The 280461-nt window shown below is 43.1% G+C and overlaps 5 protein-coding genes across 10 annotated transcripts; 3 read left to right on the top strand and 2 right to left on the bottom strand.

Annotated features, from left to right (window-relative positions):
* Window positions 1-2617: 2617 nt before the first annotated feature.
* GTPBP6 (GTP binding protein 6 (putative)) lies at window positions 2618-37616 on the bottom strand. Its single transcript, XM_073664436.1, has 10 exons — window positions 37181-37616; window positions 35831-35968; window positions 27207-27277; window positions 24441-24571; window positions 21976-22046; window positions 18084-18242; window positions 17766-17974; window positions 16791-16939; window positions 7915-8064; window positions 2618-4337 (listed from the first exon to the last, which is right to left on the bottom strand). The coding sequence occupies exons 1-10, from the start codon at window positions 37560-37562 to the stop codon at window positions 4214-4216; spliced, it is 1584 nt and encodes a 527-aa protein (XP_073520537.1). The 5' UTR covers window positions 37563-37616; the 3' UTR covers window positions 2618-4213.
* On the top strand, window positions 37576-41708 carry MRPL43 (mitochondrial ribosomal protein L43). Of its 2 annotated transcripts, none has more exons than XM_073664438.1 (3): window positions 37576-37814; window positions 40473-40570; window positions 41391-41708. In XM_073664438.1, the coding sequence occupies exons 1-3, from the start codon at window positions 37684-37686 to the stop codon at window positions 41618-41620; spliced, it is 459 nt and encodes a 152-aa protein (XP_073520539.1). In that variant the 5' UTR covers window positions 37576-37683; the 3' UTR covers window positions 41621-41708. The 2 variants fall into 2 exon arrangements, with proteins under 2 accessions (XP_073520539.1, XP_073520538.1); XM_073664437.1 differs by having other exon boundaries at window positions 37580-37814; window positions 40473-40579; window positions 41391-41701.
* Window positions 41709-46310: 4602 nt separating this feature from the next.
* LOC141251883 (uncharacterized) lies at window positions 46311-62480 on the top strand. The gene is made up of 8 exons (XM_073670427.1): window positions 46311-46578; window positions 48581-48699; window positions 49883-49943; window positions 50153-50220; window positions 50915-51017; window positions 52770-52888; window positions 61506-61651; window positions 62199-62480. The coding sequence occupies exons 1-8, from the start codon at window positions 46515-46517 to the stop codon at window positions 62299-62301; spliced, it is 783 nt and encodes a 260-aa protein (XP_073526528.1). The 5' UTR covers window positions 46311-46514; the 3' UTR covers window positions 62302-62480.
* Window positions 62481-80530: 18050 nt separating this feature from the next.
* Window positions 80531-206727, top strand: LOC141207720 (cohesin subunit SA-2-like). 3 transcript variants are annotated; one of them, XM_073664433.1, is made up of 34 exons: window positions 80531-80693; window positions 87392-87510; window positions 98340-98406; window positions 98933-99076; window positions 113481-113577; window positions 119575-119651; window positions 120873-120944; window positions 121365-121569; window positions 121876-122027; window positions 122938-123011; window positions 125260-125383; window positions 126849-126947; window positions 128717-128796; window positions 143229-143336; window positions 147671-147776; window positions 154205-154322; window positions 161319-161422; window positions 162287-162379; window positions 165447-165536; window positions 170847-171053; window positions 172460-172531; window positions 174834-174907; window positions 176189-176276; window positions 176889-176969; window positions 178615-178707; window positions 179027-179165; window positions 181317-181456; window positions 192223-192324; window positions 194509-194654; window positions 196545-196670; window positions 202722-202912; window positions 204335-204461; window positions 205251-205341; window positions 205430-206727. In XM_073664433.1, exons 2-34 carry the CDS (start codon window positions 87470-87472, stop codon window positions 205481-205483), a joined length of 3582 nt encoding a protein of 1193 aa, XP_073520534.1. In that variant the 5' UTR covers window positions 80531-80693; window positions 87392-87469; the 3' UTR covers window positions 205484-206727. The 3 variants fall into 3 exon arrangements, with proteins under 3 accessions (XP_073520534.1, XP_073520533.1, XP_073520535.1); XM_073664432.1 differs by having other exon boundaries at window positions 80532-80693; window positions 181311-181456; window positions 205430-206724; XM_073664434.1 differs by lacking the exon at window positions 172460-172531 and having other exon boundaries at window positions 80533-80693; window positions 181311-181456; window positions 205430-206722.
* Window positions 206728-208299: 1572 nt separating this feature from the next.
* On the bottom strand, window positions 208300-265116 carry PPP2R3B (protein phosphatase 2 regulatory subunit B''beta). 3 transcript variants are annotated; one of them, XM_073664430.1, is made up of 14 exons: window positions 264865-265116; window positions 261148-261535; window positions 221261-221446; window positions 218973-219076; window positions 218536-218638; window positions 217756-217830; window positions 215429-215515; window positions 214456-214609; window positions 213893-213941; window positions 211338-211427; window positions 211067-211242; window positions 209576-209694; window positions 209377-209483; window positions 208300-209037 (listed from the first exon to the last, which is right to left on the bottom strand). In XM_073664430.1, the coding sequence occupies exons 2-14, from the start codon at window positions 261475-261477 to the stop codon at window positions 208896-208898; spliced, it is 1722 nt and encodes a 573-aa protein (XP_073520531.1). In that variant the 5' UTR covers window positions 261478-261535; window positions 264865-265116; the 3' UTR covers window positions 208300-208895. The 3 variants fall into 3 exon arrangements, with proteins under 3 accessions (XP_073520531.1, XP_073520530.1, XP_073520532.1); XM_073664429.1 differs by having other exon boundaries at window positions 264920-265116; XM_073664431.1 differs by lacking the exons at window positions 261148-261535; window positions 264865-265116 and adding an exon at window positions 240420-240819.
* Window positions 265117-280461: the final 15345 nt, after the last annotated feature.

Below are 280461 nucleotides of genomic sequence, written 5' to 3'. Positions count from 1 at the left end.
TACAATTGATCACTATATTAAACTTGGTGCTATATACACGTACTGATTGCGGATCTGGCGATCTGTTTGTGTAATGACAGTGGTTCTGGCGCTGCATTCTTGTACTGATGTAGTTTCTGGCGCTACATGCTTGTACTGACGGTGGTTCTGATCTTGTGCACATGTAGCAATCCATAATGTGCTTCATGGCTATATTAAAACCTAAAAACTTAGATTTGAGATTATGAGCATTTGGCGAGTTTCTGCTCCAAACACTCAGTTTAAGTTAGCGTGTGTTCACACTGATTTTTTTGGAACAGAAACTCTCCAAATCCTCCTCAAATACTCAAAACTTGGTTCAGATGTATTAACCCCTTCACCCCAGGACCATTTTCTGCTTTCGTTTTTTGCTCCCCTTCTTCCCAGAGCCATAACTTTTTTGCAATTACGATTCTCCACGTCATTACGAGTTCGTAGATACCAAACGTATAGATTTTTTTCTGTTTTCCGGTGCTCATAGCAGTTTGGCAATGACAACGGCAGGGGTCTCCTGCAGATCCTGGGTTTTCATGCCAACCCATCGGCGCCCCGTGATCATGTGATGGGGCACCAACGGGCAGAAGTAGTGACGCGCATCTGGTTTGCGCAAATTAAATGCCACTGTCAGAGATAAACAGTGGCATTTAACATGTTAATAGCCGCGGGTGGGTCGCAATTCCACCCACGGCTGTTAGGGGCACATGACAGCTGCTGGAAAAGATGCGGGCTCACCGCCGAAGCCCACATCAAAGGGGGAAACACGACATATGACGTATTTACACATCGTATGTTGTTAAGTGGTTAATGTACTGATGGTGGTTCTGGTGATGTATTTATAGAAGTACCCCTTTAAAAAAAACTTTGTTGCCCTTGGAATTGGTTTAGTATGGAAATGTGGCCCTTGGATCAAAAAAATGTTGTGCACCCGTTTTACACCAAACTCACTGAAGCATCCCTTTATGGCCTTGCTTTGTACACAGTCAGGCAGGAACAGAAAAGGGACTTCCTCCAAAGTGTTCCGATAAATTTGAAAACAAGCAATTGTTCAAAATGTTTGGCATGCTGAAGCATTAAAGGGGTTGTCCCACAAACAAAGTTAATGTTAATCGCTAGATCTTGGAATAAAAATTTGTTCCACAAGTGGATGTTTTTGTTTTGTTTTTTAAATGTTCCTGTGCTGAGAATCTTGTAATATAACGAAATGTAATGGCTGTGTCTGACTGCAGGAAAATGGTCTGATCATACCACAGCTTTTGGCCACGTGAGCATGTAAAAGAGTATACAAACAGGACAGTATGGGATCACAGTTGGTTCTTTCTGTGAGCTAAAACTTTTCACCGACTGTTTTTAGGCAAGGTTTTACCTAAAAGAAAGAATCATTTTGCTTCATTCCCTGCCCAGGAGCTGTGGTATGATCAGACCATGTACAGTTAGACACAGCCATTACACAGTACATAGCAGGGGCACATTTGTAAGATTATCAGCACATGAACATTTTTTATTTAAACACATCCAATTGTGGAACTTATTATTCCAAAACCTACAGTGGGTACGAAAAGTATTCAAACTGATAGGACTTGATTTGGAAAGGCACACACCTGTCTATATAAGACCTCACAGCTCACAGTGCATGTCAGACCAAATGAGAATCATGAGCTCAAAAGGAACTGCCCAAGGAGCTCAGAGACAGAATTGTGGCAAGGCACAGATCTGGCCAAGGTTACAAAAGAATTTCTGCATTACTCAAGGTTCCTAAGAGCACAGTGGCCTCCATAATCCTTAAAAGGAAGAAGTTTGGGACCACCAGAAGTCTTCCTAGACCTGGCCGTCCAGCCAAACTGAGCGATCGTGGGAGAAGAGCCTTGGTGAGAGAGGTAAAGAAGAACCCCAAGATCACTGTGGCTGAGCTTCAGAGATGCAGTAGGGAGATGGGAGAAAGTTCCACAAAGTCAACTATCACTGCAGTCCTCCACCAGTCGGGCCTTTATGGCAGAGTGGCCCGACGGAAGCCTCTCCTCAGTGCAAGACATATGAAAGCCCGCATAGAGTTTACTCAAAAACACACGAAGGACTCCCAGACTATGAGAAATAAGATTCTCTGGTCGGATGAGACGAAGATAGAACTGTTTGGTGACACACACACACACACACACACATATATATTTGGCATCTGCATTCTCATATTGACCTGGAGAATCATATTATCAGGTCAGTTTTACCATATAGTGAACATGGTAAATAAAATAAAGAACAAAACAAAATTGTGGAATTGCACTTTTTTTTGTAATTTCACCACCCGATTTCCAGTACACTGTGTGGTAGAATGAATAGTGTAATTCAAAAGCACAACTGGTTACGCAAAAAAACAAGCTCTCACACGGCTATATTGATGGAAAAATGAAGAAGAAAAAAAAAAAAAAAAAAATCGTCCGGGGGTTGGAGGGCTAAAAGACGGACACATCTATATAGATGGTTTTGTTGATTACTAGTTGTGTCCTACTACATTGTCCAGGGTCAGTTTTGTATTTTATCTGCCTGTAAACTCACATTCACTCAATATATGCCAAATGAATGTTACATTGAGGCCATTTGGCCAAAATATAAAAAAATGTAGTTTATTATGGGTTTTAGTACTGAGGCATCAAACAAAGAAATCCATGTCTCACTTAGAATATCTCTTTAAAGGAACACTCCAGCAATTTTTGTATTGTTTCCTCTGTTAGCAATCAATCACTAATGTGTTTGTAGAGAGTGTGTAAAGGCCCTGTCACACACAACGAGATCGCTAGCGAGATCGTTATTGCGTCACGGTTTTGGGATCGCTGGGGAGATTTCAAACATGCAGAACTTTCCAACGATCTCGGCCACCCCAGCGATCTAACCAACGATCTCGGTGGTCGTTGGGACGCTTTCACACAGCAGCTATTTCAACGATCCACACCTGGATAGGGACTGTACTGTGTCAGAAAGGCGTGCATAAAATTGCTTTTCCGCGCCCCCCTCATCTCCAGTTGGTGGACGCTACTGCATTCAGATTGGGTGGCCTTGGTTTAACACTGCGTCTCTGGTCAGATGGGATCTCTACTGCGTCTCCATTAAAAATGAAAACTCATTTGAGACCCCAAACAATACCTACCTCGCTAAAGATGCCTGATTTCTTCAAAGTGGAGTCACAGCCGGAGAACGCTGGTGGGATCTGAATAAACAAGGACGCAGTAGTGACCACCAATCGGGGACGAGGAGCGCAGAAAAGTCCAATTTATGCATGCCTACATGTCTCAGTTCTGAATCGCTAACGAGGTCGTTGATAAGGTGTCAAATACAGCGATGCACACTGCCCAGCGGGAGCGCAACGACCCAGGAATGGTCCAGGAAGCTTTGTAACGATCAGCGATCTCACAGCAGGGGCCTGATCGTTGCTACCTGTCAGACATAACAAGATCGCTAGCGAGATCGCTATTGCATCACCAAAATCGTGACTCATTAGCGATCTCGCTAGCGATCTCGTTATGTGTGACGGGGGCCTTTACAAAACTTACCGGTCGCTGTCTTATGCTGTTTTCAATGCAGTTACGGCATCAGATAAAAGCATTTGCGGACTGCCAGTTCCCACTGTGTCTGTTGTGTGGACCGGAAGTCACTTTCTCAGGATAAGTCTATTAGACTCAGAATGAGCCTAGGAGAGCCTCACTGAGCTCAGGGCATCTTCAGCCCTCCGCAACAGCACCAGTTCCTTATTTGGCCCATTGTATAAATGATTTGCCCACCCATGCTTTACAGACATTGTGACCCCCCTTTGGGGACAGTGAGTGATGACTATCTACATTGCTTATCAGTAAGTCTTTGTATGTTCTCCCCATGTTTTGCATGGGTTTCCAAACTCCATGCAGATGCTGTCATTGTTGGTTTTCGAACACAAGACTTCAGCGCTGCAAGGCTACAGCGCTAACCACACTGCAAAAAACAAACATTCAGATACTTACATACAAAAATAGATAACATTCATTAGTATGAAAATATTTTATTTATGGCAGTGATAATCATCTCATTAGATATTGTGCGGCATCCCATATTCCTGAATCTTCAGAGATCCATACGGTATACGGGCTGCAGCCCATCAATAAATAGCAGGATGCTCCCTCTTGAGTTGTAGCCACGCTGTACTTGATTTGTGTAAAATACTATTACTCTGAGCTCATTTACAAAACAGTTTTTTGTATTTTCCATACACAGCACTGGTTATAATGACTAGCACATCCGCTGATCCTTCTTCTGGTAACACCTTCACTTCTTGGACTGAGGCTTCCTTGTACAGCCAGCTGTCAGACATATGCAAGACAGGTTAAGGGAGTATTATTCTAGGAAGGTCGCCAAGAGAATTTGATATTCAATAAATAGTGGTGTACAATAAAACCACTGCATTACTTACCCCTTCTCATTATCACTGTGCAACTAAACTTCCAATAATTCCCTTTTATGACCTTGAAGAACTTCTGACAGCTCCACATAGAAGTATAAAGAAGAGCGAGCAGCACACCAGGAGCAAGAGTCAAAACGGGCACTCGCATTCAGGTAGATCAGTTTGGAAAGGTCTCCCAATGCATAATTCATATGTACTGATATATTATAATCCACAGGTTGTGGTGACATGTTGGCCTGTCTTGAACATTCTCAAGCATACCTATGGGCACAGCAACCTGTGGATTATAATATATCATCACATTGAAAAAAGAAGGGCTCACTCAAAGTAGTTACACTTCTATGAGACCAGACCGGCCATTCTAACATAAGTGTTTAATTTAATCTTAGTAATAGCAAAATCTAGGAGAAGTAGTAAACCCCCTTTTTCAAGACTGCATACGCCCTGAAGGCAATCCCTTCACACAGTGGCCCAGCTCGCTACATGAAACGCACAACATTCCCTCACTATAGCGATCTCCTTGATGGAGGTACTCACCAAGTAAATCACACTAAGTGATATTGCAGAGTGCCTACAGTTCCAAAATAAGGAGCATTTTGTGTGTGATGTAAGGGGTCTTTGGTTGGGGGGTTGGGGGGGGGGGGGGTTATATTCTGCCCTAGTTGCAAATGATTGTAAAGAGAGAAAAAAAGTCTTTACAGCAGATAAGACATTATATTGCAAAAATCTTAGACCTTATGAGGCTGGTGTATTTAATTATTATTATAATAATAATAATAATAATCTTATTTATATAGCGCCAACATATTAAGCAGCGTTTTACAATTCAGACAATTTACAGACATTATGGGCACTGTCCCCATTGGGGCTCACAATTTACATTCCCCATCAGTATGTCTTTGGAGTGTGGGATGAGACCGGAGAACCCGGGGGAAACCCAAGCAAACACGAGAACATACAAACTCCTTGCAGATTTTGACCTTGGTGGGATTTGAACCCAGGACCCCAGCGCTGCCCTTTATTTACTTGTAAAATTTATGTCAGAATGGCTGTATAATCCTTTATGAAAGTTGTCCAGCCCAACAATAACATTATCATGGTCACTTTATAAGTCTAGTTGTAGTTGTACTCATAAAATGATCATTTTAACTTAAGGATTATACAACCTGAGATGAATTAATAAAGCTCAGGAGAAGATTAGTATATTAAAAGGGGTTGTTCATGACAGACAACCCCTTCCTAAATACTTTAGTGCACATTGTGCGGAAGGTGAGTATCTGTTTTCAGTTTACAAACACCATTCCAGCAATGTCGGTACTGGGTTTGCCAGTGCTCGTGTGACGTTGTTATGCCATGTGAGCACTGCAGCCAATCAATGGCCACTAATGAGTTATTTCACTCATATTTCCTTTACATGAATCTAGGATTTCTGAAAAAAATATGAGCATTGCAGCCCATTAGTGACCGCTGTTTGGCTACAGAGCTCACGTGTTATAACAATATCACGAAGCCCAACATCACTGGAACAGCATCATTGCGGGAGGAGGGTATAGGATGTTTTATATTTTACGCTGGGGACTACCCCTTAAATGTATGCAGTCTGCATTGCAAGATACAACATGTGATAATACATACCATAAAATAAAGTAAAAAGAAAAAAAAAAGAAGCTATTTAGATAATGCAGTTCACATGGACATTACAAATCTGCACCCAAAAAATAGACAACACAATTTTCTAGCAGAAAACTGGGCAAAATTTTCTAATACGTTAGTTACATTCTGCTCCAAAGTTGAAGCTCCACTTTAAAAGGGAATCTGTCAGTAGGAATAACACTCCTAAGAAGTCTATAAGGGCATGCACGTCATAGAAAGTTGAATAAAATTATACCTTGATATCGGAGATCTGATGTCTTATAAACAGATATGTAAATTAGCTAACAACATCTATGGTCCGGACACAGAGCTTATTTTAGATCAGAAGAGCAGACTGTCAGTCATTAGATGTCTCACACTAGTAACATCCCTTTCATTTAATATAAGCTCTGCAGACAAATTCTCAGTGAGATCTGTGTCCAGCCCACAGATCTTAACAGCTCATTTACATATTAAAGAAAAATGTGGATTACTCTGGAATAAGACTTTGGATCCCAGATATCAAGGTTTCATTTTATTCAACTTTCTATTACCTGTATGCCCATATAGACTGCATAAAAGGGTTGATCATAAAGACAAATGCCCTTTAAAGCATCACAGCAGATTAGCTGTAGAGGAATAGGGAGCTTGTAAAATCAGACAAGCTTTAAAAAGTTGTTTTGTTTTTTTTTACTTGATTTCCGAAGACTTTTTACCATTTTGAGCATATTAAACTGACCACACCATGGAATGGTGGCAGCAAAGCTGAGTAAAACGTACTTTTTAATTTCTCTTCTCTGTGATATTAGCTTGTAAAGTTTATGTGATATTTTATGTTATAGTTCTACTGGGTGTCACCAGAGATTTATGTTTGGGGGCGAGTACTTCTTCCCCTGCATGAGGTTGACCTATCATAAGCAGGTAGCGTTATGCAGAGGGAAAAAAGAAGATGCCCTCCTCTCCTTACTGATCCCTGCTGCTGTTGTGTAGAGATACATAACTCAGCTCTGCTGTACCATTACAAACACTTCCAGATTTCATCTTAAGGCAGTCGGTGTGGGGGAGGATGAGAGCTGACAGCACTGTGAAAAGAGATCTTAAAGTATTTGTAACAAAACTATGTTTTAAATAAATCTGCAGCCACCATTCCATAATGTGGCCAGTTTAATATGCTCAAACTTGTGAAAGGTCCTTTTTAGTAGCTATACTCTTCTACCAGCATTTATTGGGATCCAGCGAAGGTCACCTCGCGGTCAGCATTTACACTGGAAGGAAATAGACACCATTTAAATCAGCAGCAAGACTCCTGGGACCTGTGATTGGCGGGAGTGTTTAGGTGTCCTTAGAAGCATGTCATCAACATGCGAAGTCACCTGACCATAGCAGCCAATCACCGGTTCCAGTGGTCCTGCTGTCACAGTGAATGGTGACTACTTCCTTCCGGTGTAAATGCAAACCACGGATCGACATTCGCTGGATCCTAATAAGTGCCGGTAGAAGAGTAAAGGTTCATTTGTCAATTTTTATTACATCAAGCCACAGGTAAAATTTTTATTTTGTTTGGACAACTACTTTAACTCATTCTGCAGCCAGCAGTAGAGTGCAACACAATGGCTATAAAAGGCAAAACAGTGCAAAATCGTAATGAAACTCAATTGCGAAAAATGCATTTAAGCACTTAAAAAAATGTCCCCAAAGATGGACAGCAATATTAACACTAGATTTAAGTTCCTCATAAATAACATGCAATAATGTGATACAGAAATATAAAATTAACGAGGTGCTAAATTTTGTGACAAGGTTTAGCCATGCTGTATCTACTCCTTTAGGATAGTAAAGCATACCTTAATTGAGGACTTTCCAGGTTTACTCTAATTGTCTTTATCAACCTCTCCGTATTTGTCAGCACTATACTTTCTACACGTTGTTTAAGTTCATCTACGCCAACACCGAAAAGAGCAGACACAGGTATGGCGGTATCACCGGGGTCATGGCTAATAGACACAAAAGAAAAGGTTTTGATTTTATAATAATTAAATTATACTTATGGCAGCAATAAGGGTATGTTCACATGTTGCATATTTACAGTGTTTCTTTTTGCATTGAAAGACCAGAGTGGTGGCAGGAAAAATGCACGTTGTTGATGCGGTTTTACGATGCATTTTTGCAGCGTCTTCTGCCATTCATCTTCTGCAAAATCAGAAAGAATGGGACATATTCCGACTTGGCATAAATGCAGATAGGCTCAAAATACGCATCGAAAAAATATTCAGTGTGTGCATGAGATTTCAGAAATCTCATTGATTAAACTGGTAATGTAAAATGCTGCGTATTTTATGAACCAAATACACTGCATAAAATACACAGCAAAAACGCAACGTGTGAATGTACCATCATAACGTACTTACATTGCGTTTGTTAGAACTGCAACACAATTTTTGACAAAACTGTCACAAATGACTTAGGATAGATTTACACAGTGCAGCACAAAGAACAGAAAAAAAAAGTTAAAGTCAACATTTGTATTACCATAATGAGGAATTCCAGACATGCTAGTAGGGATAAGCCGAGAGCAGCAACAGGGACAAAACCCCCATGTGGGACAAGACACTTAAGACAGTCTGAGAATCTGAATTATTGTGCATCCATTATCTTAAACCATTAAATAGGTACATATACTTTTTGTTGCTGTAAATACTTCAATACTTGTTTGCTAAGCATTAACAATGCATAATAGACTAGAAAAAGAAAAAAAACATAATAGGCATAAGAACATGCTCTCAGATACAAATTATCAGATCGTATAATTAGATGAAAGTAGTCCAATCCAACTTCTAGCAGGATCGGAGAACCATCTGGTATGTACGGAGGCCTCCTAAATCTCACCTGACTTCTAAAATTTATGTACAGTCATGGCCAAAGGTATTGAGAATGAGACAAATAGTAATTTTTCCAAAGTTTACTGCTTCATTTTTTGTAATGGCAATTTGCATATACTCCTGAATGTCAAAGAGTGATCAGCTTAACAGCAATTACTGTACTTGCAAAGTCAATATTTGCCCAGAAAATGAACTTTAACCCCCAAAACACATTTCAACATCATTGCAGTCCTGCCTTAAAAGGAGCAGCTAACATCGTTTTAGTGATTGATCCATTAACACAGGTGTGGGTGTTGATGAGGACAGGGCTGGCAATCAATCAGTCATGATTAAGTAAGAATGACATCACTGGACACTTTAAAAGGAGGCTGGTTCTTGGTATCATTGTTTCTCTTCAGTTAACCATGGTTATCTCTAAAGAAACACGTGCAACCATCATTGCACTGCACAAAAATGGCGTAACAGGGAAGAGTATCGCAGCTACAAAGATTGCACCTCAGTCAACAATCTATCGCATCATCAAGAACTTCAAGGAGAGAGCTTCCATTGTTGTCAAAAAGGCTCCAGGGCGCCCAAGAAAGACCAGCAAGCGCCAGGACCGTTTCTTAAAAAGGTTTCAGCTGCGGGATCGGACTACCAGCAGTGCCGAGCTTGCTCAGGAATGGCAGCAGGCTGGTGTGAGTGCTTCTGCACGCACTGTGAGGCGGAGACTCTTTGAGCAAGGGCTGGTTTCAAGGAGGGCAGCAAAGAAGCCACTTCTCTCCAGAAAAAACATCAGGGACCGAATGATATTCTGCAAAAGGCACAGGGAGTGGAGTGCTGAGGACTGGGGCAAAGTCATTTTCTCTGATGAATCCCCTTTTCGATTGTTTGGGACATCTGGAAAACAGCTTATTCGGAGAAGAAGAGGTGAGCGCTACCACCAGTCTTGTCTCATGCCAACTGTAAAGCATCCTGAAACCATTCATGTGTGGGGTTGCTTCTCAGCCAAGGGAATCGGCTCACTCACAGTCTTGCCTAAAAACACAGCCATGAATAAAGAATGGTACCGGAATGTCCTCCAAAAGCAACTTCTCCCAACCGTCCAAGAGCAGTTTGGCGCCCAACAATGCCTTTTCCAGCATGATGGAGCACCTTGCCATAAAGCAAAGGTGATAACTAAATGGCTCATGGAACAAAACAGAGATTTTGGGTCCATGGCCTGGAAACTCCCCAGATCTTAATCCCATTGAGAACTTGTGGTCAATCATCAAGAGACGGGTGGACAAACAAAAACCAACAAATTCTGGCAAAATGCAAGCATTGATTATGCAAGAATGGACTGCTATCAGTCAGGATTTGGTCCAAAAGTTGATTGAGAGCATGCCAGGGAGAATTACAGAGGTCTTGAAGAAGAAGGGGCAACACTGCAAATATTGACTTGCTGCATTAACTCATTCTAACTGTCAATATAACCTATTGGTACTCATAATATGATTGCAATTATATTTCTGTATGTGATATAAACATCAGACAAACACTAATAAAAACCAGAGGCCAGCAGATCATGTGAAAATATCATTTTGGTGTCATTCTCAAAACTTTTGGCCATGACTGTATGTGATTATATAGATTTTGTAGCACATAGTTAGTGTTTCAATCATAGTCATCAGTATTTCTGCATTAGCTCCATTCTATCCTGTTCACACCTAATAGCGATTTCACATCTATGGATGTAGGGGCAATCTTTATATGGAGGCGTTGCAATATATATGTGATATTTATGCATGTGACTATATAGATTCGCATCAGTTTTTTTTGTTATGTTTTATTTATGGTCAAATTTTTATAAGAATTTCTGCTGCAAATGGAGATTTTGGTTTGGATTGGTTGTTTAGTATTGTTACATCCAATAGATGGCACAAGAGATCAAGTCCTCTTCCACTTTAAAGAGGCTAGTCACATATTTAAATTCCCATAGGAGCATTGCAATGACTTGGTGCTGAACAAGCATAAACGTTCCTCCTTACACCACCTGTCAGTGGCCCCTCACCCAGCCAAATCACACCTCTGGCTTTGCACTGATGAGGGGCATGCAACTCAAAACACCCTATTACATTAATGACCTTTTCACCCCGACAGTGGCATGAGGCAGGAGCACTCTATTATCCCCGCATGTTTTGTGACTGTCTAACAGCCGCGAAACACGTGGGCATGGGGACTCGAACATGTCACTTGAGCACCCGCGATACTCCGTGCATACCTGAGCACCTCAATGCAAACTCGAGTTATGAGCACTTGAGTTAATCACTAGTTATAACTTAATAAACATTTGTTACTCCGGTGTGCAATTTGGTGGATTTTCACTCTGCTTTTTTAATCAACTAGATGTTCGATGCTCACTTATTTCAAGAGGAATTCAGGATCCAAAGTTATTTGCACAAACAACTGAGGATTTCTTCAAGGACATCACCAGTAGGGACACAGAACAACCTGCTGGTATTTCTACATCAAGTCGGAACTATAAGATGGTGATTAGTGAGACACACTCCACCCTCTTCTTCTCCGAATATAAGGCGTTAAAAGCACAGTGGTTTTCTTTTGCTGTTGCTCCTCTGAACTGTGAGGTGGATTGATGCAGCAACACAGAATCCATATAATGTTGGAATTTCAAACGTTCTATGTAGTGGTTTTCATGGGAGACAAACCGCTGCCAGAAGAGTCAGACAAACTGAGCACCCGTGTTTATGGGGAAGTTGGGAGAGAGTTGTCTGCTGAAAAAAAACTTTGGTCGATAGTTATCACATGTGTATGGCCAGCTTGAGGCTATGCTCACATCATGTTCATGGCATTCTTAATGGAGCCATGAACTCTATGACAGATCCTTTTAAAAAGGATCCCAATAGATTCATGATGAGGTACAGGCTTGGACTGGCCCACTAGAAAGCCAATGAATCCCCTGAAGGAACAAGCTTCCACCATGATCTGCCAGTAAACCCCATCCCCTGAACGACACAGAAGCACTTGCTGTGATTACTTTGTCCTAGAGTCAGCACAAAGGGGCCTCTCTCACTCCTTCCATGGACCCCAAACCTTTAATTATAGGGAGAATGTTTGCCCAAGGGCTGCAAGATGCAGCAATCCTGGTGAAGTAAGGCTGTGTTCACATGTTCCGATTTTCACAAAATCGCTGCAAACAGATGCAATATTTTACTGCTATTTTCGGGGAAAATCAGAACATGCAAAAGTCACATTATATCTTCCAGATGAAGACCATCTTCAGCAGGTAAGGAATATACACACACACGTGCGTAATATGTGCAGTAGCGTGAATGTATGCTTACATGTGTAGAAGAAGATGTATAAAAATGTGCATTTGTATATAGAGGGGTGTGTAAATGCATGTCTAGGTTTCTACAAAAAGTCTAAAAGCATTCCTGTGGGTGTGGAAGCATGTAAGATCATGCAAGCTTTCAAAGTGTATGTGCGTGTGTGATAACTTTGTGCAGACAGGCACACTTTTGCATAAGAGAGAGCATGCCTTCATGGCTAGATGTAGGTATTGTAAAACCATGCTGTCATACAGTGCTGGCCAAAAGTATTGGCACCCCTGCAATTCTGTCAGATAATACTCAGTTTCTTCCTGAAAATGATTGCAATCACAAATTCTTTGGTATTATTGTCTTCATTTAATTTGCTTGCAAGGAAAAAACACAAGAGAATGAAGCAAAAATCAAATCATTGATCATTTCACACAAAACTCCAAAAATGGGCCAGACAAAAGTATTGGCACCCTCAGCCTAATACTTGGTTGCACAACCTTTAGCCAAAATAACTGCGAACAACCGCTTCCGGTAACCATCAATGAGTTTCTTACAATGCTCTGCTGGAATTGTAGACCATTCTTCTTTGGCAAACTGCTCCAGGTCCCTGATATTTGAAGGGTGCCTTCTCCAAACTGCCATTTTGAGATCTCTCCACAGGTGTTCTATGGGATTCAGGTCTGGACTCATTGCTGGCCACCTTAGAAGTCTCCAGTGCTTTCTCTCAAACCATTTTATAGTGCTTTTGGAAGTGTGTTTTGGGTCATTGTCCTGCTGGAAGACCCATGACCTCTGAGGGAGACCCAGCTTTCTCACACTGGGCCCTACATTATGCTGCAAAATTTGTTGGTAGTCTTCAGACTTCATAATGCCATGCACACGGTCAAGCAGTCCAGTGCCAGAGGCAGAAAAGCAACCCCAAAACATCAGGGAACCTCCGCCATGTTTGACTGTAGGGACCGTGTTCTTTTCTTTGAATGCCTTTTTTTTTTCCTGTACACTCTATGTTGATGCTTTTTCCCAAAAAGCTCTACTTTTGTCTCATCTGACCAGAGAACATTCTTCCAAAACGTTTTAGACTTTCTCAGGTAAGTTTTGGCAAACTCCAGCCTGGCTTTTTTATGTCTCGGGGTAAGAAGTGAGGTCTTCCTGTGTATCCTACCATACAGTCCCTTTTCATTCAGACGCTGAAAGATAGTACGGGTTGACACTGTTGTACCCTCGGACTGCAGGGCAGCTTGAACTTGTTTGGATGTTAGTCGAGGTTCTTTATCCACCATCCGCACAATCTTGTATTGAAATCTCTCGTCAATTTTTCTTTTCCGTCCACATCTAGGGAGGTTAGCCACAGTGCCATGGGCTTTAAACTTCTTGATGACACTGCGCACGGAAGACACAGGAACATTCAGGTCTTTGGAGATGGACTTGTAGCCTTGAGATTGCTCATGCTTCCTCACAATTTGGTTTCTCAAGTCCTCAGACAGTTCTTTGGTCTTCTTTCTTTTCTCCATGCTCAATGTGGTACACACAAGGACACATGACAGAGGTTGAGTCAACTTTAATCCATGTTAACTGGCTGCAAGTGTGATTTAGTTATTGCCAACACCTGTTAGGTGCCACAGGTAAGTTACAGGTGCTGTTAATTACACAAATTAGAGAAGCATCACATGATTTTTCAAAGGGTGCAATACTTTTGTCCACCCCCTTTTTTAGGTTTGGTGTGGAATTATATCCAATTTGGCTTTAGGACAATTCTTTTTTTCATTGAAGACAAATTAAATGAAGAGAATAATACCAAAGAATTTGTGATTGCAATCATTTTCAGGAAGAAACTGAGTATTATCTGACAGAATTGCAGGGGTGCCAATACTTTTGGCCAGCACTGCATGTAGAAAAAAATTGCCCATGAAATGTTAGAGACTGGGGTCCTATATAGTATTTGGAGCAAGTGTGGGTGCTAAAAATAATTACATTGAAGATGTATTTGTTAAAGTGCGTCCATTAGCAATAAACAACTTGCTAGCTTATTGATTAAGGTCTTTCAATTTTTTCTAAAGAGTTCGCCCCATGCACCACTTCCCAGGAGACTTCCTGCTTGCTGGGGAACATTGCACTCCTATTTTTTCAATCAGATCATTTTTATTGAACAAAACAAAGAATTACTGACATTTTGGTTTTTGTTGTTCTTCTACAAACATTGTGACGAAAAAAACAAAAAAAAAACCACAAACAGTAAACAATACAAGCTGCAGTCCTACTTGATTGACAGTTTGAGGAAGCCATAATCATATGGCGTAACGCGTAGGTTTTGTATTATTGACATCTCCTTTTTATCTGTGCATATACATTGTTGGTACTTTTATATTTATTCCCTATTCTGGTACCACTCTTCTCTCTAGGATATACTCTATATATAGGATATTCTCCTTGTGAGAACTGTGTATGAACTATTAGATATAGAGTGGGTCTGGAGGTTATTTGCAAATCATGCTTTTTTATTGATTGTTCTATTTAAATCATGTTATTATACTTATACTAGGTGGATTTAAAATTATGTACCACAATTATTGACTACTCTGCACATATCAATTATTCACTATTTCAGATTATATTGATATGTTATTTTCTGCAAGGGGATTTCTTCTCTTTTTTTGTTTATTTGTTTTTTTTCTGTCCTATATGTTTTTTAATGTTCGTGTCTAATGTCCTGAGAACAATAATAAATTTTGTATGAATTTTTCACGATATTGCGTACCTATTGAATTATTCGGTGTTTGGTGCCTTTTATGTCCCATGTCCTCTTTTCTCGCTCTCACATGCTTTTCTCACTATGCCATACCCTCCAAAAAGAAGCTTTTTAACTCTGACATTTCAGAGAAAAACATAGCAGGCTGCAGCCCGATTCCTGCTGCCATGGTTTGGGCAGCATGAATAGAGTTACAGGTTCCCTTTACATGCACTGGAGCCATGTTCTGTTAGCTTATCTTAGTTGTATGCTCAATGCAGGATATAAAAATAAATGTATGTATACACATATACACACACATTTTTTTTTATCTCATGCCTTTCCCCAAAAATAATTACATTTACAAATTAAAAAAAAAAAAAAAAAAAAAAAAAAAAAAAAAAAAAAAAAAATCGGGAAGTATTCCAAAATGGAGTCTATAGAAGCTATAAGCCCTAATAGGTCAAGGGGAAAAGTTACAGCTCTGAGAATGCTGCGCCCTGAAGATTAACTGGACTTATTTGCTTACAATGATAGGGTGGGCCCTTATAGTTACTTCTTCTGGTGGGCCCTGGACACCCCAGTCCGACTGATGGGGTCATTCATGTTTCAAATGTTTTTGATGACAAGAGTAAAGATTCAGAATACTATCTGGCAAGAATGGTGATTGCATCAACAATATGGCAAGAGTAGCAATTCAATCTACAATATTCTTGGTGTCAAAATAACAGAATCCCTGATGTAATGGAAGGAAAATAAGCAAGTCATTAAAAGGCCTTTCCATTGAAACCAAGTTAGTACCTATCCACAGGATAGGTGATAACTTACTAATCAGTGGCGGTCTGACCGCTAGGACCCGCATCAAATCGGCAGAATGGAGAATTTTTAACCCCCGACTGGGCTTTTTGATCTGCATTACAAAATAGGACTGGCAGGTCGGATACCCATCCACGACTCCATTCTTCTTCTTCTATGGGGCTGCCGGAAAAAGCAGAGTGCAGATTTAGGCAGCCCTATAGAGAATCAATGGACCAGCGGCTGAGCATGAACATGGTTGCTCCAGTCTAACAGAGGTAAATGTACTCCATTCATCTGTGCAGGTCCCAGTGGTCAGACCCCCACCAATCAACAAGTTATCATCTATTGGATATGGAAGAACTTGTTTTCACATGTGACAAAGTCACTGGTATGATATACGAGGGGAGGTATGTGTCACTCAGGTTGCTCCCCTGTGTGAACTGAAACCTACTACATTTCTGCCAGCATGTTATATGCTGGGGGTTAACTCTCTTAAAGGGTGTGCGGTTTTATGGGAATGGTAAAAAGGGTGGGAGGCCATTCCCCTACCTCACCTCAGGGTGTGGCTGAGAAGGGTAAATAGTCAGTAGTTTGCTCTGGGTGGTGTGTGGCTTGGAGAAGGAAGTCTCCAGGCTGTGTTGGGCTGAAGCCAGAGAGCAACACCGGAGGAATGGTGTTGCTGAAGACTTCGCTGTGCTACCTGGAGCAGGCAGAGCCTTGCTTGCTAATAGACTCTGTTGTACTTTCTCTTTTGTTTTCCCGTTAACCCCAAGAGGGCCTGTTTATTTTTTATGGGACCCTGCTGGAGTTTATGCCGCATAATAAACCCGCAGGAAGTTTTACCTGAACCGTTTGTCCTGTATCTACCTCCGGAGGGCTGAGCAAGTCGCTTTACCACACACAAGACAACCCCTTTAAATATTGTGCACAGATGCAAAAAGAATTGTTCTGATATTTTACAAAAAGAAATAATAAACTTTTTAATTTCATATGCAAGCTGAAAACAGTGAACTTACATTTCAATTAAATCAATTTTGTTATGCACCTCTATCATGGTTTCAAGGAGTTGCTGTGGAACCTTCAAGTTCTGGAGAACAGAAAGCACACTTTTCTTCTGATTGTCAGCTTCCGGGTGGCTAATATCTCTTACATGAATTAATAAATCCTGATATGTTAAAAGAAAAAAAAAAAAAAAAAAAAAGATCAAGACATGCTGAAAACAGAACAAGTATGGACTATCTAGATGAGGTAGTGAAAATGGTCAATTATTACATTTGATAGTCGTTTATAACCCTTGGGATTTAAAAATTTATATAAAAGATGGAATTCCAAATGATAGCATAATGTAAAATTGTGATACATCAGATGTTTAGATTAATGGAAATTTATGAGGAGGAATTCCTGTTGATTTATACATTACAAATTTATGGCAGTTCTAGAGATGATCAAAAAGTTTTGGAGGACCTGCCGGGGGGAGGTTCACAGCAGCTCTGGTCCAGCAGCCATGGACTACCAACGTGGCTGCTAGACCAGAGCCACTGCGAACCTCCTATCTGCAGGAATCTCGGGCGCCTCTTCTAATTCGTAGGCCCGATGCAAAGAATGTATGGCGTCACACTGGACCCACTATTCAGAATAGGCTCTGGGGATTCCTGCAGGTAGCAGGATGTACGCTGGCCACTGGACCAGGTTACTGCTAATCTTTTTGATTATCTCTAAGCACAACCATCAAAATTTTTGAAGATCTGCTTAAATTTGGAGATAGTTAGTCCAATGGCTGAAATGACTACGCAAAGCCATTTTAATAAAATGCATAGTATTGCTCTTTGCTGAACATAAAAAATAAAAAAGCCATTAAAATATGACTAAGACATGGCTTTTACCCTATTGTTACAAGGGTTGTCCACTTTCTAAATCCCTTTTCATTAAAAGGCTTTTCGAAGATCTGGAGGTGCCAGTGCTGGACTAAGGTCTACGAATACGAGACTTACTGAATGGATAACATCCTCCAATGTGGCAGAAAAGGACTCTATCAAATTGTGGGGGAGTTGAGACAGAAATCCAATAGTGTCCACATAAATCACTGGCATACGACAAGGAAGTAATCCACCGTGTGCGGTGACATCAAGGGTGGCAAAGAGCTGGTTTCGTGGATGTAAGGTTGCATCTCCTGTAAGTGCTTGTATTAATGTTGTTTTTCCTGTAATTACATACACTCAGGTTTTAAAAGACATTTTTTTAATACATACATCATCAGTACTGTACACCTGGCTCATGCTGGCATCAGACAGAACAATTACTACACTGACCGGAGTTGGTGTAGCCCATTACAGAGATAACTGGAAACTCTCGTCGTCTGCGCTGGGTTCTTAGTAGTTTTCTCTTATTCCTCAACTTATCCAAAGCTTTTTTAATCCTCATTTCTCTTTCTTTTAAAAGCCTCTGCTGGATCTCAATGAAGGTTTCACCTTAACAGAAAAAATATCAATATTGAAATAATCCATTTAAATTAATAAGCAATTACTGATCAATATAAATTGCAGAATAAGGTCCATTAACCCCTTAATATCCTTCTTGCAAGAATCAAAACTTATCTTTGCACCTAAAAGGCTACAGTCATGTCCGAAAGTGTTGGCACTCTTGAAGTTGTTCCAGAAAATGAAGCATTTCTTCCAGAAAATTATTGCAGTTACACGTTTTGTTATACACGTTTATTTCCTTTGTGTGTATAGGAACAAAAAAAAAAAAAAAAAAATTGGACATAATTTCACACAAAACCCTGAAAATGTGCCGGACAAAATTGTTGGCACGTGATGCTCGTTCAAACTTACCTGTGGCAAGTAAAAGGTGAGGGCAATATGAAAATCACACCTGAAACCAGATAAAAAGGGGAGAAGTTGACTCAATCATTGCATTGAGTGTCAGTGTGTGCCACATTAAGAGCGGCGAACAGAAAGAGGAAGAGAAAATAAATTGCTGAACAATAATAACAATCTCAAGTTTACAAGTCCATCTCCAGAGATATTGATGCTCCTTTGTCCATGGTGCGCAACAGAATCAAGAACTTTAAAACCGATGGCACTGTTGCTTATCTCCCTGGACGGCAGAGAAAAATTTAAGAAAGGTTGCAATGCAGGATAGTCCGGATGGTGAATAAGCAGCCCCAATCAAGTTCCAAAGAAATTCAAGCTGTTCTGCTGGCTCAGGGTGCATCAGTGTCAGCGCAAGCTATCCGTTGACATTTGATAGAAATGAAATACTATGGCAGAAGACCTAGGAGGACCCCACTGCTGACACAGACATAAAAAAGCTAGCCTGCAGTTTGCCAAAATGTACATGAGTAAGCCAAAATCCTTCTGGGAAAACATATAATTCAACAGTTTACCGAAAAAGAAATGAGGCCTACAAAAAAAAAAAAAAAAAAAACACACTGTACCTACAGTCAAATATGGTGGAGGTTCAAAGATGTTTTAGGGTTGTTTTGCTGCCTCTGGCACTGGGTGCCTTGACTGTGTGCAAGGCATCATAAAATCTGAAGATTACCAAAGGATTTTGGGTGGTAATGTAGTGCCCAGTGTCAGAAAGCTGGGTTTGCATCCCAAGTCATGGGTTTTCCAGGAGGACAATGATCCTACACATACTTCAAGAAGCACCCAGAAATGGATTGAAACAAAGCGATGGAGAGTTCCGAAGAGGCCAGCAATGAGTCCGGATCTAAATCCCATTGAACACCTGTGGAGAGATATTAAAATTGCTGTTGCGAGAAGGCACCCTTCAAATATGAGAGACCAGGAGCAGTTTTCAAAAGAAAAGTGGTCCAAAATTCCAGTTGAGAGGTGTAGGAAGCGATTTATTACAGTTGTTTATTCCAAAGGGTGTGCAACCACATATTAAGTTGAAATTCTGAAATTGGTCAGAATTTTGTGAAATTCTGACCAATTTGCCTTTTTTTGTGTTGTTCCAATACAACAAAAGGAAATAAAACGTGTGTATAACAAAACTTGTGTAATTGCAACCATTTTCTGGGAGAAATGGGTAATTTTCTGGAACACTTACAGTCATGACTGTATATAAAGGCTTGTTTTTTTGTCGGGTGAATGGTTTTGAATGATTCCTTTCTTTTTTCCATATAATGTACTGAAAAAAGGAAAACAAGATCCAAAGTGCGAGGAAATGGTGAAAAAAAATCCAATTCCATTGTTTTTTGGTCTTTGTTTTAACAACATCAGTGCCCGTGACCTGTATGTGCTTCTATATCGTTGTGTAAAATTTAAGGCTAGAATAGTTTCATTTTGTTTATTCTATCTGACAAAACAAAAGTAAAAACAAAAAAATTGCATAGACTCAAAATGGTACAGATAAAAACTACAGTAATCATAGTAAAAAAAAAAGAATATTTTTGGTACTCATTGTAAAATCTCTTTGTCGTAGCCTTCATTTGGGGACACAGAAACCATGAGTTAATTCTGCTGCCACTAAATACTCCTTAACAAAAAAGGTCAACTCCTCCCCAGCAGGCTTTACCCAGCCTACCAGCACCAATCAGTTTAGTTTAGTGTCATGTCGGAGGCAGACATGGGTCTGAGTTTCAAAATTGTCTTGGCCGTGGTTAGGGAACTATCCTTTTATCACTTCTGTTTTCCCTGCTCCCTGACTTTCATTAGGATAGGTAACAGAGCGGATTGATGTTACTCTATAGTTAGTGTCAGCAGATTTAACCCATGGTTTCTGTGTCCCCCAATAAAGAAAAGTAAGTATTTTTTTTTTTTTTTTAACTGCTCCTGGACTGCCCATAAACTTTATATGTCCGGGCAGTCCTCTTATTCCTGCACTGACATTCTAAAACAAATGCAGTGTAAGCAGCCAGCACCAGATTGTGTAGCTGTGGAAGAGGGAAGCAGGCTGTCAGACACAGCCAGACTCCCCAGACAGAAGATAAACAAGGTTTATTACCTTGTCTACCTTCCCAGTCTCTGTATACACAGAACTGAAGCTGTGTATACAGATTAGGAAGCACTCACCATGCTTTCATCTCCTAGCTTTGTTAAGCAGCCAGGAGGCTGAAATGTTTTTTTTTTTTTTAGCTAGAGCTAATACACTGTCCACAGCTACAGGGAGAAATCAACATAAAAAAGAATGTATTGTTATGTTAAAATGACCCCAAAATCTTATGCGGGGCATGGAGTATAAAATAAAATAAATAAAAATAGCAAACATAGTAGAAAAAGAAAAAAAAAAAAGTAGAAATTAAAAACAAAAGCCAATACTAGTCTAAATGGAATATTATATATATATATATATATATATATATATATATATATATATATATATATATATATATATATATATATATATATATATATATATATATATATATATATATATATATATTAAGCCCTATGTGTCACGCAAAAAAAAAAAAAAGGCAAAAAGTATGTCAGTATTGGAATAAGAAAAAAAATTAAAGAGCAGTTAAAGGTATGTTACAACTCGAAAATGTGACTGGTCTGGAAGGAAAGGTGTGTGTTACCAGGGGGAATTATCTTGTCATGAACTGATTGATCAAAAAACCTGGCATCACTAACTATACTGACCCAAAATAATAACATCAACATGTAACATATTTACATTATTTCAAGTTATATAGGGCATTTTGGACCCGATTCACTATTGCATTTGCGCCTGTTTTGTTTGCGCTGTATTCATTTTTCCATTTGCGCCTTTTTTATGTCTATTTCATATGTATTCTCCAGTTTTTTGCCACTGTCGGCTGAGTTTAGAGAGTCTCCAGATGTTCCTGCCCGATTCATGATTTGCAACAAGTTGCAAATGTACTCCAGTCCCCTTGGAATGATTTTTAGGTATGCCAATTACTTTGGTGCAATTTTTGCACAAAATTTTGCAAAATGTGCGACTTTAACGCGAAGGAAAAAATAAAAACACCATTTTTAGTTTAAGCAAAAGTCATGAACTGCATGTACCATTATTGAAGAATCTGCTGCAAAAAAACAATGAATACCACAAGGTAAAAAAAGAAAAAAAAAGGAACAAATGTTGAATCAAGGCCTATATGTTCTCCAAAACGGTGGCTACTTATCTAGCTCTAAGTAGCTATGTTAAGAGGAAAAGCTGGAAAAAAACAACAAAAACACTAAATCCTTCAGCAGGATAATATATATATATGATTTAGGGTGTGCATACCTGATCCCATGATATATCGAGATCCACCACCCTGCTGGTCTAAGTGAGCCATTTCATTTTTAAGTCTTGTCCTGTGGTAGACATTCCACAATTAATAAAATGTTTTCAAGAAACAAAAAAACAAACAGAAAAAAAAACAAAGAGAAGGACATAATTATTACAATTATTACCATTAGGGATTCTAAATGTAAATTTTTTTAAAAGTCCTAATCCTAATATCAAACTGATTATCCATCAAAGAATAGAAAAGGAAACTGAGTTTTTGCAATTAAAGCGAACCTGTCAGAACCATTTTGCTAAGTAAACTACAGGCATTGTCATGTTGGGGCTGCTGCACTGATTAATATGATACCTGAGGTGAAGAAATCAGTCTTGTGGTTCTTGTGTAATCACTGTGTTTGCAGTTTTCAATTAATGAGATGCTCGTGCTCCGATGCAGGACTGTAGGCAGGGTCTTATCCTGGTGCTCTAGGCTGCTCTAGGCCAGATCAGCAAGATAAGACCTGCCCACAGACCGCCCCCATCTGTCTCTATGGGTCTGTCTCTATGATGAGGAACATACTTGTGCTTCGGGGCGGCCTGTGGACAGGTCTTTTCTTCTTCATCTCGCCTAGAGCACCAGGATAAGATCCTGCCTACAGTCCCTCCCCGGAGCACAAGCATCACATTAGCTCAAAAGTGCAAACAATGATTACACAAGACGGATTTCTTCATCTCAGGTTATCATATTAATCAGTGCAGAAACCTCAACATGACAATGCCTGTAGTTTACTTAGCAATATCCTGCTGACAGGTTCGCTTTAAATATAACAGCTAAGATGAAGCTAAAAATGGCTAAATAGAATGTCACCTTCAAAATAAATATTAAAAAAAAGTTGATATGGGGACTTAACCCATATAATAATCCATACCAGTCCTGTACATTTATATTGTACAGTGTAATTCAAATGCATATGAGTGGGCTTCAGTTCATCCATGGCATGGCCAAGGGTTCAGTGCACAGATACATCCACCTCAATTAGCATTTCCTTCACTTCTGATTGACAGTGCACGTTTGCCTAGAGTGAGAGCTGCCTGAATTTCGCCTGGGTGTCTGAGCATGCACAATGACACAGCCTGAGCCTGGCAGCATGCACATAGTGTTATACTGTGTAGGCACCAGCACTAAGTAACAAATTAAAGCTGCACTCTGCAACACTAGAGCATGAAAACGCGAAATATATGAAACTGGAATTGCATTATTGCTCTAGAAAATAGGTTAAAATGAAGATACTTCGTGCATAAATTGGCCAATTCATTCAGCAACCAACAACAAGGTGATCCTCTTTGCTGGGAACCTAACATGATACCGCTCCTGGGCTGATATCCTACATTTATGTGGGTAGGTAGGATCGTTGGTTGCTTGGCATACATGAATTGGCCAATTTATGGGCTAAGCATCTTTATTTTAACCCATTTTCTAGAGCAGCAATGCAATTCCAATTTCACAGATTTCATATTTGCATACTATAGCATTACAGACTGCAACTTTAATTTGTTAGTTATATATGGAGGTGACTACTCTTAGCTTGCACCTGTTCACACCTGTTTTCTGTTTGGAAGTGATGGTCAGTCTTCTGATATTTAGGCAGTGTAAGTACGCATGTTATCCTTCCCTGGCTCCTCTCTGAAACTGCTGGCCAACTATACTTTCAGGTGTATCAATGTAGAGTCAGGAAGGAGAATGTATCCACCCACAGACACGCAGGCGGCATTCAGGCAGCTCTTTTGCAGGACAAGCAAATGCTGTCAATCACGAATGAAGCGGAGGAAGTCCAGAAAATGCTAATTAAGGGGATGTAACAGTATACTGAGCCCTTGATGACACCAAGGGAACCTTAAAAGGTCTCATTAAAAGTAATATTCACAAGCACTGCACCAATAAAATGCACAGTGCTGGTATGATTTTTATAGGGCTAAGTTCCCTATTTCACTGTACAGCTAGTTTAAAATGCATTTTGGGGCTAACACATTTCCATTTAAGAGGTTCCATTTAAGAGGTGAATCTCCGCGTGGGTAGTCATGGGGTTAAAACAATAAAAGATGGCATACACACCCCTAGACGCAGATCCCTGCTTTGCAATTAGCACTGCAGCTTTGAGGGTCTCCGCCAGCCCAGAAGCACTGATGTCACTGGTCATCAGAGGCCACGCCAATCAGGTCAATGCCGGATGGTGACATCACCCAGCCCAGAGAGACCTTCGGAGCAGAGTGCAGGAGTGAGTATGCCGTCATCGCTGCCCACAGAGAAATTTACCTATTCAGCGGAAAGTCCATTTAACACCTTAAGATAGGAGAAAACTGTATATTTACTGGTGAATATTTGTATCTTATTGTAAAATATCACTTTAAGAAATTATATAACATATTCTGAATGTGAAACAACAAAACCAAGAGAAAAGGGAATATATCTAGTGTCTCCATGCCTCAGCAGTGGAAGCTCAGCTAGGGCAATCTGTAACTTGGCTTCTTTTGTGCGTGCATTGTAACGAAAAATACTTAAGACCACACTGTATCTGTCATATACCCTCACTCCCCAGCCGGCTTCCATCTCTTTCTGTTTATAGAAAATACAAGAACAGTAACATTGTCAGAATAAACATTGGCATTAAAATAAGAATATACAAAGTTTCAAAAGGGTTTGTGCAAAATTCTTACAAAAAGCCTAATGACTGAAAAACAGTGTGAATGATAGACTTGATGTTATAGATGCAGAATCAGTGTGAGCCAATACAGCAGGGGATTAAATAGCTCTGAAAACCTTATTCTATTATTTAACATATTTCGTCCTCTTAGAGCTTTTTTCAAAAATCTCAGTTGATCCATTTAAGTAAGGGGACAAGCACATAAATGACATAACTGGGCGGTCATAGATGGAGTATTTTAATATGCCTCCAATATGAAGGCATAATGAGTGATTTTTCTGTTGGATTCCTTAAATGGGTTGTCCCAACAACAGAGTACATCTTAATTAATAGATCTTAGAATTAAGAGTTCCACAATTGGATGTGTTACAAAAAAAAAAGTGTTCCTGTGCTGAGATAATCTTATAAACGTACCACTGCTGTGTACTGAGTGATGGCTGTGCCTGATAATGCAGAGCTGCTCCAGTTCATGGTCGGCACATACCACATCTACTGGCCATGGGAAAAAATAAGACAATATACAGACAACACAGCATGGGCTTGCAGTTACCTCTTTCTGTGAGGTAACACATTTCAATGCCCATTTTATCAGTGCAGTGAGTGTTTCTGCTGCATCTCCAGCTCATCATAATTGAAGTCAGTGGCTTAGGAGCTCCAGCAGCCGCTGAGCTCCAACGTCACAGTCTTGAGGTCAGAGAGCAGGACACAGCAAATAAAAGTACACAGCAGGGGCATATTTATAAGATTAAGATATCTTAATAAATGTTAAGATCTCCACACAGGAACATTTTTTTAACATATCCAATTGTGGAACCTATTAGTCCAAGATTTCTTGATTACAGTTTAATGCGTCTGTGCAACAGCTCCTTTAAGTACCTAGAAAAAAAAAAAAAAATAAATAATAATAATAATAATAATATATATATATATATTCCATAAGGCTCCTTATGAACAGGTGCCTTCACCCCTAAAAGTGTTGATTACTGGGGAAAAAAAAATCTCTATCTGCACAAAGTCTATTTATATGACTCCATATGAAGGAGTACCACAGGATCTGTGCACAGCTGATGAAAGACTATGAGCAGAACATGAGCTCTCAAAGCAAGTCCCCCCCCCCCCCCAAAAAAAATAAATTAACCATAAAATAAGCAGCAATATACATTACACTATACATTTACAAATGAAGGGGTTGTCTCATCTTATCAACGGGTAAAATTGCAAAGTGCTTGTACAAAAAACAAACAACTTTGCAATTTCCCTTTTATTAAAAATCCTCTCAGTTCTCAAGATCGGAGCGACTTTTGAGTCTATTGTGTACTGCTCATTGCTTAGGTTACGGGCCAACACAGCAGTCTCAAAAGGTGGCCACCTCCCAGACCAGGAGCACGTGTTCTGAAGGTGGCCATATCACTGGATCTGGCCACCTTCAGTGTCCATGCTCTTCTCCATGCTATAGAGACAAAAAAGCTGCCCCTGCTAGCAGCATGGGAGCGCAATGAGTTCCAGGACCAGTGCCACAACCAAGGTGCTGGTCTGAACTGTCAATCTTCAGGAGCACCCTCCCACCCTCCACCAGAAAGCAGCGAGTTTGGAAGCGGTGCAGTCCTGGAGAGATAAGATGATACAACCCTTGTAAGGGCTCATACTTACATGCGAGGAAAGCGGACGAGTGCAATCCGATAAAACATTGCATTGCACTCGGACCAATGTTAATCAATGAGTGCGATTTTTTTCTCAGCTCAAATCGGACAAAAAAAAAAAAAAGAGAGTTAGATAGAAAAGATGTCAGTCATATATATAATTATTACAGGGACTGATTGTTACTGTACTTGTCATTTATTGTAAAATTAAAGAATTAAAAAAATAAAACAAAAAAGAGAAAAACAATGGCGTGGGGTCCACCGTAATTTTATACTCTAGCAGAGGTTAAGCAGACAGCTGGGGCAGATGTTTGTAGCTTCCCAGGCTATTAATATCAGCCCTCAGCTGAATACTTAGCCTTTACTGGCCATTAAAATGGAGGACCGCTTAAAAAAATATATATAGATACGTGGGATCCCCCTATTTTAACAACTAACAAAGGATAGCCAGACAGCTGGGGACTGATATTAATAGCCTTGAAACACCATACCTCAGCCGCCCCAGAAATGGCGCATCCATAGGATGCTCCAAATCTGCCACTTAGCCTCAATCTGCCCACTGCGTGAAAATCACATGACACTCGTCCGTTTTTTCGGTCCAGATATAGGAACGTTTTTTATTCTCACATATGGGTATGAGCCCCAAGAGTCCTTATTCTCGTGGTGAGAATAGAAACGAGGCATTCCCCGCAGATTATGAGAGGTCTCAGAAGTGTCTTGGGCTTGTCCAGACTGGGCATCCTTATTTAAACAATCCTTTTGCTATATACTCAGAGAATGTAGTAGAATATATTCATCACTGTGGCACGGAGGATGGGGTTGAGAATCTATAAGCCGCCATGATTATAGGTTTCATTAAATCATCTTGTACAACCATCACAGTAGTGATCATACAATTCAAAAGTACCTCACTCAATGAAGAAAGTCTGTCAACATTCAGGAAAACTGCTGTGAGCTGCGGAAGGCCTTTAATTGTTTCTGTAAGACAGTAAATGTAATAAATATATAATAGACTGAACATTTAGCGATGACATCCTGTAGATAAATCATGAGACTGTAATATGGAAACCCCCTTCTTGCCTTTGATGACAACGTCTAGCTTTCAGTCCTGCTATCCTGCTTGCACTTTTTACCCCAAGAAGTAGAATAGAAGGGATTAGGAAACCTTGGCTAGGTATGTGGTTTCTATTAAGTTCTCCTGGAGTGTAATTTGACAAATTTTGGCACTGCATACAAAAAAAACGTGCATTAAAGGGATTATATCAGGGGCAAGGGACCTCCGGCACACTGACCGTTAGGCTGTGTGCCCACGATGCGTTTTTTAAGCGTTTCCGCAGCGGTAATTCTGCTGCAGAAACGCTTAAAAAACGTTTGGCAGAAGGTCTGAAATGTTCCCCAATGATAATCCGCATGTGCTGTTCACATGCTGCGGAAATTTCCGTTGCGGATTATCATTGAGGAAAAATCCGCAGCACTACCATTAATTTTGCGTAATCATGGCATTTTCGCCGCCATTGACTTGCATTGAATCGCATAATATCCACATGACTACATGTGCACATGCGGATATTAAGAGATTCAGTGTGCGGATGGTACCCGGGTCTGGAGAAGAGGAGCCTCTCCTCCTGACCCGGGTACCATAGTACCTGTAAAAAAATAAATAAATTTAAAATAAAAAATAAACATTATACTCGCCTTCTGATGGCCCCCGGTCTCCACAGCGATGCGTGCTCTCTCCCCGGCAGCTCGTGATGGTCTAAAAGGACCTTCCATGACGTTATTTAGTCATGTGACAGTCACATGACGGAAGGTCCTTTTAGACCACCGCGAGCGGCCCAACACACCGGACAAGGAGACCGGGGGCCATCGGAAGGTGAGTATAGTGTTTATTTTTTACCATTCTTTTACTATTAACTTGGTCACACTATATAAATCCATGCCAGTTGCATGGATTTATATAGTGTGACAAAGTTGTCAAGAACTTTTCCAAGTGATGCTAAAAATCGCTTGGAAAAGGGCTTGACAACCCGCATGCGAAATCACATGTGAAAAACGCGGGACATACGCTTGTCCCTGGCAGAAAACACATGTACAATCCGCATGCGTTTTTTTCTGCCAGGGAGATGCAGAAACGCTCAGGAAAAAATCCAGAGTGTTTCCGCACCGTGGGCACATAACCTTAATGGCTGACTATGTCCTTTCTTCTGCCCCCAGGTAGATTCTAAGGGACTGCAGTGCTTTTGCCAGCCGTCGTCCTGTTAACCACTTCGCGCCAGAGCCTGTTTTTGCCTTCGTGACCGGGCCAATTTTTTCAATTCTGACCACTGTCACTTTATGAAGTAATTACTCTGGAACGCTTCAACGTATTCCCCTGATTCTGAGACTGTTTTTTCGGGACATATTGTACTTCATGATAGTGGTAAAATTTCTTCGATATAACTTGTGTTTATTTGTGAAAAAATCGGAAATTTGGCAAAAATTTTGAAAATTTTCCAATTTTCAAACTTTGAATTTTCATGCCCTTAAATCAGAGAGATATGTCACACAAAATAGTTAATAAATAACATTTCCCACATGTCTACTTTACATCAGCACAATTTTGGAACCAAAATTTTTTTTTGTTGTTAGGGAGCTATAAGGGTTAAAAGTTGACCAGCGATTTCTCATTTTTCCAACAAAATTTACAAAAACATTTTTTTTAGGGACCACATCATATTTGAAGTCACTTTGAGGGGTCTTTATGACAGAAAATACCCAAAAGTGACACCATTCTAAAAACTGCACCCCTCAAGGTGCTCAAAACCACATTCAAGAACTTTATTAACCCTTCAGGTGCTTCACAGGAATTTTTGGAATGTGGAAGAAAAAAATTAACATTTAACTTTTTTCACAAAAATGTTACTTTAGACCCAATTTTTTTTATTTTCACAGGGGTAACATGAAAAAATGGACCCCAAATTTTTTTGTGCAATTTCTCTTGAGCGTGCTGATACCCCATATGTAAGGGAAAACCACTGTTTGGGCGCACGGCAGGGTTCGGAAGGGAAGGAGCGCCATTAGACTTTTTGAATGTAAAATTTGTCTGAATAATTAGCAGACGCTATGTTGCGTTTGGAGAGCTCCTGATGTGCCTAAACAGTGGAAACCCCCCACAAGTGACACCATTTTGGAAACTAGACCCCTTAGGGAACTTATCTAGATGTGTGGTGAGCACCTTGAACCCCAAGGTGCTTCACAGAAGTTTATAATATTGAGCTGTAAAAATAAAATTTTCACATTTTTCCCACAAAACCGTTTTTCATCCCTTAATTTTGCATTATCATAAGGGTAATAGGATAAATTGCACCATGAAATTTGTTATGCAATTTCTCCTGAACACGCTGATACCCCATATGTGGAGGCAAATTACTGTTTGGGCACATGGCAGGGTTTGAAAGGGAAGGAGCGCCATTTGACTTTTTGAATGTAAAATTTGTTTGAATAATTAGCGGACGCCATGTCACATTTGGGGAGCCCCTAATGTGCCTAAACAGTGGAAACCCCCCACAAGTGCCACCATTTTGGAAACTAGACCCCTTAGGGAACTTATCTAGATGTGTGGTGAGCACCTTGCACCCCCAGCTGCTTCACAGAAGTTTATAATATTGAGCCGTAAAAATAAAATTTTCACATTTTTCCCATAAAAAATGTTTTTCATTCCCTAATTTTGCATTATCATAAGGGTAACAGGATAAATTGCACCATGAAATTTGTTGTACAGTTTCTCCTGAGTACGCCGATACCCCATATGTGGGGGAAAACCACTGCTTTGGTGTACGGCAGGGTTCGGAAGAGAAAGAAGCGCTATGTTGGCTGGGATAGGCAGCAGACACCATGTCACATTTGAAGAGTCGCTGACATGCCAAAACAGCAGAAGCCCCCACAAGTGACCCCATTTTGTAAACTACACCTCTCAAGGAATTCATCTAGGGAAGTAGTGAGCATTTTTTAATTTTTAAATTTATACCACTGGGCAATGAAAAAAGCATAATTATATTTTTACCACAAAAAAATGTTTTACCCTCAGATTTTACATTTTCACACAGGGCAATGGGTAAAAATGGTGCCGAAATGTGTCACACAATTTCTTCTAAAAGTGTCAATACCCCATATGTGGCTGTATCGTACCACTTAGCCATACGGTGAGATTTGAGGGGGAAGGAGTGCTATTTGACAATTGGAGAACAAATTATTGTAGAATAGGCATTTGGATTTGGGAGCACAAAATTTTCTGAATTTCTTTTGGGGGGCAAGGACCATTTTGCTTTTCCAGAGCCTTTCTGCTACCAGTAACTTGGAAGTCCCTTATATTTTTAACAGATGATGGACCTGAGTGGGGACTAGCTTTTTTTGAGGACTGAGTTGAAGCTTTTATTGGGAACATTTTACGTAACATTTATCCGGCGCTCTAGGCTGAGCACTTACATCGGGGTTTCCATCTAAATTTCCAAGTGATGTAATTCAGATGAAACCCCTGCAGGATCCATTCACTATAATGAGGCAGCAGAGTTACTCTGGACTCCGTCTGGCCTCTGTTTAGTGGTGTCCTTTTTTTCAGAAGTGCACAAAACTGTGGCCAACCGCACTTTTATGCACGCCTAAAACAAATGACACCGTGGGATCCCAGGCTAGACGGCGTCCACAGTGGCCTATATCTGCCTCATTACAGGGAATCTTCCATCATGGGTTCTGGCTGAATCACGTATTTCAGAGATTTACACAGAAACTCTGGTGTAAGTGCTCAGCGTAGAGCACAGGATAAATGTGAGCAGAGCCTTACTGGGATCTTTGGGAGACATAATAAACAAATCAGTAGCAGGTGAATAATATTTGTTTTATTTATTTTTTATGCCGTTCCTAGTGTGATATAACTGATTAGATTACTTTATTCTTCGGGTCGGTGCGATTACAGAGATACCAGATTTATATCGGGTTTTTATGACTGACAGCTGTCACACACTAAAATACGCTTTTTTTGCAAAATCTAGTTTTTGCATCACCATATTTTGAGAGCTATAATTTTTCCATATTTCGGCCGATAGAGTCATGTGATGGCTTGTTTTTTGCGGGACGAGTTGACATTTTTATTGGAACCATTTTTGGGTACGTGACATTTTTTGATCGCTTTCTATTCCGTTTTTTGGGAGGTAAAGTTAACAAAAACAAACACTTCAGGAATTGTTTTTTTGAGTTTTTTTTTATGCCGTTCTGCGTGTGGTAAAAGTGATCAGGCAGCGTTATTCTTCGGGTCAGTACGTTTACAGCGATACTACACTTACTGTATTTTTTTTATGTTTTGGCGCTTTTACACAATAAAACTATTTTATAGAAAAAAATATTTTTTTTTTGCATTGCTTTATTCTGAGCGCTATAACTTTTTTATTTTTCAGCTGATGGAGCTGTATGGCGGCTTTTTTTTGCGGAACAAGATGAAGTTTTCAGTGGTACCATTTTTATTTCTATTCTGCTTTTTGATCGCATTTTTTTCCACTTTTTGTTTGGCGATATGATGAAAAAGCATATTTTTTTGCTCCGTTTTTTATTTATTTTTATTACGGTGTGCACAGAAGGAGTTAATTAGTGTGACAGTTTTATAGCTCAGGTTGTTTCGGACGCGGCGATACCAAATATGTGTACTTTTTTTGGTTTTGTAATAATATACGGATTTATTGGTTTAATATTTTATTTATTTATTTTTATTTATTTTGTGATTTTTTTTTAATAGTTTAAAAACTTTTTTTTTACATTTTTACTTAGTCCCTGTATGGGACATTAATTTTTATTTTTCTGATCACTGATCTCATGTAATGTAATAGACATATATTACATTACATGAGATCTTCACTGACTCTTTCAGTCAGTTTCCTGTCTGGCATCAGCTACATACAGGCTGAAGCCAGACAGGAAGAACACCATATATGGCAGAGCTGGAGGCGGTCATGTGACCTCCAGCTGCCATAGCAACCCCAGGTCCTCAAACGAAACGGAGGTCTTCGGAGGTAAGTAAGACGACCCCCTCTCTTCCTGCTGTCTCCTATATGCCGCGATCACTATAGATCACAGCATATAGAAGACAGCAAAGGGTTAACATCACTGGGACCTGATCTAATCAGGTCCCGATGATGTACCCTGTCAGAGCTAACGCTCTGCACCGGAATCGCAGTGCTTGCAGGACCCTGGGGGTCCTGAGCACTGCGAGACCACCCACCGTTTTTAAACGTCGGCGCTGCACAGAGCCCAGGCAGCGCGGACGTTTATCTACAGTGGGCGGTCGGGAACCGGTTAATTTGTCCTTACACTGTGAGTATGCACATGTAGCGTTCACTACTGAACACTGTGACACCTGCAATGAAAGACTACGTTCTTTTTAGGTGTAGCTAGCGCGCGTTGCGCTCCTGTCCCTCTGCTGAAGATAGCAGCCCCAGCGCCTCCTATGCCCTGCACATGCTCCTACCCAAGAGTCTACTATATGATGTATATGCTCCAGTCCCAGCATCTCCTATGTGAGATATACTGCGGACCTCCCATTGCTTGAGCTCTATAAATGTTACATAAGCAGTGATTAATTTCCCCCTTTGAGGAGACCAGCAGTGTAATATGCATCTATGTTGAGAGTAACATACTGCTGCAAGTTCTTTGCAAAACTTATGGACTGAGTCAATTGCTCTCCAGACCGACGCAAATATCAGTTACAAGTAGCAACATCATCACTATCACCTAACATCACAGCCGCACCAAAGAGAAGCCGTTCCAGCCATCACATTAGGGGGCGAGTTAATTATTGGTTTGACCAAATATAGCCGGATCGTTTTATGTTGATGATTTTTTACAGCCAGTGAATTATGTTATATATATATATTCAAATGGCCATTGACAGAAAGAAAAAAAAAAAAAAAAAGGCTCTCCACTCCTGGATTACATCATCTAAACAAGCTCTACCCATATGCCCCACTTGGTGATATGAAACTCACATAGGGGGGGGGAATTTGGAATCTTCTTTAGCAAAAAGTTGTTACATTATTACTTATTCTTCTGAAAGGATTGAAGATAAATTGCAGATCGATGGGGATCCGACAACTGGGAATGATCTGTGAAGGGTCCTGTCATTAGAGATAGTTTTCAAACTGGACATTTAAGAGCACCATACTTAATGGGATTCCCAGCAATTAGACCCCCACCAATTAGCAAAATATTTCCTATTCAAAAGGACAATAACTTTTAATGTTGTGAATAACCCTATAAAATAGTTCATAGATATAATCTAGGTATCCCTGCCAATCAGCTGTTTAAAAGGCCTGCATTACCCAGCATACCTGTGAGCCGTCTGGTTAGTCACAGCCGTGCTGGGTTTTGTTGTCCTTTTCACTTCAATACAATATTCTTGTAGTTGAGAAAAAAAAGATTTGCAGAACACTGGTACAGCAGCAATGTTGGTAATTCTTGGCCGCTGGACCACAGCACTGTGAACCTCCTACCTGCAGCATCCCCGGGTCCTCTTCTGATTAGAAGGCCCCTGCGATGTTGTGTTACGATATGATGCATACATGATGTAGCTATAGGAGGCTTGCAGTGCTTTGGTCCGGTGGCCAAAGTCTGCCAACAAGGATGCTGGACCAGGATTCTGCAAATATTTTTGTTCAACTCTACCTTGCATTGCCGCTACTAGAAAGAGTGCAGTAAAGAGGAGCAGTGTAAGCATCGAAGGGGCTGGTGGGCTCCAATATGCACAGTTGTGCTTTAAAAGAGCTGAATAGTAGGATTGCTGAGATTCGTGCCCCCCCGCAGTCTGATATGGATGGCTTAACCCAAGGAAGGGCAATCAATATGGTGATCCATAAAAGCCATGGATACCTGAGCTACTGCAATGCCCTGCACATGGGAATCAGAGGAACTATGCTAGTTGGAGGTGTTTGCTAGTATGGTTATCGTTGCACCCATTATATATTGGGATAGGATCTTGGAGATGAGAATACTCCTTTAAGGCCTCATTCACTTGTCCAGTTTTGCTTTTTATTACGTACGAGGAAAACAGACTGAGTTTCAACAGTGATTTTAATCATTTTTTGTTTTTTCGCCGATTAGGAAAAACAAATTTCTCAAGCTTCTATCAGTCAGTGAAAAACAGATGACTTCCAAGTGCAGTCCAATTTTTTTTTTTTTTTTTCTTTTTTTAACGGACCCCTAGACTTGTATTACTGATTTTGATCTGACATTCGGCAATATGTCTCCATGATTTTGCTCGATCCAAGGGTAAAAAAAAAAAAAAAGAAAAAAAAAAGCCCCTTATACAATCCTAGGTACAAGTGCCATTCATGAAAGAAAAAAAAAGGATCATGTTTGTGCATGAAAAACTAATGTCTGAATGAGGCCTAATTCTTAAGGTAAAATAGTAACTTCTCAGATTGTTTCCGTGTGATCCCTGTAGTTCTAAGCTCGGCCATCTTCACATCCCAGGTATCAGGGTGGCACAGTGGCGCAGTTGTTAGCACTGCAGCCTTGCAGCGCTGGGGTCCTGGGTTCAAATCCCACCAAGGACAACATCTGAAAGGAGTTTGTATGTTCTCCCCGTGTTTGCGTGGGTTTCCTCCGGGTTCTCAGATTTCCTCCCACACTCCAAAGACATACTGATAGGGAATCTAGATTGTGAGCCCCAATGGGGACAGCGACGATAATGTATGTAAAGCGCTGCGGAATATGTTAGCGCTATATAAAAATAAAGATGATAATAATAATTAATTATTATTATTAAAGCCTCAGAATTTAAAGGGAACCTGTCAGCCGATTCATGCAGCTGTGGGAAGCATGAATCAGAGCCTGGTTGTACAAACGCAGCCAGGCTCTATCTTTATCTGAAACTTTCAGGCGTTTCAGAGAGAATATATGCTTAAGATCCCGGCAGGAACCATAGCAGGAGAAGAGACTAGTCCAACCCCACCCAGGGCTGTTAGAGGCGATTTAGGACTCATTCACACATCCGATTTTCGCATACGAGAGCTATCTGTCATTTTCATGGATAGCACTCATACCCATGATGTTCAATGGGACCATTCACATGTCTAATATTTTCCTTGGACGAAGTAGTCCATGGCAAATATCAGAGACACGTTTGAGAAAAGCGGATGATACGCTAATCAAACTCTAACAGAATAATCGGTCCCATTGTACGCAAAAAAAAAAAAATATTGGATGTGTGAATGAGGCCTAGCAGTTCTCTTGCTATGGAAGAGACCTGTCAATCACCTGCATGGGTGCTGGGAGAAGCACTATGGTCTTTGGTTGGATCTTTACAGTATAGCTTCTCTGAAGTGCTGGAGCGTGTCAGAGAAAAGCTTACAAGGATGTAATCGTGCAGCCAGGCTGTGATTCATGCTGCCCGCGGTTTGGACAGCATGAATCAGGTGATAGCTTTCCTTTAATGTCCTGCTGACTGCAAATGTAATTATGATACAATATAATCAAGGAGGCAAAGTAACAATACAGTATATACCGTACCTGTAAGAGCCTGAAAATTCCCTTTGCCGAAAATGTGTTTACTATCAGGTGTTTTTGTAGACATGATTATCTGATCCACAACCGTCCAGTTAGGAATACTCTGCACAAGAGCGACAGCCTCAGCGACCTGCAGATCAGCTAGGAGAAAGCAAAACCATTATAAACACTACAACACAAACAGGTCCCATCCATGTCAGGAACCATCTGCATATGAGACAGGAAAAATTCCACATTGTTTCACCCAAACACTGAGTGGGATACTGCAGCTGCATCCCCCTCTTCCCCACCTAGTACTGATGCACAGCTGTCAGTAGGTGATAAATGTATTCAGTAGGAAAACCCCTTTGATCCTCTGAAAGTGGAATACCTAGATATTGCTGGCCTATCCTTAGGCCAAGTCATCAATATAAGATTGGTGGGGTTCTGACACTTGGCACCCCCACAATCAGTATTTGCAGTGCCTCGATGAATATCATTTTTAGTGTCCGAGCACTTCAATAGGAGCTGAGCTGCAGCACCGGAGAATGACCGCTGCCGGTCCAGATCTGTGCACCGGGTACATGCGGCTGTTGCTGCAAACAACTGATCGATGGGGGGGTGCAAAAGACCCCCAATTATTTGATATTGATGACCTATCCTAAGGATAAGCAACCAATATTTAAGTAGTAGACAAACTTCTTTAAGTAAGAATGCTGGCGTTCACAAAAATAAAAATAGTATAGTCTTAAAGGGGATTTCCAGGATTTTTTTATGCATCCTCTGCTTAAAAACAAAAACCTTTCACCCCCTGCCTCAGTCATTGTATACATCGCTGCAACAGTGCCGCCATGACAACAACATGAGTTGAATAGGGGGTGGATGTGCAGTACCCCGACGAGGCCACAATCACAAGAAGGCCAGCTCCGCAACTGAGCAGTTCGGCCTGGCAACCGCAGCCGTCACCGAGAATAGCTGATTGGCGGGGGTGCCGGGTGTCGGACCCCGGCTGATCAGACATTGATGACCTATCTTAAGGACATAGCGGGCGAGCGCTACAGCGCGCCACAGGGGGGAGGGCGAGCGCTACAGTGCGCCTGAAGGGGAGGGCGAGCGCGCCACAAGGGGAGGGCGAGCGCTACAGCGCGCCACAAGGGGAGGGCGAGCGCTACAGCGCACCACAAGGGGAGGGAGAGCGCTACAGCGCGCCAAAGGGGGAGGGAGAACGTTACAGCGCGCCAAACGGGGAGGGAGAACGTTACAGCGCGCCAAAGGGGGAGGGAGAACGTTACAGAGCGCCAAAGGGGGAGGGAGAACGTTACAGAGCGCCAAAGGGGGAGGGAGAACGTTACGGTCCACCAGGGGCTGCACTACCTGTGGTGCTGCGCGGCTTCTTTGCTCCCCACTTGACATCAGGGTGCACTATTAGGATCCTTTGGGCCTCTTGAAGGGGCGTGGCATAAGAGACTAAGAGATCCTCATCCTCCTCGTCGTCGTCGTCCGTGTCCTCCTCTGTGGAGCTCCAGCCTCCGCTCCCTCCTCCCTTCCAGCCCCCGGGTCTCCTGGCACTGCAGTGGTGTGCGCCGCTCCACAGGCACCGCAGCCTCAGCGCAGGGAGCACGTCTCCGCTGCCGGGGCGCCCGCCATACACTCCCTTCTTGGCAGTGACGCTCCGACAATGACATCTGACAAGACTCCAGACCGTCCGCGGGAGCAGCATGCTGCCTAGTGCCGGGTCACATGACTCAAAGAGCATCAACTTGGAAATATGGGCGTGTGAGAGTAATCTCCTCCCCTTCTCGGCTGGTCATGTGACAGTGACGTCACGTCCTGCGGCCGGGTCACCCTGGGAGGCTGGAGGGTAGAGGCTGCTGAAGATGACAGCACGGGGCTCCCCCAGCCGCTTCCTGCAGAGTGTGCTGCACAATGGAGTCGGGCGGTACGTGTGCCAGCTCAAGAGGCTCACCCTGATCTTCAGCAAGGACGCCCAGCCCTCCCGGGGAGCCAGGTATATGTGACTGCCGCCATGTGCTTCTGTGTAGAAGGATGGCTGTTATTCATTGATTATTGCTTATATTTCCAATTCATGACAGGCGTCTATACTACTGATTATAGTCCCCTGGCTGTTATAACCTGCTGTAGACATGCTGCATAGTCATACACTAGCTTCTGGCAATATTGAGAAAGCTGCCCATCTTAGCCTCCACTACACTAATATTCTGGGGTTTGCATGCTGCATGCCTTCTTCAAATCCTACCAAAGATTTTCTATGCGGTTAATGTAAGGAGACTGTGATGACCACTCCAGAATCTTCCAGGGCTTCTGTAAGCAAGCCTTGGTGGACCTTTAGAAATGCTTGATGGATAATTTCCTGGTTGCCAGAGGAAGCCAAACCAACACTGAGCCACCATCATGCTTCGCTGTAGGTGTGATGTTCTATTCTGCATATACTTCACCCCCTCTTCCCGACTGATCCATAGGTGCGAAAAAATTCCAGTTGTGTTTTATTGCTCCCCATACTGGAATTCCAAACCTTCTGTGGATTACTTCTCCTCCTTTCAGCATATTGACACAACTTTGCTTGTGCTTTTGATTCATTAGAAGCGGACATCTTTGAGCTCAGGCACAGAGACCTTCAGTGTTTAGTACCTGACTTTTCAAACTGAAACCTCCTCGTCTGCTGCCTCCAAATCTTGCTGCAGTCACTTTTGCAGTGTTTTTGACCACCTGCCTCCTCTGAAATCTGGTGGCAGCCGGCGATAGCTTCCTCTAGAATCCAACTATCAACTTGTGCATTCTGCTTTCACCTTTATCTCTAGGAACATTCAATGCCTTTGTATCCTTTTCCTAGGCCAACCAAGAATATCAGTGAACTGGAGGCCATTGCCCATAAGGGATAGGCCAAGATTCTTCAGGAACGCTACAAGAAGCTGGTGTCTGGCTGTGCCTCATGTTTGCAGCATGTCATAACAGCCAGAGGTGCTCTACTAAGTAATAATATCGCTTGTAATAAGGGGGTTGAATAATTCTGAGACTGCAGTAGTCAGTAAAAGTGGCATTTTGTGGTGAGTTTGGAGAAACCACTTGGTTGTGTTGAGCGATTTAAATTGTTCTTGTTGATTAGTTTATTACAAGCATCAGAAAGATTATAAATGTTACCAATAAACCTAATTTTCAATAGCAATTGTATTGCAGTGGTATGATCATGGTATGGTCTGGTCATGTAAGGCTAAGTGCCCACGATGCAGAAATGCTCCGGATTTTCCCTGAGCGTTTCTGCATCTCCCTGGCAGAAAAAACGCATGCGGATTGTACATGCGTTTTCCTGCCAGGGACATGCGGTGGTGAAGCGTTCTTCACATGCATTTCCGCATGCGGGTTGACAAGCGCTTTCCAAGCGATTTTAGCATCACTTGGAAAGTGCTTGACAACTTGGTCACACTATATAAATCCATGAAACCGGCATGGATTTATATAGTGTGACCAAGTTAGTTAAAAAAAAAAGAAAAAAAACATATACTCACCTTCCAATGCGCCCGGTCTCCCCGGTATCTCGCGGTTGTGTTAAAGGACCTTCCATGACTAAATGACGTCATGGCAGGTCCTTTTAGATCATCGCGAGCTGCCGGGGAGCTAGGACGCATCACTAAGAAGACCGGGGGCCATCAGAAGGTGATTATAATGTATTTTTTTATTTTAAATTCTTTTTTTTTTTTACAGGTGCTATGGTACCTGGGTCTGGAGGAGAGTCTCCTCTTCTCCAAACCCGGGTACCATTCGCACATTGAATTGCTTAATATCCGCATGTGCACATGTAGTCATGCGGATATTAAGCTATTCAATGCAAGTCAATGGCGGCGGCAAAAACGCCGCGATTCCACAAAATAATTGGTAGTGCTGCGGATTTATCCGCAATGATAATCCGCAGCGGAAATTTCCGCAGCATGTGCATAGCACATGCGGATTATCATTGGGGAACATGGCAGACCTTTTACTAAGCGTTTTTTAAGCGTTTCTGCTGCGGAAATGCTTAAACGCATAGTGGGCACACAGCCTAAGGGTAACGAGACATTCATGAGACTTTAGCGCATCTTTCAGTTATGTGTCGTCATTGACCACACTTTTGTATCAAAACTGCAAAGTGTAGATTGAGCCAATGTGTCCCTGAGTTATCTGTACTTGGACCTGCCGGCATCAGGTTGTCAGCCACTGAATGTAAGCCATTATTTATTTCATACATTGTTAAAATGGTGCGGAATAAAAATGTAAAGTATACTAGTATGTTTCATTACTATAGGGCTTCGCTAGAATCTAAAGCTGGTCGTATAGATTAAAGTCAAAAATCCAAGTTATTATAATTGTGTACAGCAGCAAAAATAATCATTCCCCATTACATAAATCTAGCACATCTGAAGGATAAAATATCTTAAAATGTGTGTAAAAGTGAAATGTATGCAATTTCCATATCTTGTAATTGTCCACTACAATTCCCCTTCCGGCTGTGCTCCGATACAGTAGAGAAGTGAAGGGGCTGGCTTACTGGCTCATTATAATAAGCCAGCCTCCTTCTGTAGATTAATCAGCAGTGAGGGGCTGGCCTAGATATTTTTCTGAAAATAAATTTGGAAATGACAATGACATATTTGTCCATTTTATTTCTTTTCAGGGAATATATTGAAGAAAAAGTCGTTGACTTTGCCAATCAGAATCCTGGTATTGTTGTGTATATCAGTCCCAAACAATGCAGAGTACCCAAACTGGTGGGTGAGTACTGTAAGTACCTGTACATTACACTCTTAGATTCTATTTCCTAGAAGACCACAGTTCAGTAAATGAAGCAATGTTTTCATGACGAATTTTCCATTATGAAGTTGTTTGTTGGTTGTATTTGCCTCATATGTCTGACATGGAGTGTGTATCCGTAGTCCTGAAGTTTCTCGCTTTGCTGGTCTCTTTAACTTTACTCTCTCTCAAAATCCATGTCTGTTCAGCTCCACCAAATAGGCCTATCCGTGGCCCTATGTTGTAGGCCAGCAGCATTAGGGCTTGCCCGTTTTACTTGGGTTCTGTTGGTGATTTCTTGATAATTGTCTGCACTTAAAGCAAGATCAGGTTTGGACTGGCCCACAGGAGAACAGGACAATCCTCTGGTGGGCCACCACCCTCTTACATGAGCAGTATTTGGCACAATATACTTGAATCACTATGTACAGACAAAGGCAGCATCTTATTCATTTAATAATCTACCCAGTTCATTGTTATATAAATTTGTGATTGAGGATAATGTCACATTTGCATGTAGCTGAAAAGAGGGGCCCTGGAGTTGGCTACTAGTGGGCCCTTGGCTCCCCAGTCTGACACTGTATACCCCATTTATCCATTACTCGAGGCTGTTTTAGTGCACTGTACTTGATGCTTGTGAAATTTAGCCAACAACAGCCAAAAAAGTGGTTGCCAATCCTGTATATACCATCAGGTAGAATAAATTGGCACGTGCCGCCATAGTCTTTTTAGCTTGTACCATTAGAAAAAAGATTGTCTTTACTAATTTGTAATTTCCCACTTACTATATATCTGTCTCCAGTGAATGGAAGCATCAGAGAAGAGGCCATCAACAGCAAGACCGCCGAGGAAATAGCACAGCTCATACAGAAAATGGCCAGCCAGTCTGGTTTGGATATCATCCGTATCCGCAAGCCGTACCACACAGACAGCCCAAGCATTCAGGGACAGTGGCACCCTTTTACCAACAAGCCAACCTCTATGAACCTGCAGTCTTTTGGTGCCATCAGCCAACAGACAGACTCTCCATGAAGGGCTGAATGCCAGGGTTTGGCCTGCACCAGACGGGAGTTTTTTGGATGAAACTTCTTAGTGGATGGAAAATATCTGAATTAAATTGCTTTTGATAAATGTTTCTTTGGTTTTAATGAATAATTTGCTAATCCTAAATGTATATATATAAAAAAAAAAAAAAATTGTTTAATTTTTCATGAATCTGTTTTCTGTATGGGAGGCCATATGGATGTGACAAGCTGTCAGCCAAGCGCTTATTCGGCTGAGGTGGTCCCGTGGCTGCCTGGGTATGCCCAGAGTATCGCGTCTTCGCGGTCGCATGTTTAACAGCAACAAAACATGCAGATATTTCCTGTGTATATTAGGCAATCCCTGCATGTTTTGTGGTTGTCTAATAGACGCAAAACATGCGGCCGTGGGGACTCGAACATGTTACTTGAGCACCCTCGATACTCCGTGCATACCCAAGAACCCTAGGGAAACCCGAGTAACGATTACTTGCGTTCATCACTACGTCATATATCATCCGCAGAGCATGCATGTGTTTGTCAGCTGCTTATTACCCTTGTTTTATTACAAACTCCTCTTGCGGCGACTAATTTCACTTATCTCCTTCGGGTGGTACCTCTGGGCCACCTTTAGTATGTACCAAGCTGGGTATCTCTTAGGCTACGTTCACACAGTTTTTGCAGGGTTTTTTCTGCAGCCAAAACCTGCTCTCTTGACAGCAAAAATTTTGCATTCAAAATGCCTGGTTGTGCAGCGTTTTTTAGCTACTTTTTTTTTTTGTGCTGATTATATGTGTGATTTGTCTACAGTACATGTTTCATAAAGTGGTTTTTATTTACCAAAAATGCGGCAAAAACACTGCAAAGTTGCAGCAAAATCTTTTTCTCTCTGTTTCTATTGCATTTTCTCATGGCTTTCTATGGGTAAAAAAATGCTGCAAAACACTGAAAGAAGTGACAAGCTGCAGATTTTAAAAATGCTGCAAGTGCTCAAATGCAGTCAGTAAAAAAAAATAACCATGTGCATGAGGTTTCTGAAATCTCAGCTTTTGCTGTTACTGTAAAATGTAGCTTCTTATTTGCATAGAAAAAGCAGCCTGAGCATAACCTTACTGTATAGGAAAGTGCAGCTACTGTATATATTGTGTATTTATGGTATAAATTTTAATTTACTAATTTAGACACACAGAATAACAGTGGGACAGATTTGCTCTTGTGTGTGCCCACATAGTATCTAAAACGATTATGAGTTTAAAACCCAGGATTAGTAAGTCTGTCGTAATGTTGTGTGCCTACAGTTTGCGGGTGTAATTCTGAGACAAACTAAATCATGTGACCAGGTGCATAACACTATAATAAGTGCATGGGGGGCAATAACACACTGGCCCTGGAGAGGGGACTGTGGGAGGGGAGACAAAGTTCCTTTTGTCCAATTTGAGAATACCAATCAATACTATTAACGATTTTTGATAGTTGGGTGTCCTGTTGGAGATTTTGCATTGGAGCCCACAAGGTTCAAGTGACTATTCCAGCACAGCATCTCCCTGTGTGAGTTCACATGGCAGTAACGCCATGCTCGGCTCACACAGTGAGATCCGTGTCGGCGGCAGAGTGGAGGTGAGAAAGAGTGTTTGTTTATTTTTTTGTGTGCAGCGTGATGGGGATCAGGGAGTGCCATGCATACCAGGAAGAGAGATGAAGGGTGCTATGCATACCAGGATGAGGGATAAGGGGTGCCATACATACCAGGAAGAGGGATGAATGGTGCCATACATACTAGCAGGGCTGTGGAGTCTGCAAGCCAAACCTCCAACTCCTCAATTTCCATGACACTGACTCCCTCCTACATAGCTCATATTTTAAGTGATAAATTTACTGTAGCACAGATTCATCTCAGCTAAAAGTCTAGACCCTTAGATCAGGAATAGGACAGACATTTATAGGACGTTTCATAGCTTTCCCAAATTCTTATGAAAAAAAATATTCCCCACAAACTGCATTGAACTACTGTACCCAATTTATTATATATTTTAGTTGGAATCGGTCCATTTTATTCCGACTCCACCAAAATGGACACCGACTCCACAGCCCTGCATACCAGGATGAGGGATGAAGGGTGCCATACATACCAGGAAGAGGGATGAGGGAGGTCATGTATACTAAGAAGAGGGATGAGGGGGGGGGGGCATGCATACCAGGATGAGTGCCATGCATACCAAGATGAGGGGGGCCATGCATACCAGGATGAAGGATTAGGGGTGCCATGCATACCAGGATGGGGATCAAGGGGTGCCATGCATACCAGGATGGGGATCAAGGGGTGCCATGCATACCAGGATGGGTGATATGCATACCAGGATGGGGATGAGGGGTGCCACGCATATCAGGATGGGGATGAGGGCCACGTATAACAGGAGGAAGGGGACCATATATACCAGGATGGGGGATAGTAACAGAATTGGGGGACATTACCCCTATAGCAGTGTCAGCAGCAGACCCCCTCCCCCTTAACAGTGCATCATGACCATTGCTTACATTTTTTTTTCTATTTTCCTCCTCTAAAACCTAGGTGTGTCTTATGGTCCAAAAAATACGGTAGATAGTGTAATTTATGCAGGATAGGGAATTTTTAATTAAAGTATACTAGAAAATAGATTGTCATTTTGAATGAAAATTAAATTGTTTCGATCCACCCCTTTAATCACATCTGCAGGTTCCTCTTAGTGCCTCCATGCCACAGGCAACCTGTGCTGCAATATTGGTGCAATACAGCAAAGCTGTGAGAGAAGCGGCTACTAACGTGTTTGTTATGAGACAAAGTTCAGTTCCCCTGTTCTGTGTTTGTTACAGGTCTCACACTGGTAATGCCCACTTTTATTTAAAATAATATGGGTATATATTTAAATGAACATTGCTGATACACCTAGACCAAAATACAGAGCAAAAATAATAGTCCATGCCCCTACTGTGCTTTTAATACTTTACACTTCATATACAGTTGTGCTCAAAAGTTTACATACCCCGGCAGAATTTTTCCTTTCTTGGCCTTGTTTCAGAGAATATGAATGATAACAAAAAAACTTTTTCTCCACTCATGGTTATTGGATGGGTGAAGCCATTTATTATCAAACTACTGTGTTTTTTCTTTTTAAATTTTAATGACAACCAAAAACATCCAAATGACCCTGATCAAAAGTTCATATACCCTGGTGATTTTGGCCTGATAACATGCACATAATTTGACACAAATGGGTTTGAATGGCTACTAAAGGAACATCCTCACCTGTGACCTGTTTGCTTGTAATCAGTGTGTGTGCATAAAAGCTGAGTAAGTTTCTGGGATCCAGGAAATTTTTTCTTTTTACAAAGGCCAAGATATCCGCTTCAAAGGGGATTTATTGTTATAAATAATAGGTAAAACTGCAAAGTGTTGGAAAAAAAATTGTGCAATTTATTTCTTATTAAAAATCCTCTTCGCTCTCCAGAACAAAGGGATTTTAAAATTCTATAGTGTATTGCTTGTTGTCCAGGCTGCCAGACACCTCTGCAGTCTATTATAAGTGGCTGGTTTCCTAGGCAAGGAAGGCACACTTGCTAGTCTAAAGCTGGCTGGATTCAGCTTCAGTCCACTTGCGCTCCACAGATACGGCAGAGGCAAATCTGCGCCGAACTGTCAATTATCAGGGGCGCAATGATTCCCATCTAGCTGGAGATAGGAGTGATGTGCTCCTGAAGTATGATTATGAGCATGACCATTTAAGCATCTGTCACCAAATTTGCAATACAAACTGCATACTTTATAAAGTTGATCTCTTCGACATGATGAGGATGGTGTACTTACTTTTATATGTAATCTTTTCTGATCCCAGCTGTAAAAAGAAATTCATAAAATGCAAATATAACATTAGGGGTGAAAACTTTCAAAAAAGGATTGTTCAGTTATTATGACAAGTAATTTCAAAGTAAGAACACCAGCCTCATCCAGTGTAAGAGACTACAGTATATAATAATGTGCACAGTTTGTATTGTGAAATCTGGTAACAGCCGCTTTAGCTTGTGTCATGACGGCATGGGGCCTAGTAAAATGGCAGGATGCTACGGTATAGGAATCCGGTGGTGTGTTATGTTGTACTATTGTGTGGCAATTAAATCTGCCCTTGTGTTAGCAAGTATGGCCTGTTTCAGTGATATCTTGCCAATCTGAAATCGTTTTCAGAGAACTGATATTGTGTAACATTAAAAAAAAAATGCAGCAGGGCTTTAACAACCTCCAACCTCAATTTTTTAAAAAAAATATCTATCTATCTATCTAGCTATCTACCAATCATCTATATATCCATCTATCTGTCCATCTTTATATCCATCTATCTATCCATATAACTATTATGCATCTATCCATCTTTATATCTATCTATCTATATATTATCTGTATATCTATCTATCTCTATTTATCATCTATCCATTTATCTAACCATCTTTATATCCATCTATCCATCCATCTATCTAGATGTCTATTTATCAATCATCTACTGTATATATCATCTATCATTTATCTATCTATCATCTATCTATTTATCCATCTAGCATCTTTCTAGCATCTATCTATCATCTATCCATCTCAAGGTTGAAGGAGACCTTCAGAGCGCTATAAGCTGAAGTGCTTCTCTCTCTACTTCATCCTTTGTTCTGAGGCCAATGTATATGAGCACAGAGCATGCCTCTGTAGATGAGCAGCCATTGGTCGACCGGCGTTCATCTCAGCAGCAGCATCATCCGGCTGGTAATACACCCCCCAGCCGCAAGATACTCTCAGCATTCCTGGTGATGAGCTGCACAAACCCCATCGCTTCCATGCCCTTCTTGGAAGAATTGTCCTCTCTCTGTAATTAGTGCCTGGCATAAGGATGGCTGCGGTGAGCCAGTCTCAGCCCCTGCGCCAGCCCTGCCTCTACCACTCGAGTAGCAAAGGTAGATAATCTGTATTCAGTATTTTGCATTTTTCTGCATTTGATGTGTCATTATTGTATCTTTGCTTTGATGAAACCCACGGTGTATAATGTGTACAGCCATGATATACCCAGACACGGTAAAGATTGTCATAGAGGTATACAACAGAGTTAGTAACACAGATGCTTCCTAGCCCAAAATTCTTTCAATGTGCCAAACATATTCTGTGAACAAATATCTAATATTGGCCATTTTGCACTTCGAGGGTTCCTTCTGGTACCTGCTATGCAGTTAGTGCTTTAAATCAATTACGATCCCAAAAATGTTCTTGACGTGATTTAGTAACTTCTGTACAGTATCTCGTTTTTTTTGCAGTTACCTAAGCTTGTGTAACGTGTTTTAGACATTATATACCCACAAAGAACTTGCCTAGATGTGAATATATCCTAATTCTGAAAATTGGAGATATTCTGAAGTAGGTCTTCATGGCCCCGATTCATTTATGGGTTGTTTTTTTCAGTTACTTTTTTCTTCTGGTATTCGTTGCTCTTTTTATGAGTTTATAAATTTCGTGCAAAGATTCTCTTCCTTTTCTTTTACCTTTTTGCGACTTTTAGAGTAAAAAGTGGCATGATGCTTTAAAACGTTGTATATTAGTCTTCAACTATAAAAAAAAAAAATTGCAACATTTCCAAAAGTTAAAAATAATGAATTAGGCTAAAACATCTGGATAAGGAAAAACCATGCCCACAAACACAATAAAATAAAGTTATCACCTATTCACAGGACATATGATGACTTATTGATCAATGGGGGTCTAATCGCTAGGACCTGCACCGATTGGCAGAACGGGGAACTTCTATCCCTGTAAGAATGCAGTGGCAGTGCGCACGTGCGAGCTGCACTCTATTCATTCCCTATGGGCTGCCGAGCACTGTGCTCAGCTTTTTCCAGCAGCCCCATTATAAAGATCAGTCTGGGTCTCAGTGGTTGGACTCTCACGATCTGTAAGTTACAGTGATATCTCGTCTTCACTGGACAATTCCTTTAGCTTAAAAAAATATTCAAATAATGAATAAGTTGCAAATAAAAAAAGTCACTATAAGGCTATGCTCACACTAGCGTAAAAAAATCGGTCCCATTCTCATCCAGATAAGTGGTACAATTTTTTTCTCACTTGCCATCCATGTGCTGTCTGTTTTTTTTACTCAGCAGCTATTAATCTTTTACAGGACCATTTACAGTTTCCTATGCAACAGAATTGCAATGTATCAGTAAAATTCGGATGCCACTCTGATGGTCCATATGGCAGGCGATTTTCTTTTTTTTTATCACACGTATCAGATTTTGTAGTGAAATCGCAGCACGTTACAATTTTTTCAGTAAAAATACTCAGATCTGCACTGCCTCATTGAATGACCTTGATCCAAGTACAATCCCTTTTTATTCTCGCATTGCACCCGTCCAATTTATACGCCAGTGTGAGCGAGCCCTTCCAATCAAAAGGCACAAAGCCAATGATGAATCGGGGTCTATGTATTAGTCTTGTGCTGCACATACTACTGTTTTCATTAGACTGGATCATGTTCCTGAGAGCTAGCCTTAGATGTTCCGTAAAGGAGTTTTGCTACCGTTACAGATCATGGCATATGAGGCCTTGTCTAAACTTCCTGATTGAGTTTGGACCTGCTAGAACTTTTACTAAACCTCATAATAAATGATTTTTTTGCACAGTGTAGTGTCTGTCCATCCTCTATGAAGCGGAAGCTGCCACATGGCCCTTGGAGCTTGAATGGAGCTAAATTGCAATTTTCTACAAGGTGAAGGAGATTGGTGAGGTCCATACGATTAAGAGATACAGATGCCTAACGTAGTACCAATCAAAGATTTTACAGATTCCCTATTCCTAGCGTCAGTTGTCACCCATAAGGATCAAGCATGTGTTTATCTCCGAGTCATATGTGTGTAATAAGTGGAAATGAAATGGCTTTGTCTTAACAGTCAATTTCTGTTTGTCTTTAAGTCATCGTCAATGTGAAGAAACCTCTGCAGCCAGTTCAGATGAGCTGTAAGCAAGTGGCGCTGGAAATGTTTTCTCTATGTTCACAGCTTGATATTCTGATCAGAGGAGAAGTCCAGCAGGTGAGTACAGGCCAAACACGTTGCAATGCTACAAATGTAAGGTTCCCTATCAGTATGTCTTTGGAGTGGGGGAATAAAGCATACAAACTCCATGCAGATGTTGTCCTTGGTGGGATTTGAAACCAGGACCCCAGCGCGGCAAAGCAACAGTGCTAGCCACTGAGCCACTGTGCTGCCTATATTCATCCTAGTGTCTCATTCAGGCATTTACTACTGTTCGGGGGCTTAGTAATGAAGTGGGTCGTCCTGAGATAAACGAGCCACTTTGCCTCAGGCCTCTTACAACTATCAGTATTATTTTTGCGTATGAGAATAGAAGACCGTTTTTCATCATTGTGCTGGATCTGATTTTCATATATTTTTGGTACTTGAATTTGTTTTTAACATCAGAGTGGCATTTTTTCTCTGTTCTATTATGCAAAAAAAAACAAACTCCAAGCTTTTCCTACTCAGCACGTTGATGGTATCTGAGTTCTATTTGTTTTTTTTTTTATGGAATAATTCATTTGATTGGGCGAGTTTGTTCCGCTAATCGGATTGAAATCAGTCATGTTTCAGTTTTGTTTGTTTTTTTCTTGTGGAGAAGCTGTCCACTAAAAAAAACACCGAAAAAAAGATAAGTGAGAACACAAAACATTCGTAGCCTAAAATGGGTGCTTGTTCAATCAGAGAAAAACACAAATAAAACACTTGAAAAATGGACGTCTGAATTTATTTATTTCTTTTACTCACTTACATGGCGCCGGACATACCATTGGTGTAACCTGTGCAGCCGCACGCGGGCCCAAGGCGTAAAGGGGCCACTTTAAGCTCCAAAGCAATTGTAATTGTGCATTATGATGAGGAATTGGACTGCAAAGAGCCCATTTACTGGTCTTGCATAGGGGCCCTTTTCTGTCAATGTCCGCCAGTGGCCCTCAAATACCACATTTCATTTGTAGGACTGTTTTCACAATGTTGGACCTTCTGAGGCCAGCGTTCGGGTGCACATCCTATAGTAATTCTGCGCTCTCAGCCTATATGCAGTATGTACACTTCATGTTATAAAATGACGGATGGCCCAGGGCTGAGTGGAGCTGGAATATACAGAATCACCCCTCTATTGTATATAATGTTTGGTATTTTCAAAATGTTTAATTGCTGCTCAAAATTGTACTTTAATTTAAACTAACTTTTTCAATAGTTACAGGAGCAAGTTGCGGACGGTATGATCCTTGGGGAATCTGACATATTTCACATATTAGGTGAGTGTAATTAAAAAATAATATTTATTTGGGTAAATAGCGTTCTCTTGTCTACAAATAACATCTGTGTGATGACATTTGATGACATTTGATGAGTAAAATGTGATATTTACTGTTGATATTTTTGTGATCTATATATAAGACATAAAAACATAACCAGAACAAAAAGAATGTAAAAATTAGACTAAATAATTTTCCCTTCAATCTAGGTTCTGAACTTGTTGAGAGAATGAAGGAGTGTTTAAGCCTCTTACCTGAGCCAGCACCAGGCCTAGAGGTGGGTATCACTACAATATCATGTACTTTTGTCCTCAAGATGAAGCCAGAATGAACTTACAATGTCAGAGATAGAGACATGATTAGGTGGCACATGCGATTTAGAGGAATATCCAATCTGCATGCACATTTCACTGGTGAAATAACTTGAATGAGGTGCATCAAATTGGGGAAATCTGTTAAAGGTGGAAGTGCTTTAGGTATTTCTTGTAGGACATTTATTTCTAAACATTGTAAGGGGGTTGGTACTCACTCAGCCGCTTTCAAAGTAATCACAGGAGTCAGTTTCTTTAAAAATGTCTAAGGTGGGTTTATTCGGACTTCATAAACTGCACTCTCCAGGTAAATGAAAGATAGCCTTGTCCAGCACAAAGTAACAAAACAAGCAAAACAGTCCATACAGTGCTGGGGTTTCGCCAGTCAGTGTCTTGTAGCACAGACACGCTGGAGGTCTCCACACCTCCAGCCACAGACACTGAATGAGACACTCGGTCTCCATTTTATACACACGCCCTGGGGGTAGGGATATGTGAGCAGCCAATCCAACCCGGTTTTACATCACTGAAGCTGCCAACATCAGCGATACATATCTCCCGTCAAGGACATGTCTGGCAGCCATCTTACAACATATACTGTATAGTGAATATACACATCAATGATATTGTATATTGAGTATACAATTCTTTTTCCTGCAGGACTATCTTGACACTTCAGGTTTATCTGTACTGTTCCCAAGGGTTGAGATATATATTATACACGAGAGACCCGTTGATATTCTAGAGAGACCTCCAATGGATGGTAAGTTTTTAGGAGCCAGAATGTCTTAATTATCCTCATTTACTATGTGCCACTTAATATACAGTGGGGTGAAAAAGTGTTTGCCCCCTTCTTGATTTCTTATTCTTTTGCATGTTTGTCACTTAAATGTTTCAGATCACAAAACATATTATATAAATATTAGACTAAGATAACACAAGTAAACACAAAATGCAGTTTTTAAATGAAGGTCTTTATTATTAAGGGAAAAAGAAATCCAAACCTACAGGGTCCTGTGTGACAGAGTGTTCACCCCCCCTTAAAACATAAATTAACTGTGGTTTATCACATCTTTGGGAAGGTGAGTTCAATTTCCCTAGCCACATGCAAGCCTGATTACTGCCACACCTGATCTCAATCAAGAAATCACTTAAATGGGACCTGCCTGACAAAGTGAAGAAGACCAAAAGATCCTCAAAAGCTAGACATCATGCTACAATCCAAAGAAATTCAGGAACAAAAGAGAAACAAAGTAATTGAGATCTATCAGTCTGGAAAAGGTTATAAAGCCATTTCTAAAGCTTTGGGACTCCAGTGAACAACAGTGAGAGCCATTATACTCAAATGGTGAAAACATGGAACAGTGGTGAACCTTCCCAGGAGTGGGCAGCTGACCAAAATTAACTGAAGAGCGCAGCGATGACTCATCCAAGAGGTCATAAAAGACCCCACAACAACATCCAAACAACTGCAAGCCTCACTTGCCTCAGTTAAGGACAGTGTTCATTACTCCACCATAAGAAAGAGACTGGGAAAAATGGCATACATGGCAGAGTTCCAAGACGAAAACCACTGCTGAGCAAAAAGAACAGTTTTGCCAGAAAACATCTTGATGATCGCCAAGACTTTTGGGAGTATACTCTGTGGACTGACGAGACAAAAGTTTAACTTTTTGGAGCATATGCACACACAAAAAAAAAACTCTCACAAAAGATACTTGACTACTTTTTTATGGTTCTGAGCTTTAATAAGCATTGCTCAAAATTGTTTTAACATATGCCTGCCATTTAGGAAGGTCATGCTCCCAAACACCTCTAACTATATGTTAATCACACACCCAAATTAATAAAAACCATAGATCATATCCCATAGTAAAAGCAGACGTGACTAAATTCTAAAATAATATAGGCTCATATAGCCTCAAATACAGACACCAAACTTAAAAAAATGACACTCCAAGAAAAAAACATGTTCCCCATGTACAGACTCAGACCAATGGCCAAAGAAAATGTAAGCACTCTACCAGACCCTTAAATAAATACCGGCCCCAGAGATCTACATTGTGGAACCTTGCTGTTTGGCCATGGCTTCAGGATCCCCTGCGTACATTTGGGCTATAGTGTCATTGCACAGTAAAATTTGATTACTTTTTTCCCCACAGTTTGTAGGAAAAATATGGCAAAAACTAAATGACCATCACATTCCTATAATTTTTTTTTTTTCTAAAATTACCCCCTGCAATTCCTTTTGCAACATGGCACCCCGAGTCAGCTGCCCACCAGCATGGCTCACTTCTATGGCACTTTTGGGTACTATAAACAATGTAGCACTGATATCGACTGGAATTATAGTAACAAATCTGCCACTTGTCAGTTCACCTTTATATCTCAGGTAGTAGGAGATAAATCCAATACTATGGGAAAACCAGTGAGTGTGTTGTAATCTAGAAACATTGCAGCAATCTCTTTTTTATGACTTACTTATGCTACTTTTGTGCTTTTTTTTTTTTTACAGACTACTATGCTCACATAGGCAAACTTAATCAGCTGTTGGTTTTGAGCCAACAACTTGAAGACGACGTAAAGCACTTAGGAAGCCATAAATACGTAGCTCATCAGCTGTCGGTGCTGTATGTGAGTTATTTTCTATATTCTTTATTACCATACTTCATATTTATTAGAGAGTATGCTATTTATTTGATTTGCTTTGTATTCAGGGCATTGTGCTAAGCGAATTGCTGTCTTCTTTGTTGTGGCACCCAAGGAAATCAGTAGAATGGGATTGACTATAAGGCTGTGTGCCACTATGCATTTTTTAAGCGTTTCCACAGCGGCAATTCTGCCGCAGAAACGCTTAAAAAACGCTTGGTAGAAGGTCTGCAATGTTCCCCAATGATAATCCGCATGTGCTGTGCACATGCTGCGGAAATTTCCGCTGCGGATTATCATTGCGGAAAAATCCGCAGCACTACCAATTATTTTGTGGAATCGCAGCGTTTTCGCCACCATTGACTTGCATTGGAACGCATGACATCCGCATCACTACATATGCACATGCGGATATCATGCGGATATCATGCGGTTCAATGTGCGGATGGTACCCGGGTTTGGAGAAGAGGAGACTCTCATCCAGACCCGGGTACTATAGTACCAGTAAAAAAAAGAATAAAATAAAAAATATACATTATACTCACCTTCTGATGGTCCCCGGTGTCCTTTTCCGATCCGTACTGGCTTGCCGGCAGCTCGCGATGGTCTAAAAGGACCTGCCATGACATCACATGACTAAATGACGTTATGGCAGGTCCTCTTAGACCATCACGAGTTGCCAGCAAGCCAGGACGGATCGGATAAGGACACAAGGGGCCATCAGAAGGTAAGTATAATATTTATTTTTTATTTTTTACCATTCTTTTACGGTCACACTATATAAATCCATGCTGGCTGCATGGATTTATATAGTGTGACCAAGTTGTCAAGCACTTTCCAAGTGATGCTAAAATCGCTTGGAAAGCGCTTGACAACCCGCATGCGGAAATGCATGTGGAAAATGCTACACTTCCGCTTGTTCCTGGCAGGAAAAACGCATGTACAATCCGCATGTACAATCCGCATGCGTTTTTTCTGCCAGGGAGATGCAGAAACGCTCAGGAAAAGTCCGGAGCATTTCTGCATCATGGGCACATAGCCTAATAGTCCCCTGGAAAAAAAAAAGGAAATAGAAAAGATGGTCCTATAGCAAGTGATCTTTAAAAATATAAATCCAATGAAGTACTGTGTAGCTATCCCATCACTGTGGGGGAGATTTAATAAATAAAATGTTCCATTGTGTTTTAAACATTTTTTTTACACCTTCCTCAACAGGTTTGAAAAATGTATAGAAAATGTTCTCAGTGATTTATTAGTACAGGCATAAACCACTGTAAAGTCCATCAAATTAAACAGGCCTTTCTTGACCAAAAAGGGTAAATAAAAGAAAACAGATAGCATAGTCCATAGGCCTGTTTGTTTTCAACTTGTCCAGGGATTAAATATTCACAGTATTGTGCAAAAGTTTTAGGCAGGTGTGGAAAAACCCTACAAAGTAAGAATACTTTTTAATATAGAAGTATCAATAGTTTGTTTTTATCAATTAAAAAATGCAACAAAAGGTGAATGAATAAAATAATTCTAAATCAAATCAATATTTTGTGTGACCGTCCTTTGCCTTCACAACAGCATCAAAGTATGAATTTTTCCAGATACAGTTGCACACAGTTTTTAAGGGAACTCAGCAGGGAGGTTCTCCAAATGTCTTGGAGATCTAACCACAAATCTTTTGTGGATGTAGGCCTGCACAAATCCTTATATCTCTTCATGTGATCCCATATAGACTCAATAATGTTGAGATCAGTACTCTGTGGGGGGCCATTTCATCACTTCCAGGATTCCTTGTTCTTTTAAACACTGAAGATACTTCTTAATGACATTGGCTGTATAGGCCCCGTCACACTTAGCGATGCTACAGCGATCCCGACAGCGATACGACCTGTCAGGGATCGTTGCTGCGTCGCTATGTGGTCGCTCGTGAGCTGTCAAACAGGCAGACTCACCAGCGATCAGGGGAGCTGCGACATCGTGGAAAGAATCTTTCCACGATGTCCTGCTCCTGGTTACCAGCCTGCTGAAGCAGGAGCAGGCTGGTAACCATGATAAACAACGGGTTACTAGGGGCACACGCGCACCTAGTAACCCGCTGTTTATCATGGTTACCACTCTGCTACGGTGAGCGGGAGGTTACCACTCACTTTAGCAGGCTCGTAACCATGATAAACAGCGGGTTACTAAGTGCGCGTGCGCCCCTAGTAACCCGCTGTTTGGGCCTCCATATAGCTCCCTATATACACTATGAGGCCACATGCAGCTCCCTATATACACTGTGAGGCCGCACGCAGCTCTCTATACACAGTGTGAGGCCGCATGCAGCTCCCTATATACAGTGTGAGGCCACACGCAGCTCCCTATATACACTGTGAGGCCACACGTAGCTCCCTATATGCACTGTGAGGCCGCACGCAGCTCCCTATATACACTGTGAGGTTGCACGCAGCTCCCTATATACACTGTGAGGTTGCACGCAGCTCCCTATATACACTGAGGCCGCACGCAGCTCCCTATATACACTGTGAGGCCGCACGCAGTTCCCTATATACACTGTGAGGCAACACGCAGCTCCCTATATACACTGTGAGGCCACACGCCGCTCCCTATATACACTGTGAGGTCGCACGCAGCTCCCTATATACACTGTGAGGTTGCACACAGCTCCCTATATACACTGTGAGGCCGCACGCAGCTCCCTATATATACACACACATATATACACACATACATACATGCACATACGCACGTGTAGCACCCTGAGGATTCGGCTGCTACAGGGGTATTGCACCTCAACCCAGAGGTGTGGTATTCCACTCCCGGGTAAGGATGGAGTGTGGAACTGAGCTCAGTTAGCTGCATGCACTACACACATCCCATTTCCGAGGAACAGACCAACGGTACTCCCACTTAGAAATGTGCAGGTACGACCGAGTCTGTTCCTGGCTGGAGTGGGAGGGGGGTGGAAAATCCCAGTAGTGTAGGGGCAGATAGGGGGAGCAGCCTGGGTAAAGCTAGGAGCTCATTGGGTGCTGGTCACCTGAGCTCACACATAGAGGGAGTATTTAAGGTGGGCACCATCTAAGATCAGGGTCAGTCGGTCAGTCTGTGAGAAGACAGTTAGTAAGCCTTTGCAGAGGAGTGGAAGAGAGCAGAGGAGCAGAGCAGCCCCAGGCCAGAGAGAGAGAGGAGAGAGAAAGACCCAGAGGGGGAGAAAGAAGGAACTCTGAGAGCCCAAATACAACCACAGGGTGAAGAGTTGGCAACAGGGTACCGGATCCCAAACTGGTGGGGGCTACAGCATACCTCAGCCAGAGACCGGAGGCCGTGGGCAGCATCTGCCACGGCCACCCACCATATCCACCCAGAAGGCAGACCACGCATAGGGTCAGGGAACCCAGAGGCAAGGGTTCGCCAACAAGAGGCCCAAGGGAGCCGGACATAGGTGGATCCCTGGTGGGGAAGGCCAGAGACGAGGACAGGACAGAAAGGGAGCTCAGAACCACGCTCCAGAACTACTTGGGGGTTGGCCGAGTCCAGGACCTGGTGGACGCAGCGCGGCTCGGGTGGTCACTCAAGGCCGGAGTGACCGGTACAAGAACAGCAGTAAGTAAAGAACCCTGAACTGCACAACCCGACTCTGACTCTCATTACCATCTTCCCTGCACTTCCACAACCACCATCCTCTGCACCTGACCCCCTGAGGCTATACCCCTCCCGTTGGGGGTTATACTACCTAAGCTGCACAAACACCATCAGCCTCAGCGGACCCTGCTGCAGCGGCGGCCGTAGTGACCGCAATTCAACGGGTGGCGTAGTCGACATAAAGAACTTTAGTAACATCAGTAAGGACTGCCACACAGAGTTTGACACCCTGGGCACGGACCGGGTCACAGCCACTCGGAGACTACAATCTGATCCGGCTCCGGGTATCCCCTAACAGCACTGGCCCAGGGGGCGCGTCACACGCACACATCTATAAATACAGACAATTCAACATACATAGATATATTCACATATATACACACAAGCATACATTAACACATGTATACAACCTCAGCTACATACAAATACATTTTAGATGCTTTTACAGCCCTTGATTGGAGCATCCAGACACATAGCACTCACCTGCTGGGAGGCTTGCCTCCGGTCCGGTCCGGCCCACACTCCTCGATCTTGTTCTTCAAGTCTCCCGCGCTCCGTGACATGGAGGCTGGCAGACACAACCGCGCACAGTGGGGTGCGTCATGCTGCTGCATCTGCTATACCATGATGCCACCGGCCGGGCACAGCAGCACGCAGAAGTACAGTGCCGGTCGGCGGCTGCTAAGACTGCAGGCCCCTCAGTTGATTGGGGCCCGGCGCAGTTCTCCTCTGCTCTGCACAGTTAAGTGCGGTAGTCACAGGAGGTCCGGGACTCAGGCAAAGAAGTCCCCGGATTTACAGCGACACCACTTGCACCACCAATGGCGGCGCACAAAACATTATAGGGAGGGCAATCTGGCCTGTCATCTCGATGTAGCAGAGCTGAAGCTGTCGTGGGAACCATGGAAAGGTAAGGATGAGGTTGGTTTATTATTTTACTTTTATTGCAGGAGATCGTTGGCTTCAGCTGGAATGGGCGTGATGGTAAGTATGGTTTAATTTAGAACAATAAAGAATTGTGTGTTTATTTCAATTAAAGGACTTTTTTCTGGGTGTTGTGTTTTTTTTAAATACTTTACTAGAAATTCATGGTGGTCATGTCTAATATTGGCGTGACCCCATGAATTTCGGGCTTAGGGCCAGCTGATAATGCCAAGCTGGCCTTAACCCCTTTATTACCCAGTGAGCCACCGCACCAGGGCCCTGGATGAGTTGGGTACAGCACCAGAAGATGGCGCTTCTATGAACGCGCCATTTTCCGGGGTGGCTGCGGACTGCAATTTGCAGCGGGTGGGGCCCAGAAAGCTTGGGCCTCCCTGCGCTGCGGATTCCAGCCCCCATCTGCCTAGTTGTACCTGGCTGGACACAAAAATAGGGCGAAGCCCCACGTATTTTTTTTTTTAACTATTTCATGAAATTCATGAAATAATTAAGAAAAAAAGGGCTTCCCTATATTGTTGTGTCCAACCAGGTACAAATAGGCAGCTGGTGGTTGGGGGCAGCCCGTTCCTGCCTGCTGTACCTGGCTGGACACAAATATAGTGCGAAGCCCCACGTCAATTTTTTTTTAATTATTTCACGAATTTCCTGAAATAATTAAAAAAAAATTGACATGGGGCTTCGCACTATATTTGTGTCCAGCCAGGTACAGCAGGCAGGAACGGGCTGCTCCCAACCACCAGCTGCCTATTTGTACCTGGCCGGACACAACAATATAGGGAAGCCCTTTTTTTCTTTATTGTTTCATGAATTTCATGAAATAATTAAAAAAAAAAAATACGTGGGGCTTCTCCCTATTTGTGTGTCCAGCCAGGTACAACTAGGCAGCTGGGGGCTGGAATCTGCAGCGCAGGGAGGCCCAAGCTTTCTGCCCCCCCCTCCGGTGCAAATTGCAGTCCGCAGCCACCCCGGAAAATGGCGCGGTCATAGAAGCTGGATGCTGTACCTGGCAGGCATACAAAAATATGGCAAAGCCCACGTCAACATTTTTGGGAAAAATTTATTAAAAAATAAATAATAATTTAGGGACTGCATCTTTATTAACTCCTCAAATGTCATTTAGTGTTAAAATAAAGGATTTATTTAAAAAAAAAATTGGCGTGGGATCCCCCATAATTTTAGGCTCTAGCGGAGGTTAAGCAGACGGCTGAGGCAGATGTTTGAAGCCTGGGAAGTGGGTAATACCCACAGAGCTTCCCAGGCTACTAATATCAGCCCCCAGCTGAATACCTAGCCTTTAATAGCTATTAAAATGGGGGACCCCCCCAAAAAATGACGTGGGGTACCCCCTATTTAATTGCTAGCAAAGGCTAGGCGGACAGCTGGGGGCTGATATTAATAGCCCAGGAAGGGTGCCATGAATATTGGCCCCCTCCCAGGCTAGAAACACCAGCCGTCAGCCGCCCCAGAAATGGCGCATCCATAGGATGCGCCAACTCTGGCACTTAGCCTCGCTCTTCCACGCTGCCCTGGTGCGGTGGCAGGGGGTAATAGTGGTGGGGTTCATGTCAGCGCCAGCTGCCATGAAGCCCTGGTTAGTAATGATGGGCGTCTATAAGACACCCCCATTACTAACCTACAAAGTGTTAAAAAGAAAAAAAACACTACACCCAGAAAAAAATAATTTATTTGAAATAAAACACACAATTTTATTTAATTCTTAGTTTACTAAAAAAAAATAGTTACCTGTCCACGTTCCTGCGCTGATCTCCCATGCACAGCTGTCACATCTGGAGATGGTGGCAGCTGTGCATGGCTGCTGTAAGCTCACGCTGCCGGGAACACGTCCGCTCCCGGCAGCGGGAGCCACTGACTGAGGTCACCGGAGTGCATTCAGGCAGCGCAGCTCCGGAGACCTCCTTTACGGCACTGCTGTACCGTGGGAATTTCTCACGATAAAGCAGGGCCGTAAAGGAGCTAACCGGAGCAGACCTGCCTGAACTCCGGCGAACCCGCTTATGCAGTGACGGGGCTGCTTTACGGCCCCGTCATTCTAGCGGCGGCAGCGGTTCAGAGCGGTCACATTCTATGTGGCTGCTCTAAACTGGAGATCATCGTGGGACACTCGTGGACTACTACGGAGGGGTAAGGATAAGGTTGTGGTTTATTATTTTATATTTTATTACAGGAGATCGATGGCTTCGGGGAATTAGGTGTCTAGGTGAGTATAGGTGTAGTTTTTTATTTTTTACTTTATTTTAGGTGGCGATCGGCGGGGACAGGTAATGTATAAACTAATTTATTTTAGGTAACCACTGGCCACCAATGACATGTATTTAAAATTTATTGGGGACACAGTAGGGCAATTTAAATAGCAGGATCAGGCTGATGGGAACTACTGCTCCCATCGAGCTGATCCTGCTGGCACGAGTGGACGGGGGACAGACATAGGCCGATGGGAGTAGTAGTGTCACATCGGCCTATGTCTGCCTGCACGCACACACCCGCAGACATCGCACAGACACCGCACACACTCGCAGACACCGCGCACAGACACCCACACACGCCAATCATGACGGGCTGATCGTCTGGGAGGTGAGGCTGACCTGTGCGGCCGTGGGAAAGTTCATGTGAGTTCATGCAATGCAGTCAAGCATGAACTCACGTGAACCCTCTGAGGGCACCGCGGCGACTTCAAATGAACAGCTGATCGGCATCACCTGATACCTCAGCTGTTCATTTGAAATAACCAGCGGGAAAGCGCAGTACAGAACGGGAAAGCCGGCGGTGAAGTCTTTTCACTGCCGGCTTCCCCGCCCGGGTCCTTCGCTCCCCGCTCCTTGGTGCTGCGCTCCCCGCCCGGTCCTAACTTACGATCGGGATGTGAGGTGGCGAGGGGAGCGGAGGATCGGGGTGGTAGGCTGCGGGGAAGCAGTATGGAGCTGTGTGATTGTTTAAAAGCCGGCGGCTTTTTACCGCCCGCCGGCTTTTAAACGATCAGGAGAATTCTCCCACGCTGGGATGGCATTCTGATGACAGGCTGGATCTCAGCTGAGCGCTGCCATCCAGCTTGTCATCCTTCAGAGACACTGCAGAGCGCAGGCATTATGGGAACTTCCGATTCCGGTATTCGATATTGTAAAAGTATCGGAATTAAGTATCGGAATTCCGATACCGCGAATATCGGCCGATACCCGATATTTCAGTATCGGAATGCTCAACACTAGTGGTCACACCAAATATTGATTAGATTTAGATTTCTCTTTTGTTCATTCCTTTTTGCATTTTGTTAATTGATAAAAATGAACCATTAACACGTAAATTTTTTAAAGCATTCTTACTTTTCACTTTTTTTTTCCATACGTTCCTAAAACAATTGCTGAGGACTGTTTATATAGAATATTTCCTAGGGTCCAGATTGCAGGTAAAGTATGTAGAAATATTAGGCATAGCTAAGCAAAGGTCTGAAAAAGCTGGGTGACAATTAAGTTGACAGTATAATCAGGTACCATACATGATTTCCAGAAAAAAAATATTTAAGAAACAGCTGAAATGAAACTTTACTTAGGTTATAGACACGCATCATCTTTTAGATGCTGGCGTGCCTGCTGAATGTTTGATGCAGCAGATGCTTCAAGTAAAAGCCAGCGGTATTTTTCCTGAAGCACCTTCTTTGGTGTCTTTTGATAGTTTTTGTGTCATCTTTTTTTAAAACTTCATATACTGTATAAATTAGTGAGTAGCTTCCAAACTGAAGCCACCTGAAGACTGGACCGTTCACTTCCTTTAGCTCCTTCACTGTTTTTGAAGACTGAATCGGTTAAAAGATCAAAAAGACTGAACATATGCACAGCAAGTTGTTTTGACATTGCAGTGCATATACTAATTCTTTGTAGTATTTTTTAAGTGATTTTTCAGGCGAAATCTGCTATGTGCACATACCATTGCTCGACTGAAGGAGATGGCAAAATATTTCTTCTCCAAGGAGGAAATGTTCATTAATCATTTTATTTGTTCTTTTTCCCAGAAAGTACTCAGTTATTTTAATGGATGCCTATACTTAGATGTTCTAAAGAGAGATATTGAAACCAACTTTAAGTCTGTGAAATCCGCATTGACTACTTGTGAGGGGACAAGACAGGAACCTCTCTTACCAGGACATCTTCTTACATGGTAATATAACCTGAGTATGTCATTTCTAGAACTGTAAAGAGGTCACAGAGTGTAGAATGTTGACCATCACTAGGCTGTGAAGACTATGCCATTTATAGTTCCATTACTCATTGTCCCAGCCACTGTGCTGTCTTCATTGCAGGATGTTTCATGGCCAGTGTATAACCCATATAAGTGATAATCCATAATATAGAAGAATAGAGGATTGCTGCAAATGGAACTCCCTAAGGTTTAAGCAAAGCTTCACCATCTGTCCTAACATTTTACCATTGATAACTGAATATCAGGATCAGACTGAGAGTGATCTGCGCACTTGGGCACTGAAGGTCTTGGGCCACTAAACCGACCACTACAGTCATAATAAACCTAAACTTTAAAGAGAGTTGTAAATGACTAAGAGGTCTTGAAGCCTTACAGTCCTTGGCCCACGGGCACTGCCCTAATGCCCAAACTTTGTCCAGTAAACATTCAAAACCTTTTTAATGTACATTTTGAATACAGTAAGTATGAAGTATGAATTGACTGACTTCGTATTCTTTCTTTCCAGGTTGCTAGGTCTAACTCAAACCATTATTACAACAGTCTCCTTACTTCCTGAAGAACTTACTGGCGAAATAATGTCTGTTCTAGCGTTCTCTTTGACATACTGATTTTCAGTCATTGTTGAAGCCAGTTTCATATATACTGAACTATCACTATCACAGAATTCTCCAGATGTGAAGTCTTGTTCAAAATTATCAACTCTGCAAAATCTAATCTGACAGCGCAAACCGACAGTATAAAGTAAGCACACTGCCTTGTAGGGGATGCAGCCCCTATAAAAAATTACACCTTCAGTGTTCTAATCGCTGCCTCAGTTCTGCAGAAACTGGAGATTAATGCAGATTATGGTGCTCAGTGCACCCTTGGTGTGCCCAAGAGGCTCAGTGCAGCTTTCTACCCACTAGTTTAGCATGCCCCCTTCTCACTCAATGGTGATTGACAGGGCTGGCTTGCCTGAACTTTCTTTGCAGACAGTTCTCACTCCAGGCAATCCAGTGCTGTCAATCACCAGTAAGGGAGTGGGGACATGCAAAATCAGTGTGCGGAAAGAAGCACTCAGCCTCTTGGCCACAGCAAGGGTGCACTGAGCGACATTATTAGCATATTCAATTACACTTTGGTTTCTGCAGAATGGAGGCAGCAGTTAGAACACTAGAGGTGCGATTTTTGTAGGGACTGTATCCCCATCAAGGCTATGTGCTTAGTTTATACTGTCAGTTTGGATTGACTGACTCCATTTAAAAGCTGTTCAATTCTGTGCTCAAATGTAAGACGAAAAAATAATAAAATGTATTTATTGTGACTTAATGTATAGTAACAGCTCAGGCATGCTGGATGTCTGAAGAAGTACATAGTGCACCTTATAGTGTAACCTGTTTAGATAAAACATCTGAGAAAAAAACAGGAACCATTTAGCACGACCTGCATAAACTAGAAGAAGATATCAGCAAGGTGAGGGGAGAGAGGGCATCTATCGAGCCTTCCCTTTGACTTCTATTCTAAAGTATAGCACGTCTTTAGAGTAGACAACACCTGAAGAATGGTCTGCCCACTTCTCTAAACCACTTGGTGTCTTTGGAAACCCAAAGCGGTTAAGAAATGCATATGTTCAGTCTCTTGAGAGCTTACATAGGGCTTTATCTAGGAAGTTTTTGGAGTAGAATCTGCCTGATAAAGACGTTGTATGCACATTCTCTTACTCTGAAAACCTGTAGAATTTCAGGACAGCTGTTTGAAAAAGAACCAGAAAGGGAGGGAAGTGTCAGGTGGACGGTCTCCCCACTCTGGCTTCTCTATATTGGGCTTAGCTTGATTGACAGGTTTTTCCGTATTTGTATATAAAGATAGTTTATGATCGATTTACTTAAATTCACATAAAAACAAACACAAATAAATGAATAGAAGTTGAAGAAAATACACCTTGGCTACTATGAATGCACTTGCTGTGGCAGGCTGCTTTATAGACCTTGATCTGTTGTAATATCTGTGAGGAGGGAAGAAAATAAAGGGACACATTATTCCTCTAAATGGTAGGTAGGTTTGTTGGTAATGCACATTAAATGAACGTTACCTGAAACTGATCATTTTGGGATTATTTGTTGATCTACTTGGTATGAGAGCAGCCCAACCTACAACACGATCGACCATTGAGGTTAAGAAGCGGATATTAGTAATGGTCTCGTAAGGTTGCCATTCTGGAAAACAATGCCACAAGTTAAAAAAATTAATTATTAATCAACTTCTGATGGTGGGATTTAGATGTGGTATGGAACAACTTCCCAACAACTGCACATCGAAAAATGCTGAAAAAAATCCAAAACTGCAATCCCCATTTCATATAGATATCAGCCTCCAATTGGCACTTGTCACACTCATTAATGTTGTAAAAAGGCACTGACGATGGCAGAGGGTAGTCTAATTTGACCTTTTTGGATGTCCAAAATCTATAGATCTATAGTATACATAATAGATAGGCTGAGACATGTTGGATTTCAACATGTTTGATCTTTTGCCAAATCATTTACACTAATCGGAACAATACAAAAAGAAGCCTATGAAGCTGTACAGCAAAAATGCACACCAGTGACCCTTGTGCATCATGAAAATGATTGCATCTTGCCAGTATGTCAAGGGGTATGTCACCTAAAGGCCCCCTCACATATTAGACTAAAATTTTCCCAATTAGCTGATATAGGGTGGCTCAGCCAACAGTCTAATGTGTGTGGGGCCCTCCCATCAAAGGATATCGGGGGAGATAAGGATCCGTCATGTCCTATTTTGGACTGGTGATCCTTTTGTTCTCGGTGAGATGGCTGCCACCAGAACAGTCTAGCAGCGCTCTCTCAAAGAACCAGGATCTATCTGCAGAGTGTTCTTGTGTACGGAAGAGTCCGGAGAGATGGCTGCTGGACAAACCATCATTCGTCCAACAGCTATTATGTACGGGGTCCTTTAGGTTCTTGGATGTGTTCGATACCTGATGAAGACCCATCCAGAGAAGAAAATCTGCTTGTGCTGTAAACCTTCATATATCTACCAATAAAGAAATGTTTTTTTAGGCCAAGTTCACAGGTTCAGTATTTGGTCAGTATCTGTAAGCCAAAACTACAAGTGGAACAATCAGAGGAAAAGTATAATAGAAACACGTCACCACTTCTGTATTTATCACCCACTCCTGGTTTTGGCTTACAGATACTGAGGTAAAATACTGACCAAATACTAAATGTGTGAACTTGGCCTTACTCCACAATCTGGAAGGATCATCTGTTTGATCTCCTCTGAATTGCCTTAGTCTCTGGCTGTCCTTTACCGATTACTACTGTGTGGGTTTAGTAGTTGGTTGTTAGATGTTTTACTTTGGGACGGCAATCATCATTTGTGTGGGAACACCAGTCCCAGATGCCATCAGTGATATCTAGAGTAGGTAATTTTATCGATGTCTGTGTAAAGAACTCACATGGAATGCACAGCGCCCTCTGCAGCCATGACTGAATATTACACTGGGAGCCCGACAAGAAACCAACACGAGAAACCGTTCAACAGGGTTTTATTTAAGGGTGTCCAACATGGAGCTTAAAACCACCATGCAGGCCCCTCAGACCCCCCCACTGCATACACTTGACTTTTCACTGTTCTCCTCTGCCATTCTCAGGCCTCTTCCTATGTATGTTCATGAGGCTTATTGTTACACAGGTCGTCACTGTGGTACTCCACTTCAAAATTCTCTGTATTGGGGTCTTGCCCTCGTAGTGCCCACTTACACAAGTGGACGGTCCCCTCCTGACATGCAGTCAAGGATCTTGCTCTTATAGTGTCCATTTGCACAGTGCCCTTCTGGACTCCAACCTTCACCAAAGACCCTCGTGCCGACACTTGTCACTCTCTCCTGGCCTTTGGTTTGGACACTCACCACTCTGGTGAATCCCCCATACTGTTTCCTAGAGGTCAGCTTATCCTCCTCTCCTTAATGGCCCGAACAGCTTCTTAAACAAGGGACAATTACAGACGTAATCTGGTGCTGTCATGGGGCAGTGTGGTGCGCAATGTTGTGGCGACAATGTGATAACGTTTGGACAAAGAGTCAATGTACAGTGTGGCTGGCAGTTAAGGGGCACAACTAGTAGAAAGTCAAATTAGGTCACGGCCCCACTATCACTATTTGGTCAGTAATTTTTCTCAGGAGTGGCAGCCAAAACCAGGAGAGGAACAATCAGAGAAAAGGTATAATAGAAACCAGTCACCAATTCTGCATTTATCACCCACTCCTGGTTTTGGCTCCTACTCCTGAGAAAAAATACCGACTAAATACTGATAGTGGGGCCGTTGCCTGACACTCTAATTGTATAGCCTCTCTGTCACTTCTGGGGCAATGACATTATAATAATTCCTTAGCACTGTGTGTTTGGAATTTGAGGGTAAAAGGAGTGTTATTGGCACTGCTATAGGATAGTGTGGTTGGCACTGCTATAGGACAGTGTGACTGGCACTGCTATAGGAGAGTGTGACTGACACTACTACAGGAGAGGGTGGCTGGCACTGCTATAGGAGAGTGTGGTTGGCACTGCTATAGGGTGGTGTGACTGGTACTGCTATAGGAGAGTGTGGTTGGCATTGCTATAGGATGGTGTGACTGGCACTACTATAGGAGAGTGTGGTTGGCCCTCCTATAGGACAGTGTGACTGCCACTTCTATAGGACAGTGTGGTTGGCACTGCTATAGGACAGTGTGACTGGTACTTCTATAAGAGAGTGTGCTTGGCACTGCTATAGGAGAGAGTGACAGACACTGCTATAGGACGGTGTGACTGGCACTGCTGGGCACAGTGTGACTGGCACTATTATAGGAGAGTGTGGTTGGCGCTGCTATAGGACAGTGTGACTGGCACTACTACAGGACAGTGTGGTTGGCACTGCTATAGGAGAGGGTGACTGGCACTGCTTATAGGACAGTGTGCCTGGCACTGCTATAGGAGAGTGTGGTTGGCACTGCTATAGGACAGTGTGACTGGCACTGCTTATAGGACATTGTGACTGGCACTTCTATAGGAGAAGGTGACTGGCACTGCTATAGAACAGTGTGGTTGGCACTGCTATAGGACGGTGTGACTGGCACTACTATAGGAGAGTGTCGTTGGCACTTCTATAGGACGGTGTGACTGGCACTACTATAGAAGAGGGTGACTGGCACTGCTATAGGAGAAGGTGACTGGCACTGCTATAGAACAGTGTGGTTGGCATTGCTATAGGACAGTGTGACTGGCACTACTATAGGAGAGTGTGGTTGGCACTGCTATAGGACAGTGTGACTGGCACTACTATAGGAGAGTGTGATTGGCACTGCTATAGGACAGTGTGACTGGCACTACTATAGGAGAGTGTGGTTGGCACTGCTATAGGACGGTGTGGTTGGCACTGCTGGGCACAGTGTGACTGGCACTGCTATAGGACAGTGTGGTTGGCACTGTTATAGAGCGGTGTGGTTGGCACTGCTGGGCACAGTGTGACTGGCACTGCTATAGGACAGTGTGGTTGGCACTGCTTTAGGACAGTGTGACTGACACTACTATAGGAGAGTGTGGTTGGCACTGCTATAGGACGGTGTGGTTGGCACTGCTGGGCACAGTGTGACTGGCACTGCTATAGGACAGTGTGGTTGGCACTGCTATAGGACGGTGTGGTTGGCACTGCTGAGCACAATGTAACTGTCACTGCTATAGGACAGTGTGACTGGCACTGCTATAGGACGGTGTGGTTGGCACTGCTATGGGACGGTGTGGTTGGCACTGCTATAGGACGGTGTGGTTGGCACTGTTATAGGACGGTGTGGTTGGCACTGCTATAGGACAGTGTGGTTGACACTGTTATTGGACAGTGTGGTTGGCACTGCTATAGGACGGTGTGGTTGGCACTGCTATAGGACAGTGTGGTTGGCACTGCTGGGCACAGTGTGACTGGCACTGCTATAGGACAGTGTGGTTGGCACTGCTATAGGACGGTGTGGTTGGCACTGCTGGGCACAGTGTAACTGTCACTGCTATAGGACAGTGTGACTGGCACTGCTATAGGACGATGTGGTTGGCACTGCTATGGGACGGTGTGGTTGGCACTGCTATAGGACGGTGTGGTTGGCACTGTTATGGGACGGTGTGGTTGGCACTGCTATAGGACGGTGTGGTTGGCACTGCTATAGGACGGTGTGGTTGGCACTGCTATAGGACAGTGTGGTTGACACTGCTATTGGACAGTGTTGTTGGCACTGCTATAGGACAGTGTGACTGGCACTGCTATAGGACAGTGTGGTTGGCACTGCTATAGGACAGTGTGACTGACACTACTATAGGAGAGTGTGGTTGGCACTGCTATAGGACGGTGTGGTTGGCACTGCTGGGCACAGTGTGACATCGCACTGCTATAGGACAGTGTGGTTGGCACTGCTATAGGACGGTGTGGTTGGCACTGCTGGGCACAGTGTAACTGTCACTGCTATAGGACAGTGTGACTGGCACTGCTATAGGACGGTGTGGTTGGCACTGCTATGGGACGGTGTGGTTGGCACTGCTATTGGACAGTGTGGTTGGCACTGCTATAGGACGGTGTGGTTGACACTGTTATTGGACAGTGTGGTTGGCACTGCTATAGGACGGTGTGGTTGGCACTGCTATAGGACAGTGTGGTTGACACTGCTATTGGACATTGTGGTTGGCACTGCTATAGGACAGTGTGACTGGCACTGCTATAGGACAGTGTGGTTGGCACTGCTATAGGACAGTGTGACTGGCACTGCTATAGGACAGTGTGACTGGTACTACTACAAGAGAGGGTGGCTGGCACTGCTATAGGATGGTGTGTCTGGCACTACTATAGGAGAGGGTGACTGGCTCTGCTATAGAAGAGTGTGGTTGGCACTGCTATAGGACAGTGTGACTGGCACTGCTATAGGAGAGTGTGACTGGCACTACTACAGGAGAGGGTGGTTGGCACTGCTATAGGAGAGTGGTTGGCACTGCTATAGGATGGTGTGACTGGCACTGCTATAGAAGAGTTTGACTGGCACTGCTATAGGAGAGTGTGGTTGGCACTGCTATAGGACAGTGTGACTGGCACTACTATAGGAGAGTGTGGTTGGCCCTCCTATAGGACAGTGTGACTGCCACTTCTATAGGACAGTGTGCTTGGCACTGCTATAGGAGAGAGTGACAGGCACTGCTATAGGACGGTGTGACTGGCACTGCTGGGCACAGTGTGACTGGCACTATTATAGGAGAGTGTGGTTGGCGCTGCTATAGGACAGTGTGACTGGCACTACTATAGGACAGTGTGGTTGGCACTGCTATAGGAGAGGGTGACTGGCACTGCTTATAGGACAGTGTGCCTGGCACTGCTATAGGAGAGTGTGGTTGGCACTGCTATAGGACAGTGTGACTGGCACTGCTTATAGGACATTGTGACTGGCACTTCTATAGGAGAAGGTGACTGGCACTGCTATAGAACAGTGTGGTTGGCACTGCTATAGGACGGTGTGACTGGCACTACTATAGGAGAGTGTCGTTGGCACTTCTATAGGACGGTGTGACTGGCACTACTATAGAAGAGGGTGACTGGCACTGCTATAGGAGAAGGTGACTGGCACTGCTATAGAACAGTGTGGTTGGCATTGCTATAGGACAGTGTGACTGGCACTACTATAGGAGAGTGTGGTTGGCACTGCTATAGGACAGTGTGACTGGCACTACTATAGGAGAGTGTGATTGGCACTGCTATAGGACAGTGTGACTGGCACTACTATAGGAGAGTGTGGTTGGCACTGCTATAGGACGGTGTGGTTGGCACTGCTGGGCACAGTGTGACTGTCACTGCTATAGGACAGTGTGGTTGGCACTGTTATAGAGCGGTGTGGTTGGCACTGCTGGGCACAGTGTGACTGGCACTGCTATAGGACAGTGTGGTTGGCACTGCGATAGGACAGTGTGACTGACACTACTATAGGAGAGTGTGGTTGGCACTGCTATAGGACGGTGTGGTTGGCACTGCTGGGCACAGTGTGACTGGCACTGCTATAGGACAGTGTGGTTGGCACTGCTATAGGACGGTGTGGTTGGCACTGCTGGGCACAATGTAACTGTCACTGCTATAGGACGGTGTGGTTGGCACTGCTATGGGACTGTGTGGTTGGCACTGCTATAGGACGGTGTGGTTGGCACTGTTATAGGACGGTGTGGTTGGCACTGCTATAGGACAGTGTGGTTGACACTGTTATTGGACAGTGTGGTTGGCACTGCTATAGGACGGTGTGGTTGGCACTGCTATAGGACAGTGTGGTTGGCACTGCTGGGCACAGTGTGACTGGCACTGCTATAGGACAGTGTGGTTGGCACTGCTATAGGACGGTGTGGTTGGCACTGCTGGGCACAGTGTAACTGTCACTGCTATAGGACAGTGTGACTGGCACTGCTATAGGACGGTGTGGTTGGCACTGCTATGGGACGGTGTGGTTGGCACTGCTATAGGACGGTGTGGTTGGCACTGTTATGGGACGGTGTGGTTGGCACTGCTATAGGACGGTGTGGTTGGCACTGCTATAGGACAGTGTGGTTGACACTGCTATTGGACAGTGTTGTTGGCACTGCTATAGGACAGTGTGACTGGCACTGCTATAGGACAGTGTGGTTGGCACTGCTATAGGACAGTGTGACTGACACTACTATAGGAGAGTGTGGTTGGCACTGCTATAGGACGGTGTGGTTGGCACTGCTGGGCACAGTGTGACATCGCACTGCTATAGGACAGTGTGGTTGGCACTGCTATAGGACGGTGTGGTTGGCACTGCTGGGCACAGTGTAACTGTCACTGCTATAGGACAGTGTGACTGGCACTGCTATGGGACGGTGTGGTTGGCACTGCTATGGGACGGTGTGGTTGGCACTGCTATTGGACAGTGTGGTTGGCACTGCTATAGGACGGTGTGGTTGACACTGTTATTGGACAGTGTGGTTGGCACTGCTATAGGACGGTGTGGTTGGCACTGCTATAGGACAGTGTGGTTGACACTGCTATTGGACATTGTGGTTGGCACTGCTATAGGACAGTGTGACTGGCACTGCTATAGGACAGTGTGGTTGGCACTGCTATAGGACAGTGTGACTGGCACTGCTATAGGACAGTGTGACTGGTACTACTACAAGAGAGGGTGGCTGGCACTGCTATAGGATGGTGTGTCTGGCACTACTATAGGAGAGGGTGACTGGCTCTGCTATAGGACAGTGTGACTGGCACTGCTATAGGACAGTGTGACTGGCACTGCTATAGGAGAGTGTGACTGGCACTACTACAGGAGAGGGTGGTTGGCACTGCTATAGGAGAGTGGTTGGCACTGCTATAGGATGGTGTGACTGGCACTGCTATAGAAGAGTTTGACTGGCACTGCTATAGGAGAGTGTGGTTGGCACTGCTATAGGACAGTGTGACTGGCACTACTATAGGAGAGTGTGGTTGGCACTGCTATAGGACAGTGTGACTGGCACTTCTATAGGAGAGTGTGGTTGGCACTGCTATAGGAGAGGGTGACTGGCACTGCTATAGGAGCGTGTGGTTGGCACTGTTATAGGACAGTGTGGTTGGCACTGCTATAGGATGGTGTGGTTGGCACTGCTATAGGAGAGTGACTGGCACTGCTATAAGACGGTGTGGTTGGCACTGCTGTAGGACAGTGTGGTTGCCACTGCTATAAGATGGTGTGGTTGGCACTGCTGGGCACAGTGTGACTGGCCCTGCTATAGGACAGTGTGGTTGGCACTGCTATAGAACGATGTGGTTGGCACTGCTGGGCACAGTGTGATTGGCACTGCTGGGCACAGTGTGACTGGCACTGCTATAGGACAGTTTGATTGGCACTGCTATAGAACGGTGTGGTTGGCAGTGCTGGGCACAATGTGACTGGCACTGCTATAGGACAGTGTGACTGGCACTGCTATAGGACAGTGTGGTTGTCACTGCTATAGGACAGTGTGGTTGGGACTGCTATAGAACGGTGTGGTTGGCACTGTTATTGGACAGTGTGGTTGGCACTGCTATAGGACGGTGTGGTTGGCACTGCTATAGGACGATGTGGTTGGCACTGCTATAGAACAGTGTGGTTGGCACTGCTATAGGACGGTGTGGTTGGCACTGCTATAGAACAGTGTGGTTGGCACTGCTATAGGACAGTGTGGTTGGTACTGCTATAGGACAGTGTGGTTGGCACTGCTATAGGACAGTGTGGTTGGCACTGCTATAGGACAGTGTCGTTGGCACTGCTATAGGACATTGTGACTGGCACTGCTATAGGACGGTGTGGTTGGCACTGCTATTAGACGGTATGACTGGCACTGCTATAGGACGGTGTGGTTGACCCTGCTATAGAACAGTGTGGTTGACACTGCTATAGAACAGTGTGGTTGGCACGGCTATAGGACAGTGTGGTTGGCACTCTGGGCACAGTGTGACATCGCACTGCTGTAGGACAGTGTGGTTGGCACTGCTATAGGACGGTGTGGTTGGCACTGCTGGGCACAGTGTAACTGTCACTGCTATAGGACAGTGTGACTGGCACTGCTATAGGACGGTGTGGTTGGCACTGCTATTGGACAGTGTGGTTGGCACTGCTATAGGACGGTGTGGTTGACACTGTTATTGGACAGTGTGGTTGGCACTGCTATAAGACGGTGTGGTTGGCACTGCTATAGGACGGTGTGGTTGGCACTGCTATAGGAAAGTGTGGTTGACCCTGCTATAGAACAGTGTGGTTGGCACGGCTATAGGACAGTGTGGTTGGCACTGCTATAGGACGGTGTGGTTGGCACTGCTATGGGACAGTGTGGTTGGCACTGTTATGGGACAGTGTGGTTGGCACTGTTATGGGACGTGTGGTTGGCACTGCTATAGGATGGTGTGGTTGGCACTTCTGGGCACAGTGTGACTGGCACTACTATAGGACAGTTTGGTTGGCACTGCTATAGAACGGTGTGGTTGGCACTGCTGGGCACAGTGTGACTGGCACTGCTGTAGGACAGTGTGGTTGTCACTGCTATAGGACGGTGTGGTTGGCACTGCTGGGCACAATGTGACTGGCACTGCTGTAGGACAGTGTGGTTGGCACTGCTATAGGACAGTGTGGTTGGCACTGCTATTGGACGGTGTGGTTGGCACTGCTATAGGACAGTGTGGTTGGCACTACTATAGGACGGTGTGGTTGGTACTGCTATTGGAGAGTGTGGTTGGCACTGCTATAGGACGGTGTGGTTGGCACTGCTATTGGACGGTGTGGTTGGCACTGCTATAGGACAGTGTGGTTGGCACTGCTATTGGACGGTGTGGTTGGCACTGCTATTGGACGGTGTGGTTGGCACTATTATAGGACGGTGTGGTTGGCACTGCTATTGGAGAGTGTGGTTGGCACTGCTATAGGACGGTGTGGTTGCACTGCTATTGGACAGTGTGGTTGGCACTGCTATAGGACAGTGTGGTTGACACTGCTATAGGATAGTGTGACTGGCACTGCTATAGGACAGTGTGGTTGGCACTGCTATTGGACAGTGTGGTTGGCACTGCTATTGGATGGTTTGGTTGGCACTGCTATTGGACGGTGTGGTTGGCACTGCTATTGGACGGTGTGGTTGGCACTGCTATAGGACAGTGTTGTTGGCACTGCTATAGGACGATGTGGTTGGTACTGCTATAGGACAGTGTGGTTGGCACTGCTACAGGATGGTGTGACTGGCACTGCTATAGAACAGTGTGGTTGGCACTGCTATAGGACAGTGTGGTTGGTACTGCTATAGGACAGTGTGGTTGGCACTGCTATAGGACACTGTGACTGGCACTGCTATTGGACGGTGTGGTTGGCACTGCTATAGGACAGTGTGGTGGGCACTGATATAGGAGTGTGGTTGGCACTGCTATTGGACAGTGTGGTTGGCACTGCTATTGGACAGTGTGACTGGCACTGCTTATAGGATAGTGTGACTGGCACTGCTATAGGATAGTGTGACTGGCACTGCGATAGGACAGTGTGACTGGCACTGCTATTGGACATTGTGGTTGGCACTGCTATAGGACAGTGTGGTTGGCACTGCTATAGGACAATGTGGTTGGCACTGTTATTGGACAGTGTGATTGGCACTGCTATAGGACGGTGTGGTTGACACTGCTATTGGGCTGTGTGGTTGACACTGCTATTGGGCTGTGTGGTTGGCACTGTTATAGGACGGTGTGGTTGGCACTGCTATAGGATAGTGTGACTGGCACTGCTATAGGACAGTGTGGTTGGCACTGCTATAGGACAGTGTGGTTGGCACTGCTATAGGACAGTGTGATTGGAACTGCTATTGGACAGTGTGGTTGACACTGCTATTGGACTGTGTGGTTGGCACTGTTATAGGACGGTGTGGTTGGCACTGCTATTGGAGAGTGTGGTTGGCACTGCTATAGGACAGTGTGGTTGGCACTGCTATTGGACGGTGTGGTTGGCACTGCTATTGGACGGTGTGGTTGGCACTGCTATAGGACGGTGTGATTGGCACTGCTATTGGACGGTGTGGTTGGCACTGCTATTGGACGGTGTGGTTGGCACTGCTATAGGACTGTGTGGTTGGCACTGTTATAAGACGGTGTGGTTGGCACTGCTATTGGAGAGTGTAGTTGGCACTGCTATAGGACGGTGTGGTTGGCACTGCTATTGGACGGTGTGGTTGGCACTGCTATAGGACGGTGTGACTGGCACTACTATAGGACAGTGTGGTTGGCACTGCTATTGGACAGTGTGGTTGGCACTGCTATAGGACGGTGTGGTTGGCACTGCTATTGGACGGTGTGGTTGGCACTGCTATAGGACGGTGTGGTTGGCACTGCTATAGGACGGTGTGGTTGGCACTGCTATTGGACGGTGTGGTTGGCACTGCTATAGGACGGTGTGGTTGGCACTGCTATAGGACGGTGTGGTTGCACTGCTATTGGACAGTATGGTTGGCACTGCTATTGGACAGTGTGGTTGGCACTGCTATAGGACAGTGTGGTTGGCACTGCTATAGGATAGTGTGACTGGCACTGCTATAGGACAGTGTGGTTGGCACTGCTATTGGACAGTGTGGTTGGCACTGCTATTGGATGGTTTGGTTGGCACTGCTATTGGACGGTGTGGTTGGCACTGCTATTGGACGGTGTGGTTGGCACTGCTATAGGACAGTGTTGTTGGCACTGCTATAGGACGATGTGGTTGGTACTGCTATAGGACAGTGTGGTTGGCACTGCTACAGGATGGTGTGACTGGCACTGCTATAGAACAGTGTGGTTGGCACTGCTATAGGACAGTGTGGTTGGTACTGCTATAGGACAGTGTGGTTGGCACTGCTATAGGACACTGTGACTGGCACTGCTATTGGATGGTGTGGTTGGCACTGCTATAGGACAGTGTGGTGGGCACTGATATAGGAGTGTGGTTGGCACTGCTATTGGACAGTGTGGTTGGCACTGCTATTGGACAGTGTGAATGGCACTGCTTATAGGATAGTGTGACTGGCACTGCTATAGGATAGTGTGACTGGCACTGCGATAGGACAGTGTGACTACCACTGCTATTGGACATTGTGGTTGGCACTGCTATAGGACAGTGTGGTTGGCACTGCTATAGGACAATGTGGTTGGCACTGTTATTGGACAGTGTGATTGGCACTGCTATAGGACGGTGTGGTTGGCACTGCTATAGGACGGTGTGGTTGGCACTGCTGGGCACAGTGTGACATCGCACTGCTATAGGACAGTGTGGTTGGCACTGCTATAGGACGGTGTGGTTGGCACTGCTGGGCACAGTGTAACTGTCACTGCTATAGGCCAGTGTGACTGGCACTGCTATAGGACGGTGTGGTTGGCACTTCTATGGGACGGTGTGGTTGGCACTGCTATTGGACAGTGTGGTTGGCACTGCTATAGGACGGTGTGGTTGACACTGTTATTGGACAGTGTGGTTGGCACTGCTATAGGACGGTGTGGTTGGCACTGCTATAGGACAGTGTGGTTGGCACTACTATAGGACAGTGTGACTGGTACTACTACAAGAGAGGGTGGCTGGCACTGCTATAGGATGGTGTGTCTGGCACTACTATAGGAGAGGGTGACTGGCTCTGCTATAGAAGAGTGTGGTTGGCACTGCTATAGGACAGTGTGACTGGCACTGCTATAGGAGAGTGTGACTGGCACTACTACAGAAGAGGGTGGTTGGCACTGCTATAGGAGAGTGGTTGGCACTGCTATAGGATGGTGTGACTGGCACTGCTATAGAAGAGTTTGACTGGCACTGCTATAGGAGAGTGTGGTTGGCACTGCTATAGGACAGTGTGACTGGCACTACTATAGGAGAGTGTGGTTGGCACTGCTATAGGACAGTGTGACTGGCACTTCTATAGGAGAGTGTGGTTGGCACTGCTATAGGAGAGGGTGACTGGCACTGCTATAGGAGAGTGTGGTTGACACTGTTATAGGACAGTGTGGTTGGCACTGCTATAGGATGGTGTGGTTGGCACTGCTATAGGAGAGTGACTGGCACTGCTATAAGACGGTGTGGTTGGCACTGCTGTAGGACAGTGTGGTTGCCACTGCTATAAGACGGTGTGGTTGGCACTGCTGGGCACAGTGTGACTGGCCCTGCTATAGGACAGTGTGGTTGGCACTGCTATAGAACGATGTGGTTGGCACTGCTGGGCACAGTGTGATTGGCACTGCTGGGCACAGTGTGACTGGCACTGCTATAGGACAGTTTGATTGGCACTGCTATAGAACGGTGTGGTTGGCAGTGCTGGGCACAATGTGACTGGCACTGCTATAGGACAGTGTGACTGGCACTGCTATAGGACAGTGTGGTTGTCACTGCTATAGGACAGTGTGGTTGGGACTGCTATAGAACAGTGTGGTTGGCACTGATATTGGACAGTGTGGTTGGCACTGCTATAGGACGGTGTAGTTGGCACTGCTATAGGACGATGTGGTTGGCACTGCTATAGAACAGTGTGGTTGGCACTGCTATAGGACGGTGTGGTTGGCACTGCTATAGAACAGTGTGGTTGGCACTGCTATAGGACAGTGTGGTTGGTACTGCTATAGGACAGTGTGGTTGGCACTGCTATAGGACAGTGTCGTTGGCACTGCTATAGGACATTGTGACTGGCACTGCTATAGGATGGTGTGGTTGGCACTGCTATTAGACGGTATGACTGGCACTGCTATAGGACGGTGTGGTTGACCCTGCTATAGAACAGTGTGGTTGACCCTGCTATAGAACAGTGTGGTTGACACTGCTATAGAACAGTGTGGTTGGCACGGCTATAGGACAGTGTGGTTGGCACTCTGGGCACAGTGTGACATCGCACTGCTGTAGGACAGTGTGGTTGGCACTGCTATAGGACGGTGTGGTTGGCACTGCTGGGCACAGTGTAACTGTCACTGCTATAGGACAGTGTGACTGGCACTGCTATAGGACGGTGTGGTTGGCACTGCTATGGGACGGTGTGGTTGGCACTGCTATTGGACAGTGTGGTTGGCACTGCTATTGGACAGTGTGGTTGGCACTGCTATAGGACGGTGTGGTTGACACTGTTATTGGACAGTATGGTTGGCACTGCTATAAGACGGTGTGGTTGGCACTGCTATAGGACGGTGTGGTTGGCACTGCTATAGGAAAGTGTGGTTGACCCTGCTATAGAACAGTGTGGTTGACACTGCTATAGAACAGTGTGGTTGGCACGGCTATAGGACAGTGTGGTTGGCACTGCTATAGGACGGTGTGGTTGGCACTGCTATGGGACAGTGTGGTTGGCACTGCTATAGGATAGTGTGACTGGCACTACTATAGGACAGTTTGGTTGGCACTGCTATAGAACGGTGTGGTTGGCACTGCTGGGCACAGTGTGACTGGCACTGCTGTAGGACAGTGTGGTTGTCACTGCTATAGGACGGTGTGGTTGGCACTGCTGGGCACAATGTGACTGGCACTGCTGTAGGACAGTGTGGTTGGCACTGCTGTAGGACAGTGTGGTTGGCACTGCTATAGGACGGTGTGGTTGGCACTGCTATTGGACGGTGTGGTTGGCACTGCTATAGGACAGTGTGGTTGGCACTGCTATTGGACAGTGTGGTTGGCACTGCTATAGAACGGTGTGGTTGGCACTGCTATTGGACGATGTGGTTGGCACTGCTATTGGACGGTGTGGTTGGCACTGCTATTGGACGGTGTGGTTGGCACTACTATAGGACGGTGTGGTTGGCACTGCTATTGGAGAGTGTGGTTGGCACTGCTATAGGACGGTGTGGTTGCACTGCTATTGGACAGTATGGTTGGCACTGCTATTGGACAGTGTGGTTGGCACTGCTATAGGATAGTGTGACTGGCACTGCTATAGGACAGTGTGGTTGGCACTGCTATTGGACAGTGTGGTTGGCACTGCTATTGGATGGTTTGGTTGGCACTGCTATTGGACGGTGTGGTTGGCACTGCTATTGGACGGTGTGGTTGGCACTGCTATAGGACAGTGTTGTTGGCACTGCTATAGGACGATGTGGTTGGTACTGCTATAGGACAGTGTGGTTGGCACTGCTACAAGATGGTGTGACTGGCACTGCTATAGAACAGTGTGGTTGGCACTGCTATAGGACAGTGTGGTTGGTACTGCTATAGGACAGTGTGGTTGGCACTGCTATAGGACACTGTGACTGGCACTGCTATTGGACGGTGTGGTTGGCACTGCTATAGGACAGTGTGGTGGGCACTGATATAGGAGTGTGGTTGGCACTGCTATTGGACAGTGTGGTTGGCACTGCTATTGGACAGTGTGACTGGCACTGCTTATAGGATAGTGTGACTGGCACTGCTATAGGATAGTGTGACTGGCACTGCGATAGGACAGTGTGACTGGCACTGCTATTGGACATTGTGGTTGGCACTGCTATAGGACAATGTGGTTGGCACTGTTATTGGACAGTGTGGTTGGCACTGTTATTGGACAGTGTGATTGGCACTGCTATAGGACGTTGTGGTTGGCACTGCTATAGGAGTGTGGTTGACACTGCTATTGGGCTGTGTGGTTGGCACTGTTATAGGACGGTGTGGTTGGCACTGCTATAGGATAGTGTGACTGGCACTGCTATAGGACAGTGTGGTTGGCACTGCTATAGGACAGTGTGGTTGGAACTGCTATTGGACAGTGTGGTTGACACTGCTATTGGACTGTGTGGTTGGCACTGTTATAGGACGGTGTGGTTGGCACTGCTATTGGATAGTGTAGTTGACACTGCTATAGGACAGTGTGGTTGGCACTGCTATAGGACAGTGTGGTTGGCACTGCTATTGGACGGTGTGGTTGGCACTGCTATTGGACGGTGTGGTTGGCACTGCTATAGGACGGTGTGATTGGCACTGCTATTGGACGGTGTGGTTGGCACTGCTATTGGACGGTGTGGTTGGCACTGCTATAGGACTGTGTGGTTGGCACTGTTATAGGACGGTGTGGTTGGCACTGCTATTGGAGAGTGTAGTTGGCACTGCTATAGGACGGTGTGGTTGGCACTGCTATTGGACGGTGTGGTTGGCACTGCTATTGGACGGTGTGGTTGGCACTGCTATAGGACGGTGTGGTTGGCACTGCTATAGGACGGTGTGACTGGCACTACTATAGGACAGTGTGGTTGGCACTGCTATTGGACAGTGTGGTTGGCACTGCTATAGGACGGTGTGGTTGGCACTGCTATAGGACGGTGTGGTTGGCACTGCTATTGGACGGTGTGGTTGGCACTGCTATTGGACAGTATGGTTGGCACTGCTATTGGACAGTGTGGTTGGCACTGCTATAGGACAGTGTGGTTGGCACTGCTATAGGATAGTGTGACTGGCACTGCTATAGGACAGTGTGGTTGGCACTGCTATTGGACAGTGTGGTTGGCACTGCTATTGGATGGTTTGGTTGGCACTGCTATTGGACGGTGTGGTTGGCACTGCTATTGGACGGTGTGGTTGGCACTGCTATAGGACAGTGTTGTTGGCACTGCTATAGGACGATGTGGTTGGTACTGCTATAGGACAGTGTGGTTGGCACTGCTACAGGATGGTGTGACTGGCACTGCTATAGAACAGTGTGGTTGGCACTGCTATAGGACAGTGTGGTTGGTACTGCTATAGGACAGTGTGGTTGGCACTGCTATAGGACACTGTGACTGGCACTGCTATTGGATGGTGTGGTTGGCACTGCTATTGGACGGTGTGGTTGGCACTGCTATAGGACGGTGTGGTTGGCACTGCTATAGGACGGTGTGGTTGGCACTGCTATTGGACGGTGTGGTTGGCACTGCTATTGGACAGTGTGGTTGGCACTGCTATAGGACGGTGTGGTTGGCACTGCTATTGGACGGTGTGGTTGGCACTGCTATTGGACAGTGTGGTTGGCACTGCTATAGGACGGTGTGGTTGGCACTGCTATTGGACGGTGTGGTTGGCACTGCTATAGGACGGTGTGGTTGGCACTGCTATAGGACGGTGCGGTTGGCACTGCTATAGGACGGTGCGGTTGGCACTGCTATAGGACGGTGCGGTTGGCACTGCTATAGGACGGTGCGGTTGGCACTGCTGTACACAGTGTGAAAGGTGCAGTAATGATAGTGGGAGACATGAGTCTGGAGACATGGCTTCCTCCTGTCTCGCTCCTGGGCACAGCCTGTACTGCCCCCATGTCGCACACACTTGCAGCTGTCTCAGCCTCCTCGGTGCAGACATTACAGCTGTGATCTGGTCCAGGGTGAAGGAGGAAGCAGGAAGAATGAGGGGCGGGCAGAGCACCAATCACAGCGCGTCACACGGGAGGCTCCGGGGGAGGAGGAGGAGGAGGACAGGTACCGGGGCCGGGGGAGGAGCCGGAGACCTGCTTGTAAACACCGCACTGTGGAGAAGAGGCAGCTCGGCCCCGGTTGGCATGGTAGCACTTCCCCGGTATGTAAAGCCGCTGTGACCTCCCACATGCCGCCATGTTGCCTTGTCTTGTCTGCAGTGTTTGCCTGATAGATCTGGTGCCTAAGTGCAGCATGTCCAGGGTCTACAGGGCAGTGTTCCCTGCTGCCTGCAGGGGCATGGGGAGGGGGCACCTTTTCCCTGTACCCATGTGTGGGGGGCACAATACACCCATCACCATAGCTGTGCTCTGAGTACGTTATAGAGAATGGGCAGTCAGCAGACTCTCCAGATGGCGCTATTTAACCCTTACTGACCAGACCAATTTCCATTTTTAGGCTTCTGTGTTTTTCCTCCCTTCTGCCCAGAGCCAGTCCCTCTTCTTCATGGGCACAGCCTTATGAGGACTTGCCTTTCTTTTGTGGGTTGAGTTTTCGTTTTGGGGCGAGCTGTGGACTTGTATGAGCTGATACCATTACTCTCCCGGCCCGTTCGATTACAACGATGTCAGAGTTACATAACATAGTAACATAGTTTGTAAAGCCGAATAAAGACTTGCGTCCATCAAGTTCGACCTGTTAGTTCTGTAATTGCTAAAGTTGATCCAGAGGAGGGCAAAAACCCCAAATGATTTGGCCAATCTACACCTGAGGAAAAATTCCCTCCCGACTCTGAAACCAGCAGTCAGAATAAATCCCTGTATCAACCTACTATTTTATTCTATTTTTAAGTATAAGCTGAAATCTGCCTGGTATCTAGAAATGCATCCAGTCCCCGCTTGAACTGGTGTAGTGAATCTGACATTACCGTCTCCTCACTCAGTGAATTCCATATTCTCACTGCTCTTACCGTAAAGAACCCCTTCCTATGCTGGTGCTGAAACCTTTTCTCTTCCAGTCTTAGTGAGTGCCCTCTTGTTACCGTAATATCCCTCCTTTTGAACAAATCCCGGGCTAGATCTCTATACTGTCCCCTAACATATTTGTACACATTTATTATGTCCCCACTCAACCTTCTCTTTTCCAGGCTGAATAGTCCTAGTTTTGCCAACCTCTCTGGGTATTGCAGTCCCTCCATTCCCCTTATTAATTTTGTTGCCCTCCTTTGTACCTTTTCAAGCTCATTTATATCCTTTCTATATATTGGGGCCCATAACTGAGCACAGTATTCCAAGTGTGGTCTGACCAGTGCTTTGTACAGTGGAAGAACAATGTTCTCATCCTTTGCAGCTATACCTCTTCTGATACATCCCATTACCCTGTTTGCCCTTACAGCAGCGGCCTGACTTTGGGCACTCCAATTTAGTTTGCTATCAATCAAGATGCCCAAGTCCTTCTCCATCTCTGAATTCCCCAATGATTTCCCATTCAGTGAGTACTGGTGACTTCCATTTTTCCTTCCCATATGTATGACCTTACATTTCTCCTCGTTAAACCTCATTTGCCATTTAATGCTCCACCTACCCAGCTTATCCAAATCCCTCTGTAGGTCTGCACTGTCCTCTTTTGTATTAATTGTTTTACATAACTTTGTGTCATCTGCAAATATTGATATTTTACTATTTATCCCGTTGACTATGTCGTTAATAAAGATATTAAATAACATTGGGCCTAGTACAGACTCCTGTGGTACCCCACTAGTGACTCTTACCCAATCTGAATATATTCCATTTATAACCACCCTCTGCCTTCTATCCTTTAGCCAGTTAGCTACCCACTTGCAGACATTTTCCCCCAGCCCCATCATTCTCATTTTGTATACCAACCTATTATGTGGCACGCTATCGAACGCTTTTGAGAAGTCGAGATACACGACATCCACTGGTTCCCCCTGATCTACTCGAGAGCTAACCTCCTCGTAGAAGTCAATCAGGTTTGTTTGGCAGGAGCGATTCCTCATGAATCCATGTTGGTTCGGGATTAAAAGATTATTAGCATCAAGATGCTCCGTAATTGCCTCTTTAATGAAGCTTTCAAAAATTTTGCCCACAACGGACGTCAGACTCACCGGTCGATAGTTTCCGGCGTCACTTTTCGCTCCCTTTTTGAATATTGGCACTACATTCGCCTGTCGCCAATCAAGTGGCACAGACCCAGTCTCAACAGAGTCCTTAAATATAAGATATAACGGTCTGTCTATCACATTACTTAGTTCCCTTAGTACCCGTGGGTGTATGCCATCAGGTCCTGGTGATTTGTTTATTTTAATGTTACTGAGGCGTTTCTGTACCCCAGCTTGGGTTAGATTAGTCATACTTAATGGAGGATTAAGTTTGTCATTTCTCATTTCTCCTGTTAGTTCGATTTCCTTTGTGAAAGTTGTCGAAAAAAAATTATTTAATAGATTAGCTTTATCCTCATCTTTCTCTATGATTTTGCCTTCATCACTTTTTATCTGTCCAATATTATCCGATTTAATCCTTTTACTATTTATATACGTAAAGAACAGTTTGGGATTTGATCTACTTTCCCTAGCAATACGTCTCTCTGTTTCCTCCTTCGCTATTTTTATTTGTTTTTTTACAGGTTCTCGTTTTTTCCTTGTAACACATTAGTGCCTCCTTACTGTTTTCCTGTTTTAATCTCTTGAATGCCTCTTTTTTGCCATTTAACGCCCCTTTTACGTTCTTGTTCAACCATATTGGTTTCCTCTTATTTCTGGCCCTTTTATTCCCATACGGTATATATCTCTCGCACTGAGTATTCAGAATTCTTTTGAAGGTTTCCCATTTACTATTCGTATTCCTTTGATTAAGAACTTTGTCCCAGTCAATAAGTTGAAGGCTTTCTTTCCGCTGATCAAACTTCGCCCTCCTAAAGTTTAATGTTTTTGTTGTTCCCTTATTGATAACCCTACTGAAGGGCATTTTGAAGTCGATAATATTATGGTCGCTATTACCTAGGTGCCCCCCTATCTGTACCTCAGTTATTCTATCAGGCCTATTAGTCAATATTAAGTCCAACACGGCCTTCCCTCTCGTTGGTTCCTGCACTAGTTGGGAGAGATAATTATCCTTAATATTTGTCAAGAACCTTTTTCCTTTCTGAGATCTACAGGTTTCTGTTTCCCAGTCAATATCCGGGTAGTTGAAATCCCCCATTACAATCACTTCATTATGTTTTGCTACTTTGTCTATTTGTCCTAATAGCAGATTCTCATTCTCCTCTGTTATATTTGGTGGCTTATAGCAGACCCCCAGTAATATTTTATTATTATTTTTAGTTCCCTCTATCTCTACCCACATGGACTCGACCCCCTCTTCTCCCTCTCCTATATCTTCCCTTAGTCTGGGTTTTAGACATGACTTTACATATAAGCAGACTCCTCCGCCTTTCCCCTGTTTCCGGTCCCTTCTAAATAAACTATAATCTAATAAATTTACCGCCCAGTCGTAGCTATCGTCTAGCCAAGTCTCTGTTATACCTACGATGTCATACCTCTCCTCCGATATAAGCGCCTGCAGCTCATCCGCCTTATTGGTCAGGCTTCTTGCGTTGGTCAGCATGCAAGATAAAACTTTGGGGTTATTTAGCATCCGATTCTTCTCTAACGATCTAACTGTACTATCCCCACCCCCCTCTCCACCCTCATTATATTCACTTCTCCCCTTCCCCCTTGCTTGCCTCACATCCCACCTATTTCCTTGGTTCCCCCCCCCCCCGTCTCTAGTTTAAAAACTCCTCCAACCTATTAGCTATCTTCTTCCCCAGCACCGCTGCACCCTCCCCATTGAGGTGCAGCCCGTCCCTACGGTAGAGCCTGTAGCCGACCGCGAAGTCGGCCCAGTTCTCCATGAACCCAAACCCTTCTGCCTTGCACCAACTCTTTAGCCACTTATTCACCTCCCTAACTTCCCGTTGGCGCTCCTGTGTGGCTCGCGGGATTGGTAGTATTTCTGAGAAAACTACCTTGGAGGTCCTTGCCCTAAGCTTCCTACCTAGGTCTCTGAAATCATTTTTAAGGACCCTCCATCTACCACTCACTTTGTCATTGGTGCCGATGTGGACCATGACCGCTGGGTCTTCGCCAGCCCCACCCAGTAACCTGTCAACCCGATCCGCGATGTGCCGGACTCGAGCGCCAGGGAGGCAGCACACCGTTCGGCGATCCCGGTCTTTGTGACAGATTGCCCTGTCTGTCCCCCTAATAATAGAGTCACCCACTACCAGAACCTGTCTTGCCTGCCCTACACTTCCCCCCTCCCCCTCATTACTGGAGCATACACTCCCCCGGCGGTCAGAGGATCTGTCGTGCTCCAATAATGCCGGTTCTGAACCAGCCTTCCTATACTTCTTCCCTCTATCCCTCCTAACTGTTATCCAGCTCCCTGGATAATAATAATAAATAATAAATTAATAAAATGTTGGTTGGTGTCGCCAGGTCCTGGGAGCCATAACCTTATTAGAATTGTTCTTGTGAACTATTTGAGCTCTTGTTTTTTTCCATGTCGAACTGTAGTTTTTATTGGGGTCATACTGTGTCCTGATTTTGCAATTCTGTTGACCGTAAACCGGTATTTGATTATCTCTTTTTCTTAATAGCATTTCCAGTATGGGTTAAATAACTTTTCATATATTGGACTTTTATAGATACTATAACATTTTTTTTTTGTTTTCATAACGGGTGTGACTAAAATATTTATGGCCTCTTTTTATTATATTAAACTTTTTTTAAAATGTATTATTATTTATTATTATTATACTTTATTATTATAGTGCTATTTATTCTATGGTGCTTTACATGTGAGGTTTAATTTTAGACCATCTAGGGGACTTGGATGTGCAGTTGTTTGATCCTTTGTACTATATACCCTCAGTATGTAGTGAAATTAAAATTTTACTCGTTTATACCGCCATTAAAGGGGTTGGCCGGTACTTTAAAAAAAATGCCAGTGTGTTTTGATGATAAATACAAGCTTCTTTCTAATTACCTTGCGCTACTGATACTGCCTGTGAGTGGCGCTATCGGTGGCCGCTCACAGGCATCATGTGACCCCCGGCTGCAGCCGGCTCTGACATCCGCTGACGTCACAAGTTGCTGCTGCAGCCGGGGGTCCCTCTTCCGCGTTCCACCGGAGGCTGCTGGGTTGTGGGTGGGGTTACCCCCCCCCTCGCATCACACTCCAGCATCCACCATGCGCTCTCCTTCTCATTCACTGGAAAAGCGCACGGTGGATGCTGGGTGTGACATGGGGAATAACCCCGCCCACAATCCAGCAGCCACCGCGGGGACCCCAGCGCTGAGTCACGCCTCACTTGTCATGACATCAGCGTGGGGTCTGGTGCTGCCTGTGTTTTATCATTAAAACACACTGGCATTTTTTTAAAAGTACCGGACAACCCCTATAATTCCACACATCAGTATCATTGTCCCCATTGGGGCTCACAATCCAGATTCCCTATCAGTATGTCTTTGTAGTGTTGGAGGAAACCAGAGGACGCCCTTACATAGTCTGGGTTTCATTACAGTACAAATGTGGTGGTGATGGTGGCCTTAAGTAGGCTCCAGGCTGCCAGGGCAACCCGCATTGCGTCACCAAGTACACGATGCACGTGTTTCTTGTCTGGCGTGTATTGCTTAGTTTGGGGGTGAGTGATATAAACGACTCAAGAAATGTACCTTGGTTTTGTGGGGTGATTTTTCAGTATTCCTTTACTTTGGTAAGATTTTTTCATCCTTTGTTAGTAGATTACATAGCAGAAACCTGGTCACGAATACATCAACTCAGTTACCGTTGATGGCAGTCCACAATGATCAGGTGTGAATAAACTGAATATAAATACAATATTAAATACATCCTTAAAGGGTTTATTCAGTATCGCTCATTTCCACATTGGACAGGTATATCGGACAGGTGCATGATACGTTCTGATCTGAAGAACGCAAATATTTCTGTAAGTAAAACCACTATACTGAACAAAGTATAGGAAGCTTCAGTTATCCCAACAATCGCATAAAGAATGAGTCGAGCAGCATTTCACATAATTATCCACTGCTCTATTCAAATGAATGATAGAAGTCCCCCAGTCTAACAATCTCAAAAGTCAGACCCCCACAGATCTAGTAGTTATCACCTATGCTTTCCTATAATATATGACACAAGTCTTCTAAAGTATCATTTCTTTATGTGCAGTTTAGGAAATGCTTGTGGAGGCCCAATGTATAAGTGGCACTGAGAATGTACAAATGCCCTGGCATGTACCCATACGTACCCATTAATTTATTTTATTTTTTACACTTTTGTTATGTAGCGCCATCATATTCCATAGCGCTGTACAGACATTATCATCTTTGTTCCCATTGGTGCTCACAATCTAGATTCCCTATCAGTCTGTCTTGTCTTTGGAGTGTGGGGGAAACCCACGCAAACACGGGGAGAACATACAAACTCCTTGCAGATGTTGTCCTTGGTGGGAGATGAACCCAGGACCCCAGCGCTGCAAGGCTGCAGTGCTAACCACTGCTCATATTGATCATAGTGTGTTTTTTGTGTAAGGCCAGGGCCCCACTATCAGTACTTGGTCAGTATTTTTTCTCCGGAGTGGGAGTCAAAACCAGGAGTGGGTGATAAATGGAGAAGTGGTGACTTGTTTCTATTATACATTTTCTCTGATTGTTCCTCTCCTGGTTTTGGCTTACAAATACTGATGAAAAATACTGACCAAATACTGACCAAATACTGATAGTGGGGCCGTGGCCTAAGGGAAATACTTTCCTAACCATCATGTACAATTCCACAGGTTATTTTTTACAAGACTGAAATTGGTGAGCAAGACTAAGACGTGTTGGCTGTATCCTGAAGGCAAAATGCAGAAGATATGATAGCTGTGTCTAATTCATCAGCAGATCTCTGCCAAAAGTAAGATGTCATACTGGTGGTACTGATTTTTAGGATGCCCAAAATATCTGTAGAAAATATGTTTCTCATCATTTATCGGTATTGAGACACAGGAATATTTTTTAAATGATTTCAATTGATAATTTGTCGTTCAATGAGCTTAGTGTCTCATGCCGCCCACTCGGACAGGGCCACGTAGCTCACTTATTGGCTGCAGCACTGTCACAGTGATGTTGGCGCTGCAGACAGTAACAGACACCAGGAGCAGCAGTGGCGATTCATTGCTGGACCTGGAAAGGGCGAGTAATGGACAGGGCTCAGCATTCAGAGGTCTGCTAGATCTGCAACAGAGAAAACAATCCGCTGCACCCAATAAACTAAGGCATACATCGCTGGCGTAAGGGTCTCTGCCCCTATTTCATGATGCTCTCAGATGAGGTAGCAAAAATCTGGTGACAGATTCCATTTAAAGGGAACTTTTTACATTGTTTTTCGCTATTAAACTTCCCCAGTGTGTTGTTAATGATGTGATGTGCATCACTAACATGGTTTTCGCAAAGAAAAGCTCCAAGTATTATGTTTAAAAAAACACGTTATATCATTAGGGGATTCTTTTCTTTCAGTCATAGGGGTGGCGCTTTTTATATTTTCAGTCACGGATCAGTCAGTGTCCTGTTCAAATTATGCACGCCCACAGCATTGAGAGTGATGGCCGTGACTGGCCCGACATCACAGCAACCACCTAGCACATCTCCAAAAGGGTTGGAGATCAAATGTTCAAACTTTATTAAATACATAATACAAATATTAAATTAATTAAAAATGTACTGCAAAGAGAAAACACTCCGATATCACAGAGATATACTGTACTTCCAAACGGTTAACAGCTTAATCAAAGTCCCTGAAATGTACAAAAGGGATCCTAGAAATATTTCTATGTGGTGTTTGTTGGTAAGTTGATATTACAGTTCACATGAAGAAATATATGGAAGCAATCTATCACCAGATAAAAATTCAGCAGAAATAGTAAGTATCATACTAGAAAGAGTATTAGGCCAAGTAAAGACAAAAAGATGTCTCCCCCTAGTGGGGTGAATAGATATGACAGAGACTCTTGATATTTCATACATACAAATATATGAATTAAGGCATTATTCAGATATACAACCCCTGGCAAAAATTATGGAATCACCAGGCTCGGAGGATGTTCATTCAGTTGTTTAATGTTTTTGAAAAAAAGCAGATCACAGACATGGCACAAAACTAAAGTCCTTTCAAATGGCAACTTTAGGGTTTTAAGAAACACTAAAAAATCAAGATTAAAAATGTGGTACTCAGTAAGGGTATTTTTTTTCAGAACAAGCAGAGGGAAAAAAATATGGAATCACTCAATTCTGAGGAAAAAATTATGGAATCATGAAAAACAAACACACAAAAGAACACTCCAATACATCACTAGTATTTTGTTGCACCACCTCTGGCTTTAATGACAGCTTGCAGTCTCTGAGGCATGGACTTAATGAGTAACAAACAGTACTCTTCATCAATCTGGCTCCAACTTTCTCTGATTGCTGTTGCCAGATCAGCTTTGCAGGTTGGAGCCTAGTCATGGACCATTTTCTTCAACTTCCACCAAAGATTTTCAATTGGATTTAGATCCGGACTATTTGCAGGCCATGACACTGACCTTATGTGTCTTCTTTCAAGGAATGTTGTCACAGTTTTTTCTCTATGGCAGGATGAATTATCATCTTGAAAAATGATGTCATCATCCCCAAACATCCTTTCAATTGATGGGATAAGAAAACTGTCCAAAATATCAATGTAAACTTGGGCATTTATTGAAGATGTAATGACAGCCATCTCCCCAGTGCCTTTACCTGACATGCAGCCCCATATCATCAATGACTGTGGAAATTTGCATGTTCTCTTCATGCAGTCATCTTTATAAATCTCATTGGAACGGCACCAAACAAAAGTTCCAGCATCATCACCTTGCCCAATGCAGATTCGCAATTCATCACTGAATATGGCTTTCTTCCAGTCATCCACATTCCACGATTGCTTTTCCTTAGCCCATTGTAACCTTGTTTTTTTTTGTTTAGGTGTTAATGATGGCTTATGTTTAGCTTTTCGGTATGTAAATCCCACTTCCTTTAGGCGGTTTCTTACAGTTTGGTCATAGACATTGACTCCAGTTTCCTCCCATTCGTTCCTCATTTGTTTTGTTGTGCATTTCTTGTTTTGGAGACAAGTTTCCAGTCTTTACGCTTTGATGTCTTCCTTGGGCTACCAGCATGTTTGCCTTTAACAACCTTCCCATGTTGTTTGTATTTGGTCCAGATTTTAGACACAGCTGACTGTGAACAACCAACATCTTTTGCAACATTGCGTGATGATTTACCTTCTTTTAAGAGTTTGATAATCCTCTCCTTTGTTTCAATTGACATCTCTCGTGTTGGAGCCATGATTCATGTCAGTCCACTTGGTGCAACAGCTCTCCAAGGTGTGATCACTCCTTTTTAGATGCAAACTAACCAGCAGATCTAATTTGATGCAGGTGTTAGTTTTGGAAATGAAAATTTACAGGGTGATTCCATAATTTTTTCCTCAGAATTGAGTGATTCCATATTTTTTTCCCTCTGCTTGGTCTGAAAAAAATTACCCTTACTGAGTACCACATTTTTAATCTTGATTTCTTTTAGTGTTTCTTAAAGCCCTAAAGTTGCAATTTGAAATGACTTTAGTTTTGTGCCATGTCTGTGATCTGCTTTCTTTTCAACAACATTAAACAACTGAATGAACATCCTCCGAGCCCGGTGATTCCATAATTTTTGCCAGGGGTTGTATTAGCCCGACCCAAAGCTCATCAGGAAGGCACCAGGAGGGGAGTTGAAGTAACACCACCCACTGGACGCACATGGAAAAGACCTGCTTACTTCGGAAATAGGAGTCTGTTTATCTGTACGGGGACTTGAGATATACAAGGAGCATATGGAATAGGAGCTGTTTATATAGGTAGCATAACTCAATATTTCAGAGAGGTAGCCCATGTTATTAGGGTGTATGTGTGTGTATGTACATATATATATATACAGTACAGACCAAAAGTTTGGACACACCTTCTCATTTAAAGATTTTTCTGTATTTTCATGACTATGAAAATTGTACATTCACACTGAAGGCATCAAAACAATGAATTAACACATGTGGAATTATATACTTAACAAAAAAGTGTGAAACAACTGAAAATATGTCTTATATTCTAGGTTCTTCAAAGTAGCCACCTTTTGCTTTGATGACTGCTTTGCACACTCTTGGCATTCTCTTGATGAGCTTCAAGAGTTAGTCACCAGTAATGGTTTTCACTTCACAGGTGTGCCCTGTCAGGTTTAATAAGTGGGATTTCTTGCCTTATAAATGGGGTTGGGACCATCAGTTGTGTTGTGCAGAAGTCTAGTGGATACACAGCTGATAGTCCTACTGAATAGACTGTTAGAATTTGTATTATGGCAAGAAAAAATCAGCTAAGTAAAGAAAAATGAGTGTCCATCATTACTTTAAGAAATGAAGGTCAGTCAGTCAGAAAAATTGGGAAAACTTTGAAAGCGTCCCCAAGTGCAGTTGCAAAAACTATCAAGCGCTACAAAGAAACTGTCTCACATGAGGACCGCCCCAGGAAAGGAAGACCAAGAGTCACCTCTGCTTCTGAGGATAAGTTTATCCGAGTCACCAGCCTCAGAAATCGCAGCTCAGATTAGAGACCAGGTCAATGCCACACAGAGTTCTAGCAGCAGACACATCTCTACAAAAACTGTTAAGAGGAGACTTTGTGCAGCATGCCTTCAAGGTAAAATAGCTGCTAGGAAACCACTGCTAAGGACAGGCTACAAGCAGAAGAGACTTGTTTGGGCTAAAGAACTCAAGGAATGGACATTAGACCTGTGGAAATATGTGCTTTGGTCTGATGAGACCAAATTTGAGATCTTTGGTTCCAACCACCGTGTCTTTGTGTGACGCAGAAAAAGTGAACGGATGGACTCTACATGCCTGGTTCCCACTGTGAAGCATGGAGGAGGAGGTGTGATGGTGTGGGGGTGCTTTGCTGGTGACACTGTTGGGGATTTATTCAAAATTGAAGGCATATTGAACCAGCATGGCTACCACAGCGTCTTGCAGCGGCATGCTATTCCATCCAGTTTGCGTTTAGTTGGACCATCATTTATTTTTCAACAGTACAATGACCCCAAACACACCTCCAGGCTGTGTAAGGGCTATTTGACCAAGAAGGAGAGTGATGGGGTGCTACGCCAGATGACCTGGCCTCCACAGCCACCAGACCTGAACCCAATCGAGATGGTTTGGGGTGAGCTGGACCGCAGAGTGAAGGCAAAAGGGCCAACAAATGCTAAGAATCTCTGGGAACTCCTTCAAGATTGTTGGAAGACCATTTCCGGTGACTACCTCTTGAAGCTCATCAAGAGAATGCCAATAGTGTGCAAAGCAGTCATCAAAGCTAAAGGTGGCTACTTTGAAGAACCTAGAATATAAGACATATTTTCAGCTGTTTCACAATTTTTTGTTAAGTATATAATTCCACATGTGTTAATTCATAGTTTTGATGCCTTCAGTGTGAATGTACAATTTTCATAGGAAAAAAAAATACAGGAAAATCTTTAAATGAGAAGGTGTGTCCAAACTTTTGGTCTGTACTGTATATATTTATATATTGTGTGTTTGAGAATAAAATTAATGTAATATGTAAAATAAAACTAAGAATAATAAAGAGTGAGCAAATAAGAATAATAATACATAATGAATAAATAAAATATTTGTGTGTACAGAGATGTGTGTAGACTGGTGTTACTCAGGTGTCAAAAGAGTGAATATTTTAATAAAGTTAACAATGTTCAAAAATCAATAAATAGTGTGTATAAATATCAGTGCTAAAAATGCATGTTAAATAAACCAAAAGTATAAACAAACTGAAGTGTATGGTCAATAAAAGTATATCAATGTGATACCATTTTCTCTTTGCAGTACCTTTTAATTGATTTTATATTTGTATTATGTATCTAATAAAGTTTGAACTTTTGATATCTAACCCTTAGAGAATTTATTTCCATGTATTGTTTTTTCCTGTAAAGATAAGTTAGTCCATCCGGACCAGGGAATTTACCATTGGGAAGTGATACGAGCACATCTGTTATTCCTCCTGAGAGATCTCTATATTGAGAGAAGCAATTGCTTCCGCAGACAGGGTGTAGGGAGTTTCCGTTGTTGGAGGAAGGTTTGGATGATTTTTACTTTACTTGTTTGGATCAGTAGGCAGAGGGTCAGGGAGAGAGTATAATTTAGATAAGTACTCTTGAAAGATTTTAGCTATTTTAGTGGACTCATACAATACTGTCCCTTTATTACCTACCCCTAAGGGTGTATATTGACCGCTGACCTCTATCCTCTCTGAGTTGTCTCTCCAAAAGCGAGTGCCATTTATTTCCCTTTTCATAATATTTTTGTCTACTATATAGTAGCATTTTTTGCAGTTTTATAAATAGTGATGTCTTTTAGCAGTGGTGATTAGTGTTGAGCATTCCGATACTGAAATATCGGGTATCGGCCGATATTCGCGGTATCGGAATTCCGATACTTAATTCCGATACTTTTACAATATCGAATACCGGAATCGGAAGTTCCCATAATGCCTGCGCTCTGCAGGGTCTCTGAAGGATGACAAGCTGGATGGCAGCGCTCAGCTGAGATCCAGCCTGTCATCAGAATGCCATCCCAGCGGGGGAGAATTCTCCTGATTGTTTAAAAGCCGGCGCGCGGTAAAAAGCAGCCGGCTTTTAAACAATCACACAGCCCCATACTGCTTCCCTGCAGCCTCCCATCCCGATCCTCCGCTCCCCTCGCCACCTCCAATCCCAATCGTAAGTTAGGACCGGGCGGGGAGCGCAGCACCAAGGAGCGAAGAACCCGGGCGGGGAAGCCGGCAGTGAAAAGACTTTACCGCCGGCTTTCCCGTTCTGTGCTGCGCTTTCCCGCCGGTTATTTCAAATGAACAGCTGAGGTATCAGGTGATGCTGATCAGCTGTTCATTTGAAGTAGCCGCGGTGCCCTCAGAGGGTTCATGTGAGTTCATGCTTGACTGCATGAACTCACATGAACTATCCCACGGCCGCACAGGTCAGCCTCACCTCCCAGACCATCAGCCCGTCATGATTAGTGTGTGTGCGGGTGTCTGTGCGTGTGTGTGCGGGGTGTGTGTGCGATGTCTGCGTGTGTGTGCGGGGTGTCTGTGCGATGTTTGTGCGAGTGTGTGCGGTGTCTGTGCGATGTCTGCGGGTGTGTGCGTGCAGGCAGACATAGGCCGATGTGACACTACTACTCCCATCGGCCTATGTCTGTCCCCCGTCCACTCGTGCCAGCAGGATCAGCTCGATGGGAGCAGTAGTTCCCATCAGCCTGATCCTGCTATTTAAATTGCCCTACTGTGCCCCAATAAATTTTAAATACATGTCATTGGTGGCCAGTGGTTGCCTACAATAAATTAGTTCATACATTACCTGTCCCCGCCGATCGCCACCTAAAATAAAGTAAAAAATAAAAAACTACACCTATACTCACCTAGACACCTAATTCCCCGGAGCCATCGATCTCCTGTAATAAAATATAAAATAATAAACCACAACCTTATCCTTACCCCTCCGTAGTAGTCCACGAGTGTCCCACGAAGATCTCCAGTTCAGAGCAGCCACATAGAATGTGACCGCTCTGAACCGCTGCCGCCGCTGGAATGACGGGGCCGTAAGGGTTCGCCGGAGTTCAGGCAGCGCTGCTCCGGTTAGCTCCTTTACGGCCCTGCTGTATCGTGAGAAATTCCCACGGTACAGCAGTGCCATAAAGGAGGTCTCCGGAGCAGCGTTGACTGAATGCACTCCGGTGACCTCAGTCAGGGGCTCCCGCTGCCGGGAGCGGACGTGTTCCCGGCAGCGTGAGCTTACAGCAGCCATGCACAGCTGTCACCATCTCCAGATGTGACAGCTGTGCATGGGAGATCAGCGCAGGAACGTGGACAGGTAACTATTATTTTTAGTAATCTAAGAATTAAATAAAATGGTCTGTTTTATTTCAAATAAATTATTTTTTTCTGGGTGTAGTGTGTTTTTTCTTTTTAACACTTTGTAGGTTAGTCTTATAGACGCCCATCATTACTAACCTGGGCTTCATGGCAGCTGGCGCTGACATGAACCCCACCACTATTACCCCCTGCCACCGCACCAGGGCAGCGTGGAAGAGCGAGGCTAAGTGCCAGAATTGGCGCATCATATGGATGCGCCATTTCTGGGGCGGCTGACGGCTGGTGTTTCTAGCCTGGGAGGGGGCCATTATTCATGGCACCCTTCCTGGGCTATTAATATCAGCCCTCAGCTGTCTGCCTAACCTTTGCTAGCTATTAAAATAGGGGGGACCCCACGTCATTTTTTTGGGGGGGGGTCCCCCATTTTAATAGCTAGTAAAGGCTAGGTATTCAGCTGGGGGCTGATATTAGTAGCCTGGGAAGCTCCGTGGGTTTTACCCCCTTCCCAGGCTTCAAACATCTGCCCCAGCCGTCTGCTTAACCTCCTCTAGAGACTAAAATTATGGGGGATCCCACGCCATTTTTTTTTAAATAAATCCTTTATTTTAACACTAAATGACATTTGAGGAGTTAATAAAGATGCAGTCCCTAAATTATTATTTATTTTTTAATTAATTTTTCCCAAAACTTTTGACGTGGGCTTCGCCATATTTTTGTATGCCAGCCAGGTACAGCATCCAGCTTCTATGAACGCGTCATTTTCCGGGATGGCTGTGGACTGCAATTTTCAGCGGGGGGGGGGGGGGGCAGAAAGCTTGGGCCTCCCTGCGCTGCAGATTCCATCCCCCAGCTGCCTAGTTGTACCTGGCTGGACGCAAAAATAGGGAGAAGCTCCACGTTTTTTTTTTTTTAATTATTTCATGAAATTCATGGAATAATTAAGAAAAAAAGGGCTTCCCTATATTGTTGTGTCCAACCAGGTACAAATAGGCAGCTGGTGGTTGGGGGCAGCCCGTTCCTGCCTGCTGTACCTGGCTGGACACAAATATAGTGCGAAGCCCCACGTCAATTTTTTTTTAATTATTTCAGGAAATTCATGAAATAATTAAAAAAAAATTATGTGGGGCTTCGCCCTATATTTGCAGGCAGGAACGGGCTGCCCCCAACCACCAGCTGCCTATCTGTACCTAGCCGGACACAATAATATAGGGAAGCCCTTTTTTTCTTAATTATTCCATGAATTTCATGAAATAATTAAAAAAAAAAATACGTGGGGCTTCGCCCTATTTTTGTGTCCAGCCAGGTACAACTAGGCAGCTGGGGGCTGGAATCTGCAGCGCAGGGAGACCCAAGCTTTCTGGGCCCCACCCGCTGCAAATTGCAGTCCGCAGCCGCCCCGGAAAATGGCGCGTTCATAGAAGCGCCATCTTCTGGCGCTGTACCCAACTCATCCAGGGCCCTGGTGCGGTGGCTCACTGGGTAATAAAGGGGTTAAGGCCAGCTTGGCATTATCAGCTGGCCCTAATCCCGAAATTCATGGGGTCACGCCAATATTAGACATGACCGCCATGAATTTCTAGTAAAGTATTTAAAAAAACACAACACCCAGAATAAAGTCCTTTAATTGAAATAAACACACAATTCTTTATTGTTCTAAATTAAACCATACTTACCGTCACGCCCATTCCAGCTGAAGCCAACGATCTCCTGCAATAAAAGTAAAATAATAAAGCAACCTCATCCTTACCTTTCCATGGATCCCACGACAGCTTCAGCTCTGCTACATCGAGATGACAGGCTGGACCGCAGCAGAACGCTGCCATTCAGCCTGTCATCCCGCAGACACTGAGAAGCGCAGGCATACTTGCACTCCTCAGTGTCTGGCTGTGACGGCATAAAGATGAGCCGAGGTCATGTCCAATGAACTCAGCTCACCTCATGCACGTCACTGACAGCGTGGGAAAATTCTCCTGCACTCAGCGCTTCAGCATGAGAATTTTCCCACGCTGTCAGTGACGTGCATGAGGTGAGCTGAGTTCATTGGACATGACCTCGGCTCATCTTTATGCCGTCACAGCCAGACACTGAGGAGCGCAAGCAAGCCTGCGCTTCTCAGTGTCTGCGGGATGACAGGCTGGATGGCAGCGTTCTGCTGCGGTCCAGCCTGTCATCTCGATGTAGCAGAGCTGGAGCCGTCGTGGGAACCATGGAAAGGTAAGGATGAGGTTGCTTTATTATTTTTCTTTTATTGCAGGAGATCGTTGGCTTCAGCTGGAATGGGCGTGACTGTAAGTATGGTTTAATTTAGAACAATAAAGAATTGTGTGTTTATTTCAATTAAAGGACTTTATTCTGGGTGTTTGTGTTTTTCTTTAACTTTGACTATGGGGTTAGTAATGGGGGTGTCTTATAGACGCCTCTCCATTACTAACCTGGGCTTGATGTCAGCTGGCATTATAAGCTGACATCAACCCCAGCCCTATTACCCCACTGCCACCGCTACAGGGCAGTGGGAAGAGCGAGGCTAAGTGCCAGAATTGGCGCATCCTATGGATGCGCCATTTCTGGGGCGGCTGACGGCTGGTGTTTCTAGCCTGGGAGGGGGCCAATATTCATGGCACCCTTCCTGGGCTATTAAAATCAGCCCCCAGCTGTCTGCCTAGCCTTTGCTAGCTATTAAATTAGGGGGGACCCCACGTTATTTTTTTGGGGGGGTTCCCCCATTTTACTAGCTACTAAAGGCTAGGTATTCAGCTGGGGGCTGATATTAGTAGCCTGGGAAGCTCCGTGGGTATTACCCCCTTCCCAGGCTTCAAACATTTGCCCCAGCCGTCTGCTTAACCTCCGCTAGAGCCTAAAATTAAGGGGAACCCCACGCCAATTTTTTTTAAAATAAATCCTTTATTTTAACACTAAATGACAAGTACAGTAATCAACACTGTCACTGTACTTCATATATATGTGACTGACATGTTTCTATCTATCTAATCTATGTGTGATTCTCTATTCTTTCTATTCTAAATTGTCGGGTACCGCTGCTGAATTGCCGGCCGGCTTTTTTAAAGAGACAGTGCATGAAAACGCTATTATTTTTTTAAATAAATCCTTTACACTAAATGACAAGTACAGTAAGCAACACTGTCACTGTACTTCATATATATGTGACTGACATGTTTCTATCTATCTAATCTATGTGTGAAGCTCTATTCTTTCTGTTGTAAATTGTCGGGTACCGGTGAATGCCGCTGATGAATTGCCGGCTTTTCATGTCATTCTACATTATTCTTAGTTGTTTTACTTCATGTAGAATTAACCTACAAGGAAAGAAAGGGTTTATTTTCATTCCGATATTTGTGTCCCATTGACTTGCATTGGTTTCCGGTATCTGAATCGGCGATATCCGATACTTTTTGGGTATCGGCCCGATCCAATCCGATACGATATTTCCTGATATCGGAAGGTATCGCTCAACACTAGTGGTGATATAAAACAAATTTCTGTATGATTTTCCGGAAGTTAACTGATAATTTACGTTGTGATCTGTTTGGCATGCCTCCATGTACCGACAACGTGTCCACTGTGTCTGAAAAAATAACATTGAAGTCCCCTCTAATGACCCAGGCAGATGGGGGTAGATGAATCAGTTTCGGGATCCCATTATTTTGATATACTAAATATGAACATTTGCCAGTGTTTTATGTAAAGTAATTGATCTTAGGTTTCTTGGTTTAATAATGAAGATATTTGTATTTTAATATCCCTATAGGGAGAATGCCAACATCAGTTCCCTTGCTAGCATAAGCAATGGCAGTGTGGACTACCTGATGACCCCGGTAGGTTGTTATTGTACTTCTCACATATTTAGTGTGGTATGGGCCAGTGTACATAGTAAGAAAGCATCACTTCTGTAAATTATCTACTGTACAAAATGTCTTTATAATAGAAATCATGTTATGTGGTATTGAGTGTGTCTATTTTATTGCATAGTTACGTTTTTCCTTTCTCAGTATCAGTATGTGCGAATATTTTTTTTTTCAGCTGCATGTAACATATATTGTATCTGCTATAATAGTAAATTCACATTGTGTGGAAAGTGATAATTACAACTTATATCCACAATTGATAGAGAAGTAATAGAAACCGACGTGTCACTAGGTCACAAAACGTCAGGCTGTATTTTTAGTCACTGGCTTCTCTTTATCTCTCAGACTATGATAACTATGATAATACTACATTATTATGTAATCTGTCTTTTGCTTTCTCCTCGTGCGACAAACAGCAATAAAAAGTATCTGTATGCTTCACTGGCTGCCGGATTTTACTTGCTTCATTTTCATTACTTTGATTATGACGTGATAGGTAAAGAGAGGCCGAAGACAGTCCGAAAACCTCTCTCGTAGAAACTCCTCAAGGCGCAGCAGGGACAGCCGCATATCAACTGGGGAAGTGACTGAAGCTGTCACTCTGTTTGAGGTTATCAGCATTGGAAAGAGAGCTATACAGGTAAGTTCAGGGGGTCTTTTGCCAATCCCCATATATTGTAATATCTGATATTGTACTGTATATTGTGGCGCTGAGATCATCTCCTAAGTGATGCACGGTTGTGTTTTTGAGCAAGCATTTTGCCTGTAGTAGAATTCTTACCAGCTGCTGTCTTCTACTATTGTCAGCACCGCTCTGGTCCTGTTCTGCTCATTGAGACTAGTTGGATCACTCCAATGTTTGCTAGCTGATCCAGTGTTTTCTCACTTCTTAATCTAATGTTAATAGGGTAGGTGGCACATCCTTAAAGATGGTCTGAATTGTACAGGGTGCCAGTTCCTCTGGAGCTAAGCACTGAGCTCCTGTAGAACCATAGGAGATAGGAGTAAGAAGCTGGACCCGGAAGGCACACAGAGATGCTTCTTTAAAATGTATTCAGCATATATCAAATCCATTAATCAGACCGTAGTCGGTATAGAAATAAGTAGGGGGGGGCATGTCTGAAGGCCGAAGGAGACGGACGTGTGAAGCAACGCTCCTGCTGGCACCCGCGTCCTATCTCGGCCATACCCGGCTGTTTACTGCTTCACCTACCGGGAACAACACCGAGTCGACGTCGGGAGTCAGCGGAGACGTCGGGTGTGAGTCCGGAGCTCTTGAGAGGCTGTTGTGGAACACCGCGGAGTCGGCGGCCTGGTCGGGCGGCCTCCTGGATCACTGCTTCCGCCCGCTCTTCCCCCGGAGCGGTCCGACACTCAGTGAGCTCTGCAGTCTCTGGGAGATCAGCAGCAATGGGGAGGTCCACGGAGACACGCATCGGAGTCCTGTGATCGGAGTCGGTGGTGAGTGGGAGAGACAGCCGGGAGGGAAGAATGGACGGCGGCCATCTTACTGATTCCCTCCCCTCTGGAAACGGAGAGCAAAGTTTGCCGCACTTCGCTCCTCATTCCACAGTAAAGGTTAGACGGGCCAGGACTGTAATGGTGATTTAACCCCACATGGGTTGGACCCCACTTTATTTTCTTATACCGTGATTCCATTCCTGTGGAGATAGCTGCGTGGAGTTACCTATGATACAAGCTATAGTCTCCACGCTGCTGCTGTGAGATTCTTCTCCTGTGTTTTCTAACGCAAGTCTGCCATCTGCTGGAGCTTCTGGGTAAAGTAGATAACACCATGCTATTCCCAATATACAGTAACATGACTTGGTCCGGTGCTTAACCCACTATGTTAACCCCAAGATGAGGTGACTCCTATTGCATAGACTTCTATAAAAGCGGCATGACGCATTTCTACTCACAGAGAACAGTGAAGCTAAGCTAATACTCCAAGACAGAGAACACGCTTAATACTGTTATATTTTGATCCCATTAATAAAACCAAAATGACCAGGGGCAGACCTCGTAAAACAGCGCCCCCTAATAAACTAACTGAATTTTTCTCATGGGGAGCGGCACAATCCACATCCAATCTGAGCGAATCCCAACGAGTCTCCTTGCCACCCTCTGGTCGCTCCTCCCGTGAAAGTTCAACTATGGGAGAAGACCCAGGGTCTGCAGATGCTCCGTTAACCAAAAACACGATGCAAGAACTACTGAGCACTCTGCGTAAGTCTCTAAAAGATGACATGAAACAAATGGTGAGTGCCTTGAAAAAAGATGTGAGAAACCTGGAGGAGCGTACCTCACGGTTAGAGGACAAAATGGTGGATTTTGCGGATTCTCACAACTCTCTGGTTGATGCATACTACAAACTAAAAGATACATCAGAATATCTCAGAAATAAAATGGGAGACCAGGAGGACAGGTCTCGTGGGATTCCTGAAATCGTTAAGAACTCTATCCCAATTCTTTCACAATCTGCTGCAGTTCGTACTCCCAGACGCATCTAACTCTGAGTTGGTAGTGGATAGAATTCACAGGGTTCCTAAACCTAAACATGTAAATCCCTCACTGCCTAGAGACACTCTGGCAAGGATTAACTTTTTCACCATCAAAGAAAAATTTCTACGCTGTATCAGAGCTAAACCAGATCTACCTGCTCCGTTTCAAGGGATCACTATTTTTCAAGATCTGTCAGCCGCCACTTTAACAAAACGCAACGAGTTTGCTCCTTACACAGCAATTTTGAGAAACGTCGGCATTCCCTACCGCTGGGGATACCCAGTCAAACTGTTAATCAGTAAAGATGATGACGTGGTGGTCTGCCTATCACTGCGACATGCAGAAAAACAACTCGGCAAATGGAAGCTGCTTCCGGAGGGGTTTGTTTCACCTCTCCCCACAGAGCAACAGTATAAAAAAATTCCAACTGATTGGATCACTGTAAATCGTTGAGGTCTGCAATCTTTCCTTTTTAGGAGTTCACCTCTAATCTCTGAATCTGTACTTGCTGTTTCCTTCTGTTGCCTTCCGGCACGGGAGTACGGTCCTGACGACCTCGGTCGTCCTCTTCTGTTATGTCCGTACTCTTTGAATACCCCCACTCGATAGCGTATATCCAGATGGTTCGCTATCTTTTGGACATTTGTTCCATATATGTGTTTTTAGTTGTTTTATTTTATCTTTTCCCTAAATGTGTTTATGTTTGGTTAATTAACCTTCAACCATTGGATCCCTATTCTCCAAATGCACGATATTGTATTGTTCTACCTCTCTCCATGCCAGAAATATGTATTGATGTACAAATGTTCTATTCTTTGATCGTACTCGAGAACTTTGAACCCCACCATGGGTATTAAGATCTTATCTCTTAATGTAAGGGGTTTAAACTCCCCCTTTAAAAGGTCTCTCCTTTGGAAAGAGATAGGATCATCCAAATGCGAAGTTATCTGTTTACAGGAGACTCATTTGCTTTCCCAAGATGCACCTAGATTATCCAATATTCACTTCCCCACAATAATTCAGGCTAATGCCCCACATAAAAAAGCGGGTGTTGCGATACTCATAAAACCTACCATATCATACTCCATGTTGTCCCTTTATACTGATCCCAGAGGGAGATATATAGTCCTATCTTGTTTACTAAATAATTCCCAATACACGATTGTGACCTCATATAGCCCTAATAATAAGCCCAAAATTTTCTTCTCTAAAGTTCTTAAAAAAATTCGCTCCGTCTCTCAGGGACCATTGATAATTTGCGGAGATTTCAATGCCCCTGTATCTAGAGATTTAGACATGGACTCAGATCGAAATACAGGTCGGGAGGATTTAAAAGGTATTATATCAGATGAAGCTCTCCACGATGTTTGGAGATACCATCATGCCAACGAAAGAGACTATACGTACTTTTCCCCTAGATTTTCATCACTTTCTCGAATAGACTATTTTTTAGTAAATAGAACAGCCTTACCATTATGTAAATCCTCACATATAGGTTCGATAACCTGGTCTGATCATGCCCCAATTATGTTAGAACTCGCTGATGGCGGCGCTCCACCCTCTGCGTTTACCTGGCGTTTGAATACTTTTCTTTTAAAATCTGCTTATAATAGGGAATATCTTTCTAATGAGCTGAAACATTTTCTTGAAATTAATGACAATGGAGAAGTTTCTGATGAGATTTTATGGTTATCGCAAAAAGCATTTATGAGAGGTTTATGTATAAAATTGGCTTCACGAGAAAAGAGACGCATAGAGTGCTAAGTGTAATCGGTCATAAATAAAATTAAAGTTTTGGAAAACGACCAAAAACAAAACAAATCCCTGGCAGTTAATAATGCTTTACTGGAGAGTAGAAATGACCTTCGGAAACTCTTATTATTCAACTATGAACATAATTTAAAGTGGGTTAAAGCAAAATACTATGCTTTGGGTGATAGAGCAAGCGCTGTACTGGCCCGTAGAGTGAAAAAACTGACTGCTAAGGGGAGGATTGCCTATTTGCTCCAGCCGAACGGGGATAAAATTTATGACCCAATAGAGATAGCCAATGCATTTGCGGACTATTATTCCCATCTGTACAATCTGAACATGGACCAGACCATCCGTCATCCCTCGTCCCCACATATAGAACAATTTCTAAAATCTATAAACTTACCGAAAATCTCACAATCCCAACTTGAATCATTGAACTCGCCTATACAGGTTGGTGAAATAAAAAGTGCAATTAAAGCGTCTAAACTACACTCCACTCCAGTGCCAGATGGCTTTGCTAACGAATTTTATAAACTGCTCTCGGAGCAGCTATCCCCATACTTGCAGCGACTATTTTTACATTGGAGAGGCAAGGGTAAAATCAACCCATTATTTTTGGAAGCGACTATCGTTACCTTCCCAAAACCAGGCAAACCCCCAAATAAACCTGAGAATTTTCGACCTATTTCACTACTGAACTGTGATCTTAAATTGTACTCTAAGATCCTAGCTCAAAGAATTAATACGGTCCTCCCTCAGCTGGTAGCACCAGATCAAATGGGTTTTGTGCCGGGGAGGCAAACCAGAGACGCCACCCGACGTGTTCTAAACCTGATCCACAGAGCAGAAAAATCTGGGGTCCCCAGTGTGCTCGTTTCGTTGGACGCAGAAAAAGCGTTTGATCTAGTACACTGGGGATACCTCCAAGCAGTCTTGACTAAATTCGGGTTAATTGGACACATACAGAAGGATATAATGGCATTATACTCCTCCCTGAGTGCGAAGGTATTAACAGCAGACTTTAGTTCAGACCAGTTTCATATCTCGAATGGAACCCGCCAGGGGTGCCCGTTATCGCCTGCAATTTTTGCATTGGTAATAGAACCCTTGGCGCAGGAGATTCGCACCTGTAAAGATATCTTTGGAATAAAAATAGAGTCCGTGGCTCACCCAGTTGGTCTGTATGCGGATGACGTAATTATCTCTGTAACACACCCCGAGACTTCCCTTCGAGCACTGCTGTCCATTCTCTCTCGGTTCTCAGAGGCATCCCTTTACAAATTGAACTCAGCAAAATCAATGGCCCTTCCAATTGATTGCCCCCCAGGACTAATTTCCAATTTAAAAAAATCTCTGCCATTTACATGGGCTAAAAACTCCATTATCTGCCTAGGGATTCACCTAGTCTCTCCCTCAAAAAACTTAGTCACTAAAAATATTTCAGAGCTACTAAATTCAATCAAGCCAGAGCTCAAAAGACTGAGCACTTTAGAACTTTCTTGGATGGCCCGTATACAAACGTGTAAAATGACCTTTTTACCTAAAATTCTATACCTTTTAAGATGTATACCACTTCCCATACAAAAAACCTACTAGACGAAATCCAAACTTTACCACTTCGTTTTATATGGGGTGGCAAAAAATCCAGATTCCAGAGCTCCTTGCTGTTTTATAAATTGGGAGAGGGAGGTTTGGGACTACCAAATATCCACCTCTACTATAGAGCATGCACGATTGACGCTCTTAGAGAGTGGTGGGACACTAAGTCCAATCTCTCCTGAGTTCAAATGGAAAAATCGGATACCAAATTTCATTCCACTAGACTCATGTTGGAAGCGGAATTTCTGCTCCCGAAGTCTCAATCTTGCTCCCTCCCGACAATGACACATGCTCTTAAAATGTGGAGAGAGCTGATTTTTAAAAAGATTATACACATTCCGTTGAAATATATCTCGCTTAGGAGCGTTGATTTGGTGGTCCCATTCTCCTACTTCCGCCGTTGGGAAGATTACGGCATTTCTAATTTGCAATCTATGTTTTCAGCTAGTTCTATCAAGACGTTTGACGAACTATCCTCTATATATCAACTCCCCGGTAATCTTCACTTTTCCTATGTTCAACTGAAGAGTTTTCTTTCTTCTTCTCCAGCAATTGTGTCACGGCTAGCTCCATCCACAATACAACACTTTGTGTTGGGGAAGAAGGGATTCTCTAGGGGTGTTTCTGTTTCGGTAGCATATAATTTTCTCAATTCTCCCTCTAATAATACTAAGCTTCCGTGCATGGTTAAATGGGAATCGGATTTGGGCACTTCTTTTACTCTTGATCAATGGCAATTAGCTTTATCATGGCCCCTTAAAAGTTCATCATGCATAAACCACCTAGAAATTGCAAAAAAAATCCAACTCCGTTGGTATTTACCACAAAACCGTATAGCTCACCTATCTCAAGGTACATCTCCCTTATGTTGGTAAACATGTGGAGGAGTAGGCACACTTCTGCACTCTTGGTGGTCATGTTTTAAACTAAATAGCTTTTGGAAAGATGTATTTAAGATATTATCATTCTGTGCGGGAAATGGCGTCCCAATGAATCCAGCTTTGGCCCTATTGAACATAGGCATTACCGACCTCCCATACAAGAACAGATGGCTCTGTTCTTTTATATTAACGGCGGCCAGACAAGCCCTTGCCTCTAAGTGTAAAGCCCAATCTGCTCCATCAATGGACGACATCTGGTGCAGAATGGACTCATATAACTCTTATGAAATGATTCTGTCATGGGACGGTTCGAAAAAAGATAAGACCCAACAATGCTGGTGTGCATGGCTGGAAGTTAAAGCACTTTTTCATAGCCAAAAATCTTAGGGGTAATTTGTTCACAGTAGTTATTTTGTAGAATACACTCCTTTTCCTGGTCCCCCCCCCCCTCCTCCTTTACTGAGAGGTTGGCGTATATTTTGCTGCCCTTCCTCTCTTTTTCCCCAGGTTCATGACACTAGAAGTTTCTTGTTATTTTCTCTTAGATACTTTATTGTATTCTATGTTGCATGTGATGTACCTGATACCCCTCTCCTATGTTATGTTGAAAAACTTCAATAAAAATCTTATTGTTTAAAAACAGGTATAGAAATAAGTAACGTTTACCCTTTATCAGGCATGTAAGCAGTGAGCACTGTTCACTGTGTGCACACTAGATGAAATACTAAATCCTGATTTGCCTTATTTTGGGGGGAGCCCACCCCATACCCTTGATTTTTCTAATTTGTGAAAAGTGACCACTGCTTACTCTTCGGATGAAGGGTATTTATCCGAAACGTTACGTATTCCTATACAGACTACAGCGTGATTTATGGATTTGAGATATTCTGAATACACTTTAATTAAGCATCTCTACGTGCCTTACGTTGTGCTGCTGCTTACTCCTATCTACAATACTTCTAATTGTACTTTTATGAGACCCAGAAAGTGGGCCTCCTAGATTTACATTGAGAGCTTGTGACTGCTACCTGTGATTTCCGGTCAGTCAAGAGCTGCGGTCACAAGATGATGGTATATTACTATAGGCAGGATATAGGCCTTAGTGACACCACTGCAGGGGTGAAGAAAAAAAAGCACTGGAGTGGGGCTTTAACCAATTAACAACTAATGATATGTATAGTATGTCATGAGCAGGTGTCAGTTCCCGCATCATGACGTGCAATATGCATCATGTAATTGAACTGTCACTGTGTGAAAACACACAGTGACAGCTCAGTGCCGACAGTGGTCACTGGCTGCTGATCAGCATGGCTAGAGATGCGGGGACCCATTTCAACGGTCTCCGCTCTCTGATTGCTGTGATCAGTCAGTCACTCTGATTAACTGACCACAGCATGATCGTGCGGGAGGTGCTGAAATATCTGCACTTCCCTTCATGGGAGCTGTACACAGCTGACTGCCAAGCTCTTACGGTAACAGCCACAGACGGTGCACGCACCGCCCCTGGCTGATTGACCCTCTTGATTGATATCTATTGCGACATTTAGAAGGTTGTGAGAGTGAGAGAGCTCCCTCTCTCACCCCCCATTGGCGCCCCCTGCGACAAAATTATGGTGAGCCGATGGTTGTAATGGTACCCGAAGGTCAAACAATGACCTCCTGGTGTGCCAGGTAGGGTGGCCTGTTAGACCTAGCCATAGGCAGGGTGTGACTGGCGATATGCCTGTGTAATATCACAGGTCTCATGCATTGCAGTGCTGGTGCATTACAATGCATGAGACAAGTGATCAGCGTAATAAAAGTTAAAGTACCATAGAGAGACTAAGTAAAAAAGATAAGAAGAAGATTGTTTCTTAATAATTTTTCAATCAACCCTCCTCCCCCTCCCTAAAATAAAGAACAAAAAATATTATACCAATAAATACACATGTATGTAAAAACAAAAATTAACAAAAAAGTACAGATATTTGGTATCGGCCGTGTCCGGAGCGACCCGATCTATCAAGCTGTCAAACCAGTTAACCCCTACAATGAACACCGCAAAAAAAATTATAAAAAATGTGGCAAAAAAGCTATGCTTTTTCATCATACCACTGGGAAAAAAGTAGAATAAAACGTGATCAAAAAGAAAATAAAATGGTATCTCTGAAAACGTTATCTTGTCCTGCAAAGAACAATTCCCAATGCAGCTCCATCAGTGGAAAATAGAAAAGCTCTCAGAATACAGTGATGCAAAAACAATATTTTTTCTATAAAATTTTTTATTGTGTGCAAACGACAAAAAAAACCCCACATAAATGTAGCTTCGTTGTAATCGTACTGACCCGAAGTATAAAGTTGGCTTATCAATTTAACCACACTCTGAATGGCATAAACCCCCCAAAAAACAATCTCTGAGTTGCTGTTTTTGCTCATTCTGCCTCCCAAAAATTGTAATAGAAAGAAATCAAGAAATATTATGTACCCAATTCCAATAAAAACTCCAACTCATCCAGCAAAAAACAAGCCCTCCATGACTGTCAGCAGAAGTTTACAAAAACGATGGCTCTTAAAATATGAGGATGCAAAAACTTTTTTTATTTTTTACAAAAACAAGTTTATTTAGCGTGTGACAGCAGCAAAAAACTAAAAAAACTATATAAATCTGGAATCTCTGTAAGGCTATGTGCCCACGACGCAGAAATGCTCTGGATTTTTCCTGAGCGTTTATGCATCTCCCTGGCAGAAAAAACGCATGCGGATTTTACATGCGTTTTTTCAGCCAGGGACAAGCGTTTGTCACGCGTTTTGCGCATGCGGGTTGTCAATCGCTTTCCAAGTGACTTTAGCATGACTTGGAAAAGTGCTTGACAACTTGGTCACACTATATAAATCCATGCAACCGGCATGGATTTTATATAGTGTGACCAAGTTAGTTAAAAAAAAAGAATAAAAATGGTAAAAAATAAAGAAAAACCATTATACTCACCTTTCGATGGCTCCCGGTCTCCTTCTCCGATGCGTCCGGTCTCCTCGGTGTCTCGTGGTGGTGAAAAAAGGACCTTCCATGACGTCATTTAGTCATGTGACAGGTCACGCGACCGCCGACGTCAGCGGTCATGTGACCTGTCACATGACTGAATGACGTCATGGAAGGTCCTTTTACTCCATCGCGAGCCATCGGGGAGCCAAGACGTACCGGATAGAAGACCACGGCCATCAGAAGGTGAGTATAATGTGTTTTTTTTATTTTTTTTTATTTTAAATTCTTTCTTTTTTAACAGATACTATGGTACCCGGGTCTGGAGGAGAGTCTCCTCTTCTCCAGACCCAGATACCATCCGCACATTGAATCTCTTAATATCCGCATGTGCACATGTAGTCATGCGGATATTAAGCGATTCAATGCAAGTCAATGGCGGCGGCAAAAACGCCGCGATTCCGCAAAATAATTCGTAGTGCTGCGGATTTTTTCCGCAATGATAATCCGCAGCGGAAATTTCCGCAGCATGTGCACAGCACATGCGGATTATCATTGGGGAACATAGCAAACCTACTAACAAGCGTTTCTGCAGCGGAATTGCCGCTGCCGAAACGCTTAAAAAAAACCGCATAGTGGGCACACAGCCTAATTCGCACCGACCCGAAGAATAAAGTCAGCTTAAAAAAAGAGTAAAGGAACGGCTTAAAAAATAAATAAAACCAATTCTTCACCTGCTGTTGATTGGTTCATTCTGCCTCCCAAAGATCGGCTCACATTTGTCCTGGTCATTTTTACCTATTTCCCTCTGTGAACATGTAAAGTCTGGGGCTAAAACAACGTTATAGTGGTAAAAATGTATTTTTTTTCTCTTCATCGCGCAATGGTATAACATTTTGTGAAATGCATGTGGTGTCAATATGATAACTGCACCCCTAGATAATTTTATTAAGAGGTGTAGTATGAAAAATGGGGTTACCTATGGGATGTCCTGCTGTCCTGACACCTCAGGGGCTCTGCCAATGTGACATGGTACCCACAAACCATTCCAGGCAAATCTGCACTCCGATATGGCCCTTCTTCCCTTCCGAGCTTTACACTGTGTCTCAAAAGTAGTTTTCAACCACATATGGGGTATTGCCGTACTCAGGAGATATTGCTTAACAAATTTTGTGGTCCATTTTTTCTTATTAGCCCTTTTGGAAATTTAAAAACTTGGGGCTAAAACAACATAGTTAAAAAGATTGAAAAAAAGACCTAGGTTCATCAAGTTCAACCTTCCTCTACCAATTGTACATTTTGTCACTAAATTAACTGTAACCCAAAATGTTAAGCGTTTTGAGGAAATCATCCAGCCCTTTTTTGAAAGCTGTTATAGTGTCACCCATTACTACCTCTTGTGGTAGGGAATTCCACAGTCTGACTGCTTTGACTGTAAAGAACCCTTTCCTGTTTAGCTGCTGGAATCGCCTTTCTTCCACTCGTAATGAGTGCCCCCTGGTCCTTAGTGTTGTCTTTGGAAGTAATAAGTCATGTGTCAGTCCTTTGTACTGACCACACATATATTTATGCATGGAAATGAGATAACCTCTGAGGCTTCTTTTTTCTAAGTTTAACAAACCCAACTCTACTAACCTCTCATCATATGAGAGGTCTTCCATCCCTCATAATAATCTAGTTGCCGCCTTTGAACTGACTCTAACTTCTGAATATTCTTTTTAAAATGTGTAGCCCAAAACTGGATCCCATATTCTAGATAACATTACATTTAATGGAAAAAATGTAACTTTTCAATTTCACAGCCCAATGTTATACAATTCTGTGAAATACCTGTGGGTTTAGAATGATCACTACACCCCTGGAGGAATTCTTCGAATGGTTTAGATTCCCAAATGGGGTCACTTGTGAGGGTTTCTTCTGTTTTGGAACCTTGATGGCTCTGCAAATATGTAAGATATAAACCTTCGGCACAATAATTTGTAGGACAAAAGTTGTAGATGCCAATAAATGTTATTTAGAGCAACCCAAAAGAATAGACCAACATTTTGGCTAACGCTTCTATCAAGGTTTTATCTAAATATAGAAAAAATAAAATAAGTATGTACTTATACAAAGTAAAATATAATAGAGTTGCTATGTATTACTCATGAAAAAGACGTTCATAAAAAGAAAACCAATTATAAACACAAAATTGCTCATAAGAAATAATAACAACAATGATAACTCAGGGAAACTAAGGAATGTTGTAACATTATCAATGTATATCAAAGGTGTAATTAAAGTTTGGTCATCCAGAGACTGCCAGGTAACCAGGGACCATGGGTAGGAGTCTCAACCTCCATATGGGAAAACCGCAGAAGAAATGTAACAATATATAGACCAAAGGCCTAATGAAAGTATACCTTATCCGGTGATCGGTGCTCCTTGGGTCAGGCATGTGAAGAGATGGGAATCCACATGAAGTGTGCGCCAATGTGCGGAAGAAAATGAAGTGTCCCACTAAATACCGGTGCCAGAGAGAGAAAGCGGAAATGACGTCAGTGGAATGCGTTCCAAAGAGCGGAACTACGTCACAGCGAGGCTTGGAAGGCAGAAAACAGGATGCAGGCGTAATAGAGATTACTGTCTCATTTAAATATATAGGCGCATTCGTGGAATCAGAGCCAAACTCAGAATAGGAATTGTATTAATTAAAAAAGGGGATAACGGACTCTAATGGTATAAGAGGAGAGAAAGATTTGTATAGTAAATATAGGGAAAATAAGAGACATAAAAGGAGAAAAAAGGGGAGAAAAAAAAAAAAAAGGGGGGAGAGGAAAAAGGAGGAAAAGGGGTGAAAAACGGGGGGGAAGAGCAATAAGGAACTAATTCTAAATAAAACTAGATAGGACCAAAATGAAGGATAAGGAACAGATACTTCATGGAAACCTTATGGCACCTGTAATCAAAAGAGACAAAATTAATAATTATAACATCATGTCATATCAAGAAGGAAGACGAGAACCATGTGTCTTAATAATATTATACGCAACTCAATAAAGAATCTCATACTCCCGATTAAGACCATTAGGTTCAACGGTATTAAGACGAAATATCCAGAATGCGTCCCTTTCCGTCAACTTCAGTGTCCTATTTCCACCTCGTCTGGGACTTGGTATTGTTTCCAATATTTGGAAACGTAATTGTGAGACATTATGTCCTGCTGATAAAAAATGAGCAGGAATCGGGAGCATTGTTCTCTTACATCTTATAGTAGACTTGTGTTGGGATATACAGTCTCGGATATGTTGGGTAGTCTCACCAACATATCCGAGACCACATGGACACTTAATCAAGTATACAGCAAAAGAAGAATTACATGTATAAAAACCACGTATTGGAAATTTCTCTCCTGTTCTAGGATGACAGAAGTAGTTCACTTTGATAACATTAGAGCACTGAGGACAGTGTAGACACAGAAAAGTGCCTTTCCTAGGTGTAGCTCTGCAAATATGACATGGCATCTACCATCTATTCCAGACAATTTTTCACTCCAAAAATCAAATGTCGCTTTTTCCCTTCCAAGCCCTGCCATGTGCCCAAACAAGAGTTTCTGACCACATATGGGGTATCCCTGTGGGTTCAAGATGCTCACCACATTTCTAGATAAGTTCCTTTAGGGGTGTATTTTCCAAAATGGGGTCACTTGTGGGGAGTTTTTACTGTTTAGGCACACCAGGGGCTCTCCAAATGCGATGTGGTGTCTGCTATCTATTACAGCCAATTTTGTGTTCCAAAAGTCCTTCCCTTTCAAGCCCTGCCATGCAGCCAAACATCATTCCAGTGGTATCGGCATACTTAGGAGAAATTGCATAACAAATTGTATGGTTCATCCTTGTGAAAATGTAAAATTTGGGGCTAAAGCAACATTTTTGTGGGAAAAATTAACATTTTTATTTTTACCTTCCACATTGCATTAATTCCTTTGTCACTTTTGGGTATTTTCTGTCATATAGGCCCCTCAAAGTCACTTCAATTGTCCCTAAAAACAGTGGCTTTGTAAATTTTGTTAGAAAAATGAAAAATTTCTGATCAGCTTTTAACCCTTCTAACTTCCTAACAAAATTTAAAAAAAAAAAAATGATGCAGATGTAAAGTAGACATGTGGTAAATGTTATTTATTAACTATTTTGTGTGGTATAACTATCTGACTTTAAGAGCATAAAAATTCAATATTTGAAAATTGCAAAAATTTCTAATTTTTTGTCAAATTTTCGATATTTTCATAAATAAACACAAATCATAGCGACCAACATTTACCATTATCATGAAGTACAATATGTCTCGATAAAACATTCTCAGGATCACGGGTATGTGTTGAAGCGTTCCAGAGGTATTACCTCATAAAGTGACACTGGTTGGATTTTAAAAATGAGGCTATATTTCCTCTGATTGCCCACGAGAATGGATGGGTTTGTGAATTGAGGAACAGTAGATCAGGCAAGGCATGTTAAAGAGGTTGTCCACTACTTTATCATTGATCATCAATGTCTGATTGGTCGGTGTCAACCCCTGCTGATCAGCTGCACTCGGTGTTGACGGCGGTGGCCGCCAGCCGGAAATGCTCAATTGCGGAGCTGTTCCACCTTCTTATGGTGGCCGCAGCCAGGTACTGCACATCCACCTCATAATTAAATCAATAGGAGGCGAATGTGCAGTACCCTGCTGCGGCCACCATCAGAAGATATAGCAGCTTCGCAGTTGAGCATTTCCGCCCAACATCCACTACTATCACCGTCAGCAGCTGATTGGTCAGGGTTAGTGTTGAGTTAGTATGTTAGGTTAACCCTTTCACCGAGTATGCTCGGGCCGAGCTCCGAGTATTTATAGCTGCTTGGTGATAAGGTTAAATCGCTCCTGTGTGCATGATTTGCAACTGTTTGACAGCTTTATTACATGTGAGGAATGTCTATTTCTTACACATTCCTCACATGTAATAAAGCTGTCAAACAGTTGCAAATCATGCACACGGGAGCGATTCAACCATATCACCGAGCAGCTGTAAATACTCGGAGCTCGGCCCGAGCATACTCGGACAGAACATACTTGCTCAACCCTAGTCAGGGTCCAACCGCCGGCACCTCCGCCGATCAGTCATTGATGACGTATATTAAGGATAAGTCATCAATGATAAAGTAGTGGACAACCTCTTTAAGAATATAAAATGCCTGATCCCTTTCTCCACTATCAGCAATGTCAGGTGACTGCAGAATTGTCAGAGAACCACTGATGAATAGAACTATTCTTCTGTACCAGTGTGATGGGTGTACATACATAGATGTAATGTATTTCATGGAGCTCCTTTGTAGTCTGTTGTAGATGACTGGATTAAAGCCTATCAGGAGGACAGGGATGCAGCTCTGCTCGATCTCATTACTTTCTATATTCAGTGCTCAGGATGTCAAGGTAAGTGCATTCATCCAATACTTTTAGAAATTATATATAATTGATCAGCGGGAAAACTAAAGTGATTGTTATGTAAATAAAGATTAATCAGTTATACAACATTAAAAACCACTTCAGGGGATCATTTTCTAGTGTGTAGTGTAGATAGAATAAATATTATGCAAAAAAATGTATAAGGCTGTGTGTCCACGATGCGTTTTTAAGCGTTTCTGCAGCGGCAATTCCGCTGCAGAAACGCTTAAAAAACGCTTGGTAGAAGGTCTGCCATGTTCCCCAATGATAATCCGCATGTGCTGTGCACATGCTGCGGAAATTTAAGCTGCGGATTATCATTGCGGAAAAAAACGCAGCACTACTAATTATTTTGCGGAAGCACTGCGTTTTCGCCGCCATTGACTTGTATTGGAACGCATGAAATCCGCATCACTGCATCTGTACATGCGAAATCCATGCGTTTCAATGTGCGGATGGTACCCGGGTGTGGAGGACAGGAGACTCTCCTCCGGACCCGGGTACCATAGAACCTATAAAAAAAAGAATAAAATAAATATTATACTTCCCTTCTGATGGCCCCCCGTGTGCTTGTCTCTTCTTGCCGGCACCATTCTTTACGGTCACACTATATAAATCCATGCTGGTTGCATGGATTTATATAGTGTGACCAAGTTGTCAAGCACTTTCCAAGTGATGCTAAAATCTCTTGGAAAGCGCTGACAACCCGCATGTGGAAATGCATGCAAAAACGCTTCACATCCGCTTGTCCAGGGCAGGAAAAACGCATGTAAAATTCGCATGTACAATCCGCATGCGTTTTTTCTGCCAGGCAGATGCAGAAACGCTCAGGAAAAATCCGGAGCATTTCTGCATCGTGGGCACATAGCCTTACTATGTTATTATGGTTTATTTACACAAAGACCCCTTAAATATTAAGAACAGTATGCATTAAAACGGTTGTATGGGACTACAACATTGATGACCTTTCCCATTGAGACAAAAAAGAGCAGAGCTGTAGTAAAGGAGAACAGCGACTTTACAGTGTAGTGAGCTGTTCTGGCTTTGTACATTGTGCACTTCCACAGAGTCTGCTTACACTTGAATGGTGGGATCAACACTGATCTGATATTGATGACTTATTTTAACCCCTTCACAACATATAACGTACATTTACATCATATGTCGTGTCCCTCACTTTGATCTGGCTCACACGCTGAGCTTGCATCTTTGCATCTTTCCCGGGGCGACATTTAATATACACCGGCAAGGGGGTGCGTGACATTATCGCAGGGCGCCAATGAGTTGACATGACAGCCAGGGGTCTGCTGTCATGACGATTCTCCTGTGAAAGAAAGCGTTTATCTGGCGCTCATAGGAGACCTTTATTTTCTCTACACATAACAGTGCTGATGCACTGTTATACGGTCATGGCCAAAAGTGTTGGCACCCTTGAAATTGTTTCAGAAAGTGAATTATTTCTCCCAGAAAATTATTATAATTACACATTTTATAATTCCAGTTGATAGTTATAGGAAGCAATTGATTTACAGTTATTTATTCCAAAGGGTGTGCAACCAAATATTAAGTTGAGGGTGCCAATAATTTTGTCCAGCCCATTTTTGGGGGTTTGTGTGAAATTATGTCCAATTTGCCTTTTATTCCTCAGTTTTTTGTGTTGCTCCAACACTCACAAAGGAAATAAACATGTGTTTGTATATAGCAAATTGTCTTTTCAGAGAGGAAGAGGACCAGAACTCTAGTGCTACCTACAGAAAGTAGCAATCCTAAAAGTCAATAGTGACCCTTTAACGAGCCTTATCACATGACTTAGAATATAAGCCAGAACCAGAAACTCAATTTGCAGACACTGTGTTTTGGGGTACTGCCCCTCGTCAGTCTAAAGTGTGAGTTCTGATTTGGGTGGATGAGAGGCGTCAGACTGGTATCTAAGGGGTAACATTTGTCCTTGCGGAGAGCGACATGTTAAGCATGTCACGTTGAGGAGACTTTTAAAGCCACAATGCTCCTCTGGGAAATATGCAAATTGTCTCTTCAGAGAGGAAGAGGACCAGAACTCTAGTGCCACCAGAGGAAGTAGCAATCCTACTTTAAAAGTCTCCTCACCGTGACATGCCTAACATGTCGCTCTCAGCAAGGAGAAATGTTACCCCTTAGATACCGGTCTGACGGGTGATGCAAAAAATCCCTGCCTATTAACTTCATTTCCATATCCCCCTCCCCTCCCCTGCATGTCACAGGGCCCTGTGACGTGCCTTTCCCGGTCGGATCCCGCGCCTGCGCAATTTACCCTGTACGGACGGCGCTCTTCTTCCTGCAGTCTGTGTAGCCTTGTGGAGCAGGAAACTTGTGTGCAGGCGCCGCGAAGGCAGAGTGACTCACCGGCGACTGCGTCCGCTCTCCAAGCTTTAAGCCAAAGGACTCTACAGAGGGCAATGATGTTGCTTGAAGCATGAGCCAAGCAACTGGCAGGGTAAAGTGAGGCAGAATAGAGATACTTACCCACCTGTGCAATCTGGTGTACGAGATTGGGCAGTTCTGAGACTGAGGTGCCTGAAAGGATGCCTCGGCTAAGTAGTTTGGATCAGGCAGAAACTGCCTCAAGACCTAGCTGGCTTTGAAGACCGGTCATAAGACCAAGTAGGCACGTCTCTCTCTCAGCTACAGCTCACATTTTGGCTAGTTACTCACCAGCAGCACACTCGATTCTGTTCAACATCCAGCAGACTGACAACTCTCGTGAACACAGGCCCAGGGTTTTAGTTAAAGCTAGCCAAGTGCATCCAATCAAGACCTGAAGTGCGAGGATTTAACTCAGTCCTACCCAGCTCTGTGGTTCTTGTTATAAATAACAAGGACAAGTCTAAGAAAAATGCTATTACGTAATTATATACACTGCTCAAAAAAATAAACGGAACACTCAAATAACACATCCTAGATCTGAATGAATGAAATATTCTCATTGAATACTTTGTTCTGTACAAAGTTCAATGTGCTGACAACAAAATCACACAAAAATCATCAATGGAAATCAAATTTATTAACCAATGGAGGCCTGGATTTGGAGTCACCCCCAAAATTAAAGTGGATAAACACACTGCAGGCTGATTCAACTTTGATGTAATGTCCTTAAAACAAGTCAAAATAAGGCTCAGTATTGTGTGTGGCCTCCACGTGCCTGTATGACTTCCCTACAACGCCTGGGCATGCTCCTGACGAGGTTGCGGATAGTCTCCTGTGGAATCTCCTCCCAGACCTTGACTAAAGCATCCACCAACTCCTGGACAGTCCGTGGCGCAACGTGACGTTGGTGGATGGAGCGAGACATGATGTCCCAGATGTGCTCAATCTTATTCAGGTCCGGGGAACGGGCGGGCCAGTCCATAGCTTCAATGCCTTCATCTTGCAGGAACTGCTGGCACACTCCAGCCACTTGAGGTCTGGCATTGTCCTGCATTAGGAGGAACCAAGGGCCAACCGCACCAGCATATGGTCTCACAAGGGGTCTGAGAATCTCATCTCGGTACCTAATGGCAGTCAGGCTACCTCTGGCGAGCACATGGAGGGCTGTGCGGCCCTCCAAAGAAATGCCACCCCACACCATTATTGACCCACTGCCAAACCGGTCATGCTGAAGGATGCTGCAGGCAGCAGATAGCTCTCCACGGCGTCTCCAGACTCTGTCATGTCTGTCATGTGCTCAGTGTGAACCTGCTTTCATCTGTGAAGAGCACAGGGCGCCAGTGGCGACTTTGCCAATCCTGGTGTTCTGTGGCAAATGCCAAGCGTCCTGCGTGGTGTTGGGCTGTGAGCACAACCCCCATCTGTGGACGTCGGGCCCTCATACCACCCTCATGGAGTCGGTTTCTAACCGTTTGTGCAGACACATGCACATTTGTGGCCTGCTGGAGGTCATTTTGCAGGGCTCTGGCAGTGCTCCTCCTGTTCCTCCTTGCACAAAGGTGGAGGTAGCGGTCCTGCTGCTGGGTTGTTGCCCTCCTACGGCCCCCTCCACGTCTCCTGGTGTACTGGCCTGTCTCCTGGTAGCGCCTCCAGCCTTTGGACACTACGCTGACAGAAACAGCAAACCTTCTTGCCACAGCTCGCATTGATGTGCCATCCTGGATGAGCTGCACTACCTGTGCAACATCTGTGGGTTGTAGAGTCCGTCTCATGCTACCACGAGTGTGAAAGCACAGCCAACATTCAAAAGTGACCAAAACATCAGCCAGAAAGCATTGATATTGAGATGTGGTCTGTGGTCCCACCTTTATTGAGGGTGTCTTGATAATTGCCAATAATTTCCATCTATTATCTTTTCCATTTGCACAGCAGCATGTGAAATTGATTGTCAATCAGTGTTGCTTCCTAAGTGGACAGTTTGATTTCACAGAAGTTTGATTTACTTGGAGTTATATTCTGTTGTTTTAAGTGTTCCCTTTATTTTTTGAGCAGTGTATATATAATATACAGTACAGACCAAAAGTTTGGACACACCTTCTCATTAAAGATTTTTCTGTCTTTTCATGACTATGAAAATTGTACATTGACACTGAAGGCATCAAACTATGAATTAACACATGTGGAATTATATACTTAACGAAAAAGTGTGAAACAACTGAAAATATGTCTAATATTCTAGGTTCTTCAAAGTAGCCACCTTTTGCTTTGATGACTGCTTTGCACACTCTTGGCATTCTCTTGACGAGCTTCAAGAGGTAGTCACCGGAAATGGTTTTCACTTCACTGGTGTGCCCTTTCAGGTTTAATAAGTGGGATCTCTTACCTTATAAATGGGGTTGGGACCATCAGCAACAAGCAGAAGAGACTTGTTTGGACTAAAGAACACAAGTAATGGACATTAGACCAATGGAAATCTGTGCTTTGGTCTGATGAGTCCAAATTTGAGATCTTTGGTTCCAACCACCGTGTCTGTGCGACGCAGAAAAGCTGGACTCTACATGCCTGGTTCCCACCATGAAGCATGGAGGAGGAGGTGTGATGGTGTGGGGGTGCTTTGCTGGTGACACTGTTGGGGATTTATTCAAAATTGAAGGCATACTGAACCAGCATGGCTACCACAGCATCTTGCAGCGGCATGCTATTCCATCCGGTTTGCGTTTAGTTGGACCATCATTTATTTTTCAACAGGACAATGATCCAAAACACTCCTCCAGGCTGTGTAAGGGCTATTTGACCAAAAAAGAGAGTGATGGGGTGCAACGCCAGATGACCTGGCCTCCACAGTCACCAGACCTGAACCCAGTCGAGATGGTTTGGGGTGAGCTGGACCGCAGAGTGAAGGCAAAAGGGCCAACAAGTGCTAAGCATCTCTGGAAACTCCTTCAAGATTGTTGGAAGACCATTTCTGGTGACTACCTCTTGAAGCTCATCAAGAGAATGCCAAGAGTGTGCAAAGCAGTCATCAAAGCAAAAGGTGGCTACTTTGAAGAACCTAGAATATAAGACATAATTTCAGCTGTTTCACACTTTTTTGTTAAGTATATAATTCCACATATGTTAATTCATAGTTTTGATGCCTTCAGTGTGAATGTACAATTTTCATAGTCATGAAAATACAGAAAAATCTTTATATGAGGTGTGTCCAAAGTTTTGGTCTGTACTGTATGTAATAGCGTTTTGCTTAGACTAGACTTGTCCTTGTTATTTATACTTGGTATTTAATATGACGTACTCATCCAATAACCACTTGGGTGGGCAGACATGGCATTTCTGTAAGTGAGATTGTAGTGTGTGTTATGTATGAGTTTCCCCCACACAGATATCCAATACACTAAAAGAATGCAAATTGGATGATCATTTGTGAGTTTGTTGGGCTCGTGTTGCAGGAATTAGATTTGTTTTCCTGAACACATTGTAAGTTACTATGTCCTAGAAGGTCTCCATCTCAGATTTCAGGCATGTGCTCAGCATCTATCGTTACTTGTCTATACATGACAGCCCGTTCTCTTTGTATCTGCACAGGGGTGGTCACAGCAGAGCTCTTCCAGAATCCAAACAACAGAAACATAATGCAGAAGCTGACGGAAGAGTTTGATGAGGTACTTAGATAAATATGACATGAGTTTTTCTCTACAACCTGGTAACATCTCTATATTTAGCTTTTGCATGGATGTATCCATTTCTAGGAAATCTGGCACAGTGGGAACAATCATGACTGCTTCATTAGCTGGTACTCCTCTTCTTTATATACACTAATATAACGAAAGCCAGCCATGCATTACTGATTTTATATGGCCGATATCTGTCATATGATGTGAACAGCTGCACCCTAAAACAACAGAAAAAAATCCAATACAGCACATCAACGTTTCCACAGATATCTGCCTTTGGTCGGCATTTGTCATGGTCATACCTGTCACGAGAAGGTGCTGACTGCAGAATATGGTATAACTCTGCCAATGCCAGCCATCGATATTCTATAGTGTTTTATATGTGTCATTTAGGGGAAAATGCTTTTGTTGCTTCAGTTTACCCATGGCGAATCCTCTGTGATTGCTGTGAGGCAATCTGATTCTTTTTTTAAAATTGATACAATCCAGCTATATAAGATATCACATAAAAATTAGTACAAAGTATAGTGCAAAACATGAATAAGTCTATAAAGTTACAATAAGATGAGGGTACACTGGAGAATTTATGGATATTTTTGAGCATTTTTTTCTTTCTGAACTAAATTTAAATTTTGGTTTTTGCTTAATAGTAATTTGTTTGCCTTGTTTTAGGAGAAGCCCACCCCATACCCCAATTTTTATGAATTGTGCGCTGGAATAAAGCGTGCACCTCTTCATATATTTGGTGCCCCTTTCAGCTACTGTGCGTCACCAGGGACAGGAGTACATTTCTGCCTTGATTTGAAGCCATAAAATGTAATAAATTTGATGGGCACACTCAGACAAGCCCCCGTCAAACCACACATCCTGCTTTTCACCACTGGGGTAAAATGTCAAAAAGGTCACAAAATTTTGTACAACTACAAGTTATGGAAAACAATGCCTCATTTCAAACTATTTACTCCAGAATTCTGTAGAAAACTGGTAAATCGACATCTCTGTGTATATGGAAAGCTTCACAAGAAAAGTGTGACCCTGCCATTGGAGAGCTTAAAAAGTGCCTCTCCCAAAACGTACAAGTGCACGTGTGTGTGCACAATTGTTTTAGGATCTATACTTGCCCTACATTTCAAAGCCTATTCTCTGCGGGTGTTCTCCTTCATAGACTGACTGTTTTATCCTGATGCTGACATTGCTTGTTCTTCTTAGGAAACTGGCTTGCAGTTTAAGAAATTCATGGCTTATCCTTGGATTTTAACCATCACCTGGCCAGTCAATTTGGTAAGGTACATTATATGCTGCAAAAATTTGCTGTTACTTTTAATATGTCTTATTTCATGGGGTGTAAAGAAAAAAAAGTTTTACTTAGATTTGGGTGTATCAGGGATTTAGCAGACAGGTGACGGATGGACTGGACCACCTTACTTTCTGTACCAGAATAAACCACCAGAGTGTCTGGCAATTTGTATTAAGTAATACTTCATTATATTATAACAATCCCTTCCCTCTGGCAAGTATTGAAAAATCCAGGAAATTGCCTTTAATATGCCTAGGGGAACCATTTGGCCAGCACATAAACATGCCTATTTTTTATTGGGGGCAATTTTAGTAAGTAAGTCTGTCCTTTTGAAACATACATATATGATGCAGAATATGTAGAAACATTATAGACCCTGATTAACACAATTCTGTGTCTCGCAGGACTCTGAAGATTACCCTCTAATCAGGCCAGGAATTTACTGGAAAAAATTTCGGTCAAACTTCTGTGAATTCACATCTGTGCTGATTCAGCAGTGTCAGTACAGTGTCATATATGATGGCTATCTGCTGAATACCCTTATTTCCCTGCTTTTGGGACTGTCAGACTCCTGTGTTAGAGCTTTCCGGCACACCAGTACATTGTCTGGTAGGTTTTCAGTATACAGGCAAGACCTTATTATACAGTTTACTCTTTTATCACGTATCTAATGTCTATTAGCTGAGCAACTGTTTGTCCTGATTCTTGAACTCCATAACCAATGTCATGGGACTTCTCTGCATTATGCAGTACATGGCTGCTCCTATGAGTCCTGTGTAGTGTATTCTTCAAGGAAACCTAGCAGTCGCTCCTTCATCTGCAAAGTTTAGAGTATGAAAAAAGAACCTCATTAATAAAACTGTCGCTGGTCAGTTAATATTCTGTATTTATCACTATTTTTCTCCTTTGCACTAGCTGTAAAATTGCTGACTGCTCTTATAAGAGTTATCCTAAACCTGGATATCAATATAGACAACTCAGACAGACTGTATGAAGTAGAGAAAAAACGAAGCCATCTTCAAAAGATAAATCCAAGGCTTGAGCAGCTGGACAAAAAGCGGAAAAAGGTATAAAATAATATCTTACATGGTGCAGGTTTTAAGCAGTTTGTTCAGGAGCGCTCTGCTCCACAGGGAACTGTGACTTCCTGATTGCTGGGGGCCACGTACTCCTACTTGATTGACAGTTCGGACCAGTAGCATCGTTATGCTGCTGATCCATACTGTGCTCTCTCCAATGCTGTTAAATGTGCCAGCTTTGCCTCTACAGCATTGAAGGAATACAGCAGACGTGACCTGGTGATAACTGCACTCCAGCAATCCCGTTTTGTTTCAGTGCAGTGTTTACAAGCTTAAAGGGAATTTGTCACCCCCTGGGACGCTTTTAGCCTATTACTATGGGCATACAGGTGGTACAGTAGAATTGTTAAAATAGTCCTACCTGTATGTCTCATAGCTGCTGTCTTGTTGTTGAGAAATCGTCTTTTAATTCTATATGTTAATGTAGGACTATTTTAACAATTCTATCACCTGTATGCCCATTGTAATAGGTATATATTAAAGGGGGTGACAGATTCCCTTTAATATAAAAGAGCTTGTAAATACTGCTCATTTTCGTCCACCACTGATAGGCAGCAAGCTGTAATCCACAAAAGCGGAAATTTTGGCATTAAAGGAACTGGGGGAAAATTTTAATATATAGTATATTTCAAACAATGCACATCAATAAAGATGGGGATAACCATTTTAACGCACTTAGAATGTAACCAACAAGGTGTCATTAGTGACGATTGGTGACAATCACTTTGTTTCCATGAAACAAGTGTGTGTTTGGACGGAACTAGTATGATGGAAAGGGAAAATCATATGAATGCCTAAATGGAATGATATTAACGGCATAGATAAAACAATAAAACCAACAAAGTAGGATGGAAGTTTTGTTTTGGTGTTGTTATCAGTGATTTCTCATTTTGCTTAGTTGCAACAAAGACATCGTGAAATAGAAGATATGATGGATGCGCTATTAAAAGGAACCTTTCTGCAACGGTATCGGTAAGTAACAGTAATAACCCTGGTCCCTTTACCCTTAGATTAGACTGTGCAGATTATCTCTGCTGACCTGTTATCTTTAAAAAGGTTGTCCACTACACTGCATAATGCCCCCATCTATTTAAACAGTGGAAAGAAGATTTTTTTGGAATTACCGTCCATTGTTTTTTGTTGCCTGTGAGCGGCGCTATCATTTCACCGCACGTCACAGCCCAGCATCCAGCGCACGATTTTCCTACAAATGCAGAGAAGAGGGAAAGCGCACGGTGGATACTGGGCTGTGACGTGCAGTGACACTCTGCCCACAGCCCATCAATCGGGGGTGTACATCACTGGGTCATGCCCGGCTGCAGCCGGAACTTGACGTGACATCAGCGGATGTCAGCCAGAGCTGCAGCCGGGGGTCACGTGATGCCTAATGAGCGGTCAGCGATAGCGCCGCTCACAGGAAACAAAAACAATGAAAGGTAATTACAAAAAACTTCTTTACACTGTTTAAATAGATGGAGGCGTTATGTAGTGTAGTGGACAACCTCTTCAATGTTTTGACATATTTTATAATGCACAACTGGGTAATTATTTATTGAGAATTTTTTTTAGTTATACAGATGGGAAACTTTGTGTTATATGCTCGACCTGCTTTAGACATTTCAATATGCTCCTTATCTAATTAGCATTCTAATATTTTTTTCATTGATGGCTATTTAATAGGCAAACATTGCAAGATGTCTGTAAATTTCTACATACATAAATGTGGATCATTGTACATATTTTTGCTGTAAGTGTTGTGCACAACAATATTAAACTAAAAGTAATGAATGTAGCCTATAATACCAGCCAGCATCTTGTCTTCTCTAATATTAGAGCCACTCATGCTTGGAAAAGGAGTAATTTGGGTGATAGATAGAGTCATCGCCGAAAGTGCTGGTACCCTTAAAATTATTCCAGAAAAGGAATACACATGTTTATTTCCTTTGTGTCTATTGGAACAACAGAAAAAAAGACTGCGGAAAAAAAGGCAATTGGACATATTTTCACAAAAAAAAAAATAGGCTGGACAAAATTGTTGGCACCATTCCGAAATTGTGGGTAAACAACTTTGTTTCAGGCATGTGATGCTCAGTCAAACTCACCTGTGGCAAGTAATAGGCATGGTTAATATAAAAATCACACTTGAAACCGGATAAAAAGGGGAGAAGTTGACTCAATCATTCCATTGTGTATCTGTGTGTGCCACACTAAGGATGGAGAACAGAAAGTGGAGAAGAGAACTGTTTGAGGACTTGAGAACCAAAATTGTTGAAAAATATCAACAATCTGAAGGTTACAAGTCCATCTCCAGAGATCTTGATGTTCTTTTGTCCACGCAACATAATGGAAGTTTACAAGCTATGGCACTGTAGTTAATCTCCCTGGAGGTGGATGGCAGAGAAAAATTGATGAAAGGTTACAATGCCGTATGGTCCGGATGGTGGATAGGCAGCCCCAATCAAATTCCAAAGAAAGCTGTCCTGCAGGCTGAGGGTGCATCAGTGTCAGCGCGAACTATCTGTCGACATTTGAATAAAATTATACATCATGACTGTATCTATCACCCAAATTACTCCTTTTCCAAGCAGTGTCAGGAAGACCTCACTGCTGACAGAGACATAAAAAAGTTTGACTTCAGTTTGCCAAAATGTACATGAGTAAGCCAAAACCCTTCTGGGGAAGTGTCTTGTGGACAGATGAGACCAAGATCGAGCTGTTTGGTAAAGCACATCATACCCTTTGTTGTTGCATTTTTACCATAGACTTCTTTATGGGCCTTGAAAATGAAGAAAAAAAACAGTTACAAAATATAAAATGCCATCAAAAATACTATAAAACACATACAGGTGCATCTCACTAAATTAGAATATCATCAACAAGTTAATTTATTTCAGTTCTTCAATACAAAAAGTGAAACATATATTATATAGAGTCATTACAAACAGAGTGATCTATTTCAAGTGTTTATTTCTGTTAATGTTGATGATTATGGCTTACAGACAATGAAAACAAAAAAATCATTATCTCAGTAAATTAGAATGTTTGTAATGACTCTATATAATATATGAGTTTCACCTTGTATTGAAGAACTGAAATAAATCAACTATTTGATGATATTCTAATTTAGTGAAATGCACCTGTACATACTTGAATATATTAGATACATTTTACAGTTTTTCAACTAATGATTAATGTTTGTTGTTTTTAATTCTTTTTACAGGGATGTTGTTTCTGAGATAAGAGCGTTATGTATAGAAGAAATTGGCGTGTGGATGAAAATGTACCCAGATTTGTACTTGAATGACAGTTGCTTAAAGTATGTTGGCTGGATGCTGCACGATAAGGTGGGTTTGTAATGACATTTTCTGCTTGATATGCCAACGTGTCGTCCTTGTCTTGTCTGATCATTGTGTAACTAAAGCAGCTTCTATATATCAGGTATGTTGGTAAAATCTTCAACCTGCAGCATGATCTGCCAGCTGTCTAATATGTGCAGCAAAAGGCTCAGCTGTGTTGGATTTTTCTCACTTTTTTGCTCTTCCCAGTGATGAAAAGATGTCCCGTGGCCTCTCCCATCTCTTCCTATCACATTTCATCATATATGTTTCACCAGGCCTTTTTTTTCTATTCTACAGATGTCATACAGTGAAAAAAATACAGAATGGTATATACATATTTACTAAAACTGGAGATTATTGGGCATGTACACAACTACCTGCACTATAATTGTTTTCTAAATCCTCATAAAGGGATTGTCCACTTTATCTGTATATTATTGTTGGAGACATGATTTTTTGGCACTTACTATTATATATTATGACAGGTTCTGCTCCTTACAGACAGCACAGCTCTCCTGTTCACAAATTGGCTGCTGACGGGGGAGCATGTGACCAGATCTGTCCATCAGCTTCCTCCAATTGTAAAACACTGCATATGCATTAGCTAAACCTGTAATATTAGTAAGTGCCACAAAATCATGTCCCCAACCTCATCTATTAAACTAAACATAAAGAGGACAAATCCTTGAAATAGCAACGCAGAGAGGGACTGGCTGCAGTGAGGATTCTCTCCTAGGTTTGTGTCTTTAGTACTGTGATCTCACATTAAATTGTACAGCGCTGGAGAACGAAACATTGGAAACAGCGGGGACGATAGATGGTTCAAGATGCCAATTCAGGTGATTTAAACAGGAAAATAAAAACCAATAAGCGTGCAGACTCTTCTGGGTTGCTCATAGACTTTAAACATCCAGGCGGTCTGCGTTCTCTGCAGTGATGTTCTAAAACATCACTGCATAGTAGAGCAGCTGCATTCAGGAGCAGGGAGCCGCCGGCTGTCAGACACAGTCATAGAGAAGGCAAAGACGGTTTATTTCCATCTCTGCCTTTTCACAATGAACAAGTGCTGTGTATAAAGTAATAGGAAACACGAACGATGCTTCCTCTTTTTCGTTACAGAAAGGGGAACAAAATTAAAAATGTATTTTTGTTGTCATAAAAAAACAGTGAAAAACAGAAATGTATTTCCTTTTCCACCAAAATCGCATGACATCAGCAAAACATTTAAAAGAGAGAGTATGAAAATTACATAAAAATAAAGCCCCATGTGCCACGAAATAAAAATGAAAAAATTATTTAAATAAACCTCATTCACAAAAAAACCCCTGAAAATATGCCTGCTTAGGAATAGGGGTAAATAGCCCAGTCCTGAACAGCTTAATAAATAACTAGTCCTTCATTATTACTCCGGCCTAACTGCATCTATTTTACACTGCTCTTTTTGTTCTTCATTATTTGTGGCTGCTTTCAGGTCCCAGACGTACGTTTGAGAAGTCTGATTGCACTGCAAGGCATTTATGAGAAAAAGAATCTTGTTTCCAAAATGGACCTTTTTACAATAAGATTCAAGGTAAATACGATAGAAAATGACACTAACGTTATATTTGGTAACAAATTGTTCTGTGTCAATATGCAAATGTGAGAAATGTTATGTTCACGAGGTATAATTCACACAATTTAAAAACTGTTGAAAAATCTCACCCTCAATTTTTCTATGCGTATTTCTTTATTACATCTATTATTTATTGCACCCTTGAAATTGTTCCAGAAAATGAAGTATTTCTCCCAGAAAATTATTGCAATTACACATGTTTTGTTATACACATATTTATTTCCTTTGTGTGTATTGGAACAACACAAAAAAACAGAGAAAAAAAAGGCAGATTGGTTATAATTTCACACAAAACTCCAAAAATGGGCCGGACAAAATTGTTGGCACTTTTTCAAAATTGTGGGTAATCAACTTTGTTTCAAGCATGTGATGCTCGTTCAAACTCACCTGTGGCAAGTAACAGGTGTAGGCAATAAGAAATTCACACCTGAAACCAGATAAAAAGGGGAGAAGTTGACTCAATTTTTGCATTGTGTGTCTGTGTATGCCACACTAAGCATAAAAGAATAAAAGAGAACTGTCTGAGGACTTGAGAACGAAAAGTGTTGAAAAATATCACCAATTTCAAGATTACAAGTCCATCTCCAGAGATCTAGATGTTCCTTTTTCCACAGTTCGCAACATAATCAAGAAGTTTACAACCCATGACACTGTAGCTAATCTCCCTGGACGTGGAAGGCAGAGAAAATGTTATGAAAGGTTGCAACACAGGATAGTCCAGATGGTGAATAAGCAGCACTGATCAAGTTCTAAAGAAATTCAAGCTGTCCTGCAGGCTTAGGGTTGACATCTGAATGACATTTGAATGAAATTAAACTCTATGGCAGTAGACCCAGAGGACCCTGCTGCTGACATAGAGACATAAAAAAGCTAGACTGTAGTTTGACAAAATGTATGTGAGTAACCCAAAGCGTCTTGTGGACAAATGAGACTAAGATAAAGCTTTTTGGTAAAGCACATCATTCTGCTGTCTACAAAAAATGGAATGATGCCTACAAAGAAAAGAACACAGTACCGACAGTCAAATATGGTGGAGGTTCAAAGATGTTTTGGGGGTATTTTGCTGCCTCAGGCACTGGGTGCCATGACTGTGTGAAAAGCATCATGAAATCTGAAGATTACCAAAATATTTTGGGTCGTAATGTAGTGCCCAGTGTCAGAAGACCCATGATTTAGGACGCAAACCCAGCTTTCTAACAGGACAATGACCCCAAACATACTTCAAGAGAAATGGATGGAAACAAAGCGTTGGAGAGTTCTGAAGTGGCCAGCAATGAGTCCGGATCTAAATCCAATTGAAGATCTTAAAATTGCTGTTGGGAGAAGGCGCCCTTCAAATATGAGAGATCTGGATCAGTTTGCAATAAAACAGTGGTCCAGAATTCCAGTTGAGAGGTGTAAAGAAGCTTGTTGATGGTTGTAGGAAGCGAGTGATTGCAGTTAATTATTCCAAAGGATGTGTGACCAAATATTAAGTTGAGGGTGCCAACAATTTTGTCCAGCCCATTTTTCCACTTTGGGGGGTTTTGTGTGAAATTATGTGCTGTTCCAAAACACACAAAGGAAATAAACATGTGTATAACAAAACATGTTGCAATAATTTTGTGGCAGAAATATTCCATTTTCTGGAACAATTTCAAGAGTGCCAACACTTTCGGCCATGACTGTGTTAGTTACTTTTAACTTCTCGTAACGTCTATGCCTTTCCTTTCTTATTTAAAATCTAGGATCGCATTATATCAATGACTCTGGATAAGGATCATGAGGTCTCGGTTCAATCAATGAAGCTCCTTGTCCATATGTTAAGGTACATGTTTTATCAGTTCATGATATTTTACGTGTATGATCTGTAACCATGGAAATATATAGGTGGACACTCTTTACACAACAAAATGTGAATGCATACAAACCATTGGGATACCTAGGTGCAATAGGTGCAATGTTTATAAACGTACACAGAATTTTTTAAAGGGGTTGTCCACTACTCACATATTAATGGCCTATCCTTAGCATAAGTCAGTAATATGAAATCTGTGGGAGGGTCCAGAGCCGGCAGAACCACTGATCAGCTGTAATCACCTCTGGCAACTGTTGGATGTAAACGGTGTATGGAGTGAGAACATCACTGTTCTGTCACACTGATTAGTGACTACTCCTGGGTACTGCTCAACTGCAAAGGAGCAGATCTTCAGTACCCAGCAGCGGGCACAAAACAGTGTGCGGACAGTGATGCTCCCACTCTGTACACTGGTTACACTCGACTGCTCAGCTAACATCAAGGCCAGATTGGTCATCAATATGATAGAAGTAGTCAACTTTTATTAGATTTTGTAAATTGCCCCTAAAATGCCTATTCGGTAGACTTACAGATAAAAACAGCATTCATAAAACTGGAGCTTAATAACTAAGAGTGTAAGATATGTGTTATCATGAACGTTTATCACAATAGTGGTAGGGAGACCAGTAGAAAAAGTGTATGCCAAATATTTGGCCAAGACTTCATAGTATGGTTCCTTTTATATTTGTAGCTTCATTATAAAAGAACAGTATTGTTCACATTTTTACCAATAATGCCAAAAATCTGCTCCAGACAGACTCATTTTATACTGGGGGCTTACCTTTTCAAGCTGTGCATTGTCTAAATTACTTTGTATGACGGTGAAAACATTTGTCACACAGCCATAAATGTATAGTCTTTCTTTACTACTCAAATTGTCTAATGGACTTCAAGTACATCTCAATTTTATACATTGAAATCCCTGGCCTTTGTATGCGTATGAGTCCAGTGGGCGGTCCTACTCAGTGACTGACAGTCTTCCCTATATGACTATATGACGATATAGCTGTCAATCACTGAGTAGGACCGCCCACTGGGATTTCAATAAATAAAATGCAAGTTACACTGAATCCTTTCCCACAAACCTATATATCTTCTGCTCAGCGATACAGGCTCCCTTTAATTGCTTTAAAAAGAAACCTTATACCAAACGTAACTGATGGTGGATCTTTGCTTGCCACTTAAGTTGCTGCTCTGGTTTTGCCTTGATACGCTGTGTTATCACGGTGTGCTGCTTATAGCTATTTAGTATACACTAAAATTATATACCTCCTTATTAATTTGTAATATCTCCCTATGTTTGTGTGGACTTCCTCTGGGTACTCTGGTTCCTCCCACACTGCATACTGATAGGGAATCTAGATTTTGAGCCCAAATGGGGACAGTGATGATAATGTCTGCAAAACGCAGTGGACTATCATGGCACTATGTAAGTAACACTTTAATTTGTCACAGTTGTAATGACATGATCTGTCACTAGGGGGCAGTAGAAGATCTTTATTTACTAAAGAGTGAATGCCAGTATCAGTTTGTACTAGTGACTAGTGTTGAGCGATACCTTCCGATATCAGGAAATATCGTATCGGATTGGATCGGGCCGATACCCAAAAAGTATCGGATATCGCCGATTCCGATACCGGAAACCAATGCAAGTCAATGGGACACAAATATCGGAATGAAAATAAACCCTTTCTTTCCTTGTAGGTTAATTCTACATGAAGTAAAACAACTAAGAATAATGTAGAATGACATGAAAAGCCGGCAATTCATCAGCGGCATTCACCGGTACCCGACAATTTACAACAGAAAGAATAGAGCTTCACACATAGATTAGATAGATAGAAACATGTCAGTCACATATATATGAAGTACAGTGACAGTGTTGGTTACTGTACTTGTCATTTAGTGTAAAGGATTTATTAAAAAAAATATTAGTGTTTTCGTGCACCGTCTCTTTAAAAAAGCCGGCCGGCAATTCAGCATCTGTACCCGACAATTTAGAATAGAAGGAATAGAGCTTCACACATAGATTAGATAGATAGAAACATGTCAGTCACATATATATGAAGTACAGTGACAGTGTTGATTACTGTACTTGTCATTTAGTGTTAAAATAAAGGATTTATTTAAAAAAAAATTGGCGTGGGGTTCCCCTTAATTTTAGGCTCTAGCGGAGGTTAAGCAGACAGCTGGGGCAAATGTTTGAAGCCTGGGAAGGGGGTAATACCCACGGAGCTTCCCAGGCTACTAATATCAGCCCCCAGCTGAATACCTAGCCTTTACTAGCTATTAAAATGGGGGACCCCCCCAAAAAAATGACGTGGGGTCCCCCCTAATTTAATAGCTAGCACAGGCTAGGCAGACAGCTGGGGGCTGATATTAATAGCCCAGGAAGGGTGCCATGAATATTGGCCCCCTCCCAGGCTAGAAACACCAGCCGTCAGCCGCCCCAGAAATGGCGCATCCATAGGATGCGCCAATTCTGGCACTTAGCCTCGCTCTTCCACGCTGCCCTGGTGCGGTGGCAGGGGGTAATAGGGTTGGGGTTGATGTCAGCTTATAATGCCAGCTGACATCAAGCCCAGGTTAGTAATGGAGAGGCGTCTATAAGACACCCCCATTACTAACCCCATAGTCAAAGTTAAAAGAAAACACAAACACCCAGAGTAAAGTCCTTTAATTGAAATAAAGACACAATTCTTTATTGTTCTAAATTAAACCATACTTACCATCACGCCCATTCCAGCTGAAGCCAACGATCTCCTGCAATAAAAGAAAAATAATAAAGCAACCTCATCCTTACCTTTCGATGGTTCCCAGGACAGCTCCAGCTCTGCTACATCGAGATGACAGGCTGGACCGCAGCAGAACGCCGCCATCCAGCCTGTCATCCCGCAGACACTGAGAAGCGCAGGCTTGCTTGCGCTCCTCAGTGTCTCTCTGTGACGTCATCCAGATGAGCCGAGTTCATGTCCAATGAACTCAGCTCACCTCATGCACGTCACTGACAGCGTGGGAAAATTCTCCTGCACTCAGCGCTTCAGCGTGAGAATTCTCCCACGCTGTCAGTGACATACATGAGGTGAGGTCATGTCCAATGAACTCAGCTCACCTCATGCACGTCACTGACAGCGTGGGAAAATTCTCACGCTGAAGTGCTGAGTGCAGGAGAATTTTCCCACGCTGTCAGTGACGTACATGAAGTGAGCGGAGTTCATTGGACATGACCTCGGCTCATCTGGATGCCGTCACAGCCAGACACTGAGGAGTGGAAGTATGCCTGCGCTTCTCAGTGTCTGCGGGATGACAGGATGGATGGCAGCGTTCTGCTGCGGTCCAGCCTGTCATCTCGATGTAGCAGAGCTGAAGCTGTCATGGGAACCATGGAAAGGTAAGGATGAGGTTGCTTTATTATTTTACTTTTATTGCAGGAGATCGTTGGCTTCAGCTGGAATGGGCGTGATGGTAAGTATGGTTTAATTTAGAACAATAAAGAATTGTGTGTTTATTTCAATTAAAGGACTTTTTTCTGGGTGTTGTGTTTTTTTAAATACTTTACTAGAAATTCATGGTGGTCATGTCTAATATTGGCGTGACCCCATGAATTTTGGGCTTAGGGCCAGCTGATAATGCCAAGCTGGCCTTAACCCCTTTATTACCCAGTGAGCCACCGCACCAGGGCCCTGGATGAGTTGGGTACAGCGCCAGAAGATGGCGCTTCTATGAACGCGCCATTTTCTGGGGCGGCTGCGGACTGCAATTTGCAGCGGGGGTGGCCCAGAAAGCTTGGGTCTCCCTGCGCTGCGGATTCCAGCCCCCAGCTGCCTAGTTGTATCTGGCTGGGCACAAAAATAGGGCGAAGCCCCACGCATTTTTTTTTTAAATTATTTCATGAAATTCATGGAATAATTAAGAAAAAAAAGGGCTTCCCTATATTGTTGTGTCCGGCCAGGTACAAATAGGCAGCTGGTGGTTGGGGGCAGCCTGTTCCTGCCTGCTGTACCTGGCTGGACACAAATATAGGGCGAAGCCCCACGTCAATTTTTTTTAAAATAAGTCCTTTATTTTAACACTAAATGACATTTGAGGAGTTAATAAAGATGCAGTCCCTAAATTATTATTTATTTTTTAATTAATTTTTCCCAAAACTTTTGACGTGGGCTTCGCCATATTTTTGTATGCCAGCCAGGTACAGCATCCAGCTTCTATGAACGCGCCATTTTCCGGGGTGGCTGCGCACTGCAATTTTCAGCGGGGGGAGGGGGGGGGGCAGAAAGCTTGGGCCTCCCTGCGCTGCAGATTCCATCCCCCAGCTGCCTAGTTGTACCTGGCTGGACACAAAAATAGGGAGAAGCTTCACGTATTTTTTTTTTTTAATTATTTCATGAAATTCATGAAATAATTAAGAAAAAAAGGGCTTCCCTATATTGTTGTGTCCAACCAGGTACAAATAGGCAGCTGGTGGTTGGGGGCAGCCCGTTCCTGCCTGCTGTACCTGGCTGGACACAAATATAGTGCGAAGCCCCACGTCAATTTTTTTTAAATCATTTCAGGAAATTCATGAAATAATTTAAAAAAATTGATGTGGGGCTTCGCCCTATATTTGTGTCCAGTCAGGTACAGCAGGCAGGAACGGGCTGCCCCCAACCACCAGCAGCCTATTTGTACCTAGCCGGACACAACAATATAGGGAAGCCCTTTTTTTCTGAATTATTCCATGAATTTCATGAATTTAAAAAAAAAAAAACGTGGAGCTTCGCCCTATTTTTGTGTCCAGCCAGGTACAACTAGGCAGCTGGGGGCTGGAATCTGCAGCGCAGGGAGGCCCAAGCTTTCTGGGCCCCACCCGCTGCAAATTGCAGTCCGCAGCCGCCCCGGAAAATGGCGCGTTCATAGAAGCGCCATCTTCTGGCGCTGTACCCAACTCATCCAGGGCCCTGATGCGGTGGCTCACTGGGTAATAAAGGGGTTAAGGCCAGCTTGGCATTATCAGCTGGCCCTAAGCCCGAAATTCATGGGGTCACGCCAATATTAGACATGACCACCATGAATTTCTAGTAAAGTATTTAAAAAAAACACAAACACCCAGAAAAAAGTCCTTTAATTGAAATAAACACACAATTCTTTATTGTTCTAAATTAAACCATACTTACCATCACGCCCATTCCAGCTGAAGCCAACGATCTCCTGCAATAAAAGAAAAATAATAAAGCAACCTCATCCTTACCTTTCCATGGCTCCCACGACGGCTCCAGCTCTGCTACATCGAGATGACAGGCTGGACCGCAGCAGAACGCTGCCATCCAGCCTGTCATCCCGCAGACACTGAGAAGCGCAGGCATACTTCCACTCCTCAGTGTCTGGCTGTGACGGCATCCAGATGAGCCGACAATGAACTCGGCTCACCTCATGTACGTCACTGACAGCGTGGGAGAATTCTCCTGCACTCAGCGCTTCAGCGTGAGAATTTTCCCACGCTGTCAGTGACGTGCATGAGGTGAGGTCATGTCCCATGAACTCGGCGCACCTCATGCACGTCACTGACAGCGTGGGAGAATTCTCACGCTGAAGCGCTGAGTGCAGGAGAATTTTCCCACGCTGTCAGTGACGTGCATGAGGTGAGCTGAGTTCATTGGACATGACCTCGGCTCATCTGGATGACGTCACAGAAAGACACTGAGGAGCGCAAGCATGCCTGCGCTTCTCAGTGTCCGCGGGATGACAGGCTGGATGGCAGCGTTCTGCTGCGGTCCAGCCTGTCATCTCGATGTAGCAGAGCTGAAGCTGTCCTGGGAACCATGGAAAGGTAAGGATGAGGTTGCTTTATTATTTTACTTTTATTGCAGGAGATCGTTGGCTTCAGCTGGAATGGGTGTGGCGGTAAGTATGGTTTAATTTAGAACAATAAAGAATTGTGTCTTTATTTCAATTAAAGGACTTTTTTCTGGGTGTTTGTGTTTTTTTTAAATACTTTACTAGAAATTCATGGCGGTCATGTCTAATATTGGCGTGACCCCATGAATTTCGGGCTTAGGGCCAGCTGATAATGCCAAGCTGGCCTTAACCCCTTTATTACCCAGTGAGCCACCGCACCAGGGCCCTGGATGAGTTGGGTACAGCGCCAGAAGATGGCGCTTCTATGAACGCGCCATTTTCCGGGGCGGCTGCGGACTGCAATTTGCAGCGGGTGGGACCCAGAAAGCTTGGGTCTCCCTGCGCTGCAGATTCCAGCCCCCAGCTGCCTAGTTGTACCTGGCTGGACACAAAAATAGGGCGAAGCGCCACACATTTTTTTTTTTAATTATTTCATGAAATTCATGGAATAATTAAGAAAAAAAGGGCTTCCCTATATTGTTGTGTCCGGCTAGGTACAAATAGGCAGCTGGTGGTTGGGGGCAGCCCGTTCCTGCCTGCTGTACCTGGCTGGACACAATTATAGGGCGAAGCCCCACATAATTTTTTTTTAATTATTTCATGAATTTCCTGAAATAATTAAAAAAAAATTGACGTGGGGCTTCACACTATATTTGTGTCCAGCCAGGTACAGCAGGCAGGAACGGGCTGCCCCCAACCACCAGCTGCCTATTTGTACCTAGCCGGACACAACAATATAGGGAAGCCCTTTTTTTCTTAATTATTCCATGAATTTCATGAAATAATTAAAAAAAAAAAAACGTGGAGCTTCTCCCTATTTTTGTGTCCAGCCAGGTACAACTAGGCAGCTGGGGGATGGAATCTGCAGCGCAGGGAGGCCCAAGCTTTTTGCCCTCCCCCCCCCGCTGAAAATTGCAGTCCGCGGCCGCCCCGGAAAATGGCGCGTTCATAGAAGCTGGATGCTGTACCTGGCTGGCATACAAAAATATGGCGAAGCCCACGTCAAAAGTTTTGGGAAAAATTTATTAAAAAATAAATAATAATTTAGGGACTGCATCTTTATTAAGTCCTCAAATGTCATTTAGTGTTAAAATAAAGGATTTATTTAAAAAAAAAATGGCGTGGGATCCCCCATAATTTTAGTCTCTAGCGGAGGTTAAGCAGACGGCTGGGGCAGATGTTTGAAGCCTGGGAAGGGGGTAAAACCCACGGAGCTTCCCAGGCTACTAATATCAGCCCCCAGCTGAATACCTAGCCTTTACTAGCTATTAAAATGGGGGACCCCCCAAAAAAAAATGACGTGGGGTCCCCTCTATTTTAATAGCTAGCAAAGGCTAGGCAGACAGCTGGGGGCTGATATTAATAGCTCAGGAAGGGTGCCATGAATATTGGCCCCCTCCCAGGCTAGAAACACCAGCCGTCAGCCGCCCCAGAAATGGCGCATCCATAGGATGCGCCAATTCTGGCACTTAGCCTCGCTCTTCCACGCTGCCCTGGTGCGGTGGCAGGGGGTAATAGTGGTGGGGTTCATGTCAGCGCCAGCTGCCATGAAGCCCAGGTTAGTAATGATGGCCGTCTATATGACACCCCCATTACTAACCTACAAAGTGTTAAAAAGAAAAAACACACTACACCCAGAAAAAAATAATTTATTTGAAATAAAACACCATTTTATTTAATTCTTAGTTTACTAAAAAAAAAATAGTTACCTGTCCACGTTCCTGCGCTGATCTCCCATGCACAGCTGTCACATCTGGAGATGGTGACAGCTGTGCATGGCTGCTGTAAGCTCAGGCTGCCGGGAACACGTCCGCTCCCGGCAGCGGGAGCCACTGACTGAGGTCACCGGAGTGCATTCAGGCAGCGCAGCTCCGGAGACCTCCTTTACGGCAGTGCTGTACCGTGGGAATTTCTCACGATACAGCAGTGCCGTAAAGGAGCTAACCGGAGCAGCGCTGCCTGAACTCCGGTGAACCCTTACGGCCCCGTCATTCTAGCGGCGGCAGCGGTTCAGAGCGGTCACATTCTATGTGGCTGCTCTGAACTGGAGATCTTCGTGGGACACTCGTGGACTACTACGGAGGGGTAAGGATAAGGTTGTGGTTTATTATTTTATATTTTATTACAGGAGATCGATGGCTTCGGGGAATTAGGTGTCTTGGTGAGTATAGGTGTAGTTTTTTATTTTTTACTTTATTTTAGGTGGCGATCGGCGGGGACAGGTAATGTATGAACTAATTTCTTTTAGGTAACCACTGGCCACCAATGACATGTATTTAACATTTATTGGGGACACAGTAGGGCAATTTAAATAGCAGGATCAGGCTGATGGGAACTACTGCTCCCATTGAGCTGATCCTGCTGGCACGAGTGGACGGGGGACAGACATAGGCCGATGGGAGTAGTAGTGTCACATCGGCCTATGTCTGCCCGCACACACACCCGCACACACACACCCCGCACACACACACCCCGCACACACACACCCGCACACACACACACCCCGCACACACACACACCCCGCACACACACACACCCCGCACACACACACACCCCGCACACACACACACCCCGCACACACACACACCCCGCACACACACACACACACACCCCGCACACACACACCCCGCACACACACACACCCCGCACACACACACACCCCGCGCACACACACACACACACCCCGCACACACTAATCATGACGGGTCTGGGAGGTGAGGCTGACCTGTGCGGCCGTGGGAAAGTTCATGTGAGTTCATGCAATGCAGTGAAGCATGAACTCACATGAACCCTCTGAGGGCACCGCGGCTACTTCAAATGAACAGCTGATCGGCATCACCTGATACCTCAGCTGTTCATTTGAAATAACCGGCGGGAAAGCGCAGCACAGAACGGGAAAGCCGGCGGTGAAGTCTTTTCACTGCCGGCTTCCCCGCCCGGGTCCTTCGCTCCTTGGTGCTGCGCTCCCCGCCCGGTCCTAATTTACGATCGGGATGGGAGGTGGCGAGGGGAGCGGAGGATCGGGGTGGGAGGCTGCGGGGAAGCAGTATGGGGCTGCGTGATTGTTTAAAAGCCGGCGGCTTTTTACCGCGCGCCGGCTTTTAAACAATCAGGAGAATTCTCCCACGCTGGGATGGCATTCTGATGACAAGCTGGATCGCAGCTGAGCGCTGCCACCCAGCTTGTCATCCTTCACAGACACTGCAGAGCGCAGGCATTATGGGAACTTCCGATTCCGGTATTCGATATTATAAAAGTATCGGAATTAAGTATCGGAATTCCGATACAGTGAATATCGGCCGATACCCGATATTTCAGTATCGGAATGCTCAACACTACTAGTGACATCTCTGAGCCACAGTTACTGATCACACTAACCACAGTTTTTCCCAAAAACTACCCAAAAAATTAGCAAATGTGATCTTCAAGGAAATGGAGTTTGTCACAGTTATTTAATTAATTCAAAATTATGGCAATGTATTCTTGCTCAAAGCCTATGCCTTTTTGAATACATTTTGTAAAAAAAAAGTGCAATCTGCCTGCTCATCTGATTGGCATAAGATACAGTGAATGGCGGCAGTGTCAGTAACAACCTTTTGAAAATCAGTCTAAATCAGAAATAAGGCATTTGACACAGCGAATTTCTGTGAAATAGGAGAATTGTGGAGTAACCAAGAAGTCTGGGTATTTGCTGTATGAAACTTTGAAATGGAAGGAAGTTCTGCTATTATACCCGTTATATGACACGTTTTCTGGTGGTCTGACAGTTCTGCTCAGGGAAACATTCACGGGTTAGCGTGTCACCCCCACACTGCCATGATATTCTAGGACTTAAAGAGAATAGGATGTGGGGCCAAATAGGTGGTAAGGAAAGGCGGCTCATTATGATTACAGATACATCGAAACAAATGTCAATTACACTTCATTTTTGCAAAAAATTCAATACTCGTTTCTCATTTGAATTTTTTTTTTACACTATGTCTCCCTGTAATGTTACTTGGAAATTCTGAAGATCTAGAAACCGCCAGAAGCAAAATGTGTATGATAGATCGGAGAGATCCACGATTGTCAGGCGAAAGGAGACAGTGATTTCCCGTCATTACATAGTGGTGTATATAGAGGTCTTGTATGAGCCGAACACCTCGGTATTAATGGCTGCCCATCATCTGGAGGATGTCACTGTCTTTCAGTAATGACTTTTTTCCTAGTAAGCAGTTCTGTCAGATGGCTAACTGAGCCAGAGTTCATAGACGCTTATGTAATAAGCTGACGAGCTATTGCAGTAGTACTCTACAGTGATATTTGGTCACACAGTAGCTCCTGTAAAATCAATGGTTACATTAATCATTGTCTGCGGCTGTCATTTTATTTTATTTTTAAAGCAGTGGGCAGCCTGAGACAGGTGATTTTAGAGAATAACATTAACCCCTTCACCCCCGAGCCTGTTTTCACCTTCATGACTGGGCCCAATGTTACAATTCTGACCACTGTCACTTTATGAGGTTATAACTCTGGAACGCTTCAACAGATGTCACTGATTTAGAGATTGTTTTCTTGCGACATATTGTACTTCATGAAAGGGTAACATTTATTCGATATGATTTGCGTTTATTTGTGAAAAAAAAATACATTTGGAAAATGTTGCAATTTTCAAACTTTCAATTTTTATGCCCTTAAGTCAGAGAGTTCTGTCACACAAAATAGTTAATAAAATAACATTTCCCACATATCTACTTTACATCAGCACAATTTTGGAAACAATTTTTTTTTTGCTAGGAAGTTAGGAGGGTTAAAAGTTGAACAGCGATTTCTAATTTTTACAACAAAATTTAAAAAATAATTTTTTTTTAGGGACCACATCACATTTTGAAGTGACCTTGAGGGGTCTATATGACAGAAAATACCCAAAAGTGACACCATTCTAAAAACTTCACCCCTCAAGGTGCTCAAAACCACACTCAAGAAGTTTATTAACCCTTCAGGTGCTTCACAGGAATTAATGGAACGTGGAAATAAAAAATGAACATTTGACTTTTTTTCACAAAAATTTAACTTTAGAACCAAATTTTTCAATTTTCACAGAAGAAAATAGACCCCAAAATTTGTAGTGCAATTTCTCCTGAACATGCCGATACCCCATATGTGGGGGAAAACTACTGTTTGGGTGCACGGCAAGGGCTCGGAAGGGAAGGAGCGCCATTTGACTGTTTGAATGCAAAATTTAATTAGCGGACAACATGTCACGTTTGGAGAGCCCCTGATGTGCCTAAACAGTGTAAACCCCCCACAAGTGACACAATTTTGGAAACTAGACCCCTCAGGGAATTTATTTAGATGTGTGGTGAGCACCTTGAACCCACAGGTGCTTCACAGAATTTTACAACGTGGATCTGTAAAAATGAAAAAAATATATATTTTTCCCACATAAATGTTTTAGCCCAAACTTTTTTCATTTTCACAATGATAGCAGGAGAAAATGGACCTCAAAATTTTTTGTGCCATTTTTCCTGTGTACGCTGATACACCATATGTGGTCAAAAACTACTTTTGAAGCACAGTGCAAAGCTCAGATGAGAAGGAGCACCATATTGGAGTTCAGATTTTGCTGGACTGGTTTGAGGGTGCCATGTCACACTGGCAGAGCCCCTGAGGTGCCAGAACAGCGGACCCCCCACAAGAGACCCCATTTTACAAACTACACCTTTCAATGAATCCATCTATGGGTGCAGTGATCATATTGACACCTGACACCACAGGTGGGTCACAGAATTTTATACCATTTGGGCAGAGAAGAAAAAAAACAATTACATTTTTACCACCAATATTTAGTTTTAGCCCCAGATTTTACATTTTCACACTGGGAAATGGGTACAAATTGCACCAAAATTTGTCCCACAATTTCTGCTGAATGTTGAAATACCCCATATGTGGCTGTACAGTACGGTGAGACTCGGAAGGGACGGATAACTATTTGCCTCCTGAAGCGCAGATTTTTCTTGAATAGTTTGCGGACTCCATATACAGAGCCCCTAAGTGCTAGAATAGCAGAATCCCCCCTTAAGTGTCACCATTTTGGAAATTAAACCCTTTTGGGAATTTATCTACAGGTGTACTGACGATTTTGACTCCATGGGTCTTTTCCAGAAACAAGCAGCAGTGGATGTTGCTGAGTGAAAATTGCAAACTTCTGTTGCAGTGACCAGTATAGACACGCACCTGTAAATTAGGTGTGCTCTCATCGCTACAGAAATGCCAAACATATGGATGCTAAATGTAGTTTAGACACACTATGGGGCTCAGAAGGGAGGGGGGGCATTTGGATTTGCGATCGCAAAATTTTCTGAATTTCTTTTGAGGGGCGAGGAGCTATAGCGCTTTTCCAGAGCTTTTGTGCTTCCAGTAACGTGAAAGCCCCTATATTTTCTTTGAGAAATGATGGACCTGAGTGGGGGCTTGCTTTTTTTTGTGAATTGATTTGAAGTTTTTGTTAGGAACATTTTACATAACATTTTGGATCACATTTTTCCGGTGCTCTACGCTGAGCGCTTATATAGGGGTTATTCGCTACTGGCACTGAGTCCCGGGTGTCAGCTGTCAGGCTCATGTGACACCCGCGGCAATCGCTCGCGCACAGCCCTCTGTATTGGTCGGGAAGTCCTTCCTGACAATGACATATACATACTTCATATGTCGGGAACGGATTAATTAGAAAAAATGTACAGATGTGCCCCTAATGCCATCCTAATGGACTCGACTTTCTATCAAAAATTGCGCCCGAACGTCCAGGTTGGGAGCGCTTGGCATGCATAGCAGGATCCCAAACCCTCTAGGTCCCCCCTCGTTGGCAAAGACCAAGGACTTGCGTGTTATCAGGGCTGTGGAGTGGGTAAGCCAAACCTCCGACTCTGACTCCTCAATTTCCCTGATACCCGACTCCAACTCCGACTCCACTACTCCGACTCCACAGCACGACCTCACTACTGAGCGTGTACATAAAGTGCAGCATAGATTCATCTCCACTAAAAGCCTAGATCCTTAGATCAGGAACAGTATAGACATTTATAGGACACTTCATAACTTTCCCAAATTCTTATGAAAACATTTACAACACATCCTGCATTGTACTACTGTACCCCATGTATTATATGTTTTAGAAGTCAGAGTCGGTCCATTTTATTCCGACTCCACCAAAATGGACAAAGACTCTGACTCCACAGTCCTGGTTATCATGAGATGTCATGCTTTTAACTAAAACATAGCTTCTGTATTATGTACACAACAGTTACCAATCGATAATGACTATAATGATGTCTCTTCACTTCACTCCCAAACATGCAATAAAAAGCAACTAAAACATTGTATTTACCTCAAAATGGTATCAATAATAAAAATGATAGTTGGCCACACAAAAAGCAAGCCCTCACACAGGTCTCAGAAAGCAACAACTCAAATAATTTTTTTTTACAAAGTTCTGAATTTTATCCTAACCACTATAATATATGTAAAAACAAAACGCGCCTTATTTTTGCTGCCAGGTAATTTTTACTGCTCAATGAATGCCATAAAAGCAGAAACCCAAAAAATAATAGCGGAATTGTGTTTGCTTTCACTATTTCACCAGACTTATATTTTTTTCTGCTTTCCAGTACATTGTATGGTAAAATTGATGGGGTTATTTAAATCTACAACTTGTCCCACAAAATAAAAACCCTCATGGGACTATGTTGATTCAACAATAAAAAATATGTGAGGCTGTTGGAAGTAGAGGACAAAGCAAAAATGCAAAAACAAAATCACTCCCTTTTTCCCGAAACATAAATGGCAAAATCTAAAAGAATTTAAAATGATAACCTATTTAGTATCATTGCTTGTGTAATTGTCCAAACTACAAAAATATCAAGATTTACATCCCATATTGCAAAAAAGTGCAAGTAAAACAAATCGTAATTACAGTTGATTTTTTTTTTACTTTACTTTCCCAAAAATAGGAATTATAAGAAATCCGTATAATCATGTGGTCTCAAATTATGGTGACTAAAGCCAATTTTATTAAATATACAGCAGCGATCAGAGCTAACTCCAGTTGCTGCTGTTCTGAAAAAAAGTATAGAAAAATAAAAAAATATATATAAATTTAGTAACTGTATTACCCCGTAAAAAAGTCACCTGGTCATTCTTACCACAAAGTAAAAGTTCTAAAAAAAGCAAAATTTTATTTTTATATTTTATAAAAAATGTCTGCATTTCTATCTCAATAACTTTTAAGTCATACAATATGCTGCTTACTCAATTGATATATTATTGCGGTACAGAAATGTATAAAATTCTGGTATAGTGAGAATAAAACAAAAAAGCCTCCATACCAGAGAGGGGCTCATCTGAGTGGCACTGCCAGCGTGCAGCAGAGGGGACATGAAGTCTTTGGACACAGTGAAGAATCACTTGGATTGTATAGCTGAACAATGAATTTATTGGTCTTTGTTGTGACATTGAAATGAGATAATGGATGCTGTCCATTCTTCTCACAGGAATTGTGAAGATCTATTCACCACTGAGGAGTGTGAAACCTTGTACCAGTTTGTGTTTGCCTCTCACAGGCCACTGGCGGCAGCAGCTGGAGAATTTTTTTATATAAGGTAATTGAAATGATCTTGCTTTCTAAAATGCTGTATGCTGTTGAAATTTAAAGGGTATGAGCCAAAATTAAAATCTGATTGATGGGAAATACTGGGTGTATTGTTTCCAGTTTTTTTTTTCAGAAAGTATACAGTGGCATGTAAAAGTTCGCCCCCCCTCCCCTGGTCAAAATTACTGTTATTGTGAACAGTTCAGCCAGTTGAAGATGAAATGATTTCTAAAAGGCCTAAAGTTAAAGATGACACATTTCTTTTGTATTTTAGGCAAAAAAAAAAATATTGTCATCTTTTACAGTTTAAAATTACAAAAAGGAAAAATGGGCTGATGCAAAAGTTTGGGCTCCCTGCATGGTTAGCAACCAGTAGCACCCCGTTTTGAAAGTATCACAGCTTGTAAACACTTTTTGTAGCCTGCCAAGAGTCTTTTTATTCTTGTTTGAGGCATTTTCATCCATTCTTCCTTGGAAAATTCTTCCAGTTCTGTGAGATTCCTGGGTCGTCATGCATGCACTGCTATTTTGAGGTCTAGCCACAGATTTTCAATGATGTTCAGATCATCGGACTGTGAGGGCCACTGTAAAACCTTCAGCTTGTGCCTTTTGAGGTAGTCTATTATGGATTTTGATGTGTGTTTAGGATCATTATCCATCTGTAGAAGCCATCCTCTTTTTAGCTTCAGGTTTTTTACAGATGGTGTTATGTTTGCATCAAGAATTTATTGAAATTTCATTAATCCATTCTTCCCTCTTCCCTTGAAATGTTCCCTGTGCCATTGGCTGCAACACAACCCAAAGTATGATTGATCTACCACCATGCTTAATGGTTGGCGAGATATTCTTTTCATGAAATTCTGAGCCCTTTTTTCTTCACACATACCTTTGATCATTGTGGCCAAAGAGTCCTATTTTAACCTCATCGGTTTCCAAAATGCATCAGGCTTGTTATTCTTTTGCATACTTCTAACGCTGAATTTTATGGTGAGGATGCAGGAGAGGTTTTCTTCTGATGACTCTTCCATGAAGGCCATATTTTTGTCTCTGAACAGTAGAATAATTTACCACAACTCCCAAGACTGCTAAATCTTTCTAAAGGTGTTTTGCAGTCAAGTGGGGGTTCTTATTTGCCTCTCTAGCAATCCTATGAGCAGCTCGCACTGAAATTTTGCTTGATCTTCCAGACCTTATCTGAACCTCCACTGTTCCTGTTAACTGCCATTTCTTAATTACATTTCGAACTGAGGAAAAGGCAACTTGAAAACATTTTGCTGTCTTCTTATAGCCTTCTCCTGCTTTGTGTGACTCCACCATTTTCATTTTCAGAGTGCTAGACTGCTGCTTACAAGAACCAATGGCTGCAGTTTTTTGACACAAGGTTAGAGGAGGCTGGGTTTTTATAAAGCTGGGAAATCACCTGGCCTTTCCTAACGATAATAGTGAACAAGCCATAACCCTAGCAGACTAATTAAGGTCTGAAACATTGGTCAAAGTTATATGAGCACACAAATCTCCAAGGGAGCCCAAACTTTTGCATTGACCCACTTTCCTTTTTGTAATTTTTAAAATGAAAAAATGTCAAAATATGTATGTATATATCTATCTAAAATATATATATATTTTTTTGTCTAAAATAGAAAGTAAATGTGTCATATTTAACTTTAGGCCTTTTAGAGATCATTTAATGTTCAACTTGCTTAATTGCTCACAAAAGCAGTAATTTTGACCATGGGTGTCCGAACTTTTACATGTATGTGGACATCAGCAGTAAAAAATACACAGCACTCCATAGCACTTTTCTTCTAGCCAATTTTATTAAAGGTGTTGTGTTTCATTGTATTAAATGATGGCGCAATACTAGGACTGGTCATCACCTACTGAACATTGCAGATCCACCTGCTGAGACCTACAATACGTAAAATAAAGGGGATTCACAGTGATTCCCTTCACCACATTGTCCAAGTCCCCCTGTGTGCATGGAATTACATGGAAATCCCATTTACTTGCATTCATCTTCTTTTTTTTTTTTTTAATTACCGTAAATAGGGCTGTGTTGTTTCTTTCTGTGCAGTAATTGGCTTTTCTCCTATAAAATGATGGATCTAGTCAAAGTGACAACAGTTTTCAGTGTCACCGAGGGTCTCAGAGTTCGCTCCTCTAACTTATTGATATCCCATAATGTTACCAAATGGTAATATCCATTTTACATTTAGAATAACTAAAGTGACATTTATTCTGGTGACCAGAGGTATTAAGGTTATCTTAAAAAATAGCCTTTATCACTAGGACAATTAGTATGGTCTTTATGATAGTTGGCTATCGTGTGAAAGAAAGTGAGATATTCTAAGGTTAGGTTCACATTTGTACTTCTCCAGAAGTATGCGTCGGACATATACGTCAAAAACATATGCAAGCATGTGCCATACGTTGAAGATCTGTCTGAATTTCGAGTCATTATCTCAGTAAATTAGAATAATTAACAAAAAACATCTGCAGAGGCTTCCTACGCATTTAAAAAGGTCCCTTAGTCTGTTTCAGTAGGCTCCACAATCATGGGGAAGACTGCTTACTTGACAGATGTCCAGAAGGCGGTCATTGACACACACCACAAGGAGGGTAAGCCACAAAAGGTCATTGCTAAAGAAGCTGGCTGTTCACAGAGTGCTGTATCCAAGCATATTAATGGAAAGTTGAGTGGAAGGAAAAAGTGTGGTAGAAAAAGGTGCACAAGCAACCAGAATAACCACATCCTTGAAAGGATTGTTAAGAAAAGGCCATTCAAAAATTTGGGGGAGATTCACAAGGAGTAGACTGCTGCTGGAGTCATTGCTTCAAGAGCCACCACACACAGACGTATCCAGGACATGGGCTACAAGTGTCGCATTCCTTGTGTCAAGCCACTCATGACCAATAGACAACTCCAGAAGCGTCTTACATGGGCCAAGGAGAAAAAGACCTGGACTGTTGCTCAGTGGTCCAAGGTGTTGTTTTCAGATGAAAGTAAATTTTGAATTTCATTTGGAAATCAAGGTCCCAGAGTCTGGAGGAAGAGTGGAGAGGCCACAATCCAAGCTGCTTGAGGTCTAGTGTGAAGTTTCCACAATCCGATGGTTTAGGGAGCCATGTCATCTGCTGGTGTAGGTCCACTGGGTTTTATCAAGACCAAAGTCAGCGCAGCCATCTACCAGGAAATTTTAGAGCACTTCATGCTTCCCTCTGCCGACAAGCTTTTTGGAGATGGAAATTTCATTCTCCAGCAGGACTTGGCACCTGTCCACACTGCCAAAAGTACCAATACCAGGTTTATAAACAATAGTATCACTGTGCTTGATTGGCCAGCAAACTCGCCTGACCTTAAACCCATAGAGAATCTATGGGGTATTGTCAAGAAGAAAATGAGAGACACCAGACCCAGCAATGCAGACGAGCTGAAGGCTGCTATCAAAGCAACCTGGGCTTCCATAACACGTCAGCAATGATACAGGCTGATCACCTCCATGCCACGCCGCATTGATGCAGTAATTGATGCAAAAGGAGCCCCGACCAAGTATTGAGTGCATTTACTGAACATACATTTCAATAGGCCAACATTTTGGATTTTAAAAACATTTTTCAAGCTGTTGTTCTAAAGTATTCTAATTTACTGAGATAATGACTTTTGTGTTTTCATTGGCTGTAAGCCATAATCATCAACATTAACAGAAATAAACACATGAAATAGATCACTCTGTAATGACTGTATAATATATGAGATTCATTTTTGTATTGACGAACGGAAATAAATTAACTTTTTGATGAATTCTAATTTACTGAGAAGCACTTGTATATGTTATCTATGTCCATCTACGTCTATGTATGTATTTTTTTTAAGAATACATTTTTTTGTTCTTTCAACTTGCGTTTAGTGGTCCAGACAGGAAAACGTACTGCTATATATTTCAATATGTCTCCATTTGAGAATAATGGAGAGAAAAAATGCACACGTCTTTTAGGGGGTTTTTTTTGGGGACGAAAAAAATGTGGTCAACTACATTGTCCAAAAAAAACACAATATGATGTAAACCTGACAAATAGTAGTCAATAGAACTTTTTTTTACCAAGCCATGCTCATTTTAGTATATTGATACCTTGCAATACACTTCTTATCCAGTTTTTTTGCAAATCAGATGTATATGTCCAGCGCGGAATGAACCATATCTATGTTAATCTAGCCTATGCTGTGCTTGTGAGATTCATGTCATACACGCAGCTGAAAAGTCAACATTCATTATCATTTCCAACCCCTGTACGATACCATTTAGCATTTCTTCTAATGCTGTACATTTCATATATCATTCATAGTCATCTATGTCCAATAACAGAAGCAATGAATGCGCAGAAGACAGAAAACTCAGAGCACAAAATAGACCAGTTGATGAAGCTTTTAGACTTCTTCCTTGAAAGCAAGGTATGATGATGACAATAATGGTGGATGATGATAATGATGGTGGATGATGAGGATGAATACATATATGAAAACTTGTATTGTCAATATAAATATGAAAATATACATTAACATTTTAAAGTTAACCTATTTAACCAAGTAGAGTAGAACTACCAAATTTTCATATTGGTGGCAATTTACATAAACATTATAACAAGAATTGCAATAGGACATGAGCTGCACTAATCTATGATCCTTGTGGATGGGATAAAGTTCAATTTAATACCTTTAAAGGGAGTCTGTCAGCAGATTTTTGCTATGTAATCTGAGAGCACCATAATTTAGAAACATAGAAAGGTAGAGTCGGAAGGGACCTCCAGGGTCATCGTGTCCAACCCCCTGCTCAATGCAGGTCACTAAATCATCTCAGACAGATGTCTGTCCAGCCTCTGTTTGAAGACTTCCATTGAAGTAGAACTCACCACTAGTGTTGAGCGATACCTTCCGATATCAGGAAATATCCGATCGGATTGGATCTCGCCGATACCCAAAAAGTATCGGATATCGCCGATTCCGATACCGGAAACCAATGCAAGTCAATGGGACACAAATATCGGAATGAAAATAAACCCTTTCTTTCCTTGTAGGTTAATTCTACATGAAGGAAAACAACTAACAATAATGTAGAATGTATTGGGGGAAGTGGTTGCCCAAATCGATGGGAACAGTGCTCACAGTGAAACATGAAAAGCTGGCAATTCAGCAGCGGCATACACCGGTACCCGACAATTTAGAACAGAAAGAATAGAGCTTCACACATAGATTAGATACATAGAAACATGTCAGTCACATATATATGAAGTACAGTGACAGTGTTGCTTACTGTACTTGTCATTTAGTGTAAAGGATTTATTTAAAAAAATATTAGTGTTTTCATGCACCGTCTCTTTAAAAAGCCGGCCGGCAATTCAGCATCAGTACCCGACAATTTATAACAGAAAGAATAGAGTATCACACATAGATTAGATACATAGAAACATGTCAGTCACATATATAAGAAGTACAGTGACAGTGTTGCTTACTGTACTTGTCATTTAGTGTAAAGGATTTATTTAAGAAAATATTAGTGTTTTCATGCACCGTCTCTTTAAAAAAGCCGGCCGGCAGTTCAGTATCAGTACCCGACAATTTATAACAGAAAGAATAGAGCATCACACATAGATTAGATACATAGAAACATGTCAGTCACATATATAAGAAGTACAGTGACAGTGTTGCTTACTGTACTTGTCATTTAGTGTTAAAATAAAGGATTTATTAAAAAAAAAAATTGGCGTAGGGTTCCCTGTAATTTTAGTCTCTAGTGGAGGTTAAGCAGACGGCTGGGGCTGATGTTTGAAGCCTGGGAAGAGGGTAATACCCACGGAGCTTCCCAGGCTACTAATATCAGCCCCCAGCTGAATACCTAGCCTTTACTAGCTATTAAAATGGGGGACCCCCCCAAAAAAATGACGTGGGGTCCCCCCTATTTTAATAGCTAGCAAAGGCTAGGCAGACAGCTGGGGGCTGATATTAATAGCTCAGGAAGGGTGCCATGAATATTGGCCCCCTCCCAGGCTAGAAACACCAGCCGTCAGCCGCCCCAGAAATGGCGCATCCATAGGATGCGCCAATTCTGGCACTTAGCCTCGCTCTTCCCACTGCCCTGTAGCGGTGGCAGTGGGGTAATAGGGCTGGGGTTGATGTCAGCTTATAATGCCAGCTGACATCAAGCCCAGGTTAGTAATGGAGAGGCGTCTATAAGACACCCCCATTACTAACCCCATAGTGAAAGTTAAAAAAAACACAAACACCCAGAATAAAATCCTTTAATTGAAATAAACACACAATACTTTATTGTTCTAAATTAAACCATACTTACCGTCACGCCCATTCCAGCTGAAGCCAACGATCTCCTGCAATAAAAGAAAAATAATAAAGCAACCTCATCCTTACCTTTCGATGGTTCCTAGGACAGCTCCAGCTCTGCTACATCGAGATGACAGGCTGGACCGCAGCAGAACGCTGCCATCCAGCCTGTCATCCCGCAGACACTGAGAAGAGCAGGCTTGCTTGCGCTCTGCAGTGTCCGGCTGTGACGGCATAAAGATGAGCCGAGGTCATGTCCAATGAACTCAGCTCACCTCATGCACGTCACTGACAGCGTGGGAGAATTCTCCTGCGCATGCGGTGAGCGTGAGAGACTCGGCTCATCGGGATGCCGTCACAGCCTGACACTGAGGAGCGCAAGCAAGCCTGCGCTTCTCAGTGTCTGCGGGATGACAGGCTGGATGGCAGCTTTCTGCTGCGGTCCTGCCTGTCATCTCGATGTAGCAGAGCTGAAGCTGTCCAGGGAACCATCGAAAGGTAAGGATGAGGTTGCTTTATTATTTTTCTTTTATTGCAGGAGATTGTTGGCTTCAGCTGGAATGGGCGTGATGGTAAGTATGGTTTAATTTAGAACAATAAAGAATTGTGTCTTTATTTCAATTAAAGGACTTTATTCTGGGTGTTGTATTTTTTTTTAAAATACTTTACTAGAAATTCATGGCGGTCATGTATAATATTGGTGTGACCCCATGAATTTCGGGCTTAGGGCCAGCTGATAATGCCAAGCTGGCCCTAACCCCTTTATTACCCAGTGAGCCACCGCACCAGGGCCCTGGATGAGTTGGGTACAGCGCCAGAAGATGGCGCTTCTATGAACGTTCCATTTTCCGGGGTGGCTGCGGACTGCAATTTGCAGCGGGTGGGGCCCAGAAAGCTTGGGCCTCCCTGCGCTGCAGATTCCAGCCCCCAGCTGCTTAGTTGTACCTGGCTGGACACAAAAATAGGGCGAAGCCCCACGTCAATTTTTTTTAAATTATTTCATGAAATAATTAAAAAAAAAGGGCTTCCCTATATTGTTGTGTCCGGCCAAGTACAAATAGGCAGCTGGGAGTTGGGGGCAGCCCTTTCTTGGATGCTGTACCTGCTGGCATACAAAAATATGGCAAAGCCCACGTCAAAATTTTTGGGAAAAATTAATAAAAAAATAAATAATAATTTAGGAACTGTATCTTTATTAACCCCTCAAGTATCATTTAGTGTTAAAATAAAGGATTTATTAAGAAAAAAATTGGCGTGGGATCCCCATAATTTTAGTCTCTAGCGGAGGTTAAGCAGACAGCTGGGGCAGATGTTTGAAGCCTGGGAAGGGGGTAATACCCACGGAGCTTCCCAGGCTACTAATATCAGCCCCCAGCTGAATACCTAGCCTTTACTAGCTATTAAAATGGGAGACCCCCCAAAAAAATGACGTGGGGTCCCCCCTATTATAATAGCTAGCAAAGGCTAGGCAGACAGCTGGGGGCTGATATTAATAGCCCAGGAAGGGTGCCATGAATATTGGCCCCCTCCCAGGCTAGAAACACCAGCCATCAGCCGCCCCAGAAATGGCGCATCCATAGGATGTGCCAATTCTGGCACTTAGCCTCGCTCTTCCACGCTGCCCTGGTGCGGTGGCAGGGGGTAATAGGGTTGGGGTTCATGTCAGCGCCAGCTGCCATGAAGCCCAGGTTAGTAATGATGGGCGTCTATAAGACACCCCCATTACTAACCTACAAAGTGTTAAAAAGAAAAAACACACACTACACCCAGAAAAAAATAATTTATTTGAAATAAAACACACCATTTTATTTAATTCTTAGTTTACTAAAAAAAAATAGTTACCTGTCCACGTTCCTGCGCTGATCTCCCATGCACAGCTGTCACATCTGGAGATGGTGACAGCTGTGCATGGCTGCTGTAAGCTCACGCTGCCGGGAACACGTCCGCTCCCGGCAGCGGGAGCCACTGACTGAGGTCACCGGAGTGCATTCAGGCAGCGCAGCTCCGGAGACCTCCTTTACGGCACTGCTGTACCGTGGGAATTTCTCACGGTACAGCAGGGCCGTAAAGGAGCTAACCGGAGCAGCGCTGCCTGAACTGCGGCGAACCCGCTTATGCAATGATGGGGCTGCTTTACGGCCCCGTCATTCTAGCGGCGGCAGCGGTTCAGAGCGGTCACATTCTATGTGGCTGCTCTAAACTGGAGATCATCGTGGGACACTCGTGGACTACTACGGAGGGGTAAGGATAAGGTTGTGGTTTATTATTTTATATTTTATTACAGGAGATCGATGGCTTCGGGGAATTAGGTGAGTATAGGTGTAGTTTTTTATTTTTTACTTTATTTTAGGTGGCGATCGGCGGGGACAGGTAATGTATAAGCTAATTTATTTTAGGTAACCACTGGCCACCAATGAAATGTATTTAAAATTTATTGGGGACCAAAAAAAACATGTATAGGGGCAAAAATAGCACATGGGGCAGTTTAAATAGCAGGATCAGGCTGATGGGAACTACTGCTCCCATCAAGCTGATCCTGCTGGCACGAGTGGACGGGGGACAGACATAGGCTGATGGGAGTAGTAGTGTCACATCGGCCTATGTCTGCCTGCACGCACACACCCGCAGACATCGCACAGACACCGCGCAGACACCCACAGACATCGCACAGACACCGCAGACATCGCACAGACACCCGCAGACATCGCACAGACACCCGCACACACCAATCATGATGGGTCTGATGGTCTGGGGGGTGTGGCTGACCTGTGCGGCCGTGGGAAAGTTCATGTGAGTTCATGCAATGCAGTCAAGCATGAACTCACATGAACCCTCTGAGGGAACCGCGGCTACTTCAAATGAACAGCTGATCGGCATCACCTGATACCTCAGCTGTTCATTTGAAAAAACCGGCGGGAAAGCGCAGCACAGAACGGGAAAGCCGGCGGTGAAGTCTTTTCACTGCCGGCTTCCCCGCCCGGGTCCTTCGCTCCCCGCTCCTTGGTGCTGCGCTCCCCGCCCGGTCCTAACTTACCATCGGGATGGGAGGTGGCGAGGGGAGCGGAGGATCGGAGTGGGAGGCTGCGGGGAAGCAGTATGGGGCTGTGTGATTGTTTAAAAGCCAGAGGCTTTTTACCGCCCGCAGGCTTTTAAACAATCAGGAGAATTCTCCCACGCTGGGATGGCATTCTGATGACAGGCTGTCATCCTTCAGAGACACTGCAGAGCGCAGGCATTATGGGAACTTCCGATTCCGGTATTCGATATTGTAAAAGTATCGGAATTAAGTATCGGAATTCCGATACTGCGAATATCGGCCGATGCCCGATATTTCAGTATCGGAATGCTCAACACTACTCACCACCTCTCATGGCGGCCTGTTCCACTCATTGATTACCCTCACTGTCAAAATTTTTTTTCTAATATCTAATCTGTATCTTCTCCCATGCAGTTCCACCCCATTACTTTTACTCTTTTTTTGTGCAAATTAGAATAAAGCTGATTCCTCTACAGTGTGACAGCCCTTGAGATATTTGTAGACAGCTATTAAGTCTCCTCTCAGTCTTCTCTTTTGCAAGCTAAACATTCCCAAATCCTGCAACCGTTCCTCATAGGACATTGTTTGCAGACTGATCACCATTCTGGTTGCTCTTCTCTGAACTTGCTCCAGTTTCTTCATGTCTTTTTTTAAAATGCAGTGCCCAGAATTGGACACAGTATTCCAGATGAGGTCTGATCCAAGAGGAGTAGAGTGGGATAATTACTTCATATGATCTAGCCTCTGCACTTCTGTTAATATAACCCAGAATTGTGTTTGCCTTTTTTGCTGCTGCATCACACTGTTGACTCATGTTCAGTCTGTGTCTTTTATTATTCTCAGGTTTTTTTCACATGTGCTGTTGCTTAGTTCTGTTCCTCCCATTTTGTATACGCTTTTTTCATTCATTCATTCTTGCCCAGATGTAGGACTTTGTTTTTTAAACAGGGAGAAATGCATTCTGTGTGTTGCTGCCCACAGTTCCAGTTTGTTTAGATACTTTTGAATCCTGTAGAGACTCTGATTTTAGGGATGTGTCATTTACTAGGCTGTGTTTTTCTGTTTCGATACAGTCATTGTTTTATCAGCAAGAGATTATACGCAGAGGACAACTGGCCTCATGCCTCCTAACTATGTCCCAAGCACTGATCAGCAGCTCTCTGTCACTACACAATGTACACATAAAGCTGTGGTGTGGATGGCGTTATACACAGCTCCACATATGAGCTATGCTAGATCTGCAGCAGAGAAATCTGTGACTATCACAATTGCTGCTCCCAGTAAACTAATTGATACATAACTGGTATCAGGGTCTCTGTCCCCACTTCATGCTGATGTCAAATTACATAGCAAAAACCGGCTGACAGATTCCCTTTAAAAAGGAGGAAAAGTTTTCTTTTAGCGTTGATATAACTTTTTCACTCCATTACTCCATGTTATCGGGAGCTGACACAATTTTTAAGTGCTGATAATTTACATTTATATGACAATCCTTCTATTCTCCTAGTTACATGACCATGTGACGTACCTTGTTGACAGCCTCTGGGATTGTACACCTGGATTTTTAAAAGACTGGAAATGTATGACATTCTTCCTTTTGCAAGACTCCTCTGAAAAGAGACTTGGTGAGCTCTTACAACCAAACAATAATGGGATTTCAATGCCATGTTTTAGTAAACCTTTGAAATAAATGATTCAAACTGATAATTTATAACAACGCAAAGGGTGATACTTGCAGTAATTGTAACATATGCTGATTTTACTGTGGAATTACAGCAAAATTAAATGAATAGCTTTAAAGGGAACCTTTCACGTTGTACATACAGTCTGATCTGTGAACAGCCTGGTATAGAGAAGGAGAAGCTGAGCAGAAGATATATTCATTTGTTGGAAAAAAATTAGTATAACTTGTATTTTATTAATTGAAATCCCTGCTGTTAGTATGTATGAGTCCAGTGGATGGTCCTATTCAGTGATTTCACAGCTCTGCATGCACAGTCATACAGTGGAGACTGTCAATCATTGAATAGCATCACTCACTGGATTCCTATGTATCCAAACACCAGGGATTTCAATGAATGAAGGAAAAGATGTACTGAAACTTTTCCCACAAAAAGTATATCAATCTGATCAGCTCCTCCTGCTCTCTATCATCCTGACTGCAGATCAGATACCACTTTCATCATGACAGGCTCCCGTTAAGGCTTTTATCATAGTAAGGATAGGCCATAACCTTATGACCAGTGCTGATCCCAGTAGTCATACGTCTACTGATCAGCTCAGCTCTGGCTCAATCCCATGGTTGTGTAGGACTGCTGTTTTACAAACTCTGTAGGAAAAAAACATTTCCCAGTTCACCTTACAAGAATTAGGGTATGTGTACACGATCAGGAGCCACTGCGGGTTTGATGCTGTGTGTTTATGCAGCGTCAAACCCGCAGCTGCCAGATGTTACAGCATAGTGGATGGGATTTCTAGAAATCCCATGCCCACTATGCGTCTCTATGCACCTGCGGATCACCCGCGGAAACTGACAAACGGCGCATCTTTCAGACCCGCAGCATGTCAATTTCTCTTGCGGGTCCGCATGTGGACTTTCCCCATAGATTGACATCAATGAGGAAAGTCCCCATATGAAAAAGAAAATAAATCGCACCACTCATTTACATAATGAGGGCGGAGCCGCGCGGCTATTCAGCAGCGTTCGGGCAACAGGTGGCTACGGATCATGGGCACATACCCTTATAGATAACTAGCTATTGAGCCCGTTCTACGCCCGGGTGTTAGGCATTTTTATTGGTATTTGGTCTCCCATGCTGGTATTTGTGCTACCCCCATCCTGGTATTTGTGCTGCCCCCATCCTGTTATTTGTGCTCCCCAATCCTGTTCCCCCATCCTGTTATGTGCTGCCCTCATCCCTATCCTGGTGTGCATGGCACCCCTCACCCTCAATCCTGGTACGCATGGCACCCCTCACCCCCAATCCTGGTATGCATGGCACCCCTCACCCCCAATCCTGGTACGCATGGCACCCCTCACCCTCAATCCTGGTATGCATGGTACCCCTCATCCTTATCCTGGTATACAGTACAGACCAAAAGTTTGGACACACCTTCTCATTTAAAGATTTTTCTGTATTTTCATGACTATGAAAATTGTACATTCACACTGAAGGCATCAAAACTATGAATTAACACATGTGGAATTATATACTTAACAAAAAAGTGTGAAACAACTGAAAATATGTCTTATATTCTAGGTTCTTCAAAGTAGCCACCTTTTGCTTTGATGACTGCTTTGCACACTCTTGGCATTCTCTTGATGAGCTTCAAGAGGTAGTCACCGGAAATGGTCTTCCAACAATCTTGAAAAATACAGAAAAATCTTTAAATGAGAAGGTGTGTCCAAACTTTTGGTCTGTACTGTACATGGTACCCCTCATCCCTGTCCTGGTATGCATCGCCCCTCATCCAAATCCTGGTATGCATGGCCCCCCAGATCCCTGTCCTGGTATGCATGGTACCCCTCATCCCCCAATCCTGGTATGCATGGCACCCGTCTTCCCCCAATCCTGGTGTGCATGGCACCCGTCTTCCCCCAATCCTGGTGTGCATGGCACCCGTCTTCCCCCAATCCTGGTATGCATGGCACCCCCCATCCCCAATCCTCGTATGCATGGCACCCCCCATCCCCAATCCTGGTATGCATGGCAACCCTCATTTCAAATCTGGTATACATTGCACCCCTCATCCCAATCCTGGTATGCATGGCACCCCTCATCCTCCAATCCTGGTATACATGGTACCCAATCCCTCATCCTGGTATGTATGGCACCCAATCCCTCATCCTGGTATGCATGGCACCCCCCATCCACCAATCCTGGTATACATGGTACACCTCATCCCCCAATCCTGGTATGCATGGTACCCCTCATCCCCCAATCCTGGTATGCATGGCACCCCCCATCCCCAATCCTGGTATGCATGGCACCCCTCATTTCAAATCTGGTATACATTGCACCCCTCATCCCAATCCTCGTATGCATGGCACCCCTCATCCTCCAATCCTGGTATACATGGTACCCAATCCCTCATCCTGGTATGTATAGCACCCAAGCCCTCATCCTGGTATGCATGGTACCCCTCATCCCCCAATCCTGGTATGCATGGTACCCCTCATCCCCCAATCCTGGTATGCATGGTACCCCTCATCCCCCAATCCTGGTATGCGTGGTACCCCTCATCCCCCAATCCTGGTATGTGTGGTACCCCTCATCCCCCAATCCTGGTATGCGTGGTACCCCTCATCCCCAATCCTGGTATGCATGGTCCACTCATCCCCCAATCCAGGTATGCATGGCACCCCTCATCCCCCAATCCTGGTAAGTGTGGTCCCCTCATCCCCCAATCCTGGTATGCATGGCACCCCTCATCCCCCAATCCTGGTATGCATGGTACCCATCATCCCCCAATCCTGGTATGCATGGTACCCCTCACCCCTGATATGCATGGTACCCCTCACCCCTCAATCCTGGTATGCATGGCACCCGTCTTCCCCCAATCCTGGTATGCATGGCACCCCCCATCCCCAATCCTCGTATGCATGGCACCCCCCATCCCCAATCCTGGTATGCATGGCACCCCTCATTTCAAATCTGGTATACATTGCACCCCTCATCCCAATCCTGGTATGCATGGCACCCCCCATCCACCAATCCTGGTATACATGGTACCCCTCATCCCCCAATCCTGGAATGCATGGTACCCCTCATCCCCCAATCCTGGTATGCGTGGTACCCCTCATCCCCCAATCCTGGTATGCATGGTACCCCTCATCCCCCAATCCTGGTATGCATGGTACCCCTCACCCCTGGTATGCATGGTACCCCTCACCCCTCAATCCTGGTATGCATGGCACCCGTCTTCCCCCAATCCTGGTATGCATGGCACCCCCCATCCCCAATCCTCGTATGCATGGCACCCCCCATCCCCAATCCTGGTATGCATGGCACCCCTCATTTCAAATCTGGTATACATTGCACCCCTCATCCCAATCCTGGTATGCATGGCACCCCTCATCCTCCAATCCTGGTATACATGGTACCCAATCCCTCATCCTGGTATGTATGGCACCCAATCCCTCATCCTGGTATGCATGGCACCCCCCATCCACCAATCCTGGTATATATGGTACCTCTCATCCCCCAATCCTGGTATGCAAGGAACCCCTCATCCCCCAATCCTGGTATGCATGGTACCCCTCATCCCTCAATCCTGGTATGTGTGGTACCCCTCATCCCCCAATCCTGGTATGCGTGGTACCCCTCATCCCCCAATCCTGGTATGCGTGGTACCCCTCATCCCCAATCCTGGTATGCATGGTCCACTCATCCCCAGTCCTGGTATGTATGGCACCCGTCATCCCCCAATCCTGGTATGCATGGCACCCCTCATCCCCCAATCCTGGTAAGTGTGGTCCCCTCACCCCCCAATCCTGGTATGCATGGCACCCCCCATCCCCAATCCTGGTATACATGGCACCCCTCATTTCAAATCTGGTATACATTGCACCCCTCATACCAATCCTGGTATGCATGGCACCCCTCATCCTCCAATCCTGGTATACATGGTACCCCTCATCCCCCAATCCTGGTATGCATGGTACCCCTCATCCCCCAATCCTGGTATGCGTGGTACCCCTCATCCCCCAATCCTGGTATGTGTGGTACCCCTCATCCCCCACTCCTGGTATGCGTGGTACCCCTCATCCCCAATCCTGGTATGCATGGTCCACTCATCCCCCAATCCAGGTATGCATGGCACCCCTCATCCCCCAATCCTGGTAAGTGTGGTCCCCTCATCCCCCAATCCTGGTATGCATGGCACCCCTCATCCCCCAATCCTGGTATGCATGGTACCCATCATCCCCCAATCCTGGTATGCATGGTACCCCTCACCCCTGGTATGCATGGTACCCCTCACCCCTCAATCCTGGTATGCATGGCACCCATCTTCCCCCAATCCTGGTATGTATGGCACCCCCCATCCCCAATCCTCGTATGCATGGCACCCCTCATCCCCCAATCCTGGTATGTATGGTACCCTTCATCCCCCAATCCTTGTATGTATGGTACCCCTCATCCCCCAATTCTGGTATATGTGGCCCCCTCATCCCTCAATCCTCGTATGCATGGTCCCCTCAACCCCAATCCTGGTATACATGGTCCCCTCATCCCCCAATCCTGGTATGCATGGTCCCCTCACCCCCCAATCCTTGTATGTATGGTACCCCTCATCCTCCAATCCTGGTATACGTGGCCCCCTCATCCCTCAATCCTCGTATGCATGGTCCCCTCATCCCCCAATCCTGGTATGCATGGTCCCCTCACCCCCCAATCCTGGTATGTATGGTGCCCCTCATCCCCCAATCCTGGTATACATGGTCCCCTCATCCCCATATCCTGGTATGCATGGTCCCCTCACCCCAAATCGTATGCATGGTCCCCTCACCCCAAATACTGGTATGTGTGGCACCCCTCACCCCCCAATCCTAGTATGTGTGGTACCCCTCACCCCCCAATCCTGGTATGTGTGGCTCCCTCACCCCCAATCCTAGTATGTGTGGCCCCCTCATCCCTCAATCCTGGTATATATGGTACCCCTCACCCCCCAATGCTGGTATGTCTGGCCCCCTCATCCCTCAGTCCTGGTATGTATGGTATCCCTCATCCCCCAATCCTGGTATGTATGGTACCCCTCATCCCCCAATCCTGGTATGTGTGACCCCCTCATCCCCCAATCCTGGTATGTATGGCACCCCTCATCTCTTTCACGCTGCACATATACAAAAAAAATAAACACTTATACTCACTTTTCTTCCCTGTGCTCCATTGCTGCTGTGTCCTGTTCTGCCAGAGGCCGGGGGAGGAGTGTGGCGCCGGATAGCGCTATGCTCATGCGCCGATTCCGACGCCTTCACTCCGTCCCCGGTCTCCAGCCAGAAGAGAGGCGCCTCGGCAACGCTCCTCCTCGTCAGGTAAGTATGTAAGTATGGCGCCGGAGATCGCAGTATGCGTTCAGTGCCTAAGCATACCGCAATCTCCGGCGCCATACACTCCTCTTACCTGTAATGGCTCCATGCGTTCTTCTGTCTGGAGCCAGACTGCGTGTTGCGCATGCGCAGTCTATAGAGGGAGTCTTGGATGGTTATATTATAGATCACGTGGCATGAACTATTTTTTATCTGGTAGACCGTGCACGGCAGTGGATCCTAATCGACTAATGGATGCCACAATATACTTATTTGCTTAGGAAAAAAAAAATGTCCAAATAGAAGAGAGTAGCTTTGTGAGCCTATGCGTTTTGAACTGATATTGTTAAATGGTTCTTAGTCATGGGTAGTTTTTTTCATCATACTGAATGTTAACCTTTTGAAATAAAGCATTCAGATTTGTTTCATTTAAAGATGAGTGCTGGACCCTTCTTTTCTCCTAGATTTACAAACTCTGCAGCCTCTTTCATGTAGTAATTAGTGTCTAGTCACTGAGTCAGTAAGGTAAAGCCTTCTCATAGTAGGAAAAACGTTTTTAATAATCAGCTAAACTCCTTTCAGCAGAGACAGAGCTTTTCCCTGCAAGAGTAATCATTAGAACTACAATTCTACTCCATGTAAAGTCCCTGGCAGGGGGAGGAGTGGAGCAGATGGGTCAGGAGTTGAAGAAGGAGATGACTCATGCAGGGAAAAGAGACTTCCTGTTTCAGGTGGCTACGGATCATGGTCACATACCCTTATAGATAACTAGCTATTGAGCCCGTTCTACGCCCGGGTGGTGGGCATATTTATTGGTATTTGGTCTCCCATTCTGGTATTTGTGCTGCCCCTATCCTGGTATTTGTGCTGCCCCCATCCTGTTATTTGTGCTCCCCAATCCTGTTCCCCCATCCTGTTATGTGCTGCCCTCATCCTGGTGTGCATGGCACCCCTCACCCTCAATCCTGGTGCGCATGGCACCCCTCACCCCCAATCCTGGTATGCATGGCACCCCTCAGATTTACAAACTCTGCAGCCTCTTTCATGTAGTAATTAGTGTCTAGTCACTGAGTCAGTAAGGTAAAGCCTTCTCATAGTAGGAAAAACCTTTTAATAATCAGCTAAACTCCTTTCAGCAGAGACAGGGCTTTTCCCTGCAAGAGTAATCATTATAACTACAATTCTACTCACTGCAAAGTCCCTGGCAGGGGGAGGAGTGGAGCAGATGGGTCAGGAGTTGAAGGAGATGACTCATGCAGGGAAAAGAGACTTCCTGTTTCTTCATAGAGCTTAGAAGGAGTCAGCTAGTCAGTTTTTAATCACGTGATGTCATAGACCTAATGGAAAACAGAAGAAGTTACTGGGTAGAAAGACAAAATGAGCAATTGTAAGTATAGAGTTCCATATAATATGATGATTGCAATATATTAAGAGGATAAAAACTTTGATAGGAGTGCTTCTTTAAAAGCAGTTGTGCCAAAATGAACTTTTTTGACCTCTCAATTACAATTGGGAGATCATTGGAGGTTGATCTCCACAGATCTAACATTGATTTTTTTTGTCATCTAACAGTTGTTTCATTGTCTTTTAGGTTTGAGTGCAATACAAGAAAACTTGCTTGTGGAACTCATGTTGGCAACTGTCCGACAAGCAGTTGAAGGTCATCCTCCTGTGGGCAGAGGGGCAGCCAAGAAGGTGCTTTTTTTTCCCTATGTTTCCAAGAGGGAATGTCTTTTATTGAACTATTCTAATAGACACTTCCAATCTGCATGCTCTGTTATATACAGGATGTTCTTGTACGGATATATAGTAGTTGAAGTACTCTATAGAGGGGCAAAAGCGCACACACTAGGGCAGTACTGTTTAAAATGGTCACCACTGAGGGTGTGGTTGCACTCACTTGGTGGTGTCGTGTGAAGGCACAACATCTGTTTAATTGTGAATATCGGCTGCTGCTGTCCCGTTGCTAGAGGAGAAGATACCTTCCAGATGCGTATTTACCAGAATGGAGAGAATCACCTTAGGCGGGCTTCTCTGCGGGAAATGAGGAGCCCTGGAGATTCAGATTTTATTTAGTACCAACACAGACTGCCGCCTTTCTCAAGGTCAAAGAATCAAATGCCATTTGTTTTGTTTTGGTCTTGAGAAAGAAGCCGTTCTGGCGCCGAAATGCGTTGGAACTAGAAAAACTTTATCTGGCGCTCCAAGCCTCCTCATTTCTCGCAGTGCAGCCCGCCTAACATGCGTCTCTCCGCTCTGGTAGATATATAGCTGTTGGTGGAATATATGCAGCGTCACTCTTAGCTGCTACTTCTTGTGCTGTATAGTCAGTATATTCCCTGTGATATCCCAGAATAAGAGCAGCTGCTGGACCTTAGCTATAAGCCTATTTATAGGGCATATTCTCTCCTAAACTGTGCACCATTATGCTTTTATCAGTGGCATCATGTTCCTACTCCTAGTCTGTGTTACACTGAATACATTCCCTTCATAGTAAAGATGTTCTAGTGTTACTGGCCAGCTGTAGTCTGAATTCACACCACTGCTGTTTTATGTAAGGTCCTGTCTGCCAAAGAGAAGAAAGCACAACTGGAAGACAAGGAAAGAATTACTCAACACTTTGCCGAAACCCTTCCCTTGATGCTGGCTAAGGTAACACAAGAGAGGATCAGGGCCTTTTCATCTGCTTTGTGTTCTTATTTTTTTATCACTCCTATTCCATTTTTCAGATTTGTGCTTTATGTCAGAGACTGGATATATGGAGGGAGAATTATCATGCAGCAGATTTCTGGCACAATTTGTGAAAAAAAACCCTGCACCACATTTATTATGTGTGTTAGACACTTTTTACGCTTTGGCCAAAAAGGGAGTGTGGCCTTGCAGAAAAGGGGTCTGGCTTAATGTGCTAAAAAATGTGCCAGATTTGTGGCATATATTTCTGGCACAAAGTAAGCGAACTAAAAAATAGTGTAAACCTAGACTAGGCAGTCTTAAAATTAAAGAGAAAATGTCAGCTCACCCCTGAGATGTAATCCCAGTCTGGCATGGAGCACGGAGTCCTCGCTGCTGCACAGCGCCTGGGTCAATGAGGAAGTGAAGATGGATCCAGCTCAACACACCAGGCAATTGATTAAAATTCAACAATCTTTATTGGCAAATCCTTTTAAAAATTTGTAGAAAAGACAAAAAATGGACATTTTTACTCGAAACGCGTATGGCATTTTTTATACACACCACCCCATAATATATGCTTTCTCGTCTGAGATGTCTATTTTTTGTCTTTTCTACAATTTTTTAAAAGGATTTGCCAAGACAGATTGTTGAATTTTAATCAATTGCCTGGTGTGTTGAGCTGGATCCATCATCACTTCCTCAGTCTTTAAAATTAGACAGATTTATCAAACAGCATTAAAAGCGTTGATGAATTTGATGCATTTTAAGACTGTAGTCAAAAGCCCCACATGCGCTTTAGTCTAATGTGGGCCGAACCTGCCGATATTGACGGGTTCCCCTGATATTTTAATGCGTATGGGGGTCCTGGACATTTAAGGATCTGGCATGTTCAATTTCGTACTGCCAATCCTTTTGTTCTCAGCGAGATAAACTACTACAAGACATGTCTGACAGCTGCTCTCATAGAGAACACAGGAGCGCTCAGCGAAACCTACTGTTACTGTGTATGGTGGACTCAGGAGAGATAGCTGCCAGCTGAATCATTGGTTAGATGACAGGGCGCAGCCTCGTTGCATACACTTGTATAGAGCAAGGCCGCGCACACTAATCAGGTTCTGGCCGGGAGTTTACATATCGCATACGTACCCGTTGGTCCTGGCTCAGAAACCGGCGAATCCCCGCACTGCACAGCGCGTGTGCTGGGGAGATTCATGAGTCTGCAGTCACACAGAGTGACTGCAGACTTATCATTTTAAACTGGACAACCCCTTTAATCAATAGATCTTTAAATAATAATTTTCACAATTGGATGTGTTTAAAAAAATGTTCCTGTGCTGAGATAATCTTATAAATGTGCCCCTGCCTGTGTACTGTGTAATGGCTGTGTCTGACTGTGCAGGAACATGGTCTGATCATACCACCGCTCCTGGGCAGGGGAGGAAGCAAAAGGGTATACAGACATTACAGCAGGAGATCGCAGTTGGTCCTTTCTTTGCTTTCGCAGTTGGTCCTTTCTTTGCTTTCGCAGTTGGTCCTTTCTTTGCTTAAAACAGGCAGTGAAATGTTTTACCTCACAAAAAAAAAATCAGCTGCGACCCCCTGCTGTAATGTCTGTATACTCTCTTTTGCTTCCTCCCAGGAGCGGTGGTATGATCAGACCATGTTCCTGTATGGTTAGACACAGCCATTACACAGTACACAGCAGGGGCACATTTATAAGATTATCTCAGCACAGGAACATTTTTTATAAACACATCTAATTGTGAAACTTATTGTTATTTCAAGATCTATTAATTAGAATGTTCTTTGTTTGTGGGACAATCCCTTTAAGTTTCCTCTTTCAGTAGACAGTATTGATAAATCTGTCCCATTGTTTAAATCAATAATTTTTCCATTCACTGACCAAAATAAGAGACCTGAGAATAACTAACACATAAGCATGTTGAAAAGTTATAGAACTTTTTGTATTATTTTATTATAGAATGAGTGTATTTGATTTAAAGAGTAACCGGCATTTTAATTTATATTTCATAAATCAATAGTACACATGAAAATAAGCAGAATTGACAGTTTTGATAAAGACTTATCAATTTTGGCAGAGAAAGAATCAAATTTCTCTGATAAGATATATTATAAAGTTGCTTATATTCATGTGTACTATTGATGTATGAAATAAAAATTAAAATGACGGTTACTCTTTAAAGGGGTTGTCTGGTCAAAAGTGATAGGTCTGCAGTGACTGTGTGTGACTGCAGAGTTATGAATTCCCCCAGCGCAAGCAATGTGTGCTGCGGGGATTCGCCGGTTTCAGACCCGGGACCGGAGGGTATGTGTGTGTTATACATACTCCCAGCCAGTGGGCGTGGCCTAGCTCTTCATACACTTGTATAGAGCGAGGCCGCGCCTTCTAGTCGGACGCGCTCACTGGCCGTCTGCGTCACTAGACAGGTTGTGGCCTCGCTCAGTACAAGTGTATGGTGCAAGGCGGTGCTGACTGGCCAGGGTCTGAAACCGGCGAATCTCCACAGTGCCTGCACTGGGGGGATTAATAAGTCTTCAGTCACACAGATTGACCGCAGACTTATCACTTTTGACCGGACAACTTTGTGCACATGACTGTACTGTATTTTCGGTCCAATGTCATGCTAGGGGCCATGCACCTGTCCGATTTTCTTCCTCTGACTGAGCCAGTCCAAGGAAAAAATCACAGCATTCCTGAGTTGGATCTGATTATCAGATCCAATAACTGTCAATGAGTCCGTGAAAAACATCAGACGGCACTCGGATGACACCTGAGTGCAGTTCGATTTCCACAGACTGACACAATGGAGAAAATGGTGAGATTTTTTTCTCTGTCTTCTCCTCATCCAAGAGAATAGGAGCACACTATGCTCACGCTCTGACCAAATGCCGATCAGCCCTATTCTCTCGGATGAGAGAGTATACGCTGATGTGACCCTAGCATTGAACTGGGAAATTATCTCATGATTTGTGTGATTTCCATACTGCCATCATTCAGTTGTTTCCTTATTATTTTTTTACACAGTTCTCAACAAATCCTGATAAAGTGATAAATCTTTTGCAAATCCCACGGTATTTTGATAAAGATATATATTTTGAGGCCCCTATGGAAAAAGTAAGTAATGAAATTCTTACCAGTCTGCTTACAAACTGCCCACTTCACCCTCTGTGACCAGCTGGCGTAGACAGATTTGGAGTTATTGAATACTAGTTGTGATATGTGCATACATTATATAATATAGGTGCGCTCCTGAGCAAGATAACATTACTTCTAATGCTGTTTTGTGACTAAGATCTATTTCTTCAAATACAAATAACTGAGACAAAGAATTGCTAAGTGACAAGTTACTTCTCAGCTAAACCGAAAAGATAATGTAATATACTAACAGTTTGTCTGGCTGCTTCTGTCCTGTGTTAGGCTCCGTTCACACATCTGTGTCTCCAGTACGTGTGGTGCCATTTTTCACACGTACAGGAGAAATTTACACAAGCACACGGATTATAATCTATGGGGCAGCACACACGTCCCTGTAACTCACATGTAGATATGTGTTTTTTTCCAGGAGCACGGATTACTATACGTCCCATACACGTGCATACAGATGACATAAAGAGTGACATCCGTGTGACAGGTGCCGGAATAGAAGGCCGAATAGAAATGACAGTTGTTTAGGTGTTAAAGCTGTGCAAAGATATAGATAGATACAGATAGCTAGATAGATATGGGGATAGATATGGGGTAGATAGATAGCTAGATAGATATCAGTGAGATATACAATTAGTAATTTATTAAGAATTTATTAAGCTAATAAATAAATGAAAAAAATGATGTGGGGTCCCCCTAGTTTTGATAACCAGACAAGGTAAAGCAGATAGCTGTGAGCTGATATTATCAGGCTGGAAAGGTCCATGGGTATTGGGCCCTTCCCAGCCTAAAAATACCATCTCTCAGCTGCCCCAGAAGTGGCGCATCACATTAGATGCCCCAATTCTGGCGCTTGGCCCGGCTCTTTGTGATTGCACTGGCAATCGGGGTAATGGTAGTTGAGGTTGATGTCAGCTGTGATTTGTCAAAAATCACAGCTGGCATCAAGCCCTGGGGTTTCTAATCAAAAATAAAAACACACACACAGAAAAAATAGTTTATTTGAAAAAACCACCCCCACACTATCCCCGGTTCACCATTTTATAAAAAAAAAAAAAAAAAAAAGCCATGCATGTCCGACGTTGTCCTGGGAATCCGCTGTAGGCTACCAAATCTGACCTAGTCCAGAAATGGATACCTGAAAAACGTAACAAGTGAGAATTAAAAACCAGAGATTGTCCCTCGTTCACCAATTTATTAGAAAGAATGTTCCCACGCAGGTCCGACGTAGTTCAGCGTTCCCTGAATCCAGTACAGATAGGTACAGTTGTGCTCAAAAGTTTACATACCCCTGCAGAATTTTTCCTTTCTTGACCTTGTTTCAGAGAATATGAATGATAACAAAAAACTTTTTCTCCACTCTTGGTTATTAGTTGGGTGAAGCCATTTATTGTCAAACTACTGTGTTTTCTCTTTTTAAATCTTAATGACAACCAAAAACTTCCAAATGACCCTGATCTAAACTTCACATACCCCATTTCTTAATACTGTGTATTGCCCCCTCTAACACCAATGACAGTTGAAGTCTTTTGTGGTAGTTTTGGATGAGGTTCTTTAATTTCTCAGATGGTAAAGCTGCCCATTCTTCTTGGCAAAAAGCCTCCAGTTCCTGTAAATTCCTGGGCTGTCTAGCATGAACTACGCTCTTGAGATCTCCCCAGAGTGGCTCAATGATATTGAGGTCAGGAGACTGAGATGGCCACTCCAGAACCTTCACTTTGTTCTGCTGTAGCCAATGACAGGTCGACTTGGCCTTGTGTTCTGGATAGTTGTCATGTTGGAACGTCCAAGTACGTCCCATGTGTAGCTTCCGGGCTGATGAGTGCAAATTTGCCTCTAGTATTTGCTGATAACATGATGCATTCATCTTTCCTTCAACTTTTACCAAGTTTCCTGTGCCTTTTGTAGCTCACACATCCCCAAAACATCAGCGATCCACCTCCATGCTTTACTGTAGGAATGGTGTTCCTTTCATCATAGGCCTTGTTGACCTCTTTCCAAATGTAACGTTTATGGTTGTGGCCAAAAAGTTCAATTTTGGTCTCATCACTCCAAATTACATTGTACCAGAAGTTTTGAGGCTTGTCTCTGTGCTGTTTGGCGTATTGTAAGCGAGATACTTTGTGCCATTTGCGCACTAATGGCTTTTTTCTGGCGACTCGACCATGCAGCCAATTTTTCTTCAAGTGCCTCCTTATTGTGCATCTTGAAACAGCCACACCGCTAGTTTTCAGAGAGTCCTGAATTTCAGCTGATGTTATTTGTGAGTTTTCCTTTGCATCCTGAACAATTTTCCTGGCAGTTGTGGCCAAAATTTTGTTGGTCTACCTGACCTAGGTTTGGTTTTTACAGAGCCCCTGATTCTCCATTTGATAATCACAGTTTGAATTCTGCTGACTGGCATTATCAGTTCCTTGGACATTTTTTGTATCCCTTTCCTGTGTTGTACAGTTCAACTACCTTTTCCTGTAGATCCGTTGACAATTCTTTTGCTTTCCCCATGACTCACAATCCAGAAACATCAATGGTTGCATGAAAGATGCAAGAGTCTGTCTGGATCCCAGAAACTCACTCAGCTTATATGCACACACACTGATCACAAGCAAACAGGTCACAGGTGAGGAAGTTACCTTTAGTAGCCATTCAAACCCATTTGTGTCAAATTCTGTGCATGTTATCAGGCCAAAATCACAAAGGTATGTGAACTTTTGATCAGGGTCATTTGGATGTTTTTGGTTGTCGTTAAAGGGAACCTGTCACGTCCTAGCTACCCTCTACACGGCCCCCATAGCATTGTTAGTGATGCAATGTGCATCACTAACAAGCTTTTTCCATTAAAATTGGTGCAGCTATAATGATTTTATAATCTTTAATATACTTAGATCCTACCTGCTCATTCAGTCATAGGGATGTGCTTGTCATGTTCAGTCATGGGCGGGCGCAGCATTCACTCACTGCTGGCGCCGCCCATGTATTACCAGCTTCACTGCGCATGCGCTATGACGCTCTATTTCCCGCGCTTGCGTAGTGAGGATATGTGATTACCAGCTTCACTGTGCACGTGCGAGGAACATAGTGCGTCATAGCGCATACGCAGTGAAGCTGGTAATCACACAGCCTCACTGCGCAGGCGGCCAGGCATCTACAAGTGCGCATGCTCCCCACAATATCAGCACTTGCCGGGAGCAGTATTCAAATACATGGGTGGCGCCAACAGTGACTGAATGCGATGCCCACCCATGACTGAATATGACAAGCACACCCCTATGACTGAATGAGCAGGTAGGATCTAAGTATAATAAAGATTATAAAATCATTATAGCTCCACCAATTTTAATGGAAAAAGCTTGTTAGTCATGCACGTTGCATCACTAACAATGCTATGGGGGCAGTGTAGAGGGTAGCTAGGACGTGACAGGTTCCCTTTAAGATTTAAAAAGAGAAAACACAGTAGTTTGACAATAAATGGCTTCACCCAACCAATAACCATGAGTGGAGAAAAAGTTTTTTTGTTATCATTCATATTCTCTGAAACAAGGCCAAGAAAGGAAAAATTCTGCTGGGGTATGTAAACTTTTGAGCACAACTGTATATCAAGAATCTTATTCCAAGCCAGAAAATGTATTAATTCTAGATGGATTCAAAATTCGCCTCCTCGATGATTGAGTTTCCAAATAAAATGAATTCAATTATCAGATTGGAGAAGGGAATACAGGTGCATCTCACTAAATTAGAATATCATCAAAAAGTTAATTTATTTCAGTTCTTCAGTACAAAAAGTGAAACTCATATATTATACAGTCATTACAGAGTGATCTATTTCAAGTGTTTATTTCTGTTAATGTTGATGATTATGGCTTACAGCCAATGAAAACACAAAAGTCATTATCTCAGTAAATTAGAATACTTTATAACAGCTTGAAAAAGGTTTTTAAAATCCGAAATATTGGCCTACTGAAATGTATGTTCCATAAATGCCCTCAATACTTGGTCGGGGCTCCTTTTGCATCAATTACTGCATCAATGCGGCGTGTCATGGAGGCGATCAGCCTGTGGCACTGCTGAGGTGTTATGGAAGCCCAGGTTGCTTTGATAGCAGCCTTCAGCTCGTCTGCATTGTTGGTTCTGGTGTCTCTCATCTTCATCTTGACAATACCCCATAGATTGTCTGTGGGGTTAAGGTCAGGCGAGTTTGCGGGCCAATCAAGCACAGTGATACTGTTGTTTTTAAACCAGATATTGGTACTTTTGTCAGTGTGGACAGGTGCCAAATCCTGCTGGAGAATGAAATTTCCATCTCCAAAAAGCTAGTCGACAGAGGGAAGCATGAAGTGCTCTAAAATTTCCTGGTAGATGTCTGCGCTAACTTTGGTCTTGATAAAACACAGTGGACCTACACTAGCAGATGACATGGCTCCCCAAACCATCACTGATTGTGGAAACTTCACACTAGACCTCAAGCAGCTTGGATTGTGTGCCTCCCCACTCTTCCTCCAGACTCTGGGACCTTGATTTCCAAATGAAAATTGGAGCTCTGTGTCAGTGACTGCCTTCTGGACATCTGTCAAGTCAGCAGTCTTCCCCATGATTGTGGAGCCTACTGAAACAAACTAAGGGACCTTTATAGACGCTTAGGAAGCCTTTGCAGGTGTTTTTTGTTAATTATTTTAATTTACTGAGATAATGACTTTTGTGTTTTCTTTGGCTGTAAGCCATAATCATCAGCATTAACAGAAATAAACACTTGAAATAGATCACTCTGTAATGACTCTATATAATATATGATTTTTACCTTGTATTGAAGAACTGAAATAAATCAACTATTTGCTGATATTCTAATTTAGTGAAATGCACCTGTATATATGAAAAGAAAATCTGTGGGTAAATATGAAAAAGTATGGGGTCCATGGCTAGACACTTCAAGACTTACCTCTGCACAGTTACTTAGGGATAGAATGATGGATTTAGTATTTTAACTATATTTACAATACGAGGTACCAGATTCTATATAAATGTAATAAGATGGTTCAGAATCTATGGTAGGGGTGACAGTAAAAATGTAACGTATAATGCATTCTGTTATGAAAGAAAGGGGGGGGGATATGGTTGGGGCATATAACTGTCTTCTGTATATCCATATACACACTGTTTCAATGTTCTTTCTATGTCTATGGAAAATTGGAAAATGTTTTTTGTGGTTATAAAAAATTACCTAATTAAAAAAAAGAAAGAAAATGAAGCTAACTTTAGAGTGGTCACTGTTTTCACATTGAATTGCAGCATGTAGAGGCCTTGATGAAACAGATGAAAAGCATAGCTGTAAGTCACTCAGACCTAGAGGTGCTAGAAGTCTGTTCCAAAACATACGGCAGTCTCAGTAATGAAAACCAGAGCAGCCAGAACTGTCAGGTCAGTCTTTCCAAAAAAGAATTGATCAAGCATCTCGTGGACACCTACAGTCAAATGCTGGATGATGTTCTGCAGGAGGTGAGTCACATTGGGGTGTTTATCCATTGGACTTAGCCCTATAGTTCTGAGAATGAGACTTTGACTTTCTTTCCCATTATGGAACTCTACTAAGAAATGACTTAACATTTCCTACTTTGGTATTGTGATTGTGTACCAGCACATTTCCTCCTCGAATGAAGACTTGGATATCATTTCAGTGAAAGTACCCTGAAGCGATTGCTCTGTTGGTTGTACAGTAAAGGTTACAACAATCCCTTCATTGTATAACATGTGACCTCTTTTCCATAACACATAATAACACATTATCATGGAACTACAATGCTCAGCTTGTGAATGGCATTTTATTGTTTTTTACCCACCTATAATTTCCTGTTCACAAGCACTGTCACCTTAGAGGATTATATAAGGACTAGATTCATGTTTTCATCCACAGCTTTTTTCCTAATTTAAAGGGAACTTGTTACATGATTCACACCAGCCAAACCACAGAGAGCGTGAATCAAAGAGCGGTTGTTTTCAGGGGCAAACCCTGACAGCTTGGGGCCCCTGTGCAAGAAATGTGTTTGGGCCCCCTTCTTTTATGGCGACCATGCTACAAATTATGTAATATATATATCTACCATCCTCTCTTGTTAGATGTATAATGCAATGACTGCTGATGGAGCATGGGAAAGCTTCTTTTCTTATGGAGGAGCTGATGAACTGGTCTACTGGTCAGATGCTGCTCCATCAGCAGTCATTATATATCTTAACAAGAGAGGACTCTATGTAATAAAGAGAGGGCGCTGTGATTAACAATAACAAGGATATGCTATGTAAGGGCCGGTGCTGTGCATGACAAGAGATGGTACTATGTAACACATAACAAAGAAGGATGCTATATAATAAGGGTGGCGACATAAATAACTAGAGAGCATGGTACATAATAAGGGACTGTTATATATAATACAAGAGGAATCTATGTAATTAAGGACGGCGCTATTTATAACAAGAGTGTACACTATATACTACGGGACTATACTATACATAATAAGTCTACATTCCTTTATCTGTGTGAAGTGTCGGTGTACTGCCTGATTTTTTTTTTTCTCTGACCGCACACAGACCCATTGAGTTTGTCCTCAAAATTGGATCAGAAATAGACACGCTCTCAGTATCACAGATCTCATTCTCGGATTCATGATTTACAAAGATATGTGAATGGACCTGTAAAACTCTGAGCCTTTGTGCCTTCTGCTAAAAAAAAAATCTGGCAGCTCACGGACCTTTCACACAAATGTGAGAATTTGGCCTAAGGAAGGTCGTTTTACAAATAACAGAATTACTCCAAGTCCCACAGTATAATGAATAAATAATTAATCCAATGCCTACCGCTGATGTTTCATCTGAGTCGTTTTTTTGTTGTTTCTTCTCCATCTGGTCAGACCTTCATGTCGATATCTCCCAGCCACAACTCGTCTTGTCATGCTGATCACCGCAGCCCTGAAAATAACAAGGTCACATATATTGTATACATACATTTGTCTCCCAAATAAAAAGTCTTGCCAAGAAATATGTACCCCACCATTAATATACTATTAGCCACATACCATTCAAAATATAAACTGATAAGCCAGAATTGTGCCCCCCATTAACTATAATCTCCGTCGCCCAATAAATATAAATTAATCAGTCTCTGAGACTCTACCCCCAATTCATTTGAAGGCTATGTACACACATTGCGTTATTGTTGCTGAAAATAAGCAACGTTTTACAGTACAAGCAAAGTGAATGAGATTCCTGAAGTCTCATGCTCACGTTGCTTAGTTTTTCCTTGCAGATTTGCAGCAGATTAAAATCTTGCAACGTTTTCCACTCATACTAATGAGTGGGGAAAATACGCAACAAAAAACGCAAGTAAAAAAACATGTCAAAACTATGTATTTTACGCAGCACTTTTCCTGCTAACACATCAGGATTTCCAACAGAATTTTCTGCTGCAAATCTTGAACATGTGCACATCCTGGTATAATGTCCCCCAGTCTGGGCCCCTTCCTGGGAATAATGTGCCCCATCCCGGGCCCCTATCTTGTGTCCTTCCTTCCCTCCCTCTCACATACACATTGATTATAAGGCCCTGATAGCATCATAATTAATTGGGAGGTGGGAGAAGACATTATCAGGGTCTTCTATTGTAATGGGGGTGGGAGAGCATGCTATCAGGTAATAATCAGGCTTCCTTTAATAATGTCCTCCATACTGGGCCCCTTCCTGGGATAATGTCTCCCAACCAGGCCTCCTTCTTGGTATAATGTGCCCCATCCTGGTCCCCTTCTTGGGGTAATATGCCCCATCCTGGGTTCCTTCCTGGGGTAATGTGTCCCATCCTGGTATAATATGCCCCATCATAGTCCCCTTTCTGGTACAATGTTCTCCATCCTGCTCCCTTTACTGGGGTAATGCTACCCATCCTGGTATAATGTCCCCCATTCTGGGGTAATGTTCCCCATCCTGTGCCCCTTCCTTTGGTAATGTGCCCCTTCCTCTGAATAATATACCCCATCCTGGGCCCCTTCCTGGGGTAATGTGCCCCTTGATGGGGATATTATGCCTCATCCTGGGCCCCTTTCTGTGGTAATGTACCCCTTCCTGGGGGTTATGTGCCCCATCCTGGGCCCCTTCATGGGGAAGTGTGCCCTTCCTGGGGTAATGTGCCCAATTCTAGACTCTTCCTGGGGTAGTGTGTCCCTTCCTGGGGATAATGTGTCCCATTCTGGACCCCTTCCTGGGTCATTGTGCCCCTTCCTGGGGTAGAGTGCCTCTTCCTGGAATAATGTGCCTCATCCTGGGCCCCTTCCTGGGTTCATGTGTCCCTTCCTGGTATAGTATGCCCCATCCTGGTCCCCTTACTGGAGTAATGTTCCCATCCTGGTATAATGTCCCCCAATTTGGGGTAATGTTCTTCATCCTGGGCCCCTTCCTTGGGTAATGTGCCCCATCCTGGACCCATTCCTGGGGTAATATGCCTCATCCTGGGCCCCTTCCTGGGGTAATGTGCCCCTTCCTGGGGTAGGTTCTCTCATCCTGGGCCCGTTACAGGGGATAATGTGCCCCATCTTGGGCCCCTCCCTGGTATAATGTGTTTCTTCCTGAGGTAGTGTGCCCATTCCTGGGATAATGTGCCCAATCCTGGACCCTTCCTGGGGTAATGTGCCCCTTCCTGGGGTAGGTTCTCTCATCCTGGGCCCCTTCCTGGGATAATGTGCACCTTCAGTCACGTGCATGCCGACGCCAGCTGCCGGCCTCTGATTGTGTGTATTGCCGGCCCCCTGTTCCGCAATACGTTTCATTTCAACTAAAGGTGCGTCCAGCTGAAATAGTCGCTGGTGCTGGCGGGCCCCCTCCAGCTCTGGGTCCTGGTGCAGCCAATATGATATGTCCGCCCCTGGTTCTTGCATTCTAAACATCTATATTTTACTGTGAATCACTGCAGTGTTTATGAAAAAAAAAACTAGTTGAAAGCTTCTCCTCGCCTGTTCTGCTAAGCTGATGGAGTGTGTATAGGCAGAGACCTGTCAGTCTTGCTGAGTGGGCATGGAGAAATCAGCAGAGATCTGCCTCTTAGACTAATCCCCTCGTCCACGGCTGCACTTTTAATTATGATTTTTTTTAAATACTGCTAGATGTTAAACTGTTTAAAAGGCAGTAGCCGGTTCCGGATTTATGTTACTCATGGTTCGGACAGTATTAATCATGTGGCAGGTTCCCTTTAAGTACTCCTAGCTAGTTCAAAGTGAACCATTAGAGCTTTTGTTTTAGGGAGAAGAGCCTGTGACTGCAGAAGATGTGCATCCGATGTCCTGCACGCTAAGAAGACTCGCAGCTTTTCACAAGTGAGCCATTTGCAAAGCTCTTTCATATATTGCATGTGTTGCTTCAGTGCTAAGACCTGCTATCCAGCTAGATCTTCATATGACATGACATTTTTAAATTAAAGGGGTCGTTCACTACTGGACAACCTCTGCTTAATCAAGTGTTTAAATACAAACAGTGGATACTAACCCCCAAAGCAGCGCCGTCCGACTGATGTCGGTGCCTCTGCTCCTGGAGAGTGACTTGTTGCGTCACATGCTACTTGCCGCCAATGAGCGGCTTCAGCTCATCAATATTTCATGAAGATAATTGCTCTGACGAAATAGTAAAAGCTGCAGCTGACGAGCAACTTCTCATTGGCTGCAGCTGTCACATCTCTCCCCAGGAGCAACGGCGCCCCCATCGTTGGAATTGCGCCACTGCTGGAAGTCAGTATCCATAGTTTTTATTTTAATTAGGGTCCTGAATTGATTAGGCAATGTTGCCCAGTAGTGGACAATCCTTTTTAATTCTTTGATGTTTAAAAAGTAATAATCTGAAATGACTTCTGTAGAGGTTAAAGTAACCCCGCACGGTTCCTGTACCTATTCATACATTTCTTCAACATTTAGGTACATTTTTGGTTTTGGTGGACACTTTGTTCTATCTAGGTCATCCTCACAGCATGAACAGAGAAGATTTAGTTAACCTTGTAAGAAGGAAGTAAAATCCCTCCTGAACCTACAGAAGGTAAATTAGCACCTTCTACAGCAGTGACTTGGTGACCCTAAGACAAAACAGAACCTTAAGCACACTTTCATTTCTCACATTCTTTTTTTTTATGATGATTTTTACTGTAGTTTTGCAAACTACCAAATAAAAGAGTAGCAACATCCAGAAAAACTATAAAACGGATGGCCGCAAAGAGAATTTGATTATCTGTGATAATCGCAAATTAGTGTAAATTGTCAATGAGAAAACGGAGGTTCTGTAAATCGGCACTTGGGAACGACAGTATTAGGTGGTGAGATTAAAAGAAATGGCAAGGAAAAAGCCAACTCAGAACCAGTATTCACGTCTCACTTCTAACCCCTCTGCAGATCCATTCTTTTAGATTAATGCAGGAAGCTGCTGAGAGTCAGATAGTCCAAATTTTCTTTTAAATCAGATTGAATATTTTAGAAAAGTAGAACAAAAAGCGATAAATGCATCGGACAATTTGCCATTTCCAGGACCTTTGCTACTTACACTCGTTTCCATTCCCGATGATTTTTAGACATATATTAATGTGTGATGTTGTCTTCCATGTCTGTCATTTACAGTGCTCACAACCTCAGTGAGTGGGATCTGTATCAGAAGACGTCTGAACTGCTTACTTTTGATGCGCAGCGACAACGCTTGCCAGCTGAGGTAAAAATATGGGCATCGCAGCTGTACATATCCCTTTATGTGTCTTGTAATATAATGGATAACACAACCTCAGAAATCCTACTCCTTGGCTGCATGGCCGTCATCTACATCAGTATTATATTTGAAGCTACTATTTTGCTGCATCATTTTGACAAAATCTTCCTTATTTCACAAACTTGGGCAGAAGACCTATTTAAAGGGGTATTTCTCTCTGATTATGGTATGGCATATAGCTCTATGATGGATCAGACCTCTGGACTCCCTATATATGCAGCGTACCAATGGACAGAGCTTACTCTCTGTGTTCCTATACAGACCCAGAAGAAGCCAAGGCTATGGTGCAGTTAGATAGATGGTAGCGCTAATATGGAGGTAAATACTTTAAAGGAGCCCCACCTCTTAACTAGTGCTGTGACTCTTTTACTTTTTGGGATCCCGTCAGTTGGACATCCACCATGCAGGAAATTATGGCAAATGCTAGCAATATTCCACCACTTTTTATACAGTTTCTTCTTTAGATAGAAAACAAACATCCACTATAAAAGTGAAGTTGTTCTTTACTCACAAGTTAAGCAAACTATTTAATCGATATATATTATCTTCCTTGTCTAGCTGATGCTGCCTGCTCTCCAATGCACGTATTATAGCATTCTATGGCAGCTGTTACCTATCATAGAAGATCTACATACACAGGTACTTAGCTCCAATTTTTTCTTTTGTTATAATTAATTTGTTTTGCTGTCTACCTAAACTTAGGTGCACATTCACCCTGTGGCCATTAACAAACATAACCTAGGGTAAAAATAAATTGAGCAAATACCCTGCATAAAGCAACATGTAAACAATGTAGTGTACCTAGTTGACATTGTTCCAACCAAAAAAGCGCAAAAGACATCTCACCGCAACAAGGTGTACCCAGTCTAATGTAAAACCTCTCTATGTGCCAGCAGGCCTCAATAGACCGGGGCAGAGCAATGCTCCATTGAATGTTGAAACATGAAAAATTTATATACTAGAAGCATTGCTTCAAGGAGATAATGCTGTATACCGTATTTTTCGGACTATAAGACGCCCTTTTTTCCTCCAAAATTTTGGAGGAAAGTGGGGGGTGCATCTTATAGTCCAATATACATAAATGCTGTGGGTGATGGGGGATGTGGGGCAAGCGACAGTGGCGGAGTAACTGTGCACAGGAGGCAGCAGCCGCCTGCTGCAGCCTACACTGTGCCCGCTACTAAAGAAAATGCATATTAATTATCCTTAATAACTGGCACACTGTGCCCGCACCCATGGGTGTGGTGAATATTCATGCGCACGCAGTCCCGGCGTGGGGAGCAGTGACTATTCGGGCACAGAGCGGAACACAGCACTGGAGGAGAGAGGAGGTGAGTATGATTGTTTTTTTTTCTGTGCAGCGTGACGGGGATCAGGGGGTGCCAAGCATACCAGGATGAGGGGGCCATACATACCAGGATGAGGGGGGCCATACATACAGGGATGAAGAGTGCCATACATACCAGGAAGAGGAATGAAGGTACCATACATACCAGGAAGAGGGATGAAGGTGCCATACATACCAGGAAGAGGGATGAGGGGGCCGTGCATACCAGGCTGGGGGATTGGGGTGCCATGCATACCAGAATGGTGGATTGGGGTGCCATGCATATCAGGATGGGGATGAGGGCCATGTATAACGGGAAGGAGGGGGCCATATATACCAGGATGGGCCATATTAACAGAATTGGGGGACATTACCCCTATAACAGTGTCAGCAGCAGACCCCCTCCCTCTTAACAGGGCATCATGACCACCTTTTTTTCTTAAATTTTTTTTTCTATTTTCCTCCTCTAAAACCTAGGTGCGTCTTATGGTCTGGTGCGTCTTAAACTCAGAAAAATATGGTATATGTGGTTTACAGAGTCAGTACTTAGCTGTACAGACTAAGTGCACATGAATCACAAAGGTAGCTACTACACATAACTTAAAGAGGACCTGTGACCGTGTAAAAAGGGGCCCGTTTTTGCTCTTTATTCCCTCTGGTCCCTTAAGCATACAGTTTTATTATTAAATCCGCCATACGGTTCCATAGATATTGTCATTTTTATTTAGTGCTTATTTTTATGGCATCTACAAAGGGGCTTTGCTCACAGGGTAACTATACAGAACAGCCTAAAGACAGACCCCCAGAGAATGCTGTGAGCCGCACCCCTTTGGTGAAGACTATTAGCACTATATTAAAAATATCCTTTTGTTCTAGCAACTTTTTTGCGTTTCTTGAACTTTTCTCTGCATAGAGAAGTTAATACAATAACAATTTTTTTTTCTGGCAAATTTCTAGGAAGAGCTTAGTTTCTATGCAACTCGGGTGAAACAGTTTTGTCAGCTGTGTAGAAAATACTTGGGTCATAAAGATCAATTTATAGGCGAGCAGGTGAGTGATGGTGTCCAGTCTTCTCAACCCCTCGTCCACATTATCTCCAGATAATGCCCGTAAGAGGATAGATATGAGCCAGGAGCCCTGCAATATATTGGGTAAGTAAAATGGAGAGTGTACTTTAGTAAATGCTACTCATTGTTGATTGCTGAGATATTCCATTCCCATTTCAATAATGCAATATGGCTTCTCTGTAATTTTAGTAGGGGCAGTAACCTAACTGTTGTACCACCAGAGCATTGCTCCTCTGTATGACAGATTAAGTATGGTTGTGTGAACCCGGCCTGAATGCCTTTGTCTAACACGTCTTTTTCAGGCATTTCTTTCCCTGTGTGACCTCCTTATGTTACTACACTATAGAGGAGGCAGAATGCTTGGCTGTGTAGATTCAGTCCTGGAGTCTGAGCTGCTTTCCTTTGTCCGTCAACACGTTTTCCAGGGTCAGGAAGAGAAAGGTGATTTATTTAGAATTGTTTCACAATATATTTAAATAACATCTACTATATGTTAAAATTCAGAATAGTGAGAATGTAACATAAATGCAGCGAACGGTACACCCAAAGCAGAGGTGACCGGTGCTCCTAGTGTCAGCTATATGGTCATCTATTACTCTTTACATACATGTACATGGAAATTAGTCCATTAAAGTGGATCTCTAGTTCACAAAACGGTTTACCCTATCAAGGAATTCTGAGTTAATATAGGGGGGTCCGGCATTCAGGATTTTCATGTCTTGGCTGGAATGAGGAATGGTCTGTGTAATGCAGAACTTCTATACTCTATTACACAGAGAGACTAATAATTTTAATGGGCAGTGTGTAATGTTTTATTATCCCTGTAGTGGCGCTGCAGGGAGACTGTACAGTTACTATCAGGTTTCCCTGCAGATAAGTGCTGACCACTGAGTGACACTTTGTGAACATCTTATTGTGAAATGATATGAGTTGAGCAAAAAGATTTGCAGTACCTGGCCGGCAACCACAGCAGTTCTCCATGGCAGCCGGATCGGGGCAGTGTGAACTTCCTCGGCCGACACTACAGTGCCCACATCTTAGACCTAGTAATCAGAGGAGGAGTCAAGGATGCTGGCATTCAAGTGCCAGCCAAGGAAGTTCACACTGTCCTTGTGCAGTTGCCAACAAAAATTGATGGGGACGAAGTTGGTGGCCTAGTAATTGCATCCGCACCCAAGATGCAAGCATTCAAGTTCCGGCCAAGGAAGTTTACTCTGTCCTGATCTGGCTTCCATGGAGTACCTGACATAGACGAAGTTGCTGGCCTAGTAATTGTAAGAGGAACATGTCATGATTCCTCTTATCAGTGTTCTGGACGCACAGTTCTGCCATCCAATCTAGGTCAGGGGTGTGCTGAGCTGTCGGTATGGTGATAGACAACTCAGCTGTCCAATCAGATGCTGGGGCGTTCTGAGCTGTCAGTGTCTTGAGTGACAGTTTAGATGTCCAGTCAGGGTGTGTCGGGGCTTCATCCATGTGTTTCCTGCTCAGGGTAATTACCTGGATATTTAGCCTGCTCTCTGCCTTAAATTACTGCCAATTGTAGCTTTGTGCACGAGGTGTGTGTGCGTGCGCGCGCTCTGTGCTCCTAGTCTTGTATTCTTATCTTTGTTGCTCAACCTTGGATTTGCCTTTGACCTTGCATTTGCCTAGCCATTTTGTCATGATCTGCTCCCTTTTTGGAATTCTGACCCTGGACTGTGACACTGTGACCTGACTATGCCTTTGTCTCACACCTCTGTCTATGACGTACCCTCCTGGCTTTTAACCTCGGACCTCTTGACTACACAAGCCTCGCAGCTTGTCCGTGAGTATTGACTAGCGTGACAAAACCCACTTGATACCAACATTTGAGTGCCAGCCGAGGAAATTGACAATGCCCTGGTTCAGCTGCCTCAGGTACTGATGTGAACAATGTGGAGGCCTAGTAATGATGTGAGGCGCCCAGGACTCCAGCATTTATGTGCCAGCCGAAGAAGTTCGCATGGCTCTATACCAGCTGCCATGGAGTACTGATGAGGGCACCAAGGTCCTACAAATCTTTTAGGTTAACTCGATTAAGTGACCCTTCTTGGGATTATCCAAAGTAGACAGTCCTATGTATGTGTATTGAATTTATTTTGAAACATACTTTTACGTTGAAAACATTTTCCAGTTTTACATAACTCTACCAAATACATATGAATAAATACTGTAAATTGCGTACAAATAATGATACTAGAAAACATGACTGCACAAGCGTTATGTGGCTGTTATAGTGCACACCATCCTTTGGGGGAGTCTTTGTAGTCTTCTCAGACAATGTAAAGGGCAGCAGATCTCTTAGGTTTTAGAAGTTTTGACCCTTTTGATAGTCACATTTAAGACGCCTGTTTTTAGAACTCCTATATGAAGGGTTACTGTGGATAAAACTATTGTCAGATCTGTGCCAGCAGCGGCACACAATGAGGGCAGTATCATCTGAGGCTAAAAGCACTACTGCTGTGGGTTTTTTGTTATAGTTAAAAATGAAATGTCATATAATTATCACTTGTCCAGTATTTATGTGTCACTGTGGAGGAACTAACTGTCCTTTATTATTTTAAGACGCAGTTGTGCCTGAGACCAATGAGGACATGACCCTGGTTATTTTACATAGGAAGAGGATGCTGCTGGCTGTTTATTGCAAGCTAATAGCTTCCAGCGTAGTTGAAATGTCTGCAGTAGCCGAGATTTATAAGCAGTATATGAAGGTAAATTACAACCCTATGTCCAGCATTTCTTTCTTACGTTACTATGTGTTTCTGTTCGCATTACACTGAACATTCTCCTTTATGAACCATTCTTTATTACAATCAACTATGTTAAGAGATTGACTATCTGTTCAGAAATTTGGAAAATGCAGTATATTACACTGATCGGTTAGTTTTCTATTTATTGTCACTTTATGCAGCTTATGAAAAATGTATTGCTACCTGCTGGTGACAAATCCAATCAGGGCACTATTTGTTCACACATTTGGGATTCTGCTGACATCCTATTGGCAATGTATAGGAATGAGGTATATTGTACCCTATTCAGATGTGGAAAAATAGTAAAAAAAAGTAATATAAAATGTTAAAATTAACAGTAGAAAACCCCCAAAATATCTCCATAGCTGGAGCCTAATCTATGCGCAGATCCAACAGCCAATGGAGGAATCCATGTTTTGGCTCTCCTGTATATTTTTTGAAAAATAATAAAAAAAAATCCTTGTTTGCATGAATAATGCATATGTTTCTATTAATCATTAAAGATACCGCATTCGCATTAGATAAAAGTCAGCCGATCCCACCCAAATCCCAGAACTGATCAGCGACTATTGTGAATACAATACACTTTATTGATCCTGGGGGAAATTGTAGTATCACAACAGCACAACATAAACAAGAACATGAAACGCCAAGTTGCAATATTTTTTTGTGCAAATTTCAAGTTACGCAAAAATATTGCAACTTATTAAGGTGTTTAGTTTAGAAGAAAAAAGGTCACCTCACCCAAATATGAATGAAGGATCAATGCAGGGAAACTTGTGGTGCCACAGGAAAGCCAATGAGAACAAAAAGAAATTCCAGCATCAGGATCTTCATTAAAACACCCTTTAATTCAAAATAATGAAAAATATCACAACTCCAAAACCTACTATAACTATCAAACTCATTTCAGAATGGTGTCTTTAGTCATTATAATAATTATCTAAAAATATTTAGATTTGAGAGTCCTCAGTGGTTGATACCTTTTAATGGCTAACTGAAAAGATGGTAACAAATTGCAAGCTTTCAAGACTACTCTCTTCATCAGGCATAGTATAACCCAATATCTGAAGAGTCACATATTTATACACAATAAGACACACAAGGGGAAAAAAAATGCACTAGGTAAGACAGATGATGAAAAGCAGAGTTATTATGGGAGAGGTAAACAGTTCTGGCTATAAATATTTTAGCAGTTAATAGATAAGGAGTGTGAAGGTTTTATTGTCCTTTGACCAGGTCCAGTGTTGTGATGGCCTCACAATTCTGAGGAGCACATTCCTTAGTTGATGTAGAATGACATAAATCCATGTGACACATTCATTCCTGCTCTGGAAGTGTTAAAGGTCATCATCAGTTTATATTCTGAGATTCTTCTTTCTCTTTGAGATTTGAAGTTACCTTTTAATACTAGTAATTTCATATCTTTTATGCTGTGATCAGGGGAACAAAAATGCTTGGCTACAGGCAGATCTATTCTTTTTTCTTTTATTGTGTGGCGATGATGATTCATCCTTGTTCTAAGTTTTTGCCCTGTCTCCCCTACATAAAGACCCCCAGCTGGACATTTGGTACATATAATTAAGTACACTACATTAGATGTGATACAGCTGAACGTACCTGGGATCTTATAGTCCTGATGTGAATTGGGAATCTTTATCTTGTCTGTGGTCGTTATAAACGGACAGGTTTTATATTTTTTCTGGTTAAAAGGAAAGGTACCTGTAGCTGGTGGAGATGACAGGGAGCTTCTGACAATGATGCTTCTTAGATTTGGGGGCTGCCTGAAACACAGAAGTGGGGGGTCTGGAAATATGGATTGTAATCGGGCATCTTTTTGTAGTAAGGGTTGTAGTTTCCGTACAGCTCTTCTTAGCACCTCCAGATTTGGATTGTAGGTGACTACTAGAGGCACCCGGTTGCTTTCTTGTTTGGTTTTGTAATGTAGGAGATGATTCCTTCATATTCTGGTGGCTCTTGTAATCTGGTTCTCAATTGTTCTCAGATGGTAGCTCTGTTTCAAAAAGGTCTTTCTGAGGCCATCAAGGTGTTTGTCTCTATCCATCTGGTTGGAACATATCCGATTGTATCTGATGGCTTGGCTGTAAACAATAGAGTTTTTTATGTGTTTTGGATGGAAACTGTCCCAATTAAGGTATGTAGGACGGTCGATTGGTTTCCGGTACAAGGATGTCTCTATTTCATTGTTCTGTAGCTTGATGATGGTGTCCAAAAAGTTAATTTCAGTACAGGAGTAGTTGAGTGTTAGGTTGATGGTGGGATGAAATCGATTAAAGTGTTCATGGAACGTCTTCATTTGTTGCTCAGACCCCGTCCAGATGATTAAAATATCGTCAATGAAACGATAGTAGGCCAGAGGCCTGATGGGACATGAGGACAAAAAGTCACTTTCAAGCTTGGCCATGAAAAGATTTGCGTACTGTGGAGCCATTTTACTTCCCATCGCTATACCAGTTTCCTGTAGATATATGTTGTTATCAAATTCAAAGTAATTGTGGGTGAGGATGAATTCTGTAAGTTTGACCACAGAATCAGCAACAATTCCTTTATTTTCTATGAAGATTTTGCAGGCATTTAATCCATCCTTGTGTGGGATATTAGAATACAAAGATTCCACATCCATGTTGGCCAGGATGGTTCCTTCTGGTAGAGGACCTACTGCTGCTAGTTTATTCAGTAGGTCTGTCGTGTCCTGAATGTAGCTGGGTGTACTCTTTACCAGTGGTTTAAGAACACACTCTACCCATCCAGAAACTTGCTCAGTAAGGGTGCCCACACATGAAATAATTGGTCTTCCTGGATTTCCAGATTTGTGGATTTTGGGGAGCATATAGAATGTCCCTATTCTTGGACTCTCTGGTATCAGGTCATCGGCTCTTATGGATTCATCAGGCAGACACGATATCAACTTGTTTACTTCCTTGTAATAGTCCTGTGTAGGATCAGACTCCAGTTTTTTGTAGTAGCGCGTGTCCACCAGTTGTCTGTTTGCTTCCTTCATGTAGTCTGATGTGTTCATCATGACTATTGCACCACCCTTGTCAGCAGGTTTAATGATGATTTCTTTGTTGGTTTTCAAAGATTGTATGGCCTTTCTCTCCTGGGCACTGATGTTGGATGCTTGTCTCCTGTTTGTGTCTAAGATGGTGGATTTTATCACATGTCTGAAGGAGTCTATATATGTATCCAAATGAGGGTTTCGTCCAGGTGGAGGTGGCCAATCTGACCTCTTCTTGGTTGTCAAGATTCCTTTTCCTTCAGTTAGGGTGGGTTCTGAATCTTCTGTAGCATTGACGTAGTCCCTCAGGCGCAGTCTCCTGAAATAATTTTCCATATCACTACAGAGTTCAGTTTTATCTAGGGCCTTAGTAGGACAAAATGAGAGTCCTCTAGAAAGCACGGTCAGCTCCGCTTTGTTTGGTGTATAATCTGAGAGATTGATGACACAGTTAGATGCTTCTTTGTCTGGAATGGAGTGGTTGTCCAAATTGTCAGGTTTTGGCTTTGTTTTGTAACTGTTTGTATATCATCCTGAGTTTAGGCGCAATCTGTGCAGTTTCTTTTCCTTGTTATGAATCAGAAGGGTCCGTAGTTTGTTATAGTATTGCTGTAATTTTTGCTCTGTGTTTTCTGCAAGTGTTTTCCTCCGAGTTTCAAATTGCCCTTGGACTTTACTCTTGATGCTGTAGAAGACATGCAAAAGGTGGTTCCTTAGTCTCTCAGAAGTCCTGTGGCAAAGGTTTTGTGCATAATGAGTATTGTAGGTATGAAGAATTGGGTTTGTAATCCAGAGTCCTTTGGGAATTAGATTCTCCTTTTTGCATTTAGATAAGAAAAAAATGTCGCTGTCCAATTGTGCACGTTTCTTCAGAAGTGGCTTAAGTTCCATGAAGATGCGGTACATTCTGGTATCCTCCATTTTGATATAGGGAAAATATATATTCTTGTACCGTGTTAGCCAGTAGATAGAAAAATATTTAGATTTGAGAGTCCTCAGTGGTTGATACCTTTTAATGGCTAACTGAAAAGATGGTAACAAATTGCAAATTGTGTCATCAATCTCTCAGATTATACACCAAACAAAGCGGAGCTGACCGTGCTTTCTAGAGGACTCTCATTTTGTCCTACTAAGGCCCTAGATAAAACTGAACTCTGTAGTGATATGGAAAATTATTTCAGGAGACTGCGCCTGAGGGAATACTACAATGCTACAGAAGATTCAGAACCCACCCTAACTGAAGGAAAAGGGATCTTGACAACCAAGAAGAGGTCAGATTGGACACCTCCACATGGACGAAACCCTCATTTGGATACATATATAGACTCCTTCAGACATGTGATAAAATCCACCATCTTAGACACAAACAGGAGACAAGCATCCAACATCAGTGCCCAGGAGAGAAAGGACATACAATCTTTGAAAACCAACAAAGAAATCATCATTAAACCTGCTGACAAGGGTGGTGCAATAGTCATGATGAACACATCAGACTACATGAAGGAAGCAAACAGACAACTGGTGGACACGCGCTACTACAAAAAACTGGAGTCTGATCCTACACAGAACTATTACAAGGAAGTAAACAAGTTGGTATCGTGTCTGCCTGATGAATCCATAAGAGCCGATGACCTGATACCAGAGAGTCCAAGAATAGGGACATTCTATATGCTCCCCAAAATCCACAAATCTGGAAATCCAGGAAGACCAATTACCGTATATTCCGGCGTATAAGACGACTTTTGAAGACTGAAAAATCTTCTGTCTAGTCTGGGGTCGTCTTATACGCCGTTAATGTTTTTGAACTTTCAGAAATTGACATGCGGGGATACTCTGGGCGTGTTAATAAGCTGCCGTGGCCGTATCCCTGCCATGTGGGAGTTAATATAAGGTGGAGGGAGTTAAAATACGGCGGCGGTAGGTCCAGACAGTCAGCGCTTCTGTGCTGAAACTGACACATCGCTGCGCTGTGTCTTCTCAGGCCTGGGACACAGCGCAGCGTATTCCCAGCAGCGGAGACAGACAGAACCTAGCGAACTTTTCTGACGCATCGCAGTGTCTTCCCAGCTCCGGACACAGCGCAGGGCTTCTGTGCCGACAGCTTTCACTTGTCACAGAAGCGCTGCGCTGTGTCCGGAGCTGGGAAGTTCGCATCGCTTCTGTGACAAGTAGTGTTGAGCATTCCGATACTGTAATATCGGGTATCGGCCGATATTCGCGGTATCGTAATTCCGATACTTAATTCCGATACTATTACAATATCGAATACCGGAATCGGAAGTTCCCATAATGCCTGCGCTCTGCAGTGTCTCTGAAGGATGACGAGCTGGATGGCAGAGCTCAGCTGAGATCCAGCCTGTCATCAGAATGCCATCCCAGCGTGGGAGAATTCTCCTGATTGTTTAAAAGCCGGCGGGCGGTAAAAAGCCGCCGGCTTTTAAACAATCACACAGCCCCATACTGCTTCCCCGCAGCCTCCCACCCCGATCCTCCGCTCCCCTCGCCACCTCCCATCCAGATCGTAAGTTAGGACCGGGCGGGGAGTGCAGCACAAAGGAGCGGGGAGCGAAGGACCCGGGCGGGGAAGCCGGCAGTGAAAAGACTTCACCGCCGGCTTTCCCGTTCTGTGCTGCGCTTTCCCGCTGGTTATTTCAAATGAACAGCTGAGGTATCAGGTGATGCCGATCAGCTGTTCATTTGAAGTCGCCGCGGTGCCCTCAGAGGGTTCATGTGAGTTCATGCTTGACTGCATTGCATGAACTCACATGAACTTTCCCACGGTCTCACAGGTCAGCCTCACCTCCCAGACCCGTCATGATTGGTGTGTGCGGGTGTCTGTGCGTGTGTCTGCGAGTGTGTGTGGGGTGTCTGTGCGATGTCTGCGGGTGTGTGCGGTGTCTGTGAGATGTCTGCGAGTGTGTGCGGTGTCTGTCCGATGTGTCTGTGCGATGTCTGCGAGTGTGTGCGGGTGTGCGCGGTGTCTGTGCGATGTCTGGGGGTGTGTGTGGTGTCTGTGCGATGTCTGCGGGTGTGCGCGGTGTCTGTGCGATGTGTGCGGGTGTGTGCGTGCAGGCAGACATAGGCCGATGTGACACTACTACTCCCATCGGCCTATGTCTGTCCCCCGTCCACTCCTGCTAGCAGGATCAGCTCGATGGGAGCAGTAGTTCCCATCAGCCTGATCCTGCTATATAAATTGCCCTACTGTGTCCCCAATAAATGTTAAATACATGTCATTGGTGGCCAGTGGTTACCTACAATAAATTAGTTCATACATTACCTGTCCCCGCCGATCGCCACCTAAAATAAAGTAAAAAATAAAAAACTACACCTATACTCACCTAGACACCTAATTCCCCGAAGCCATCGATCTCCTGTAATAAAATATAAAATATTAAACCACAACCTTATCCTTACCCCTCCGTAGTAGTCCACGAGTGTCCCACGAAGATCTCCAGTTTAGAGCAGCCACATAGAATGTGACCGCTCTGAACCGCTGCCGCCGCTAGAATGACGGGGCCGTAAAGCAGCCCCGTCATTGCATAAGCGGGTTCGCCAGAGTTCAGGCAGCGCTGCTCCGGTTAGCTCCTTTACGGCCCTGCTGTATCGTGAGAAATTCCCACGGTACAGCAGTGCCGTAAAGGAGGTCTCCGGAGCTGCGCTGACTGAATGCACTCCGGTGGCCTCAGTCAGTGGCTCCCGCTGCCGGGAGCGGACGTGTTCCCGGCAGCGTGAGCTTACAGCAGCCATGCACAGCTGTCACCATCTCCAGATGTGACAGCTGTGCATGGGAGATCAGCGCAGGAACGTGGACAGGTAACTATTTTTTTTTTAGTAAACTAAGAATTAAATAAAATGGTGTGGTTTATTTCAAATAAATTATTTTTTTCTTGGTGTAGTGTGTGTTTTTTCTTTTTAACACTTTGTAGGTTAGTAATGGGGGTGTCTTATAGACGCCCATCATTACTAACCTGGGCTTCATGGCAGCTGGCGCTGACATGAACCCCGGCCCTATTACCCCCTGCCACCGCACCAGGGCAGCGTGGAAGAGCGAGGCTAAGTGCCAGAATTGGCGCATCCTATGGATGCGCCATTTCTGGGGCGGCTGACGGCTGGTGTTTCTAGCCTGGGAGGGGGACAATATTCATGGCACCCTTCCTGGGCTATTAATATCAGCCCCCAGCTGTCTGCCTAGCCTTTGCTAGCTATTAAAATAGGGGGGACCCCACGTCATTTTTTTGGGGGGGTCCCCCATTTTAATAGCTAGTAAAGGCTAGGTATTCAGCTGGGGGCTGATATTAGTAGTCTGGGAAGCTCCGTGGGTATTACCCCCTTCCCAGGCTTCAAACATCTGCCCCAGCTGTCTGCTTAACCTCCGCTAGAGACTAAAATTAAGGGGAATCCCACGCCAATTTTTTTTTAAATAAATCCTTTATTTTAACACTAAATGACAAGTACAGTAATCAACACTGTCACTGTACTTCATATATATGTGACTGACATGTTTCTATCTATCTAATCTATGTATGATTCTCTATTCCTTCTATTCTAAATTGTCGGGTACAGATGCTGAATTGCCGGCCGGCTTTTTTAAAGAGACGGTGCATGAAAGCACTAATATTTTTTTAAATAAATCCTTTACACTAAATGACAAGTACAGTAAGCAACACTGTCACTGTACTTCATATATATGTGACTGACATGTTTCTATCTATCTAATCTATGTATGATTCTCTATTCCTTCTATTCTAAATTGTCGGGTACAGATGCTGAATTGCCGGCCGGCTTTTTTAAAGAGACGGTGCATGAAAGCACTAATATTTTTTTAAATAAATCCTTTACACTAAATGACAAGTACAGTAAGCAACAATGTCACTGTACTTCATATATATGTGACTGACATGTTTCTATCTATCTAATCTATGTGTGAAGCTCTATTCTTTCTGTTGTAAATTGTCGGGTACCGGTGTATGCCGCTGATGAAAATGGATGATAGTAATGTTGTTGTTGTATGCCTTATGTTTATGAGTGACAGTTTTCCTGCTATATACCTGCATGTCATAAGAATTTAAATTAAAAAAGGACCATGTTAAATTCAAATCTGTTTTTTTTTTATTTTTACCGGTGTTTGGTATGCGTTGGAAAAGGGGTAGTCTTATACGGTGAATATATCCTAAACTCTATATTTTAACAGGAAAGTAGGGGGGTCGTCTTATACACCAGGTCGTCTTATACGCCGGAATATACGGTATTTCATGTGTGGGCACCCTTACTGAGCAAGTTTCTGGATGGGTAGAGTGTGTTCTTAAACCACTGGTAAAGAGTACACCCAGCTACATTCAGGACACGACAGACCTACTGAATAAACTAGCAGCAGTAGGTCCTCTACCAGAAGGAACCATCCTGGCCAACATGGATGTGGAATCTTTGTATTCTAATATCCCACACAAGGATGGATTAAATGCCTGCAAAATCTTCATAGAAAATAAAGGAATTGTTGCTGATTCTGTGGTCAAACTTACAGAATTCATCCTCACCCACAATTACTTTGAATTTGATAACAACATATATCTACAGGAAACTGGTACAGCGATGGGAAGTAAAATGGCTCCACAGTATGCAAATCTTTTCATGGCCAAGCTTGAAAGTGACTTTTTGTCCTCATGTCCCATCAGGCCTCTGGCCTACTATCGTTTCATTGACGATATTTTAATCATCTGGACGGGGTCTGAGCAACAAATGAAGACGTTCCATGAACACTTTAATCGATTTCATCCCACCATCAACCTAACACTCAACTACTCCTGTACTGAAATTAACTTTTTGGACACCATCATCAAGCTACAGAACAATGAAATAGAGACATCCTTGTACCGGAAACCAATCGACCGTCCTACATACCTTAAATGGGACAGTTTCCATCCAAAACACATAAAAAACTCTATTGTTTACAGCCAAGCCATCAGATACAATCGGATATGTTCCAACCAGATGGATAGAGACAAACACCTTGATGGCCTCAGAAAGACCTTTTTGAAACAGAGCTACCATCTGAGAACAATTGAGAACCAGATTACAAGAGCCACCAGAATATGAAGGAATCATCTCCTACATTACAAAACCAAACAAGAAAGCAACCGGGTGCCTCTAGTAGTCACCTACAATCCAAATCTGGAGGCGCTAAGAAGAGCTGTACGGAAACTACAACCCTTACTACAAAAGATGCCCGATTACAATCCATATTTCCAGACCCCCCACTTCTGTGTTTCAGGCAGCCCCCAAATCTAAGAAGCATCATTGTCAGAAGCTCCCTGTCATCTCCACCAGCTACAGGTACCTTTCCTTTTAACCAGAAAAAATGTAAAACCTGTCCGTTTATAACGACCACAGACAAGATAAAGATTCCCAATTCACATCAGGACTATAAGATCCCAGGTACGTTCAGCTGTATCACATCTAATGTAGTGTACTTAATTATATGTACCAAATGTCCAGCTGGGGGTCTTTATGTAGGGGAGACAGGGCAAAAACTTAGAACAAGGAAGAATCATCATCACCACACAATAAAAGAAAAAAGAATAGATCTGCCTGTAGCCAAGCATTTTTGTTCCCCTGATCACAGCATAAAAGATATGAAATTACTAGTATTAAAAGATAACTTCAAATCGCAAAGAGAAAGAAGAATCTCAGAATATAAACTGATGATGACCTTTAACACTTTCAGAGCAGGAATGAATGTGTCACATGGATTTATGTCATTCTACATCAACTAAGGAATGTGCTCCTCAGAATTGTGAGGCCATCACAACACTGGACCTGGTCAAAGGACAATAAAACCTTCACACTCCTTATCTATTAACTGCTAAAATATTTATAGCCAGAACTGTTTACCTCTCCCATAATAACTCTGCTTTTCATCACCTGTCTTACCTAGTGCATTTTTTTTCCTTGTGTGTCTTATTGTGTATGTATTGTGTATGTGACTCTTCAGATTTTGTGGTATACTATGCCTGATGAAGAGACCTGAGTAGTCTCGAAAGCTTGCAATTTGTTACCATCTTTTCCGTTAGCCATTAGAAGGTATCAACCACTGAGGACTCTCAAATCTAAATATTTTTCTATCTACTGGCTAACACGGTACAAGAATATATATTTTGCCTATATCAATAATTATCTATTTATTTATATAGCGCCAACATATTCCGCAGTGCTTTACAATTCAGACAGTTTACAGACATTATCGGCACTGTCCCCATTGGGGCTCACAGTATGTCTTTGGAGTGTGGGAGGAAACCAGAGAACCCAGAGGAAACCCCCGCAAACACGAAACACGGGGAGAACATACAAACTCCTTGCAGATGTTGTCCTTGGTGGGATTTGAACCCATCGCTGCAAAGGAACAGCGCTAACCACTGAGCCACAGTGCTGCTTATGAACATTAAAGAGTGTTTTTAATAAAGATCCTGATGCTGGAATTTTTTTTTCTTCTAATTGTTTACTCCAGATTCCTGGTGTAAACACCTTAATGAATCACCCCCTATATGATTTGAACAATTTCATAGCCTAATATTTATTGTTATTATTTCAAGGGGCTACAAAGTGCAGGGTCACTAACTGCTTGATTTTTTTTATTCTTGCATGAATTAATAAATAAGCTGGATAGTATGGATAGTACAATGACCTACATATTTCTAAATTGATATTTTAGACTTACAATGATTTTGGTGATATAATTAAAGAGACCCTGAGTCGAACAAGACAAAACAACAGGATAGAGAGTGCAAAAACACTGGTCCTTTGCTTAAAGCAGGTAAGAAACAACTATAAAGATATTGATTGTCACTGTATAAAATTAGAATGCTGTACAGAATATCATGTTCTCTCTTAATGTAACAATTATCACAGCTCTGAAAATGTGAAGCCTGGACCTAGGTGGCTGCTGGAGTCAGGCCTCATTCAGACGTCCTTTATTTTTGTGTTCAAGAATAACACATTGATTTGGATCAGTGTTTTTCAATTGATTTTAATCCATTTTTAGTCCATGTGCTTTCTCCATCATTACAGTATCCATTTTTCTTGTATGCCAGTAAAAAGTTTCTAACTATTAAACAGTAAAAATAGGACAAGCGTTACTGTGCAACACTATTGACATCTGCATGGTGACAAGTTTTTTTGAAAGACCCGTCAACTTGAATGGCTTTTAAGCCACAAATCGCATCTTTATCAGACATGTCTCAGTTTTGTTTTGTTTTTTTTCCCGATAATCGATTTGGGAAAAAAACATGAAATTTGGGCATGCCTACATGTTTGGCCTAAATTTGCAGTATTCTACCTCTGAAGTCAGAGCCTGTATTTACGTATGGGTCAGAGCACTGGAAGAAGCTGTGTATTTGTAGGTGCATGTGTGAATATTGGAAGAAACTTCCTGGAAAGGCCAAAAGATTGCATTCTGTTTACCGAAAATAAGAGTAAAATGTTTGTATGGAGTAAGTGTTTATGGTAATAACATTGATGGCCACAAAGTGTCAGATATCTAATGAAATAACATGCTGTTGTAGGAAAAACATCAAACACCAGCAAAAGACGTACCTAGATCTGTCTGATGGTTTCTTCCTCTTTATAGTTTTGCCACAACAGATTTTTAACATTTCTTGCATGTGCTGCATTCTCTATAACATAACGAGACATAAATGCACAGACTCATCCAGGTTTAACTGATGTTCCTGCATATAGTCATGGCCAGCATGTTTGATGTCAAACAACATATATGTACAGGTTACACAGCGATACTTGTCTTAAGTCACAAAATCATGAAATATTTTTAGAACCATGTCACCAACAGTGTCTGCACCAAATCGCAACAATACTGTCCAAATCATCTATGTCACGGAATCCTCCCTCTACTAGGTATTTTTATATGTAGATGATTCATGATACCAATCAGTGGTGTAATGTACCATGGACTCCTAGCAGGACTGAGTGAGGGTGCCTTAATAGGAACCACAGGGCAACTGTCTATTGAAACTGAAATAATTTTTGGACTACATATAAAAGATATCTTGTTTACATAATGATCACAGATCGGGGACAGCTGCACATTCCCGCTAGTGTAAATGTAGGAACATTATACTACATGTTTCTAGATTTGCACTGGCTGGAATGTGGAGTTGTATCTAATCTGGAATCATTAGGTAAACAAGATACCTTTTATATGTAGTCCAAAAATTATTTCATGTACAAAAGACATTGGCCATACATAATTGTCAGCCAAACTATTGTTCGGCTGACGGCAATCTCTCACGATTGCTTAAGTGGTTTGACTCGTTCCTATATTCTCTATGAAAGCGTCCCTGTCAGAATCATCTGGCAGCACCTTATCTCCATGCTAAACAAAAGGATCAGGAGATTGAAATTCAATCTCCTCCTTCTTCTGTCATGGGTGGAGGTGGGAAGTCCCCTGACATTAGATGGTCAGCCTATCCCTCCGAAATCGACAGGTGCAGCCAACTTTTATCTAAAGTGCATGGGGGCCCTTACTCCTAAAACTACCCATGTATTAGAATTGATGGCATTGCTGTAGTATTTTTGAAACATATTAAGTAATATAATACATGAATGTTAATAGCAACTTGTTCTCATCAAACAAATTGCATGTTTGCTTTATTTCTGAAACTGTCCTTTAAGTGTAAGCTGACAGTAATGTGTGAGCTGGAGTGTTGCGATTTGTGAGAGCAATGCATATTTGCTGGCTGATCTAGCCACATAATTGAAAGCTTGACTTATCACGTCTATGGTCTTGTTATTAGACAAATACAGATGCTTGCCATTTCATTTAGTAGAACAAAAATAGCCCCCCTTGACACCAGGAAGGAAGGTCATTTGGAGACAGCTGAAAATGAATGCAAATTAACAAAACTAAAATGTCCTTGTTCTGGAAAAAGACTTGACCCATTACAGCTTTGCTTTTTTCCCCTGCATGGTGATGTGTCTGCAGCTGTTTCTGGAGCACAGAGAAGCCCATGACAGTGCCATCCAGTCCTCCTCGTCATTCTCTAACATAAAGGAGCTGGCTCGCCGCTTTTCTCTAACGTTTGGCATGGACCACGTGAAATGCAGGGAATCTATAGCGATGATGCACAAGTATGTGGAGTGAAGGTTTTTCCCCTGACATCTACTGCGCTATTTATATTCGTATCCACACAACAATGAATGCAGCATTAGGCTATGATTTATTTAAAAGAACATGGCTTACTGCAGTTTGCATCCTATTAAATTACACACACAAATACAGCACTTGCTACAAACTGTACAACACCCCAATGTTTTCATCATAGAGCGGTAACCTACAGCTTGTATCAGTAGTGAAGATTTTAAATACCATGGATTCAAATGGAGATATAGGAGATAAATTAGTGAGGAGTGCAGACATGTCTTCACTAATCCCATTAAAGAATATTCTGGTCACCTAAACGCAGCTTGAAATTGCTGCTCACAGACACAGAGCAATTGCTGTACCGGCTCTATTAAACGCCACAGTGTGTGGAATAACCCAGAAAGAAACCTCAGTATTCCTGTGTATGAAATCAGTCATAAGAAAATACAGTAGAGGACTCCATAACACACACTCTATATAAAGATTATACTAAAAAGGCGAGTGAGTAGAAACGGTCTATGGCTGTTTTTATATAAATATATAGCACCAACATGTTTTGCAGCACTTTACAGACCTAATCCTCACTGTCCCCATTGGGGCTCACAATCTACATTCCCTATCAGTATGTCTTTGGAGTGTGGGAGGAAACCGGAGAACCTGGAGGAAACCCACGCAGACACAGGGAGAACAGACAAACTCCTTTCAGATGTTGTCCTTGGTGATATTTGAACCCCGGACCCTAGCAGTGCTAACCATTGAGCCACCATGCTGCCCCCAGTATTCATATGCCCTTTAATAGGGTGTGAATAGATATGTATATGGTGCCCAGATGGGTGGGTGCGGTGTCAGTGTTTGTTAACCTTCTGATCCTGATTAACAGCTTGTATTGTAGCCCAGAAATACATCAACAGGTTTGCAGTATTCAGAGCTGAAATATCTTTGGATTATTTTTATTGTATGTTCATAAAGAGCTTGCACTCTAGAAAGTGTAATTGTTTCATCAGGCATTGTACTGATGTAGTAAAAACTACTTACTTCATTGTGGGAACTGTTAGGAATAGCAATCTGCTGACTTGGGAATACAGGATCAGTTTAAAGGGGTATTCCCATTGCCAAGATCCTATCCCAATATGTAGTAGGTGTAATAATAATAATAATATTAACAGATACTTCCAATTAGAAATATAGTATAGTTCTTCTGATTCGCTATGTCACTTAACTCAGGTGCAGGGTATTGCCGCAGCTTAGGTATCCATGGTTACAACCATTAGCCACACGGTGGCTCAGTGGTTAGCACTGCAGCCTTGCAGTGCTGGGGTCCTGGGTTCATATCCCACCAAGGACATCATCTGCAAGGAGTTTGTATGTTCTCCCTGTCTTTGTGGGGGTTTCCTCCGGGTTCTCCGGCTTCCTCCCACACTCCAAAGACATACAGATAGGGAATCTAGATTGTGAGCCCCGATGGGGACAGTGCTGATAATGTCTGTAAAGCGCTGTGGAATTAATGGCGCTATATAAGTGAGTAAAATAATAATAATTAGCAACTAACTGTCAGTATTTGAGTGGTCATAACCATGGATACCTAAGCTACTGCAATGGCCTACACATGAAGTAAGCAACATAGGTTATCAGAAGAACTGTTCTACATTTCTAATTGGAGCTATTTTCTAATATTATTATTGTTACACCTACTACATATTGGGATAGGATCTTGGAGATGGGGATCCCCCTTTAAGTAAAGCACTGTAATTGTAAAGTCACCTGTTTCATGTAAATAGTGTATTAGCTTACAGCGTCTTTAAGCTTGTCTTTGTTATGATGGTTGTTCCTCTGTCTATTGTATTTACCATGGACGGTTTGCTTGTCTATACTTTCAGGCAAGGCATTGAGTTTGCGTTTAAGGAGCCAGCAGCACAGGACAGTCTTCCTCCACCCAATCTGCCTTTTCTCGTGCTGATCAGTGAGTTCTCCAGCAAACTGCTAAGAGCCGACAAAAGACTAGTGTAAGTGTTTGGAGTTAGATCAGTTCTGTATACGTGAATGCTTATGCTGCCACCTAAAAGCCTGATGTAACAACATTATGGAGATATAAAATCATTGAAGGCTGATTAGAATGGAAACATTGTCTAAAGACATATTATTGTCCACAGCCATAAATGTCATAAATTGCCCTAGAAAAATGGCAGATAAAAGTTGCTTGGTTAATGTCTTATGGGGAAGAACAGAGACATAAATAAGTCTGAGAACCGTTTCAATGGGAAAGCACAATTTCCCACAGTTGAATCCATAGAACCAAAAATACAGTAAAAACATATTACAACACACATTTTAAATGTCAAGAGTATTTGCACCCTTAAGGAGCCTATACACCTTAGACAACGGCTGGCTCATTCGGCTGAAAGCCATCTCTGCCAACTACCCCGTACACATAAATGCTCGGCTCGGTCAAGTGTTTATGTGCTCTCCATGGGGAGAGTGGAGTAAGCTGCTGGCAGATCAACCTGGTAGTGTCTTATGTGCCTGAAGAATAGAAGGATCTGTTGGGGGAGAGTCAGAAGGCCTCATACAGATTAGATGCTCAGTCAATGCTGCCAAAATCAGTGGGTTCGGCAGACTATAGTGGTCTTACTTGCATATAGTATATGTTAAAGAGGTTTTCACACAATTCACAGCACCTATCATACGTTAGAAATGTTTATTCGCTGGGGGACACACCTATGGGACTTCCACGATCAATAGACTTGGTATCCGTAATCAGTCATGCAGCGAGGAAGAGTTAGAATGGGACTGCGGGGTGAGCATGCCCTCTCCAATATGAGCTGACCTAAAAAGAAGAGGCCTCGGCTCCATACAGTACCCTGCTCATGAAATAAGGAGGAATGGGGTCTCATGATTTCTGTGATTTTGGGGGTCCCAGCAGTCAGGCTCCCTGTGATGATACATTTATTAACCATTGTATAAATAGGTGATAAGTGTCAATTAAAGAAAAATGTCTTTCATAGTCTTTTAGATTGTAAAAGGGCAATAAGCACTGGCATATTTATAGCCAGAGGTGTGTCAGTCACAGGCGAAACCTTAATAATTGTGCCAAAAAATAAATTCTGCTTATCTATGTGGGTCTTTTTTGCGCATAGATGTGAGTTACAGCTCCCATTCCTTGCCACTCAATTGGAAAAAAGTACTCTTACTGATTGATAGTTGGGACTCATCTCTCAATTTGCTATGAGGCTCCAATAAATTTTAGTTACACCCCTGAGTAGAAGTAAAGGCTGCATATCATAGCAAGACTAAAGTATAGAACAGCGGTAAAAGTACATTATATACCCACCTATATAATCTCACTTGAGATATGATGTACGACAGCTTGTACTTTAGATTTAGTTGCTCCTGAATTGTACTTGTCATCTTTTAGTCCAAGGATCTCTGGTGCATGACTTTACATTGGGTTATTTTGAGCTCACTCTGCCTACGCTGCAATATACTTCTTTTTAGATATGCTTTTTAAAAGAAAATTGAAATTTTCCCTATTTCTGTGAGTCACACGCTGCTAAATGTGCCACTTCAGGCATAAAAGCTTATTATGAAATGAGGACACTTCAAATCTGTAAATATTAAACGTGACAATTTGTCATATTCTAATGTAGTAAAGCAAGACGTATACTAGATATAAATGGTAGTGCTTCTAATAACATTACTAGTGATTAGAATTCTGTTTGGTGATATATGGTGTATCTTTCTATTGTGTACATGAATGTAGACATCATTAGGGGCTTCTTTACAATGTACATTTATGGCAGATTCATAGAATATTCCATAAATGCTTGCATGGAAATCTAGCCTATTGTGACTGACCAAATGTACTGGAAAATAGGGGCCATGGGATATTTCTAGGGAACCTGTCAGCTGCTTGAAGATGCATAAATTCGAGACTTGCTGTGCTATCGCAGCCATGTATGTTTTACTCTGAAATGCTTTGAAAAGCCGGCCAGAAATTGTAGCCGCTATTAAAAGTGGTGTTATACATCAATCTAAAGCAAAAAGGAGCGTGGTGGAATAGGAAGCGCTTAAGAGGCGCACCCCACTTAATGAATCAAGTGCATCTTACAAGTGACGTGCTCCTCACTAGAAATGATACTTCAGTCATGGACTGGAGTAAGATTTCTGGCATAATGTACACCACAACTGATCATGAATTAGACAGGCAGGTGTTACCATGCCCCCACCCCGCTGTCTGATACTGGTGTGAAAACACCAAAAGACTTTTTAATGATTTGGGGCGTATGTGTCTCATTAGACTAGTCTAAGCCTCTGCTTCCCTAAACTAACAGGTTTCTACATATGCACATATATTGTTTAGGGGAGTGTGACGTGAACACTTGCCTCGGTCGCTTTCAAGCCATGTTTTGTTCAAAAAACATAAATGTCTGCATTGGTGCAGCTAGTATCAGATTCATGGTGGATGTGGTGCCAGTGTCATGAATCTGCTGACAGGTTCCCTTTTAATGGAATATGCAGCATTGGAAGAAATGAAAGGCAACATTGGAGGCCCCACTTACTCTCAGAACTGTTATTTAATCCAGTCGCGGTCGTGTCAAGCACGTGCAGAGTGTCGCCTATGCACTGTATGAATTCACAAATTAACTAGTACAGAGGAGGAAAGCACTCCTGTCCCTCCAATATCAAATGCTTCCAAGCAGATCTTTCAGCATCCTGCAGAATCTTCTTTTACGTAAGCGCTATTTGGCCATGTTCATACATTGCAGAAAATTTTCCGCTGCGGATTTGGTTTCAAATACTCATGTTACTTACGGATTTCTCCCTACTCTATTACTAATGTTGAATAGAGTGAAATCTGCAATGAAAATTCACACAAGAATGAGCAGGTTGCAGATTCGAATTCCGCACCTCGCTTTCATTTTCATGCGGACTTTTTCTATGCAATGTGTGGAAGGGAATAAAGTATTAAACTGTAAATTGCTGCAGAGTTGCAATGTGGAATCCACACTGCAAATACACTATGTGTGAACCTGCCTTCTTTTATCATAGACGAAAGATGGAGAGCATACTGCATGGTTAAAAAAATCTAACGAGGTGTTCACACCCCTATAGGGATAACACATAGCAAATACGTTATTACTCAGAGGGGTACATGAACCCTAATTTAGGGGTGCGTTAAAACATGACTTTTATTTTATACTTTCTAAAAATATTTGTGATAAGGAATTAAAAACACACTAGCGTGACAGTGTTTTCTTTGTCTTATTTTTGATCAAACTGATCTATCCATAAAGCAAACTGATTCAGATCCTACCTATCCATATCATTATCATGACTGCAGCTCATGACTTATAATTAAACTCAACTGAATTACTGTTGCTGACACACCTAGTGCTATTAAGAATGACAATCACATAGCCACCCCAACAAGTTTCACCGCAAGGGCTTCCTCAATACAAAAATAAAGAAATGGAAATATCAAACCAATTGTGAATGGCGACAGTACAAGACGTTTCGGCCTATTAGTTGGCAGCCTGAAGCAGCAAGGCGCGGGAGTGCTGCTCTAACTACCCCCTCAATCACAGGATGCTGGTTCTCCTTGACCAACTGAACCCAGGTGCTACTTTTCATCATATAAGGCCTTAATAGCCCTACTTGTATATGGGACAACTACAAGTCCCCTACCCTTGTGGATCATCCACCATTACCTTCTATTGAATTCTGATCTGCCTACAAACCAATTCACAATAGCGACCAAAATGATTAAGGCCAGCTAATAGGCTGAAACGTCTTGTACTGTCACCATTCACAATTGGTTTGATATTTCCATTTCTTTATTTTTGTACTAATAAAGGAATTTTTGCATCTTTACAACCCGAGTGTGCGATGAATCATATTTGAACCAATCACATCAGGTACAGTACAGACCAAAAATTTGGAGACATCTTCTCATTTAAAGATTTTTCTGTATTTTCATGACTATGAAAATTGTACATTCACACTGAAGGCATCAAAACTATAAATTAACACATGTGGAATTATATACTTCACAAAAAAGTGTGAAACAACTGAAAATATGTCTTATATTCTAGGTTCTTCAAAGTAGCCACCTTTTGCTTTGATGACTGCTTTGCACACTCTTGGCATTCTCTTGATGAGCTTCAAGAGGTAGTAACCGGAAATGGTTTTCACTTCACAGGTGTGCCCTGTCAGGTTTAATAAGTGCGATTTCTTGCCTTATAAATGGGGTTGGGACCATCAGTTGTGTTGTGCGGAAGTCTGGTGGGTACACAGCTGATAGTCCTACTGAATAGAATGTTACCTGCTTTTTTCTTGCCATAATACAAATTCTAAGTAAAGAAAAACGAGTGGGCATCATTACTTTAAGAAATGAAGGTCAGTCAGTCCGAAAAATTGGGAAAACTTTGAATGTGTCCCCAAGTGCAGTTGCAAAAACCAGCAAGCGCTACAAAGAAACTGGCTCACATGAGGACCGCCCCAGGAAAGGAAGACCAAGAGTCACCTCTGCTTCTGAGGATAAGTTTATCCGAGTCACCAGCCTCAGAAATCGCAGGTTAACAGCAGCTCAGATTAGAGACCAGGTCAATGCCACACAGAGTTCTAGCAGCAGACACATCTCTTCAACAACTGTTAAGAGGAGACTTTGTGCAGCAGGCCTTCATGGTAAAATAACTGCTAGGAAGCCACTGCTAAGGACAGGCAACAAGCAGAAGAGACTTGTTTGGGCTAAAGAACACAAGGAATGGACATTAGACCAGTGGAAATCTGTGCTTTGGTCTGATGAGTCCAAATTTGAGATCTTTGGTTCCAACCACCGTGTCTTTGTGTGACGCAGAAAAGGTGAACGGATGGACTCTACATGCCTGGTTCCCACCGTGAAGCATGGAGGAGGAGGTGTGATGGTGTGGGGGTGCTTTGCTGGTGACACTGTTGAGGATTTATTCAAAATTGAAGGCATATTGAATCAGCATGGCTACCACAGCATCTTGCTGTGGCATGCTATTTCATCCGGTTTGCGTTTAGTTGGACCATCATTTATTTTTCAACAGGACAATGACTCCAAACACACCTCCAGGCTGTGTAAGGGCTATTTGACCAAGAAGGAGAGTGATGGGGTGCTACGCCAGATGATCTGGCCTCCACCGTCACCAGACCTGAACCCAATCGAGATGGTTTGGGGTGAGCTGGACCACAGAGTGAAGGCAAAAGGGCCAACAAGTGCTAAGCATCTCTGGGAACTCCTTCAAGATTGTTGGAAGACCATTTCCGGTGACTGCCTCTTGAAGCTCATCAAGAGAATGCCAAGAGTGTGCAAAGCAGTCATCAAAGCAAAAGGTGGCTACTTTGAAGAACCTAGAATATAAGACATATTTTCAGTTGTTTCACACTTTTTTGTTAAGTATATAATTCCACATGTGTTAATTCATAGTTTTGATGCCTTCAGTGTGAATGTACAATTTTCATAGTCATGAAAATACAGAAAAATCTTTAAATGAGAAGGTGTGTCCAATCTTTTGGTCTGTACTGTATACATAACTTTCCTCTTTTCTTCCGTTCTTACGCACCTATAGCTCCCCGCTGCGTCAGATGCTGGTGAACCACATGCCCATACCAGTTGATCCAATAGGTGGTTCTTTAATCATTCACCGCCGTTGCCCGCTCACATGCGCTGACGTCAGGATATTTACATACCTTCTCATTGGCTGCCAATGCTGGCCAATCGGCACATGCGAAAGAAAAAAAAAACACTGGAAAAATTGACCTGCTGCAGATTTCAACTCTGCAGTGCTCATATTCAGTCAGGGAAAAAAAAAAAAAAAAAAAAAAAAAAACCAACGAGATGTGTGCACGAGATTTCTGAAATCCCATAGCTTTTGCTGGCACTGTAAAAAGCTTTTAATTTGCATAAAAAACCTCTGCATGGGAACATGGCCCTAATATACTAATTGTTCTCTAGTTATATTATATAATATCTCTATATCTAAATTGTCTGTTTGGTACAATGAATACTATAATATCAATATTTGTATCAACAGGTATGGATACCTGCAGAGATTTGCCAGTGAGCAGATGATGCTTTGTAAAGGCGCAGGATGGCATCCTCTTACTGTGTACAGTAATTCTTTGCTAGATCATGATGAAGAAAGTTCTTCATGCGGAAGCCTCTTTTCTAGAGACCGTATTTTCTCCAGCACACCTTATCCTTTAAAAAGAAAATCAATGTGTGGTGAGATTCAGCAGCTCATTGGTTCATTTTTCTTTAAATATCCTGCTGCGCTGTACAGATTATAGTCACCTAGAAAATCCAAGCCTGAACTATTGTATGAAGTTATCAATGTACCGTATTTTGCAAATTATAAGATGCACCGGTTGATAAGACACACCCCAAATTTTGGGAAGGAGAATAGGAAAGTTTTTTTTTTTTTAATAAACCAGTGCCTGTTATATCAGCTTACCTTGAGGGCCTGAGGCGTTGGTGGAGCAGGGTCCCAGGTGGCAGGGTCGAGGCAGGAATCAGAAGTTGGCTGCGGGTCCCATTGCGTGCAGTTGGTGTCCGGTGGTGCAGGAGCGCCACCGACATTTTGTAAAAGCCAAAGCCCTGCACCTTCCATACTGAGGCAGCGCTTGCTCAGATTGAAATCTTGGCACCGACCTCTCAATTGCATATGCGCTGCCTTCTGCGGCCATTTTCCCGGAGACCGCCGCATGGATCAGTATGGAAGGTGCATGGCTCCGATTTTTACAACACGTCGGCGGAGCCCCCGCATCACCGGTAACCTACCGTACTGCAAGCAAGGGACCTGCAGCATTAGGACCGCAAGCAATGGGAGCGAAGTCATGTTCAGACTCCTGCCTCTGCCAGAAGCTTCCCAGAGCAGCGATCCTGGTATATGTATAGTTTGCATTATTAGACTCACACACATTTCCCCCCCAAAAACAGATAAAACATACCAACTCTAGAAACAGGTTGCCATTGTGTGAATTCTGGGTAAATGTTTTAGATCAGTCACCCTAATGATACTCCTGGGAATATTTAGCAACTCTAATGTTAGGCTTGTAAACACTATTCATGATTCTTTGCAGTTCTAGGCCCTTATTAGAAATACAACTTGATGATGCCCACTTGTTTTTCCTAAACTTAAGGCCACGTTCAGTATTTGGTCAGTTTTTTACCTTAGTATTTGTAAGCCAAAACCAGGAGTGGGTGATAAATACAGAAGTGGTGACATGTCCCTATTATACTTTTCCTCTAATTGTTCCTGATTTTGGCTTAGGCTATGTTCACATGTCCAGTAATCAGCTGTTAGAATGGATCCAGCAGCAATACAGTGGGGAAAAAAAAAAGTGTAGACACCAACTTTAGTCTTTGTTTAAAAAAAAAAAAAAGTTCCAGCAGAGATCAGTTTTTAACACTGACGTTTATGGAAAACAGATCCGTTAATTAGCCATCCATTTTGTTCTATTTGTAACGGATCCAGTAACCAAAAAGTGGATCAGTTACAAATTAAATAAAAATGTATGCTAATTAATGGATCCGTTTTCCATAGACTTCAATAGTTGGGAATGTCGTGCAAGGGCTACTAATCTTAGCGATACCCCTACACTTTATGGGATGTGTGTACTTCTAGCTGTGTATTCTGCATTACAGAACAAGTTCCAGGAAGAAGTCTGGTGCACAAAAGAGCATTTGATGATCTGGAGTCTCATCCTGCTAAAAGCCGAAAACAAAATGCACTTCACCTGCTACCATCAGAAAACTCTGCATCATTCAACAGGTTTGCAAATTACATTTTTCAGTTTATTTTCCATAAAATATTATCTTTTCTAAGGGATTGTCGTTTGTCTGGCCTGCAGGACCCCAAATTTAACTTTGGAGTTTAGCTGTGCTTTGTACAGATCCATGGCCATCAGGCCTCTGCCAATCAAACCTTAAGTTTGTACCAAAACTTGAAGAGATCCCCTACCTTCGGGATAGGCAATAACTTCCTGATCAGCAGTGGTCCGACCACTGGGACTCTCACCGCTCCATTCTACAAAGCCCTGATTTTGGAATCTGTGGGGGTCCAGTAATAGTTGTTATCTTGGCACACTTTAATGGTCTATCCTAAGAAGTTTGTTCTCACAGTAATGAGGGACTAAAAGACAACTGGGAACAGGAGGTAGAGCAGGTGACTGACTCAACAGCTGTGAAACAATAGATCCTTGGAGGCACAACTGTTTATAGGGGGTTAAAGTAAGGGATAGAAGCAGCTGAGGTTGAGGATTCTAGAGAGATAAGCAACAACTGTTCCTCAGTTGTGTTTTCTTCAAAAGCAAAACCTAAGTAGACATGACACTACAACTTTCATCTTGTTGAATAGCAAATAACTAGCAATACCAGCTGCTCCCTAGGGATTCCAGTTATAATCTGCTGACTAGAGCTGGTCAAGAACTGCTAAATATTATATAATGGAGGAAATGTTAGACTAAGTGATACAAAGAACTGTGCACAGAGGATTAAAAAATAAAAGAGACGCAATGCCAAGTACTATTCAAAAAAATAATAATCCATTTCCTTTGTCTAGTGATCCAATATCTATTAATCTAAAATCACAAAATATGCTCATGGATGAAAACAATGAAGATGTTGATGTCGATGAAATAGAAACAGACCAGGTACTGATTTTTACATTATTCTGGTTTCTTACCCAAATTTATTTTCTCTTACATATGCATTACTCATAATTTATTATATTCACTACAGGTTGGCAAAATGAAAGTGGAAGGAAGTGACATGAACATAGACTCCTCTACCTAATGATGGACGTGTCAGTCTTCTGCTAATCCTGCCCCCTGAATCCAGCCGTATATCATAGAAATTCAGTTTCCGCACGAGATAGTGTAAGGCAGTCTGGATTGGCCACAGGCCTTTGCTTTGCTAGAAACTATTCTGATGACCAACAGGGCAAACTTTGTTTTTATCACTCTGCAGCCGCATAGTTTGCCATCACTTTCCTCTATTTACATTAAAAGAAAATTCCTGGTTTAGGATATTTCACTTAGGATCGCAGTCTTCTGTCAATGAAATAACTAACAGTAGTGCCATGTTATCACATCCTATTCCATTGAGAGACATTAACTCATTTTGTCACACAATCTACTGCCATCAGACCATCCCATAGAAATTAATAGGATGTGAAGTTAGTGATATGGATGATGTTGCTACTGGTATCTGCTTTTCCAGATCTGCGCCAGTCTGGAGCACAGGCGACGCTTTGCAATAAGTTTTGTAATAAACTGATTGCAGCAGTTAAGTTGTACCGAACAGAGATGTATATTACACTGTGGATCTCCTCAAAGTGGGAAATTCATCACTGCTTAGGTTACATTTGTAGAACTCAAGCAGTATACATCACATAGGAGACGCAGACTGTCGTATATAACATCACATAGGAGACATTGGGGCTAGAGTACATACATCACAGGAGACTTGGGGGGGGGGGGGGCCTACAGCATAGATATCACAGGAGATATGGGGCTATGCACCTCAGCGTTCAGTAGTGAATGCCACGCGTGTGTGCTCGCAGAGCAAGTAGCTGCCAGCCCAAGCACTGCAGTCACCAGGAATCTGCTAGACTGCACCCACTAAGCTAGTCCTGGCCAGGATTGTGCATATCGCATACTTGACCACCATTCCCGGTGCAGACACTGGAGAATCCTCGCAGTGCATAGTGAAACTATCCACAGGACCACAGCGGTGGTACACCTATGATATTAAAAAAATAAAACTTAAAATGGTGCAAGAAAGCCTTAGTCCAGCATTAGTAAAAGTTGACTGCATTACCAGAGTAGCTACACCATTGCAGGTACTGTGCTGATTAGTACAAAAACAGCATTTTCCCAGCTCCAAGAGCTTCCAGCCACATTGTGAACAATGAGACCACACGACCTAGAATTGAGAAGCACTTTTTATAGTTACATTTTTCTAAATAAAATATATGTATATTTCTGAGATCTTCATAATACTTACATTTCCATCAAGATGGGAACATTTTGTACTGAAGCTTTTATTCTGTGAATGGATATTTTTTATTAAAGTATGTTTTCAATCAGCCTAATTTGTGTCCCAGTTACTGAGCAGTATTAAAGTTTAGACCGTTCACAATCGGAAAGTTTGAATAAAAGTTTTGCACTCATTTACATAAATATGTATCCCAGCAAAACAGATCTTAGCAGAGTGAGACGAGTTCTTGCTCTTGTGGACTGGACTGCGGAGTCCAAAATAATAAAAGGGCTAGCAAAGACAAGTCCAGAACAGTGACCGAAGACTGAACGTTATGTGATCTTAATGAGGTGCTGGGCTAGATAAAGCAGTATTATCAGAGGCAGATTTTATGACAGACCTATAGAGTGGAGTCTAGGTGGCTGATTCATTAAGACTGACGTTGCGCACCCCAGTCTTAAAATTGAATCAGCACAGAATGACTGTTCAAGCCAAGTACAGGTGCTCGGTACTTCACGGCAGGGGCAATCATTTATATACACACCTTCCCACCTGCTTGGTTACCATTTATCTCCACCCTTCTCTGACCCAGAGATGTCAATTACAGAAGAGGGAGGTGGAGATTGAGGGAAAACAAGCAGGTGACACACGGAGCGGTGGGACTTGTCAGTACAGACTGACTGTTCAAACAGTCTATTTAAAAGCCACCGGGGGACCAAGACTAGTCGGACAGGCCGGTCCCCTTATCAACTTGATGGGTAGGCGTAGCCATGCCCCATCCCACCCATATTCACAGAGCTAGTCAGGGCTGGCCTGTAATTGCCAAAATGTCAAATTATTTGTGAAATTTCCGGAGATGCACAAAAATATTGCAACTAAAGGTGTTTTACACCATAGTTCTGGCGTAAACACCTAAATGAATTACCCCCTAAAATGTTCGTTTACACTGTATGATTATTGTGAACGAGCAGTCAAACTGGCTGCCGATCTCCAGACAGACAAGCAAAATAAATGTTTTGGACTGCACAAAAGAATCATCTTTGGCAGCACATTGTCCTGTGTAATCAGGACCTGCACTGCTAAGAACAATGACAGCCTGTGTGCACTCCACTATCAATTACGGATCGTTCAGTACACGTCTAATGCACGATTTGCCTGTGTGAACAGGCTACTAAACGACCACCAATCAACAAACAAGTACCTGATCTGCGGTTGTTTAGTGCCACATACCAAGTAATTTAAATGTACCATAACATGGGAGAAGCGTCACCATAAATGATAGGCCACCTTCTTTACTCACGTCTTCCGTACAAGGGTTGGTAATGTAACCCCAAAGAAAGTCTCAAGCAAATGCTTCAAATGGCTTTTGAGATAATACAGGCCTACACTGCAATGCCAGCCATACGACACAGAAACCTTCATTGAAGACTTTACAACTGTGTGCAAAATATAGTTTATTTGAAAATACAATATATAAATTCATAAGGTCTTTCAACTTCTCTACACAGCAAAGATTTACATAATTAGTTTTATCCAATTTAATATATTGAAATAATGAAAAAAAATGGCAGAATTTACATATGTACATATAAAGGCACTTTTCCAAATCGCTTTTTTTCCTTTCTTCTGGAGACTACAACAAAAGTCTTTCGTTGATGGGTCCTGTTACAAAATGGAATGTGACAAGAGCAACACCAAAGCGAACGAGTTCTATAGTATATGCTGCCTAAGCAAACAGCTCAGCATAGGATCAGCATACCCTGGCACAACTAGGACATAATGACACAAATAAAGAGACACCCTTCTATCCAAAGGGCAGTCAGGATTACCAAAAGTCCTCAGGTCACTGAAAAACAAAGACTGAAGATCTCAGGGGTAAAGGTGTCCCCTTAAAAATATAAAAGCTCTATTGCTGCCCTCAAACTTCCCATTGGAATATTAGTTATCATACATGTTGCCAGTTTTCTACTCACTGAATTTAAAAGGGTATATCACAATGTAAATATGAATGCACTCACACTACTGAAATGGAGGACTCAACAATGCACAGCAAAATAAATGTGATCAACATAAATAAATATTTGTTTAGCAATAAATAAAAAAGAAAAAAAAATGTTTCTTAAGTCACGGTTGATTGTTGCAGTTCTTCTATTTTACATATATAAAGTGCTGTCCACAGCAAATAAGACATGGCAGACCAGCTGCTGGATTCTCTTTACAGTCCACTTTATTCAAAGTCATCTTCATAGTCGTACTCAATGTCCACTGGTGACTCTTCAGAGGCCATGTCCACGAAAGGTCTTTTATCCGTTGCATAGTTTTTGCCATTCACTAGATCACTCTCCAAAGAATTTAATTCTGCATCATACCTGACATAGAAAAACAGTGATAAGACAGGCCCAACACAAAATGTACCCGATTTAGAATGGAGGAAAGGAATGTATTTTGGGGGAGAAGAAACATAGCCCAGAATAACTTACCAATATATTAGGATTTAAATTCTAAAGTTTGTCCCAAATAGTTAAAATATTTATCCATTAACCATTTTGAAAATATACAAAAGCTTGTCCCAGCACAAAGAATAATGTATTTGTGCCCTTAGACCCAGTAATGCTATACTAGGTGAAATCGCTGTTATCCTAATAGGAACTGATGAAGCCGTAAAATACTACATTGTCCACAATCCATGAACATTTTTTTCTTCCTACCCATCATTCCACTGTTCTGATGCAGCCTCTTCAGCTACCAAGATGGCATATTCTTCAGCAGCGTATTTTTCCCATTCTGAGTGTTCTTGTCCTTCATTTTCCCCAACCTACAATAGAATTAAAGTCATTGAACGGAGTGTCTGAATAACATACCAAAACCTTACACAAACCTATTAGATACAAATCGTTCTTCACTTACCCGCATTACAGAAAATGGATCCTTTTGTTCATGATCCAAATATTTGTCAAGATTTAGAAAAGTATCAAAAAACAGATTTGCTTGTTTGCTTTTCTTCAAATCGTGGAGTGTAATTTTACCTTTGGAGAAAAAGGACATCATCAAAAGGATTCTCCGATACGTCACATCAATATCAACTTGCACAAACATATACTGGCATAAAAATAAAAGTCACTTGATAAAAATGTACATCATGGTCAGATGCTAGGTCTAGCGGAAGGTACATCAAATATTTAAGATCAACTACAGGAGCATGGAAGAAATTGCTTTATCAAACCCCTTATTATTGAAACAAAAAAGACTTACAAATGCTGAAATACAAACTGATAAATTATTTTTAAGTGATAAATGTCACGAGAAAACTGGCACAAAAACAATGATAAATTTCCCCCAAAGTCTCAAATTTTTTCGCCTGTAGTTTGAGCAAAAATTTGCACCTTGTAATTTCACACTGGTTCTAGCCACTTTTAAACTGAGCAAATAGACTTAAAAGGGGTATTCCCAATATGTAGTAGGTGTCATGTTAGCCAATACGTCCAATTAGAAATGTAGTATAGTTTCTCTGATTCACTATGTCTCTTTCCTCATGTGCAGCCACTGCAGGACCATAGGTATCCATGGTTACGACCACTGATATAGTGACAGTTAGCTAGTTGCTAGTGGCCGTAACCATTGATGTCTAAGGTTCTGCAATGGCTGCACATGAGGAAAAAGACAGCAAATCAGAAAAACTATACTACATTTCTAATTGGAATTATTGGCTATTATTATACCTACTACATATTGGGATAGGATCTTGGAGATGGGAATAACCCTTTAAGTCAGATTAATGCATTGTGATTTTCTAAAGCGTCACAATTCTCACTCCAGTATAATAGTGTAAAACTGAAGAAACAAATCTGCACAGCAGTGTTGCATCTAAGGTGTGCCAAATGTAACAAAACATTGTGTTGCCTTTTTCAATAATAAATTGACAAAAAAAACAGATTTAAATGGACTTCAAAAAATTGCCCTCATGATAAATCCCCCACCATTCGCTAACAATTCCGGTGAATGCAGTCGAAATAAAAACTAAATAAACGGCTATAATTGCACATTTTTTTTGTTATCTCCCTTCCCCAAAACAAAACACAGTATAAATGAAAAAGCGATCACAGGTTAGTCAGCTATAACACCCAGAAAACAGCAAGAATTTTTTTTCTACGTTGGTGTAAACGTTTGTTTTCCTTTTCTCCCCACTGTGGTGTAGCACATTTTCTTATGGTTCAACTGGGCACTTCACTATATTACTGCCAATATGTGCAGGAAGGAATGCATACTTTATAATGCTGAGACTTGTGAAAGGTCCTTTAAGTTTTCTCTGAACATCTGCACATTTTAGAGGACATAAACATGCAATAAGAGTCTGTCCTTGCTGCCTTTGGATGCCTAGAATAAAAGCTTGACACATACCATCACACTGAGGTTTCACAAGATCCAACATTTGACACAGACAGTCTTCAAATGGTAAGGGCTCAATGGCCATGCTCTCCATCTTCTGGCATTGTTCTTCATAGAAGTACTCCAGTTCGTACATGGATAACACTCCGTCTCCATCAAGGTCCATACAGCGGAACCAGTACTCTATGCTGAAGGATAATGATAAAAAAAAAAAAAAAAAATTAAAAATCAATAACTCCAAGAACAATTTCTTTGCTTCAAGAAAACTTCTGTTGGGACTCACCTTGTCTGTGTTTTCTTGTCCTCTTCGGATAAGAGAAACCACACAAAGTCTGCATAGCTAATCTTTCCTTCTTTTGCTACTTTTCGACTACTAGGATACAGAATAAAACAGAAATCGGTCATTGTTTATACAGGAGAAAGATCCAACTGCAGAGATTCTAAATATGTAAAGGCATATAAACCATGTACATCAATATAAAATTCAATACAGTGCATATTGAAAAAGCAGACAGGAGGTATAATATGAGCCACAAAAGATTGACATCTTAACACTCCGTCACATACAATATCGGTTCTAACGAGTTCACATACAATGTGACTGTCAGGCGCAGGCTAGAAAAATACCTATAATATCTAATATTTGCAATTTCAGTGCTCTAAAAGTGATCAGTGACCTTCATAGGGATGTAATAAAAGAGACTACACATAATCAGGTGCTGCTAGAGACAGGAGACTACCTGGAGGGAGGGGATTTCCTCACAATCTGGTGAGGAAGGAGAAATGAAAGTAAAAGATGTGCCTGTCAGGTCTATTGTATGTGACAGAGGGTTTTAATATAAAACAGACACACATCAGGCTTTTTAAGAAAGGAGGACTTCACAGGAAAGGGGGCATGGCCTAGAAACACAACATGATCGTTCTGTGCTCAGAGCAGCATGATCTCGGCAGCATAACATCCCGCTTACACAGAACTGTGTGCTGCTGAGAACAAGGATTTTTAAGCAAGGTTAAAAATTATTTCCCTAACGAGTGTTTTGCTTGTTCATTTGGTGATTGGCAGGCTGATTATCGGGAAGTGCTTAGAATGCTCTAGTAGAAAGCTGGGCAAAGTGCGGATCAAGACAGCTGAGGGGCTGAAAACAATGGCCCATGGGCAACACCATGCACTCCGCTGCCCACTGTCCCCGCTATCCGCATCCTCGGGATGCAGAAAGCAGTGAATATATTGATGGACGACGGGGCCACCGGCTCCTTCTTCCACCAATCAGTGTGAGACAGCAGACGAGATGACGTCACTTCATTGCGCTGCTACTCAGAGTCAGTGCACTGGAGACAGCAGCAGAGCGCCGGAGGAACGGGAGCAAAGAGTATGTGCTGGTTCTTCCTCTTTCATAGGTGTGTCGGATGTTTACGTGTATATAGGGAGGCTGGGTGGGGTTCACGCCGTGGATGGCGACTCACGCTGCATATTGAGGGATGTCTGCATACTTAATTCTGCTCAAGATTAACTGATAATATAAAATAATTCTAATGTTAATATTTAGCATAATTAATTTCAACCTATTGGTTCGGCCCTCAACAACAGTGAACAGTGAAAATTAACTGCCCATCCCTGCTTTAGTGTAAGTGCACTGTCAAACAAGAGACTATTGAGAAAAAGGCCCTATTTCCTATTTTAGGTACTGACTTTTTTGCAGCATTGCTTGCTGTATATGGCTGTCAAAAGCAATTTTTGTGTACAACAGAAACTTCATACAGCTGCACCCATGCCTGAAGCACGGAGCTATTGAAAACGTACTGTGAATATTACATTTCGCTCCTGTGATTAAAGCAAAAACACAATAATTGTGTAACAATGGATCTGACTGTATTAAAAAATGTGTGGGACAGACAGATTTTTCTTTTTGTGGTTACGTTTTTAACTCCCCTTCTTGGAAGAGCCCTAATTTTTTATTTTTTTTTAATTATTTCATACAACTGTGTGAGGGCTGGTCTTTTTGCACTACAGTTGTAGTTTTGAATGAACCCATTCACCTTACCATATTGAGTACTGAAAAAAAAAAAATATATAGGAAAAAAAAAAATTCCAAGTGAGGAGAAATTAAGGAAACAAAAATGCAATTACATACGCCATTGTCTTTACAGCATTCATTGTGCAGCAAATACGACCTGGCAACATGATTTTCCAGGTCAGGTCTTTTTTACTGGTAAACTATATAAAATAAAAGTGTAATGAATCCCCCCCCCCCCCCCCCTCCCAAAAAAAAAACAAAACAAAAAAAACACGTTAGGGGGACTTAGAAAACGGAGACAAACTTTTTTTTTTCCCCCATGCCAAGCTGAGCGTTTTAGCGATATCCCTTTGGGGTACATACAACAAATTGAATCACTTACATTTATTTTGGAGAACTGTGGCCACTGAAAAAACACATATCTGCCATTTTAGTTATTTAGTTTTCAGTGTGTAAAAGTTTTACATTTTATATTTTGGCAGAATCTACTTTTATGGAAGTAGTGATACCAACTGTTTTAAAATAAACAGTCAAGGACTTTAAGATGCGATAATTTGATTGCTTGCACAAAGATACTGCAGTACCACAGTAAAAATCATGGTCTCCTATGAAGCCCAGGCACAGACTGGTCTTGAGTACCAAGGAGGCAGGTCTCAGATAAACAGCAGTGATCGGTGCAGATGCCAGCTATGTATCACAGCCGCTATCTGTCCTGTAGCTTTTTATCTTATTTGGGGTCACAATCCTGTATGGAGTAGACAGGTCTTGAGACTGATCCATACACGCACACCCTGACCGTCAATAAAAGCAAGAAGACACTCACCGAGTCACTGCTCCAGAAAATATTCTTTCAATAATTCTACTTGATATGGCTGTGGAAAAATAAATAAGATTAGTGCAACAGATTTTTTTTTTGTAATAAAATATGGAAGGAAATGACAATTTGCTCCTCTTTATTAATTTTACTCACTTATATAGCACCATTAATTCCACAGCGCTTTACAGACATCACCACTGTCCCCCTGGGGCTCCCAGTATGTCTTTTTAGTGTGGGAGGAAATCCATGCAAACAAAGGGAAAACATACAAACTCCTTGTAGATGTTGTCCTTTGTGGGATTTGAACCCAGGACCCCAGCGCTGCAAGGCTGCAGTGCTAACCACTGATCCACCTTATAGAAGGTCAGTGAGGTTCTGACTACAATTGAAAAGTTTGTAGTAAGATCTTACACTGGATTTATCATTCCGTTTTTATTCTTCAGAAATGTGCCAGACAATCCTTAAATTTTTCCACTGATCAAACAATATGAAAACACTCAAAGAATACTTCTTAAAACAAATATTATTGAAGAAAAATAAATGAAAGTAAAAAAAAAAATGATTTGTACCATGGTCGTTGTGCTTGGATAGGTCCTGCTCATCAATGTACAAGTCATGGTCAGTGTCCAGCTCCCAGAACTTGCAGTAGATGACATAAAAGTGTTCATATGAAAAATAGTCAGTTGACTGGTTGATATCTTCCTCCTCCAGCAGTGTCACATGCTGAAAACATAAGTGAATGACTGTCAGTGCTTTTAGGATTGTTCCCCTCGGACTGGCGGGCCACGTAAAGACCATCAACAGCCACATAACACAAGCCGCTTAGAATACCTAGGTCAATGAAAAAAATAAGGGGGGGGGGGGGGGGACAGGATTTTTGCCTTCTTCAAAAAGGGGTTAGCCACTATTTTTTTTTTTTTAACTGATGGCCTATCCTAGAAATAGGCTATCCGTATCTGATTGATGGGGGTGTGATGCCCGGCCTCCACCCTGCCGATCGGCTGGTACTGGCTCTAGCCAGAAGTTCTCCAATGTTGCCAGAACAGATCCGTCAAAACCAAAGTGGCAGCAGCTGGGTACTAGAGATCTACCTATTTGCATCTGAATAGGGGGCAGATCTGCAGTACCCAGTAGTGGCCACTATAGAAAGGACGCAGCTGCTGTGTTCAGGAAGCATACAAGAGCCATTAACAGCTGATAGGTGGGGGTGTCAGGTGTTGTACCCGCACCAATAAAAAGTAGTGGCCAACCCCCTTTAACTATTACTTATAAAGTATCACTTTTCATTCATGATTACTTTCCAAAAATTATAGCCATAATCACTTGACCAGTCTAGGATTTAAAATACTCTATGCACTATATGGTGTGTGAGCCAATACCCACTGCAAATCTTGACCAAATAAGCAAGCAGCCTACATTCTACGTCCACATAGGTTGTGCAGTCTCCCAAAGAGCAATATAGAAGGATTCTGGATAACAAAGTATCCAGTACACACTATCATCTAAGCACAGCGCACATCTACATAAACTGGTCAGACTCACCTGTAGAAAATTGCTTTTCCTGAGCTCTGCAGTTGTGATGCGACCAGTCCACGACCGGTTAACAATGTAGAATATCCTCTGAACTACCTAGGAAAATCAACAAAAGATATTCTGCAGTAAAGAACGGTTTTATGTCATTGAATATTAGGGGAGACACTAACAAAAGAATTAGACCACATTAGCAGGTTCCTAAATAGTGCTGGGTCAGTGTGGACAATGGTTTTTATATTTACATTGTGGGTTCTGGCATTTTGCCATCAAGAAAACTGCAATCTTCAGTGCTATTCTTGCTGTCAGAAGTACCAACTCTTAATAGAGGCCTGGTAATCCTTACAATAAGCCAACGGGGTCCATCAGGATTCAGCATAGCTGAAGTGTTCCCTTCAGGTCACATCTAGATATAGCAATAACTGTTCTCTATTAGGAAGACACTGTCATGTAATTCCCAATATCTCACCAACCTATATTGAAGTAATGTGGAGAGATGGACACTTTGTATAAATTAACGTGCATCTGAATATTCAGGTTTTCAGATAAAGAGGGTGTTAAACAATAACAAAACTGCAGTGGTAGACACTGCACACTTGGAAACAAGTAAGCATGTGTCTCTCTCCCCCCCCCCCCCCACCCGCGGCTGTAAACTAGTTAAATGCCGCTGTCAATCTCTGACAGCGGCATTTAACAGCTCCGTGACGGAAGCGCGTCACTTACCCCGCCCATCGGTGACCCCATCATGTGATCGCGGGTCACCGATGGGTCGGCATGACAACTTGGGGTCTGCAGCAGACCCCAATGGTTGTCATGAAAAGATTGCTATGAGCACCACCTAGTGGTCGGCGCTCATAGTACAGGAGCATTTCTGCTACATACAGGTGATCTGCAGATCATCTGTATGTAGCAGAGGCGATTGGACAGTTGCTGCTTCTAGTCTCCTATGGAGACTATTGAAGCATGCAAAAAGTTTTTAAAAAATGTTTTTAAAAATATTAAAAAAATATAAAAAAGTTTAAATCATCCCCCTTTCGCCCCATTCAAAATAAAATGATAAATAAATCACACATACACATATTTGGTATCGCTGCGTTCAGAATCGCCCGATCAATATAAAAAAAGAATTAATCCGATTGGCAAACGGCGAAACAAGAAAAAAATTCCAAATGCCAGAATTACGTTTTTTTTGGTCGCTGAAACATTGCAATAACGGGCGATCAAAACATCATATCTACCCCAAAATGGTATCAATAAAAACGTCAGCCCGGCGTGCAAAAAATAAGCCCTCACCGGCCCCAGATCCAGAAAAATGGAGACGCTATGGGTCTCGGAAAATGGCGCCTTTTTTTTTTTTTTTTTTTTTAGAAAACTTTGGATTTTTTTTTACCACTTAAATAAAAAAAGAACGTATACATGTTTGGTATCTATGAACTCGTAATGACTTGGAGAATAAGAATGGCAGGTCAGTTTTATCATTCAGTGAATGTGGTAAAAAAAAAAAAAAAAAAATCAATCTGTGGTATTGCATTTTTTTTGCAATTTCACCGCACTTGGAATTTTTTTCCCGTTTTCCAGTACACGATATGGTAAAACTAGTAATGGCGTTTAAAAGTACAACTCGTCCCGCTAAAAATAAGCCCTCACATGGCCATATTGCCCAAAAAATAAAAACGCTATGGCTCTGGGAACAAAGGGAGCAAAAATCGAAAATGCAAAAACGGAAAATGCTCAGGTCATGAAGGGGTTAAAATCATTTCTAGATTATACTGCAATACTTTTTTTTTTGCAGTGCTTTGGGCTTGTCTGTAAAAAACACACACACGACGTCCAGGGTAGAACAGAAATTCAATGCTGGTAGTAATAGGGAATTTGTTAGGCCCCAGTTGCCATACAAAACTATCAGCTTCCTGCAAAAAAAGGAAACTTGGATTCCAGTGCCTTAGGTGTCACAGTAAATAGTGACCCGTACGGACAAAGGAAACTCTCCTACATAAAACCAAAGCACCAAGTGAACGTACTGTACCAGTATCGGCCAACATTCTTAGTTTAATTATATTATACACAACTTTTTAAAAATAATATGTTTTGTAGTTTAACAGCCCCTGTAAGCGCTCTTGTATTCTAGAGCTCTAAATAACTGTTCCTTAAGAGATGATATTCGCATAATACCAAATCACATATTCGCGCACTATTCCATCAATGTCCAACTCGTGGGAGGCTACCATGCTATTCACCTCCAGAAGGCAAAACACTATTTAAAAGCCATGTGACAACTCCTTCATGGCTTTCAAAATGATCTCTGCCGTAATTTCAGTGCTGAGAGAAATGCCACTTACTGTGGTGATGTACCGGGAATGAAATTCTGAGGCTTCTCGCAAAAATGTTAAGTGAGGGTGAGTATTCACCACATCCTATAGGACAGAGGAGAAAACTGACATTAACAAACAAGGAATCCAAAACGTCTCAGTTTGAAGTTGTATAAAGTGAATGCTCTAACAGGGAATGTAGTCTTATGAAAAGATCTTTTGTAGACTAGGGACAAAAACAATAAAACGACAAACACTGAAAAAAAAAAAAAAAAAAAAAAATGATGATGACTTCTTTCAAGATCATTATGATCTGTCATTAGTTGCCAAAAAGTTTAATCGTTAAACCTCGTAGAAACTCATAACACTGAAGCCAAGCAACAAGCTTATACATTTGCAATTCTAAAAATTACTACCATGATAATGAGGGTTACTTGGGGTCCGACCGCTGTGCCCCTCACCGATTCCGAAGAGTTCTGGCTGAATGGAGCGGAAGATGATCAAGCGCACTACCGCTCCATTCATTTCTAATGGGAGTGCTGAAGATCAGCGGAGCACGACAATTTCCGGTGCTCCTATTAAGAATTAATGGAAAGGCAGTGCGCCTGATTGACTTCCGTTACATTCAACTGTGGCTTTTTAGAGCATCGGTTCTCAGGGTCAATGGGGGCCACGTTGGTCAGACCCCTAGCAAGTAGAAAGTTATCCTCTTTCCCTCTTTATCCTCTTTCTCATGGAAATACTGCAAGCACAGTATAGTTAAAATTATACGAAGGGCAGGGCCTACAGAAAGGAAATTATAATGCTTACTTGTAAAAAGGGTATTAAATCCTCCTGCTCCAAATACACACAGCCTGGTTTGGCCAACAGCTGTACAAACTTTGCAGCATCATCGTGGCAAGTCTGTAAAACCCTGAAATATACAAAAGTCAGTGTAGTGAAAGATCCTTAATTGGGATACCGAGACCACCCTTCGTATATAGACCATATACATGTAGTGTGCAGGGGGCTGACCACCAATCATTAAAAGCACAGCCGAACAACGTGAGTTGTACAGGGTAATAAGAGGGCCACTACTGCACCCTTATATGCCTATTACTACACAGTGCCTAGCACAGTGGACTATGTGTGCTGCCGTACAGCCTGTGTGTCTAGGCTAGGCCATGGGTATGAGGCAAGAAGAGACAGCCTTCACATGCAACTGCAACTTGTCAATTATGAGCAAACTGTACAAATGTCACACTTACTTTCGCCACATGGCCACAAACTTATGAACAGACACGTATCCAGTCCTGTCCCCACCAGCTGCATAAAACAATGGAGCTTTCCAGTAAAGCGGGCATTCACAAGCCTTAGGATAGAGAATATTGGAACGTGATAAAGACGCATTCTCAAATTAGAAATACTTTTGTCAAAGCCAAACTATTCCTTTTACTGCTATACCTGTAGTCACTGGAATTAACACACATAATATTTTATGGCAAGAACAAAATAAGTGTAAGAACTTACTAATGTTTTTATTCCTAAAAGAAGCTCCATTTCAGTGTGTGCTTTACAATGTGCCAGAGAAGGGGTCTGGCTTACTTACTGAAATGAGCCAGTCATCCAGCCCCCTTCATACAGACGATCTGCTGACAAAGGAAACACTGCCCTGCGTTAAGCACAGAGGGGAGCAGCAAGGACCGAGCCTGTTATTGGGAGGGTAGGACAGTTTTGGAAATAAAAGTATATTAGAAAGTTTTAGATATTTAAAGCAGGAACACAGCTAAACATATATATGCATTACCCTTTAAAACGCTACAATTCTTTACCATCAGCATAACTTCATAGCTGGCACTAGAACCCTACATGTGAACTTTGGAGAGTGGGAATATCTGGCCCATAGGCAGAAAAAAAGCATGTCACATTTTACCCATAGTTTGATTCCCTTTACCCTTGGTTTTTTAATTGGGCTTTAATAATATTTTGCCTGCACAGAAGAGGAGGCAGCAGCACTTGTATGCGGCAACAGAGGACTTACTAGGTGAAGAGTCAGCTCAGAGCATGTGGGGCCAGACAGTCCTACAGTGTAAACCTTGAGGCTGAAACAAACATTAGCAGATGGCCATATATAGCCTTGTGGAAATGACAAGCTGTAATACAAAGTAATGATAGAAGACAGGCCAGAGAGCTCCACAATTCTCCAATTAAATCACACGAGCAGCATTTGTCTTCTACGCTGTCCTGGGAGTATGTCCCAGTAGGGAATTATGGGCACACAGCAAAAATGCTAAACAATGTGCATGTAGATAGAAGATTCTCTCACTAGCGGCAGTGAAGAAAACACCTTGCTGCTTAACCAAGACAAGCCCAGAGTAAACCGTGCACTGATGTGAATGGTCGTTACAGGCCGGATACTATACATAACAGAAGAAATCCTCATGGCATTGAGCCATAAAATATTAACTTAAATCCATTTTATATAGAGGCCAGGATAAGGCCTAATTATTTCTGAACAGAATGCCCTATCACTAGGCAGCCCTTTGTATCTCACTAAAGCCTCTGGGAAATATTTTGATCTCCCTGCAAAATATTGAAGTTAACCCCTTCACGACCTATGACGTATGGTATACGTCATAGGTAGTGTATCCCCCTTTGATGCGGGCTTCGGCACTGAACCTGCATCTTTACCGGCACGACAGCTGATTTGATCAGCTGTCATGTGCCCCTAACAGCCGCGGGTGGAATCACGATCCACCCGCAGCCATTAACATTAAATGCCACTCTCAATCTCTGACAGCGGCATTTAACATGATCGCGCCAAAAGTGCGTCAAAACCACGCCCATCAGCGCCCGTTTCATGATCACGGGGCACCCATGGGTTGGCAAGACAACCCGGGGTCTGCAGAAGACCAACGTGCTAGTCCTTGCTGTTTTGGCATCTATCTAAAATAAATTAATCCGATGGTAAACAGCACAACGAGGAAAAAAAAACAAAGAAAAAAAAAACGGCAGAATTATTTTTGGTCGCTGCAAAATTGCATTAACAAGCGATCAAAATATCATATCTACCCTAAAATGGTATCAATAAAAGTGAACATGGTAAAAATACAAAAAACACAATTGTGCAGTCCCCCCCCCCCCCCCTGTTTTCAGTACGCTACGTGGCAAAAATCAATAGTGTCGATCAAAAGTACAAATCGTCTCGCAAAAAACAAGCCCTCACACGGCCATATTGATGGGAAAATAAAAAAAGTTATGGCTCTGGAAAGAAGGGGAGCAAAAAACGAAAGCGCAAAAATGGAAAATCACAAGGTTGTGAAGGAGTTAAGAGACACCGGAGTTCTTAAATACAACTGATGAACAATAAAAACTTAGGTTTTTTTTTCCCAGAAATTAACTTTCCCTTACCCATAGAATAGGTTAAAACTTGCTGATTGGTGGGGTCTGAATGCTGGAACCCCCACATATCCTAAAAACAGGGATTTAAGGAGACCTGTCTGAATTTGAACAATTTAAATAAATATTCAACATCTGAAGGAATAACTTAAAATACCTTAGCCACTTTCCTCATGTCTTCAAGACTTGCCCGCTCATTAGGAAGAGTAGAAAAAGTCTTCTCAATCTTTGAAATTATACTATCCACATTAATATTGGCTTTTGGGCAGCCTTTAGGAAAATAAAATTTTGGAATGTGCTGGCTTAGGGTAGGTGTCCTTGGTTCTTCCCTCTTTGGTTGTACCTAAAAGAAAAATCAATGCAAGAAACTTATTTGAAATGCTGACAATTTAGATCACTGTAATTTTGCAGTTACTATAAAAGAGCATATAATTATTAAAAGCGTTATCCAGAACTTTTATTATTCTTGTGTATAGGGCTAAGAACTAAGCAGGCAGGTACTTGCTAACTACCTGCCTGTTCTGTACAGGGCTATATCTGCCAGCTCAGCCGGCTATTCCAATGCTTTATTTCAAATCTCCTCAACGAAGGACGCCCACGTCCGAAACGCGCGTCGGGGTCAGCCGCACATCCCTTCTCCTATATCCCACTAGCAGGTATGATGTTCATGTTTCTCTTACATATATATTTTTTTGCTGCTACATTAATTATGCACCACATATAATTCCAGTACTAATTATACAGTATAATGAATGATACATTGACCTGGTTCCCATCATATGTTTTTGGTGTTTTCTGCTTTTTTGCTGTCTGTATTGATACTTTCTAGGTGATTAGTAAAACCATGTATTGACTTTTTTGATAGCAGCAATAGGCTTCATTCATATTTGCTGGTGGAGTATTAATATGTTTACCATAGTCATTTTCGATTTATATCGTTTGATGATACTATTTTAGGGATGGCGACTCTCCATGTGTTTGTCACACCACTATTTTGACCATTTTCTTTAATAAAGGTCTTTTATAAATATATTGAATCATGTTCTTTATTCTGGACTAGACATTCGGTAGTTCTCCTTCCTTTTTGTGTGCACACATTGCAGATTTGGTGCGTTTTTTGCCACGCATATTTGCTAGCAAAACGAGAAAAACTGTCATGCACACGTTGCTTATTTTTGACTTGCAGATTTGGTGCAGAAAATAATATGTGCGGTTTTTTGCCCTGTGTTCTTCACGCCAAGAGATGCAGAAATTTTGCTCAACATGTACACATGCCCTCGGTGTAGAGCGCATACCACTACCACTACTACTACTTTATGGATTTCATTCAAAATTATTAGTTTCCAAGGCATGCAAACAGATCTAAAATACTCCATTCACATGTATTGGAGTCTAACATTCGGCAGTCAGGAGTAAGGCACAAAATTCAAGACTAAAATCCTAGAAAAATTCTCTAGCATCTGGCCGCCTACGGGATTGAGTCTTTGAATGTATAATACAGTGATCTCATTAACTAACCAAGAAAATCAGATCAAGATATATATTTAGAAATTATGTATTTTTTTCTGATCGTGAATTTTATTGTTCCATTTATTGTGCAGGATTATGGAGGCAGCCATATTGCCTCTGTTACTGTTAACATTATACAGTGGTTTGCTTTATAGCTGCCAGACAAACATGCTAGCAATGGCCAGAAGATGTTCAATGACTTCTATGGTAGAGTGTAGAGGACATGCTTTGTAACCTGTGCAGAGGTCAGAAAGGGAGGCGTGACCTAGGGTCATCACATACTTCATGGGCTCACTAGATATAACATGAAGAAAAAAAAAAACCCTCTTAACTAATACATTTACCATTTTCTAATTACACAACCTTTAACCCCGGTCACACTATGAAGAATATATATAAGTCATGTAGCATATCAGGGACTTTGGAGCTCAGAACCAGAACCCACTCCACTACATAGCCAGCATCTGCCTCTAGCAGCTGTGATCGGTGCACCAGCTGATCGCTGCAGTTAATTTCTTAAAATGCTACTGTTAATCACAAATGGCAGCATTTAAGCACCTAAATTCAGGTCAGACATTGGTTCGGGGGCCCATCGCCTCACCGCAACACAATTGTGGGGAGTCTGTGGGTTGCTACTACAGAGGAAGTTCATTTTGACCGTCGTGACATTCTGCAACACCATGCCTATGGCTTGATATCATAGGAGACTGGTATTGCTGTATATAGTAGAAACGATCGTAAGTTCAAGTCCCCTAATGGGATTACCAACTACAGTTGAAAGTTATTTTTTCTACACAATGTACTGTAAATTTGAATCCTCTTTCTCCAGTTAAAAAAAAAAAAAAAAAAAAAAAAAAAAGAACAAAAAAACAAAACACTGTCACGTATTTGGTGGCATTGAGGAGTCCAAAAAAATTCTGTCAAAATATAAAATTAAGACCAAAAAAAAAAACCACACACACACACGTAAATATCGCAAAGAGGGAGGTAAAACAAACATACCAGGGCTGTGGGGGCAAAAAAAAAATAATTCTGAATTTATTTTTTTTTTCTAAGTCAACAAAATAGTTAAACTAAACAAAACCCACTATAAGAGTTTGGCATCATCTCCGAAATGGTAACGACCTTAGGAATCATGTTTCCTGATCACCAAAGACTATGGCGTAATTGAATTTTTTTTTTTTTTTTATTTCCCCTTCACAATTTCGTCGGAATGGTTTTTGCCATCTTCCATTATTCTATGTGGTAAAATGAACTTTATCATTCAAAACTGCAGCCCATCCCACAAAAAACAAGCCATTAAACGTCAATAAAATAAAAATGTTATGGATATACAAAAAAAAAAATGCAAAAATCGAAATTTTTGATATTCGGAACCACAGTATTTGGCCTCATTTTTGTTAAGGCCAAGTGGGTGTTATCACGAAGGGTGAACAATACTTCCCCTTGTATGCCCAATCCTAAGCATGTAGCAATACTCAGGAGAAAACACACCACATCATAGCTTACAGCAGTGTGCGATGTACAATGTCAGACAGCCTGATCTCCTGGTCTAACCACCTGCATGATTAGAAGGTACTGTGAGTTTGGTCCATATCACCAACACCTTTCAGATAGGGTCTCATCAGTTTGAGATGGGAGAAGGTGCAGATACAGCTAATCTCAGCTGTGTTAACAGCTCTCCTCCTCTAATAGTACTGTCACCTCTGCTGTTCTGCCCCACCATACACAGCCTGCGTTCTCCACAACTTGTATTCGCTATGCAGCAAGATCGGAGCAGCGTGTCACAAGTCTCAAAAGGAATAGCCTGCTTCCGTCTCCTCCTGGAATGATTATTCATTTTAGAAATTCAGAGAAAACAGAATTTTACATTTCTGAGAAATCACCATTGCTACTGATAAGATTCTATGTAGAGAGTATGAGGATCTAGAGGCAGGGCTCCTCCCTCCTCTAATCTACATAGAATCTCATGAGTAGCAACGATCATCTATGTCAGCAAAGTAAAAATCTGTCTTTACCGTTCACGCCCATATAAGCGGTTTGTGTGGTTGAGAGTACAGACAGTTTCAGTTTTAAAAAGCTTGTCCACTACTTTTTTCATTGAGGTCATCAATGTCTAATAGGCCGGGGTAATCACACCAAGGACAACATCTCTACGGAGTTTGTATGATCTTCCCTTGTTTGCGTTGGTTTCCTCCGGGAACTCCGGTTTCCTCCAACACTCCAAAGACATACTTGGTAGGGAATTTATATTGTGAGCCCCAGTGGGGACAGTGATGATGATGTCTGTTAAGCACTGTGGACTATGATGGTGCTTTACAAGTAAAGTAAATAAATATGCAAATAAGGCATTAAGTGATCTGGGCATGACAGAGCATTTAAGGAACCACTGGCTTTCGAGGTAGTTTCTGCAAACACTGATCACTCACTGCCTGTGTAAACCTGCGTACCAAGCATGGAAATCTGGCTTGATTGATATCTCATGTTCTGATTTCTGTGCCTGACACTCGACTTCACACAGGCAGTGAAGTTATCAATCAAGCTAAAGAGGATAGGGGAGAAAATATCCCCAGGAGACAGTGGCTTCAACCCTGCTGTACTGTTCGGGTCTATTGGGAAAAAAAAAAAAAAAAGTTTGTGAAGCTGTAGACTATAAGGATCTGAAAATCGTGGTTAGGCAAGCTAGTCTATGGATAGGTGTTATTTTGAGTGGTTTTTTTTGCATGAAATAAAGATTGTTACATATGTGCTGTTCAGGTCAATATGACCCAATAGTGTTTTATACAGATCTCCAGCCATATTTTCATTCACAAACGATTTATAGTATCATTGTGGATTATCTATTGCATCTACTATTATTTATCGATTTCTTCAGTTCCTGCCGGTAAGTGCGCTCATTACATTTGTAAGTTACTGCAGATGGATGGGCTTTGGAGTATAGGTCTGTTTCACCTTAGTATATAAGCTCTTATTGCATCTAAACCGGTTAGTGTTTGCTGCGATTTTATTATTATTGTTGCTTATTAATATAGTGCTATTTTATCTGCAACAATGATTTTACCCCGTGAAAGTCTTGAGTGTCCATCATTTTGAAAGTTGGATAAGATGTGAAGACGTAGATTAAGTGAAGCAGATTTGTAAAAGCTTGCCAACGCCTCAGATTCTGAAGAAGATATCCAACTACAGAAAGTGTCCAAAGATGAGGACGCCATAAGTGGCGGGGAAAGAGATTAAGATAATTCTGATTCTGAAGTTGAATCTGATGAGGCACAATACTCAGACAATTAGTCCGATGCAAGCAATTCAGTCTGAAAACAAAAAATGTCATTTGTAACTATCCCTGACAATACAGTATTTAAACTGCGCTGACATATCACAATGAGTTGTGTGTTGGCATGGCACTGTATACATACTCAATGCTGCCAGCCCTGGTAATATGTATGGGGTTAAGAACAGGCAACAGGGGTGCTTAAATAGTAGTGGAGGAATGACCTGTTAAACTTTTGATGAAACTTCAAGTCACATTGAGTAGCATGAGAAGCAGCAATAAAATGGTTCTGCTAAAGGAAGCACGTAAATGAGCTGTAACAAGAAAGATCTTTATAGTAGTGCCCAATTGGATGCCTGCCGTGGGACCACATACTTTGGCCATCATTTACATAAGCCCCACCAACTCTCTATAGCACAATCTACAGGACTGTCATTGAATCACTGCATGCTGCAAACAGAGTAGCTGGTAGGTATGCTATGAGGGGTGTTCAATAAGTAATCCACCCCAGCATGTTCTGTCATAGTTCTGCTAGAAGCAAGACAGCACACAAGGAAACTGAAGGGAAGGGGGAGCTCTGCCATTAGAGAAGAATTAAAAAAGGTGGGCACCCCTGACACTTGTCCTGCGCAACCCTACACTCCCTAGACTGGTTCTTTCATCCTGTGCCACGATCACGTTCCTGTCCCTGTCTTACCCTGAGAACGACCCTGACTAGTGCGTAGGGCAGCAGGAACGTTTGTCCTGCTCTAACACAAAGACACAAAGGAAAACAGACAGGGATGAAAGAAACCGTAATCACTCAACGCACTCCAAGACTACAGAAAGAGGAAGGATAAAAGGTGAGGCAAAACAAATAGGAGGAGGTAAGGAAGACGCTCAAACTTCCAAACAGATATTTCCAGAGATGACTCCTAGACCAGTGTTCCCTAACAGATCATGTTTTCAGGATTTCCTTAGTATTGCACATGTGATGGAATTATCGCCTGTGCAGGTGATGTAATTATCACCTGTGCAATACTAAGGAAATCCTGAAAACATGACCTGTTGGTGGGCCTTGAGGACTGTTGTTTGGGAACCCTGTCCTATCCTACACGATCTCTCTTCACACAGCTCCAAACCAGGTTATAGCAAGCCATCATTGGCAACTACTCAAGCTAAGAGGTGAGCATTTATACCAGAGGGGAGTGGCAAACTCAGAACAGCTGAGAACGCAGGATGGAGAGCTCTAGGAGACAAAAAGAGCTGTTTAACCATTGCAACAACAGAGCAAGGGAAATCTGCACAGATAACTGGAAGGCAAAGCAGATCCATCCAGTGCAGGTGCATATGTAGCCAGATGCCGCAATCTTGTGACCCCTCTGTCAAGGTTTTCCAGTGACAGTGAGTAGCGATGAGTGAGTATGTTCTGTTTACCCTTTTGCCAAGTATGCTCGGACGAGCACAGAGTATTTACAGCGTGCTCTGTGTTCTGTTTGAATCACTCCCGTGAGCATGATTTGCGACGGTTTGACAGCTTTAATACATATGAGGAATGTGTAAGAAGCAGACATTCCTTACATGTATTTACCCCTTTACAACCCAAGGTGGTTTGCACATTAATGACCAGGCCAATTTTTACAATTCTGACCACTGTCACTTTATGAGGTAATTACTCTGGAATGCTTCAACGGATCCCCCTGATTCTGAGATTGTTTTTTCGTGACATATTGTACTTCACGATGGTGGTAAAATTTCTTCGATATCACTTACGTTTATTTGTGAAAAAAAAAAAAAAAAAAAAAAGGAAATTTGGTGAAAATTTTGCAATTTTCAAAATTTGAATTTTTATGCCCTTAAATCAGAGAGATGTGCCACACAAAATAGTTAATAAATAACATTTCCCACATGTCTACTTTACATCAGCACAATTTTGGAATTTTTTTTTTTTTTTTATTGGGGAGCTATAAGGGTTAAAAGTTGACCAGCGATTTCTCATTTTTCCAACAAAATTTACAAAACCATTTTTTTTTTTTTTTTTAGGGACCACATCATATTTAAAGTCACTGAGGGGGTCTTTTTGACAGAACATACCCAAAAGGGACACCATTCTAAAAACTGCACCCCTCAAGGTGCTCAAAACCACATTCAAGAACTTTATTAACCCTTCAGGTGCTTCACAGGAATTTTTGGAATGTGGAAGAAAAAAAAAATGAACATTTAACTTTTCACAAAAATGTTACTTTAGACCCAATTTTTTTTTTATTTTCGCAGGGGTAACAGGAAAAAATGGACCCCAAAATTTGTTGTGCAGTTTCTCCCGAGTAAGCAGATACCCCATATGTGGGGAAAACCACTGTTTGGGCGCACGGCAGGGTTCGGAAGGGAAGGAGCGCCATTTGATTTTTTGAATGTAAAATTAGCTTGAATAATTAGCGGACGCCATGTTGCATTTGGGGAGCCCCTGATGTGCCTAAACAGTGGAAACCCCCCCACAAGTGACACCATTTTGGAAACTAGACCCCTCAGGGAACTTATCTAGATGTGTGGTGAGCACCTTGAACCCCCAAGTCCTTTACAGAAGTTTATAACATGGAGCCGTGAAGATAAAAAAATAAAACTTTTTCCACAAAAATGTTTTAGCCCCAATTTTTTTTATTTTCACAAGGGTAAGAGGAGAAAATGGACCCAAAAACTTTTGTGCAATTTCTCCTGAGTACGCCAATACCCCATATGTGGGGAAAATACAGTGTTTGGGCGCACGGCAGAGTTCAGAAGGGAAGGAGCACTGTGTGACTTTTTGAACGCAAAATCGGCTGGAATCGAGAGAGGACGCCATGTCACGTTTGGTGAGCCCCTGATGTGCCTAAATAGTTGAAACCCCCCACAAGTGACCCCATTTTGGAAGCTACACCCCTCAAGGATTTTATCAAGGGGTATAGTGAACATTTTGAACCCAGGGGTAAGACGCAGAATTTGATGACATTAGGTCATCATATTGAATAATTGTCATTAGTCTTGAGCACAAGTGCTCACTACTTGAGTTTGCATCGGGTACTCTGGTATGCATCATGTATCGCGGGTGCTCAAGTGGAATGCTCGAGTCCCCGCCCGCATGTTTCATGGTTATTAGACACCCCAAAAAAAAACATGCAGGGATTGCTTGTGCATGGCAGGCAATCCCCACGAGGTTTTTTTTGGCCGCGAAGCATATGGGGCGGAGACTCGAGCACCCGCGATACTCAATGCATAACCGAGCACCCGATGCAAACTCAAGTAGCGAGCACTTGCGTTCAACACTAGTTGCCATATCGTCTTTTTTTTTTTTTTTTCAAAAGTGAAAAAAAATAACAACCCTAACCCCAACCCCAGCCCTAGCGTTTATTTTTTACGCCGTTCCTAGTGCTGTATAAGGGATTAGACAACCTTATTCTTCGGGTCAGTGCGACTACAGAGATACCAGAGTGATATCGGGTTTTTATGATTGACAGCTGTCACACACTAAAAGACACATTTTGTAAAATCTAGTTTTTGCATCGCCATATTTTGAGAGCTATAATTTTTCCATATTTTGGCAGACAGTCATGTGACTGCTTGTTTTTTGTGGGATGAGTTGACGTTTTTATTGGTGCCATTTTCAGGCACGTGACATTTTTTGATCGCTTTCTATTCCAGCTTTTGGGAGGCAGAATAAACAAAAATCAACAATTCAGGAATTTTTTTTTTTAATTTTTTTTATTCTACTCCGCGTGTGGTAAAATTGATAAGGTAGCTTTATTCTTCGGGTCAGTACGTTTACAGCGGTACCACATTTATATCGTTTTTTTCTATGTTTTGCCGCTTTTACACAATAAAAAGCTATTTTATAGAAAAAAAATTTTTGCATCGCTTTATTCTGAGAGCTATAACTTTTTGATTTTTCGGATGATTGAGCTGTATGGCGGCTTGTTTTTTGCGGGACAAGATGACGTTTTCAGCGGTCCCATTTTTATTTATATTAGTCTTTTTGATCGCGTGTTATTCCATTTTTTGTTTGACAGTATGATGATAAAGCATTGTTTTTTGCTTCGTTTTTTATTTTTATTTTTTTAAAGTGTTCACTGAAGGGGTTAACTAGTAGGACAGTTTTATAGGTCAGGTAGTTATGGACGTGGCGATACCAAATATGTGTACTTTTATTGTTTGTTTTTTCATAATATTTATTGATGGGTACTTTATATTTTTATTTTTGGTGGATAATTTTTTTTTTTTTTTTTTAAATATTTTTTTCACTTTCTGAAAGTTTTTTTTTTACTTTACTTTGGCCCACTCTGGGACTTTCACTTTTTTTTATTCTGATAGCCTGCATAGCATAGGGATGGAGCACCATCCCTGTGCCATGCAGGCAGTCAGCGATGCACACTGAGAAGATTTTTTGGTCATGCACTGCGCATGACCAAACAATCTTCCTGCTGTCTGGGGACCCGGATGTTGTCATGACGACATCGGGTCGTCATGGCAACACCCGGGAAGCCGTGGCAGACCGCGCTGGAGGCCGGAAGAGGTGGTGAGTATTGCGATCGCCTCCCCTTAGCCACCACAATGCTGCGATCGACTTAGATCGCAGCATTGCGGGGGTAAATGTGCCGGGAGCGGTGCGGGACCGCTCCCTGCACATTGTCACAGCTGACACCCGGCGGCGATCGCGCCCGCACAGCCTGTGGGCGAGCGCGATCGCAATGACGTACTAATACGGGTCAGGCTCTTAAGTCCCAGGGCACAGACGCGTATTAGTACGTCATGGGCTTTAAAGGGGTTAAAGCTGTCAAACCGTCACAAATCATGCACACAGGAGTGATTGAAACATATCACCAAGCACGCTGTAAATACTCGGTGCTCATCCGACCGGCGAAAGGGTTAACAAAACACGCGCTCATCAATATTAGTGAGCTGAGCTTTTCTGGGCATGTTAAGACATATCTGGAAAGAGGGATTTTGAGCTTTGTTCCATGATGAAACTCCGTAGAAAAGGAAGCCTAAAAAAATTCATGAACAGTGGCATATAAAAGTTTAGGCACCCCTGGTCAAACTTACTGTTATTGTGAACAGTTAAGCAAGCTGATGATGAAATGATTTCTAAAAAAGCCTAAAAGTTAAAGATAAGATGCAAAGGAAATGTGTTAGGCTAAACAAAAAAAAAAAAATATTTTATTTTACATTTAAAAAAAAAAAAGAAAAATGGGGTATATGGAAAAGTTTTGGCACCCTGCTCGGTTAGTACAGAGTGGCACCCCCTTTTGAAAGTATCCGCTTATAAGACGCTTTTTGTAGCCAGCCAAGTGTCTTTCAATTCTGTCTTTCAAACCTTGGTCAAAGTTATTTGAGCACACAAATCTCCAAGGGAGCCCAAACTTTTGCATCAGCCCATTTCCCGTTTTGTAATTATCAAAAATGACAAATGACAAAACACACACACACTAAATTGTGGACTTTAATCCAGCACCAAGTGGTGCAACATTTCGACCTCACAACACGGTCTTTGTCAAGCACTGTTGTGAGGTCAAAACGTTGCACCACTTGGCGCTGGATTAAAGTCCACAATTTTTCCTTGAACTGGAGTGCTGCCCGATTTTTTCCATTTATATACTTTGCGTTGGACAACCAGATTACTCAGAAACTATTGCCGCTACCTGTTTTTTTCTTATTTACGTGCATCTAAATAAAAAAGACAGATAGCAGCACAACCTTAAGCAGATTTTGGATGCAATACTTCCTGAGTAGTGCGGTTGTCCCACGCAAAATACTCTGGTTAAAATAAATACGATAAAGTATGTGGGATGAGACAAAAACTAGATTTTACATTTGCTGACTATATAGTTAATGTTAATTAAAACTGTATGCTCTTCTTGTACCAAAGCCACTTGGCAGAGGCACACAGCTAAACTCCTTCCGTGGGTGACAAAAATGTAAAAATAGAAGTTAGGAAACATGCAGTAAAAACACTGATCTTTATATACTCAAACCAAGAGCTTGCATGAATTTGTGAAGTGCCTCCAATAAAAAACACCAATCAAGTGATACAGGATGTCATCTTATCTCTTTTTACATGATTGTTAATAACAGTTGAATATATGTAATAAAAAAAAAATTGAAATGAGAATGGAATTGTACAAATGAATACAATTCTTGTATATTGATACAAAATGAAAGCAGATGCCATGTGTCACGCCTACAGAGAATAGAAGCATATGGTATGAGGAGTGAAAATGGTGCATCATTGGCTTAGCTATTCCCAAAGTCTTGTCCTTCAGTTTGATGTCGTTAAATTTAATTTTCATTTAAACTTTTATTTTTTTTGGCAGCACAGTATTCAGGGATGTCATCATAATCCTATTGCTGGGGATCCGTCTCTAAGCACCCTCGAAGATCAGCTGTGTGAAGTGGCAATGGTGCTTGTGCCAGCCATGTAGCCTCTTGAATGCTTACACTGCTTTATATACACTGCTCAAAAAAATAAAGGGAACACTCAAATAACACATCCTAGATCTAAATGAATGAAATACTCATTGAATACTTTGTTCTGTACAAAGTTGAATCTGCTGACAACAAAATCACACAAAAATAATCAATGGAAATCAAATTTATTAACCAATGGAGGCCTGGATTTGGAGTCACCCCCAAAATTAAAGTGGAAAAACACACTACAGGCCGATCCAACTTTGATGTAATGTCCTTGAAACAAGTCAAAATGAGGCTCAGTATTGTGTGTGGCCTCCACGTGCCTGTATGACCTCCCTACAATGCCTGGGCATGCTCCTGATCAGGTTGCTGATTGTCTCCTGAGAGATCTCCTCCCAGACCTGGACTAAAGCATCCACCAACTCCTGGACAGTCAGTGGTGCAATGGTGGATGGAGCGAGACATGATGTCCCAGATGTGCTCAATCGGATTCAGGTCTGGGGAACGGGCGGGCCAGTCCATAGCTTCAATGACTTCATCTTGCAGGAACTGCTGACACACTCCAGCCGCATGAGGTCTGGCATTGTCCTGCATTAGGAGGAACCCAGGGCCAACCGCACCAGCATATGGTCTCACAAGGGGTCTGAGGATCTCATCTCGGTACCTAATGGCAGTCAGGCTACCTCTGGCGAGCACATGGAGGGCTGTGCGGCCCTCCAAAGAAATGCCACCCCACACCATTACTGACCCACTGCCAAACTGGTCATGCTGAAGGATGTTGCAGGCAGCAGATCGCTCTCCACAGCGTCTCCAGACTGTCACGTCTGTCACATGTGCGCAGTGTGAACCTGCTTTCATTTGTGAAGAGCACAGGGCGCTAGTGGAGACTTTGCCAATCCTGGTGTTCTGTGGCAAATGCCAAGCGTCCTGCATGGTGTTGGGCTGTGAGCACAAGCCCCATCTGTGGACGTCAGGCCCTCATACCACCCTCATGGAGTCGGTTTCTAACCGTTTGTGCAGACACATGCACATTTGTGGCCAGCTGGAGGTTATTTTGCAGGGCTCTGGCAGTGCTCCTCCTGTTCCTCCTTGCACAAAGGCGGAGGTAGCGGTCCTGCTGCTGGGTTGTTGCCCTCCTACGGCCCTTTCCATGTCTCCTGGTGTACTGGTCTGTCTCCTAGTAGCGCCTCCAGCCTCTGGACACTACGCTGACAGACATCGCAAACTTTCTTGTCACAGCTCGCATTGATGTGCCATCCTGGATGAGCTGCACTATAACCCACAGAAGTTGCTCAGTTAGAGTCAGTCTCGTGCTACCACGAGTGTGAAAGCACAACCAACATTCAAAAGTGACCAAAACATCAGCCAGAAAGCATTGGTACTGAGATGTGGTCTGTGGTCCCCACCTGCAGAACCACTCCTTTATTGAGTGTGTCTTGATAATTGCCAATAATTTCCATCTATTGCCTATTCCATTTGCACAACAGCATGTGAAACTGATTGTCAATCAGTGTTGCTTCCCAAGTGGACAGTTTGATTTCACAGAAGTTTGATTTACTTGGAGTTATATTCTGTTGTTTAAGGGTTCCCTTTATTTTTTTGAGCAGTGTATATAAAATAGAAAAAGTCAGGCAGCACTCCAGTTCAAGGAAAAATTGTGGACTTTAATCCAGCACCAAGTGGTGCAACGTTTCGACCTCACAACAGTGCTTGACAAAGACCGTGTTGTAAGGTCAAAACATTGCACCACTTGGTGCTGGATTAAAGTCCACAATTTTCCCTTGAACTGGAGTGCTGCCTGACTTTTTCCATTTATACACACACCATTTTTTTTTTGCCTAAAATACAAAAGGATGCGTGTCATCTTTAACTTCAGGCCATTTAGAGATTATTTCATCATCTTCAACTTGCTTACCTGTTCACAACAGCAATTTTGACCAAAGGTGCCCAAACTTTTACATGCCACTGTATTTGGTGATTATGCACCTTCCTAATCCCAAGTAAAGTTTGGGGCCAAGTAGTTTAAATGGGGGTAGGGAATTAATTGAAGACGACCCTCGTCCAGGAAGACCTGTGGAAGAATTTTCAGAGGAAGTGTGCCACAGAGTGGAGGGCATGATTTTGGAAGATCATCAGGGTCAAAGTCAGGGTATGTGACCAGGATGCTGAATTGATGCAGATTTTTCCTGAGCGTTTCTGCCTCTCCCTGGCAGAAAAAAAAAATGCATGCAGATTTTACATGCGTTTTTTTTTCTGCCAGGGAGAAGCATTTTTTCAAGCTTTTTTTTGCATGCATTTTTTCAAGCGATTTTGAGCATCACTTGAAAAAGTGCTTGACAAGTTGGGCACACAATATATAAATCTATGCAACTGGCAACTTATGTTGCTTTAAATGCAGCATCAATAGTAAAAAAAAAAAAAAAAACAAAACCCACCACATTATACTTACCTCTCCGGCACCCCCCGTCCTCTGTGTTCTGAAAGGACCTGCGGTGATTTCTTTTAGCGGTCGCGTGACCTTTCAGCTGACTGAAGTCAGCGGTCACGTGACCATCACATGACTAATTAAAGATAGAGCACGCTGCACAACTGGACCAGGGTGCACGAGAGGAATGAAAGACCATGAAGTTAGCAGTAAAATCTCGGCACACCATTAGCTGAATATTAGTTAGTTTTTATTATAGCAGTCCACATCAAACGTTTCAGCCCTTTTACGGACCTTAGTCAGTGTACCAAATGCTAACGAGTTGGGGAGAGGAGGGAGGAATGAGGAGCGCAGTGTCCTTGGAGGGATGTCCTTGTGCACAGAAGTGTCCTCTCCAGACAGACAAACGCGGTATCCGCTGGTAAATGGTCACATGACTAAATGAAATCACCGCAGGACCTTTCAGAACACCGAGGGACGCCGAGGAAGCCACCGGAGAGGAGACAGAGGGCCGCCAGATAGGCAAGTATAATTTTTATCTTTTACGGTTTAGTTTTTTTTTTTTTTTTTTTTTTTACTAATGGTACCCGGGTCTGGAGGAGTCTTCTCTTCTCCAGACACGAGTACCATCCGCCCACTGAACCGCATTACATTCGCATGCATACATGCGGATGTTATACGGTTCAATGCAAGTCAATGGCGGCGATTTCGCCGCAATTACGCACAAGAAATGGTTGTGCTGCGGATTTTTCCGCAATGATAATCCGCAGCGGAAATTTCCGCATGTGTATGGCACATGCGGATCATCATTGGGAAACATGGCAGACAACTTAACAAGCGTTTAATGCGTTTTTGCAGCGGAAGCGCATTAAATCCCCATCGTTGGCACACAGCCTCACAGTTCTAGCTCATGAATTAAGCATTTTAGTTGGAAAGGTTTGCAGTATCATCCATGATGTTTTGATGATGTCAAAAGATCAGTTCCGGCTGGGTGCCACAAATGTTGACGCATGAGCAAAAAGCAATGTCACCAGTAATTTAGTCAAGAGAATTCAGACATGCTTAGAGAAAATTTAGGAGACTATTCTCAAATTATTACGGGTGATGAAACATGGGTCCACTACCATGATTTGGAGACCAAACAAGAGTCCACTTTTAGAGAAGACAAATCAATTCTCAGATGCATGGCAAATCAGTCATTTTGCCCAGAATTCAGAGCACCTTGAGATAGGTAGTGGGGCCCAGGAAAGGAATTATTTTTGGTGGATTGGGAATCACTGGCATGGTTGAAGATATTGATCCAGACCTAATTATTTTAAATATGGGAATTATATATAAAAAAATAAATAAAAGTAAAGTCAAAACATGTTTTTCTACCCTTTACATAGCCTCACCAGTCACTCCTTAGGGCTTCTGGGCATTGTGTGCTGCATTTTCCTCAATCTTTTTTTCAATGCACCTTCCCACCAACTGACTTCTCTACCCAGCGTTTTTACCCAGTCCACCCCCTTACTACTTCCGTTCCTTCTACCTTTTCCCTGCACCTGAGTACTTATACATGCTACATAGCTCTTGTTGGCCTGCTTATCCGCACTATATAGCCCAGGTGGCCTGTGAGTCTACAGTGACTATGTACTATAGCAGAGGTAGTCTGAGTAAGCATGGACCACACATAGTCAGCTTGTAATTCTTTATGCTCAAATGATCTACTTGACCTAGCCCACCATCGAGAGGTACAAATGTACATTTAGTATATATCTATCTAGTAGTAAACTGGAGGATTAAAGAGGACCTTTCACCAGATACAGCATGATAAACTACTCACATCATGGAAATGTGGCTGCAGAGCTGAATAAAAAAAAAAGTTTTTTTTCCTTCTAAATTTTTCATCCTCGTTGCAGACACATTAGCTTGTAAAGGTTAGATTCTAATTTATGCTAAGACCAAGTGAGCAGAGATTCTTCTCTGGGGGCATCTACTTTTCCCCCTGCATGGTGTTTACCAATCATAAGGAGGAGGTGTAATACAAGAGACCAAATAAAATAAATAAGTTTATATATAACCCAAGAACTGTGGGTTATTGCAAACACCTCTTATAGCTTTCATCTCTGGGTGTTGTCAACACTTCTGTAACTACACAGCTCTGCACATTAGATGCCAGCAGTGGGATCACAGAGGAGATCAGGGCTGTCATTACAGGTCTCACAGGAGAAAGCCTTTTCTGATATTCTCTGGGAATGTGTTTTTTGGGTATTGAAATATTGTACCAAGTGCCATCTGTACATGAACAGGGAACATTTTGCAAAAGGGTTCACACATTGCGTTTTTTTTGTTCTTCAGCAAAACATGATCTCTTGCCAGGAAAGTTTGTTCAGGAGTTTGCTTGTTTTTTTGTGCATTTTTTCTACTGTTCTTTTGTCCCTTTATGCATGTACATAAAGTTCAGTGAAAAAAAAAATTCTCATTCCATTTCATCACATTTCTGCACCAAAAACGCTGAAAAAAACCACAAAACTGACACCTGCATTTTTTTCACCACCAATTATTTCCAATGGGTGAAAAATGCTGAAAAAAAAAAAGAAAAAAAAAGCTAAAAGAAAAGCACAAAATACTGACCAAACAAAAACCAAGGCGTGTGCATGAGATCTCAGACTTTGCTGGTACTGTAAAATGCAGCTGAAAATTTAAATAAATAAAAAAAAAAAAAACACAATGTGTGAACATAGCCTTATTCTCTTGTCCTTTGCACTTCAGTATGACATAACCGTAGTGAAGCCATTTGGACACACAAATAACAATACAGTTGTAACTTTTGGCCAGGATTTTAAGTGCATTCCCATTCTGAAGTTCAGTATAAGAGTCAAATCCAAAACTAACAGAGTGGCAGAATAATGGGTTTTGTTATAAAACTAGACCAGCAAGAACTTCATATCCAACACAACATAATTTGTATATTTGGTACCAAAGATCCTATTCTGTCCTTTGCACCAAAAGATGTCTTTTAAAACCTGCAACATTGTATACTGAAGGCCTGGACTTGTGTTTCCTCTATGGCCCCGCCACCTGAGTTGTTGTTTTTTTAACCTTATCTGACATGCATGTCACATACACAAGGGCCTTCGTTGTTTCTGATAATCACATGACTTGATCATGTGATAGCTGTACCATCGATAGCAGGGGGCTGCTGCTGGACCCATTTACACCCCACACAGCCCCAGCAGAGACAAGCGTCAGTGGATCAAGGCAGATTTCCTGTAACTGGGGCAGCTATGTCCCCCGCACACGTTGTAGCATGAGAACAGAGCGTACAGAAAAGGCTCGAATCCTACACAGTGTGAAACACATTGTACCACAACATTCTGATAAAGCTACACATGCTGCACTTTACACAACTGACATGTGATGGGGGAGGAAGGGGACTTTAGTGAAACATAAAATTAAAAGTTTTTTTCTATCCGTTTAGAGTGCGAAAAATAAAAAAGTTCAAATAAATAATATCAATATACATAATATATCTTATCCTCCTGCCAATCACAATCATACTGGCACCAATGACGAAAATCAGAATGTTACCATAAAATAGTATTTTTCTTTTTAATTTGTAAGTATTTAATAGAACACACAAAAAAGAACCCGAAACGCATACACATGCAAATCTGGGACATTTTTTTATGGCTAATATTTGAATGCTCTTTGGGAGTCTTTCACTCAGCAGAGGTGGTACAGGGGTATAAAGCGGGCAGAGCAGGAACTCTGTACCGTAATACCTTACTTCTATGGAACATGCATAAGGAACCCAACATAGTAAAATAAACCTTTGTATGAAATTGGGGGCACAATATAGGACTTTAGCAATCTTTGCACACAAACAGTAAAGCTGGGTTTCCATCAGTTGTGTTTACTCCCCCACCATCTAGCATGAGCCAGTCACAAGCGATGCAATTTTGTGCTCTGGTCTGCCATCCATAGCCAGGTCAGCAAATGCTGGTTTTAGAGCAGAAATATTACATGCAGCAACTAATGCAACTGATAACTGGGAATGATCCCATTCAAAACAATAGGAAATGCTGCACAGAAACTCCAGAGGGTGGGGGACGAGACGACCAAAAAAGCCAAAATGTTCAGATACACAGAAACCAGGCCTAATAATAAAAAAAAAACATACACATTTCAGTTTTTTTTTGTCATCATGTAAAATCCCAAACCCCCTCCCACTAGAATAGTGTTTCATTTTGTGTTTATCGTCCATTTATACTGATATTTAACATGTCTTCATAAAGTGGAACTACTTATAGTCAGCACTTCTACATAACCATCTTCAGCAACTAGTGCTGCTCTAGTACTACTAGTCACCGGTGTAAAAAACCCATACAGGCCATCAAGGGGGCATTTTGAGGTATCCATTAGATCCAGTGGCCCAGATAAAGCAGCAATGCCACTTTCTCTACCATACACACACACACCACGTATTGAACTTTGATGTCTCTCTATTAGGCGATCTAGGTATACAGACTTAAGCGGTGCGTTGACCAATTCCAGAGCATAAAGGCCTCACAAACTGGAACAAGGCCCCTCTAATGACTTTCGTAGAAGTATGCACGGTCATCATGTACAATCACCCATGTTTAGTTAGCCCTGTGTTCGGGAAAGTGACATTGCTGGAGCAGCTGGGACAATACTTAGCAGTTTGCTATGAGAGGTCACTGCCCATTTACTGAATAGGCTGCTATTACAATTGCTCATATATTGCCAATACCCAAAAAGAACAGTTTTTTGGTTGCACATTGGAAGTGCAGGTATTGTTCATGTTAGGGAATTGTTATTTCTGCAATTGTCTAACAGAATATTGTCCGTAGAGTTCTGTAGCTTCTTAAAGACAGTGTATATGAACAGTCATGCCATGACAGTATTCTGGAAAAGTATTAATAAACTTAGACCTATAATGCAATAGAAATGCATTCAGTAGTTAATACCTTTCCTGTTCAATATTGTTAGAAAGAAAATCATGTTCATGGCATTAACAATTGTAGTAGAGTATCACTATTAATATATTAGTCTGCATTAGTTGTGGCATTGCCCAGGCGGTAAATAATTATGCCCATTTCATGTAGTATCACAAGATCCCAAATTGACAGCTGTTCTCTGAGCAGTGAAGTTATCATTTCTGTCTTTTCCTTTCAATGGAAGGATTCCCGCGTCTAATTAAGGAATAGGAAACTTATCCAAAGTCCACCAGATACAATCTCACATATTAATAAAATATCCTGGCTGCAAGGTTCATTATTAATACAACAGGTTGTTAGATCCTCAGCCAACATGCCAAAAATGCCAGGAAAGAGAAAATTGCTGAAAATTATCCCGCACACAATAAAAGACTTCCTTGTAAACTCTGTTAAATGCCTGAAACCATAATAAATACAAGCAGCCGCGGTTATATGTGCTATCATAAGCAAGTCTTACTATGTGATCACACCATAAACATTCTGCTCATGCTACAAATTCTTCTGCTACTTTTAGATAAGGAAAAAAAAAAATCTTCTACACATAGCCAAGACAAAGAAATTGTGAAATGCATTTGCATTAAAGGCTTCACAAGTGTGAAAGCAATCCTTTACCTTCAAACAAAGTGTTAAATAAAAGGAAATCTCCAAAAGCTAAGCTCCCACAAGGCAGTCATTTCCAGGGCTAGCTACCAACCTGAATCTGCTGAAATGCCTTCAGTCGCTTCTTAAATCTGGATGGCAAAACAAAGTCGCATCCACGAGCCAACAATGCCAGTTCCTTCCTAAGATCTGGGTCTTGCCTCAGAGAAATCTCCTTTATCCTCATGTTTCCAGATTTCATATAAAAATAGGTTACTGAGAAAAGCTTCTAGAATGAGAGAATTTCAATCCCTTTTTTCCCCAAAATAGGAAGCAAACTTGTAGAACAGAAGAGCAATGCAGGAGCAGTCCAGGATGCACTCTCTAGGTCCAAACATTGACAGAGACTAGCAGCTAGCCAGGGAAAGGCACAGCGAGCACAGTCACCATGGGGAGGGGGCTGCCCTTTACAAAAGGCATTCCAGGCACTTTGTGATCTCCTCTACTCCATCCAAAGAACCTGTTGGAGAGCAGAGTCCCAATCGGGGGCAGGGAATAGGAAGCGTCATACAGAGAATCTAGGGGCAGCTTGTGCCTGTCGGATATGGGCAGCAGGGCTGTGCAGAAAGTGCCCTCCACCATACACAGGCTTTCACATTCCAACTCCCTTCAATGTGGCCTCTATCACATCAGCAAATGTGTAGCAACTGATAAACCAGAGAGGACAGTGCAGTCATTCAATCAGCAAAATCTGCCTCTGCAAAGCACAGTGCTTCTCATTGATTTCACCGTGACCTTGTTTAGGTAGAAAAACATTAACCAGCCTACAGTGTGAGATTATACACATCGTTTCACACAAGAAGCGCCATTTCCTCCTGGCACACTCAATACCCAAGTTTGAACCACTAGGGAAACCTCTTCCCATGGATCAGTCACTCCCATCACTCAGGACCCTGACACACAGACAGCACTTCTTACAGTCTGTTTTCTTATACTATATCACCGGTATGATAACTTTGCCAGGATGTGCACAAATCAGAAGTAGTTGTGATAGAGAAAGCATTAAAGAGCTGAACGAGATCAGAACAGGATGGCTTTCTTCCAGAAGAAGTACCACTCTGGTTCATGGACATATTGTGGTATTACAGTTCAATCTCAATAGGGTGTGAGCAGAAAGAACTCATTGACAAGACTGGTGTAATTCCTGGAAGAAAGTAGCAATATTTTCTTAAAGGGTATTCAAATATTTTAAGAAAGCACAGTGGCTCTTGTGGTCACCACTCTTGGCAGCCCTAGGGTCAAATCCCACCATGGATAACATCAGCAAGGGGTTTGTATGTTCTCCCCATGTTTGCGTGGGTTTCCTCTGGGTTCTCCGGATTCCTCCCACACTCTAAAGACATACTGATAGGGAATCTAGATTGTGAGCCCCGATGGAGACAGTGATGTCTGTAAAACACTATGGAATTAATGGCAATGTATAAGTGAGCAAAATAAAATCGTACAGCATGTTATAAAATAAAAGAAAGACTTGCAAATATTACCGCTGATGCCGGCGATTGGTAGTAGTGGTCATGTGGCACGTTATTGCTGAAGGTAATTAGTATTTCTTTATAACATTATCTACTCTTGGCCAAAGTCTACTAATATTCTGGATAACACCTTTAATCACAAAACTACCATATTAAAACAGATAACACTCAATTCTTTGTCTGCCCTGTTACAAGCATCACTGAATAAGAGGAGGAGGACACAACTTTATTGCCAATTGGATTCTCCACACCAAAGTTCTGGAGAACACTGGTTTACAGCATATATAGAAGAAATTACTTTTTCACACTGTCACGAGAAAGGTAACGATATTTAAGACTGAATAGGGACCATTTCCTTGTGTAATATATGATGGCGGTTTCAAATATGAAACATCCTGAGTTTATAGGAATGTAAAGAACATTTACCAAGACAATGTGAACCTTCTCTATAAAGTAGGTCTGGGAAATCAATCACTACAAAACAGCTTTTTATAGTGAAAGACCAAACAAAACCACGAAAGTGCCCATCAGTCACTCCACATACCTGGTCAGTACTAGCTCCAACAATAAAGGTCCTCATGGCCATAATTTCCTCATGTCCCGTAAGCAACATACATTCATAGTACAGTCAGAGTAAAGGTAAGAAATTACCCTATTTGCATATTTTTCTAGCAATATCCTCACCCTACCTTTCTCCGCAGGCTGTTTAACCATTAAACACTGATGACGCTGTGCACTACACTTCATTTTTTTTACTGTAGGCAGAGATCTAGATAAGGCAAGTTTATGGAAACTCTTGGCCAAAATTGACAAGACTACTTTGTACGGCTAAGATCAAACCACTTCATTAGTGTTGAGAGAGTATGTTCTGTCCGAGTATACTCGGGCCGAGCTCCGAGTATTTATAGCTGCTCGGTGATATGGTTGAATCGCTCCCGTGTGCATGATTTGCAACTGTTAGACATTCCTCACATGTAATAAAACTGTCAAACAGTCGCAAATCATGCACACGGCGAAAGGGTTAATAGAACATACTCGCTCAACACTACACTTCATGAAAAGGGGAGAACACCTTTATGCCTTTCTTCACAAGTTAAAGAGAAGAGGACGGGGTGGGAAGCAGCTAAAATTTGTAAAACAACCCAAATTTACTGAAATTAGTGCACCACTAAAGAAAAGGGACAGCAAGTACTCTGGACTGAGGAGTCAAAATGAAATATTTGGCGGTAAAGAGGGCAGTTTGTTTGCCGAATGGCTGGAGAGCAGTGCAATAATGAGTGACTGCAGGCAACAGTGGAGTATGGTGAAGGTTCCTTGCAAGTTTGGGGCTGCATTTTAAAAATAAAAAATGGAGTTTGGGATTTGGTCAGGATAAATGCTGTTCTCAATAAGGAGAAATAGTCAGATTCTTATACATCATGTAATACCATCAGGGAGGCGTGCGACTCCAAATGTAACCAGGCTTAGGACACGTGCCACAAACATACAGCAAATGCCATATAAGAACTTCAGGCTAGAGAAGAATACAGAGTCCTGGAAATGATATGGCACCCACAGAGCCCTGATCCAAGCATCGACAAAAGGATTTGCGCATGCTTGTCTTTTGTAATATATGTGGGGAGTTCTCCAAGAGGTTTGGAACAACTTCCCTGCTGAATTTTTTCAATAACTGTATGCAAATGTTCCTAGAAGAATTCATGCTGAAGGCAAATGGTGGTCACCTAAAATATTGATTTTAGATTTTACTTTGCATTCAAAAATAGAAGAAATGTTAGGGATTTATTTTTAGCAGTTTACAAAATGCATTCTTAGCATTTCCCTCACAATTGTCTAAAACTTTTCCACAGTACTGTACCTCCATGATCAAGGTTTTGAAAAAAAAAAAAAAAAAAATGTACAATAAAAACTCAGTTCTAGGGGAGGCCATTTGCTAGGACAACGACCCAGTGATTGTCCCTTTAATTGTATGCTGCGTCTATTTTTTACTGATAGATTGTGGAGTTGGAGGTTATTTTTAGTAGAGACATGCAAGTTATTTATCACTCCCCACGTGACAAACCACATCACACATTCCCAGTACATGTTATACCATATGTAAGAACCAACAGAAACAATTAGCCATGTTAAATATAACACTAAAGCCCGGTCTTCTGGACGATGGCCGAGTGTTCCACGTTTAGAACAATACAAGTCGCGTATTATTTAATAGTAATTCATGGGTCTGGGGTAAAGATCTCGGTCCAAGTTTGAAATAAAATCACCTCAAAACCCTGGCAATGTATCATATCTTTGGCATGGAGAGCTTTCTCAACAGTATATTCGAGAAGGCTCATACATGCCCATCTTCAGGACGGACCACCCAGGAGCAAAAGTTTGAGAATTCTTGTAGATATCACAAGACAACTTATACAAGTTCTCATACAATGAGCATTCATCATATGGTTTATAGTTTCTCAAAGAAAATACACCAGGAAGCACACCTATGCCCTTCACTCCTCTTTTAGAAACAGGGGATGGAAGGGAGTGTGCCTGCAGCCTTAAACTGCCCGATCCTTCTTTTCCCAAACATCATTCGCCAGGGAAAAGTCTGGAGGTCACTATATTCCATATATTCAGAATGATAAATACTAGCTTACCTCAAACCCAGGTTTGTAAAACAGATTCACCATGATTATCTGTTCTTTAACAAGCATATCAGAGACGGTGACCACAGAAGAAGTTGTCCACTACTTGGACAACCCATGTTCATGCCCCACCTCGCTTAGCTCCGATAAAATAAAGCTTATATTCACCCCCCGTGCCTGTGCCGTTCCCGCGGTGTTGCACTCGCTCTCCCTGGGTATGAAGTGCTGGTGTTGTGACACGTGATACCCAGTAAGCGCTGGGTCATTGTCCCTGCCTCCAGTCGAATTGAGCATGAAGAGGAAGTCAGAGAGGAGCTGCAGCCAGGACTTTCTCTTCATGTTTGATTTGTACAAAGGCGGGGACAGATGCCAGCGATTGGGCATCGGCGTCACAACAACTGCACAAGAGCCCAGGGACCACAAGTGCAGACACCGCGGGAATGGTGCCGGCACGGGAGGCAAGTATAGGCTTTAATTATTTTATGTGGGCCAAACATTTTGAACAAGAAGGGGTTGTCCTAGTAGTGGACAACTTCTTTAACTCCCCACACCTATGACTACAGGTATCAGTACAGCCATCATGTTTATCAATTAAGTGTTTGGGGGTTGCTGAACTTTTAACCCCTTTACCCCTGAGGGTGGTTTGCACATAATGACCGGCTCTAAATTCTGACCAATGTCACTTTAAGAGGTAACTCTGGAACGTTAAAATTTCTTCCATATGACTTGCGTTTATTTGTGAAAAACAAACAAAAAAAAATTGGAAATTTGGCGAAAATATCGCAACTTTCAAAATTTGAATTTTCATGCCCTTAAATCAGAGATGTGTCACAAAATAGTTAATAAATAAAAAGTAGACATGTGGGAAATGTTATCAGCACAACTTCGGAGCCTAATTTTTTTGTTAGGAAGTTAAGGATTAAAAGTTGACCAGCGATTTCTCATTGTTCCAACAAATTTTACAAAACTTTTTTTTTTGGACGACATCACATTTGAAGTGATTTTGAGGGGCCTTCATGACAGAAAATACCCAAAAGTGACACCATTCTAAAAACTGCACCCCTAATGGTGCTCAAAACCACATTCAAGAACTTTATTAGCCCTTCACATGCTTCCCAGGAATTTTTGGAATGTGGAAAAAAAAAATAATTAACATTTAAACTTTTTCACAAAAATGTTACTTTGGACCCCAATTTTTATTTTTTTTTCATTTTCCCAAGGGTATCAGGAAAAAAAAATGGACCCCAAAATTTGTTGTGCAAGTCCTTCTGAGCACACAGATACCCCATATGCCACACGGCAGGGCTTGGAAGGGAAGGAGCGCCATTTGACTTTTTAAATGTAAAATTTGCTTGAATAATTAGCGGACGCCATGTTGCATTTGGGGAGCCCCTGCTGTGCCTAAACAGTGGAAAACCCAGACAAGTGACATCATTTTGGAAACTACATCCCTCGGGGAACTTATCTAGCTGTGTGGAGAGCACCTTGAACCCCCAGGTGCTTCACAGAAGTTTAGAACATTGAGCCATAAAAATACAATTTTCACATTTTCCCTACAAAAATGTTTTCCAGCCTCCAATTTTGCATTTTCATAAGAGTAACAGGAGAAATTGCACCATGCAATTTGTTGTGCAATTTCTCCTGAGTAAGCAGATACCCCATATGTGGGGGAAAACCGCTGTTTGGGCGCACGGCAGGATTCAGAAGGGAAGGAGCGCCATTTGACTTTTTGAATGTAAAATCTGCTTGAATAATTAGCGGACGCCGTGTTGCGTTTGCAGAGCCCCTGATGTGCCTAAACAGTGGAAACCCCCCACAAGTGACACCATTTTGGAAACTACACCCCTCAAGGATTTTATCAAGGGGTAAAGTGAACAATTTGAACCCAGAGGTACAATACAGAATTTGATAACATTAGGTCATCATATGGAATAAGGTGTCATTAGTCTTGAGCGCAAGTGCTCGCTACTTGAGTTTGCATCGGATACTCGGGTATGCACCATGTATCGCAGGTGCTCAAGTGACATGCTCGAGACCTGGCTGCATGTTTCACGGTTATTAGACAAAAAAAAAAAAAAAAAGACACATGCAGGGATGGCTTGTGCAAGGCAGCCAATCCCCGCAAGGTTCTTTTGGCTGTATAAGGCTATGTGCCCACAATGCAGAAATGCTCAGGATTTTTTTTTTTGAGCGTTTCTGCATCTCCCTGGCAGAACAAAAAAGCGCACGCAGATTGTACATGCGTTTTTTCCTGCCAGGGACAAGCAGAAGTGAAGCGTTCTTCAAATGCATTTCCGCATGCGGGTTGACAAGCGCTTTCCAAGCGATTTTAGCATCACCTGGAAAGTGCTTGTCAACTTGGTCACACTATATAAAGCCATGCAACCGGCATGGCTTTATATAGTGTGACCGCAAAGAAAGGTAAAAAATCTTTTAAAAAATTATACTTACCTTCTGATGGCCCCCGCAGCCTTGCTTCGCTCCATCCTGGCTTGCCGGCAGCTCGCGGTACACTACACTGAAGGACCTGCCGTCACATGACTGACGTCAGCGCAGGTCCTTCAGTCCACCTCGATCTGTCGGCAAGCAAAGACAAGGAGACCGGAGGCCATCAGAAGGTAAATATCATATTTATTTTATACTGTTTTTTTTACAGGTTCTATAGTACCCGGGTCCAGAGGAGAGTCTCCTCTCCTCCACACCCGGGTACCATCCGCACATTGAAACATTTGGATTCCGCATGTACAGATCCAGTGATGCGGATTCCAAGCGTTCCAATGAAAATCAATGGCGGCGAAAACGCAGCGCTTCCGCAAAATAATTGGTAGTGCTGCGTTTTTTTCCACAATGATAACACGCAGCGGAAATTTCCACAGCATGTGCACAGCACATGCGGATTATCATTGGGGGACATGGCAGGCCTTCTAGCATGCGTTTAAGCGTTTCTGCAGCGTTTTTGCCGCTGCGGAAACGCTTAAAAAACGCATCGTGGGCACACAGCCTAACAGCTGCAAAACTTATGGGGCGGAGACTCGAGCATGTCACTCGAGCACCGGCGATACTCTGTGCATACCCGCGCAAGACTAGCCGCTATATATATCTTTTTTTTTTTTTCTCTCTTTACTCTTGAAAAAATCCCAACCCTAACCCCAGAGTTTATTTTTCACGCCGTTCCTCGTATAAGTGATTAGACGACATTATTCTTCGGGTTGGTGCGATTACAGCGATACCGGGTTTTTATGATTGACAGCTGTTTTTTTTTTTGTTTTTTTTTTTGCAAAGGCTAGTTTTTGCATCGCCATATTTTGAGAGCTATAATTTTTCCATATTTCGGCCGACAGTCATGTGACGGCTTTTTTTTTTTGCGGGACAAGTTGACGTTTTTATTGGTACCATTGTCAGCCACGTGACATTTTTTTGATTGCTTTCTATTCCGATTTTTGGGAGGCAGAACAAAAAACAATTCAGGAACAGTTTTTTTTTGGGTGGGGGGATGGGGGAGGGGTATTTATGTTGTTCCGTGTGTGGTAAAGTTAATAAGGCAGTTTTATTCTTGGGGTCAGTACTCTTACAGCGGTACCACATTTATATTGTTTAGGTTTTAGCGCTTTTACACAATAAAAAGTATTTTATAGAAAAAATATTTTTTTAGTATCGCTTTATTCTGTGAGCTATAACTTATTTTTCAGTTGATGGAGCTGTATGGCGACTTATTTTTTGCGGGACAAGATGACTTTCAGTGGTAGCATTTTTATTTACATTTGTCTTTTTGATCGCATTTTATTCCATTTTTTGTTTGACGGTATGATGAAGTTTTGTTGTTTTTTTTTAACCACAGTGTGTTCACTAAAGGGGTTAACTAGTGGGACAGTTTTATAGGTCAGGTTGTTCCGGAAGAAGCGATACCAAATGTGTACTTTTATTGTTTTGGTTTTTTTTCATAATATTTATGGGTACAGTATATTTTTACAATTTTTTCTTCACTTTGACACTTTTCTTACTTTTACACATTGTCCCACTATGGGACTTTCACTTTTTGCAGTCTGATCGGCTGTATAGCATAGGGATGCAGCAGCATCCCTGTGCTATAAATGCTGTCAGCGCTGCACAGGGAGAAGTCACTTTGATCGTGCACTGCGCATGATCAAAGTAACTTCCTCCTGTCTGGTAACCTGGATATAGTCATGACATCCGGGTCACCGTGACAACCACCGGGACCTGACCTCAGACAGCGCGGGATGCCAGAGAGGAGGCAAGTATCTGCGCTTACCTTCCCTTGCTCCCGGAATGCTGCGATCGACTTTGATCGCAGCATTTTGGGGATTAATGTGCAGGGAGCGGTGCGATCCCGCTCCTGGCACATAGCACCGGGTGTCAGCTGTGATAATCAGCTGACAGCCGGTGGCGATCGCCCCGCATTATGCATAATAGTACGTCCCTGGCCCAATGACGTACAATTATCACAAATGTCAGAAAGGGGTTAAACATTAAAGGCATTTGCTGCATCTCAGAAATCTCCCGATACGTATTGTTAGAGCTCCCGTAGTGCAACTGATATTTTAGATAAATTTAACACTCTTACAAAGTCAGTAGATGGCTAAAATCAATTTAGTTTTAGAGGAAAAAAATATATTAAAAAAATCCAGCACATGGAAAAGTACCTTGTGCGCTTCATCAGTCCCCTGGACTTCAAAAAGAGCAACATTGTGCACTGCCTCTCAAACGGTAGACACGGAATCCCCAGGACATAAAAGGAAGTTGTTGGAATATACAAAAAGAGGTCTTCAGGAAAAATGCTGCTGTCATTTTTTTCCTCAAGCATCTCCTGCAGGTACGTCAGACTCCTAAGTTAATTACTGATGAATAGGTAGCATTATCTGCAGACACCTTTCCTAAAACACCTTTCCTAAAACATAGATAATCATTTCTTAGTATGTAGTAAAAAGAACAAGAGTACAGCTTGATGGAAGGGATTCCTTTCCTCTAATAAAAAGTGCAAGCACATATGTAAGAAGGCTAGATTTGGCCAATAGCATTACAAGCACTAAATAAAGTGGTGGAGGGAGCAAAGCAGCAAGAGATTGGTCACTTGTTTTCAGCATTTTACTTTAAAAAAAAACAAACAAAAAAAACAACTATCAATTATTGGCAAAAATTGGATGGGTGAAGGATGGGGTGGGAGGGAAGTTAAAATTAGAGTACACATTTCAGCTAATATTTATCTAATGTCATTGCTTAGATACAGGCTTAATGCCTGCTTGTGTTTATCTATGACAAAACAATTGTGTCACTTAAAATCCAAGAGCAAAAAAGAAAATAAAAAAATTATATTTATATACACTGCTCAAAAAATAAAGGGAACACTCAAATAACACATCCTAGATCTGAATGAATGAAATATTCTCATTGAATACTTTGTTTTGTACAAATTTGAATCTGCTGACAACAAAATCACACAAAAATCATCAATGGAAATCAAATTTATTAACCAATGGAGGCCTGGATTTGGAGTCACCCCCAAAATTAAAGTGGAAAAACACCCTACAGGCTGATCCAACTTTGATGTAATGTCCTTAAAACAAGTCAAAATGAGGCTCAGTATTGTGTGTGGCCTCCACGTGCCTGTATGACCTCCCTACAATGCCTGGGCATGCTCCTGATGAGGTTGCGGATGGTCTCCTGTGGGATCTCCTCCCAGACCTGGACTAAATCATCCGCCAACTCCTGGACAGCATGTGGTGCAACGTGACGTTTGTGGATTGAGCGAGAAATTATGTCCCAGATGTCCATGCTTCAATGCCTTCATCTTACAGGAACTGCTGACCCACTCCAGCCACATGAGGTCAGGCATTGTCCTGCATTAGGAGGAACACGGGGCCAACCGCACCAGCATATGGTCTCACAAGGGGTCTTAGGATCTCACCTGGGTACCTAATGGCAGTCAGGCTACCTCTGGCGAGCACATGGAGGGCTGTGTGGCCCATCAAAGAAATGCAACCCCACACCATTACTGACCCACTGCCAAACCGGTCATGCTGAAGGATGTTGCAGGCAGCAGATCGCTCTCCACAGCGTCTCCCGATTCTGTCACGTCTGTCACATGTGCGCAGTGTGAACCTGCTTTCATCTGTGAAGAGCACAGGGCGCCAGTGGCGACTTTGCCAATCCTGGTGTTCTGTGGCAAATGCAAAGCATCCTGCACAGTGTTGGGCTGTGAGCACAAGCCCCATCTGTGGACGTCGGGCCCTCATACCACCCTCATGGAGACATGCACATTTGTGGCCTGCTGGAGGTTATTTTGCAGGGCTTTGGTAGTGCTCCTCCTGTTCCTCCTTGCACAAAGGAAGAGTTAACGGTCCTGCTGCTGGGTTGTTACTCTCCTATGGCTCCCTCCACATCTCCTGGTATCTGCTTCATGCTCTGGACACTGTGCTGACAGACACAGCTACCCTTCTTGCCACAGCTTGCACTGATGTGCCATCCTGGATGAACTGCACTACCTGAGAAACTTCTGTGGGTTGTACTGTAGACACCGCCTCATGCTACTGTACCTCTAGGGGTGAGAGCAACGGCAAAATGAAAAAAGTGACCAAAACAAAAGCCAAAAAGGATGTGAACACAAATGGTCTGTGGTCACCACCTGCAGAACCACTACTTTATAGGAGGTATCTTGCTAATTGCTATCATTTTTACCAGTTGTCTGTTCCATTTGCACAACAGCAGGAGAAATTGATTCACAATCAGTGTTTCATATCTGGAAAGGTAGAATTCACAGAAGTGTTATTGACTTGGAGTTACATTGTGTTGTTTAAGAGTTCCCTTTATTCTTTTGAGCAGTGATATCTCTATATACAGATACATCACAACTCAATCAGGAGCCACACATTGGACAGCACATGAAAGACAATGTCCTAGAATAACCTTTGCCAGTGTCTACATGATATGTGTCTTTATATTCATAAAGAGGATTTATTACATCTAATTCTAGGCAATGAGGAACGATATTCAAGCCCATGTGGTAGAGATATGGCCAGTGACATGGAATGTCATTACAGAGCCCAGCTCCGTATGTGCCATTCAGTGGGTGGCTATTTCAGAAAATATGAATGATGCTATATTTAGTGCCTGGTGCCAGTATTACACCAGCTGTCAAACACATAGGCCCATGAATGACACGGATTGAAATTTTAGCTAATCCTTTCAAGAATGCCAATGTACCATGGAAATTTCACAGGCAGTCCTAAAATAGACCATTACTATGCAGGGGAGTAGCTTCAACAATAGTTCTAGAGAATATATACAGCTTTAGTCCCAGCACAGATCACCAGTGGCAGTAACCAGCAATCCACTTATAGGGGTTATCTCACCAACAAAGTACACTTGAAAATCAATAGATCTTGGAATACAAATAAAAGTTTTACATTGGAGGAGTTTAAAAGTAAAAAAATAAAAAAAAAGTGTTTCTGTGCTGAGAATCATAAATGTGCCCCTGCTATGTACAGTGTAATGGCCGTGTAGGAACATGGTCTGATCATACCACATCTCCTGGGCAGGGGACGAAACAAAAATTATCAAATATACAAGAGAGTGTCTGCATTGCCAAAATGTGTATATATTTAGATATCTATTAAACTAACGAAACAGTTCCTCTCATGCTCTGTAAACCACTGAAGCAGCTTTAACCCCTTAATGACCAGAGCATTTTCAATTTTTGTGTTTTCGTTTTTTGCTCCCCTTCTTCCAGAGCCATAGCCTTTTTAATTTTTAGGTCAATATGGCCATGTGAGGGCTTATTTTTTTCAGGACGAGTTGTACTTTTAAAACGTCATAACTGGTTTTACCATATCTTGTACTGGAAAACAGGAAAAAAAATTCCAAGTGCAGCGAAATTGACAAAAAAAAAAAAAAGAAAAAAAAAAAAAAGAAGCAATTCCACGGTTGTTTTTTGGTTTTGTTTTTTACCACGTTCACTGAATGCTAAAACTAACCTGCCGTTATTATTCTCCAGGCCATTACAAGTTTGTAGACACCAAACATGTATAGGTTCTTTATTTAAGTGGTGAATTTTTTTTTTCCAAAAGTTTGCGCCATTTTCTGAGACCCATAGCGTCTCCATTTTTTGGGGTATGGGGCCGGGTGAGGGCTTATTTTTTGCGCGTTGAGCTGACGTTTTTATTGATACTATTTTGGGTCAGATGTGATTTTTTGATTGCCCGTTATTGCATTTTATTTCTATGTTTCGATGACCAAAAAAAAAGTAATTCTGGAGTTTAGAATTTTCTCGTTACACCATTTACTGATCAGATCGTTTCTTTTTTTATATTCATAGATCGGGAGATTCCAAATATGTGAATGTGGAGGTTTTTTTTTATTATTTTGAATGGGGCGAAAAGGGGGGGGGGTGGAGGGTGATTTAAACTTTTAAAAACATTTTTTTTCCCCACTTTCTGCATGCTTTAATATAGTCTCCAAAGGAAACTAGAGGCTGCAGCTATCTGATCGGCTCTGTTACACAGAGACGATGAGCAGATCGCCTCTGTGTACCAAAAATGCTCACTTGCTATGAGCGCCAACCACTGGGTGGCGCTCATAGCAAGCGAGACATGACAACCACAGGGGTCTGCTGCAGACCTCGAGTTGTCATGCTCACCCATGATCACGTGACGGGGTCAGCGATGGGCAGGGCTAATGCCACGCTTCCGGCACGACACTGTTAAATGCTGCTGACAGTGGCATTTAACTGGTTAACAGCCGCGGGTGGATTGCAATTCCACCCAAGGCTGTTGCGGGCACATGTCAGCTGCAAGAATCAGCTGAAATGTGCCCGGTTCAGTGCGGGCTCAGCGCCGGAGCGTACTAATATGCCCCATGCCAGTAAGGGGTTAAAGCAGTAGTTTTCCAATCCTTGAGGGGCGGATCCTCCCTCTATGGTGCGGTCATGGGTCTGGAAAATCAAATTACCGGTAAGTAGTTATTTTTCCCTTCCCTGCGACAGCACCATGGAGAGATTTCAGAGGAATCCCTTATGGAGGGAGCACCGCTTGCAGGACTTTCCTCCCAAAAGAAAAGGTCATTAGAGCCCAAATCCAACCTATAGTGCTTAAAAAAGGTGGAAAGTGAAGACCACGTAGCTGCCCTACAAATATGCTAGAGAGGAGTTGGCCTTCTCCACCCAAGATGTGGATATAGCCCTGGAGGAGTATGCCTTCAAGTTCGGAGGGGGTACAGACCCCCTGACGTGTATGCCAGTGAAATCCCAGTTTTGACCCATCTGGCCAGAGACCCTTTTGACACCGCCTAGCCTCTCCTGGAACCCTGAAAGAGAACTCTCTCTTGGGACTTATGTAACACTGAGGCCACTTTAGAGAGGAAGGCTGGGTCAGGTCTGAGTGTGACTATCTGGAAGGAACCATGTAAAAAGGTTAGTTTGCTGACAGAGCCTGCAATTCTCCAATCCTTCTGGCCGATGTAAGGTCTACTAAAAAGGGCAGTCTTAATGATTAGTATCCTGACTGAGCATTCTGATAATGCTTCCAATGGGGTAGAGTAGAGATTACCAAGTTTTTTGACAATCTCCTGGCCACTAACAGCTGTCACTCAAACACCACGCAGCCAGATGTGGACCCCTCACGTTGGGGTGCAGGGCTGGCCCTTGAGAAACTAGGTTTGGGACTTCTGGAAGGTCCCCTAATGCCATGACGCGCAGCCATGTGCACCAAGTCCTTCAGGGCCAGAAAGGTGCAATAAGTATTACTTCCGCCTGATCTGTCTGAGACTTCCTCAGCACTGATGGGATCAGTGAAAATGGGAAGGAAGGCAGACCAACCTCCTGGGCCATTTCTGGAGGAGGGCATCCACCCCATTAGGGAATGTCCTTGGGTCTAGGGAGAAGAATGTCCAAACTTTTTCTTGGTTTGCAAACAAGTCCATTTATGGTTCCCCCCTTCCCCATCTGCAAGTAATTCTCAAAATATTTCTGGGTTTAGAGACCACTCGTCCTGGTTTATTTCATGATGGCTGAGGTAGTTACTTCTAGGGTTTTCTTTCCCCTTTATGTAACTTTGTCAGGGACCGAAAATTTTCTTCGGCTAAGGCTATTATCCATCTTGCCTCTGTCATAAGTTTTTTTTTTAAACTTTGTACCTCTTTGCTTGTTCACATATGTTACTGCTGTCCTTTTGTCTGCCCCAACATGGTGGCCCCTTAATTCCGGTAGACTTCAAGTAGCGTTAGTTTTATTGCTGCTAGTTCTTTCACGTTTGACAATGAATTTTACAACTTGGCAGCAACTTTCCCCTAAGAGTTTAGCCCCATGTGGGCCCCTTCCAAAAGGGCTCAACCCCCCCCCCCCCCCCACAGGACTCCCCTGGAGAGGTTCTTTGTAAGGCCATTAGCTTGGAGAATACTGCGTACCTCTTCAGATGGTGATTCTTCCCATTGAGGTTCCCTTCGATATCTTTGCCCTTCTTTAAGATTTCCCACTGAAGTCTCAAAGTGGGTTAAGGTCCAAGTTACTGCAGGAATACAAGATGCTATTATTTCTAGTATCGACATTGCTTTCCTCAGAATGGTCACCCGGTTGATTTTTTATTTCGGATCGGATGTGGACTTGCACTTTTTTTTTTTTTTTTTTTACAATGGAAGAAAGGATGTTTGTTTCGTGGAGTCTGGTAATATTCCCAGAAAAGTTTGCCTCTGTTCTGGGGTTGTTTTAATTTTTCTGAATCAACAACCTTAGCAAGGTTAATTTGTCTTTGACTTGATCTATTGCCCTCCTGCGATGTGACCTCGATTTTCCTGCTATTAGAAAATCGTCCAAAGTATTGGATGAATAGAATGTTTTTTTCCCTGATATGAGACGAAATTTCTACCATTGAATTCCCTTCGAGAGTCCAAAAGGGAGGGCATGGAATTGCAGGTGGGTTAGATATCTCTGAATCTTGACCGCCAATTGGTCTAATTTTTGGTGTTTCTGAAATATCAGGATGTGATAAAGGCATCCTGGAGATCTATAGTTGGCATAAGACAGAGACAGAGAACAGAAGTTTTACCACTGACCCAGTTGTTTCCATTTTAAAAGGTTTTGTTATTAAGAATTGGTTTAAATTTTTTAGGTTTATAATCGTCCTGAATGATGGGTCCAGTTTTCTTAAGAGGAGGACTGTAAAACCCTTTCCCCATGTCTCCCTCTGGGACCGGGGTGAGTACTCCCTTCTCGAATAGTGACAAGACTTTCCATTCTAGGGTTTGTTGACCCCATCTTGATCGCAGGTCTTCCGTGAACATGAACTTTTCAACCCTTTACCTATGGTATCCAAGACCCACCAGCTTAAAAAGATACAGGTGCTTCTCACAAAATTAGAATATCCTAAAAAATTTAAAGGGAATCTGTCACCCCCTGGGAGATATCAGACCTCTAATATGGGCATACAAGTGATAGAAATGTGAATCTATACATGTCCCATATTAGAGGCTTGCTTGCTTTGAAATAGCTTTTTGTTAAGTTAGTTTTGACAAGCTTCCCGTTCGGGGGACACAAAGAAATCCCCGCCTATTAACTTAATTTCCATATTCCCCCCCTCCCCTGCACGTCACAGAGCACGGCAACGTGCAGTTCCCAGCCAGAACCCGCACAGCTTACCTTGTACGGAAGGGCACAGTAATCCCTGCCGTCTGTGTAGCAGGAAACTTGTGCGCAGGCGCTGGTGAGTCACTCAGCCTTCCTGGCAGAGAATATGGAAGTTAAAGTTAAAAGCCGGGAATTTCTTCACGTCACCCAGACTAGAAGCTTGTTAAAACTAATTTAATAAAAAGCTATTTCAAAGCAAGCAAATCTCTAATATGGGACATACATGTCTGAAGGTCTGAGAAGTCCAGGGGGCTGACAGATTCCCTTTAATTTATTTCAGTTCTTCAATACAAAAAGTGAAACTCATTATTTAGAGTCATTACAAACAGATCTATTTCAAGTGTTTATTTCTGTTAATGTTGATGATTATGGCTTACAGCCAATGAAAACACAAAAGTCATTATCTCAGTAAATTAGAATACTTTATAACAGCTTGAAAAAGGTTTTTAAAATCCAAAATGTATGTTCAGTAAATGCACTCAATACTTGGTCGGGGCTCCTTTTGCATCAATTACTGTATCAATGCGGCGTGGCATGGAGGTGATCAGCCTGTATCATTGCTGAGGTGTTATGGAAGCCCAGGTTGCTTTGATAGCAGCCTTCAGCTCGTCTGCATTGTTGGGTCTGGTGTCTCATCTTTCTCTTGACAATACCCCATAGATTCTCTATGGGGTTAAGTTCAGGCGAGTTTGCTGGCCAATCAAGCACAGTAATACTGTTGTTTATAAACCAGGTATTGGTACTTTTGTCAGTGTGGACAGGTGCCAAGTCCTGCTGGAGAATGAAATTTCCATCTCCAAAAAGCTTGTCGGCAGAGGGAAGCATGAAGTGCTCTAAAATTTCCTGGTAGATGGCTGCGCTGACTTTGGTCTTGATAAAACACAGTGGACCTACACCAGCAGATGACATGGCTCCCCAAACCATCACTGATTGTGGAAACTTCACACTAGACCTCAAGCAGCTTGGATTGTGTGCCTCTCCACTCTTCCTCCAGATTCTGGGACCTTGATTTCCAAATGAAATGCAAAATTTACTTTCATCTGAAAACAAAACCTTGCACCACTGAGCAACAGTCCAGGTAAGACGCTTCTGGCGTGGTCTATTGGTCAAGAGTGGCTTGATACAAGAACAAGAAATGCGACACTTGTAGCCCATGTCCTGGATACGCTGTGTGTGGTGGCTCTTGAAGCAATGACTCCAGCAGAGGTCCACTCTTTGCGAATCTACCCCAAATTTTTGAATGGCCTTTTCTTAAAGGGAATCGGTCACCCCCTGGGAGATATCAGACCTCTAATATGGCCATACAGGTGATAGAAATGTAAATCTATACATACCTGTATTGTCCATAGTAGAGGTCTGCTTGCAGAGAAATGTGGGTTTATAAAATTGTTGTTTTCACATGCCTGATGCCAAGAAACACCTGCCTATCTGTTTAGTAAGGCAAGAAATCCCCGCCCATCTGCTTATTTTGCATCCTCCACCTCACCGCGTCACAGATCCACAGGGCATTTGCCAGGAGAACTTCCTCGGGATTAATCCACATGGTCCGAGGCACAGAGAGCAGAGGTGCTGATCTCCTGTGATCCTCAGAGAGTCTCCATGGCCATGATGAGCTACAGAGGCGCAGTACAATAATATAGTCCTTCTGCTGCAGTCAGCTGCTCCTGGAGGAGGGGAGGAGACAGCGCCTCTGTAGCTTATTGTGGCCATGGAGGCTCTGAGGATCACATGAGATCAGCACCTCTGCCCTCTGTGCCCTGGACCATGGGGATTAATCCCGAGGAAGTGCTGCTGGCAAACACACTGCACATCACAGATCCACAGGGAAGTGGGGTGGGGGGGGGATGCAAAATAAGCAGATAGGCGGGAATTTCTTGGTGTCCGGGGGACGCCAAGCATGTGAAAACAGATTTTATAAAACTACATTTCTCTGCAAGCAGACCTCTAATATAGGACATACAGGCAAGTATAGATTTACTTTTCTATAACCTGTATGCCCATATTAGAGGTCTGAAATCTCCCGGGGGGGGTGACAGATTCCTTTTAACATTCCTTTCAAGGCTGCGGTTATCCCGGTTGCTTGTGCACCTTTTTCTACCACACTTTTTCCTTCCACTCAACTTTCCATTAATATGCTTGGATACAGCAATCTGTGAACAGCCAGCTTCTATAGCAATGACCTTTTGTGGCTTACCCTCCTTGTGGAGTGTATCAATGACTGCCTTCTGGACAGCTGTCAAGTCAGCAGTCTTCCCCATGATTGTGGAGCCTACTGAAACAGACTAAAAGACCTTTTTAAAATGTGCAAGAAGCCTTTGCAGGTGTTTTTTGTTAATTATTCTAATTTACTGAGATAATGTCTTTTGTGTTTTCATTGGCTGTAAACCATAATTAAAGTCAGGGAAATATTGAGAAAATATTGACAATTTCTCCCAAAACTCTGAACCCCTCTCACCCCTTCCTTATCTAGCTTTTGTCACAAGACAAGACCTAGCAATCAACCACTTGTCCGTACAAGAGCTGTCTCCATGTAAATCTCAGCAAAAAAAACCAATTAAACTCATGAGTAAGGCCCTGTAAAGCTACAACCTAATTAAAATGCGAGGGTGTTTCTCACTGGCAGAAACAGGGGGTGATTAGACACAGGCTGGCGATCAATTTACACGTAAATGTTGAAGCTTGCTTCAAAAGGAAATCTATGATCAGGCCGGCACCGATACGGAATATGGAATATTGTAAGTACCATAATTCCGATAGTAATGGGACCTATATTTTTAGTGGCAGGGACAGCCAAGGAGCGATATGCTTTGTTTTTCCATAGCTGTAAACCACTCCGTGGAGCTGTGGCGCAAAAGCACCAGAATAACGGGTCGCAAATACGCCATATGTGGTTTAATGAATGTAAAATCATAACGGAAAAAAATGGCGTTGGTTGCAAGCTTCTGCGATCAACGAGCGATAAGTCATCCCAGAAGTTAGAGTTTTTAATAAAGACATGAAGGATGGAGCCAAGCCCCCGTGTGTGGGCAAATTTCCCCTTAGACATGAGAGACCATGGAGGATAGAGGAGCACTCATTGCCAGGGGGGGGTATAGATATTATAAGGAACAGGTCACGTTCTATAACGTTCAAATCAAATTGGGGAGCCCCTCCTCCACCTATATTGAATCGTCTCAGCGATCTTCTAGTGAGTCTCTTTAATCCTTATTATTTTGTGTACAAAATAGACACTTGTCTGCTTATGTGTAATGTCTCCTTTGTAAAATCCTTGTATATATTTTTCCTAAACACTGCCTCCCTTTTGGATTAAATCTAAAATTTTATATTTCTAATATTTCTATATTTAATAGTTCTGTTTCTTTTGTCCTGTAATTGTTCCCTTCCCCGAAGCCATATACGCTGCCAAAAAGCAGGTGTCCGGCCCAGCCTGTATTATAGTTCAAACTCGGCCGGTGGTGGCAGCAAATAATATTAATAAATCAGGCTATTGTGAAGCTGACAGTGACCGTATGGAGGGCGTAGACTCATATTCCATGTGTTGGAACCCAGAGGTGTGATGCCATATGCTCACTGGTCGCTTGCCGATACCTACGTAGAGAATAGTGGGGACCGGGTTCCCTGACGAAATCCGTAACATAGTGACGGCAGCGGTGAGATATTGTGTGATCTCCCCGATGTCGTCTGAGAGGAGTAAGTGGCTACTAGTCTCAGAACATAGATCGTAAGGTTGAAATCCAAAATGTCTATTCCACATCTTCCCGCCATCTGACAGTGAGGATTAGCCTTCATGCTCAGTTGGTTCATCATAAAATGTGAATTCTCAGACAAGTCATGCTCACAAATTGAAGAAATCTGCAAAATGGAGTAAAACACAGCATGCTGCAATTCCTACTGTATGTAGCACAAGAGCTTCCTACGGTATATAGCACAAGAACTTATCACATATGGGTCCTAAAGTCACAACGAGCAGATCCAAAAGAATCTTCTGGAGTTGTGACTGCATGCAATCAGATTGTGCCTTTCATTGGTAAAACACTGCAACTGGCCTGGTGATTGAAAGAATGGATCATTACAGTTTTTTACAGCCTCAATTTAGGAGCATCTTAGTTAATAGATATCCATAAGATTACAGCTAAGTTCAGGTACCATATATATGCCAAAGCAGACACTTGTGTCCAGAAAAGGTTTTTTTTTTTTTAGCTTATACCCATGTACCAATCATTGCAAAAATACCCATTAAGTTAAGTTTCACACATCCAAGTACTGATCGCCTGCAGGTCTCCTGACCCACATTCAACAGAAACATAGGCAGAAATCAGCCAGTCCAGTTTGGGTAAGGAGACCTGCAGGTGATCCATATTCGAAAGTTAAGACTAGTGAAATGGACCTAACAGTATTTCCTGAAGCACAGTGTCCATGCTTTCTAAGTGGGTGGGCTATTCCTGTAAGCACAGTATTCTCCCCCTAACTACAGGCTCACAGACCATCTGGGGCCAATACTACAGCTGCATCCCCTACACCTAGTCTAAAATTCATCATTTTATACTTAAACTATAGTTTAGAAAGTCCCCAAGGAAGAATAGGGCTGCTACAACTGGAAGAAAATGCAATGCAGCAGTGAATATACTCATTTGTGTCCCAGCTGTCGGAACACAGGAGAGACCCACATGAACCTGATTCATGGCTTATCCTTTGGTTAGGCCATGAATGTATGACGTTAGAATACCTCTGTAGGCTACATTCCTACAATGAGCTTTTGATGTTGCAGATTTTCTGCACCTATTAAAGGTGCTTCCACACTGCGTTTAGGCACCCGTTCAGTGACTCAGTCGTGTCTTATGTCTAGATACCCCGCAAAACATATCACTGTAATTTATATCTGTATTTTGTATGTAACCCATTCTCATGTACAGCACCATGGAACCAATGGTGCTTTAAAAAAATAAATAATATTACTACATCTACACACATTTTCCTTTCTCCAAGAACTGTATATGTTGTGAGTCATATCCAAGACAATAGTACCCCAAAATGTCTACACTGTTAAAAGCTACTTACCAATCTTGACCCACCGGATCTGTGCGTTCTTGGAGTGATTCCATTTCTTGGGCTACCAAAAGCTCCAATGGGCAGAGCAGAAGGAGAGCGAGTTGGAGGGCTAGAGGTCACTGGGGATAAGGAGAGGTGATCTAGCATTTTATTAGTGGATTGCATCTTGGACACATCGCTGCTGTCATCAAGGTTTTCAGGCATAACATTTTCTCCATTTTTTATTCTTCTTAAATAGTCCTTCAGTAAAAGCTGTGTTGGTGTCTCACTCAGCCAATACAGAAATAACTCATCTACTTTCATTTTTAAAACGGGCTGTAAAACCTTGTTGGCAGGCATGATAAGGCTTATCAGAGGGAGTTACTCCTCCTACTCTCCAAGTCCACACTAGATGGGCCTGTAATACAAAGAAAAACATAATGAACATGCCATGTATTGGCCACAAATTCACTTCTTCAGGTTACCAGTCTTTAGGACAGCACTGTCAGTGTGCCCAGTGAGCATCAAGCACATTTTGGCCCAGATTCAGCATTGCCCTCTGCGGCTATTTTCTGTCTACATTTTTTACAAATGTATTATTCAATGTTTCTTTTTCGAAGTCTATTTTATTAGTGCTCGCCTGTAGGTGTTTTTTTTTGCTTTCTGCTTTTTGGGCAGATGTTAGGGATTTCAGATGTTTTTGCCAGATTCAGCAATAGCAACCTTTTTGGCACAATTGCACTCCCGTCCCTCCTCATGTATTTTTGAGCACGGCAACATTTTGGGACAATTTTTGTGCTATTTTGCACAATGTGTGACTTTTCGCACCAAAAAGTTGCAAAACAGTTCAAAATTTATAGAAATTATGAATCAAGGCCTTCTAGTTTTAGGTGATGGGAGCATGAGGGTCAGAATCGGCATTTTAGAAAAAGTACCATAGATGTCATCTAGCAGTGGGGAATTTTCCCATTAGGGTTTTATTCACACAGTGTATAGGAAATAGAGCTGAAACCTGGGGTTAAAAAAAGAAGCGTCACAGAGCAACAGTTAAAAAGGGTTGACACAACCCCTATAGAATTATTTATGATGAAGGCTAGGGCTACACAGCGACTTTGGTAGCAACAGCAGTCACGCGACTTAAAGCGCACCTGTCAGCAAGTTTGTGCTCAGTAAACTACATACACTGTCAGGTGGGCAACGTTACACTGATTAAAATGATACCATTGTTGATGAAATTCGTCCAGTGGTTCTTTTATAATCTTTATTTTAATTTCTGACATAATAATATGCTCGTGCTTCGGGGCGGCCTTTGGAGAGGGGCTTTATCTGTGCTCTGCTTATTTATGCCTATGTCTGCCTTCTGACAGGTAACTGTGCCTTCAGCGACCTGCCTACGGTTTTAAATGCTGCCTGTGTAATTGTGTTCCAAACCTAAAGTTTCCATGCAGCAAAACACTGAAGACACAGTGAGCTGTCAGAAGGCAGACATAGGAATACATAAGCAGTGCACAAGATAAAGCCCCTCACTAAAGCACGAGCATCTTATTAACTGAAAAAGGTTATAAAAGAACCACTGGACGGATTTCATCAACCAAGGTATCATTTTAATCAGTGTAACATCTCCCTCCTGACAGTGTATGCGGTTTACGGTGCATAATCCTGCTGACAGGTGCACTTTAAGTTTGCTTGATGCAGTTTTACAGCACTATAGAAGTGAATGGGGTCACCTGGGGTCTACTGCAACAAGTAAGCTACAAAAAAAAAAAACCGGTCGTGTAGTTGACGCAGTGCAAAATAGCAGCGGCACCAAGCAAACATCAGTTGAGGCAAAAGTCGCTGTGTAGCCCTAGCCTAAGGCTACGGCCCCACTATCAGTATTTTTTCTCAGTAGTGGGAGATAAAACCAGGTGAGGAACAATCAGAGGAAAAGGAATAATAGAAACAAGTCACGAATTCTGCATTTATCAACCACTCCTGAGAAAAATTACTGACCAAATACTGATAGTGAGGTTGTGGCCCAATAGTGGGGATAAGGTCTCTGTCAGTCAACATCATTCAGAAATATACATTCTATAGTTAAATACTAATTGAGAATAATCAGGATATATTTTCAGACAAGGACATCAAGTCTGTAGTCATATTCTGTCCTAATGGCTGTTACTTGCAGATTTAGTTTTCAGGGGTACTGTACACTGGAACCCTCTACTGCAGTATATGCTATATCCCTAACGAAGGGAACAATGTGCTCCACATTTGGGACATAAGTTCCATCCCTCCAGGCCCTACTGGTACCGACATTCACAAACAATAGTGGAATAGAAAAAAAAGAAATAACTGACATCACTAGAGACATCATTTCCATGCACAAAGCAGATACACACGTTGGCTTCATAACTGCAGTAAACAATGGCTTTTAACCACTGGAGAAACAGGGTATGTGCACACGGTCAGGAAAAACTGCACTGCATGCAATCCTCAGCGTTCTACATTATAAGCAAAGTGGATGGGATTTCAAGAAATCCCATGCCCACCACGAGTCTCCATGCACCTGCAGACACAGACATGTGGCACGTCTTTCCAGACCGCAGCATGTCAATTCCTCTAGCGGAGACGTCAGTCTCCACAAGAGAAATGCTACCAGTGTAATGTATAGGATGCGGTGAACCCCCATGGTTCAATGAAGACATGCGGATTCACCTGCGTGCAGCGCTTTGAACGCAGCATAGAGTATACTACGCTGACAGGACGGATCGTGTGCTCATGCCCCAATACCAAATGATAGAGGTAATTGTATAAATACATATCACACGTATATTACAGTATACAGCACAGGGTGTACACATACACACAGCTCCCGCACTCCTTGCACATACCTGCCCTCCAGTGCAGCCCCCATACACCCCGCAGACAGGTAGAAGCCCCCATACACCCCGCAGACAGGTAGAAGCCCCCATACACCCCGCACCCTGCAGACAGGTAGAAGCCCCCTTACTCCCCGCACCCTGCAGACAGGTAGAAGCCCCCTTACTCCCCGCACCCTGCAGACAGGTAGAAGCCCCCTTACTCCCCGCACCCTGCAGACAGGTAGAAGCCCCCTTACTCCCCGCACCCTGCAGACAGGTAGAAGCCCCCTTACTCCCCGCACCCTGCAGACAGGTAGAAGCCCCCTTACTCCCCGCACCCTGCAGACAGGTAGAAGCCCCCTTACTCCCCGCACCCTGCAGACAGGTAGAAGCCCCCTTACTCCCCGCACCCTGCAGACAGGTAGAAGCCCCCTTACTCCCCGCACCCTGCAGACAGGTAGAAGCCCCCTTACTCCCCGCACCCTGCAGACAGGTAGAAGCCCCCTTACTCCCCGCACCCTGCAGACAGGTAGAAGCCCCCTTACTCCCCGCACCCTGCAGACAGGTAGAAGCCCCCTTACTCCCCGCACCCTGCAGACAGGTAGAAGCCCCCTTACTCCCCGCACCCTGCAGACAGGTAGAAGCCCCCTTACTCCCCGCACCCTGCAGACAGGTAGTAGCCCCCTCACTCCCCGCACCCTGCAGACAGGTAGTAGCCCCCTCACTCCCCGCACCCTGCAGACAGGTAGAAGCCCCCTTACTCCCCGTACCCTGCAGACAGGTAGAAGCCCCCTTACTCCCCGCACCCTGCAGACAGGTAGAAGCCCCCTTACTCCCCGCACCCTGCAGACAGGTAGAAGCCCCCTTACTCCCCGCACCCTGCAGACAGGTAGTAGCCCCGCACCTGTGGTAACAGAACACACGTTACACCGTCGCTAGGTTACGCGGCAGCCACATACCGCCACCCCCGCAGCAGCTGCTCAGTCACGGGTCCCTCCAGGCTGCACACACTGACAGGAATGCAGGGACTGGCACTTCCGTTCTGGAGACCGCTCTTTTACACCTGAATAGAAGGCTCGGCGGAAGCCGACATAACTTGTAGCAGGAGGCGAGCGTGGGGCTGGCTGCAGTCATGTGACCCGGCAGGAAGGGGCGGGGCGGGGCTTTGTATCAAAGTTGCTGCGGTCTGTGATGGAGCGCACGGATCCGGTGTATGGTGGTGCGGTCTGTGGTGCTGTACATAGAGGGGACACTGGGGCGGGAAGGAATGGTTCCTAAGGGAAGCTTGTGATGTGTAAGTGGCTGTCCCACACGGTGGGTGATGCTCTGCACATGGACGTCACCACCTCCTCACCTGCCTCTGTAGGTTTTTGTCTGCTGCCCCCCCTCCATCCCTTCTGCAGTGAAGACGTTCTGGGATATGTAGTTCTTCTGAACTTGTCACCAGACAGACCTGTTTCTATTATTCTTTATGTAGGGCACCATACCTCACATGACGGTATGCCCAGCCTGCTCTCTAATACGGTGGCACCTCTCGGCTCATAGTGACCTATTCTGCTTCAGTTCATGATATAGTGTGTGATAGCATGACGTCATCAGGACAGCATTATCAATGGCGTAATAAAAACCATCTACATGGACTGCCGCACCCCACTATTATAGGGATCTAGAGTTACATGGAAAACATTTACCATGATGAAGTTGGTTTCATATTCTGCAATTTTTTTTCTAAGGTTTAACACCAAAAATAAAAAAATTACAATAATAAAATATAATGCAGCGAGGTGCCCTGATGTGAATACACTTAAAAGCAGCTACAAAAGTTATGAAACTGACACAAAAATGGGCAACAAAGTGGGCACTGAAGGACGTTATTGAAAGGGTTAAATGACTTTGGGCCACTGATCTCACACTGCAGACACATAGATCAGGGTGCCCCACATCACATTCAGGTCACTCTATCCTGGCCCAAACGGGTCCTGGGCATCAAAGCGGGCAAATAGCCGATTTTCACACACCCCTGAAAAACAAATCTGTGAAAATTGGCTATTTGCCCGCTGTGATGTCCGTTCTGATGCCCAGGACCCATTTGGACCAGGCTGGAGTGACCTGAATTTGATGTGGGCCGTCACTGTCTGAGTAATGGTGGTGTGAGATCAGTGGCCCAAAGTAATTTAACCCCTGAAAAACACCAGATACTTATTCAAATCTGTGAAAAAGTGGCTATTTGCCTGCTTTGATGCCCATTCTGATGCCCAGGACCCATTTGGGCCAGGATAGAGTGACATGAATTTGATGCGGGGAATCACTATATATGTAATGGTGGTGTGAGATCAGTGTCACAGCCATTTAAGCCCTTTAAAACAGTTACTTATTCTAATCTGTGAAAATTGGATGTTTTCCCGCTTTGATGCCCGTTCTGATGCCCAGAACACATTTGGGCCAGGCTGGAGTGACCTGAATTTGATGCAGGCCATCACTGTCTGTGTATTGGTGGTGTGAGATCAATGGCCCAAAGTCATTTAACCCCTGAAAAACACTAGTAACCTATTCAAATCTGTGAAAAGTGGCTATTTGCCCATTTTGATGCCCATTCTGATTCTTAGAACCCATTTGGGCCAGGATAGAATGACCTGAGTTTGATGCCTGCCATCACTATCTGTGTATTGGCGTTGTGAGATCAGTGGCTCAAAGTCATTTAACCCCTGTAAAACACCAGTTACTTATTCAAATCTGTGAAAATTGGCTATTTGCCCACTTTGATGCCAGTTCTAATGTCCATAACCCATTTGTGCTAAGCTGTAGTTACATGAATTTGATGCGGGCCTTCACTCTCTATCTCTAAGCTGAAGATATGGATGAACTCTTTATGTATCAAATGACCAAGTTCTCCAAAAAATATGACGTAGTGGTCATGGGAGATTTCAACTATCCAGACATTTGTTGGGAATCTCTCAAGTAAAACTAACAGGTCAAGCAAATTCTTATCCTCTCTTGCTGACAACTTTATCTTCCAAAAGGTAGGGGAGAAAACAAGGGGATCTGCTACTTTGGATCTAATCCTTATAAACAGGGAGGAAATGGTTGAGGAGGTAAAGGTGGCTGGGACCCTAGGAGGCAGCGATCATGCTATTATAGAATTTTGGATAACTAGAGGAGGAAGACATGTGAAGACTCAAACTTCAAGGTTAGATTTTAGAAAGGCAGATTTTAAGAGACTCAGAAAGAGAATAGGAGGGATCCAATGGCTGGATGTCCTTAAGGACAAAAATGTCCAGGAAGGATGGGAAATTTTTAAAAATGAGATTCTCAAAGCACAATCGTTAACAATCCCGAAAAGTAGGAAGAATGGGAAGCATTTAAGGAAACCAGGATGGATGAACACAGAACTTAAACACATGCTAAAAAGAAAGAAAGAAATGTTTATTAAATGGAAAGAGGGAGGCATATCTAAAGAAGATTATAATGCAGTCTGCAGATCCTGCAGGGCACGTATCAGGTTAGCTAAAGCTGACAATGAATTAAGGCTTGCAAGAGATGTCAAAAGCAATAAAAAAGGATTTTGGGGGTATGTCAAAAGTAAAAGAAAAGTCAAAGATGCTATAGGATTTTTACAGGATGAAAATGGAGAAATGGTAAGAGAGGATGTTGAGAAGGCCGAACTTTTTAACGCCTATTTTGCATCTGTTTTCTCTCAGAAAGAAAATGTAACATCAACTAATCTTCACTGTCCTTTTAAAGGAATAGCGGAATCCAAGTTATCTGTAAACAGAAAGATTGTGAGGGAATATTTAGCTAACATAAATGAGTTCAAGTCTCCAGGTCCAGATGAATTACACCCCAGATTACTGAAGGAGATCGTAGAAGAAATTTTAGAACCACTCTCCATAATCTTTGAAAATTCTTGGAGAACAGGAGAAGTCCCAGAAGACTGGAGAAGAGCAAATGTTGTTCCTATCTTCAAAAAGGGGAAGAAGGTGGACCCAGGGAACTGTAGGCCGGTGAGTCTGACTTCTATACCAGGAAAGATCTTTGAACAAATTATTAAACAACATGTATGTAAGTACCTGGATAAGAATGAAGTGATTAACCAGAGTCAGCATGGGTTTGTAACTAACAAGTCATGTCAGACTAACTTAATTTCCTTCTATGACAGAATCACTGACTGGGTGGATCAGGGAAATGCTGTAGATATAGTATATCTTGACTTCAGCAAAGCATTTGACAAAGTATCTCACACCATCCTTATTGAAAAAATGACCAAGTATGCAATGGACCAGGCAACTGTTAGGTGGATTCATAACTGGCTTAGTGATCGGACTCAAAGGGTGGTTGTAAATGGCTTCACATCCAGCTGGATGAATGTCTCAAGTGGGGTACCACAGGGCTCCGTCCTGGGACCTGTATTGTTCAACATCTTTATCAATGATTTAGATGAAGGAATTGAGGGTAAACTGATTAAATTTGCTGATGACACAAAGCTAGGAGGGATAGCTAATACTAGAGAAGAGAGAGGGAAGATTCAAAAAGACCTAAATAAACTGGAGCAGTGGGCAGCAACCAACAGAATGGTTTTTAACAGGGAAAAATGCAAAGTACTACATCTGGGCAATAAAAATGAAAAAAGCATATACAGAATGGGAGGAATAGAGCTAAGCAACAGTACATGTGAAAAAGACTTAGGTATACTAATAGATCATAGACTGAACATGAGTCAACAGTGTGATGCAGCAGCAAAAAAGGCAAATACAATTCTGGGATGTATTAACAGAAGCATACAGTCTAGATCACGTGAAGTCATTATCGGTCTTTACTCCTCTTTGGTCAGACCTCATCTGGAATACTGTGTACAGTTTTGGGCACCACATTTTAAAAAAGACATAGACAAACTGGAGCAAGTTCAGAGAAGAGCGACCAGAATGGTGACTGGTCTGCAAACCATGTCCTATGAGGAACGGTTGCAGGATTTGGGAATGTTTAGCTTGCAAAAAAGAAGACTGAGAGGAGACTTAATAGCTGTCTACAAATATGTCAAGGGCTGTCACATTGTAGAAGGATCATCTTTATTCTCATTTGCACAAGGAAAGACTAGAAGCAATGGGATGAAACTAAATGGGAGGAGACACAGATTAGATATTAGAAAAAACTTTTTGACAGTTAGGGTGATTAATGAGTGGAACAGGCTGCCACGAGAGGTGGTGAGTTCCCCTTCAATGGACGTCTTCAAACAGAGGCTGGACAGAAATCTGTCTGAGATGATTTAGTGAATCCTGCTTTGAGCAGGGGGTTGGACCAGATGACCCAGGAGGTCCCCTCCAACTCTACCATTCTATGATTCTATTGGTGGTGTGAGGTCAGTGGCCCAAAGTCATTTAACCCCTTAAAAACACCAGTTACTTATTCCATTCTGTGAAAATTGGCAGTTTTCCCCCATTGATGCCCGTTCTGATGCCCAGGATGTGCAGGCCATCACTATCTTTGTATTGGTGGTGTGAGATCAGTGGCTCAAAGTCATTTAACCCCTGAAAATCAATTACTTATTCAAATCTGAGAAAATTATCTATTTGCCCGTTCTGATGCCCAGGACCCATTAGGGCCAGGCTGGAGCGACCTGAGTTTGATGCGGGGCATCACTATCTGTATAATGGTGGCATGAGATCAGTGGCCCAAAGTCATTTAACCCATGAAAAACACCAGTTACTTATTCAAATCATCAAAATCGACTGTCTGCCCACTTTGATGCCCGTTCTGATGCCCAGAACCCGTTTGGGCTAGGCTGGAAAGACCTGAATTTGATGTGGGGCACCCTGATCTATGTGTCTGCAGTGTGAGATCAGTGGCCCAAAGTCATTTAACCCTTTCAATAACATCCTTCAGTGCCCCATTTGATGCTTATTGTGCAGTTTTATAACTTTTGCAGCTGCTTTTAAGCGTATTCACATCAGGGCACCTCGCTGCATTGTATTTTATTATTGTAATTTTTTTAGTTTTGTCGTTAAACCTGTAAAAAAACAAAAAAAAAAGAAATCCAGCCCCGAATAAGAAACTGGACGAATAAGAAACCAACTTCAGCATCGTAAATGTTTAATTTATTGTAATAAATATTGTTTTCTTTTCACTTGTGTCTTGCACTGATCATTCACTTAGTGGTAAAGTTATTTCATACATCCACAATAGAGAGTTGTTGTTGTAACCTCTCGGTACGCCAGACAGGAAAAAATGCTGTGTAAAATATACTTATTTTCAACCTGTTTCTGATGTCCTTTTTTTGACGCGTTTTTACTTGGGTTTTTTGTTCCCCATTTATTTGAATGGGTGAAAAACACTGAAAGAACTGACATTCTTGTAGATTTGAAAAATTGCTTTAATGGTTCAAATCTGCAAGGAAAAAAATAAGCAGCTTGTGCTCGAGATTTCAGAAATATCATTCTGTTTGCTGCGTTTTCATCCTTTGAAAACCGTGCGGAAAAAAATGTGACTAAAACGCTGCTTGTGAACAAGCCCTTAGTTAAATTCTCAGTTTATTGCAGAAATGCCCTGTTATTAATGTGATGCAGAATATTGTAATCAATTTAACACAATGTATCACAAGCCAGAATTAAAATCTTGGAGTACATATAAGATTATTTTATTATTGCTAAAGAGTGCTTTGTAGGCTAACTTCCCAGAAAGTGTTTTATACGTTTTTTCCGTTGAGTATTTTCTGCCCAAGAAAAGTTGTATATTGCAGTTTTAGCAAAGTGGATCAGATTTATATGAATTTCATGCACACTGCTGTTTTTTAACACCGCAGCATGTCAATTTCTCTTGTGGTAAATAAGTGTTTTATTTGTACATTTCCCCATAAGCTTGAATGAGAGGCTGAAAAATCTGCAGATAAAAAAACGAATATGTGTTTTTAGAGCTTTTCTGCAGCGAAAATGTTGAAGCCTGCACATGACTTTTATCTTACTTAGCAACCAGGAAGTTTCCAAAACTATGTCATATTATTTAAAACACGACACGCCAAAAAGAGACGAAAAACACATCCAAACTAGGGACACAATACATTTATAGCCATGGTCTGGCACATATGCACAGAAGGTAGTTTTTTAAGTTAAAAAGTTGATGTGATTATGTGACTAGACCATTATTCAAGCAAGTACAGCACTCTACGTAAACCTCACATATCAGAGGTTTTGAGGCTCATGATCAGCACCACAAAACGCATCCGCACAGTTCCATTTTCCATAGAGCGTTAGGACTGCCTGAGATGATCATACATTAGGCCTTTTTCAGACATGCTGTGCCCACCGTGATTGCTAACATGATAGCACCTCGTTCCTCCCACTGCACTCTTCCGATTACCCAACCCTATCTCTCTCTGGGCGCTGTGAATGGCTGGCATCCATAGGCGGATTATAATGAGGGCAATCCGGGCTACTGCCCGGGGGCCCGAGCCTGCAGGGGGCCCACGGCTCCGGGCGGGGTGTCTAATGCCGGATTGCCCTCGTTATATGTGCGGGCCGCCGCGGCACATACCGGTAGCAGTGGCAGGAGGGGGGGCCCCGGACCGCTCCCCCAGCAGCGGCCGCCGCTACTTCTTCATCGTCCGGGCCAGCACTGCAGCAGTTACCTTCCCTGTGCTGGCCCGGCCGCGTCACTGCTAGGAGACACGGCCCTGTGCACGGCCGTGTCTCCTAGCTGTGACGTCACGCAGTGCGCTCCCGGCCTGCACTGCTGCAACGGAGAAGAGACAGCAGGAAGGAAGAATGGAGCCGGGGGATGGTGAGTCTGTGTGTGTATGTGTGTGTGTGTGTGTGTATGTATGTGTGTATGTGTGTGTATGTATGTGTATGTGTGTGTGTGTGTGTATGTATGTGTGTGTATGTATGTGTGTGTGTGTGCAGGCAGATATCATTGTGTGATGTCTGTTTATATGTATTTTTGTGTTTCAAATGTGTTTATGTGTGTATGTATATGTCTGTATATGTTTGTGTGTGTGCGTGACTGCATGCTTGACTGCGTGCGGCCTCCTGCTGAGTATAGTTGGCGCCGTGCAGCCTCCTGCTGTCTCTGGCGGGGGCGCCGTGCGGCCTCCCACTATGTATAGATGGCGCCGTGCGGCCTCCCACTATGTATAGATGGCGCCGTGCGGCCTCCCACTATGTATAGATGGCGCCGTGCGGCCCCCTGCTGTGTATAGATGGCGCCGTGTGGCCCTCTGCTGTGTATAGATGGCGCCGTGCGGCCTCCTGCTGTGTATAGATGGTGCCGTGCAGCCTCCTGCTGTGTATAGATGGCGCCGTGCGGCCTCTTGCTGTGGATAGATGGCGCCGTGCGGCCTCCTGCTGTCTCTGGGGGGGGCGCCGTGCGGCCTCCCGCTGTGTATAGATGGCGCTGTGCGGCCTCCTGCTGTGTATAGATGGCTACGTGCGGCCTCCTGCTGAGTATAGATGGCGCCGTGCGGCCTCCCGCTGTCTCTGGGGGGGGCGCCGTGCGGCCTCCCGCTGTGTATAGATGGCGCCGTGCGGCCTCCTGCTGTGTATAGATGGCTATTTGTGGCCTCCTGCTGAGTATAGATGGCACCGTGCGGCCTCCTGCTGACTCTGGGGGGGGCGCCCTGCGGCCTCCCGCTTCGTATAGATGGCGCCGTGCGGCCTCCTGCTGTGTATAGATGGCGCCGTGCGGCCTCCCGCTGTGTATAGATGGCTACGTGCGGCCTCCCGTTGTGTATAGATGGCTACGTGCAGCCTCCCGCTGTGTATAGATGGCTACGTGCAGCCTCCCGCTGTGTATAGATGGCTATGTGTGCTCAATATTGAGTCACACAATTAATACAATACAATTAATTTTGTCATACAATTAATGTAAGGCTATGTGCCTGTAACGGGTCTGGGAGGCGGAACCTCTGAGCAACTATACAAGGGGGCGGTCCTTGTAAGGAAGCGGGTGGCTCCCAGGGAAGACGGGCAGGTAGTCACGGCAAGTGACAGGGACAGTCTCTGGGTAGAAGGGCAGGTAGTCACGGCAAGTGACAGGGACAGTCTCTGGGTAGAAGGGCAGGTAGTCACAGGGACAGTCTCTGGGTAGACTAGCAGACAGGTAGCAGGTGGACGCTCCCAGGTGAGCGGGCAAGAGTCTCTGGACAGGCAGGTGGTCACGGCAAGTGACGGCAGAGCCTCCAGGTAGGCTAGCAGGCAGGTAGCAGGTGAGCGCTCCCAGGTGAGCGGGCTAGAGTCTCTGGACTGGCAGGTGGTCACGGCAAGTGACGGCAGAGCCTCCAGGTAGGCTAGCAGGCAGGTAGCAGGTGAGCGCTCCCAGGTGAGCGGGCAAGAGTCTCTGGACTGGCAGGTGGTCACGGCAAGTGACGGCAGAGCCTCCAGGTAGGCTAGCAGGCAGGTAGCAGGTGAGCGCTCCCAGGTGAGCGGGCAAGAGTCTCTGGACTGGCAGGTGGTCACGGCAAGTGACGGCAGAGCCTCCAGGTAGGCTAGCAGGCAGGTAGCAGGTGAGCACTCCCAGGTGAGTGGGCAAGAGTCTCTGGACTGGCAGGTGGTCACGGCAAGTGACGGCAGAGCCTCCAGGTAGACTAGCAGGCAGGTAGCAGGTGAGCGCTCCCAGGTGAGCGGGCAGGCTGGTCCATAGACAGACTGACAGGTGTCGGAAGGCAGACCGTCGGACCGCAGGCTTGCAAGCAGGTAAGCGGATATCAGACAGGTATCAAGCAGGAATCTGGCAGGTGACTGGCAGGTAACTGGTAACGGGACCTGAGGGCTGAAGCAGAGTGAAGGCTTTGCAACAACATTGCTCGGGCACCTCCATTTTGGAGGAGGTGCCTTATATATGGTGAGGTCCTCCGGCCATTGGCCGGGGACTCCTTAGGACGGCGAGCGCGGCCCCTTTAAGAGAGGGGGAGCGCGCGCGCGCACCCTAAGCACAGTGGCCGGGAAGCAGCGCGCGCTGCCAGCAGAGCAGGAGGAGGACGCCGGGCACGGAGCGGAGAGGTGAGGGGAACAGCGTCCCTGCCTAGCAGGAGGCAGGGACGCCGACGCTACAGTACCCCCCCCCCTTTAGGCCCCCCCTTTTTTAGGCCAGACAGAAATTTATCAAGGATGAGAGGGGCATGGATGTTCTCCCGGGGCTCCCACGTTCTCTCCTCAGGACCAAACCCCTTCCAATCTACCAGAAGAAAGGTTTTTCCTCTTACCCTTTTGGTGGCCAGAATGTTCTCTACCTCAAACTCGTTTTCAGCGGAAACCGGAGCAGGAGGCGTATCTGTAGACTTGGAAAAAGAGTTAAGTGCCACGGGTTTGAGGAGAGATACATGGAAGGAGTTAGGGATCCGCAAGTTGGCCGGGAGTTTCAATTTATAGGCCACTGGGTTGATTTGTTTGATAACTTCTAGTGGGCCGATGAACCGAGGCCCTAACTTGTAGGAAGGAATCTTGAGCCGGACATACTTGGACGAGAGCCAGACTTTATCTCCAGGACGGAATTGTGGAGGATCCAGGCGTTTTTTGTCAGCGTGTTTTTTCATCCGCTCGGACGACTGAAGGAGTGCGGATCGGGTACTCTCCCAAATGGAGGAAAATTTGCTAACGAGAGATTCCGCAGCCGGATTGTCCACCGAGGTGGAGACGGGAAAAGGGATCCGAGGATGCTGACCGAAGACTACAAAAAACGGGGATTTGGAGGAAGATTCGCTCTCGTGATTATTGTAAGAGAATTCGGCCCATGGTAGGAGATCCACCCAGTCTGAATGGTGGGCATTAACGAAGTGCCGGAGGTAACTGGTCAGGATCTGATTGATCCGCTCCACTTGACCATTGGACTGTGGGTGGTATGCTCCAGGGTGACGTCTAGCAGCTTACATGTGGCTCTCCAGAAGCGTGAGGTGAACTGAACCCCACGATCTGACACGATGTGGAGGGGCAGGCCATGGAGACGGAAGATGTGGCGGATAAAGTCTTTAGCAAGCTCGGGTGTAGACGGGAGGCCTGGCAGGGGAATGAAATGAGCCATTTTGGAAAAGCGGTCAGCGACCACCCAAATGACCGTACAACCAGCAGAGACAGGGAGATCTGTTATGAAGTCCATAGCTATATGCTGCCAGGGGGCAGCAGGTACTGGAAGAGGATGGAGGCGACCGGCTGGCAGGTGTCTCGGAACCTTGTTGCGGGCGCAGGACACACAGGCAGAAACAAAGTCTATTACGTCCTTGTGCAGGGTAGGCCACCAGTAGTGCCGGGTGATAAGCTGGAGGGTCTTTTTCTGACCGGCATGGCCATTAAGCTTAGACGAGTGACCCCAGTGTAGGATCCTCTCCCGATCAGGTACCGTTACGAACGTCTTTCCGGGAGGGAGACGATTTAGACTCACGGGGGCCACCTGCATTACTCTGGCGGGATCGATGATGTGTTTAGGTTCCTCCTCAAGATCAGACACCAGGAAGGATCGAGACAAGGTGTCAGCTTTGATGTTTTTGTCAGCCGGGCGAAAATGAAGAACAAAATCAAAGCGAGCAAAAAACAAGGACCACCGGGCTTGGCGCGGGTTAAGTCTCTGGGCACTCTGGAGGTAAGCCAAGTTCTTGTGGTCCGTGTAAATTATTACTGGGTGAAGAGCCCCCTCGAGCAGGTAACGCCACTCCTCCAATGCCAGCTTGATGGCCAATAACTCTCGGTCTCCTATAGAATAGTTGCGCTCGGAAGAGGAGAAGAGTTTGGAAAAGAAGCCGCAAGTTACCATTCTCCCGGAAGACGATTTTTGGGTAAGTACCGCTCCGGCTCCAGAGGAGGAGGCGTCAACCTCCAGGAAGAATTGTTTGTTGCCGTCCGGGCGATGCAGCACCGGGGCGGAAGAGAAAGCCTGTTTTAAGGAAAGAAAGGCTTCCTCAGTTTCGGGCGGCCATTCTCTGGGATTAGTGCCCTTACGGGTGAGCGCAGAGATTGGGGCAGTCCGGGAAGAGAAGTGCGGTATGAAGAGGCGGTAGTAGTTGGCGAAGCCCAGGAACCGCTGAATAGCCTTCAACCCCTCTGGTCGAGGCCACTTCTCGATGGCAGACAGTTTCTCAGGATCCATTCGTAGGCCGGTCTGAGAAATTATGTAGCCCAAAAACGGAAGCGAGGTCTGCTCAAAGAGGCACTTCTCATATTTAGCGTAGAGGTGGTTCTGCCTGAGCCTGAGCAGAACCTAACGAACATCCCTCTGGTGTGTGGGGAGATCCGTAGAGAAGACCAAGATGTCGTCCAGGTATACCACTACGCAGGAGTAGAGAAGGTCCCGGAAGATGTCATTGACCAACTCTTGAAAGACGGCGGGAGCGTTACAGAGACCGAAGGGCATTACCAGGTAATCATAGTGTCCGTCCCGGGTGTTGAATGCCGTCTTCCATTCATCCCCCTGACGGATACGGACCAGGTTATACGCCCCACGGAGGTCCAGCTTGGTGAAGATTCTAGCCCCCCTCAGACGGTCAAATAATTCCGGAATGAGCGGAAGGGGGTATTTATTCTTCACCGTGATCTGGTTAAGGCCTCTATAGTCTATACAGGGACGGAGTGAGCCGTCCTTCTTTTAGACGAAGAAGAAACCTGCTCCCGCCGAGGAAGTAGATTTCCGGATGAATCCCCGGGCCAGATTCTCCTCAATATATTCTGACATGGATCGGGTCTCAGCAGCGGACAAAGGGTAAATGCGCTCACGGGGAGGAGTAGTGCCGGGCATCAGGTCGATTGGGCAGTCGTATGGTCTATGAGGGGGTAATGTCTCTGCCTCCTTTTTATTAAAGACGTCTGCATACGACCAATAAGGAGCCGGAAGACCAGGTAGATTGGCTGGAGTAGGAGAAGGACGGACAGGATGGACGGGAACTAAACAAGTCTTATGGCAGTCCTGTCCCCAGCGAAGGACTTCTCCGGTCTGCCAATCATGCACGGGTGCATGTCTCTGAAGCCAAGGTAGGCCTAGTAAGAAGGCGTGAGAGAGTCCAGGCAGAACATGAAAGAAGATGCTCTCAGAGTGCAGCATTCCCACCTGCAGGGTTATGGATTCCGTGATGAGTTGGATGGGATGTGGTAAGAGGCCCCCATTCACGGCAGCGACAGATAAGGGTACAGCTAGAGGTTTGGTGGGAATGCGGTATTTCTCTACCAGAGACTGAGAAATGAGATTTCCGGCAGCTCCAGAGTCAAGTTGGGCTAGTTCAAAATAACGGTTCTCCCCGCAGATGATAGAGACCGACAGCAACAGAGATGGAGAGGGTTTACTCTTGGCTAGGACGACCTCTCTGAGCGATCCTAGACACAGGCGTTTCCCGACCTCTCCGGGCAGGAACGGATCCGGTGCTCCTTACTGCCACAGTAGAAGCAGCTCCCCTCGGCACGGCGTAGCTCTTGACGGGTTTTGACCATCTTGGTCTGGTCGACCTGCATAGGCTCGGGTGAGTGCGCCTGGGGAGTAGCGGGAGAAGTGACAGGTTTCTGAAAGGTAGAGGCTAGACGTGGAAACCTCCTCTCACGGGTGACCTCTTTGGCGCGTTCCTGGAACCGGATGTCAATCCGGGTGGCAAGAGTTATTAAGTCGTCGAGAGTGGTAGGTATGTCCCGACCGGCGAGTTCATCTTTAATACGGCCGGACAGACCCTCCCAAAAGACAGACACCAGGGCGTCGTTATCCCAGGCCAGCTCCGAAGCAAGGGTACAGAACCGTATGGCATATTGGCCCACGGTGAGATTTCCTTGATGTTGGCGTAGCAGAGATGATGCGGATGAGGTCTTCCGTCCGGGTTCGTCGAAGACTTTCCGGAAAGCCGTGAGAAAGGCTGGCAGGTTGGACACCAGTGGGTCTCCTCTCTCCCATAGAGGATTTAGCCAAGCCTTTGCCTCCCCCATGAGATGGGACATGATGAAGGCTACTTTGGCCCGGTCGGAGATAAACTGGTGGGACAGGAGTTCAAAGTGCCGGGTGCACTGGTTTATGAAGCCCCGAGCTTGAGCGGGGTCGCCTCCGAAGCGTGGAGGTGCAGAAAGCCGGGGTCCGGGCAGGATGCCATGGTATTGGTGGGCAGCGGCGCTGCCGGGCTGCAAGTCATGACACTAGCGGTGGTTGCTGATGGAGCAGTCAGAGTGTCCAGGCGAGAGTTGACATTCCGCAGATGACTCAGGATGGACTCCTGTTGGGACCTCTGACGGGACAGTTCATGACATAGGTCCGAGAGCGAGGGAGCTTGGGTGCCACCGGGTTCCATGGCCCGAGCAAACTGTAACGGGTCTGGGAGGCGGAACCTCTGAGCAACTATACAAGGGGGCGGTCCTTGTAAGGAAGCGGGTGGCTCCCAGGGAAGACGGGCAGGTAGTCACGGCAAGTGACAGGGACAGTCTCTGGGTAGAAGGGCAGGTAGTCACGGCAAGTGACAGGGACAGTCTCTGGGTAGAAGGGCAGGTAGTCACAGAGACAGTCTCTGGGTAGACCAGCAGACAGGTAGCAGGTGGACGCTCCCAGGTGAGCGGGCAAGAGTCTCTGGACAGGCAGGTGGTCACGGCAAGTGACGGCAGAGCCTCCAGGTAGGCTAGCAGGCAGGTAGCAGGTGAGCGCTCCCAGGTGAGCGGGCAAGAGTCTCTGGACTGGCAGGTGGTCATCGCAAGTGACGGCAGAGCCTCCAGGTAGGCTAGCAGGCAGGTAGCAGGTGAGCGGGCAAGAGTCTCTGGACTGGCAGGTGGTCACGGCAAGTGACGGCAGAGCCTCCAGGTAGGCTAGCAGGCAGGTAGCAGGTGAGCGCTCCCAGGTGAGCGGGCAAGAGTCTCTGGACTGGCAGGTGGTCACGGCAAGTGACGGCAGAGCCTCCAGGTAGGCTAGCAGGCAGGTAGCAGGTGAGCGCTCCCAGGTGAGCGGGCAAGAGTCTCTGGACTGGCAGGTGGTCACGGCAAGTGACGGCAGAGCCTCCAGGTAGACTAGCAGGCAGGTAGCAGGTGAGCGCTCCCAGGTGAGCGGGCAGGCTGGTCCATAGACAGACTGACAGGTGTCGGAAGGCAGACCGTCGGACCGCAGGCTTGCAAGCAGGTAAGCGGATATCAGGCAGGTATCAAGCAGGAATCTGGCAGGTGACTGGCAGGTAACTGGTAACGGGACCTGAGGGCTGAAGCAGAGTGAAGGCTTTCCAACAACATTGCTCGGGCACCTCCATTTTGGAGGAGGTGCCTTATATATGGTGAGGTCCTCCGGCCATTGGCCGGGGACTCCTTAGGACGGCGCGCGCGGCCCCTTTAAGAGAGGGGGAGCGCGGGCGCGCGTGCCCTAAGCACAGTGGCCGGGAAGCAGCGCGCGCTGCCAGCAGAGCGGGAGGAGGACGCCGGGCACGGAGAGGTGAGGGGAACAGCGTCCCTGCCTAGCAGGAGGCAGGGACGCCGACGCTACAGTGCCCACGATACAGAAATGTTCCGGATTTTTTTTGAGCGTTTCTGCATCTCCCTGGCAGAAAAAACGCATGCGGATTGTACATGCGGATTTTACATGCGGATTGTACATGCGGATTGTACATGCGTTTTTCCTGCCAGGGACATGCGAATGTGAAGCGTTCTTCACTTGCATTTCCGCATGCGGGTTGACAAGCTCTTTCCAAGCGATTTTAGCATCACTTGGAAAGTGCTTGACAACTTGGTTACACTTTATAAATCCATGCAACCGGCATATATAGTGTGACCGTAAAAGAATGGTAAAAAATATATACTTACCTTCTGATGGCCTGCCGACGTCAGCGGTCGTGTGACCCGTCACATGACTAAATGACGTCATGGCAGGTCCTTTTTAGACCATCGCGAGCTGCCGGGGAGCCAGGACGGATCGCCATAGACATCGGGTGCCATCAGAAGGTAAGTATAATGTATATTTTTTATTTTATTCTTTTTTTACAGGTTCTATGGTACCCGGGTCCGGAAGAGAGTCTAATGCAAGTCAATGGCGGCGAAAACGCTGCGCTTCCGCAAAATAATTGGTAATGCTACAGATTTTTCCGCAGCGGAAATTTCCGCAGCATGTACACAGCACATGCGGATTATCATTGGGGAGCATGGCAGACCTTCTACCAAGCGTTTTTTAAGCGTTTCTGCAGCGGAATTGCCGCTGCGGAAACGCTTAAAAAACGCATAGTGGGCACACAGCCTAAAAAAAAATATTATAATTAATATTGTGCCAAATTAATTTCACTTGAACTATCACATGATCTGTGTGTGGGGGGGGGGAAGGCCCGCGCCTTCTAAACTGCCCGGGGCCCTTGCTACTCTTAATCCACCCCTGCTGGCATCTCTAGCCTCTATTATAACTACAGGCAAGCTGGTGTCAGCTACCTTTGCATCTAAGGGCACAGTCAGACAGCCACATAAATTGAAGCAAGATCGTAATGAAGTGCATGGACTGACCGGTGGCTCTCTCGACTCGAGCATAACAGCTTCATAGAAATACTGCGCCCTAATCTGCGGCAGTTACCAAGCATAATAGATATTTATAATAAAACTGCAGTCCAGTT

The sequence above is a fragment of the Phyllobates terribilis genome, unplaced genomic scaffold (genome assembly GCF_046119375.1).
Source record: "Phyllobates terribilis strain yellow unplaced genomic scaffold, ASM4611937v1 Scaffold_2__4_contigs__length_985480577, whole genome shotgun sequence".
Taxonomy (NCBI): domain Eukaryota; kingdom Metazoa; phylum Chordata; class Amphibia; order Anura; family Dendrobatidae; genus Phyllobates; species Phyllobates terribilis.
Note: the sequence above shows the minus strand (reverse complement) of the source record. Positions and strands in the feature narration are given on the sequence as shown.

What these genes read in the sequence shown, in the direction of transcription:
- GTPBP6 (XM_073664436.1), bottom strand. Translation starts at nt 37,562, where the DNA reads ATGCTCTTTGAGTCATGTGACCCGGCACTAGGCAGCATGCTGCTCCCG. An exon ending in GAATTTTCAGGCTCTTACAG is followed by an intron (nt 27,278 to 35,830) that starts GTACGGTATATA and finishes ACTGTCTTACAG; the next exon opens with AAACAATTAAAGGCCTTCCG. An exon ending in AAAATTGATTTAATTGAAAT is followed by an intron (nt 8,065 to 16,790) that starts GTAAGTTCACTG and finishes TGTGTCTATTAG; the next exon opens with CCATGACCCCGGTGATACCG.
- LOC141251883 (XM_073670427.1), top strand. Translation starts at nt 46,515, where the DNA reads ATGGCTGCGGTGAGCCAGTCTCAGCCCCTGCGCCAGCCCTGCCTCTAC. An exon ending in CTACCACTCGAGTAGCAAAG is followed by an intron (nt 46,579 to 48,580) that starts GTAGATAATCTG and finishes TTTGTCTTTAAG; the next exon opens with TCATCGTCAATGTGAAGAAA. An exon ending in AGCCAGCACCAGGCCTAGAG is followed by an intron (nt 50,221 to 50,914) that starts GTGGGTATCACT and finishes TTTTTCCTGCAG; the next exon opens with GACTATCTTGACACTTCAGG.
- LOC141207720 (XM_073664432.1), top strand. Translation starts at nt 87,470, where the DNA reads ATGATAGCTGTGTCTAATTCATCAGCAGATCTCTGCCAAAA. An exon ending in ACCTTTCTGCAACGGTATCG is followed by an intron (nt 123,012 to 125,259) that starts GTAAGTAACAGT and finishes TTCTTTTTACAG; the next exon opens with GGATGTTGTTTCTGAGATAA. An exon ending in TTGAGGCCCCTATGGAAAAA is followed by an intron (nt 165,537 to 170,846) that starts GTAAGTAATGAA and finishes ATTGAATTGCAG; the next exon opens with CATGTAGAGGCCTTGATGAA.
- MRPL43 (XM_073664437.1), top strand. Translation starts at nt 37,684, where the DNA reads ATGACAGCACGGGGCTCCCCCAGCCGCTTCCTGCAGAGTGTGCTGCAC. An exon ending in CAGCCCTCCCGGGGAGCCAG is followed by an intron (nt 37,815 to 40,472) that starts GTATATGTGACT and finishes ATTTCTTTTCAG; the next exon opens with GGAATATATTGAAGAAAAAG. An exon ending in CAAACTGGTGGGTGAGTACT is followed by an intron (nt 40,580 to 41,390) that starts GTAAGTACCTGT and finishes ATCTGTCTCCAG; the next exon opens with TGAATGGAAGCATCAGAGAA.
- PPP2R3B (XM_073664430.1), bottom strand. Translation starts at nt 261,477, where the DNA reads ATGCCTGCCAACAAGGTTTTACAGCCCGTTTTAAAAATGAAAGTAGAT. An exon ending in ACATGAGGAAAGTGGCTAAG is followed by an intron (nt 219,077 to 221,260) that starts GTATTTTAAGTT and finishes CTCTATCCTAAG; the next exon opens with GCTTGTGAATGCCCGCTTTA. An exon ending in ATCCATTTTCTGTAATGCGG is followed by an intron (nt 209,484 to 209,575) that starts GTAAGTGAAGAA and finishes ATTCTATTGTAG; the next exon opens with GTTGGGGAAAATGAAGGACA.